Consider the following 202,844-nt stretch of genomic DNA (forward strand, 5'->3'; position numbering starts at 1 on the left):
GGACTGAGGTAGAGATGGACATAGGAGACGGAAGTGTTGAGAGTCTCTGGGTTAGGCTAAAAGGGGTAAAAAACAAGGGAGATGTCATGCTAGGAGTCTACTACAGGCCACCTAACCAGGTGGAAGAGGTGGATGAGGCTTTTTTTAAGCAACTAACAAAATCATCCAAAGCCCAAGATTTGGTGGTGATGGGGGACTTCAACTATCCGGATATATGTTGGGGAAATAACACAGCAGGGCACAGACTATCCAACAAATTCTTGGACTGCATTGGAGACAACTTTTTATTTCAGAAGGTTGAAAAAGCTACTAGGGGGGAAGCTTTTCTAGACTTGATTTTAACAAATAGGGAGGAACTCGTTGATAATTTGAAAGTAGAAGGCAGCCTGGGTGAAAGTGATCATGAAATCATAGAGTTTGCAATTCTAAGGAAGGGTAGAAGGGAGAACAGCAAAATAGAGACAATGGATTTCAGGAAGGCAGATTTTGGTAAGCTCAGAGAGCTGATAGGTAAGGTCCCATGGGAATCAAGACTGAGGGGAAAAACAACTGAGGAGAGTTGGCAGTTTTTCAAAGGGACACTATTACGGGCCCAAAAGCAAGCTATTCCGCTGGTTAGGAAAGATAGAAAATGTGGCAAAAGACCACCTTGGCTTAACCACGAGATCTTGCATGATCTAAAAAATAAAAAGGAGTCATATAAAAAATGGAAACTAGGACAGATTACAAAGGATGAATATAGGCAAACAACACAGGAATGCAGGGGCAAGATTAGAAAGGCAAAGGCACAAAATGAGCTCAAACTAGCTATGGGAATAAAGGGAAACAAGAAGACTTTTTATCAATACATTAGAAGCAAGAGGAAGACCAAAGACAGGGTAGGCCCACTGCTTAGTGAAGAGGGAGAAACAGTAACAGGAAACTTGGAAATGGCAGAGATGCTTAATGACTTCTTTGTTTCGGTCTTCACCGAGAAGTCTGAAGGAATGCCTAACATAGTGAATGCTAATGGGAAGGGGGTAGGTTTAGCAGATAAAATAAAAAAAGAACAAGTTAAAAATCACTTAGAAAAGTTAGATGCCTGCAAGTCACCAGGGCCTGATGAAATGCATCCTAGAATACTCAAGGAGCTAATAGAGGAGGTATCTGAGCCTCTAGCTATTATCTTTGGAAAATCATGGGAGACGGGAGAGATTCCAGAAGACTAGAAAAGGGCAAATATAGTGCCCATCTATAAAAAGGGAAATAAAAACAACCCAGGAAACTACAGACCAGTTAGTTTAACTTCTGTGCCAGGGAAGATAATGGAGCAAGTAATTAAGGAAATCATCTGCAAACACTTGGAAGGTGGTAAGGTGATAGGGAACAGCCAGCATGGATTTGTGAAGAACAAAACATGTCAAACCAATCTGATAGCTTTCTTTGATAGGATAACGAGCTTTGTGGATAAGGGTGAAGCTGTGGATGTGGTATACCTAGACTTTAGTAAGGCATTTGATACGGTCTCGCATGATATTCTTATCGATAAACTAGGCAAATACAATTTAGATGGGGCTACTATAAGGTGGGTGCATAACTGGCTGGATAACCGTACTCAGAGAGTTGTTATTAATGGTTCCCAATCCTGCTGGAAAGGCATAACGAGTGGGGTACCGCAGGGGTCTGTTTTGGGACCGGCGCTGTTCAATATCTTCATCAACGACTTAGATATTGGCATAGAAAGTACGCTTATTAAGTTTGCGGATGATACCAAACTGGGAGGGATTGCAACTGCTTTGGAGGACAGGGTCATAATTCAAAATGATCTGGACAAATTGGAGAAATGGTCTGAGTTAAATAGGATGAAGTTTAACAAAGACAAATGCAAAGTGCTCCACTTAGGAAGGAACAATCAGTTTCACACATACAGAATGGGAAGAGACTGTCTAGGAAGGAGTACGGCAGAAAGGGATCTAGGGGTTATAGTGGACCACAAGCTAAATATGAGTCAACAGTGTGATGCTGTTGCAAAAAAAGCAAACATGACTCTGGGATGTATTAACAGGTGTGTTGTGAGCAAGACACGAGAAGTCATTCTTCCGCTCTACTCTGCTCTGGTTAAGCCTCAGCTGGAGTATTGTGTCCAGTTCTGGGCACCGCATTTTAAAAAAGATGTGGAAAAATTGGAAAGGGTCCAGAGAAGAGCAACAAGAATGATTAAAGGTCTTGAGAACATGACCTATGAAGGAAAACTGAAAGAATTGGGTTTGTTTAGTTTGGAAAAGAGAAGACTGAGAGCAGTTTTCAGGTATTTAAAAGGGTGTCATAAGGAGGAGGGAGAAAACTTGTTCACCTTAGCCTCTAAGGATAGAACCAGAAGCAATGGGTTTAAACTGCAGCAAGGGAGGTCTAGGTTGGACATTAGGAAAAAGTTCCTAACTGTCAGGGTGGTTAAACACTGGAATAAATTGCCTAGGGAGGTTGTGGAATCTCCATCTCTGGAGATATTTAAGAGTAGGTTAGATAAATGTCTATCAGGGATGGTCTAGACAGTATTTGGTCCTGCCATGCGAGCAGGGGACTGGACTCGATGACCTCTCGAGGTCCCTTCCAGTCCTAGAATCTATGAATCTATGAATCTATACTGAACAGAACCAGAACCAGGACCAATCCCTATAGGACCCCACTCAATATGGCCTTCTAACTTGATTGATAACTACTCTCTGGGAATGGTTTTCCAACCAGTTATGCATCCACCTTACAGTAGCTCCATCTTGGCTACTATAAGTTGGGTGCATAACTGGTTGGAAATGCCTGAGTGCATGAGTATGTCTGTGGATCAGAAGTAGAACTAAGGCCAGGATGACTGGATGTTGGGATGTGGTAGGACCCTCCGATACTGTGAAACTTGGGAACTCCACAAGGTTACTACCCACAAGGTTATCACCATTATCGCTAATATCATTGGCGACATCCGATATTAATGGCATGATTATACATTTGCATGCCCCACACTAAACATAAGGAAAGTGCTTCTGTCATAGAATCATAGAATCATAGAATCATAGAATATCAGAGTTGGAAGGGACCTCAAGAGGTCATCTAGTCCAACCCCCTGCTCAAAGCAGGACCAATTCCCAGCTAAATCATCCCAGCCAGGGCTTTGTCAAGCCGGGCCTTAAAAACCTCCAAGGAAGGAGACTCCACCACCTCCCTAGGTAACGCATTCCAGTGTTTCACCACCCTCCTAGTGAAATAGTTTTTCCTGATATCCAACCTGGACCTCCCCCACCGCAACTTGAGACCATTGCTCCTTGTTCTGTCATCTGCCACCACTGAGAACAGCCGAGCTCCATCCTCTTTGGAACCCCCCTTCAGGTAGTTGAAGGCTGCTATCAAATCCCCCCTCATTCTTCTCTTCTGGAGACTAAACAATCCCAGTTCTCTCAGCCTCTCCTCATAAGTCATGTGCTCCAGACCCCTAATCATTTTTGTTGCCCTCTGCTGGACTCTTTCCAATTTTTCCACATCCTTCTTGTAGTGTGGGGCCCAAAACTGGACACAGTATTCCAGATGAGGCCTCACCAATGTCGAATAAAGGGGAACGATCACGTTCCTCGATCTGCTGGCAATGCCCCTACTTATACAGCCCAAAATGCCGTTAGCCTTCTTGGCAACAAGAGCACACTGTTGACTCATATCCAGCTTCTCGTCCACTGTGACCCCTAGGTCCTTTTCAGCAGAACTGCTACCTAGCCATTCGGTCCCTAGTCTGTAGCAGTGCATGGGATTCTTCCGTCCTAAGTGCAGGACTCTGCACTTGTCCTTGTTGAACCTCATCAGGTTTTTTTCTGCCCAATCCTCTAATTTGTCTAGGTCCCTCTGTATCCGATCCCTACCCTCTAGTGTATCTACCACGCCTCCTAGTTTAGTGTCATCTGCAAACTTGCTGAGAGTGCAGTCCACACCATCCTCCAGATCATTAATAAAGATATTAAACAAAACCGGCCCCAGGACCGACCCTTGGGGCACTCCACTTGAAACCGGCTGCCAACTAGACATGGAGCCATTGATCACTACCCGTTGAGCCCGACGATCTAGCCAGCTTTCTATCCACCTTACAGTCCATTCATCCAGCCCATACTTCTTTAACTTGGTGGCAAGAATACTGTGGGAGACAGTATCAAAAGCTTTGCTAAAGTCAAGAAATAACACATCCACTGCTTTCCCCTCATCCACAGAGCCAGTTATCTCATCATAGAAGGCAATTAGGTTAGTCAGGCACGACTTCCCCTTCGTGAATCCATGCTGACTGTTCCTGATCACTTTCCTTTCCTCTAAATGTTTCATAATTGATTCCTTGAGGACCTGCTCCATAATTTTTCCAGGGACTGAGGTGAGGCTGACTGGCCTGTAGTTCCCCGGATCCTCCTTCTTCCCTTTTTTAAAGATGGGCACTACATTAGCCTTTTTCCAGTCATCTGGGACCTCCCCCGATCGCCATGAGTTTTCAAAAATAATGGCTAATGGCTCTGCAATCTCACCCGCCAACTCCTTTAGCACCCTCGGATGCAGCGCATCCGGCCCCATGGACTTGTGCACGTCCAGTTTTTCTAAATAGTCCCGAACCACTTCTTTCTCCACAGAGGGCTGGTCACCTTCTCCCCATGCTGTACTGTCCAGTGCAGCAATCTGGGAGCTGACCTTGTGCGTGAAGACAGAGGCAAAAAAATCATTGAGTACATTAGCTTTTTCCACATCCTCGGTCACTAGGTTGCCTCCCTCATTCAGTAAGGGGCCCACACTTTCCTTGATTTTCTTCTTGTTGCTAACATACCTGAAGAAACCCTTCTTGTTACTCTTAACATCTCTTGCTAACTGCAACTCCAAGTGTGATTTGGCCTTCCTGATTTCACTCCTGCACGCCTGAGCAATATTTTTATACTCCTCCCTGGTCATTTGTCCAATCTTCCACTTCTTATAAGCCTCTCTTTTGCGTTTAAGATCAGCAAGGATTTCACTGTTTAGCCAAGCTGGTCGCCTGCCATATTTACTATTCTTTCTACACATCGGGATGGTTTGTTCCTGCAACCTCAATAAGGATTCTTTAAAATACAGCCAGCTCTCCTGGACCCCTTTGCCCTTCATGTTTTTCTCCCAGGGGATCCTGCCCATCTGTTCCCTGAGGGAGTCAAAGTCTGCTTTTCTGAAGTCCAGGGTCCATATTCTGCTGCTCTCCTTTCTTCCTTGTGTCAGGATCCTGAACTCGACCATCTCATGGTCACTGCCTCCCAGGTTCCCATCCACTTTTGCTTCCCCTACTAGTTCTTCCCTGTTTGTGAGCAGCAGGTCAAGAAAAGCTTTGCCCCTAGTTGGTTCCTCCAGCACTTGCACCAGGAAATTGTCCCCTACGCTTTCCAAAAATTTCCTGTGATTGCTTCTGTGTCCATTTTCCCTAATACTTTCAATGAAACCGTTATGAAGAAATGTATGTTTTTCACTATGTTACCAAGATAAAAATCATAAGTCTAATTCTCCCTTTCCTTAAAGTGAGTGAAGCAAACTGGCATGGACGCAAGGCAAATAGCACAAAAGGTAATAGAGCAGCTCTGTTACATGGTCTCCTGTACCTGCAGAATCCCTTCCGTGTCAAATCTAAGAAGGTAGGCCTCTGCTACTCAGGTGACGGCAAGCTGGGGTGGATGAAAGGGATACTACACAGTCACAGGAATGCACAGTAAGTCAGGGATAGTGGGGTTCCTAAGGAATTTACATTGCCATGAGAAGGGGGTGCTAAGAAGCATGCAGAACAGAAGGCCATCCCTGAGGATGCTTACCCTTCCCCACAGAGCCTTTGTCAATTGATTTCAATGGGACTTCTCAGAGTGAGCAAGGGGTGATGAAGACTCTTGTTATCAGAAATACGTGATGGAAACAGCCCTCCAGAAGCAGACTTATAAAGTTAGGATCTCACAGAATCAATTGCCTACATTAACCTAATTTCTTCATTGAAGTAATTTCAATATTAGTTAATAAATCAAAGATATAAGGTTTTATAAGAAGTTTCATATTTACCAATATCACAACAGCACACTTAAAAAAATATTGTTTTTCATCACCAGACCCGTTGTCATATTACCTCATTCATCATACTATAGGGACCTGAGCAAAACTGAAGCACTGGAGAAGAACAACATTTAATAAATGTTTCTTACTGTATGAGCCTTTCCCTCTTCCACATCTTATCTTAGCCTGTTTTCTTTCATTCTTTTTTTCCAGAGTTATTGTAGTCAGGTGAATATAAATACTGGAAAATATTGTAAAACATAGAAATATTTACTTCAGACCATAATTTATTGTATCAGACCTTAAAAATACATTAAGGAAAACATCCACTATCGCTATATTTTTTTTTAATTTTTGTTTTTGCTTGCTACTGTGTGAAATTAATGTGTTCCTCATGCAGGTTTGTATAGGAATTCCTTCTAATAGAAATTAATGATAAATACCAGAAGCAAGATACAATTAAATGCATACCTGTAATTTGGGGGCTACCTATTTACAGAGAATATAAGCAATATTTTGTCTCATGTAACCCTATTGTTTTCTAACTTTAGCTTCCATGTCCTGATGAATTCAAAAGTGAATTTTCTCCTTTTTCTTTATCCATCCAAACTGAATGGGCAACAAACAAAAAAACCCATTTCTCAGTACTACTGAAGAATGCATGTACAGCCATCAAATACATCCTACACTGCTATTAGTTTTGCAACAAAGAAATGCTTCTATCAGCTGGTTCTTATCAACAAAATTAAACAGGAATGATAAATGGCGTGCTAATATTCTCCCATGAGGGAGTTTTTAAATGGGTCACATTGTTCTTCTCTTTACTGGTAACCTAAAATAGAAGTTATTATATCAACAGTGGTTTGAGGATAATGAAACATTATCTGATATTGAGTTTGGGCTATATGTTTCATTGAAACTGAAGGCTACACAGGTGCAGCGATTGAAAATTATTATAATTTAATTTTTGATTTTTCTATTTGTGGTCCACATCCTCCATAGTAAAAAATGCAGCCAGAACTTTGATTAAAGAAAAATACTCCCTATCTTTAGAAAATGAAAAAAAATCAGAGTTCGTTGTGAGAGCATGGTATTGCAGGGCTTTCTTCTCCCTCTTTGTAGACCTATGGGCCAAATTCTCTGCTGGTGTAAACTGGTGCAGCTTCACTGATTTCAATGGTGAGGCCCCAATTTGCACCAGCAAAGAATTTGGTTCCATTAGTTTGCAGCCAAAGTTGCCTCAAGTTCTAAGAAAGAGAGTGTAATATAAGTAAAAACACTAATTGTATTTTTCTCACAAATCTTAAATGAACTAAGAGATTATTAGTACAAACTGAACACAATCTCATTTTACACTGCACTAGCTAGTAGATGCACAGCTGCATCTTAACAGCTGCAAGGCAAACACAAGCTGCCCACAAACACCAAAAAATGATCATGAAGATATAGCGCCCCCAAGACAAATGTAGGCCATTCAGTAGTCGCCAGGACTTCAAGGAGGGTTATTGACATTCATCTTCTCACGCTTAGGAGAAATGGAAATGAAAGCTCTCTTACACATGAAATTCAGGGCCTGTGAGAAAAGTCCTACTTAAGATTGTATTCAGGCAGTGCCCCCGTGTTAAGATTCTGGCCATAAGTGGCCAGGAGAGAATTCTTCTGGCAGAGGGGATGTACCTTCTGACATAGGATTGGCTCCTGCTCCAGATGTGCCCCCACCTCCAGTAGAGGTGGCACACCAGTGGAGGGAAAGTGTGTGTCAGGGGCAGGGGAAGCCTAGGGACCTTATGCCATTCTGCCCTAGGCTGGTCACAGTCATGCTACAGCCAGCCAGTGAGAATCAGGGAGCCATAACCATCTCCCTGATGGCCCCACCCCCGTACCATCTACTATGCTGAGCAAAGCTTGGACACAGGAGAGACCAGACTCACACCCAAAGCCTTAAAATAAGGCTGACGTGGGACTTAAGTAGCACAGTAGCCTTATTTGGAACCTCTGCACGGGGGGAATTTCTCCCAAAGAGAGAGACTAATAAAATCTGCACATTAAATCCATTTCTTATGGGGGAAAGTGCTTGTTAATGTCTCCAATGTGCAACTGATAAGTGTTTGAAAGTCACAGGAAAATGAAGTGCTGAAAGACTAAATATTTAAGGCTTCTTTTTCTATTTATATGCACTTTATTCCCACTGATCCCAGCAGTTTGCAGCACAGGGACAGCCAGAGAGATTTGGGGCTCTACTAAATTAGTAGTTAGTGTAAGTCTCAAGGTAGATCAGCAGAGCTAAATTAATACAGGGCCCCTCAGGTGAGACCTAGAGAACTTGAATAGCAGAGATATTTAGAGATGATCTAATTGTGATTGGAAATGAGGGATTAAATGGACACAGTTAAGGTCCAAGAGTTACAGGAGACTGTGCTGTAGTGAGAGCAACACAGGGCTCAGTGTGATGAGAAGCCAGCCCAGATGACAAGGCCCAGTAATACAACCAGCAGGCCAGGAGTCAAAAATGTCTAGACAGCTTCAGGAATTAGTTATGAGCATGATAATGAGCAGGACTGCAATCGCTGTGTAGAGTCTTGGGGTGACGTTTAAAGAAAAATAGGGAATTTGAAAGGTGGGGGGAAAGGGAAGGGATGTGCCGCTGATTACTCAGAATTCTGTATATGATGGAGTTGCTGTTTCTCATGTTGATTTCTTGTATTTTTAAGTATGAGTCAGAGGTGCCTCTTGTTAATGTTGTTTTCTAAATCTAAAGAATGAATCCATAAATATTGCCTATCAGGACTGGCCTTACCGTGAGGTGAACTGAGGCGGCCACCTCAGGTGCCAGACTGTGGGGGGTGCCACTAGGACCCAGAGTGTAGAAATTGTGTCTGCTGCTGGTGCATATGTATTCTCTCTGCTCTAGATGCACAGAGATGATGGAGTGCTGAGCTGGAGGAAGGATGGCATAAGAGACATAACAGGCAGGCAGGAGAAAAGATGAGAGGGAATAACAGAAAGCAGCAGGACCTACAGGTAGAGAGAGGAGGAGGAGCCTCTTATGTACCTCTCTAGCATCCCAGGAGCCTGCACTGATTAACACCAGCTTCTCAGAGAGCTTCCTGTTTCCTGCTGCTTCCCTGAACCCACTTGAGGAGAACAGGCAGTCAACTGAAGTAGTAGGAGCCAGTTAGGCCCTTAAGACACTGATATCTTCCCTCACTCAGGCCCTGCTACCAGCCTGCTTATTTGTCCCCTTCAATTGAGTGTTGAGAGCCACTATAGCTGGCACAGAACAGCAGTCATGAGTGAAAGAAGAAAACACCCCTCTGGGGCAGCATTCAGAAAAAGAAAGAAAGCAAAGGAAGCTTTTCTATCTAAGCAGGAAGGAGCTCTCCTGAGATACATAGACACAAATCTTCATGGTGAGCCTTCCAGCCCCAGTGAGGATGTGAGTGGTGAGGAGATGCCTGATCTTCCAGTTAGTCAGAGTGCAGCTGACCTGGCAGCTACTGCAGCATCCATATCTCCATCTCAAATGGATGTAACCAAGCACATTCCTGAAGAAAAGTGTAGATCAGAGAAGAGTGTGGTGGAGATGCAAGAAACAGCTGCTGCTGAGTTTAGTGCCTTAAGTCTAGATGATCCAGGACTGTGGAGCCACTTAAGCAGTAGCCTGAGGGACCTCCTTGTACTGCATGGGCCACAGCAAATGAAAAATGTCATGTTCCCCAAAGACAAAGAAAATAGAAGTTTCCATCCAACACATTACTGGTGTGAAATCCACAATGGTGACAAAGTGGAGAGGTTATGGTTTATGTTCTCAAAAACCCAGAATGCTGCTTACTGTTTTTGTTGCAAACTCTTCCAGTCTAATGTTCCAGCCATATTGGGTTCTACAGGAACAAAGGACTGGAAAAATCTGGCTAGAAATCTGGCATGCCATGAGAAGGCAGCAAATCACCAGAGAGCATTCCATAGGTGGAAAGAGCCACCATAGATGATCAGCATCAAGAGAAGATTGTATCAGAGTCTCTTTACTGGCAAAATGTTCTGAAAAGGCTCATTGCCATTGTGAGAATGCTTGCTACCCAAAACCTAGCACAGCATGGCACTTCAGATCAGCTGTATGTGCCAAACAATGGAAACTTCCTTAAAATTGTGGAGCTGATGGCTGAGTTTGATGCTGTACTCCAGGAGCATCTAAGAAGAATCATCACCTAAGAAATGTACACACACCACTACCTTGGAAAAACAATTCAAAATGAGATCATACAGTTACTGGCAACAAAAGTCAAACAGAAGATTGTGGCAGATCTGAAGTCAGCAAGATATTACTCTGTTATTCTGACCTGCACACCTGACATCAGCCATATGAAACAAATAACTTTAATGGTGTGTTTTGTAACAACAACAGAACCTAGTGAAAATGTCCCTGCAATGGTGACTGTCAGAGAGCATTTTCTAGAATTTATTGATGTTGATGATACTACAGGAGCTGGTATGACAAATGTGCTTCTTAAAAAGCTGGAAGATACGGGAATTGCGATAGCTGATATGAGAGGTCAGGGCTACGATAATGGTGCCAACATGAGAGGAAAGAACAGAGGCGTGCAGACACGGATCCGAGAGTTAAATCTTCAAGCTTTTTTTTATCCCATGCAGTTCTCATTCATTGAACTTGGTCATCAGTGATGCAGCATCAGCTTCTAGTGAGGCTGCTGAATTTTTTAATGTAATTCAAAGCATCTGTGTATTTTTGTCTGCATCAACTCATCAATGGCAAATTTTGAAGCAACATCTGGGAACATCCTCTCTGACACTGAAACCACTGAGTGCCACATGATGGGAAAGTCGAGTGGAGGCGTTAAAGTCTATCAAACACCAAATTGGGAAGATAGATGATGCCATAGTTGCCATTATGAAGGATAATGCTATGACAGGAACTGTTCGTGGGAGAACAGTGGCAGAGGGAAATGGAATCACCAGAAACATACATAACTTCAAATTTCTGTGTGACTTAGTGTTGTGGCATGACATACTGTTTGAAATAAATGTTGTAAGCAAGAGACTCCAAGGTGTTGACCTTGATATATCTAGAGCAATGGAACAACTGGACAAAGCAAAGTCATACCTACAGTCTTACCAGTCAGATGAGGGATTTCAAAACATTCTGAAGAGTGCACAGATGTTGGCAGAGGAACTTTACTTTGAAGCTATTTTCCCACCCATTCAAGAATACAAGAGTCACTGAAGAAGAAGACATTTTGATTACAAGGCACAGGATAATCCCATAAGAGACCCCAAACAACAATTCAAAGTTGAATTCTTTAACCAGGTGATAGATTGTGCAATAAAGTCAGTTGAAGAATGTTTCATGCAACTCAAGGAACACAGCAGTATATTTGGCATGTTGTATGATATTCCAAAACTCCTCATTATACCTGAAGAAAACCTACACCAGCAATGCAGGGCACTAGAGACAGGGTTGACACATGATGACATGTGCGATATTGATGCGAGTGATTTAGGTGATGAACTGAAAGCCCTTTCAAGATACATTTCAGCAGGATCAACTCCAAAGGCTGTTCTGGAATATATGTGCATAAATAAGATGACCACCCTCTTTTCAAATGCTTTTGTTGCTCTGCGCATAATTCTAACACTTCCTGTTTCAGTTGCCAGTGGAGAACACAGCTTCTCCAAGCTGAAGTTAATAAAAACAAAATCTATGCTGCACAATGACACAGGAGAGGCTGGTCGGCCTTGCAATCATCTCAATAGAGCATGAGCTGGCCCAGACTGTGGACCTTCAGGAAGCAGTTCAAATCTTTGCAACCAAGGCATGGAAAGCACCACTTTGATTATTCAAACAGATAAAAATGCCAGTGTTTACTATGCAGATAAGAAAAGTTACATTTGCTGCTCAGGCATTTGAAAGTTAAGTGTTACTTAAAATTTTTGAACAAGGCATTTTAAGCTGTTATTTCTCCTTTATTGGGGTAGGTAGCAGCAGGGCCGCCAAGAGCGGGTTCGGGCCCCGGTGAAAAAAAATTTTCAGGCCCCCCAGCAAGGGCAGACGGGCTAAACAGGGCCGACGAGAGGGGGGGAAAAGCCAAGCCCGGAATTTTTTCGGGCCCCCCAGCAAGGGCGGACCGGATAAACAGGGCCGACGAGACGGGGGGAAGCCGGGCCCCAGGTCCCGTTCCAGACCGCCGGACCCCAGTAATTTGTACCAGCTTCCCCCGCCTCTCGTCGGCCCTGGGTAGCAGAGCAGTACCATGAGAGGAGTAGAACAGGAAGAAGGCAGAATTGAGACCTTTCAAAGTTTTGACCCAAGCGAGGGGGCATGGGGGCGTCATTTGAGCTCCCTGCCTCTGGTGCCAAAATGTTGTGGGCTGGCCCTAGTGCCTATCACCACAGCAAGTGCAAGAATGTGTATTGTTTCTTTAAAATTGTATTAAGAAGCTAGGCAGAATGGGCGTGGACAAGGTTTTAAGTAGATGCTGTACAGTGAAGCAGAGAGGGAGAAAGGGAGTGAATAGTTTTATGGATAATATTGTTTTCTATATTCTAACAGAGTTTCTTGTTGAGTGTTAAAAGAAAGCATCTCTTTATGATTCTTTACCATGATAAACCATTACAGGATCTAAGCACTTTCTCCATTCTCATTCCTAATGCTGAAAGGACCAAATTGAGTGCTAATTGTCATGGTGGCATGTGCAATATGGCTATCATTACACAGTACTCTGGTCTTGGACTGAAACTGTTAAATCCATTTCCAGACTCTCACAGAAGGTTCTGAAAGTTTTGAGAGAGCAACAGTGATGAAACTGGTCAGAAAATAAATAACACCAAAAAAAATCACATTATTTGATTGATGGGAAAATGAGTCAGAAATATTACTTGCTGCATACTATTTGATCATTTATAACAGCAGGTCAATAATGAAAAATGCAATTTGTGATTAATTTACTTGTGGAAAAATACCCAAAAATCCTCATATAAATTTTCCCCAATGAATAATTCAAACAGCTCTTCTTCATAGGCAAACAAGGATAGCAGCTGAAAAAGCTAATTTAAATGTGCTGTTGGCAAATGTCAAATTTATTTTGTGTTAGCATAATTTTAGTTTAGTGAATTCTGTTTATGCATTAAAATAGATTTTGTAATAAATCTTCTGGGGTTATAGTTTGTGTTTTGAAATCTTCTCGTGAAGGGAAGACAAGAGTTTAAAAACACCATGTTTAAGACCAAGAGTGAAATTAATAATCCTTTCGCATTTTGTGCTCCTTCCTGATGTGTTAATCATCCTACTGCAGTAGGTCAATCTCTGCTATAGAAATGCTTCAGATAATCTTCAGTGGCATTTCCTAAACCACCCATAACAATGTCTAAATCGAGATTTGGAAGGAGTGGACAAGGCTTAGACAACAATATACCATTTCTTTTTCAAAAACAGCTGACAGAAGGAAATTGATATATAATGAATTAACGCATTAGAACAGTAGTTCACATTAGAAAATTCAAAACAGACTGCCTGGAATGGTTTAGGTCTAGCATGGGGTTAACGTCAATTCCTTTTTTAGGTGTGTCAGTGTTCTAATCTTTTGCTCCAATTACAGAAAGGTTCATGAGCACAATATACTGGCGTGTTCATGTTCAGATGACCTTATACTTTACTATCTACAAGGGTAAAATACTATGTGCAGTTCACACACACACACACACACACACACACACACACACACTTGTTGAGATTTGGCTTGATATATGTGAAGGCTGGTGTAATTTATTTCATTAAGAGACTGGTTGGCAGAGGACCGTGCTGTAAACATATTCTATTTAGGAAGCTGTATTAGTATCTAGTCCAGAAATTTAGCAAACACATCAATGAATCAAGGATTCTTCTCATGGCTGATTTATAGTCAGCAGGGGATTTCTTAAAAATTGGGCTTCTATATGCTCACCATCTGTCATCTTCTGGCTGTCAGACTAGGCTCCTGAGTCTACTTGTAAGTTTGATCTCTGTTTCTCCAAGTGTATCACAAAATGTACTCACTTCATTTTGAGAAGTAACAGGTGTCAGTCAAACTACTTGATGGAACTTCCTAGTCTATCATAAATGTATTGTAGTGTAATTTTGTAAAAATAATGGATTTTTAATCATATGAAACCTCACTGCAGTTCTGTGTCTCATATTTGCTGACAAGTGCCTTTGTGTGCAAATAATAGAGGGCCAGGTTGTACCTTTAGAGACTGGCCCAAATTAACCTACCCCTTAAGAGGGTGTTGCACACACTCCACTCTGTGTCTGGCCGGTAGAAGAGAGTGGAAGCAGGTTCACTGCCATCCCCTTGAGATGGTGAGTGTTCCTAGGCTGGCAGCAGTCCTTGTACTCATAAGAGCCCATGTGTTGAAGTTTGCCTGTCCCCTGCATCAGGGGGAGCGAGGAAGGATCCTTGCATCCTCTCCTCACCACCGTGTGTATTTAGCCAATGGTCAGACATAGATTATCCCAAATCATGTTGTTTATTAAGGATTATGGTGAGGAGGTTGTATATGTTATGTGTTTCTGTGCTGAGGCTATGTTCTAATTGTGACAACATATAAAGTGGTGTGCAGTTAAAAATCATTTTGGGGAAATCCCCTTTTTGATTGTGAAATGATACAATCAGTGCAAATGGTGATCAATAAAATCAAATTCCATGAAATGTGAGGGGGTTTGTAATGTATCTGAAAAGGATGTGAAATATTGATAGTGTTTGTCTTCCACATATGGTATATTTAAAGTGCTGAAAACCGTTTTCTTACATTTTAAAGGCTTCCCCCTTCTGGAATCTGTTATAATATGTCCCAACATGTTTTTGGGGAAAGCTCCATCACTGGGTTCCCTAAACTAAATGTTTGTATTTGTGTTTCAAGAACATACTGTGTATATTCCAATTCTTACACAATACGTGCATCATTTCAGCTTGAAGCAAGCTTCTTGCAAACTGCTATACCAGTCTTCCTTATAAACGGAGAACCAGGATCAGACATCATAATTTTTATAAAGAATTGTTGGCCTAAAGCAGCACCCTGGGATAACATTCAATCCCATATAACCCCTCTAAAGACATTGAAGGCTAGATTTGGCATTTGGATCTCAGATTTAGCTGATGGATGTCGTTATTGAACTCCCTAATGACTACTGAGCAGCAGCTGCTGAAGAATGCAAATTTGCAGCTGAGTCCGGCATTCATTTGTGCTCCAAACCCCCCACTCCAGAGCTGTCTTTTTCTGTTGTTTGCTGCTTCCAACCACTTTAGGGCAAATTTTCAAAACTAGGAGGCAGACCATGGCTATCAGTGAATACACATGCAAGTATGCATCTGCATTTGCTTATGTAAATATCCATTGACGTCAACTAATATCCTATATATGAGTGTATATGTAAGTACAGGCCGGCTGCCACTGTTAAAATAGTGATGTTTTAACCCACTTCCCTCTTTGAGGCATTTTCAGCAAGCTCTTTGGGGCAGAAACTATCTTTTTGTTCAGTGTTTGTACAGCACCTAGCTCAGTGGGCTCCTGATCCATGACTGGGGCTCCTAAGTGCTGCAGTAATACAAATAACAAATAATAATGAATACAGAAGACATGTAATCATGGAGAACTCTACAGCAACAGTTCCTCAATTAACTGTGGGTGCTATTGTCAGGCATTCGACAGGCTCCTCTTGATTGGCAGGTTAGGCTTTGAGATATGATCTTTACTCCGTGTGGTAAACTTTTGCCCACCCATATTCAGAGGTCATCAGCTCCAGGGCCTCCTAGACACTGTCAATGAACACCATTGAAAACTGTACATTTACTATCTATAGTAGCTGAATTTACCAAGGTTTTTGGAGTATATTCCATTGTAAGTATAGGGAATCCCTCAAATAGCAAGTAAAGGCAAGTGACACAGTGAGCATCTATTTTAATGGCACTCAAAGTAAATGAAGCCAGATTTCTGACATCCACCTGTTGTGGGCCTAAGTATGGAAATTAGACTTTTTTCTCATGTTGATAAGATTCATGTATGTATTCATCTCATCTTCCCCTATATAAGTAATCATTTTAATCTTGAATTCACTGAGCTCTCAACCTTGTAAGTAATAAATATAATCTTCCCAGAGACCTGTGCACCACTCCTGACTTTCAGCCATGTCTCTGATTTGTACATCAAATTTTTTTATTCATCCTAGGGTTGGTCCCAAGCCTACTGCTCTTCCATACAAGTAATTCTCATTAGGGCACCAGGAGTTTGCAGGCATTAGTCACAGGTCCAGGCCCCAAATTTGAATCAGTAGTATCTTTCCTTAAAGGAAAAACAAAAAAACCACCAAACAAACACCAATAAAAATCCCTGAAATTTGGCAACCATGAGGAAATATCAGATTTTAAAGCAACTGCAGCATCTCTCTTTTTTTGAGAGGGGAGCGGGGTCAGAAATCACTTCATGTACAGGATTTTCAACCCTTCCAGAGTGCTGTTTTGTTGCTGTTGTTTTGGTGTGGTTTTTCTGTTGATCTTGTTTGTAATATTGTCCCTAAATGTTACAGCACCTGGACCAAATCCAGTTGACTGTAGTCCAACCCTGATATTCAATGATTCTATGTAGCCAAATAAATTTCAACCAAATTGCTCCTGTGGCTAAGACCACAGGATCTGGTCGAATATAAGAAACTTGAGTGGAATATTTGTGTGTCAGCTAAACCAGGTAGTTAGTAGTTATTGTGGCATGGCAAAAATATGAATGATGTTGGATTAATATGATATTGGAGAGGAGAGCTGAATCCCTCAAAGGTGGCTTAAGAAATTTATAACCAAGACCAGAATCATGCTCTTATTATATAATATTTATTACATAACCCGATCTATAGGTATTCAAAATGTGCAAGGTACACTGAATGGAGGCCATTTCTCTGCTTTCTCATATTTATGAGCTGATATCGTGGGCTGGTCCACAAGAAAGAAGTTACTGGCAACAAAACATGAAGTGACTTGTCTTCTCTGAGGTGCTAAGGGTGACTTTCAGGCACTGTAAAAATGACATTCAATAATATGTCAGTTTAAATAGGTAGCAATTTAAGGTAAAATACACATGGCAGGTTTTAAGTAAGCATTAGCAGGGACGCTCCATCTATCACATGGGTGGGCAAACTACGGCCCGCGGGCCACATCCGGCCTGCGGGACCCTCCTGCCCGACCCCTGAGCTCCTGCCCCGGGAGGTTCGCCCCCAGCCCCTCCCCTGCTATCCCTCCTCCCCTGCAGCCTCAGCTCGCTCACTCCACCGCCGGCGCAATGCTCTGAGTGGTGGGGCTGTGAGCTCCTGGGGCAGCGCAGCTGCAGAGCCCGGCCTGACCCAGTGCTCTGTGCTGCTTGGTGGCAGCGGCGGCAGCAGCAGCAGCAGCATAGCCCAGCTCCAGCTGGGCGGCGCGGCTGTAGCGCCGCCAGCCACTAGTGCTCCAGGCAGTGCGGTAAGGGGGCAGGGATCAGGGGGGTTGGATAGAGGGCAGGGGAGTTCGGGGTGGTGGTCAGGGGGCGGGGGTGTGGATGGTGGTTGGGGGGGAAACAGGGGTTGAATGGGAGTCCTGGGGAGCAGTCAGGAAGAAGGGGGGTTGGACAGGATGGCAGGGGGCAGTCAGGGGCGGGCTTACGGGGGCAGTCGGGACAGGGAGAAAGGGTAGTTGGATAGGGCAGGGGTCCCGGGGGGGCTGTCAGGAATGAAAGGAGGGGTTGGATGGGGCGGCAGGAGTTCGGGGGCAGTCAGGGAAGCAGGGGGGGGTGTGGACGGGGCAGGGGTCCCAGAGGGGCCGTCAGGGAACGGGGGGGTTGGATGGGGCAGATAGGAGATGGGGGCTGGGCCATAACCGCCTCCCCTAACCGGCCCTCCATACAATTTACTAAACCCGATGCGGCCCTCAGGCCAAAAAGTTTTGATCTATCAACTAGAAAGGAAGGAGAACATTTTAAACACCTTGTGAGGGATAATGCGACCTGACACAAATACTCTCAGTGACATTTTAAGATCAAATAGTCCAAGCAATAAGTACATGTACTTTATGACCACATATCTGAGTCAAAAGTGACAAGTTCTGCTTGATCTCTAAGCAAACTGGCCAACCCATGTGCTAGAGATTTATTCAGTTCCAGGTTCCAGAAATGTGTATCTGGGGACTTTTACATGTAGCCAAGGACTGTGTGTACTTGTATTTCTGACCCCAAATCAGCTGACTGCTCTGTGATTGATTTCCTAATGATATTTCTTAATACAGTATTTAGAACTGCTTTTATAAGGTTCTTTTTTCCTAAATCAATCCCTGCTTACCCAGTGTCAGGGTAAGTGAATTATTTACCAAGAAAAATGAAATGTTTCTGCTTTTGAATATAAAGAAAGACATGTCCAGTGATATAAAAGACCATTTGGAGATGACATTTAAGAGAGAGATCCCAAAGAACAAGAAAAGAAATGTAGGATATTCAGCAAAGACTAACGAAAGAGGAAACAGTGAGAAAGGCAGGATAGACAGGGAGATTTTTAAAGGTTGCCAAGAAATACACTAAATCTCAGGCACAGAGTACAGGAACAGGATGATGACACTGAGGTCATTAGGGGTCAGCAGAAGAATGAAGTGAGAATTGTGCCCTGAAAGTAAAACAAAAGAGATGTCTGAAGAGGGAATTTCAAAAAGCGTAAACTGAAAGCAAGTCACGCAGGAAAGTTAAGAGGGCTGGAGAAGGGTCTCAGTAGTGGCAAGTACACCACAAAACGACCTTACTAATTTTCCTGTGAGGAAAAAAGTGGTGTCTCCTGAACAAATCATTGAACAGCTATATTAAAAGTTCCTGCCCTTCAGAAGGCATCAGTTCATATGAAAGGTAGAGTGTATTAATTCAGACTGTCTCTCACTATTCTTATAAAACACCATTTCTTCTGAAAAGGAAATTAGAATTTTTAAACAACATTAAGTTGATGCGTGAATACACGACAGAATACTATCATCTATTTGGATATCTATTTTAAACTCAGCTAGTTTCTGATTTAGAAATAGGACTTAAGCTTATGTTCAAAATTAACATAGCATTTGTTTAAGTGCTTTGATGAATTGGGGCCACTGTGCCATTCTATATCTTAGGGGAGCATCTTGTAACCCCAATATTTCTCATTTTTATATAATCGGGACCTCATATATAAAGCATGCCTTGTAAAGTATCAGGGGAAAGGTTATGATCTGCTGAAAGTCATTTCTCTATCCATATATGTATATCGTTAATGCATATGAAGTTATGAGAATTCTGTTGTATGGTTGTCACTAAAACATGCTGTAAATTGGGGAATTAGCCAGATATTAGCTCCCCAGAGCCAATAGTAAGGAAAGCAACCAACACCCAGGTGGAGTTTCAAACAACCCATCAACAACCATTGTCCAGCAAGGGAGCTACAATTCAGTGACTCACCTGCATGAGGCCAAATCAGGGGAATTGCTCAACCTTGCCTGGAGACTCAGCAATGCCCCCAGACATGCCTTGATTTCTGCTCCCCAAGCACATAGGACTGAGGGTATAAAACAGACACAGTGGCCACATGCTTGGCCTTTCTCCTTCATCCACCTACACTGCAAACAACAAGGATACTCTGAAGACTCCAACTGAGGGGACTGCTCCAGATTTCAAGGGGGAAATCTGTGTATTATGAACTGCAATATCCAGTGGGGTGAGAAACTGCTTAATCTAGTTGTTGCCCAGTCTGATAGGGTTGAGAGTTTAGACTGCGTGCTTATGTTTTATTTCTTTTGGTAACTAACTCTGACTTTTGCCTATCACTAAATATCACTTAAAATCTATCTTTTGTAGTCAATAAACTTGTTTATCTGTTTATCTTTACCAGTAAGTTTGTATGAAGTGTGTGACAAATCTACTCAAGTTTTGCAAAGGCTGGTGTCTATCCACTTTCCATTGATGAAGTGGTGAACTAATTAATAAATTGGCAGAGCTCATCTGGAGCAGTGCAAGACTGTCTATTCCTGAGGTACAGTGCTGGGAGCTGGGGGGATTTGGTGCTGGTGCCTTTCTCTGTGTTATTCATGAGTGGCTCTGGGAGCATTCATGCAATCTAGCTGGAAGTGGGGCTCCACATACGGTTGTGCTGAGTGATAACTGCGCCTGGAGGGGCTTGCTGCTTGTCACTAGCAAAGCCTTGTGAGAGACAGCCCAGGCTGGAAATAGTTAAGGGGACACAGTGGTCCCACAGTCCCAGGCTGCACCCTGGGGTCCAGTCATCGCCACAATGAACAATTATCATGCTACTGGATCAATATTCATTATATAAAATCAGATACGTCTATAATTACATACATATACAGTTACACCATATGCCAGCAATAAATTCATTATGATAAAACTTTATTCCAGGATTGATGTTTCCTGCTTGGAGAATAGATGTCTCTACTTTACTTCAACATCTAATAGCCACAGGAGTTCATTATTCTGTGAAAACATTCTGTTCCAGTTACATTATCTCGTAAGTATTTTATGAACATTTTCTGTTCTGTCTTGATGCAGTAAATCAAATAAACAGATGATAGTCACTAGGTGTAAAGTAGGCAACAATATACATCATTTCCTATATGCTTTGGATCTTACTCTGAAGTTTTCATTTCAACTTTGTATACATTTTACTATGCTGACATGATAATGATACCAACAATTATGTACATTCATATTGTATTGTAAAATACTAGATCAAGCTATTGCTCAATCTGCATATTACAAGTTTTTGATGACAGGATACAGGAAACACATCTTTTAGAAGTCCTTATCTCCGAGATTTGGCCTTCCTAATTCTTGTAAAGCCATTTAAAAATTACTTCCCCCCCACACACACCCACACACACCCACACTCAGACTGAAGCTATGACAATCCAGCATATTGCCTCTACCTGCAACTCCACATTTTAGCTAGTTTAGAATCAGGTGCTGTTTTTAACTTACCTGAAAAATATGGCAGAAGATTGTTTTAAGGGCTAAATGTAATTGTGTTCTATAATGCCCTCCATCACTAATCTCATATGAGTGTCTCTTTCAAGTCTTGGCCTTTATACTTTAAAATGTTGTTCATGTTCTAAAAGTCATTCTGTAAAAATGACATTGTGTGGCTCCATGTTTACTGTCATTCAACAATTTCTCCATCAAGTATGCTTTGTTAGCAACTGTTGGTTAAAAGTACTATTCATCATTAATATGCTGATCAGAATCTGCTCCTCATCTCGGGATCTGAAAGTCAAACTGGGCTGTCTTGTGTGTACTCAGTAATGAAGCTTCTCTTGGCCAAGTTATGTTCTTATTCAAAAGTGCAATGCTACTGTCTTCACATGATACCCTCAATGACACCTCTGCAAACCCGTTGTTTTCAGTGTATTTGCACAGTATAACTCTGGTCCTAAAATTGAAACTGGCAAAAACATATGCTGATAATGCACAAAGTTGAATGCAGCTCACTCTCTGGTAGCTGGCTTGGCTTTCTGGGGCTAATGAGCAAAACGCAATTTATTTTATCACTAAAGGCAGCATATGTGAATACACACAAGGAGCAAATCTTTCGGGTAAGAAAATGCCAGTTTTATATAGTCATTTTTTCGAAGTAGAACAATACTTTAAGGACCTAATCATTCTCACACTGAAGTCAATTCACATAAGCCATTTCCACCCAGAGCCGACGCTGGCACCTGGCAGTGAAAAGTATGCCAGGAGCAGGTTAAATCAGCACCAAGAGGACACTACTTCCTTCTAAGTAGATGACATTCCAATCTTGTTCCAAACTCAGTACACCCACTGAGTCTATGCTAAACTATACAGGATTCTTCTGTGCCTGACCCTAGTCCCCTCTGCCCCAAAGAGGACAGAAACCTTTTTGATACTCCTGGCTTGGAACTAATAGGATATGATATCAAAGTGACACACAAGAAATAATTCTTTGATATCACTGCACCTGTAAGCAGAGTCCTAGACATGGCTAGGCAGTGCTGCACTTCCCTCACACTGACAGAGGTGGGCCAACACACCCCACAAAAGTCAGCAGTACTTGCTGGATATTGAGAAGGGGCAGTGGCCCCAGGACATCTTGAGGATGTACTGATTGAATACATCTCCTGAACAGCCACTGCCAATCGGGTTCTTTTGAAGCAACCTGTCTCAGCTGGCAGAAAGCCAGGTGGAGGATAGATTGTGATAACATTGCCTGCCTTCTTGTGATGGGACTCCCAGTTGGGTGAAGGGGTCCAGACTAGTGCAGGGAGATATAATTTGAATTTTGGGCCAAACCAGCCCAGTAATTTAAATAGAAGCAGGAAGTTTTCAAGAGCTATTTGTTAAAAGGGTGATAGAAGACTGGCATCCTAGGGTAGGGCAAAGTTAAGATTTTGGTGCATGGTAATCTGGCAAAGTCTGGCCCATTTGCTAGAACTGTTGAAGTGGTAACTTCATGGTCTACATGTATAATTATTCCTAATATTTCTTTCCAAAAATATATAATATCCAACAGTGTATTCTTCATCTTAGCTTTACTGTTATTCTAGATGGTTCATTTATCACTTAACTACAGAAACAGGAATATTTTCTCTGACACAGACTTTAAAAGATGCTATTGAAGAGATGTATAGTATGATTGTTCTTCTTTTACAGCACAAAACCACACTGACTGACATGACAATGTTACTATAAAGAAAAAAATAAAAGGTCCAAAAATAAGTATACTAAGTATACCATATGTCTTTCTTTGCAAAATTGGGCAGGTTGGCAATTCTATTTGTCAACAAAGTTAGCACTTCATTTTATTTCTAGAAAAGAGCATTTGACCGTTTGCTTTACCACTTATTGGGTTTGCATGCCAGCCAGCGTGCAGTAATAACAAGCTGACAGTTCAACATGGTGGTGGCACCAGTTGTCTCCTGTGTTATCAAGAGAGAACACAATCATATACCCACAGGCCACAATGACTCAGTTCTAGTTGCCATAGTTTCTCTAGCTAGCTTTTATTAAGGGCCCACCATAGCATAGCAGCAAAATCTAGTTTACAGCAGCAAGGAAAGGTGAATGGTCATTTTCTGGTGCTGTAAAGATGTGTGCAAGGACTTCCTTTTTGATATCTTTTTTTGTGGGGCAGCTCCTCTGCTGGTGTAAATTGTCTTAGCTCCACTGAAGTCAGCTGAAGGCACCAGATGGGGATCTGCCCCTATTTCCTTCCATTTATAATTGAGCGCCTATTCCATCACTCTAGATGACTTTGTCAACGTAAAATAAACACATACATGCTTCTTATACTCCCTTCATCACCCATCTAACCACTAATGATTGAGCAAAAAACAAATGACCATTACCCCCACCTCACCTCCAACGCTTACAACTCTTCTATTCCCCTCCCCTCAACTCCTTAAAAGCTTTGCAACATAGCCTGAATATCAAAGGATTTCAGCTCTTTTGGACCAAAAAGTTCCAAAACTTAGAACCCCTCACGGAGAAAATCCTGCCAGCAGTTCCCCTTTTTAAATCAGAGGCACTCCACAGACCAACACTGTGGCACAATGGCACAGAGAGAAAGGCTAATGGGAAATACACGTCAGCTTCTAACTCCCCTGGCCAGAGCCCTGACATTCAGGCAACTGAGATGGAGAGGTAGATGCACCCTTCACAAATAGCAAAGTTTGTATACATAAAATGCAAATACTTCCTGTTATGACAAGAAAAATGTGAATGTAAAGTCCTATTACTAGCCAATAAGAGTGACTTCTATGTCTTTCTCTCTCATTCAGGAAGGAACCAAGGGATTTTTAAATCTGGATTTCCAATACACAGCCAACCATAATGTTCTTTCTTGTGAAGAAGAGGATAGGAAACAAATTTAAATATCCTTACATTTCCAAGGCCTGCTTATCTCATCTGCCTCTCTCTCCTTACTTTATTCCTTCCCAATCCACCTTCTCCCTGAGAGAATCAAAGTTCCAATGATTTCTATAAGAACACTTCCTGTTTGTAAAGGTTAGGTCATCCAGAAGAAGCACACACTGTCATTTAGGTGATAAAACACACAGGTTGAAAATAGGGAATTCTGATCACTGACTAGGCAAATCAGAAACACCAGAGCATCAACTTTTCTTTGGCATTTCGTTTCTGTTTCCAAGTCTCACCAAACTAGGAAATGCCGCATGTAGAAAAGGAGGGATGGGGGTGGAATTTTTTAACCTTATTGTTATTATTGCTGTATATAACGTATTGTTATATTTATTAATCTTGTTGTTTTTATAACCTTAGCTTAACACAAAAGACCTGTTCCTGCCGGATCTTATGCAAGGCAATTTTTCTTTTGATTCCAATTAGAGTTTTGCTTGAGTAAAGAGTGCAGCAGCAAGCTCCAATACACTGAACATGAACTGCTCCATATTTCCCACTGCTTCATGGGCCCCTACATGCCAAAACAGAGACCTATAAAGAGAACAATTACTTGACTGCAATAACTAGGTTGGGAAATAAAGCATTGTGTTTAGGCTGCTTGCTTTTGGGGAGGGTTAAATCTAAAGTCATGTTTTTGTCACCTCAGCTGAACCACTGGAAGAGGCTACACCCCTGGTTTCTCACCCATAGAGTACCATGAAGAAATGCCAATTAACTTTAAAGGGAGCACAGTGGTTGTCCTATGATTCTGAAGCAAAACTTGTTCAAGATTCTTCTGTGACTCCTTTAAAAATAGTGTGACAATCCTATAACCTTGGTAGTAAATTTGTATTGTGCATTGGATAGCATTGCAGCCAAGAGTGCACTAAGCTTTGTTTACTAAGGGTATATCTACACTACCCACCACTTTCAGCAGCATGTAGGGTATGTGTAACTACACTCTTCATTGAAAAGCAGGCTGCATCCATGCTGCAGTGTGTAGCTACATGTCAATGAAAACCTCTGACAGTAGGGAAGCAGTGGGGAAAGGCTTCAGCAGCTCCCCATTGCTAAAGCTTTTCACTGTGGTGAGGAAAAATTCTGATGGGGTAAGGCAGTGGAAGCCTTTTCACTGCCAGAGTCTTTACCTGTGGTGGAGAAGGGCTTCAGCAGCAGCGAGTTGGTAGAGCCTTTCCCCACTGCCAGAGTCTTTCCCTGCAATGGGGAAAGTTTCTAGCAGTGGGAAACTGGCAGAGCCTTTGCTCCCAGCTGAAGCCTTTGCTGGCTGCCAGAGTCTTTTCCTGTGGTGGGGAAAGGCTCCAGCAGCTTGGAGGCAGTGGGACACTACATGGCTAAAAATAGCAGTGTAGCAAGTAGAGAGCCATGTAGGGTACATACTCCAGTACATACATAGACCATTCAAGCATGTCCATATTCTATTCATCAAAACCATGTATCCCCCATCTATACTACTACTTAAACCCATGTTAAGGGGGCTGCCCAAGTACATACTCTATGGGTATGTCTACACTACGGGATTAATCCGAATTTATATAATTCGAATTTGGAAAACAGGTTGTATAAAGTCGAAATGTATGCGGCCACACTAAGCACATTAATTCGGCGGTGTGCGTCCAAGTACCGGGGCTAGCGTCGATTTCTGCAGCGTTGCACTGTGGGTAGCTATCCCATAGCTATCCCATAGTTCCCGCAGTCTCCCGCGCCCATTGGAATTCTGGGTTGAGATCCCAGTGCCTGATGGGACAAAAAACATCGTCGCAGGTGGTTCTGGGTACAGCCTCACCTCCTCCCTCCCTCCCTCCCTGCATGAAAGCAACGGACGGCAGACAACCATTTCGCGCCTTTTTTCCTGGGTGGGTGAACACTGCAGACTCCATACCACGGCAAGCATGGAGCCTGCTCAGCTCAAAACAGCAGTCATGAACATTGTAAACACCTCGCGCGTTCTCGTGGAGTTTATGCTGAGCCAGGACCAGAAAAACGAGGCGAGGAGGCAGCGGCGGCAGCAGCGCAGCGACAAGCATGATGAGGACATGGACATGGACATGGACATGGACACAGACACGGATACAGAATTCTGTGAAACCGCGGGCCCCGGTGCTTTGGAGATCATGTTGTTAATGGGGCAGATTCTATCCATGGAACGCCGATTCTGGGCAAGGGAAACAAGCACAGACTAGTGGGACCGCATAGTGTTGCAGGTGTGGGATGATTCCCAGTGGCTGCGGAACTTTCACATGCATAAGGGCACTTTCATGGAACTTTGTGACTTGCTGTCCCCTGCCCTGAAACGCCAGAATACCAAGATGAGAGCAGCCCTCACAGTTGAGAAGCGCGTGGCGATAGCCCTGTGGAAGCTTGCAATGCCAGACAGCTACCGGTCAGTCGGGAATCAATTTGGAGTGGGCAAATCTACTGTGGGGGCTGCTGTGATGCAAGTAGCCAAAGCAATCACTCAGGTGCTGCTACGAAAGTTAGTGACTCTGGGAAATGTGCAGGCCATAGTGGATGGTTTTGCTGCAATGGGATTCCCTAACTGTGGTGGGGCGATAGATGGAACCCATATCCCTATCTTGGCACCGGAGCACCAAGCCACCGAGTACATAAACCGCAAGGGGTACTTTTCAATGGTGCTGCAAGCACTTGTGGATCACAAGGGACGTTTCACCAACATCAACGCGGGCTGGGCGGGAAGGGTTCATGACGCTCGTGTCTAAAGGAACACTACTCTGTTTAAAGGGCTGCAGCAAGGGACTTACTTTCCGGACCAGAAAATAACCGTTGGGGATGTTGAAATGCCAATAGTTATTCTTGGGGACCCAGCCTACCCCTTAATGCCATGGCTCATGAAGCCATACACAGGCAGCCTGGACAGGAGTCAGGAGCTGTTTAACTACAGGCTAAGCAAGTGCAGAATGGTGGTAGAATGTGCATTTGGCCGTTTAAAAGGTCGCTGGCATTCATTATTGACTCGCTCTGACCTCAGCCAAAGAAATCTCCCCATTGTTATTTCTGCTTCCTGCGTGCTCCACAATCTCTGTGAAAGTAAGGGGGAGACCTTTATGGCGGGGTGGGAGGCTGAGGCAAATCGCCTGGCTGCTGATTACGCGCAGCCAGACATCAGGGCGATTAGAAGAGCACACCAGGAAGCGCTGTGCATCAGAGAAGCTTTGAAAACCAGTTTCATGACTGGCCAAGCTACAGTGTGAAATATCTGTTTGTTTCTCCTTCATGAAAACCCGCCCCCTTTATTGACTCATTTTCTGTAAGGAACCCACCCTCCCCCTTCCCCCAGCTTTCTTTCAAACCAAATAAAGTCACTATCATTTAAAAATCATTTATTCTTTATTAATAGATTAGAAAAAGAGGGAGGGAACCCGGGTGGGATTTGGGAGGAGGATCGGTGGGAAGGAAAAGGCCACTAAAAAAGGTTAAAAAAATGACAGCCTTTTGCTTGGGCTGTCTACTGGGGTGGAATGGGAAGGTGTACGGAGCCTCCCCCCCCCCCCCCCCCCGCATTCTTACACATCTGGGTGAGGAGGATACGGAACATGGGGAGGGGGAAGGGGAGTACAGGGGCTGTAGCGGCAGTCTGTTTTCCTGCAGCCGTTCCTGAAGCTCCACCAGACGCCGAAGCATGTCTGTTTGCTCACGCAACAGCCCCAGCGTTGCATCCTGCCTCCTCTGATCTTCCTGCCGCCACCTCTCATCTCGAGCGTCTCTCCTCTCCTCACGTTGGTCCCTCCTGTCCTCACGTTGGTCCCTCATGTCCTCACGTTGGTCCCTCCTGTCCTCACATTCACTGGCTTCTTTCCTATACTTTGAAACCGTTTCCTTCCACTCATTCAGATGAGCTCTGTCACTGCGGCTGGATTCCATAATTTCTGAAAACATCTCGTCTCGCGTCTTCTTTTTACGACGCCTTATCTGTGATAGCCTTCGGGATGGAGGAGGGAGGCTTGAGGAATTTGCAGCTGCTGTAGGGACGGGAAAAGAGAGAATTGTTTAAAAAGATACATTTTGCAGAACAATGCTTATACTCTTTCACGGTGACCAACACTATTCACATTACATAGCACATGTGATTTCTGTGCAAGGTCACATTTTGCCTCTTAATGCTGAGTGCCTGTGGCTTTGCTGCTAGAGATCACAGGTCCGGGCAACAGAATTCGGCTTGCATGCGGCCATGGTAAGCCATTGTCTTACAGCTTCTGCGCCCTCCTTTCCCACATACCAAGCATAGCCTGTAGAGTGCTGTGGTTTTTCTGTTAACATTCAGCAGCAGCAGAAAACAAACTAACCACCCCACCCTCCCCCTCCCGCCATGAATTCTCTGGGATGATCGCTGTACCCCTCCCCCCCCCCCCCCCCCCCCCCCCGCGTGGCTGGTATCAGGGAAGTTCCCTGCAGGAACCAAACTAACCACCACCACCCCCGCCGCCGCCCCCCTCCCGCCATAAATTCTCTGGGATGATCACGGTACCCCTCCCCCCACCGCGTGGCTGGTAACAGGGAAGATCCCTGCTAGCCAAACGTGAAAAGCTCAGGGCCAATTTCCCATCTGCGCTTGGCTAACTGCAGGGAAGGATTTATTTTCCGCAACAGGCAAACAGCCCAGTAGGAACGGCGACCTCTGTCCCCTTAATTAAGTTCCCGTATTTCAACCAGGTTACCATGAGTGATATCACTCTCCTGAGGATTACACAACAAGATAAAGAACAGATGTTGCTTGAATGCCAGCAAACACCGGGACCATACGCTGCCAGGCTTTGTCAGGCAATGATACCAGATTACTTGCTGCAAGCATGGCGTGGTCAAGTGTCCTACCATGGAGGACGGAATAAGGATGCACTGCCCAGAAACCTTGTGGCAAGGCTTTTGGAGTACCTCCAGGAGAGCTTCATGGAGATGTCCCTGGATGATTTCCGCTCCATCCCCAGACACGTTAACAGACTTTTCCAGTAGCTGAACTGACTGCGAATGCATCCCAAGTCCTCAGAGCAAAGTAATCATTAAAAACCGTTTGCTTTTAAAACAAGTTTTATATTTTAAAAGGTAAACTCACCTGAGGTCCCTTCCATGGGGTCAGGGTCTTGGATACTGGCTTGGGAGGGTTGGGAGGGTACTTCAGTCAGGGTGAGAAAAAGATCCTGGCTGTTGGGGAGAACGGAGTGCTGTGTGCTCTCTGCAAGCTCATCCTCCTCCTCCTCCTCCTCCTCTCCCCCATCGGCAGAATCCTCAGGTGTAGCTGATGAGACTATCCCCTACCCGGAATCCACGATCACAGGTGGGGTAGTGGTGGCGGCCCCCCCTAGAATTGCATGCAGCTCGGCGTAGAATCGGCATGTCCGCGGCTCTGACCCAGAGCGACCGTTTGCCTCCTTTGTTTTTTGATAGGCTTGTCTGAGCTCCTTGACTTTTACGCGGCACTGATCTGAGTCCCTATTGTGGCCTCTCTCCATCATGCCCTTGGAGATTTTTTCAAAAGTTTTGGCATTTTGTCTTTTAGAACGAAGTTCTGCAAGCACTGAATCCTCTCCCCATATAGCGATCAGATCCAGTATCTCCCGTACGGTCCATGCTGGTGCTCTTTTTCGATTATCGGCCTGCATGGTTACCTGTGCTGATGAGCTATCTGTGGTCACCTGTGCTCTCCACGCTGGGCAAACAGGAAATGAAATTCAAATGTTCGCGGGGCTTTTCCTCTCTACCTGGCCAGTGCATCCAAGTTTAGATTGCTGTCCAGAGCGGTCACAATGATGCACTGTGGGATAGCTCCCGGAGGCCAATACCATCGAATTGCGGCCACACTATCCCTAATTCGAAATGTTAAAATCGATTTTGGCGCTACTCCGCTCGTCGGGGTGGAGTACAGAAATCGATTTAAAGGGCCCTTATATCGAAATAAATAGCGTCGTTGTGTGGACGGTTGCAGGGTAAATTCGAATTAAAGCTGATAAATCCGAATTAAAGTCGTAGTGTAGACCAGGCCTATGTGTAGCAAAAAAAGCGTGCAATGCAGACATAGCCTAAGAGTAGCCCCAGCATCTCAAAACAAGGCTTACACAACAGTACATTCAGAAGAGAATGAGTCTGTGCAGTTCATTTTCTTCATAGAATCATAGAAGATTAGGATTGGAAGAGACCTCAGGAGGTCATCTAGTCCAACCCCCTGCTCAAAGCAGGACCAACTTCAACTAAATCATCCCAGCCAGGGCTTTGTCAAGCTGAGCCTTAAAAACCTCTAAGGATGGAGGTTCCACCACCTCCCTAGGTAACCCATTCCAGTGCTTCACCACCCTCCTAGTGAAATAGTTTTTCCTAATATCCAACCTAGATCTCCCCCACTGCAAGTTGAGACCATTGCTCCTTGTCCTGTCATCTGCCACCACTGAGAACAGCCAAGCTCCATCCTCTTTGAAACCTCCCTTCAGATAGTTGAAGGCTGCTATCAAATCCCGCCTCACTCTTCTCTTCTGCAGACTAAATAACCCCAGTTCCCTCAGCCTCTCCTCATGAGTCATGTGCCCCAGCCCCCTAATTATTTTCGTTACCCTCCGCTGGACTCTCTCCAATTTGTCCACATCCTTTCTGTAGTGGGGGGCCTGAAACTGGATGCAATACTCCAGATGTGGCCTCACCAGTGCCAAATAGAGGGGAATAATCACTTCCCTCAATCTGCTGGCAATGCTCCTACTAATGCAGCCCAAAGGGCAACAAGGGCACACTGTTGACTCATATCCAGCTTCTCGTCCACTGTAATCCTCAGGTCCTTTTCTGCAGAATTGCCACTTAGCCAGTCAGTCCCCAGCCAGTAGCAGTGCATGGGATTCTTTCATCCTAAGTGCAGGACTCTGCACTTGTCCTTGTTGAACCTCATCAGGTTTCTATTGGCCCAATCCTCCAGTTTGTCTAGGTCACTCTGGACCCTATCCCTACCCTCCAGCGTAGCTACCTCTCCCCCCAGCTTAGTGTCTTCAGTGAACTTGCTGAGGGTGCAATCCATCCCATCATGCAGATCATTAATGAAGATGTTGAACAAAACCAGCCCCAGGACCGACCCCTTGATACCGGCTGCCAACTAGACACTCGCTGCTGAATCCCACGCCACACCCAAGATTTTGAGAAAACAGAAGTGTTTACATTCCATTTCATCACATTGTGACCCAACAAGCCTCAAATCTTAGAGTCTAAATGATCATTTATTTATATTTGTATGAATATACCTGAATGTCTTGGTCATACTATCAAAGATGGGTGCACGCATAACTATGCACACCTAAGTTATGTTTGCAAACAGCCAATGTGCACAAAGCAGTGATGTTTATGTATTGATAGGTATACAATAAATACAAAATAAAAAAGGTATTTCTCCAAAAAACAGAATAGATGTGGCCTTGGCTCAGTATCCCTGAGCTGTAGGGGGTTCTGCTAGGGCTTTTGTTGTCTTATCTAATATAATACTTACCCATCAAACTTAATACATTTTGGAATGACATTTAGAGACCTTAAATTAGTATAGTCATAGCTCCCCAAACTTCCTTTAATCTGGATAAAATGTGGGATGATTTAAAGTATTAATTAATTAATAGCATATGGGCCCACTTCCTGGACTATTCTTATTTTCTTTATAAATGTAAGCAGAGTCAGAATGAACTCTCCCCTGACATCTGGTGGTGAGCTGTGGAAAAGGATTTCAGGGGCTGATCTCATTTGCATGGGCACACCTACCCTACCTAGCATGATGGCCTGCTTGCCCAAATGGTCACTTTGGCTGCTGTGGGATCCCCAGTCTCTTTGTTATTGGGGCAGGAGTAATAAAGGGTTGTTATCCTGGTTATGTGAATCAAGGACAGTAGAACTGTACTTGGCCTTTTATGATGGAGGGACTCGCCTTCAACTAAGTAGCACTCACTAGGCAAGGGACATGGGTTCCAAACCCCAGTGAATTGAGAGATGCTGAGGAGACGTAGTTGTAACTGGTAATGTGGGCCCCTTGTGAGGGTCCTAAAATTACTGACACCTGAAGTTGCTGAAGTCACTAAAGAGCTGTGATTGCTGAGAGCTGTGTTAAGTGGGGGGGGGGGCCTTAAGACAAGTTGGTGAGCAGCTAGCGGAGAGGTGTGGCAAGCAGAGCAGAGTGGCTAGCAGGGCAGCTAGCAGAGTGGCTAGCATGATGGCTAGCGGAGAGGAGCAGATAGCGGAGAGGCGTGGCAAGTAGAGTAGATAGCAGAACGGCTGGCAAAGCGGATAGCAGGGCGGCTGGCAGAGAGATGCGGCTGGCAGTGAAGACTGCAGCAGAACCCCACGGAGAGGAGTGGCAATCAGCCATCAACCTGAGCAGCGGAGCATGTAAGATGCCCCCATACCTCCCCCCATTTCCACCCAGACAGGGAGATAAACTCTGCAGAGGAACTTCTGAACTCTGGGGGCTGCACTGACCAAGGTCAGAAACTGTGGGTGGGGTGACTGTTGGGTTGCTGGGCTTAGACCCTGAGGGGAAAAGGACACTTCCAAACTTACTTGGGGGTGGGTCTTTTGCTCATGGTTTGTGTTATGAATCCTGTTTGTGGTGTTTCCCCAACATAATGCTGCATTGTTTCCCTCCTTTTTTAAAAGGCTTTTGCTACACTCAGACTCTGTGCTTGCGAGAGGGGAAGTATTGCCTCTTAGAGACACCCAGGGGGGTGGTATGTAATTGTCCCAGGTCACTGGGTGGGGGCTCGAGATAGTTTTGCATTGTGTTATTGAAATGGAACCCCTAGATAATGGAACCCGGCCCTTGTTGCTGCCAACTCTAAGGGGCAGAAGGGTTACATAAAAATAAACTTCTTTGAGAACAAGGAGGAAGTTATGTATTAGTTAACAGCAATGTTCCAGATGAGGATCAAAACATTCTGTCAGCTATTAAAACAGAAAAACAAAATCTGCATTCATATCTTTCAAGCATTCCTGTGCCAAAACAAGCTGTAAATCGCTGTTGCTATACATTATGCATGCAGTATGTAATGTTGTTCAAATTTGATTATGATTGATGACAAATATATACATATGTATAAAATTGCACATGAGATGCAGTTTTAAATTCTGTCCTAATATTCTGTGTTAAAGTTTGGAGTCTGTGTGTGTGTGTGTGTGTGTGTGTATGTAAGAAAATCATCCTTTTTTTTACAGATTTTTTCCCATTGGGCATTCTAAGGTGTTATGTAAAAAAGCATCATTACCCAAATAAGTTGTTCCAAAAGTTGTATGAAAAATGTTTACGGGCCATTTTGGAACACATATTGGATATGAAAGAGACAGCAGTAAACTAGCAAATAATCATAGCTTCACTGCCAGGATTTGGCCATTTATCTGTCAAGCAGACCTTAGCAGATGACAGACAAGTAATAATTCAACATAGTTGGATGAAATATCCTTGAACTAGTCCAAACAATGATGCACAATAAACCTTGAGATTTGCTGAATGGAAACATTTAGCAACATAAGCAGGATGCCAGAATTTCTGTGTAACATTCTTAATTACAAAATTAACATTTCAGTGCACAAGGTTTTAACAACAGTTCCTGGAGCCCATTTATGAACATCAGGAGCACACACGTACATACAAATGTTGGGCCAAATTCTGCCCTTAGGCAGACTCACAAGACTCCAATCTGTGCATAGCTGAGTAGAATTTGGCACTTAATACCTCGCAGATAAAGAGAAAAGAACTTGGTGCAGCCAATATCATGCCTAGACCTTTATGTTGGGTCCCAGTGCTGTCCTGTATAACAACCACAGGGCGGGGGGGGAGTGCATGCGTGCATGTACTCCCACACCACCTCCCAGGAGCAGGATCTGACCTTTACAGAAAGGCAGAGACACTCTCTGACACACCCTTTTCTCACTTTTGACCTCAGGAGAGCCCTGTTCAATGCTGCAGAGAGAATGGAATGACTATTGCTGCGGGGCAAAAATCTCACATGAGATCCTCAGGGTAATGGTTTCAAGGGAACTTGGATCAGAGGAAAGAGTAGGTATTTTGCAATGGAATAGGAATTTAGTGTTTACCCATATTATAAGAAATAATAATTCTAAAGAAAAAGATAATTACACATTTTTACAGATAGGATAATAGTGAGTGTGCATTGATGGGTGGTTATGCAATGGCTGGGAAAATAGACTCTATAATAAAACTAGAACTGGTTCAAAATTGAAAATAAATGTGTGACTATTTCAAAAATGGCTAATGCTTTTTTAAAATTTCAGAAAAAGTGGATATTTCAAAATTTTGATGAAAATATTTTGATCATCAGCAAATGTTAATTAATTTTGTAGTTGGTCAAAAAATATGTTTTGTTGGGGCTGTGTGTCAAAATTTTGAAATAAAATGCAGGTTTTCCATTATGAATGTAAACATATTTGGGTTTTGGTGCTGGACTTGATGCAGATACAAATGAATGGCCCAAGTGTAGATGCATTCTTCAGAAACTTCTACCCCACTGTATTCTCTTCAGCTAAAAGGGGAGCGGGAACAAAGCTTATTCATGGACATGGTCACAGTGAGCACTCACCAGCAACTACAGGCAATTCGAATAAAGGGTTAGACTAGGCTATTCTGTCTGATCAGATGTAGATTTCAACTCATTACAATTGTTTTGAGTTAATTGACTGCCAGTTACCACTTTTATAAAGACTAGTTTGGACAATGCCCAAACATTTGCTCTAGGCTACACACATTTGCAGTTTACCCTAAGCTGATCCCTGGGATAACACAAACACAGGTGTTTTTAGCTTGGAACACACATTTAGGCAGTATGTAAATCAATTTTACAAAAACCCACATTATATTTAGGTGTTTTTACTTGAATTTGAAATAAATAATTACATACACGCTGTTCTGACTTGCAGATCCAGTCTGGTAATGGGCGTGGCACTTCAATAATAAACAAGGAGAAAACTAAACATACAATAAACAATAAACACTAAGAAAACAATATAAAAATGACAAATTCTTACACAAAGATCCACACAAAGAATAAGCAGAATGCAGAGACTGTACTGTTAGACAGTCACAGTAACAACAATATTTTATTTTAATTTACTCAAAGGAATGAGACCAAAAACCATATATTGGCACAACCAATTTCATGTCAGGCAACCAAATCTGAAGTCTTCACTGTTTGTGAACAAAAGGAGGGGGGAAATTGCCTATCCTGATTTTGTGTAAACAGATAATATTCTGAGCCTGTAAAGAAGAGTCTGAAATAAACTTTTATTTGGAAAATGTTATCCCTATATATAATTATTGACTATACCACCTAACAATCTCGGGTAACAAGAGTGATCCATTAATTCATCAATAATGGTAACCAACTGTGTTCTTTATATTCACTTGGAATTGGAGTTAAATATTTCTGTATAGTTTTAATGAAAAACTTTATAGTGGGACATGTACGGTTTTTACTGTATGTGGGTTGACTAGTGCTTTGCATATTTCCTAGCAGTTTGCTATCAGTCAACTGTTGTTATATATATTAGACAGCTTCCTTTTTACCATTGTCAAGGAAAGTCCCAGTATATAAGGGGCAGAACCAACATTTAAAAGCAAAAGAGAGAGAAGCACAATAGCAGTAACTCTTTAACCACAAATGAAATACTGGTGCCATTGAATGTCTATCTAAATGATAAGCTCTAGCTCAACTGGAAGTTACAGGCTTAAATTACAAGGTGAAAATCTATTCATTGTGTTCTGCAAGAGGTCAGACTAGATTGCGACAATGGTCCCTTCTAGACTATGAATCAGTCAATGAGAGTTTTGCCATGAACTGCAATGGGGCCAGGATTTCACTCCAGACATAGAAAATCTTCAAAAAGGATGTTCTCTCTCCCTGAGCCTTTTCTGACAGAGCACTGGTAAGAGATATGGCTGATGGAGTTAGATGCATAGAGGATAAAACTGTTCCATTTGCTACTCCTTTAGCCTTACTGGTGAAGTAGTCCAAAATAATTCTAATGTGAGGATATCAGATTTATTTTGCAGTGGCGACCCTATTTATGATAACATTCTAAAGCTGTGAGCATTTAAAATATTTTCCATGGGAAATAATGTTTGTGACCTCCCAGAAAAGTTCCTTCACTCACTGGAAGAAGCTGGTAAAATCTCTTTCGAATGCAAATCAATATTTCCCGTACTCCAGTGTATCTTAGGTGCACACAACTGAACAGCTGATGGAGGATCACTTGACAACGCTTTTATGCAAGATAAGTAACTAATGTGAGGGTTGAAACCATGGTTGTAATAACAAATTAAGGTAAAAATCTCCTGCATTCATTGCCTTCAGCATTGTTAACAACACACTCTAAACACTCCATAATGGCTTTCACTTCCACTTCCAGCAGATACAAAAACGCAATATGTACTCTAATTTCATCAAACTCGCACTCTAAGACAAAATCTTAACAGTGACCTCTTATGTCAACAGATTAGCACATCTCACTGTCACACATTTCATACATTTGGGAGGTTTTTCTGCTTTAATATTGCTGATGTTTAAGATACTGCTCAGTGACAGTAAGAAGTCTCATAGTGAGTTTCTTCTTTGTTATACCTACAGATCTAACACATTGGAACAAAAACATCTTCTCTTCCATTATAGCAAAACTCTATAACTGACTTGGGCATTTTGGCTCTTGATCTTGTGTTTCTAACTTAACTAAATGCAAAGCAATTAGAGAAACAAAGTGGGTGAGGTAATATCTTTTATTGAACCAACTTCTGTTGATGAGAGAGACAAGCTTTTGAGCCACATAGAGCTTTTCTGACAGGTTTCAGAGTAGCAGCCATGTTAGTCTGTATCCGCAAAAAGAACAGGAGTACTTGTGGCACCTTAGAGACTAACAAATTTATTAGAGCATAAGCTTTCGTGGACTACAGCCACGTATGCATCCGAAGAAGTGGGCTGTAGTCCACAAAAGCTTATGCTCTAATAAATTTGTTAGTCTCTAAGGTGCCACAAGTACTCCTGTTCTTTTTATAGAGCTCTTCTATGGCTCGAAAGCTTGTCTCTCTCACCAACAGAAGTTGGTTCAATAAAAGATATTATCTCACCCACCTTGTCATTCTAATATCCTGGAACCAACACGGCTACAACTACACTGCATGGAAAGCAATTACTCAGTGTAGCCAGTTATCGAGATAGTTTCTGTTCTTCATCCCTAGGTTCCCAAGTTTTTTTCGCACTTTGGGTTTCACTTATTTAGTTTTGAAGGACCAATTGACATAACGTTACCATTCTCTGCCTGCCACATGATGCATAAGTTTATGTCTGCTCTCTGCAATGCAATCCGTACTGGATCACAGATGCTGGTTCCTCGATAGTTACACAAGCTAGCAAAGCAAAGTTCATGATGCATGAGTTTTCAAGAACTCTGCTTATACATGGAATGACAGAACAGGGATAGAACTATTCCCAACACATTGCAGAGAAATTAACAGGGTCTCTTTACCTGAGGATGCTGGAGGATCCTTTACTCCCTGGGCTAATTAACCCTTACCCTGAGTACACCAACGGAGTAAAGCATTGCTTCAACTGCTGCCTCACAATGCACTGAATATTGATTGAGCGTATCTTTGGAAGACTGATAAAATGGAGATGGCTTCTAAAGTTCAGTGATAATGGCACTATGTCCTCCATCTAATTTCATCATGTTGCATTTTACACATTTGTGAAAGCAACTGAGGTTTTTTTCACAGGGAGAGGAATAGAAAGGCTGAAAGAGCTACTGTATTTCACTATCGCAAAACCCCTGAGATGCAAGAGCTCAGCACTGTGCAAGTGTCAGAAAAGCTAATATGCTATAGGAGGCCCTCTGACAATACTTTTCAACTTGCATCAGCAAAAGGGAAGAAAAGCATTAACTGAAATCAAATGGCCAACAGTGGCTGCTATGTTCCACAAATCATACTAAGTATTATTTGACTTTTAGATACCTGCTTCCTGATTATGCATAATGCTGAATTATTTCATCATATTTGGTGTGGTGCATGTGAGGGAAATAGGAATGCTTAAACTTCAGTCATGTGATACCTTTAGCTTTTACACTTATTAAACCACTTCAGATATCAGGATATTTATTTTTTTCATGGACTAATAAAAAATATTGCAGCATACTTTATAAGAAAGCTTCTAATAAGCAATCATGAATTAGATTCAGAGGAGTAAGTAGTCTATAGTGTCATAGAACCAGGACCTATAGTGCCCAAGAAGTATGGGAGGTAGGTAGGGGGCTAAGAGGTAGGATTACTGATTTGGAAAGTATGAAGCAAAATGCTGTGGTAGAGGCTAGTGGAGGTAATGGTAGGCTGATGTCCGTGGGCATGTCCTTGTTTGTTTCTCATAGTAGCAGTAAAACTCTTGATCAGCTACCTAAGAAGTTGGGCCTTCCTTACTTTCCTCGTCTATTCAACTGTGTCACAGGGTGACCTGGGCCTTTAGGAGAGTTGTAAGTCCCTGCTCTGATCTGTACCTGATTTCCTCCCCTATCGAGAGAATTGCTGGCCTTGTAGTTTCCAGGTATCATGTATCTGTCTGCTATCAAAGGGCCTGCTGAAGATGGAGATATGGTAATATAAAGGCAGGTCATGTTCTTCAATGTGAGGAGATATTTGAATGGGTGAATGGGCAGCCCCATTCTCTGCAACACACTGGAGGAACTGGACTCCAGAGCAACTAGAATGGTACGGTATTTTACCCTGTTCTGAGGGAAGTTGAAGTCCCTGGAGGGAAAACCTGCAAAGGGCACAGCACAGCCAAGAGCAGACCTGTAACAAGGGAGCCCATCTACACAAGTTCCAGCCAGGGAACTGAGTGTTGCTCCTGATGCCAACATCAGAATCAAAGCTATTGGCCCAATAGCAGGGCTCCTTCGAGGTGGTGAGATGGGTGGGGGAAGGTGACGACATGTCCCAACAACTGGGAGGAACAAGTGAACCAAGTGTATCACACCAACCTGTTGAAGGCACAGAAAGGCCATGAAGTTTTCCTCATCACCACATGCCCCTCCTCCCCAACCCTGAACTTGGCCTACAGGCTCCAAGATCCTACCCTTGCTCCAGTAGGGAGACATCTGTGGACCAACCAAGTGCAACAAGTTTGTTGGCTGGTTGCCTCATTCCCAGAGGTATTCTTGGTGTTGCCCAAGCAAACACATATGGTATCCCACCATAATGACACTGAACCCAGAAGAAAGTTGTGCAAGGGTCTGTCTCCTTCCAAAGAAGCTGTGGGAGACAGTGCACCAGGAGCTCTGGGCCATAGTAGATCTAGGGGTCATGGAAGAGTTGCACAGCAAATGGAAAAGCCCCATTGTGCTCATGCCCAAACACCGTTCTGCGTTGACTTCTGCAAGGTGAACGCAATATCAAAATGCATACTCCATGCCAAGGATTGATGAACTATTAGAAAAACTGGGGGCAGCCAAGTATATATCTCGGCCTAACAAGGGGGTATTGGCAGATTCCTTTGACACCCGAGCCTAAAGAGAAGACTGCCTTCTTCACCCCCATTTGGGTTGTATCAGTTCAAGACCACATTCTTCAGGCTCCACAGGGCCGCTGCCACCTTTCAGTGGCTGATGGATAGAATGCTATGGCTGCATGGGGCATACGCTGATGCCTACATCAATGACAGCATCTTATACAATGAAGGGTGGCCTGACCATATAAGGCACTATTCAACAATATTACAAATTCTGAAGGAGACAGGACTAATGGCCAACACAACCATGTGCTGCCTAGCTGACCAAGAAGTCACTTACCTGGGGTATACAGTGGGAAGAAGACAGTTACAACCCCTGGTGGGCAAAGTCCAAGTCCTAGCAGACTGCCCTGTCTCCTCCACCAAGAAGCAAGTTTGCCATTTCTTGGGATTGGTGGGACACTATTAGCGATTCATCCCAAACTTTGCTACCATTGCCATCCCTTGGGTCAACCTAGTAAAGGATTCAGCGCCCAAAAAAATCTGTTGGACAAAAAGTTGTGAGGAGGCATTGAAAGACTGATTGAACCAGGTATATAGAATCAATGCTGTTTGGGAAAAAATAATCTCAGTGAAGATGGGCACAAACAAAGCAGATTGGAGAAACACAACCAAGGTAAGAAAATGATGTTATCAATCTTATCTATATGTGTTGTCCCTCTAGATTCTATAAATGACTGTTGAAGGGTGGAGGGTTGCAGAGTTGCCTTGAGGTTGTGGGTTGGGGTTGCAGCAGGCTTGCCTTGCTGGGGAGGGGGTGTGCCAGTTTTTTTGTATTTCAAAAGTGGTAATCCTATCCCCAAACCTGTTAAGCACACTCCAACCGCAGAGGAGCAGGTTAAAAGGAGCTAAGAATTCCAAAGAAAGGGTGGTGGACAGGCTGCAGGAAAGAATAATCCTTCTCCAGGAAGTTAGACAGAAGAGTGATCATGAACAGGGACCACAGAGCAGGAAATCCCCACAGGCAGAGCTTTCTCTAACCACCATCCCCTTTGAGACCTCCAAGGTCAGGGAGGGCCTTGCGCCTTTGGACTCTTTTGGCTGTACTATACTGTATTTTTGGACTATAAGGACTATGCCCCAAACTGAAGGGATCTATTGGTAGGAAGTAGCCCAGGGAAGCAACTTAGACTCACTGCAGGGAGGACCCTGCTGGTGTTGCTTCCAACGGGGCCCTGAGCTGGGACCGGGTGGCGATGGAAGGCCTGGGTCCCCCTACCAAACCCCTTAAGGGCCTAGACCCAGATGTAGGTGGAAAGCCAAAGATGCCTAGCTTAAGGTCAGGAACAGGTGTTTCTACTGCCTGGACAGAGAGACAACGGGCTAAAAGTTGTTGGATGTGCTAATCACTAGGCTGCCCATCCCACTGAACTCCATATCACACTCCCCTACACCTCAGCTGCCACCAGAAAGTGGTGAGCTGTTACAGTTGCACCTAAAGAAGAGGACTTTGTGGACCCCTGACAACAAAACAGTGTACCCCTCATGCGAGGGGTGACAGGAGAGGTCACATACAGAGGGCTGTGGCCCAAGAAGGTCAAAGGAGTTTCACTGCCTCCTGAACCAAGGGGTGATGGTTGGGATTTGTGATATTTGCATTTGGACTTTCATTTACCTAAGAAAGTGAAATTGTTTTAGTTTAGCCAAAGAGACAAACTATTCTATCAAGAAGAGGGAAACTGAGGCAGATAGACCAAGTAAGCCATGGTTACAAGCTCATATAAAAACTTGCTGGCTCATCTGTGTGTCCCTGCATAAAATGACTTAGAAGAAGAGCAGACTACCGTGATTTCCATGCTCTCCCTCTGTACCATCTCTTTTCTTTGTGAAATTTATCTTCGCGATTTCTCCTCTACTCTTTCATCCATTCTTGCATCCCATTTATCCTTGGAGGAAAAGGAACAATCATTACAGACAGAAGGGGAACAGGAGGACTGATGCTAGGACTCAATGCCATAATGTTAATTGACCTTACTATCTTTGCCATATAATGAGAAAAGAATAATACCTAGCTCTTAGCACTTTTCATCAGTAGATCTCAAACCATTTCACAATTTTTAGTGTCTTTTTCTAGAAACACCTCTGTGAGGAAGGGAAATATTACATTTTACAGATGGGGAACTGCATGATTATAATGTTGCTTAGAATGCACAGATTGTCTCTAACACTGAATTCTCTAAAATCCTTTCTTGAGGGGCAAACTCCCCCAGACATACACAATGTACCTTTTCCTAACTGCAATTGCTTTTTAAAAACAAAAGTTTCATTCTTGCCTGACATACTTGGAGGGGAAAACAGGGAAATGAGTACAAACAATTATGATGAATAGTTTCTCAAAAACTACCTGTTTTCAGTTTGGAGCCTTAACAGTTATCTTTGCTGAGTCAGCTGACCAAATGACACTAACAGACATTGCCATGATGAATATTTCTCCCCGTGTTCCATGCTCCCTGTTTTGGTACAGTCAGAAGACGATCCGATAAAACTAGATTTTAACTTTTTAAAATATTGATCTTGACTTGTACCCTGCCACTGGAAAGTAAACATGTTATTGTAATGGCTGGCAGGGAAAGATAATTTACTGTGTAATCTGGTCACAAACTTGGAAGAATGGATAACTGAGAAATACACTATGCTAATAGCTGAACATTGAAGAGTAAACTTAAGATAAGCTTTCTATGTGTGCTAAATATCCATTCTGATATCACCTATCAGGAGATGCTGGGCATTATATGCTTGTAACGGACTTCCAGTTATCACAGGCAGAGTTACCCATCGGATACGGCATTGAGTGCCGAAGACACTTACGTACAGGGCATTCACTGAAATTTGAGACCCTGCATTGTGGGATGAAGTAAGGAAGTCTAGGTGAAAATAATTATCTAAACTGGAATTTGACCAAGACTCTAGAGTGTAATAGAATCTGTAATGACCTCAGGTACTTAGAACCTTGTTTTTATATCTCACGTGAAAGCAGTACCTCCACAGCAATGTGTCCTTTACCATCATGCTGATGCATTAATTCTGTGCTAATTAAGACAAAAAGTATTACCTGCTGAATCACCACCACTTTTTGCCACACCTGGCCTTTCCTCAGCGGTCTCACGCTCAAATACTGACCAAGCCTAACCCTGCATATGATCTGACAGGATTGTAGTCCAAGGTGGTATTGCTACAGGCCAAGAAAGCTATAAAGAAACAAACTGAGCCAACCTTGTAAATTTTAGAGATCAAAAAATAGTTCATATGGAAACTGGCAGACAAATTAATCTGAATCACTTAATTAAGCTACTACCTTGTCCTAATTTCCTTGTCCACTTTTGTCTATATGGAATCAACACTGTAAATTTGTAACAGTAATACAGCCACAGATCTTTAATATATCCAAGGTAACGCTGCTCCTTTTAGGCTCTGCAGGCACACACACAGAGCAAGACTGGTAGTTAGACTGCTCAAGATATACCCTGCTCAAGTGTTAGACTTCCCTCCATTTGCTGGATGCCTTACTATATAACCTAGAAATATAAAGAATATGGAGACAATGAAGAGTCCGGTGGCACCTTAAAGACTACAGATTTATTTGGGCAGATTTATTTATGCCCAAATAAATCTGTTAGTCTTTAAGGTGCCACCAGACTCCTTATTGTTTTTGTGGCTACAGACTAACACGGCTACCCCTCTGATAAAGAATATGGAGGCAGATCATTAAATGGAGATATGAATATTGCAAGCATTACACAAATTTATTCCATGTGTGTGTTTAAACATTTTTTTTTTACATCAGAAACTGTTGTGGGTATTTAGCAGGCCAGATGAAATATGAGAATTGGGTATTTTGGGGGTAAATGGGTATGAAAATAAGTACAAGCCTGTTTTGCTGAAGGTTTCCATATCCTCCACTACATAGGGGAGATGAAACTTCTAATCACCAGATTTTCTGGCTGGACAGTTTTGAAAAGCTCATGCTGTGGGTCCCAAGCCCAGAGTTTATTGTATTCTACACAGGTTCTTAGACTGTGTTCATCAGCATAGTATCTGAGCACCTTCCAGTAGTGCATTAAGCAACATGACTAACATCTGTCACATGTTGTTTGTTCTCTCATCCTCTTCCCAGGGGAAGAAGTATGTGAAGTGAAGTGTCTAGTTTTTGTGTGGTTTTATTTATTTTTGGAAGGTTTTTTTATTTGTTTTTTAATATAAGTTATATGTTTATGTAAGAGAAAGCAATATCAAAGGCCAAATCCATCTTTCACTTGGAAAGTGGCAAGGTTTGTAATGGTCCTTAATTCCTGGGGAAGTTCATTCCATAGTCTTGAACCAGCCCTCAAGAAAGTTGTCTCCTGCACAGATGAGCCTTACCTTTACTTAGAGTTTGGTGCAGATTTTGTATATCAGCTGACCAGATTTGCAGAGCAAGGGAGAATAACTAAATATCACTATACTTGGATTTTCTGTTAACTGGGATCCAGTTACATGCTGTTTTGCTAAAATAAATATTCCTCCCTTGGCACACATTTTTCACTTACTTTGCCTTTGCACAGTAAACCAGCTCATTAGACTTAACTGGACAGCCAATAAAAATGTCTTGAGTGAACAATTTCACAGCAAGTTTGAAAATGACAAAAATCATCTCCTTTAACTGTTGTGTTTTTGTCAGGGAATATAAATTGACTGTTTTATTAACCTGAAAGTATTTATAATTTATTTATAAATTAATGTACATTTCCAAGAGCTCACTGAAATTTTACAGAAGAAATTAAAAATTGTCCTTGAGATCAGAATTGAAGAGAGACATTGACACAAACATGATTCATTTACTAAAAAAATTCTTTGTGTAATGGTAACTATGATTTTCCCTAGTATTAACAATTTAGGTACATACTTGATGCAAGGTCTCCACCTAGTGGGCTAATTTTTAATTCTGTGTAATTGATTCATAATTCATTTATATGAGATAAGTTGTATTTCTGAGCAATGCAAGGCCCATAATAATTATGTTTTTCATTCATATAATATTTTAAGTATTTTTGCAATATTACAAATATTACCAAAATAAAAATGCATTTCTGCACATAATGTTTATGAAAGCCGAATTATATTTTGTTTCAAAAACATAAAAGCTAAGACAACTTTTAATAAACAACTTACTAAAAACTACAGTCTATCCACAGTACAACTTAAAGAAACACTGCTCCAAGATACTTTATTCACCCAGAGGTTGATTGTCTGGCAGGTCTTTAGTTAGTTTGGTTTTTTTCTAGAATCTATTTGAAATTCCTAGGTGTTTCACAAATACTAAAATCTATGCACAAATACTACAAGTACTATACAATTTTAGACAGTATATATACTTGTATATTTGCTCATATCTCAATAATAAAACAAGCCCACCAGCCCATTACAGTAAGGGTTAATAAATGGAGCAATTTACCAAGGCATGTGGTGGATTCTGCATCACTTGAAGTCTTTAGATCAAAATTAGATGTCTGGGAAGAGAGGTAATCTCTGGGAGAAATTAACAAATATAAGGCACCTTCATGGAGATCACCCTGCAAGCAGCCTCCCCTCATTAAAATGGGTGGGGTTCCTACTCAAGTGCCTCTGTTGATCACAATTGTGGTAGTATTGCACAAGAAGAGAAATGTTCCCTCAGGTAACTTAAGCCCCCCTTAATGGCTGGGGACCTAGTCAAAATTAATAACATGAAGAATTGCACCTAGATATTTATTCACATCCAATGCAGATCCCGAGCAACAGTGTAATGTGTTCTTATCCCTGTATGACACACCACTTAATAGTTGTGTGATTGCATGTTGAACTACCTTTGGTTTCAGAGTGGTCTCTAGATGCAGCCACACCCAGAGTGTGTTAGTCATCCAATATTGAGGTCCCAAAGGTAAGGATTACTGTGGCAGAGAGAAAAGGTCTCAATATTCTGAACAGGTTCAAATTAAACTGTACACTTGTGCTAACAGACTATCTGAACCTCCTCAAACAGAATCTAATAATACTAAACTGAGAACTTGTGTTTCCAACATTGGCTACACTCCTGCAGTTGAAGGAGATCTCAAAATAATCTTTTATCAGCAGCTTCCACCAAGTCTTATCACAATTTGATCTGGTTTTAGTCACACTCAATTTGCTCCTATCCAGCATGCAGTCTCACAGACACTGGGCTATTTGTTCCCCTGCATCAGGCATATCGGTTGTGATGGAGTTGTGGAGCTAGGTGTCACCATCCTGTATATACAGTATGGCACCCCATGTTCCTTCACTAACCTTCCTGATGGTTTCATACACATATTCAACAGAAAATGTTAGAATATAGATCCCTAGGTACCCTGTCCTTGGGGCAGAGGAGCAATTGTAGCAAAGAAGAACAGGCTAAAAACATTTAAAGACAATAGAAAAATAGCCAAGGATTATCTAAAATCGTCTCACTTTTAGCATGTGCTTGGAATATGTTTCAAGTTCACAATTTTGTGAACAAAAATGCCTTGCATGTCAGCTATAAAATTACTTTAAGCGTGTGTGTTGGGAGGGGAACTCAAATAATTCTTAGCACTTCTCTAGAGCTTCATATGTTTAAAGCATTATACAAATATTAGTTAATCTTCCATATACCCACGTAAATCGGTATCATTGTCCCTATTGCTTAAAAATGGAAACTGAGACTCTAGGAGGTTGAGATTTACCTGGGAAACACAACGAATCAGAGGCAAAGCAGGGAATAGAATTCAGGTGTTACAAGATTCTATTCCTGTACTCTAGTCACTTGATCACATTCCCTTCCAAAACATCAGACTTTTATTCCAACCAGGAAAGAGGATAGTACCTGCAGCCATAGCCCAGTACAGAAGTTATTCCTTACAGGCCAGGTAAGATTACTAATTTTGGTTGGATGTATTCCTGGAGAGTTCATCACATGACATAATCTTTAATTAAAGATGAATCTTTAATTCCTGGAGACTGCAGGCCAATCCTGGAACATTGGCAACCCTAAGGCCAGGGTCAGGCCAGATAGGACAGACCCCAGTAGGGGTTGGTATGGTTGCAAGCTGTCTCATGGGGAGTTCTGGCAAAAATTACAGGTGTGCTCATGGAAGTACCATCCCTTACTAGGGCTGAGTTGTTATTGTGGGAGAAACATTAACTACTGGAATTCTGTGACTTTTGAGTGCTTGGTGTCTCAATCTCAATATTAAATTAACACTAGTTTATTGCATTTAATTTCCTTGGGTGAAAGAAGAAAAATGCAGATCTATACAGCTTGCAGAGTTTTGTAGCTGCTTTCTTTCAAAGCTGCTGAGATCCCTTAGCACCCAAGTCCTATTGCACTGAATGAGGCAGCACTCACTACAAGCTCAGTAGTCTCTTTATTAAGAACCTAAATTATCTGCATGACATATGAATCACAGAATCATAGAATATCAGGGTTGGAAGGGACCTCAGGAGGTCATCTAGTCCAACCCCCTGCTCAAAGCAGGACCAATCCCCAACTAAATCATCCCAGCCAGGGCTTTGTTACGTGCACAGTGCACTTCTCTCTTTTTTATAATGTTGGGAGTGTGATGGGCTCAAAGACCTGGAGCTCCAGTAAGGGAAGGCAAGAGTTAAGTAGCTGGAAAGTCTAAGCCTCCTGGCGCTTATAAGAGGAAGTACAAGCCTGTGGCAGGACCTTTGGAAAATGGCTTAACAGCCAATGGTGACTGGGCTAAGGAAGGTCTGGGCCTCATCAAGGAAACATAACTGTAAGCTTTCACTTCGTTTTAAGATGGTGTTTGGGTAAATACTGTAACTCACCCCTGTTCTGGATGTTACTGTGAGTGTTGTGGGACAGCAGTCCCCACTGGTTGTCTGGTAGTATACTCTGAGTAGCCTGAGATTTGATGTAAGACTGGGTTGTACAGGCTCTACCTTTCTGTGGGTTCCAATATGCACTCACACGCTTCAGGTAAAAGGATTCCCTTACTAGAACTGCCTGCCAGAAATTAAGAGGTGCAAATAACCTAGGCATAATGGTTACAGACAATAAAAATCAACCCAACACTTCCTAACCCAGGTACAGGTGGCTGGGAACTCTCTTGGCACTGATGGACCAGTGGTGGGCAGCTTGATTTATAGGGAGGTAGTTAAAAAGTACTGTTTTAGAAATAAAGACTCCTGCACATGTGCAAACTCTAGTTTTCAAATCTTCCTAGGAAATAATATCAAATTTTCAACACTCCTAACAATTCAAACTGACCGAATCAAAATGATTTTTGGCAGCACACTAAAATAGCTATTTCCCCGCCAAATTTCAGCTTCCTTACCCCCAAATGCTTTGGCACTAGGACTGTTACAAATATTTTTTATTATGGGAGGAAAATATTTTTTCCACTTTCCTTGTTGTCAAAGAAGATTGAATTGTCTTTCTCAGTCTGTACAAATAGCTATGACCCTTGCGTAGAGACTGAGCCTGGAAAATTTCGGTGCGGTAAGTGAAAGTGTCAGAAAACAGTGAGCCACTGGAAATAGTGGGTTAGAATGGAAATGCTTAGACATCCTTAACCATATTTGTTGCTACTGCTCCAGCTATAGTATGCTAAATTGTTTTAAATAGTCACTTACATTGGTATAAAGCTGTGGGTAAACTATTATTAAGGCTAGTGTACTTTCCTTTGCATTCATTTAAAACTGAACTGGCATTTGGCTTTGACCTCAGACTACTTTGCTACCCTTTTGATGATGGGGAATTTCCCTTGTCTTTGCTGCTGTTCTTAAAACCACCCACCCCCACCACCAAAAAAAAAAAAAAAAAAAGCATGCTATAGCAGAAGTACAACTTGCAGCTCCAAAACACTTATTTATACATTTACAGCTGAAAGCAATTTTCAGCAGATTGCTACTGTGCAGCAACAGGAAGGGAGGGAACATTGCTTCATTATATTATCATTATAATTAGGGTCATATTGGACATAAATAAGCTTCCCTTGGGATTGGATTGTGATTCCAAATTCAGGGGTGTTTTTTCCCCCCTAAAGATGATGGATGATGGACACACACAGCACTTTAAATAGCGGCTGTCCCTTTTTCTTCATGTACAATGTGTAAGAAAATGTTCCTTTATGAGCTGACCATTGAGTAATTACAAAAATTCTGAAAGGTCTTTCACTATCTGAATTTGTTTGCTGGCCAGGATTATACTCTGTTAAAATGTCCTAAATTGTGGGAGGCACGTAGACTGATTATTTGTGTGTTTGACTTGGTGTTTTCATCTGATCTTTACGCCTACCACACTGAAGGTTTCCACATTATGTTCTAGAAAGTGACACTTTCACCTTTCATTCTACAACACTAAAGGATTCATCACTGTCTTATTAGAACAACACCACTAACAGCACTGCACTACATTTCATGTTGTATGAATAGTGGAAGGCAAGCAACTTAATACAGGATCTTTCCCATACAGAGGATGCAAAGGTTAATGACAAAGAGCTACAGAATGTTACGCTATCAGTGTGTCCGCTGACAATGAAACTCGTAGGAAGCAGATTCTAGAAGCTTTCTTGAGGAAAGATAGTCAGAGCAGACTCAATTGCCCCAGGAAATGTATAATAGGTCCAGACTGTTGGGCTACAAAGGAAAAGCACTTTCACTTTTCCAGACCCAAGCCCGGATCACCTCTTCCATGGAAATATCTCTGGGAGAGTGCATGATGTGTACATAGACTCATAGACTCATAGACTTTAAGGTCAGAAGGGACCATTATGATCATCTGGTCTGACCCCCTGCATGCTGCAGGCCATAAAACCGTCCCTACCCCTTCCCTGGACTCTGCTGCTGAAGTCCCCAATCCTGTTACTAGTGACTTCAATCGGCAGAGACCCTCCTGCTAGAGATCCCTGCCCCATGCTGCGGAGGAAGGCGAAAAACCTCCAGAGGCTCAGCCAATCTGCCCTGGAGGAAAATTCCTTCCCGACCCCAAATATGGCGATCAGTAAGACCCCGAGCATATAGGCAAGAGTCTCCATCCTGATCCCTGTTAGCCATTATGCTATTTACCTACCATTGCTTGGTTTTCTTGACTACTATGTTTTACCATTAAACCATTCCCTCCATAAACTTATCTAATTTAATCTTAAAACCAGACAGGTCCCTCGCCCCCACCGTTTCCCTCGGAAGGCCATTCCAATATTTCACCCCTCTGACGGTCAGAAACCTTCGTCTAATTTCAAGCCTGAACTTCCCCACGGCCAGTTTATATCCATTCGTTCTTGTATCCACGTTAGTACTAAGATGGAATAATTCTTCTCCCTCCCTTGTATTAATCCCTCTAATATATTTAAAGATAGCAATCATATCCCCTCTCAGCCTTCGCTTTGTCAGACTAAACAACCCAAGCTCCTCTAGTCTCCTTTCATACGACAGGTTTTCCATTCCTCTGATCATCCGAGTGGCCCTTCTCTGCACCCGTTCCAGTTTGAGTTCGTCTTTTTTAAACATGGGAGACCAGAACTGCACACAGTACTCCAAATGAGGTCTCACCAGCGCCTTGTACAACGGAAGCAGGACCTCCTTATCCCTACTAGATATACCTCGCCTAATGCATCCCAAGACAGCATTGGCTTTTTTCACCGCCACGTCACATTGTCGACTCATAGTCATCCTGCGGTCTACAAGGACCCCTAGGTCCTTCTCCTCTTCCGTTACTTCTAACCAATGCGTCCCCATCTTGTAACTAAAATTGTTATTAGTCATCCCCAAATGCATGAATGGGGGGCATATGGATCCCCTAGTGGCAATTCCTTGGGATGTTCTGTCATGGTTGCTCCCCAGTGGAATGGCTTGTAACTGTGCACAGAACCTGCCATTCAGGTAGTCCCTGGGCTTCCATGCCCGTCCAATATCCCCACAAATGTGAGGTATTGGCAAAGTCTCTAGCTCGGAGCTGACTATTGAGGAGAGAAAGCAGCCACAAGGTACATTACTTTTGCCTGCTCTGCTTCAGCATTTGGAAGAAGGATGTCACTCACACATGCTACTCTGTATAGTCCTTCACTAGCCACAGACTTTCCAGCCCTATGGAAGAGATTCCAAAAGGCTGGAACAGGAGGGCATGTCTGTGAAGACACTGACCACCCTGTCCACACAAAGAATCGGGATTCATATAGAGGGAAACTCTGTACCCTTAATGCTGGGAAAAATACTGGCCTTGAGTTTGACAGTAGGAGAACCCTAGTTTGAGAGCATAGTTAGAGACAAGGCTCTGAGGAACAAATGTTTCAATCTACACTGGGTTTAGCTAAATCTATTTAAATTAACACTTTAAGTTAAATGAGTGCAACTCTCTGTGTAGACAAACTCTCAGATATTAATCTGACCACAATCCCCAGAATGCTTCTGGATCTCACCACATCTATCTGAGAAGTCTTACTAAATGTCAGGTTAATCAAAGAGGGCCAGAACCTCATCGGGCGTAAGTTGGCTTCACAGCTCTAATTAATTCAATGGTGATCTTCTGATTTACAAGAGTTGAGGCTTTGACCTTCCCTTTTTTTCCCTGTAATAATGCACTAAATTTCAGATGCATTAAGTTCTCTACTAAAAATTACTTTAAACACCAATCAATCTTTCCATTTTTGTAGAATTGTACCCCCTCTTCCATAGTTTAGCCCTAAAATATTGGAAAACACCTTTGGCACCACACCCCACATCCTCTTCTCTGTTTTCCCAGGAGACCTTTGCCTATCACTCCAACACTAGATTAGCAGGTTGAAAAAATAATCAGTTACATATCACTAATCATTATCTTTCATTTTATCCCTTATGTTGTTGTTATGGCTATACTGGATACCATGACATCACATTCTGGACCGGAATGACAAGATTGCCAAGAAACATAAATGAAAGTATTGTGTTCCCTTACATCCCAAGGAGTGATCAGGTCACTTCAGTATTTTATTTATTACTTTATACGTATATCTCCTCTTGTCCTAAAGGATTCCAAAACACACTATTTAGAAAAGCAATCAATATGTTGTAGATATTACTTACTATAATCTGATAGTGTTCCTTGCTTCTGTGTTAAATTACTGTAGCAGCGTAGTCCATAGATAACCAAAGCTGGTCTCTGAGTTCTCAGTTCAATAAACAGTGTTCTCTTTGACCAACAGACTTGCAACTGTAGTATAGCATTTGTCAAAAGCTCTATTCTATCCTTAGCTGAATTAAGCTTATAAATGATGGCACAAACACATTTGTGCTGCTGATAGTGACAGTGCTAGCTCTCCAGATGTCACTGTTGCGTCCTTTTGCCCCCACATAACTCAGGCAATCTTGGATATTTTTCCAGAAACTTGGACAAAGACTGATTCACTCCTTTGCATTTATTGAAACACAGGGTCTGTATAGTACATGGAGTTACAACAGCAAGAAGGACTTAGACTGCAATATCTTATTTATTAAAATGCGCGGTCTGAACCAGAGTTGCAGCAAGAAGTTTGCCAGAGATTTGGTCCCTTGTGAATGAGTCCCTCTAGCTCATTTGGAAAAGTTGAACTTTTTTTTACATACTAGGCTCAATGAGTGAACTTCACACCTGTCAAGGCTGCTTCCCCACTTTGAACTTTAGGATACAAATGTGGGGGCCTGCATGAAAACTTCTAAGCTTAACTACCAGCTTAGATCTGGTCCGCTGCCACCACTCCCAAAATGCTAATTCCCTTCCCTGGGTAGCCTTGAGAGACTCTTCACCAATTCCCTGGTGAATACAGATCCAAACCCCTTGGATCTTAAAACAAGGAGAAATTAACCATCCCCCTCCTTTCTCCCACCAACTTCTGGTGGATCAAGATCCAACCTCCTTGGATCTTAAAAACAAGGAAAAATCAATCAGGTTCTTAAAAAGAAAGCTTTTAATTAAAGAAAAAGGTAAAAAACATCTCTGTAAAATCAGGATGGAAAATAATTTTACAGGATAATCAAACTTAAAGAGCCCAGAGGAATCCCCTCTAGCCTTAGGTTCAAAGTACAGTAATGTACCTTGTGGCTGCTTTCTCTCCTCAATAGTCAGCTCCGAGCTAGAGGGGACAGGAGAAACTGACTGTGACCACAGCAAATTTCTTTCCTGTTTTATACACTTTTTTTGAGCAGGGAGAGGTGACAGAAAGGGAGACATGACCTTGAGACTTCTGTGTCTAATACAGGTAAGTTCAGTACCACAGCCCTCTCAAGTAATATAAAATACTGCAATAAGCACCGATGACTGTTCAGTATATTGCAAGGCCAGCTGGCTTTACATGAACCAGGATCCAAACTTTCATGAAACCACCCCCACCCCCCCACACACAAGTTGTTTCTTCAGTAAATGGACACAGAGTGCCTCTCCCCATCCTGTGTTACACTGAAACAGTCTTTTGTCTCTATTCATAGACAGAGGAAACCTCTGTCTGTTGCAATGTTCCTTTTTTTACCTCCCAGTTGTTTCAATTGTTTGCAGTGGTCTCTGATAGTCTTCGGATGGAGCAAGGCTAGACAATTGAGCCTTGCATTACATCACTGGCTAACCATGGCAGGGTGACAACTCCATCCTACTTGAATAGGCCATCACTGAGATGTATTATCTATTCCTATGGGAATTCTTCGCCCCAAAAAATCTGCTCATAATAGTTTAAAATTCTGCATATTTTGTCAATAAATAAATTTGGAGGATCCAGCATGGCAGTGGGGAGCACAGGCCACTGGCTGCAAGGAGGTGGGAGATCACCATGCAGCCTTGGACCTGCCCAGAAACACCCCAGGGCCCTGCCCCTCCATACCAGGCACTCCAAGATAGCAAGCAAGAGGGACAGAGTCTTGAACACACAGCCGGCCCTGGGTCAGATATGGAGCAGGCAAGCTCAGTCCAGCAGGATCCAAGTTTGGAGGGGCTTAGTGTAGGGTGAGAGGATGCTGTATAGGGCAATCTGGATGTGGGTAGATCAGTGGGGAGTAAGGTGGGATCTGGATGCACAGGGGCTTGTTGCGGGGTTCTGGGTGCAAGGGGAATGAGACTTTGCAGGGGGGTCCAGGTGAAGGTGCTTGGGGGAGTGGGACTTGGTGGGGTGCGGGTTTGGGTGAACTGGTTGGGGCTCACTGGGATGGGGATCCAGGTGCAGGGCTCTCATCGGGGTGGTCCAAGTGCAGAGGGGATTTGGCTCATTGGTGAGGGGGTTCGAGTGCGGGGCGCTCAGCAGGAGGTGGTCTTGGGTGTAGGGTGGGGGTCCAGATGCAGACAGGATGGGTCTCTTGGGAAGGTCGGGGTACAGGGGGACTCCAGATGCAGAAGATGAGGCTCGGCAGGGTGGGGGTTCAGGTGTGGGCGGGTGAGGCTTAGCAGGGAGTTCTGGGTATGAGGGGCATCCAGATGCACAGGGGTTGGATGGACAGGGAGCAGCTCCCTCTACAGTGACCCCTCCCCCTGCAATTGAGGAGAGATGGCGCCAGGAAGTGGAGTGGGGTGGGGAGCTTCCTACAGTTGGGGGAGTTTTCTGGCCATGGGTCTGCCCAGCCCCAGCCCTGGCTGCTCCTTGCAGGGGAAGAGGAGGTCCTGTCCTCCCCAACCCAGCCAGAACCAGCAGATGAGGCGAGCCGGGGAGCCACCCCACCCCCCATGCCACCCCATCCACTATGGTGATTTACCTCTCCACTAGCTACTCCGGATGCCCAAAACTTTGTGGCTTCCCTTATCTTCCCTGTCATTTTCTGCAGGGAAGCAAAGAAATCTGCAGGGGACACGAATTCTGCAAGCAGACAGTGGCACACAATTCCCCCAGGAGTAATTATCTCCTGTTGACTAACTTTTACTCCCAAATCCATAAAACATACATTCAATATAAATATATTTTCTTTAAATATTAACCATACATACATCTCATGATAATTATGAATCTTGACAAGTTATAAGTTTTCTGTAGATACCTTCCATGTTACTCTTTATGGATAAATATCATGCAAGATACAGTGTAGTGAGTTTGTCAGGTCTGAGGTGAGAGTTGTTTTCAAAGAACAGGGGACCCTCGTCTAATGAGCTTCTGTGTCACAAGCACTGGCTTCAATAATCCATACTAGTTTAATTTAAACACTTTTATTTTGATATCATTCAGTAAACTAATGTTTTAGCCATGACTAGTGACCTTTCTCAAGGCTTCTTCAAAATGAGTCAAAGATAACTCCCCAAATATTTGGAACAAATGCAATGTCAAAATATTGTTCTTTTAAATAACTGTCAACATGTACGATTAAATTAAATCAATCTGAATTGAAGACTATGTGCTGCTATTATTTTGAAATGCAAACCAAACTTTATACTCCTTGAGGGAACTGTGCCGAGAATTAACCTTGATAATTTCACTTGATTTTTGGGAAAGCAAACATGACACACCCCGTATCATTAAATATCAAAGTAGCTACAATTTGTTGTTTAACATCATTAGTGTGCTGGAACTACTTAATAGCTATATTGTATTGAGCCCTTATGTGGTCAGATATGGTATGTCTGGACTGGAGCTTGTGTCCTGGATCAAACATTTGTGGAGAATCTAGATTAGTATTTACAATCATATAAGTCAACTCACCTTAATTAACAACAAATTTACTAAAGTTAAAACAGGACATCAAACTCTAGTCTGAACAAACCCATGGGGGGCGTGGGGAAGTATTACAGATACTTTTGTCTCATCCCACGAGGAACAAGTAGGTGGGTTCACAGATCCCCTCCTTGTACATCATAGCCATTGGAACTTGCTGATGGCACAGAGAGGAAGTATGCTGCACCCCCTAAAAGAGTGTAGCAAATAATTTCCCCATACCTTCTCCTTCTTATCCCCCTCCCCCCAGCTACAACAGGGGATTCCTTGGTAACTGGTGTCCCTATGCACCACCCCTTACTATGGGCAGCATGCAAACAGAATGGTCTAGCACTCAATGTGATACACATTTATATAATCTCTGCAAAGCTTATCAGTTTCACTTGTGGGGATGAGTGCTACTTAATACCTATTATCAAGGACCATAACTCCTCATAACTTACGGGGCTAGAATCAGAGCTGATGTAAATGGGTGCAGCTCCTGCTTACATAGATCTGAATTTAGCCTGCCATCTGTGCTGCTATTTATAATATTGGAAACTGGAAGTAAACCAAAATAGTAGATCCAAGAGCAACCGAGGATGAATACATCTGAATGAGTCAAAATATTTTTTAAGTGCTGGGTCTGGTGGTATCCAGAGTTTCTCCCTTTCTGAAAGCTTGACAAAGCATATTAGGGCTGCTTCCATTATAGACGGCTCATGGATATCTCCTTTCACTTTAGTTGGGTCACACTATCATTCAGTATCCAAAGGTTTCCTATTCAAGTTTCACTGGGGAGGGATTTCTCACAAGTGTTGGGAGTCATATGGATCAGATTCTGAGCACTTGTGCCTTACTCATTCCAAATAGTGCCTCTGAGTAATTCCATTAAAATCAATTGAACTGTGTGCAGAGCAAAGCACTACTTCTTGTGAATAAGGCTATCAGAATCTGGTCCTAATACATCAAGATAATCCCTCATCCGACCTTTACTAAATTGGGACCTTTATTCAGCCTTTATTCATGATGGTGAGCACCAACTTTCACAAGTAATCTTACTGAAGTGAATAAGAGTTGCACAATCCAGCCCTGGGTTAGTTTCCTAAATCCTGAACCACAATATCTCATCTATTTTAATGTAACCATTTTTATTCTTAGCAGGATGCACTTTTGTATATATGCAAAATTATATATACATATAAAATTAACTTCAATATTTCATGTATAAAGATGCACACACTTGCAAGTGAAAAGATAAATAGCTAAAAGATTGCTGTTGCATGCAAAAAGTGACTAGTGCTTTTCACCCTGAGAAAAATATTTGGGGACTTCCAGGGCAGATCTGTTTGAACTATGGGTGGTATCCATTGATGTTGTTCTTGTGTTCTTTTATGACTTGTTCCATTACATTTCCAAACATTCTCATGATCATTTCTACTGCTAGGGGCAGGGATCAGATGAACTTTCATTAATCAAAAATTATTACACCGGATTGACTTCATGATTCAAAAGAGCAGCCTGAAAATTGCCAGAAACTGGGAGAAATCAAGCTCTGAGTTGCTTCTCCTTTTGGTCCTTTGTGCAAGTAAATACAGGGAGCAGGAGGTGCTAAATCCACCCAACTATGGCAGACAGATATGCTTCTTGTTAGTTAAAATATCATCAGGTTTTTATTTAACAGCTTCAGTGTTGTCTAATGTATTGGAAAGAGCATATGGGGCAAAATGCACCTTCAGTGCTGTCCTATGATTCAATTATGAATGGATGTCTACACAGTACATAGATAGGTGGGTCTGTGGGGCATAAGTCTGGATTCTAGCTAAGAAGGAGCCCACGTAACTGTGACTCTGAGGGCAAATCAATCCAATTAAAAAAGGGACTTCTGCTACCTCATCCCAACTGGTTGGTCCCTCTGCTTCTCAAATCCTTCCTGGCACCCACAAACATTCCTCAGGCTAATATGAACCCTCCTGGGTTAACTCTTAGTTCACAAATGTCCTTATTAGACCAGCAATACTTCATCATTTCAATGAGAATTAGTTAGATGCCTATCCAGACGTCAGATCTTGCCAAACCCCATGTCCTTTTTCTCCAGGAACATCCTATTTGAAAGGACCACCATGCTCCAGCTGCACTCCCCAGATGAAGTGGCTCCTCCTCCCTATTGATGCTGCTTCTCCTGACTGGGTAGAAAAGAGCTTCTCTTCCCACTTGCTGCTCCTGATGGGATTAAAAGGCTCCAAAGCTCCCCTTCTCTCTGCTGCTCCTCTTGTTCATGGGAAAAGCTGTTCTTGGACTACTCCTCTTCCTCTTCCCCATCCTTCTATCTCTGCAAGGGAAGGAAACTCAGAGGCTCCTGCTGGAAACTGCTCTTCCACTGTGGTGATCCTTTTCTCACTCCTCCAAAGCACCTCTTCTGGTGCAGCCTCCTCCATTTGGAGTTCTCCTTCTCCCCTGCTACTGCAGTCCTATTCCTGATAATGGTTCCTTTGGTCAGAATAGCTGTGAAGAGAGTTTGTTGTACAACATGGAGTTTAAACTTATTTCAACTCGAACCTAAAAGTGTGGTCTTATCACTGTATTTATAGGAATGATCCTATGGGAAGTGTCAGTTTCAGTTCTTTCAGTTTCAGTTCTTCATCAGTATTCTGACTGTATTCAAGGTAGGCTGCATCCATTTCAGGGCCAATTCAACCAATGTGATTATAAAAGCATGAATTCCTGGTCCAGATGCTTCTTGGATACCTTTTCCAGATCCTTTCTAGAATTCACAAGCTGTTTTGTCCAGTGCATTCTCCACCATGTTAAATTTGTCTCCATTTTATCACCTAGAACAGTGGTCCCCAAATTTTTAAGTGTCTCTCCCCCCTTACCCCTGTCCATGCCCGCCTGCCTCCCGGAGCCAGGGCCAGGAGCAGGGTCGTGGCTCCTGGGGAAGGGAGGTGCAGACAGGGGTAAGAGGGACAAGGCTGGGGCTGCAGCTGGGAGCGGGTCTTTGGCTGGGAATGGAGCTGCAGCCAGGGACCGAGGCTGGGGGTGGGGCCAGGACCAGGTGTGGAGATGCAGCCAGGCGATAATTGGGGGCCGAGACTGTGGGTGGGGTTGGGAACTGGGGGTGGAGCTGGGGCTGGGACTGGAGTGGGGTTGGGTGGCGCTCTCCCCGCCTCCTGTTGGGAATAGCCCAGGCCCTGCCATGCCCCCCCCCCCCATGTTACTCTGTGCCCCCCTTGTGGGGGAACCCCACAGTTTGGGGACCTTTGATAGAACATTATGACTGCACCTACAGTGTGTGAGTCATTTTAGTATAATATTGAAAATATTTGTTTTCAAATACTATTGAAAATCAGGAGCTGAATACACTGGCATTTCAGATATGGTTTCACTGATTGTTGACAAAGAGGAGGGATGAGGGACTGAAGAATTTATGTATTTTCTGACATAAGCAAAAATATTTTCTCATAAGCCAGAACAGAGGTAACAGCACTTGGCAAAAACATGTCAAGTGCTCTCTGCCGAAAAGGTGTACTGAGTATATTGTCAGTAGAGCATAGTGTTTGTTGTGTGTCATTTGAAATGGGTTGGGAAGGTGATAAAAGAGACCTTGGTCATTCATTTTTTACAACACCAGCCATGGGGCAAAATTGTATTTATTCCAAGAGCAAAACATTTGCTTTTCCAAGCTATTTTTATGAGCCACAGAGATAAATCACCCCAATCTTTCCCTCAGTTTTGTGGCAAAACTTTACTAGAGGAGATTTGCAGCATCCTCTAGCACAGGGGTCGGCAACCTTCTAGAAGTGGTGTGCCGAGTCTTCATTTATTCACTCTAATTTAAGGTTTTGCGTGCCAGTAATACATTTTAATGTTTTTAGAAGGTCTCTTTCTATAAGTCTATAATATATAACTAAACTATTGTTGTATGTAAAGTAAATAAGTTTTTTAAATGTTTAAGAAGCTTCATTTAAAATTAAATTAAAATGCAGAGCCCCTCCGGACCGATGGCCAGGACCCGGGCAGTGTGAGTGCCACTGAAATCCGCGTGCCGCCTTCGGCACGAGTGCCATAGGTTGCCTACCCCGCTCTAGCACATCACAGTATGTTTTGCACTTACCAGCATATAAAGCCTACATGTACACAAGTGTCAAAACTTTGTTTCCCTTTGTTACAACTCTTGTTTATTATATGTTAATCACTGACTCTCTTAATATGGTGTTTTTCCCCAGCACTCCACTGCACTCCTAAGAATTAAATTTGTATGCTCAGAAGCAATCATTCCACGTACAGAAATAATTAGCAAGAACTTTGCTAATCATCAAGTTAACTGTTCTTGCACAGAAATATGTATTCTATTCTGCCTCCATAACCTGTAGTTGGTTCCTGACTAGAAGTTTGCATTTATATAAACTCCAGCTAGATCACAGATACTCATCAGCATAAATTAGACATTCTTTTATTCTTTTTTATGTAAAAGCCAGAGACCAACTTATGTGTACAAATATGTGAGGAATTTACTCATCCTAGGACATAAGGTCAAGCATCTGTTTACTGCAAAATATGGCATTAACCCTATTTGATTCTTATCTGAGGGATAGGATAAACTGTTGCATAGAATCCTTATGTTTTCACTTTAAAAGCCATTGGTAAGTTCAGTGCTCATAAAGTTGAGGAACTGGTAAGGTGCTCTGAAGAGCAAGACAGTTAGTCTGCAAAGTGACTTCTGTAAGACTGTATAAACTCTTTGGAATGATCATGAAAGCCTTTTCTAGGAATATTTAAAGTATATGACATTTATAGCAAAAATAAATGCTACTAATTGACAAAACAAGTAAACATACTAACCTGAAACCTAGAAGAATGAGCAACAAAAAAAAGGGTAGGATATTCATTAAACCCATTGGTGCCCCAAAAAGATCTCTTACATTTTTCCCTCCATTAAGGAGCAGGAGAGAGGCATGCTTAATTGTGACAAATTAAGGATGAATTCACTTGGATATGTTAACAAGCCTATGAAGCTCTGTATAGTCTGCTTGTTTGGGGGTCATTCCACTTATACAATTGGCATGTCACAATGAATGTATTTTGCTTTTGCTTTCTGCTTTTTTTCCAATTTACGCTGAGAGCCAAACAGTTCTGCAAAATGGTTATTTTTATGGTATGCCTGACATTGTACTCCTTGTACTGGATATTGTGTTACATTCTAATACTGTATTTGCCATATTCTTGTACTCGTCTTCTGCCTTTATGCATTTTATAAGATGCACTTCTTTTACTGCTTTCATTTGGAGGAAAAGTTTAAAGTCTTGTTTTGACTCATAATACCACAAATAACTTGTTCTTTGATTAGTCCAATTTTTAATTGTTCAAATTCAAATGACTTCGCTATTTTATGTAAGTCTTCAACAGAACGGTCACTGATCTCACTTGACAGCTGATATCCTATATAAAGACAGTGCCTTTCCCAAATAACAATCTTAGGTACATAAAAATATTTTTGAAACTCCTGAATAACTTTATCTAGTAGTTTTGTTGTCCCCTCTGAGCTCCCACTGGAACGCATTATAGATCTCCAGTGCTTCTGAACACACCACATGTGTGGGGGATTTCTCTTCAATATCACTTCCTTCCAGAAAAACTCAGAACTGCAACCACATCCTCCAGTTCTCTGTCAGGTCATTCAGGTGTCCTTCCAGATCAAGGGAATCAGTTAATTTCCTTTGCTCTTTTTTTGCCAAAAGTCTGTTTTCTAGGGCTGTCGATTATTGGCAGTTAACTCACGCAATTAACTCAAAAAAATTAATCGCGATTAATCGTAGTTTTAATCACACTGTTAAACAATACAATACCAATTGAAATTTATTAAATATTTTGGATGTTTTTCTACATTTTCATATATACTGTATTGTTGTAACTGAAATCAAAGTGTATATTATTTTTATTACAAATATTTGCACTATAAAAATGATAAACAAAAGAAATAGTATTTTTCAATTCACCTCATATAAGTACTGTAGTACAATCTCTTTGTCATGAAAGTGCAATTTACAAATATAGATTTTTTTTGTTTTACATAACTTCTCTCAAAAACAAAACAATGTAAAACTTCAGAGCCTACAAGTCCACTCAGTCCTACTCCTTTGTCAGCCAATCGCTAAGACAAACAAGTTTGTTCACATTTACGTGAGATAATGCTTCCCTCTTCTTATTTACAATGTCACCAAAAAGTGAGAACAGGCATTTGCATGGCGCTTTTGTAGCCGGCATTGCAAGCTATTTTTGTTCCAGATATGCTACACATTCATATGCTCCTTTGTGCTTCAACCACCATTCCAGAGGACATGCTTCCATGCTGATAATGCTCGTTAAAAAAAAATGTGTTAATTAAATTTGTGACTGAACTCCTTGGGGAGAATAGTATGTCTCCTGCTCTGTTTTACCCGCATTCTGCCATATATTTCATGTTATAGCAGTCTTGGATGATGACCCAGCACATGTTGTTAATTTTAAGAGCACTTTCACTGCAGATTTCACAAAACACAAAGAAGGTGCCAATATGAGATTTCTAAAGATAGCTACAGCACTTGACCCAAGGTTTAAGAATCTGAATGGACACGTCACCTGGAATGGTGGTTGAAGATTGTAAATATATTGTGAAGTTGGCTACAACAGTGCCATGCGAATGCCTGTTCTCACTTTCAGGTGACATTGTAAACAAGAAGCGGGCAGCATTATCTCCTGCAAATGTAAACTCTTTTGTTTGCCTCCCTCACCACACTCCTTTGCATAGACTTGCCAGGACAATATTAAAAAGGAAATTAGAGATCTCAAGGTTTGGAAATAAAGAATTGAATACCTGCCCTGAATAATGTATAGGTAGATTCTTGTATTGCTCTCTGGTTTCTCCTGCATAACACTAATCCCTCATATTCTTGTGATTTTTTTAAAGATGTGAATACACATCATTTTCTTACACTATTGTGAGTAAAATATCTTAAGTTTCCAAGCCTCAGGCTATCCTTTCCTATTGGTGCTTTAGCCATCTAAAGATTATTCCAAGGACTCTCATGTTTTCCCACTGTTTGAGAGGGGGATATATTAAAGTATATGTCTCCTTTGCTGTTTTATCAAACTGTTTGTTTTTAGATCTCAAGGCAGTAAATCACATGGTTACTTGAAGGGATAAAGGGAATGTACTGACTACATTCAAAGATCCATTAGTAAATAAGTAGGCTTAATGTTGCTCTCAAGAGTTGTTCCACAGCTTCAAATGGCTAGGAAACATAAAATGGTGTAGAAAAACTATACTTTTACACTGCGCTCTCTCATTGCACTGGCTTGAGATTGTGGTCTTAAAATTATACTTTTAAAGCAACATATTTTAATAAAGTGACTTGCTTTCTAAACTATAATTTATTAACAGTAATGGATTATACAAAACACAAAAGTCAGTAATTACACTGGTGCTAGAATATTGGGGTAAGTAAGAAAAAGACACTTCATTGTCCAGATCTTTTAATTGAAAAATTGTTGTTAAAATTTGCACACCAACAGTCTTTGGAAGCAAGGACATGAAAGGTTAACCTACTCCCCATATTGCACATGGGATCCTTCTGGCTACCTCAGATTTCTAGCCAGAGGGCTGGGGAGGGAGGAAAGCTATTGGACATCAGAGGTTGTACCGAGTGGACTCCTCAAAAGAGGGTGTGCTTGTCCTGGCTTGTTGCTCCAAAGCTCTGTAATAAAGTCATTTTCCAGAGAGGATGCCCTTCAGAAACTGGGAAGGGCATGAGAGCGGTACATGATCTGTAAACCACTGTCCGAAAAGAGCTCTATTATACGGGCTCGCTATGGCTGGGAAAGAGCTAGACAAGCAGGTGAAGCTGCTTAAAGAGTCAGCTACCTAAGCCCAACTAAAGGGTAAAATATAGAATTAGGGAAGCTGTCAGTAAAGTACAGCACAGCAGCTGCACAGGTTACCAATCAGACTCTGCAGCTGACACAACTAGAAGAGCAGCTGTGTGAACTGAATGAGAGATTGGTGTCATCTGAGTGGGAAGATTTCATCCTCAGCAAGAAGCTGGAGGAGTCATAAGCCACTGTGAGACAGCTGCTTAAGGAAGCTAAGCAGTCTGGGGAAGGCATCACCAACCACAATGTCCGCCTGAAAAGGCTACAGAAGCTGAGAGAGCAGCTTCAGAGATCACAGGGAGTGAACCATGCTATTGAGGCTGGTCCTCTAGCCGGGTTCACCACAAATGGGTCAGAGGCAGAGGACTCTAAGAGTGAAAGATCACCACCTGGCTATTCACCACCTATCCATGGCATTAGCTTGATACCATCGGCCCCTGTTAGCCATGAGGAAAGCCACGAGCGGAGGTGATGCCCTCCATTTGCCCCAATCACTACCACGGTAGTGCAATTTGGCACAAATCGGCCACCTGAGACCAGGTATGAAATTAAATTGCTGTCTCCTGAACACGCAAGGGTGGTTTGGAAGCAGATGGGCCCTCTCAACAGAGAAAGTGCGCTCAACTGGCTTGCCCGACTGAGCAGCATCCCGGGTCTCAGCAAAGAGGACATGGTCACCGTGGTACAGGAGTGTATTGGGAATGAGGACTTTAATGCACTGCCTCATGAGATACCAATGGCCAATGTAACTGAGATGTGGACATTTACTTGGGCATATTCAAACTATACTTCCCACATGAGAATTTGATGGGGAAACTGTACTCAGAGAGGCAGAGGCCCTCCCAACTCCCAGAAAGATATCTAGCCAGGAAAAGACTCTTGTGTTGGCTAACTGGACTGGCCCCCGTAGTAAACGGTGTGGTAACGCATGACACTCCTGAGTTTAGAGAAATATATATGCAGAGACTGCTACCTGTTTTGAAACTATCAATAGGTTCAGTAAACCCACGGGTTGTGCGTCTTTAAAAACTAGAGGACAGGGCCCATGAGGCCTATGAGCTAAACAAAGCAGCTCACCCTGGACTAGGTGGCAAGAAAAAAATAGCAGCTTTTAACACCTCTGTTGCCAGAAAGCCTGATGATTCTAGGGACAAGAACCAGAACAGCAGCAGTTCTAGTCCCAATTACAAGGGGAAAAGGCCTTTCAATAAGGAGATAGTCACCAAGTCTGCAAACTGGAAAGCAGATGACCCATACCAGACTACTGCAGAGGAACTGAATGTTTTGAAACATGCTCTGGAAAAGGCTGGTGAAGTATGAGCCAAAAGCTCAAATAAATGGTTTGCCAACCGAGGAGCTTTTCCAGAGACTCTCCAGACACAAAGGGAGTGGACAGCCAAGAACAGGTGCCCAGTTTAACTCAGGGGCACCACTCCAGCATTCCTTTTGAGGAGGCCAAGCTCTCCCTCCCCCTGGATTTGTGGTTCCACTTAACAACCAAATTAACCCTCTACAAATCCAGTGGATAAGTGGGGAGACATCAGTAATTGTGTGGAGACATCTATGACATCATTGTAATTTTAAAATCAGCTTTGTGCTCTAAACATAGGCCACAGGCTGTCCTCTTTCAAAAAGACATCACCTCCCATTGTTCCAAATAGAAGTGAATCCAACCTGTTTGTGGGAAAGATGGTAGCACTGGATGCTGTCAGGAAGTCAAAAAGAACATTACAGACTGTCTAGGAAGGAGTATGGCAGAAAGGGATCTAGGGGTATAGTGGACCACAAGCTAAATATGAGTCAACAGTGTGATGCTGTTGCAAAAAAAGCAAACATGATTCTGGGATGCATTAACAGGTGTGTTGTGAGCAAGACACGAGAAGCCATTCTTCTGCTCTACTCTGCGCTGGTTAGGCTTCAACTGGAGTATTGTGTCCAGTTCTGGGCACCGCATTTCAAGAAAGATGCGGAGAAATTCGAGAGGGTCCAGAGAAGAGCAACAAGAATGATTAAAGGTCTTGAGAACATGACCTATGAAGGAAGGCTGAAACAATTGGGTTTGTTTAGTTTGGAAAAGAGAAAACTGAGAGGGGACATGATAGTAATCTTCAGATATCTAAAAGGGTGTCATAAGGAGGTGGGAGGAAACTTGTTCATCTTAGCCTGTAAGGATAGAACAAGAAGTAATGGGCTTAAACTGCAGCAAGGGAGGTTTAGGTTGGACATTAGGAAAAAGTTCCTAACTGTCAGGGTGGTTAAAGACTGGAATAAATTGCCTAGGGAGGTTGTGGACTCTCCATCTCTGGAGATATTTAAGAGTAGGTTAGATAAATGGCTATCGGGGATGGTCTAGACAGTATTTGGTCCTGCCATGAGGGCAGGGGACTGGACTCGATGACCCGTCGAGGTCCCTTCCAGCCCTAGAGTCTATGAATCTATGAATCTATTATAAGGAGCAGGTGAATAGAGCCAATAACCATTTTCCCCAAGGCAGCCTCTGGCCTCAGTCTCACTGAGACTGGATCTTGGCAGCCTTTTTGAAAGAGGTCAATAATGAAATATTATTCCTCTGCCTCTGCTGGAGAAATGTTCAGTTACTAAGGGCTTGTCTACGCTACCATTTAAGTCGATGTAATGTAAGTCACTTAGGGATGTGCCACTTGAGTTGGGAGGCGGGGGGGAGAAGAGGAGGGATGCATGTGGCAAGCAGGGAGGGGGACAAGCGGGGAACAGAGCAGGGCCTGGAGTAGAGCAGGAGTGAGACCTGGGGCGGAGTGTGGGTGGGGCCACGGGTGAAAGAGGCGGGATGGGGAGCTAGCCTCCCTGAGGAAAAGCTTCACCCACCACCCATGAGGCTGGGGGAGACTAAGCCTCCACAAACCTCCCTTAATGCTCCCCGCCACAGCCGCAGGGCCAGGCCATGTTGGGGCTCAGAGCTCCTCTGAGCGGCCTGGGCTCAGGGCTCCTCCGGGTGCCAGTGGGCCAGCCAGGGCTCGGGGGTGCTCTGGGTACTGGCTGAGATTCATGGCTGTGCCGACGGGCCTGCCGGTAAGAGCGGGGGGGAGGGGCGGGGCCTTGGGCAGAAAGAGGCGGGCAGAGGGCTAGCCTCCCCAAATGGTGATCTTTGAAAACACGACCTATCAAGAGGCAGTGCTTCCTCGAGTATGTGGTTATACTCCCACCATTATCTATAGTTGTGTCTCCTCCCACAGTGGCTACTGTACACATTTCTACCTGGGGCATGGTCCTCTTTTTGAAATTTAATAATGAATGAGTAAGTCAAGTTGTTGCCTTATTGCTTAGGCAGAACATGAACCTATTCTCCTATATCTTTGTGAAATTTAACAATCATTGAGTGAACAATTAATATTAAAATGTAGAAATAGCTCATAGCTCAATTAATCACTGCACAATAACACCTTGTACTCAATACCTGGTAAAATAGATTAATAGCTTAAAGGGAATTATTTTGAAATGTTTAAGCTTATTTGTAAAGCAGGTGAGGATTGACTTCTAACTGCTGGTGCCACAGAAATTGCAGTTAGTGTGGTTAGATTTTGAAGTGTCATAATCAGGTTCCAGTTGTGTTTGAAATTTCCATAACAAATAAGCTAAGTGTACAAATGGTTTCTTCTAAGTGCTTGCTCTGCAAAACAAGCTTGAGCGTTAAAAGTTACATTAGGTTCTCTTTTGATCATCACCCATAGCAAAGGTTCTGCAAGCCAAACCAGATCCTTACCTACACCAGCCCAGCCTCATCCTCTAAATCAGTTTTGCACATTTGTAAATTATTGGAATTTAGAAGAGAATTATGTTGATACAGACGGAAGAGCAGAATTGAGTTTTCGCAGCAGTGTTGATTCTGCAACACTAACCAGTAACATTTCATTTCTTCACTTAAGAAGGAAACTTCTCTTAAGAAATAGGACTTTATACCAGGGTGGTCAAAGTGTGGCTTGCGAGCCCCATGTGGCTCTTTTACAGTTAAAGTGCAGCTCACAGAACCCCCAGCCTATTCTCCACCTACCAGACTGGGGGGTGAGGGGGCTCAGGGCTTCTGTCCTGCAGCAGAGTGGTGGGGCTAGGGGCTTTTGCCAGAGACAACTGGTGCCTCCTGAGAGTGGAAGACACAATTTAAAGGTTTGCTCCCCCAAACAGATTGAATCATGCCCCCAAGGCACACATGTGCTCCCCCCCACACGTCACCTCTGACTTCTACCCAGTGGGGAGAGGGGTCTTGGGGCTTTAGCCCCACGGGGCACACCTGCCATGGCTTGGGGCTTCATCAGGAATGGGCCTGAAGCTCCGAGCCCCAGCAGGTGTGCCCCAGCTCTCAAACTTCTGAAGATTGTCGTATGTGGTTTGGACAGTCAGTAAGTTTGGCTGCCCCTGCTCTATACATACACACACAGGAACAGAGCACTTGACTAAGAAGGTAGCAGGGTTGTTTTTTTTCACAGTCACATTTCAAAGAACTGCACTTTCCTGGCCCATCACTGATTTTAGCTTGCACATGAAACCATGATACATGTGTGAAGAGCTACTATCATGGTCCTTATATTAAATATAGTTACGTGCACCCAGATCTGCAAGAAGACTTTGGGTACGTCTATACATACCTCCGGGTTTGGCGGTAAGCAATCGATCTTCTGGGATCGATTTATCGTGTCTTGTCTAGACGCGATAAATCGATCCCGGAAGTGCTCGCCATCGACACCGGTACTCCTGCTCCACGAGAGGAGTACGCGCAGTCGACGGGGGAGCCTGCCTGCCGCGTGTGGACCCGCGGTAAGTACCTTGTATTTCGAACTAAGATATTTCGACTTTAGCTACGTTATTCACGTAGCTGAAGTTGCGTATCTTAGTTCGAACTGGGGGGTTAATGTGGACCAGCCCTTAGATGCCTAAACCCAACATTTAGGCACATAATTACCAATTTTAGGCACTACTGCAATCCAAAAAGACCCTGCTTGGCTACTGTTGAACCCTATATGTGCTCAAATCACTTGGTGCCTAAATTTTTGTTCTAAGAATCCTCTAGGTACCTAAGTTTTTGCCTCTGGGTATGTTCACTGCTTCACACACTTTCTGAAGGGGACTTGAGTCAAACTCTTAGCCTAGGAGTTAGAGCACTCACCAGATTGCAGGAAACCCAGTTTCAATCCTCCCCACTGCTTGATGGGGAGAAGGGATTTTAACAGGTGTCTCCCATCTCTCAGGGGAACACCCTAGCCATTTGGATATGGAATATTCTGATATGGGGTTCCCTCACTCTCTGCTGTTGAAGCTGTTCCACTCTGGATAAAGTCATTGGGGCAGGAGGACGAGACTCTGTGTTTCCAGCCTCCCAGGGAGGTGCCCTAACCACCAGGCTATAGCATCATTCTGCTCACGCTCTCTGGGCCAATGATTATTAACGTGCTTATTCAGAGTGAACCAGCTTCACAAAGCTCAGAAGCCTGTTCTTTCACCAAAGGCTCACTAAAAGATATTTCCTCACCCACCTTATTTCTCTAGCAGTAACTTGAACCAGGGGTAAAAATGAAGCAAATTCAATGCATATTTTCAGGGGAGTCAATTAATACCCTTTATGTAGGGATAAAGTATATATAAGGTAGAGGAGAATCAATTTTTCATTAGTTTCTGGTTGGAAGTGTTTGTAATGTATGGAGAGTACTGATGGAATTGAACATCTTAGAAATACAACTGGAAAATACAAACATATATAATGCATCAAATATATAATGAATTACAGAAGCCTGTGATGGATGACAGAAGTCCATTGGCTCAAACCATATAAGGAATTGAAGTGTAAGATTTTTTTAGAAAGTTAAAATAATATATTTAAACAATATTATAGGGGAGCTAGTAGAAGCCTATATACTGGGATTCTTACAACCTTTCCTTTGAAAAGCTCTCACCTCTATTGTTATAGCAGACCTTTGATCATTTAGCAAGGAGAATGCTCTGAAGCTACAGAAAGGTGTTGGGGGTTTTTTTTGTTTTTGTTTTTTTGTTGTATGACACACTGTTCATTTTTTGCTGATATAAAAAAGTTATAAATTGCCATTGCCCATCTCTGACGGGCATTCCTCAGGAAATCTTTGGCAGCATACCAAAATAACTAACATGATCATTCTAAGATTGGGCTCATTCCACTGCTGCTGCAGCCGCAGCAGCAGATGATGATGATCCCCTTACTAGGGATGGTGGGGAGTTGCCACCATTCTGTAGCTCCCCTCCCAGACTTGCCCATGGCCTCAAAGGCCCATGACTTCCCATGGAGGCACAACTCCCTCTCTATCCCTGCACCGAATATCCTATCCCCCCACTGTCTTATCCTGCTACCATCTAAAGCAGGGGTAGGCAACCTATGGCACGCATGCCAAAGGCGGCACACGAGCTGATTTTCAGTGGCACTCACACTGCCCAGGTCCTGGCCCCCGGTCCGGGGGGCTCTGCATTTTAATTTAATTTTAAATGAAGCTTCTTAACCATTTTAAAAACCTTATTTACTTTACATACAACAATAGTTTAGTTATAAACAAATATAGTTATAAACAATAGTTTAATATTTAGTTTAGTTATGTTTAGTTATAAACAATAGTTTAATATTTAATGTTATAGTTAAATATTGTTATAAACAATAGTTTAGTTATATTAAAGACTTATAGAAAGAGACCTTTTAAAAACGTTAAAATATATTCCTGGCACGCGAAACCTTAAATTAGAGTGAATAAATGAAGACTCGGCACACCACTTCTGAAAGGTTGCCGACCCCTGATCTAAAGCAGTCACTCTTGTACCTTATATGGTAGCAGTCTGTTCTGTAATGATGAAGGTTCAGACTTCAAACCAAATGTAGGGGAAAATGTACAAGTTCCATTTTGTTTAGGCACTTTGCCATTTTGTTTGTGAATAGTTGTTTGTCCACCATGTTGGTGACCTTCTTCTTGAGACAATTGACACCTTTTTCCCTCTGAGGCGGGAAAAGAGCAAGGGTCACATGGTATTTGTTCTGCATAGTAACAGGAGAACATAAAAGACTGCTGCACCTGAGAGAAGGGGCTGTCCTTCCTGGTGGCAGCACAGTGGCATGTCCTAGCCAAGACTATGAGGGATCTGCAGAAGATCACAGAAGAAGATCCAAACTCCTGTTCCAATTACCTGTTCCTGATTAGTTCCTGTCTAACCTGTGTTCAAGAATCCTGTTGTACCTGGTCCATGAAGTCCATTGTCATGGGTCCATTCCTCTGAACCTGGTATAGTATGTCTGTACCTTACCTGCGGTAAACTCCCTTGTCTTGTGGGTTTGGGACCTTGACTTCAGGTACAGGTTGGCTTAACAAACTGACATGAATACCCTTTGTGTACTGTTTTATTTGGGGATCTTATTAGTTACTATTTAAGCCTTTGTTAAATAAATCAAACTTTCATAGTTAGGCCTGTCTGTGATTTCTCACTGATGATAGATGTGGGTTGGGGCAATGAGTCTGCTGGGTGGGGCTTTAAGGTGTGGAACCTAGGGCACATCCAGTTAACCACTGGCAAGATATAAGCAGAGATTATTCCTGGTTAACACCAAGTGGTGATGATGGGGGACTGTTACAGTTGAACAGAATATGATCCTAGCATGCAGAACAGAATAGGACTCTTTACCTTTTTCCTTAAAACAACAACTCCCCTTCCCCACAACTACACACATTTAAGAATTACATTTTAAAACCATATTTTAAAAGAATGGTATTTAGATTGCAAAGTCAATGTATTTAAATGTTAGCAAATGCCATATTTACAGTTGCCCATGGAATCTTAATTCTGCCCACATGTATGTATTCAGTATGTCTGCAATTACATATTCACTTTTATGGTTCCATGGAGAGCTCTACCTTTGACCCCCCCTTGCTTAGTCTCAATGTGGGCACCCTGTCCAAATGATAGGCCCGCACATGGACTTCTCTTGGAGCAGAGTCCTGCAGTTCATCCTACTTTTAGATTGGGTCCTTGGGTCAGAGAACCCCTGTTCACCACCCATGTCCTCAGCAAATCAGGATAGACCAGATTGGAAATTTTCCAATGAAACAATTTTCCATTGGAAAATACTGATTTGACAGAACTGAAATGTTTCACGGGAATGTATTTATTCTGCTGAACCTTTTGGCAGAAATCAGGGAGGCAGACCAGCCCACCTCCTTGCCAAACTGGTTTGCTGGGCAGCCCGACATCCAGGTGGCCAGCTCCCCAGTTGCCTGCCTGACAGGTGGGCTGCTTGGCTTGCTGCCTCCCCAAGCTATCCACCCAATGGGTGGGCAGCTGCCTGACTTGATGGCTGGCGAGCCAACTAACTGGCCAGCACCTCACTTGGCTCCCTGGCTGGCTTGCCAGAGAGCCAGCAAAGCTGGGCAACTGCCCTGCTCCCTGGCACCTGGCTAGACAGGCTTCCTGGCTCCCCTGCCAGCATTCTGGCCTCTTGGCTGGCATGTGGGCTCCCTGTCTACCTTGCTGGGCAGCCAGTCAGCAGGCAAGATGGTTAGCTTCCCAGCTGGCATACAGGCATATGCCAAAATGGATCCTTCTATTCTGTGGGAAATTCTCCTATGTTGATGTTTTGTTCTGATGGAAAACAAAATGTTGAGAACCCAGAATTTCCAGTGAAATGGAAATTCTCTTTTCCAGCCAGCTCTAGTTCACAAACTTTGCCTCCATTTTGCCAAGTTTTTGCCCTAATGGGCTTTCCTTTTTCATTGTTTGTGGCCCTGCTGAGCCTTGGTCTCTCCATTGTGAACCTACTCTTGTTGGGATGGCTGATACCGAGTCTGCCAAGCGTCTCCTGTGAGGAACCTATGTACAAAATGGACCAGCGCACTTTTATTGTTCTGCCCAAGGGAGGGGCATATTGCCAATTGATGCTTCATGTCAGGCCTTCTCTAATAATATAATCACACAAAGCCCTTCAGAAGTCTGCCTCAAACTTCACCTGTTAAACATCACTATGAAGACTTCATTTCCCCCTTACCCATCATGTTGAATACTAAGACGTTTCAATGTCCAGATACCTATTCTGGTCCACTGAATATGGTGCTGGTAATTGGCAACTTTGTTGCTCTACAAGGAGCATGATGCCTAAAGTACTCCCCAATGTCAACCAAGAAAACAAGCTTTGCAATGGAAGGTTGGTCTAAGCATCCCTTAAAGAAATCTTTGACTGAAAGTTTTCACTCCCCTATATCTGTAAATGGGAATCAAAATGGGTTAGCTTCATTTCAGCCTATGCATTGCTAGCTCTCCTGTCCTACTGGCCAAAGTAGGCTCACCAGCCTCATGTACAGCGGCAGTTTCCCAGGAAAGGCAACTAGGAGACCACTTCCATGTCAATTTCATCTTGAAATCAAGCTCCCTTGAGAGCTGTCTCCTCATAACTATTTGGAGAATTAGGATGTTGATTTAATAGGCATCAGAGTTAAAACAAACATAAGGAAGTCATTCTTCACACAATACAGAGTCAACCTGTGGAACCCATTGCCAGAGGATGTGGTGAAAGCCAAAAGTATAGCTGGGTTCAAAAAAACAATTAGATAAGTTCATGGAAGATAGGTCCATTCAAGGCTATTAGCCAAGATGATCAGGGGTGCAATCCCATGCTCTGGGTCCCTAAACCTCTGACTGCCAGAAGCTAGGTCTGGACAACAGTTGATAATTGCCCTATTCTGTTCATGTCCTGAAGCTTCTGGCACTGGCCACTGTTGGATGACAAGATACAGGACTAGATGGACCATTGGTTTGACCCAGTATGGCCATTTTTATGGTCATATGATGTGGTGGAACAGCAGTTTGGGTGTGTAGGAAGGGGCTCAGGGCTAGGGGCAGGGGGCTAAGGAGTGGGGGGCACTAACCTCGGGGTGGGGAGCCCCCGGCTCTCACTGGTATGGCCCTGCAGCTCCTAGGCTATAAAGGGCCGGGGGGCTCCATGCCACACGCTGCCCATGCCCATAGCTCCACCCCCACAGCTCCCATTTGCTGCGGTTCCTGGCCAATGGGGGATGCGGCAGCCGGTGCTTGTGGCTTATTTTTAGTCCATACACTGTGAAATTCTTGTACCCATGGATCACTAATGGAGGCTATTCTCCCCCAAAGTTTGGAGGGTTTGCAGCTCAGCTTGTAAGAAGGGATGAGTTAATAGTTTCTTAATGGCAGTGAGACCCATTCCCAGTGAAATGAGGGAAATCTCATTGTAGAGCTGAGGATAGGCATTCAAATGTTGTACAGTCCATATAGGCACAGTAAACTTAATATCACAACTATCCATGGTGTTTACATTACAGAAACAGTGATTAACGTAAGGCACCATGGGTTGAATCCAATGTCCATTAATCAATAGAGTATTACATCTCGTTCTCACACACACACATGCTTTACCAACATAGACAATAACAGACCCCTCTTCCTGGATAACATTGAAGGAACAGTTTCAGAGTAGCAGCCGTGTTAGTCTGTATCCGCAAAAAGAAGAACAGGAGGACTTGTGGCACCTTAGAGACTAACAAATTTATTAGAGCATAAGCTTTCGTGGACTACAGCCCACTTATGCATCCGAAGAAGTGGGCTGTAGTCCACGAAAGCTTATGCTCTAATAAATTTGTTAGTCTCTAAGGTGCCACAAGTCCTCCTGTTCTTCTTATTGAAGGAACAGTGAGACTTATTCCAAGGTTGTGGGAAGAAGCATTCATCATGTTCCTCCAATGCTTGGTCTTCACAGATATAGCTCAAACCTTCTTTTCTCCTACACCCTTTTACATTTACTCTGTTCCACACATTATCTTTCTGCCAAGCCCAAGTGTTAGGAACTTTGGAGTACATTACTGAGTTACCATTAATCTGTAATCCCAGTGGGACTACTGGGTGGATTACTCTAATTTTTTGCCTGCCAGTTATCAAGAATAACTGCAAGTTTTGCTGGTGGTGATTGTATGAAGTGTTAGCTAGTCTCCACCAGGGCTGGAGAATTAATTCTTCCTCCATTAAATGGGGCTGAATCAAGTTGATTGCCTCCATGGGAATTTGTCCTGCTATGGCTTGCCGAATCATTCCCATGATTATGTTCTGGGTGAGAGCCTGAGCTTGCTCACACGCTGAGCTCAATGAGACATTATTCTGGAGGGGCTGTAAACCAGACATTATTAACTCTTCATCTTTTTCTATGAGTCTTTCCTACCCAGGAAATAACTTACTTATTAACTGCTGTTCCTCACTTAACGGTTTCAAAGATGCTGTTAATAGGGTTCCCATCTTTTTTATATTTTCAGTGGCATATAATAGTTTATTAGCCAGAACTTCTATGTTTGCACCATCAACGAAAGAGCTTTGTGTTCCTACAGGTGCAATCCATTCACTTAATTCCCTTTTTACTCTATTTACATGGTCAGCCCCTTGCCACATTCTTATCCATTCATCCCAACCCTTATGGCTAGTTCCAATCAAGGGAGCACATACAGGTGCAATGTGAGAGATATTCATGCCTTCTAAGTCGATTTGAACCTCCTTCAGAGAAGTCTGAGGTTGAAGAACCAAATGTTCTTCTTGATCCAATTTGAGCACATGGGGCCCTGAAATTGGGGCTCTTAAACATCAGTGGGGAGCAAGGTTTGTGATCAGAGGGTCAAAATTTAAAACTGTTTTTTGTTGTTGGCCCAATTCCATTCTGTACAATCCGGGCTCATGGAATCCCCCTGAAATGGCAATGTGCCCATAGAATTAAAACCAAATTGTTGGCATGAGTTTATCATAATGTGTGCCTTTTAATGGGACTACCCAGTATGGGGGACCTTGCTGAATCAGGTCATGTCCAGTTAATGTCCAGTTCAGCAGTTCCAAATTTATAAGGAACTGTGTGATATTCTTGCCTGCTGGTGTGATCAGAGACAGCTGCAGTTCATCTCCAAGTAACGGAGGTGTCTGGGTTCCGAGGACAATGATGACACGTAGGGGCATGGTTTCTCCCCAAACAGTGGAGGAAACCAGGATTATACTGCACCTTCTGCTAACCCGGAGGCTGTCACTGGTTGTGTTTGATGGTGTACATCCCTTTTGAGAACACAATGGCTTACAGAAGAATGGGACGGAGTCTGGTGTGGTCTTAGTTTCATAACAAAACTTGAGTGACTCCCCAATGGCACTCTGCATGCAATTGGCAATGCTTTCCCAGGGGCAACCCGAGGAGTTGCCGACAGCCTAGAACTGATAGTGACGCTGTGGGGCCAGGGGGTTGCTCCCATTCCCATAGAATCCATGCATGTGGCACAGCAATTTTACTTCCTGGGCTCCAGCTGGAGAGCACCTCCAGCGGTTCAGAGGGATCACAGGTTCAGCATAGAACCTGGACAGCATCAGACTCCAGACACTTATGAACAGCAGGGTGCTGGTGCAAGGGTGGCATGTCATGGCTTGTGTTCGGGACCTATGAGGGGGCAGAGAAGAGAGAAAAAAATCTCACACTCCCCCCGTATATACTGGAAGAATCTGGGACCAATATTGCAGGGTGAACATGAAGCAGTGACCTATGTGAGGGTGGCCATAATAAGTCGATGACTTCTTTGGCCTTTTCCTGCCTCAACATCAGGGTAGGCACCGACAAGCCCACCCAACGTGTATTTTCCAATGGCCCCAAGCCATTGCTTCTTGCTAGCCAAGACGGGTGGCTGGCAGGATGGAGAAGACAGTTATAATATTCCTTGTGGGTCAGGTGGTTTACCCTTCCACCCTTTGAGCTGTGAGGAATGAAACCATTTCCGCCAGGGTTTCCCATTTTTTCCATTCAGGATTTCTACCTGATAAACACTGGGGCTGGCCCAATTCACAATAAAGCAGGAGCCATCCCAGGTGTGTGTCAAAGAGTGCTCCTTCATTGAAAACCTTCTGTACATTACTGGTTGGTCTAATTTACATATTAAAGGAGGTTTTCCCCAGCCTAGTTTTTTGTCCGTGTTTTGCTATACTATGCCCAGCTGTGCTGCCATTTGCTTGTGTAGAGCAGCTATCATCTCTGCTAAGGTTTGTACCCATTCATCTTTTACCACCTTCCCTTCCCAGGCACCAGGCAGTTCCACTCCCAACCACCAACTTTCAGGCATGCGCATTTGCCTTCCAGTCATAACTTCAAAGGGAGTGTACCCGTGTATCGTCTTAGAGCCTCTTAGAGCCATTAAGATGATTGGTAGCTTTTCATCCCAATCCCGCCCTGAGCTCTTTACTTGTTTTCTCAAAGCTTCCTTTAGTGTGCGATTGGTTTGTTCAATTTCTCCAGAGGACTCAGGGTGTCCAGCTATGTGGAAACGTTGCTTAATGCCTAAAGCCTTACATAGCTCTTGCATAACATCTCCCACAAAATGGGATCCCAAATATGAATCAATTACTCTGGGAATTCCCATTCTTGAGAAAACCATGTTAAAGAGCTGCTTAGCAGTGACAGAGGAAGTGTTGGTTTCAGTAGGGATGGCTTCCACCCATTTGGAGAAGGGATCTACTATTACCAGGCAGTATTTATTCCCTCTACTGATGGTGGGTAAAGGGACTATGTAATCTATCTGAATCCAGGACCAAGGACCCTCTATTCTTTGGTGCCCCGCTACATTTTTTTGAACCTGGTGATCAGCATTAACCATGGTGCACTGCAGACAATTATCACACCACTGATCTATATCCGCTTTCATGCCTGGCCACCACCCTGTATCTTTAACCCTATTTAAAGTATCCTGTTATTCTCTATGCCTTGCTCATGCACAAACTAAATCAGGTCCCCTCCGTACCTGGCTAGGGACTTTCCAGTGCCTTTGGCCATCTGCATCCACTGTCCACCAGACATCTCCAAACTGCTCAATCCTGTGGGATCTTTCCCTGTCTTGGCTAAGAACCGGATTTCTGTATCCCCATCTTAAAGGGTACTTAAGTCCAAGGTATCTATTCCTTTGCCTGAAGTTTTTCTCCGGGTAGTTACTGCCTCTATTTGCTCTACCTGGTCTGTGTCTCCAGTGTGGTTACTAGTAGCAGCAGCTTTGGCTAAGGCATCGGCCATATTGTTCCAGTGTGCTTCTTCTGAGTGATTTTTCTGATGCCCCTTTGTGTGAATCACCCAGCTGTCTCCAGTTCTTTCCTCGATCAGATTTGCAATTTGTCTCCATTTGTCTGAATGAGAAATGGAGCGCCCATCTGTGGCTACCATTTTTCTACTCAGCCAAAGCGGGAGCCACACAGTTACGGCTCTGGCTGTTCAGTCAGAGTCAGTGTAAATAGTAACAGAAGTGTCCCAAGATTCATAAGTTAGGACAGCTCTAACTGCCTCTACTTCAGCTGCTTAGGCAGAATAGGGGCGAGCTGGTCTTTGGAGCATCTCTCCCTCATTTACGCGGATGGCTCCATACCCTGCTCGGGGATGACCTGTATAGTAGAAACTTGAACCACCTGTAAACCAAACTGTAAACCCCTTCTGTTTAGTGTCTGCAAGCCTCATGCCTCCCTTGACTGGCCACTCAAGGTGTTTTACAAGGGTGGGGCAGGTATGCTCCTCTCCTTCTAGCCCATACGGGGCTGGCAAAACGGCTTGCTCTTTTTTAAACTTGACTCCTCAGTTTACTAGGATGAGGGCCCATTGAGCAATGCGGGGGTTAATGATTTTCCCCGATATGATGTACTTGAGTGGAGAATGCACAGTCTGAACAATGACCTTTGACCCTCCAATAATAAATTCCCAATGCGTGAGGCTCCAGACCAATGCAAGACACTCTTTTTCACAGGGGGGTAAAGCCTTGCTCTGTTTGATTCAGGAGCCTGGAGGCATATGTGATGACTCTGAGCTTGTCGCATTGCCTTTGGTTGAGAGCAGCTCTGACACTTGTCTCTTAGGAGGCCAATTGAATCACAAAGAGCAGGGCAGAGTCCAGATAAGCCAGGGCAGAAGCACTAACCAAACCTTGTTTCAAGGTGGCCAGGGCAGTCTATTGGTCTGGTCAGGGCCGGCTCCAGGCACTAGCGCAGGAAGCAGGTGCAGCCAATGGGAAGGGGCGGCATGTCCGGCTCTTCGGCGGCGAGTCCCTCAGTCCCTGCCGAAGAATGAAACGGCGGTGGCAGAAGTGCTGATCGTGGCTTTTTTTTTTCCCGCCACTTGGGGCAGCAAAAACGCTGGAGCCAGCCCTGGGTCTGGTCCCCATTCCCAAATCCTGTCTTTCTTTAATAACTGGTACAGAGGCTTGGCTTTGTCAGAGAACATTTCAATGAACTCTCTGGAGAAATTAAAAGTTCCCAAGAGAGTTCGTAGGGTGTGTGTGTCGGTGGGAACAAGTAGCTTTCCTATCATTTCTACCCTTTCTTGATTGGGAGTCCAGCCATCCTCCCCAAGACACACCCCCAGGTATTTCACTTGTTGCTGTACTGACTGAGCCTTTTCTCGATTTACCTTAAATCCGGTTGCCTGCACTATAATTAACACTTGCCTGGTGATTTCCTTGTTCATTTCCGAAGTGGGGGTGCATATTAAAATGTCATCCACGAATGAAATTACTTGTGGGCGGTGCTCAGGGCATAAATGGTTCCACATTTTAGTGATGTGGCCATGACAAATACTAGGGGAAGAATGGAAACCTTGGGGAATCCAGCTGAAGGCATATTGTTGTCCCCTATAGGTAAAAGCAAACCTAGACCAACATGAAGAATGGAGGGGTATAGCCATGAAAGCATTAGCCAAATCCATCACAGAGAACCATTTTGAGCCAGCTGCTATGATTTCTTTGTATTTAGCTACCATCGGGGCTGCTGCAGGAATGGCCGCATTTAATGCACAGAAGTCATTACTGTCATTCTGTAAGTGACCCCATCCGCCTTAAGGACTGGCCATACTGGTGAATTGCAGATATTTTGCATAAGCACGAGCACCCCTTGTTCCGAAAGACAGTCTATAGTATTTTGAATGCCCTCCTCTGCTGCACCTGGGTATTTATATTGCCTTTGAGGAGATCTTTTCCCACAATCAAAACTTCAGCATCTATTTTTCCACACTCCATCTTATTTTTAGTCCATATACTGGGAAATTCTTATACCCATGGATCTCTAATGGAGGTTAGGGTGGCTGTGGGTGCCTTTATAGCAGCACAATGATGCACAGCAGAGATCGCTGCAGCCCCCCCCTTCTAACTGCCATAACACACAGTTAACCAGATCCTCCACAGTTAGCTGAAATGTTTGGAGGAAAGGAACACCTAGGATTCCCTTCTCATTTCCCTTGTGAGCACAGCATTCTCCTTGTCCCTGTAGTCTGTCAATTTGCAAGGGAACATCCTGTCAAAGCGGCACTTCCTGGATTTTCCCCCCATACCCGCTGAGCTGAACCTGTTTAGCGGTGGGTCTCCCTCCGGAGATCCACCGGCAACTTAGAATATTTACTGATGCTCCAGTGTCCACTAGTGATTGGACTAACATCCCTGGGTTCCCCACTGTAGCCCTCACAGTGGGTCTCCCCCATACTTGCACTGAAGTCTTGCAATCAGCTGGGGAGGCCCGCGGGGAACTGGGAACTTCTACTGATTGGCAGACTCCCTTGAGAGCTTCCACTCAGAAGAGGGGGCAGGGATCTGGTTTTGACAGGGAGTGGGCATGGGAGACGCACTCCATACCGGGGCAGTGGGCAGAGGGGAGCTCCCTGCATTAAATCTGTTCTCTGCATGACCTGAGACAAAGCATTAATCAGGATACTGAGGGGCTGGCGATCATATTTTCCCATATCTTCCCTAAGTTCACCATCTCCTTCCAAATCATGTTCCTAAGGGTCTCCTTGGGTCGGCATTGCCCAGGGTTGTGGGAGGTAGGGGGATTAGAATTGGGAGGGCGACTGGCAGAGTGAGGACCATTATTTGCAAATGTGATAGCCTGCACGGGCTCTGATGTAGTCTTTTTGCTGACTTGTCTTTTTAAGATACCAGTTTCTCGCAGCAAATCTGCCTGCCTGCTTGATTTTTGCCACTGGTTCATTCCAGGTTAGATGTTCTACATCCACAGCCCCCATGGTCATTTTTATCTGATAATTTAGTCCTGCATAAATGCTCTGTACTAATTTGGGTCCCTAATAAAGGGAAGTGATAATCCCATTCTCTTCTGTCTGGGGTAATGAATCAGAGAGAGCTGCCAGCATCTTCTTTTGAATTAGGGAAGCTTCTGGGGCCTCTTCTGGTTTCTTCCATTATATATAGTTTCTTAAGGGAAGAAGCAGGCAGTAATATTTTAAGAGCACTTATCATCCATTCCCAGGGTCCAGCGGCAGTCTGCTCCCAAGAACCTACGCCTATGTCCAGAGCATCTGCATCACAAGGAGAGGCACATAACTGAGCCAACTGGGTTAAGTCCATGCCGTCGGCAGAGGGGTACATTTGCCAAATGCAAGCCAGCCACACAATGGCAGTGTCATGGTTCAGTGACCCCAGTCTCACAGCAATAACCTTGGCTTGACTAGGAGACCATCTTACTATGTCTGTGACAGCTCCGTTGTGGGAAGATCAGCTCCTGTAACTATGTATTTAACCTCCCTGGTGGAAACAGGGGCAACATGATGCATGTGTGGCCAATTGGAGTTGAATGAGTTTTTGGGGCCAGCATCAGGGGGTATCTCTACTTTTCCAGGGGGCTCCATTCGCAATCTTCTCTCAACCTTACAGCTACTACCACCCCCTTATGGGCGCTAAATTGGGCACACAATTTACTAATCTCTGCCTCAAACTCCTGATGGCCTGTTGCTGCCTTATTCTCATCTGCCAGGAAGCGAGTTGCTGCTCTCACTTCTTCTAACAAAATTTGTGTGTGTGTTAATTTTTTCCTATACTGTTCTGCTTACCTTGTCTCTCTCCTACTGCATATTTCTAAGTACAGTCACCATTTTAAGCTTTTCTGCTATAAATTCACATCTGTCTATCTCACATTTGTTCAAACGCTGTTGTAACTGTTTTTATTCCAGCTCCAGTTCCTGCCTTCCCTTTACCATTTCAACCATGTCCATACATGCATAAAATAATGCCCATACAGCAGCCGCATCCTTTGCTCTACCACATGGCTTAATGGTTGTGCAATATTGTTCAAAGCTCAGACTCGCTTCAGTCAGGGGATTCTCACCCTTAAAGCACTCCCTTTCCCAGGGGCATTTCCCCTTCTTCATTACCCAGCTCTCTAACCTGTTGGTTTTCTCCTGTCTCAAGCGAGCAGGCAAGGTTTTTTTTCAGTCATCTCTACTTCCCTTATCTCACTAATGATCTCTACCAAAAGCCCTCTCACACAGTCACAGTATTGCTCTAAAATCTTCTTTACTTTTAAGACATAACTCTTAACTCCTTATTGCACGGTCCTACAGTTATTCTAAGCATGATTCTTAACTTAAAAGTTACAGGACATTACCAAATATTCCATGAGAGAGAGACCTCGCTAAAGGAGCTTAGTTTGAAAAAGGAAGAGACAGTTTGCGCAGATCTGTGCCTCAGTTTCCCCACTCCGCTGCAACTACTCAACAATTACCACGTGATCAGGTCACGTGCTGCCCGCATTCTCCACCAATTTACCACCAGATTTGCCCATTACTTTGGAGTACGCTCATTTATTAGGGTTACTCTTTGGGTGGGGAAGGTTCTGTGATTCTATCAATGTACTGCTTGTGTCACTTGTGTTTTCATATGGAGCTCTAGGTTCCCCAGGGCTGGGTTCCTTCAGCCACAGAATCAGATGAATACATACACACACACATACATTAACAGAGCGTGTCTGAGCAGACCAGGTCAATCAGCACTCCCAAGCTGACCCCTTATATGTCCCTGGACTTAGCAGGCTGGGTCGAGCAGCACTTCCAAGCTGCCACCCTCATATGCCACGGGCACCGCACTGGAATAAAGTATGCCTGAGAAGGCTGGGTCAAGCAGCACTTTCAAGTTGCCACCCTTATATGCCCCTGGACTCTGCAGGCTGGGTAGAGCAGCACTTCCAAGTTGCCATGCTCCTATGCCACAGGTTCAGCACGTCCCTATCTCTACTTTCACGTTACAATTGTTCTCGTAGTAACCCCCTTGATGAGCAAACCCCACAGGGTTTTTGGGCACTACAGGGCTCTTTAGCTTAGGTAAGAGGAGTGTTGCTGCAAAGCAAATGGGGAAGCCAAAAACACAAAAGAGAGAGAGAGAGAGAGAGAGAGAGAGAGAGAGAAGCATCCAGCTTAACCATAAAAGTTATTTATTGCCAGGTAATTACCATACAAGGAGAGCCAAACAAACAAAACAGTTACAATATTAAATCTATTTTAAATCTGATTACAAAAGTCAGGTTAAGAAAACTATACCTGATCACACAAGTTAGGGTTAGAAAGCTATACCTAGAGTAAAAAAAAAAAAAAAGAGAGAGAGAGAGGGCGAGAGAGAGTTGGGTTCTCATGACTCCATGAAGCTTGAACCTGTCGGGGTTCCCAGATGGTGGTGGTAGCTGAGCATCCGGAGTGTGGGAGACAGGCAGAGCCCCCAGCACCATCAGTCAGGAGAAGATGAAATCCCAATGGAACTGATGCAGATTTTGGATTCAGGCATCAGAACACTTACTTGAGCATGGGTCGGGATTTTTTGTAGGGAAACAACAATGGTTCAAGGGAGAACACTAGATTTGTTTATGGGTAAACTGATGGCTCAAGATTGTTTTGTTCAGGCTAGACAATAGGAACCGATCATTCCTGGCTGTGGGCGGTGTTCCTTCAAGGAAGCTCACAATGCAATTAGGCAGCTTCAGTATTTTGGATACCAATAAACGATTTATTACTAGAATTGGTCTAATTACTACTGACTGGGTGTGTGCAGCATGGGTTCATTAACATCTGGAGCAGGGATCCCCCATCTTCCCTGCTTTTCTGGGCCCAGAGTTCAGTGCGGTTCTTGCCTTGGAATCTCTGTTCTCCATTCTGTACACTAATGGAGATGCCTCCATGTCCCATCTTCGATGCAAATGAGGCTAGAGGAGTTGCCTTAATCCTGTCACCCTTGTCCCATGGGTTTAGGTGTGTCTCCCACTGTCTTTTCATTGCTTTTTGTAAGTCTTTCTTCTGATCGGTTTTGGTTCAAGCAGAAGCTGGGGGAGGGGGTGTCCTTCGTGAGTCAGACAGGTTGGATACTGTGCCCTGGTTCCCCAAGAACACAAAGCTGACAGGTAACAGAGGGTCGATCCCCCACGCCCCACCACCACCAGCGGGAGTCCCGGACCACCTCTCCTAGCACCTGTGGCACCCCCAGACCACCCCTCACCAACCCCCGAGGACCCATGGACAAGTCATGGGCCATGAATTTTTATTTACTGCCCATGACCCGTCCATGACTTTTACTAAAAATACCCATGACTAAAACATAGCCTTATTTATCATGCAGCAGATATAGCAGCAACATCCAAAGCAACAACTGTGAGCATATGGAGACCTTCTTGGCCCAAGGCTTCCAGCTTGCTGATGGAGAAACAGAAATTGATTGAAAATCTACCATTTGTAGGCTTTTACAAAGTTTAGCATTCTTTTTTAAATTTAGGTTACAAATGTTAAATATATATTAGTAAATGAAAATAGGGACTAAAAGGGTGGCCAGAACCAGGATAGTGGGGAAAGTAATAAAGCAACAGCTAAGAGCTTCAAAAGAAAAATAAATATAAATAACATATAATATATAATTATGTAAATTTATATGGCTAATGTAATGTTATAGCAAATAAAAAGTGGAAGTTAAATCAAGCAAGGAATGTGCATTCCCATTGACCATGGAGTGTATACAATAAAAGGCATAAAAGAAAGGTAAACGAGACATGCTACTTTTAATTAAAATCCTATAAGGTTTCCAAAGAGAAGCCATGACAGTTTGTGTTTTCTTTTTCTGGTGGCAGTGTACTTTAAGAGCAAAACCCAACCCAGCAAATATAAGAAGTGAAGCCCAACCACCAAAATCCATCCAAATTCTATTTTCTTTTAATGGGTTATTAATTACGAATGATGAAGCTACTATGAATGGTCCAGTAGCCATTCAAAAATGTGACAAAACCTCCAGCCATTGAAAAGTTCTGTTTAACTAAAGGGTAAAATAAATGTTACTAAGGGGGTAAAAACAAAACTATATGATGGAGTTCTATCTAATATAGTATTAATGGTGGTTCAAATGATTACAACTACTATGGTCTTGGGAATATGTTGCTGGGTAATGAACTTAAAAAAGAAAGCATAGAAAGACAGGAATATGATGCAAATGAAAGAAATGCTAATATAAATAAGAAAAACAAAAGTAGTGGAATATAGGCATGGATTGACGTGAGTAATTGGACATGAGTGAGGCCCCATTTGTTGGGAGACAGGACTAAGAGGTAAATGAATCAGCAGGCTAGGATAAGGAGGAACACCCGGGGAACCATTTACAATATATGATGTTCGTCCATCGTTATCGATGAAGACCTCAACAACTCATTCTTTCGATGACCGGGCTCTGTGCGTCCGAAGATGACTGATCAGTCCAATTCGGGCGTGGAATGTCTTATCACAAGTCGGGCAGACATGTAATGGCACTGTCGATGATGTACGAGCAGCTCTGGACTTGCGCAGCTCACGCTTTTTTTCAGCCTCAGCAATACGCCTCGCCTCATAGGTATTACTGCCTGTGTGAATGAGGCTGCGCCATGCTGGACGGTTCAGTGCGAAGGTTTCCCATGTGGCAGTGTTGATCTTGAAGGACTTCAAAGAGGTCTTCAGCGTGTCCTTGAACCGCTTCTTTTGTCCTCCATGGGAGTGCTTTCCCTGAGTGAGTTCTCCGTAGAAGAGCTGTTTAGGAATGCATTCGTCTGAAATTCTCATGACATGTCCGGCCCACCTGGTCTGGGCTCTCATTAGCAATGTGTGAACTGACGGCAGACTGGCTCTAGTAAGGACATCAGTATCGGGCACTTTGTCCTGCCATCTGATTTTTAGAAGCTTTCGCAGACAGGAAATGTGGAAGTGATTGAGCCTTCATGCATGACTCCGATAGACAGTCCATGTCTCACAGGCATACAGCAGAGTTGGAAGCACCACTGCTCAGTAGACCTTCAGCTTCGTTGGTAGGCTGATCCCTCGACATTCCCAAACATTGGAGTGCAATCGGCCAAATGCAGAGCTGGCTTTAGCAATTCTGCAGTTTACTTCATCATCGATTGACACTGCTCGGGAAAGGGTACTGCCCAGGTACGTGAAGTGATCCACTGTCTGAAGTCTCTGTCCATTTACAGTGATGGACGGTTCTGAGTACAGAGCGTGGGGAGCTGGCTGGTGCATGACCTCAGTCTTCTTGATGTTAACAGTGAGACCGAAGTTGTTGCATGCAGTTGAAAACTTGTCCATACTGGCTTGCATTTCTGGCTCTGTACTAGCATTCAGAGCACAATCATCAGCAAAAAGAAAGTCTCGAAGTACAGTTTCCTTCACCTTGGTGATGGCACGCAGTCGCCTCAGATTGAATAGTTTCCCGTCAGTTCTATACTTCAGGCCTATTCCTTCTGTGCAGTGTTGAAAGGCATCAGTCAAAGTGGCAGAGAATATCATGCTGAACAAAGTGGGTGCTAAAGCACACCCTTGCTTGATGCCGTTAGTGACTGGGAAGGCCTCAGATGTTTCACTGTCATCCAGGACACGAGCCATCATACCGTAATGAAATTGACGTACCATTCGTATAAATCTGTCTGGACATCCAAATTTCGACATGATCCTCCACAGGCCCTGACGACTGACAGAGTCAAATGCTTTCGTGAGGTCCACAAAAGTTGTGTAGAGTTCATGATTCTGCTCTTGACATTTCTCCTGTAGCTGACGCACAGCGAAGATCATGTCAATAGTCCCACGTCCCTTGCGGAAGCCACACTGTGATTCTGGCAGTAAGCCCTTCTCCAGGTGAGTGATCAATCGGTTCAACAGAACCCGTGCAAGAACTTTCCCCGCTGTAGAAAGCAGCGAGATTCCATGGTGATTGTCGCATACCTGGCGATTGCCCTTCCTCTTATAGAGATGCAAGATGGACGCGTCTCTATATTCTTGTGGAATGGTTCCCTGCTTCCAAAAGGACTGAAACAGCTCAGTGAGTTTCCGTAGCAGCACGGGTCCACCAACTTTGTACACCTCTGCTGGTATGGCATCTGACCCTGGGGCTTTGCCACTTGACAGCTGATTGATAGCTTTCTTCACTTCGTCCTCTTCTGGTGAAGCGTCCATGGAGTCATTGACTGCAACCTGGGGCACCTTGTCAATGGCCTCATCATTGATGACTATGGGGCGATTGAGAATTGCTTCAAAGTGTTCAGCCCATCTCTGGAGAATCTGCTCTGTAAGGAGCACAGTACCATCAGAGTTCAGGAGGGGAATGCTCCCAGAAGACTGTGGACCATAGAGTGTATTGAGGGCTTATAGTCGTTCCTGTCCGCATATGCCTGTATTTCATCTGCCTTGGCGCTCAGCCACAAGTCCTGCATTTTGCACAGTCAGTTCTGTACTGTTCTGTGAGCGTTGATAAAGGCGGTCTTCTTTGCCGCTGAGGATGGATCGTTTTGATCTGCACGATGCAGGTGGTGCTTCTCAGCAAGTAAGACCTGGATTTCTGCATCATTTTCATCAAACCAGTCTTGCCGCCTGCATGTGGAGGGCCCCAATACCTTCAATGCAGCTGTACGGACAGTGTTGCGGAATCGCTCCCAGTCTTTCTCAGCGTCATCCTCAATACGAAAATCAGCAAGCTCATTCTCTAGGTCTTCCGCTAGATTTTCAGTGATGCGGCTATTCTTCAGCTTCGACACATTGATCCTTTTGAGAGCCTTACAGCCTTGTGGTCGTCTCTTCGGTATGATACGGAGCTTCATTTTGGATACTATGAGCCTATGATCCGTCCAACAGTCAGCGCCACACATAGCTTTTGTAACCCTGACATCTTGTCTATCCCTTCTCCTGATGATGACATAATTGATCAAATGCCAGTGCTTGGAACGGGGATGCATCCACAAAGTCCTGTTACGGGTAGGATGGCAGAAGACCGTATTGCTAATCAGAAGGTTATGTGCTGCACAGGTTTTCAGCAGTAACAGGCCATTGCTGTTACACTTTCCCACTCCATTTTTCCCGATGACTCCTTCCCAGGCTGCGGCATCACATCTGACTCTTGCGTTAAAATCGCCAAGCAGAATCAGCTTGTCTGTGCGGTGCACTGACGATAGCAGAGTATCTAGTTCTTTGTAGAATTTATCCTTCACATCCTCTGGGTTGGTCATTGTAGGAGCATATGCGCTGATCAAAGTAGCTTGTTTTCCTTTTTGAAGCGGAAGCTGCATTGTCATGAGCCGGTCATTCATACCCTTGGGGGAACTGGCAAGTTTCCGAACAAGATGATTCGTGATGGTGAAGCCAACTCCAGATTCGCGACGCTCATCACTGCTGCGGCCACTCCAGAAGAATGTATAGCCACCGCCTGACTCGGACAGCTGACCTTCATTAGCAAGGCGAGTTTCGCTAAGGGCTGCAATGTCAATGTTGTAGCGTGCGAGCTCTCTAGCGACAAGTGCTGTTCTTCTCTCTGGTCTGTCTGCCGTGATGTTGTCCAGTAATGTGCGCACATTCCATGTGCCAATAGTGATCGGTGTCACTCTAAATTTTGTTTTTGTTCGACTGCTTTTGTGGGATCCCTGCCAGCCGCAGTATGCTGGCCAGGGTAAGGTGAAGCAGGCAATGTTTAGGGCACCTTTTCTAGCCCCCTCCTCATTCTACAGAGGTGAGCAGTGCAATCCTGAATAGGGCTGTTCAGTCGCTCAAGAAGATGCCGAGCTCCACTGCTGCTTTGGTCAGTGAGGAACGACCATTATGCCTGAGCCGCCTATGTGCAGGTCCGCGGCTACAGCTCCCAGTGTATCCACACCTGCTGCTTTGTCGCTCGCCCATCGCCACAGGACTTGATAAGATAACGATGGACAACACACGTCAGGAATGTAAAGATGAGGTAAAGAGTAAGTCATGCAGCAGCAGTGCGTGGACAGAGCATGCTATACAGGAATTAGTTCCTACAAAATAACCAAGCCAATCCCAAAACACGTGATGCAATCTATAGTAAATACAATGCAATGTGTACATTTGTATAAAAGAAGAGGTTTGCTGTAAAATTTTGGATCTGTGGTATACCCTGTATCCATCCCCTACACCTGAGCCTGGTCAACTCAAGTGTGGTTTAACTGTAGGCCAATAAAGGAACCTGACTGACAAGAATGGAGTTGAACTGAGTTCTTGGGGAACCAAGTGGAAGAGGTCTCGGGGGAATCCCAACACCATTCAAGGACCCAGATCTGTTCACTGGGAAAAACAAGTGAGTTTATGCAAAAGCTGAAGGACTCAAAAGTCATCTCTATTTTCTCAGTCTAAGAGATGGCCTAATACCATCAGAACCCAGATACTAGGCACAAATACAAAGTCTTCCATAAACTACTATAATCCCATCAGCATCTTCTGCAGTTGGTACAAAATACCAGATTTATCAAACTGCTTGAGAGCCTCAAACTGACCATACAGACACTTTCCTTTCTGTAGCCTTTGGCAACCATCTTTCTTTCCCCCTTGTGACATGGAATGGAATTACTATGGACCCATGAATGTTAAAAATCACAGAGAAGGATGTTGTTATTCACATCATGATGTCCCTTGCTGCCCCTTTTCAGGAATCCCTCTCAGGAGATGATGCTAGGGGATATTTTATCCCTCTGTGATGCTGGCAAGCCAGATGTCAGTTCTTGCCCAGGCTGCAGGCATTAAGAACTGACTCATAGATGGAGACCAGACCAGGTCACCTGTTATGTTAGTTTTCCTCAAAATAAGTATTAGCCTTATAAGAATGTATTTAGTGTTTAGACTCTATGGAAAACTTGTATGTTGCTGCATGTATTAATCTCACATAATATCTATATCCTATGTTATAAGGTAATATTTAAGTGTTTGCTTTGAAACTGTAAACCCCCATAGTCAGGAGAGAACCATTACCAAATGTGAAATACTAGTTTGCCACAAGAGGTGTTATCTCCGGCTCAACAAAAGAAGGCCCATAAACATCAGACAAACCATTGTGGAACATCAGAGGACAAAAGATTTTGTTGATTTTTCTCCCTCCCCCATGCCCAATGAAGAGGAGATATGCACATGAACTCATCCCATCAGCTTGAATTCTGGGGGGAGGGAATAAAAATTCCTGACAAGCAGGAACTGCATCTTTTTTGGCTGTTTGAACTCTAAAGGGCCAGAGACTAAACTGAAGCCAGAGATCTCCAGGGGTTGCCTTCGGGTCTGCCCTAAAAGCCACTTTGAATAGATAGACCACTACAACTCTGTCACTCTTAAGATTTAAATGGTAACTTATTTGTGTTGATATGTTTACTTGTTTTAACCTGTAAATAACTCTCTTCTTCCGCTTTCCTCGTTAATAAGCCTTTAGATAGGTTATTACAGGATTTCTATAGGCATTGTCTTTGGTGCAGATCTAGAGGAGGAGTTCTCAAACTGGGGGGTCAGGACCCCTCAGTGGGTCACAAGAGTCTTACATGGGGGGTTGCGAGCTGTCAGCCTCCACCGCAAACCCCGCTTTGCCTCTAGCATTTATAATATAATAGGGGGGGGCACACTAAGAGGCTTGCTATGTGAAAGGGGTCACCGGTAAAAAAGTTTGAGAATGATCTAGAGTATCAGCTGATCTGGGGCAAGTGATTGGTCTCTTGGGACTGGACGTAACCTAAATGTGGTGTGATTTTTGGTGTAAATGACCATTTATCACTAAATCCAGTTTTTATGGGTGACAAACTAGACAGGAGAATGTAGCGACTGTCTGTGATGGTAAGATTGTTATAGTGATCCAGGTGTTCACATTTATTACTGGTTTGGTGAAACAAAACACACTACCAGTTTGGGGCGTCTGCCCTGATGTAGGTGCTCACATTTGTGAACGACTCCAGATAGCACGACACCCTCCTCCACATAAAAGCCGTAGGAAAAAATCCAACTGCAAGACCAGGGTTCAACTCTTTACTTCCAGATAGCAAAATGTAAAAGAATGGCCACTTAGGGTATGCCTATACTACGCGTGCTATAGCAGCACAGCTGCAGCTACGCCACCGTAGTGTAGTCCATTGCTACAGCGCCAGAATCAGTTTTTCCATCACTGTAGTAAAGCCACCCCCTTGAGGGGAAAAATTCGCTCAGCAGCCTCGCTGTGTGTACAGTGGGGGGTCGATCGCCCACCTACATCACGCAGGACATAGGGTTTTCACAGCCCTGAGCTCTGGAGCCAGGTTGACCTAACTTTTAGGTGTCGACCAGGCCATAGCGTGTAGCCACTCTGGGGCAAGAACCATCTTTTTGGTCTGTGTTTGGCCAGCACGGCTGGGTCCTGGCCCACGCACAGCGTCCTAGGCCGCGGCAGCAACACAAACAACAATATCCCAAAACGGATCTTAGCCGGCAGACCAAACAGTGACACTCCCGAGAGGGAGGGACACTGACATCCACGGCCCCTTCCCCGCACCCACGGGAGGGGGCTGCCACGCTCGGCCCATGCACGGCGCATGGCAGCGCCGGGTACGCCACAGGGCGGGAGGGCACCACATCCTAGCTCCCGACCCCAGTCCCCGGATATGCTACAGGGCACCTGCCTCAGTCACGGAGGCCCGCCCGAAGGAGTCTCTCTTCCCTCGGGCACTGAGGGGCAGCCGCACCAGGAGCTTTTCTCTCCTAGCCTCAGGCAGCCGCAGGACTCCTCGCGGGTGGGGCAGGGGTAAGAGCTGCCTGTCACACGGGCCCTCCCCAAGCACCGGCTGCCTCTGCACTTCCGGGTCGGCGGGGGCGGGGCAGAGGAGGTTGCCTTGCGTGACGTTGCTGAAGGGTTCGGGCTGCTGCCGCCGCTGCCTGTTATTGTTCCTGCTCTTGCGGGTTGCCGCCTCCGGACGCTGAGCAGCTCGAGAGGGGGGAAAGCGCACGGAGCGCTTGAGAAGAGGGGTCAGTTGGTGGCCGCTAACGGTTTGGAACTCTCCGCAGCGCGAGCCCTGACAGCGGGGGTGGGGGGAGAGCGCGCGTCACTGAGGAGCGAGCGAGCGAGAGACCGAGAGGCGGCGGGGATTGGGCGGCCATGGCCTACGCGTATCTCTTCAAATATATCATCATTGGGGACACAGGTAAGAGGGCAGGGGTGCGGAGACCTGTACTGCGGAAATGGGGGAGGGTTGCGAGGCGGGGAGAGCGAGAGCGTCCGCGCTAAGCCCGACCCCGGCTGACCCATTTCCGCAGTGGTGGCGTCGCCGACGTGGTGACTTCCCCCGCCCTGCGCTCGGCAGAGGGCCCCGCCCGACGTGGCTTTGGCCTGTGCTGATCAGCCCCGCACTCGGCTGTCCCAGCCCCGCAAGAACTCGCGGTGCCAGTCGCTGGGGCCTGCTGTCTGTCCGAGGCTTGTGCAAGGCCTGACTGCTCCGGGACGGCCCTTCGTGGTGGGGAGGCGGCCCGGCCGGGGTCAGGCCTGGGGCGCTGGGGACCCGAGTGCTAGGGGCGGGAAGGGTGTCACGCCGGAAACATACGACAGGGGAGCTGCCTTCCCGGGGCTCAGGTGGTGGCTGATGCTGTTCGGCTCCCAGGGGCCTTGCAGAAGCATGTGGCGAGGCCCCTGCCCCAACGAGCCTCCATGTGCGAGAGCTAAGGCGCTTAAGGCCACTAGGCCCCCCCCCCCCCCCCCATGCAGTGTAACCTCCGCGCTAGGCCGCCATGGAAACCAGGCACGTTATTTTCTCCATCTGGCACCAATAAGTGCCTAGTCCAGCTACTTGAGGGGAGCTTAAAATGCACCTCTGCTTCTGTCACCAAATGTCCCTATTTATAGACTTCAAATGTTGCCTTCTGCCAGGTCACCGTCTGACTTGGTCCCTTTCTTTTGGTCAGGCACACCCTTGCTCCTTCCCATAGCCCAGTGGCCCTGCTGTGGCCAGTGTGGGTTCATCTCTAGCTTTGAGAGGCCTTAATATATGAGGCCGCTCTCTATGCTAGGGCTGAAAACAGCTAGCCACACGTGTTAAAATCAAGCTTCCCAAGTTAATGTGCTTTCCTTCTGTGTGGGCAGGGCCTAAAGCTAATCAAAACGCCACAAAATTATTTGGTGTAAGATATCATATTTTGATTTGATTTCACTATAGTCATGGCTACCTTTTTTTTTAAAAAATCCATGGTGTATCTACCTGGCAAGATTTTTTTTTTGATATTTTAACAAACATGTAAGTGCTCTAAAATACTTTACCAAATATAAAAAGGCATTTAGACCAGGGATTCTCAAACTTTATTGCACTGCAACCCCCTTCTGACAATTAAAATTACTACACGACCCCAGAAGGGGGGACTGAAGCCTGAGCTCACCCAAGCCTGAGTCTGTTTTAACTTTAAATGCTGAATGTGGCACAATATGACAAAACTCTAAGATGGAGGAAAATACATGTGTGATGGAAACTAGTTATTAATTTAAAACTATTCCTTATAATTTCAGTTTCAGGATTCAGAATTTCTGATGGAAGCTTATAAAGGAGACAAAATCATGGCTAAAATAAATTTGCTTTTAAAATGAGGGGTTCCACCCATAAAGGAAGGAGAGCCATATTTCCGTAAATGGCTAAAATAGGCTTATAGTGGAAAATCTTTTGTGAGTTTGTGGTGTTTAGACCTCTTGTGAACACTTCAAGAATTCTAGTATGGCATCAAGGAACTGGCTTATCTGCACTAGTATTTTCATACCGATCCAGAGATTATTTCAAGAATTTCCATGTAGCGTCTTCAGAGTTGGATGGTGATTCGGCAATTATTTTTCAATGTGCTGTAGAAAGAAAAGTTAAAGGAAGACATTATTGAACCCTGTCAAAAGATTAAAATTAAGTTGCTCTCCATTGCTCCTTACTTCATAACGGAAAGCAGGTTATGCAAGTAGTAACAAAAATGGTATGCAGTTATACCAAAACTGCATGTCTCTGATCTGAATCATCATGCCGAGTGCTTTTATTCACGTAAGTGCAGGTATCATAAGTGCTTTAAAAAAAAAATTTAAATTGCAGCTACAGAAAATTGACTGTAAAACTGGCACTTCTTACTCACCCGATCTCATCTGTGTTCTGCTTACTCTAGTGACTTCTTGCTTCTGTTAGCTTCAGACAGTAACAGCTTTGGTAGAGTGATATGGATTCTGTTCTAGATCATATCTTAGACAGAATTGTTAGTGTCCAGTTGCAGAGTTTCTGTTGTGGGTGAGGCACATGCCAAAAATAATATATCTTGGCTTTCAGATCCCAGGTTGTGTTGGAAGGACTGGGAGCTAGAAAAAGACAACGTATTTATAAAACTGAACAGATTTTATCTGGAATAAGTGAGGCAGCAAGCATGGAACCCTATGTTGTAATTTTTAGTCATTTTTCAAAAGAGATACTTTAAGTATCATTGCTTCTAAACCGCAATCACTAGAGGAAATGGGCCTCTATTTTTCAGCATTCTAGAAATACTTAGATTCAGTTTTCAAATATGTTGAATTAGCTAGCAGTAGACCACGAACTGCAAAGCAGGTAGTAAAAGTTTAAGGTGAAATAAAAACATTGTACTTCTATATTAATGGATAACTAAGCGCTCTGTATAAGATTATTTCAATCAAACTTCTAAACTGGCAGGTGGTTATTAAATAGTGTTCTGTTTTAGTTGTTTTACATTTGAATCTGTGACACAGGATGCATCATGGACACATCAAACATAGACTAGTTTCTCTGCACTCCATGTCAATGCATGAGAGGCCTGATGCATTTTAAAAAAAAACTATTGAACAGCTCCTTTTAACGTGCACATATTAAATCAGACCCGATTAAGATGAAGAAACTCCTTTTAAGTTTACATGTAACACAGGCATCAAGTTCCTCATGTAGAAAGGTTATTTTCCTGATAGCAGTGACGTCATCTTACAGTGCATAATGTGTCGTAGTGATTGATCATCTTACACTAACCCTTTCAAGGTTCTGTGGATACATTGTGAATTCCTTCCAAATGTGGTGATGGAGTCCAATCTTATAGAGTCGTTCATCCTGGAAAGGTACTTCTCCCCTCCCCCGCCATAAGCTTGAAGGTCCCTTCACTTTTATCAATAGGTTAATTGAAATCCTGGAGTCCACCCAACTTTTTAACGCCAAATACAAAAATAGGATTTCCTGTTACCAAGACAATCAGCAGCTGTTTACAGATGTTTCTATCTTTCTCTTGCAGCCTGACAGTCTTGTAACTTGAGCATCATGTCAAGTCTCATTCCATTTGGGGCTGTGAGAGGTTATACTATCTCTCTGCGTTCCAGATAAGTGACCAGGTTAGAAAGCATTGGGGGCCTCCTGGTTTCTATGCAAGGAAGCAAGAGTTAGCTAGGAGGATCATGCAACACCTAGAGCGCATTAGCCTCACAGAAAGCCAGTCTGGAGCACAGGAGAGGAAGTGCAAGCTAATAAGGAGCTTGGGAGAATGGGTATCTCAGGTTATGTCTCACTACAGAACCCATACTGGCATAGCTGTGCATGTGTAGCTCCTTAGTAAAGACGTGGCCCATGCCAACAAGAGTTTTCTGTTGGTGTAGAAATGTCATCGACCTCCCTGGATGACGTTTGCTACATTGACAAAAGTCCTCTACCATCAATATGACTGTGTCTACACTAGAGGTTTTGTCAGCATAGCTATGTTGGTCCAGGGTGTGGTTTTTTCACACCCCTAACAGATGTACCTGCTGACATAACTTTTAAGTGTAGACCAAGTTTCAGCAGTTGTACTGGAAATCTACTTTTCGTGAAGATAACACTACTAATCTGGTTTTGTTTAAAGTCTCTTTAGTGTTTTTTATAAACTGTTTTGTTTGGTAGTCTTTGAAAGTTTTGTTTTCTCTCTTTCTAAAAGAGGCAATACAAAGACTGTTTGCTGCCTGATTAAGTACTTTTTACTTGTTTGGAAGAGTAAAAGAAATGTTGTTTCAGCACATTTGAAGTTATACATACTATGGGACAGAGATCAAGAGAAGCAGAGACTGAGGAGGAGGAAGTAGTTGTAGGCAGGCAGGAGAGTTTAGGGAACAAACCAAGACTGTTGCCTTGAATTCAGGGTCTGACTCTAGAACTGCAAGCTATAAGGTTAGTTGGAATTTCCTTCTGCCCTCATTATTGAGGGACTGCTGGGAGACTACTCAAGAACATGATTGAATATGCTTCAGCTGCCAGTCTCAAGTCTGTTCAATAGACTTCAATGATGCCAAGTAGTCGTCTCTTAGTATGTAACCAAGCATTATTGTTTAGATTTGGCTTATAAACAAGAGCTCAGGTTTACTTTCTTTCTTGGCAAGGTGTGTCCAAACTGTTGGTCTCTATCTTGAATTAAGCAGGAACTCAGGATATCTCAAATGTTGCCCCCTTCAGGATGTATCTTAACCAAATATGTATAACAACATTAAAATAATGTTATGGCAACAAAGTGAAGAGCACACCAATTAGGAAATAACAGAGTTAAGGCCTGTGCAATTTTAAATCTGCCCCTTTGTTTTTATGTATTATGATAGTAATTTATTACAAGATCACATACTGTTTTTCCCCAGGCCCTCTGCTTCATTTCACATACAAAATAACAGTGCTGAATGAATAAGACAGCTGTTGAATATTTATTTTGTCCTCATTGTTCCCTGTGGCCCCATGCATTATTATAGCATACCATCCAAACACTGCTGGGCCATATAGTTTGCTGCCTCACAAACACTAATGAATCTATTCTCATGACACCCCTGTGAGGTCATGAAATGCAATCATCATTTTACAGATGCTTAAATGAGGCACAGGAAAATTGACTCCCAAGTTGCATGGGGAGTCTGTTGCAGAGGCAGGGATAGAACACGTTTTTTCTAGGTTCCAGTCTAGCATATTATCCGTGAATTGTTCTCAACCTCTTGTATCCACAATACAACTGCAACAAATGTGGCAGGCATGCTCTGCATCTTGGAACAATTCACTATACAGTCCTGCCTAATTCTTGGTCTTATGTGATTATGTAATTAAAGATTGTGTCGTATATACATACAAGAGGGCAGAGTTAAGTTTGGGTAGGCCACCTTATCTTCATTATGTCCTGACTTTTGACTGCTTCATTTTGCAAACTTAATGTTCATTTGAGGTCTTAGGGTAAACCCCACAAAATTTTATACCCAATCTAGCTGTGCAGTTAATAAGGCAAAAGACTTTATCTTGCACACTTTTCTGCACCAATTCTCATTTGAGATCTGCCTTCCTCCCTGCATATCTTCATTCAAATTTGCTTAAACAGTATTTGCGTAGAACGTTGACAAACCACTAGGAGGTGGTTTGCGAACAGGGGCCGCTAACAGAGAGTTTCAAGAGGGAGTTTGGAAGGGGAGTGGGAAGGGGGCAAGGTATACTTGCCAATCTTTAAAGCCTTTAAACTAAACTATAATCAAAACTTCTGGATTCAAACAAAAACTCTGTCATTAACCCAGGTAGCTGTAGGAGAGAATGCAGGCAGAAGCCCAGCAGCAGAGTGGAGGCTATCCTGTTTATTGCACTCAGTGTAGCATGTATGATTACCTACCCTGTAGCGTATATGTGCATTCCGTGCAAGGAGCTCCTGGCCCTCAGAGACCGCGTACAGGATTTGGAGGCCGGGGTGGCGGAACTGGAGGAGCTAAGGGAGGCAGATGAGGCTTTCCGGGACACTGTGGATTTGTCCCAACTCCGGTCAGACAGCTCCTGCGCTGTTAAGGAGGATGAAAGGCTCAGGGAAGGAGAGCAGTCAATGGGAGTAGAGGGAAACCTTCCCATAGTTGGGACCCTCCTTCCAGATGATGTTGGGGTATCCTCTAGCACTGAGGTTACCTCTCCGGGGGAGGGAACTCCAGTCCTTAGGAAAAGGCAGGTGTTAGTAATGGGAGACTCGACCATTAGAAACCTAGCTGGGTTTGTGATGACCGGGAGAATCGTATGGTGACTTGCCTGCCTGGTGAGAAAGTTGCGGCTCTCTCGAGGCATCTAGACAGACTTATGTGTAGTGCTGGGGAGGAGCCGGTGGTCGTGGTACATGTAGGTACCAATGACATAGGGAAGGGTATGAGAGATGTCCTGGAGGCCAAATTTAGGCTGCTAGGAAAGAGACTGAAATCCAGGACCTCTATGGTAGCATTCTCAGAAATGCTTCCAGTTCCACACGCAGGGCCAGGTAGGCAGGCAGAGCTTCAGCGTTTCAATGCGTGGATGAGACGATGGTGTAGAGAGGAGGGGTTTAGATTTATTAGGAACTGGGGAAACTTTTGGGATGGGGGAGCCTGTACAGGAAAGCTGGGCTCCACCTAAACCAAAGTGGATCCAGACTGCTGGCACTTAGTTTAAAAACTGCTCTGTGCCCTTTTTAATGTTAAGAGATGGGGGAAAGCTGATTGCTGCAGAGGAGCACGTGGATCGGAGAGAGACTTCTCTTAAGAGGAGAGCCTATTGATAGAGATTCTCTAGGTTTTAGTCAGGAGGAGAGGATGGAAAAGGATAAAGTATGGGTTAGATCAGACGAGAAACATTCACATAAAAAAGAATCTGACACGTCAGAAAAGGACAAACAAACAGTGACAAGTTTTTTAAAGTGCTTGTACACAAATGCTAGAAGTCTAAATAATAAGATGGGTGAACTAGAGTGACTCGTGTTAAAGGAGGATATTGATATAATAGGCATCACAGAAACCTGGTGGAGTGGGGACAATCAATGGGACACAGTCATTCGGGGGTACAAAATATATTGGAAGGACAGAACAGGTCGTGCGGTGGGGGGCAGGGGGAGAGAGTGGCACTACATGTGAAAGAAAATGTAGAATCAAATGAAGTAAAAATCTTAAATGAATCCACAGGTTCCATAGAATCTCTAGGGATGGTAATTCCATGCTCTAATAAGAATATAAAAGTAGGGATCTACTGTCGACCAACTGACCAGGATAGTGATAGTGATGATGAAATGCTAAGGGAGATTAGAGAGGCTATCAAAATAAAGATCTCAATAATAGTGGGGGATTTCAATTATCCCCATATTGACTAGGTACATGTCACCTCAGGACGAAATGCAGAAACAAAATTTCTTGATACTTTAAATGACTTCTTCTTCAAGCAGCTGGTACAGGCACCCACAAGGGGAGAGGCAATTCTCGATTTAGACCTGAGTGGAGCGCAAGATCTGGTCCAAGAGGTAACTATAACAGGACCGCTTGGAAATAGTGACCATAATATAACAACATTTAACATTCCTGTGGTGGGAAGAACACCTCAACAGCCCAACACTGTGGCATTTAATTTCAGAAAGGGGAACCATGCAAAAATGAGGAGATTAGTTAAACAGAAATTAAAAGGTACAGTGACTAGAGTGAAATCCCTGCAAGCTGCATGGGCACTTTTCAAAGACACCATAATAGAGGCCCAACTTAAAGGTATACCCTAAATTAAAAAACACAGTAAAAGAACTAAAAAAGAGCCACCGTGGCTTGGCTTAACCATGTAAAAGAATCAGTGAGCGATAAAAAGGCATCTTTTAAAAAGTGGAAGTCAAATCCTAGTGAGGTAAATAGACAGGAGCATAAACACTGCCAAATTAAGTGTAAAAATGTAATAAGAAAAGCCAAAAAGGGGTTTGAAGAACAGCTTGTCAAAAGCTCAAAAGGTAATAACAAAATGTTTAAGTACATCAGAAGCAGGAAGCCTGCTAAACAACCAGTGGGGGGCCCTGGACGATCAAGATACAAAAGGAGCACTTAAAGACGATAAAGTCATTGTGGAGAAACTAAACGAATTCTTTGCTTTGGTCTTCACGGCTTAGGATGTTAGGGAGATTCCCAAACCTGAGCCGTCCTTTGTAGGTGACAAATCTGAGGAATTGTCACAGATTGTGGTATCACTAGAGGAGGTTTTGGAATTAATTGATAAACTTAACAGTAACAAGTCACCGGGACCAGATGGCATTCACCCAAGAGTTCTGAAAGAACTCAAATGTGAAATTGCGGACCTATTAACTATGGTTTGTAACCTGTCCTTTAAATCAGCTTATGTACCCAATGACTGGAAGATAGCTAATGTAACGCCAATATTTAAAAAGGGCTCTAGAGGTGATCCCAGCAATTACAGACCGGTAAGTCTAACATCAGTACCGGGCAAATTAGTTGCAACAATAGTAAAGAATAAAATTGTCAGACAAATAGAAGAACATAAATTGTTGGGCAAAAGTCAACGTGGTTTCTGTAAAGGGAAATCATGTCTTCCTAATCTATTAGAGTTCTTTGAAGGGATCAACAAATGTGGACAAGGGGGAAAATGAAATTTAATGTGGATAAATGTAAAGTAATGCACATTGGAAAAAATAACCCCAACTATACATACAATATGATGGGGGATAATTTAGCTACAACTAATCAGGAAAGAGATCTTGGAGTCATTGTGGATAGTTCTCTGAAGATGTCCACACAGTGTGCAGCAGCAGTCAAAAAAAGCAAACAGGATGTTAGGAATCATTCAAAAAGGGATAGAGAATAAGACGGAGAATATCTTATTGCCCTTATATAAATCCATGGTATGCCCACATCTTGAATACTGCGTACAGATGTGTTCTCCGCATCTCAAAAAAGATATACACCTCTACCTCGATATAACGCTGTCCTCGGGAGCCAAAACATTTTACTGCGTTATAGGTGAAACCACGTTGTATCGAACTTGCTTTGATCCACTGGAGTGCGCAGCCCCGCCCCCCCCGGAGCACTGCTTTACCGCGTTGTATCCGAATTCGTGTTCTATCGGGTCACGTTATATTGGGGTAAAGGTGTACTGGCATTAGAAAGGGTTCAGAGAAGGGCAACTAAAATGATGAGGGGTTTGGAACAGGTCCCATATGAGGAGAGATTAAAGAGGCTAGGACTTTTCAGCTTGGAAAAGAGGAGACTAAGGGGGGGATATGATAGAGGTATATAAAATCAGGAGTGGTGTGGAGAAAGTGAATAAGGAAAAGTTATTTACTTGTTCCCATAATATAAGACCTAGGGGCCACCAAATGAAATTAATGGGCAGCAGGTTTAAAACAAATAAAAGGAAGTTCTTCACACAGCAGACAAGCAGCCTGTGGAACTCCTTGCCTGAGGAGGTTGTGAAGGCTAGGACTATAACAACGTTTAAAAGAGAACTGGATAAATTCATGTAGGTTAAGTCCATTAATGGCTATTAGCCAGGATGGGTAAGGAATGGTGTCCCTAGCCTCTGTTTGTCAAAGGGTGGAGATGGATGGTAGGAGAGAGATCACTTGAGTATTACCTGTTAGGTTCACTCCCTCTGGGGCACCTGGCATTGGCCACTGTCGGAAGACAGGATACTGGGCTGGATGGACTTTTAGTCTGCCCATTATGGCCATTCTTACGTTCTTATGTGTATTATAAAATCTAGTGCAGTGGTGAGCAACCTGTGGTGGGCTTCGAGACATTTTGCTGGTGTTGACCATCCGCTGGCACGTCTCCCTGCAGCTCCCAGTGGCCACGGTTTGCCATTCCTGGCCAATAGGAGATGCGGGAAGCAGCGGCCAGCACGTACCTACCACGGGGGGCTGTGTCTGCGGACAGTCAACGTCAGCAAAATGTCTCGCGGCCCTCAGTGAGATTACCCTGATGGGCTGCAGGTTGCCCACCACTTATCTAGTGAGTATGTGCATCATCCTTCATAAAAACCTTTATGATTTTCAAAAATCACAGTTAACTTTTCCCGGACTACAGAAAGGCATATATGCCCCATAGACAGTCTTATACAAATTCAGTTTTTTTTCAAATTGCCAAGTCACTATCGCTGTTCCCCTATCCTCCCCCCCACAAAAAGTATGTATCTATCTATCTATAGAATATGGTATATTTTTACTCTACTTTTGTTCAAACTTTGATTTTTTTTTTTTAATTATAAGCAGTTGAAAATGTAAGTGATCCCTCATTATGTGTGTCACTTACTAACATAAATGCTAATAATGAGAGGAAGGGATGTCTTGTAGTTAAGACTCTGGGCTGGGACTCAGGAGATCTGTGTTCAATTCCTGGCTCTGCTACAGACTCAGTGTGTCAACCTTGGATAAGTCACTCAAATCTCTGTGTCTGTTTCCTATCTATAAAAATACTTTTTTCCCCCATCTTTTGTCTTGTCCATCTACGGGGTAGCAACTGTTTTTTACTCTGCATCTGAATAGAGCCTAGCATAATGGGGCCTGATCTAAGCTGGGGCATCTAGGCATTACTGTAGCAAAGTAATTATTAACATAGCGTAGACTTCAATCTTGAGGATGAGGAATCCACTGAAATTGGTTTATTTTCTTGAGAGAAGAGAATTACTTGTATATCTTTAGAGAAGAAATGCTTCATTTCAGTGGATTTCCACTTGTCCAGTGTCCTTTCCATAGAGTTGATGGTATTGTTACTCCTGGGGGAATTCTGCACCACTGTGCTTGTGCAGAAACTCTGCCCCACCCCTCATAGATGCTCTTTGCTTCCCTGCAGAAAAATGGTTTTTGTGGGGAAGCAAAGAGAAGCTGCAACAGTGCTCATTCACCCCTGCCAAGCAGCACAGGCAGGGGAGAGATAAGTCACTGTGGGGGAGGGAAGGAAGGGGGTTCTGTGGATGCCTCAGCTGCCCAGGGACATTAATCCCAGCTGGGGGGAGAGAGGGAGGAGGAGGACGAGGATGTCAGAAATGGAGTTTCCCCTCCCCTGCACAGAGCAGCTGGGCTGGGTCAGATCAACTCCAGAAACCTCCTCTGGCTGCAGGAAGCCCCCCACCCCCTCTGTACCAAAAATACCATATTATACCGTTGGCGGGGAACAGCGAACAGCAGCCACTGGGAGCTGCAGGCAGCCGTACCTGTGGATGGACAATGTAAACAAACTGTCTTGTGGCCACAGCAGGTTGCCCACCACTGATATACATCATAAACAAAAAAGGGCAGACACCTAAAAGGCTGTCTTTTAAGTGTTTTCTGCTTGTTTTACATTGTAGTCTAGAATACTCTGACTGAAGAGCTAGTCAGATGTCTCCACAAGAGCCAAGAGTGGAAACTGAGCAGTTGAGGGAAAGAGATTTTTAGTCAGACTTTAACATTTTGTTTTTTTATTTTTTTTATCACTTGATTGATTGACTAATATGGTTAAAAAGGAAGATTTGGCTGAAGATTCAGCACACTTGCCCTTTTAGTTGAGGTGGTAGAACAAACGATGACTCCAAGTCTTCCATCAAAACAAGTAGGGCCCCCTCCTTCCACCAACCTTTCATGTTGTCTTTATACTTCAGAGAAACACATGGAATGGGGGGGGAGGATACGTCACCTCTAAAATTTCCTGTTGTTATAATGGAATGACTATGTTGAAAACTCATTTACTTTTCACTATTTATGCTGTTGGTGTTTTGCCTTTCAATCAGTTTGACAATAAAAACGCACACTAGTAGTTTCACATTCTTGTCTTTATGGGATAGATTACAAACACTCCCCGGGTTACGCAAATCCGATTTACACAAATCCGCACTTACGGAATAAGTTCCCTAAGGTTTTTTTTGTGTGCGTAATTGTCGGGTATACGTTCCCGACTTACGCAAAGTGTTCCGGAACGGAACGCTTGCGTAAGTCGGGGAGCGTCTGTAATGCTGCAATGTTTAGGTTACATTCAAGGCATGGCATTCTGATATTTTCTATCTTAGTTTCTCTTTCCTAATGGTTCCTAATATTGTTAGTTTTTTTGACTGCCGCTGGATATTGAGCCGATGTTCTCAGAGAACTATCCATGATGACTCCAAGATCTTTCTTGAGTGGTAGCAGCTAATTTAGAACCCATCATTTTGTATGTATAGTTTGGATTGTTTTCCAGTGTGCACTACTTTGCACTTATCAACACTGAATTTCATCTGCCATTTTGTTGCCCAGTCACCCAGTTTTGTGAAATTCTTTTGTAATTATTCGCAGTCAGCTTTGGACTTAATGATCTTGAATAAGTTAGTGTCATCTGCACTGTTTACTCTTTTTCCAGATCATTTATGAACATGTTGAACAGCACTGGTCCCAATATAGATCTCATTTATCACTTCGTAGTTTGAAAACTGGCCATTTGTTCCTACCCTCTCTTTCCTATCTTTAAACCAGTTACTGATCCATGAGAGGACCTTCTGTCTTGTCCCATGACTGCTTACTTTGCTTAAGAGCTTTTGGTGTGGGACCTTATGACAGGTTTTCTGGAAGTCCAGGTACATTATATCAATTGAATCACACCTGTTGACATTCTCAAAGAATTCTAATAGATTGGTGAGGCATGATTTCCCTTTACAAAAGCCATGTTGATTCTTCCCCAACATATCATGTTAATCTATGTGTCTGATAATTCTGTTGTGTACTATAGTTTCAGCTAATTTGCTTGTTACTGAAGTTAGGCCTGCTGGCCTGTGGTTGCCAGAATTGCCTCTGGAGCCTTTTTTAAAAACCGGAATTACATTAGTTATCTGCTGGTCATCTGGTACAGGGGCTGATTTAAACAATAGGTTATATAACATAGTTAGTAGTTCTGTGATTTCACATTTGAGTTCCTTCAGAACTCTTGGGTGGATACTATCTGGTCCTGGTGACTCATTACTGTTTAATCATTTTGTTGCAAAATTTCCTTTATTGACACCTCAATTTGGGACAGTTCCTCAGGATTGTCACTCAAAAAGAATGGTTCAGGTATGGGAATCTCCCTCACATACTCTGCAATGAAGACTGATGCAAAGATTTCATTTAGCTTCTCAATGGCCTTGTCTTCCTTAAGTTCTCCGTTAGCACCTTTATCGTCCAGTTCCCCCACTGATTGTTTGGCAGGCTTCCTGCTTCTGGTGTACTTCAAAAGTTTTTTGTTTTTGTTTTTAGTTTGTGTCTTTTGCTATTTGCTCCTCATATTCTTCTTTGGCCTGCCTAATTATACTTTTATGCTTGACTTGCCAGAGTTTGTTCCTTTCTATTTTCCTCGGTAGTATTTGATTTCAAATTTTTAAAGGATATCTTTTTGCCTTTAATCGCCTTGTTTACTCTGCCGTTTAGCTATGATTGCATTTTTTGCTGTTCTTACTGTTTTTTTTTTATTAATTTATTTATTTATTTATTTTTAATTTGGGGTATGTGTTTAGTTTGAGCTTATATTATGGTGTTTTTAAATAATTTCCTTGCAGGCATTTCACTCTTGTGATTGTTTGTAGGGTGTAGGTATCTAAAAAGGTGTCATAAGGAGGAGGGAGAAAACTTGTTCACCTTAGCCTCTAAGGATAGAACAAGAAGCAGTGGGCTTAACCTGCAGCAAGGGAGGTCTAGGTTGGACATTAGGAAAAAGTTCCTAACTGTCAGGGTGGTTAAACACTGGAATAAATTGCCTAGGGAGGTTGTGGAATCTCCATCTCTGGAGATATTTAAGAGTAGGTTAGATAAATGTCTATCAGGGATGGTCTAGACAGTATTTGGTCCTGCCATGCGGGCAGAGGACTGGACTCGATGACCTCTCGAGGTCCCTTCCAGTCCTAGAATCTATGAATCTATGTTGCTTTGCAGTGTTCTTTTTGCTTTCACTTAATAGAATAAAGATTATTTTCAAACAAACACAATTTTTGTATTGAAAGACAACAACCAGAGGAGAGAGTTAAATGAAAAAAATGATCAGCAATGAGGGGAATGGGGAAAGGGAAGGTCTGAGGAGGAGGGGTCCCGGGATGGCTACAGATTTGTGTATGTCCAGGGATCATACCCAACCTTCTCCTTTGGAGTACAATGCAGTGGGTGCTGTACTTCAGCAGGGCCAAACTACAGAGGGATGGGTGTTGAGTGCAGTGGGTAGTGGGAGGCTACAGTGCTGGACTGTGAGGAGGGAGGAGTGGAATGCTGTGGGTAGAGAGTGGAGCCAGGAGGTTAATAATAGTGTGTTGGCGGTGTGTTTGGGGCGCAGGGGAAAGAGTTTTGCGACAGCAGCTGCAGGGGAGGGCAGATGTGGAGCTGCTCAGTTTGAAGAGCTAGTATCATAGAATATCAGGGTTGGAAGGGACCTCAGGAGGTCATCTAGTCCAACCCCCTGCTCAAAGCAGGACCAATCCCCAACTAAATCATCCCAGCCAGGGCTTTGTCAAGCCTGACCTTAAAAACCTCTAAGGAAGGAGATTCCATCACCTCCCTAGGTAACCCATTCCAGTGCTTCACCAGCCTCCTAATGGAAAAAGTTTTTCCTAATATCCAACCTGAACCTCCCCCACTGCAACTTGAGACCGTTACTCCTTGTTCTGTCATCTGGTACCACTGAGAACAGTCTAGATCCATCCTCTTTGGAACCCCCTTTGAAAGCAGCTATCAAATCCCCCCTCGTTCTTCTCTTCTGCAGACGAAACAATCCCAGTTCCCTCAGCCTCGCCTCTTAAGTCATGTGCTCCAGCCTCCTAATCATTTTTGTTGCCCTCCGCTGGACTCTTTCCAATTTTTTCCACATCCTTCTTGTAATGTGGGGCCCAAAACTGGACACAGTACTCCAGATGAGGCCTCACCAATGCAGAATAGAGAGGAATGATCACATCCCTTGATCTGCTGGCAATGCCCCTACTTATACAGCCCAAAATGCCATTAGTCTTCTTGGCAACAAGGGCACACTGTTGACTCATATCCAGCTTCTCATCCACTGTAACCCCTAGGTCCTTTTCTGCAGAACTGCTGCCTAGCCATTCGGTCCCTAGTCTGTAGCAGTGCATGGGATTCTTCCGTCTTAAGTGCAGGACTCTGCACTTGTCCTCGTTGAACCTTGTCAGATTTCTTTTGGCCCAGTCCTCTAATTTGTCTAGTTCCCTCTGTATCCTATCTCTACCCTCCAGCATATCTACCACTCCTCCCAGTTTAGTGTCATCTGCAAACTTGCTGAGGGTGCAGTCCATGCCATCCTCCAGATCATTAATGAAGATATTGAACAAAACTGGCCCCAGGACCGACCCTTGGGGTCTCCGCTTGATACCGGCTGCCAACTAGACATGGAGCCATTGATCACTACCCGTTGAGCCTGATGATTTAGCGAACTTTCTATCCACCTTCTAGTCCATTCATCCAGCCCATACTTCTTTAACTTGCTGGCAAGAATACTGTGGGAGACACTAACAAAAGCATTGCTAAAGTCAAGGAATAACACGTCCACTGCTTTCCCCTCATCCACAGAGCCAGTTATCTTGTCATAGAAGGCAATTAGGTTAGTCAGGCATGACTTGCCCTTGGTGAATCCATGCTGACTGTTCCTGATCACTTTCCTCTCCTCTGAGTGCTTCAGAATTGATTCCTTGAGGACCTGCTCTATGATTTTTCCAGGGCCTGAGGTGAGGTTGACTGGCCTGTAGTTCCCCGGATCCTCCTCCTTCCCTTTTTTAAAGATGGGCACTATATTAGCTTTTTTCCAGTCATCCGGGACCTCCCCCAATCACCATGAGTTTTCAAAGATAATGGCTAATGGCTCTGCAATCCCGTCTGCTAACTCCTTTAGCACCCTCGGATGCAGCGCATCCGGCCCCATGGACTTGTGCTTGTCCAGCTTTTCTAAATAGTCCTGAACCACTTCTTTCTCCGCATAGGGCTGGTCACCTTTTTCCCCATGCTGTGCTGCCCCAGTGCAGCAGTGTGAGAGCTGACCTTGTTCGTGAAAACAGAGGCAAAAAAATCATTGAGTACATTAGCTTTTTCCACATCCCTCCCTCATTCAGTAAGGGGCCCACACTTTCCTTGACTTTCTTCTTGTTGCTAACATACCTGAAGCAACCCTTTTTATTATTCTTAACATCTCTTGCCAGCTGCAACTCCAAGTGTGCTTTGGTCTTCCTGATTTCACTCCTGCATGCCTGAGCAATATTTTTATACTCCTCCTCCCTGGTCATTTGTCCAATCTTCCACTTCTTGTAAGCTTCTTTTTTGTGTTTAAGATCAGCAAGGATTTCACTGTTAAGCCAAGCTGGTCGCCTGCCATATTTACTATTCTTTCTACACATCGGGATGGTTTGTTCCTGCAACCTCAATAAGGATTCTTTAAAATACAGCCAGTTCTCCTGGACTCTTTTTCCCCTCATGCTATTCTCCCAAGGGATCCTGCCTATCAGTTTCCTGAGGGAGTCAAAGTCTGCTTTTCTGAAGTCCAGGGTCCATATTCTGCTGCTCTCCTTTCTTCCTTGTGTCAGGATCCTGAACTTGACCATCTCATGGTCACTGCCTCCCAGGTTCCCGTCCACTTTTGCTTCCCCTACTAATTCTTCGCTGTTTGTGAGCAGCAGGTCAAGAAGAGCTCTTCCCCTAGTTGGTTCCTCCAGCACTTGCACCAGGAAATTGTCCCCTACATTTTCCAAAAACTTCCTGGATTGTCTGTGCACCACTGTATTGCTCTCCCAGCAGAGATCAAGCCTCTGATCTAGTAACTTCTGTTAGTTGCCGGAAGAAAGCCTCGTCCACCTCATCCCCCTGGCCTGGTGGTCTATAGCAGACTCCCACAACGACATCACCTTTGTTGCTCACACTTCTAAACTTAATCCAGAGACACTCAGGTTTTTCTGCAGTTTCATACCAGAGCTCTGAGCAGTCATACTGCTCTCTTACATACAATGCAAGTCCCCCACCTTTTCTGCCCTTCCTGTCCTTCCTGAACAGTTTATATCCATCCATGCTAGTACTCCAGTCATGGGAGTTATCCCACCAAGTCTCTGTTATTCCAATCACATCATAGTTCCTTGAATGTGCCAGGACTTCTAGTTCTCCCTGCTTGTTTCCCAGACTTCTTGCATTTGTGTATAGGCGCTTAAGATAACTCTCTGATCATCCCACTTTCTCAGTATGAGTCAGGAGTCCTCCCCTCTTGCGCTCTCCTGCTCGTGCTTCCTCCCGGTATCCCACTTCCCCACTTACGTTAGGGCTTTGGTCTCCTTCTCCCGATGAACTTAGTTTAAAGTCCTCCTCACTAGGTTAGCCAGCCTGCTTGTGAAGATCCTCTTCCCTCTCTTCGTTAGGTGGTGCTCGTCTCTGCCTAGCACTCCTTCTTGGAACACCATCCTGTGGTCAAAGAATCCAAAGCCTTCTTTCCAACACCATCTGTGTAGCCATTTGTTGACTTCCACGATTCGACAGTCTCTACCCAGGCCTTTTCCTTCCACAGGGAGGATGGACGAGAACACCACTTGCCCCTCAAACTCCTTTATCCTTCTTCCCTGAGCCATGTAGTCTGCAGTGATCTGCTCAAGGTCATTCTTGGCAGTATCATTGGTGCCCACGTGGAGAAGCAGGAAGGGGTAGCAATCCGAGGGCTTGATGAGTCTCGGCAGTCTCTCCGTCAAATCGTGAATCCCAGCTCCTGGTAAGCAGCACACTTCTCGGCTGAAGCGTGTCCACGTGGCGCTCTTAAGTGTCCTTTTTCTTGGTGGCAGAGTGCATCATGACCTCACGGAGAAAGTCCTCCTTAGTTCTTCTTGGCCGCTTTCTGCCGCCGATAACAAAGAGGGAGGCTGGGCTCCCAAGATCTTTGTGAAATTTAAATGCAACATTTTACAGAAGCAATATTGTTTGCAACACAGACAACACTGATTTAGTGCTTTAAAACACAGCCAGTACTCTCACACCTGTCACTAACTGGCTGACCCCAGGCAAGCACACATGAGCCACAAGACCCCCAAAATGGTGAGTAGTCGCAGGGTCAGTGTAAATCACTCTTCCTGTACCCTGCTGTACACTGGGCACGTGGCTCTTGGGGAGAGCCAGCACTGTAGGGGGAGGCCTAATAATCATTCCTGTTCACACACTTTCCACAGGAGGTGATCATTATGGAAGATATCTCGCTGCTGAGGGTGAGCAGGGAATCAAGGGGAGGGTCTTCTCCAAGCCTCCGGCTTCCGCCCTGGCACCTATGCGGCTCTCCTGTGTACAGCAACTGTTCTCCCATCCGTCCCTCCGTGATGGCACAGTGATGCGGGAAAGTTACCATTAATGGGGCAAGAAACAAAGCAGCACTGCCGAGGAATCTGTGGCAGTGGATTGCCCATTATCTCTGCAGGAGTTTTCTGGAGATTCCCATGAAGTGAGGGAGTCTATCAACAGTCTGTTCTGCCACTCAGACTGTGCATGCGGTGGGATACAAGCCTGCTTTTTGCAACGCTCCTATCCCCAACAACTTGCTTCAGCAATTCACAAAATCAGATCCACTTACTAGGGGCCTTCCCTGTTTGCACTTTTTCAAGATACAACTGCTGTGAGTGGCTAGGCTCCTCCAGGGTAGAAAAAAACTCCTGGTTGCATGCATCTTTGGCCAGCGAGTCATCCTCTGCCTCTGGGTCCTCTTCCTTCTCTTCGTACAAGATTTCCTCCTCCTGGCTCGAGCCATTCTCAACTGGCACGCGAGCCAGCAAAGTATCCACAGGGTCCTTCGCAGTGGAGGTGGGGTCGCCACCGAGTATCGCATCCAGCTCTTTGTAGAACCGGCAGCTTTTACCCTACACTGCAGTTTGTCCCAGTCATGGCCCCTTTCTATCATGCATCATGAAATCTGTCCGTAGGTATCATAATTCCTACAGCTGGAGCGCAGCTGGGACTGCACAACCTCCTCTCCCCAAATGCCGATGAGGTCCAGCAGCTCGGCATTGCTCCAAGTGGGGGATCGCCTGGTGCGTGGAGCAGGCATGGCCACCTGGAAAGATGCGCTGAGACCACTGCATGAATCAGAGCAAACAGGAAGGGGACTTTCAAATTTGCAAAGGCATGTATGGTGTGGGGCTGAGGGTTGGTCACCTGAGGGCTGGGCAGTAGCATTCAAACTGATGACCAGAGAGGTGAGAACTGGTATTGTGGGATACCTCCGAGAGGCCAATCACAGCGCTGTAAGTGCCACAGTGTCTACATTGGCATCTCAACGCTGTAGCCCCGGCGCAGAAAGCTGTACGCCTCTCGAGGTGGTTTTTTAGAGCGCCAGAACTGTGCAGTTTCCGCACACTAAGCGGCTTGGCAGTGTGTACACCTTGGGAGTTACCGCGCAGAAAGCTGCTTTACTGTGCAGAAACTTTCCAGTGTAAACAAGGCTTTAGTTTCATTCTCCTGCTGCTTAGTAAGTCTGAGCAGTAGCAGAGTGACTACAGCTGTCTGCAGATTTAGGAAGACAAAACTACATTGTTTTATATTAGATTCAATTTAGAAGGATATCTTAACCGTAAATTCTAGAAATTTTATTAATTTGAAATGTAATCCCAAATTCAGCAGAAATTGATGGCTTGAGCCTCCTATGTTCTCCAGGAAAAACTTCCCCCTTACCATAAATGATTTTTTTCAAGCTGTGGTTTAAACTGCCTAATAGTGTCACTTTGTTTAGCTAAGTCTGAATTAATTTTCAATCTGAATACATTGCTACAAAGGAACAAGGACAAGACTTGTGTGAAAGCTTGGTCAGCGACATAGTTAGCAACTCAGACCTTTGGACTGTTGCATTTTAGGCTTGTATTAACATCATAGAGGGATTTCATTTCCAACAAGGATACTTTACCAAAAGTCTTCCTGTGACTTTAATTAGACAAGCTACTTTTCTCTACCCTGATGTGTACAGTTGCTGTGATTCCTACAGGCAAAATGCTTGGAGGATTTCAGATGACTGTATAAATCTATTAATAAAAGTATTTGTTCCTAGCCAGCTGGAAAGATTAACAACTAATTTAATGAAAAACTGCAACCAAGTGTTAACTAGGGAATCTTGCCGCTTAACTGTCCCCCTCTATCCATTTCTGAGAGACTTCATTCCTCTTGCATTTAAATTTGCCTCAGTTTTTACCTATTTACATCCTCCTGATATTTTTGATTATAACTAGCTGAATTATGTAACTAAAGCAAAATACCACATTTCCTAGAAGCGTGTAAAACTTAAAGAAAAGAAAGCTGAAAGGTCCGTGTTCTACACTGTTGGCAGGCAGCAGCTGTGTCTGCTGATGAAGTTATGTCTTTATATAACTTAAGTGCATTTTTTTCTGGACCTTCTACTTTGTGGTATCATTCTTATGGCCTTGTTCTGCTATAATGCAACAAAATCTTGTAAAAGTGTTAGTGATTTTTCCGTCCCATTCATGTAGGCTGTTCAATTACATTCCCTCTGTTCTGCCCCCACCGCCAGGATCGCTATCCCAGACACACTGAAAAATCACTGTAGGATTGGAGTTCCTGGTGTGCTCTGCTTTTTCTCTGTTTGGTAGGTTGTCAATCAGATTATTCTGGCCACATTTTAAAGGTAGCAGGCATGTATCTGGCAATATGTAAGCAGCATGAAGGAAGGGATATGGAAGAGCGAAAGGTAAAAGTGCAAATGGAAGTGATAGAGAAACTATTTGTAGGGTACTGAGAGGGCAAAGTGCCGTTCACATTACAGTATGAGAGAATGAAAGATAAAGTGTATTATTTTAACTGTTAATCTTAAAATTGTGGTCGTCATTTTCCAGACACTCACTTGTGAATTTTTTAAAAATATGTAAGACAAGGATATAATTATATTCTAATATAATATGACTTGGATAAACAAATGTCAGGTCCTGTATATCAAAATGGGGTCTAATGATAAATTGTCTAATGATATATATTGTTTTAAATGAGTTATAAATTAGGTTTTAATTGCGGCAGCTTAAGTAAAGTTTTTGAATTTGCTTGAAGAAAATATTCTCTCTTTCAGGTGTTGGGAAATCATGTTTATTGTTACAGTTTACAGACAAAAGGTTTCAACCAGTGCATGACCTAACTATTGGTAAGTTCTTCCTATTAAATATTCTATTCAAAAGGTATTTAAAAATAAGAATATATTTTTAAGGGTGATGGACAGCTAGGTGCCTCAACATGTTGGCTATGGGTTGTATATCCTTTCACTTAATTGCTGTTTTTTTTTATTGTGGCACAAATCGTGTATCTTTGCTGTCTGCTGGCTATATCATAACTGATGTGAAATAAGATGCTAATCCAGTTCTTAGTGGGCAAATATTCACATCACAAAAGTGCTCCACATTCATAATTTGCAACCTCCTTGGCTGCCTCTGCAGGAAGGCCATAGATTGAGTGGGCATAGAAACTGGTCAGGCTTGAAGCACATTAGTAGAATGATGTGCAGAGCTTGCATTTGCTCAGTGGGTCAGACTTCAGTCTCCAGGGCGCTCTGCCATTTGCCATGAGCATAAAATTAAGATTAAAAACAAAGCAGACTTCAACAAATAAAAACTTTTGTGTTTACTAGATGAGAAATTGTATAGAGTTTCCTGATGGCAAAAGGTTGAATTGTGGGTATAATTATCACCTGGAAGGGGAAGGTTTGAGGCCTGGTTGTGCAGCTGGACGGACATGATGGGGAGGTTGCATGTGTAAGAGGTGTGTCTGATGGTGGAAGAGGTAAATGAAATGAGTGAGCTGGGAGGGAATGTATTAGCTGTGACTTCGATTTTTTTCATATGAAACAAATTTTCATTTATTACTTTCCACTGTGAAGCAGATGGATACTTCTGATGCATGGTATGGGAAGTAATATTTCTCTTGTGGAGAAGGCTGGTCTTCAGATGAGTTTTATTTAAGCTATGCTTGAACAGGCACCAGCCAATAATAAAATTGCAGAATCTTTTAACTACAATTTAGGTTATTTCAAGGTCCCTGTTAAGGTAGTGTCCACAATTATGCTCAGTCTTGCACAGGACGGACAACATGAGTCTGTACCCTCTTTTGCTTTCCATTCTCTAGCATAGTTTCTCTTAGATTAATGAAGCTCCTCTCCTGTGGGAGTACTTAAAATGGACAAGTGCAAAACAAACAACCATTCCTCTTTTAGCAGAACAGTGCAAGATGGTCTGTCTCTTGACAGACCTCCCAGTCGTTGTACGCAGCTGTCTCTGAAGTACTTCAAACTGTCCGCCTTAGCAGCAGCTTTGTTCCCCCTAGTTTTGGAACCAGGTAGGTTGGTTGAATAAAGAACCAGGACTTGTCTTTGGAAGCAGACTTCTTGTCATCTCTCTTTCAAGACCAGGGCAGTCATGTATGTCAAATTTTGAATAAGATTCATGCATTTGCCACCCTGTCACGTATTTCTGCAGCTAGCTGGATTCTTCTGTTCCCATCTGAGTGATGGTAAAGAGCTGCGGTTCCCATGATGACTACAGTGCCTGCTCTGCCTACCTCACCAGCAGCCAGCATTGGAGACCTGGGAGAAGGCAGTTGCTGACAGGAAGGGTGTCGGGGGAGGGGGTTGGGGGGGTGGGTGAGATCTGGAGTTGTTAAAATGTCTGGGCCTATAGAAGGACAAAATGGGGGATAGGAACAGAACTTAAGAGCCTGATGGGGAAAGGAAAGAATGGGAAGAGTTTGCCCCAGGTACCCTACCCACCCACCACAATTCTCTCAGGCTATGCCACCCATGTGTACTTTCTCCCAGCATGCTTTTACTATGTTAACCAATTGTAGTTAATAAAATAGCAATACTTGGTCAGTCATTTTGCTGTGAGCATAATATATTTATTAAAAAACTAAATATTTCCACTGTCATACTGTTCAAATATTAATATCTAGTACTATAGTAAATGAAACAACGACTTCACACTACTTGGCTCTTTCGGGTAACGTTGATTTGCTAATTTGGCTCCTGAACCACTGAGGTCTGAGTATCACTGCTGTAGAAAGAGACTTAGGCTGCGATTTTCAAATGTACCTCTGGGTATTAAAGTTCCAACTTTCAATGGGATTTGGTGTATAACTTCCTTAAGCTCCTTTGAAAATCCCACCCTTGCGTGTCTGCAGACACTAGCCAAAATTTTCAAATTGAGTGCCTAAAACTAAACTACTAAATCCTTATTTTCCAGTAGTAGTGAGTACCTGCAGAACCCATTGACTTTGTTATGACAGTGAGAGTTCAGCAGCTTTAAAAGTAAGATCACTTCTATTTAGGGGCCTAACCCTGAGTTGAGGAGCATAATCTGACACCAAGTTTGAAAACTTTTCCCACAGTATTTACCAGAACTGTTGAAGCGTCTGTTAAGAAATAGTCCTGTGCTTATGTACTGAAGAAATGCCCCAGATCCCATCTTGTTGATGTGCCATGTACACTCAACAAGTCTCTTTCACATGTAAATAGTGCTGCTCAGGTGGGCAGCATCAATCTTTTGCTGTTATGATGTGTTAGTACTATTGGTACAGTTTATGATGTTTGTTAAACTGGCCTGTTAAGGAGCTGTATTTCACGGACTATGGTCACTTTCACAATCTCTTACACTCATCAATAAACATTGCCAACTTAATCCAACCTTGAGTAAAATTCATTTATTTTTCAAACTAATCTCATTTTTACCAGGTTGTTTTTTTGTTTTTATTTTGGGTATTTAGCAGTTATAGTGGGGGAAGCTAACGGGAGCCTTGAGATACTTTGATTAGTGCTCAAAATTTCTACAATTTTACTTTGATTCATCAAGCTGTTAAATTGTAATATAAGCACAAACTTCTCTAGTTAGAAATTGACCCTGTCCGTCAAAAAAGAAACTATTTACAGTTGAGAAACTATGAAATTCTTTACAGATATCGATTATACAGTGTTAGCAATATTTACTTCATGCTTTTATTGCTGTACTAACGACAAATGGTCAGAATTTTTACTTTGTCTTTGTTACTGTTTGAATTTCTGTGGTTTAGCCTTGCTTATTTAAAATGTGTATGAATCTATATTTTGAAAAAGTAATGAAAATCAACATTAATTATAGCATTCCAGTAACAATCTTGGGTATAGAGAACAAAAATGAGTAGGGTTGTATGTTTATCTTTAATTTCCTGTGTAAGCCTAAACAGACACATGGGTGGTTTGTTTGTTTTTCACCCACGTGAACTAAGGAAACACCTTTTTATTAAGACTTTTGGAAGATTTAGAAAAAGCAATGCATGTTTAAAGCATTAAAAGCAATATAGGAAAGCAATTAGAGCAATGGTTCTCAACCTGTTTACCATTGTGGGCTGCATATGTAGCTCTCTGTGTGGCCCTGAGCTGTAGCTGTGTGCTGATTGGGCTGTGTGTTGAGAACCACTAAACTAAAGTATAATATAAAGTAAAAGTGCACTGCAAGGTTGCTTCCTATGGTTACAAAGTTGAGTTAAGTCTACCCCACCTGTTTAATTTCATGTTGGATAGATTTTTCCCTCTTGGGTAGTAACACTGTAACTCTTAAAATCTCTTCAGGTGTAGAATTTGGTGCTCGAATGATAACAATTGATGGAAAACAGATAAAACTTCAGATATGGGATACGGTAAGCATAATAAAAACGTGTTCTTTGTATATACATTTAAATGCATTTATTTCTGTAAAGATTAAATATTCACTATGGTTCCTCTAAATTTTTATATTCAAAGTACTTAAAAATTGTGCAGTTTTTGCTGTTAAATGAATTGAGCACTGTAACTCTTAGGAACAAAGACAAAACTCCATAAGAAGATGGGAAGGAATATGTAGTAAGTACTTGCTAGGTATAAAATGTATCTCTAACAGTACCTCTGAAGCATGTTGTGGCAGTGTGAACCTTTCATAGATATGAAATCATTTTTTCCTGTGTATTTAAAGAGTTGCTGCATTTTTAATATTCAGTTTTGTTTCATTATGAGGATAACCAATTTAATTATAGCTGAGTGTTTGTGTTTTAACTGTGGAGTTTCCTCCACTGCTTGATTCTGTCCAGAAGGCGCTCAACAAATTTTTTTTTTTTAACTTACAAACTTGCTACTGACAGCGAATTTTTCTGTCTTCCCCCTTTTCCCACCTCTCATATTTGTGATGGACAGACATGAAGCCCTTACTAAGTTCATGTTTCCTCATTTGGTTAAACTTTCTTAAACGTGAATATTTCCATCATTCATGTGTTTATTTTTTATTTGAAATTTGTCAAAATATAACTTCAATTACTTTTTCCTGAATTTGTGTTGGTCAGGGGTTTATCTATGGTGACAGTGGCTTAAAAACTGCACTCAGTTTAAGGACCCATATTTTTCTAAGTCTAAGAAATAAGTGATTTGAGAAAATGTGTTGCATAAACTAGATAATGAGAAAAATATCTGTCTATTTCTTTTAATAAATCCCCTCCTGTTCTTGAAGCTTGTGGCATCAAACCCAACATTTCCTGTATTTCCAAATAGAGACTCTCCAACTGAATAGTGTTATATGTATTTATTACCTTTTTTTTAAAAAGTGAATTTCTGCAAGAGAAAGCATAACCATCACAAATGTCTTCATTCATGGGACCCATAGTAGGATTTTTTTTCTTAATATACTTCACAAATGCTCTGGGTTTGGATGGAAATGCCAGTGTTGGCTTTGGCAGGTCAGTTATTCAAGTTCTAGTCTCTTAAAAGCAATTAGTAAACACCTTTGTTTTTTAGTAACACGTGATAAAGTTCACCAACAAAAAGACTACGTTAACACACATATGAGAGTCTTCATTCTGTGAACCAGTTTTTGTGATCTTCCTGTAAATATCTCCTTACAATTCTTTACTTATTTTGTGGTTTTCTTCCTGTTTTGTTAGTGCATATTACTATCAGAAAGTGTTCTGCAGACCATAGTTTGAGAACTCCTACTCTGTTGCCTTGGACTTACTTCTGAACTTGGGTAACTACAGGTTTATATCTAAATATTCTGGCCCAAGTTATGGCTGTGGAAGGCTCTGAATTTAGTTAGTGTAATTCTGCTTTATAGCTTGTACAGTCAGTATAAAGAAGTTACGCCGAGAGTCTGAAGTGGGGCAGGCTCAGGCCAGGGGACAAGTTTAGTTGTGAACCCGCTGGCCATATCTTTAACCATAAGTAGGACCCTACCAAATTCACGGCTATGGAAAAACGCGTCCCGGACTGTGAAATCTGGTCTTCTCTGTGCTTTTACCCTATACTATACAGATTTCAAGGGGGAGACCAGTGTTTATCAAATTGGGGGTCCTGACCCAAAAGGAAGTTGCAGGGGGGATCAGAGGATTATTTTATGGGGGTTGCGGTATTGCCATCCTTACTTTTGTGCTGCCTTCAGAGCTGAACAGCTGAAGAGTGGCGGCTGCTGACTGAGGGCCCAGCTCTGCAGGCAGCAGCGCAGAAGTACACGTGGCAATACCATACCATGCCATCCTTCCTTCTGCGCTGCTGATGACGGCAGTTCTGCCCCCAGAGCTGGGCTTCTGGGCAGAAGCCGCCACTCTGCAGCTGCCCAGCTCTGAAGGCAGCGCCAGCAGCAGTGCAGAAGTAAGGGTAGCAGTCTCTCCCCTCCCCCCATGCGCGCGCACACACAGTAACCTTGCAAACCCGCCCCCACAACTCTTTTTTGAGTCAGGACCCTTACAATTACAATACCATGAAATTTCAGATTCAAATAGCTGAAATCAGGAAATTGACGATTTAAAAAATCCTGTGACTGTGAAATTGAATAAAATGGACCTTGAATTTGGTAGGGCCCTAACTGTAAGCTTATTTTGTCTTTAACCTGAGTTCACAAGGGGAGTAGTCTGTACCTTCAAATAGTTTTTTCAAACACACAGCCTGTGTGCAAGGACCAGCATCTGAACCACAATGGGGCTTTATAGCTAAGTTGTAAACTCCATTTCACCTATAAGTACCTCCATCCCAGCTATCTTTTGAGAGATCCTCTAACTTTGCATTCACATGTTTGGTTATACAGTGGATGCCATCCTGATAAAGACGACTTTCAGTTATTAGCAACATTTTCCCAAGAACCAATTCTGTCCCATTGACTTGAATGTTAATAGAATTTGGATATTAGCAATTGTCATGCTGCTTATTGACGACTTCTTTGGAAGAGGGGTTCCACTAGTAATTAATTTATTGGCTCTGAGTCTGCAGCCTGGAGATTGCAAGAAGAGGAACTGTGCAGCCTTCTCCCTCCCCCTCCTCCCCCCCCCCCAGTGTCCCTGTTCCCCGTGGAAAGCCCCAGCTGCAGGCAGGTTTACAGGCTGCAGCCAGCAAAGAAAGCACTGGGACATGCCACGCCTGGCCCCTCAGTGCCCGAGCAGGGTGCATTCCAGAGAGTGCAGGGAGAGAGACAATGGAAAGCCCTGGGAGCCCTTTCCAGCAGCCTCCTCTTTCAGCCTGTAGTGCTGGATCTCCGTCAGGGGCTCTTCTGGCATTTGGACTGCAACCACCTTCTCTGCTGTGGCCCTGCCTCCAGGCTTTCACTTAATGGCAACTTTCAGAGAATGGCAACTTTTTGCTGGCAACTGAGAGGTTGCTAATATCCACTGTAGTTGTAATATAGGTTCACTGTCTGAGAGCACACATGTTCCTGTTTCAGAAACTGGCTGAACACCTCCATAATGAAAGAAGATTCTTTCCGATTTCTTTAGTGGTGGTGTATCTTCTTGTGTTCATCAGGAATTTCTCCAAAGTTCCCCTGTATGTGGCAGCAACAGAAGTAAACTGGGTCCTTGCTTAAGATGTGGCTTTAGGTGGGAGAAGAGAGGAAAATGTTTCCTGTTGCCCTTACCAGGTCTTTATGACCTTGTTAAGGAAGCTAAAATTGCTTTTGCAGGTAAGTGTAGGCTTTATTTAAAACCTGAAGACCTCAGCAGGGTTCATGTTTTCACACAGTGATCTCAGTTTATTTTAACAGTAGTAAACAGAAGCTTCTGGTTTCTGTGACTTAAAGGAGATCTCTTTAGTATGTTCAAAAGGATGGATTTTAATTTAACAACCTGAACATAATAGGCACTGGTGTATCTAATTTAGGGTGGGAAGCATAGGCACTGGATTTTGCACTTGGATATCTTGTTCCCTCTAGAAATCCAAACTGTTTTTGAAATAAGGATCTCAGAATGCTGAGGATTATTCTGAACTCATATGTTACTTTCTAGGTACTAAAAAGTGTCCTAAAAAGATAACTTTATCTGTGGACAATTCAACAGCTATTTGTTTTATAAATCTTTATGGAAAAGCTCATTCTTATGAAAAATGTGTGTCTTGAATAACTTTGCAGGTAAGTTACATTGCTTTTACATTGGTTCAAGGCATTCTCAGAAAACCTTTCCGTGGTTTGGAAGTGAACCAAATTTTTCTGGAATAAATTATTGCAGGGTGGATCTGTCATTTACTCCTGGTGGAATTCTGTGCAAAAAAAATTCTGCATATTTTATTTGTCAAAATAACAACATAATATAATCACACCAGTTTCAATTATTTTGGAAATTTATTTCAGAATACCTGTCAGCAAGTATGTCTGTAACAGTACAGACCCAAAAAAAAAAAAATTCAGGAAATGTTTTTTTTTTTTTTTTTGGACAAATAGATTCCTTACTAAGCAAATTAATACATAACTTTGAGTAATACCTTTCTGTATTGTAGTTTAAATGAATTTCCCACACCCCTCAGAAGCAGTGCAAAGGCTTGGGGAAGTTGGAGGTAACGGAGGACCCGAGGGAGAGGGAGTGAACCTAGAGGATTGTTGGGTGTGGATGGGAAGTATGGAACTTTGGGGGAGGGGGGTTTGCAGGCGAGGGAGGGATTGTTAGGGAATTGGGGAGCCTTGCCCATGCTGACCCTGATTGATTTCTAGCTTCTCCCATTCAGTCGAGCACATCTGCCCCTGTCCCCGTGTGGCCCTGCAGCCCTCCTCCCATTCAGTCCTTGGCTTAATGCTGTCACCCCACTAGCTCCTGAGTTCCACGTGCAGGGAGCTGTGTTGGCCATAGCTGGCTGTTCTGGCGCCACAGCAGCCTCTAATGGGAGAGAGGCGGAACTGCAGAATTTCTTGGGCAGAATCTATTTTCTGTGCAGAAAATAGAATCTGCGCTGGACATGAATTCTGTGCGTGCGCAGAGGTGCAGAATTCCCCCTTCCCCCAGGAGTAGTCATTGCATGAATGTGAGGCTCATGTGTGGTTGGCTTCTCTAATTTATTTACACATCTTGGGTGTAAAAATATTTCAGAACTACAGTTTAAGGGCACATATTTGTCTTCCCCTTTCACTCCATCTAAAATATTTTATTCCACAGACCATACTTTAAGAACTGTCCTAGAGTGGCAGCCAACCTGGATATCCTTTTGCCCAAATTGCATGGGCTAGTTCTTAGCTTTAGTGAATTGAGAGCTTATAAAATGTGTGTAAATTAATTAAAATATCTCAGTTAAGAATAGATAATATTTGCAATTAAAGGTCACGAACTTTCACTATGTCTTGTAAAGTTTGTATAACATGTAGCACAAAGGGACCCCACTACTGAATGGGGCCATTGCACTAATTTAGTACAAACAAGTCAGTCACTTATGTCCAGTATAAGCTGCTTAGGCAGAGGATTGCAGATTACCTATGGGAAAGTTTCCTAGCGATCACTATGGAGGATTCCCAGGACATCCCAGTGTACATTAACAAACTTTTCCTCCTGGCCCCCACAGGCTGTGTTGTTAATTTCTGACCCTTATCTTTCCTTTTCCATGTAACATAGTAAATGAGAGCTCTATCTCCACACACCATGCAGTATTAAAGCAGAATGATCACTTACCGGAGCTCCCCTCTCCTGAATCATGTGTGTCAGAGCTGGAGTGGTGGGACTGGCTAGACTCCTCCAGAGTCAAAAAGAGGTCCTGATTTGCCACGCAACTGGACGACCCTATTGACTTTTGTCGACAAAACCTGAGTCAGTGGGGCTATGACAGCAGGGCTGCAAAGGGCTCCCTGTGCTGCCCCAGGAACCTTTCAGAAGCAGGGTAGCTTCCCCCATGGCTGGGGGCTCGTCGTCATCATCCTCGCAGTCCTAGCTGGGGATCTCTGCTCTATCTGAACCTATGTATTATTCAAATCCCTTTCTTGTCTTCTAGCATAAGATGCGTGCTGTGGAGGTTTGGATAATATGGTTTTGGATAAATGGGAATATACTGTATTGGCTTTTACAAGGAACCTGATTAATCCTATTTCTTTATGTCTATTCCATATGAATGTATCATACAGTATCAGACCCGTTTTTAATTTTGTATTCAGCTTCCAGTCTGCTCTTTTCATAAATGTCATTCTTGGCATCATAAGTAGTTAAACTCAAATTGGTCCCACCAGATCAGACTTGCAAAGTAGTAACATGAAATCTTTTTATAAATGTGTGAATCAATGTATTTAATATAAGGTTATTGGAAAAATGTAAAGCTTATTTTATGGCTGCTTAATAAACACTGCTTTTCTCTTTTTTTTTTTTTTTTTTTTTTTTTTTTGTTCTTGCTGGTATCAGGAAGCCTTAACGTGTATGTGTTTCAGATTAGCGGGGCTTAAAATTACCCATATTTAAAAATCAATTGTAGGTGTGTATCTACCTGCTATTTTGGCCTTCTTTTTGAAAGGTGTTTCTGCAGTATGATATTTGATACACACTTTTTTAGAAAAAAAGACATTACTTATTAAAGAGCAAGATAATTAATTGCATATAAATCTAAATTTATGGTCTTCTCTATAGAAACTTATTTATCCACTCTTATTCTATTTAGGGTGAAAAGAAACTACATTTAGGTAGAGTGTTGAGAACATATATCTATCTATCTGAGGGCATGCTTGACGTAGCGCTAAGGTTTGTGCCCTCAAACAAGTGTTAAGTACTGAGCTGTAAATTTACTTAGCACCTCTGTCAGGTGGTGTTGGTAATAACTAAGGTTGATTATTTGTGGCAAAAAATGGCAAAAGTGATGACTATTTTGGCAATAAAATAAAATTATAGACTTTTATGGCTTTTTTTTCTAAGGGAAAGTCATGGCGCACAATATTTTTCATGAAGGGAAATTATGATATGACTTCAGATATTTGACAATAAATGTTTACAATAACTTCAAAACCCATGCACTGTATGTACATGGAGCCAAATTTGTAAAGCTTCATAGAGCAGTCGCAGTTCAGTAGCAGTCTAGACAGGGTGACAGACTACCTCTTTTCAGGGGGTAGAGGATGGAGAAACCGGTCATGTTTTTTTGTGATGGCATTTATGATCGTGACAAACAAGCAACCTTAATGTAGAAGTATTTGTGGCAAATGCCTAACAATATCAGACTAGCATAAATACGGTTTATAAATTCTGTTTGGGAGGAAAATTTCTTTGAGTAGATAGACATGTATTTCGCTTAGGGATATGTGTGCCCAGGACGCAGGAGCTAGAGACTTTTGCCTAGCACTACTTATAGAGGGTCGCACCTCATGGCTTTGACCCTTCTCCTGGCTATATAAGGCGGTGCCACCCTGATCCCCCTCAATTCCTTCTCACCACCTCTGGCTGGAGTTGGAGCTCTGTGTGGTTGTAGTCTCTCAATCTTGCATTTAGTCTTAGCCTAGTTTATTGTAGTTAGTGTTAGTTAATAGTGTTGCCCAGTGATGCCCTCACCAGGGTTTAAACACTGTTCTTCCTGTGTAGGAGTGATCCCCAACACCTACTCCCACTTGCGGTGCTTGCTTTGTCTCAGCGAGGCCCACCTCTAAAGAGTGGTGTTCAATTTGTAAATCATTTAAAAAGTGGACTCAGGTGGTGCAGGACCTTTGCCGGAAACAGCACCTGCTTGAACAGACTATGCAGTCTGATCCAGTACTGAGGCCCTCCTTGGCCTGAATATCATCCTCTGGCTCAGAGAATGCTGCCACCTCTTGTTCCGGAGTAGGCGCCTTGCCAAAGAGGCAGAGGAGCCATTCTCTGTTGTCAGTGCTGAGGTAGAGGTCTCATAAAAGCAATCTGGACTGCTCCAGGTTGCAATGTGACACCACTGCCTTCCCCAGGAAAAGCACAGACTGGCACAGGGCCAGTTCCAATGTGTGGGATGGCATGGGTACCTCTGACCCTTCCCCGGCACCAAGTTGGGAGGGCAGAAACCCCATACCATTGACTCCAATTCCAGCCTCCAGGGTCTGTTGAATCCAGTACCAATGAGGGATATGTCAGTCACGATTGTGTCCATGTCATCAGTGTACCAGGCAATCGCAGACCTCCTCTGGCTTTCAGTTCCAATGTCACCAGGAATTCCCCAGGGCTGCGCCACCTGTGGTCCCTCCAGTGGAGTAATCCACTGAACCTCCATGTCTGTTGACCCTGCATCCTGACACTCCCCTTCCTGTGATGGGGATGGAGCTGGTACTGGAATCGGTGCGGGGGACATTTGGCACCAGGACTCCTTGGCCCCGCTGTGTTTCATGCTGCAAATGTTCTCATAGACTTTAAGGTCAGAAGGGACCATTATGATCATCTAGTCTGACCTCCCGCATGATGCAGGCCACAAAAGCTGACCCACCCCCTTTCCCTTGACTCAGCTGTTGAAGTCCCCAAATCCTGTGATTTAAAGACTTCAAGTCGCAGAGAATCCTCCAGCTAGCGACCCCCGCCCCATGCTGCGGAGGAAGGCGAAAAACCTCCAGGGCCTCTGCCAATCTACCCTGGAGGAAAATTCCTTCCCGACCCCAAATATGGCGATCAGTAGAACCTCAAGCATGCAGGCAAGATTCTCCAGCCAGGCCCTCATTGACCATTGATACTATTTACCAGCGATGGCACGCTGTTGATTAATTGACTAAAATCACGTTATCCCATCAAACCATTCCCTCCATAAACTTATTTAGCTTAATCTTAAAGCCAGAGAGGTCTTTCGCCCCCACTGTTTCCCTCGGAAGGCTGTTTCAAAATTTCACCCCTCTGATGGTTAGAAACCTTCGTCTAGTTTCAAGCCTAAACTTCCCCACGGCCAGTTTATATCCATTTGTTCTCGTGTCCACATTAGTACTGAGCTGAAATAATTCCTCTCCCTCCCTGGTATTTATCCCTCTGATATATTTAAAGAGAGCAATCCTATCCCCCCTCACCTTCTTTTGGTTAGGGTAAACAAACCGAGCTCCTCGAGTCTCCTTTCATATGACAGGTTTTCCATTCCTCTGATCATCCTAGTGGCCCTTCTCTGTACCCGTTCCAGTTTGAGTTCATCCTTTTTAAACATGGGAGACCAGAACTGCACACAGTATTCCAAATGAGGTCTCACCAGTGCCTTGTATAACGGAAGCAGCACCTCCTTATCCCTACTAGATATACCTCGCCTAATGCATCCCAAGACGGCATTAGCTTTTTTCACGGCCACGTCACATTGCCGACTCATAGTCATCCTGCGGTCAACCAGGACTCCGAGGTCTTTCTCCTCCTCTGTTACTTCCAGCCGATGCGTCCCCAGCTTATAACTAAAATTCTTGTTAGTCATCCCTAAATGCATCACCTTACACTTTTCACTATTAAATTTCATCCTATTTCTATTACTCCAATTTACAAGGTCATCCAAGTCTCCCTGCAGAATATCCCGATCCTTCTCCGAATTGGCAATACCTCCCAACTTTGTGTCATCCGCAAACTTTATCAGCCCACTCCTACATTTGGTTCCGAGGTCAGTAATAAATAGATTAAATAAAATGGGACCCAAAACCGAACCTTGAGGAACTCCACTGGTAGACCTCCCTCCAACCTGACAGTTCACCTTTCAGTATGACCCGCTGCAGTCTCCCCTTTAACCAGTTCCTTATCCACCTCTGGATTTTCATATCGATCCCCATCTTTTCCAATTTAACCAATAATTCCTTGTGCGGTACCGTATCAAACGCTTTACTGAAATCGAGGTATATTAGGTCCACCGCATTTCCCTTATCTAAAATGTCTGTTACTTTCTCAAAGAAGGCGATCAGGTTGGTTTGGCATGATCTGCCTTTCGTAAAACCATGTTGTAATTTGTCGCAGTTGCCATTGACCTCAAGGTCCTTAACTACTTTCTCCTTCAAAAATTTTCCCAGGACCTTGCATACTACAGATGTTAAACTAACAGGCCTGTAGTTACCCGGGTCACTTTTTTTTCCCTTTCTTGAAAATAGGAACCACATTAGCTATTCTCCAGTCCAACGGTACCACCCCCGAGTTTATAGATTCATTAAAAATTATCGCTAACGGGCTTGCAATTTCTCGCGCCAGTTCCTTCAATATTCTCGGATGAAGATCATCCGGTCCGCCCGATTTAGTCCCGTTAAGGTGTTCAAGTTTGGCTTCTACCTCGGATACAGTAATGTCAATCCCCCCTCCTTTATTCCCCTCTGTCACGCTGCCACTATTCCTAAACCCTTCATTAGCCTCATTAAAGACCGATGCAAAATATTCGTTTAGATATTGTGCCATGCCTAGATTATCCTTAATCTCCACTCCATCTACAGTCTTCAGCAGTCCCACTTCTTCTTTCTTTGTTTTCTTCCTATTTATATGGCTATAAAACCTCTTACTATTGGTTTTAATTCCCCTCACAAGGTCCAACTCTACACGGCTTTTGGCCTTTCTCACTCCATCTCTACATGCTCTGACCTCAATAAGGTAGGTTTCCTTACTGGTCCCTCCTCTCTTCCACTCTTTGTACGCTTTCTGTTTTTTCTTAATCACCCCTTTGAGACGCTCGCTCATCCAGCTCGGTCTAAATCGCTTGCCTACTAACCGTTTTCCCTTTCTTGGGATACAGGCCTCTGACAACTCCTGCAACTTTAGTTTAAAATAATCCCAGGCGTCATCCACCTTTAGATCCATAAATATGTTAGCCCAATCCACTTCCCTAACCAGTCCCCTTAATTTATTAAAATGAACCTTTTTGAAATTGTAAACCCTAGTCTCTGATTTAATTCTGTTAATCCTTCCATTTAGTTTAAATCGAATTAGCTCATGATCACTCGAATTAGCTCATGATCAATCCCCTACAACCATTTCCTCAACGAGGTCCTCACTACTCGCCAAAACCAAATCTAAAATGGCCTCCCCCCTCATCGGTTCAGCTACTACTTGATGAAGGAATTCATCAGCTAGCACATCTAGGAACATCTGAGCCGTATTATTGTTACTAGCATTTGTTCCCCAATCTATATCCGGGAAGTTAGTCTCCCATGATTACACAGTTCCTATTAGTATTTACTTCCCTAAAAACATTAAATAGTTCTCTGTCCATATCCAGGGTAGATCCCGGCGGTCTATAGCACACCCCAAGCACTATCCCAGGGGAGGCTCTAGTAGTTCTTTTACCCAGTGTGAGTATTGCCCAGACAGACTCAGTCTTATCCATTCCATCAGTTATTAGTTCTTTACAGTTTACCTCATTATTGACATACAATGCTACCCCCCCACCTTTACCTTTGTTCCGGTCGTTCCTAAACAGCACATACCCTTCCATACCTGTACTCCAGTCATGACTACCGTTCCACCAGGTTTCGGTTATTCCTACGATATCCGGTTTCATTTCTCGGACCAGGAGCTCCAATTCCTCCATTTTGTTACCTAGGCTTCTTGCATTGGTGTATAAACATCTTAATGTATGCCGTTTAGCCTGTCTCCCATTAGTTATGCAATTTGGTACGGACCCCTTACTGTTCATCCCCCCCTCTCCTTCTTATGTCCAATCCCTTCCCCCCGGCTATATCTGTTCTTATCTTATCACCCTCCTTTTCAATGTTGGAATCTGGCGTGGAGATTGACTGGACATCTCCCAACCGTCTCCCCCAAATTCCTAGTTTAAAGCTCTTTTGATGAGATGAGCCAGCCTCCCTCCCAGAAGTTTATTTCCTTCCCTACTCAGGTGAAGTCCATCCCGTGAGAACAGTTGTCTGTCCCCGAAAGCCTCCCAGTGGACATACATCCCAAAGCCCTCCTTATAGCACCACTCCCTTAGCCAGCTATTTATCCTTACAATCCTGTCAGCCCTTTGCTGCCCTTCTCTAGGAACAGGCAGAATCCCACTGAAGATGATCTGAGCCTCGATTTCCTTGAGTGTCTTCCCCAGTCTGGCATAAGCTCCCTTGATTCTCTCTAATGAGAACCTAGCCGTGTCATTCGTTCCTACGTGAAGGATTATCAAGGGGTTCTTACCTGCTCCTTTTAGGATCCTTTTCAACCATAGGTCCACATCCCGTATCTTAGCACCCGGTAGACAGCACACCCTTCTGTTCTCTGGGTCCGCCCTGGTCACAGGCCTGTCTAACCTCCTCAGTAAGGAGTCCCCAATCACGTAAACCTGCCTTTGCCTGGTGACAGTGCGATCTACTAATCTATCCTCTGTTCCCTCTAGTCGTAACCCGTGTCCGTTCCTATTTTCCCTTATACTCCCCCTTGTGCCATCCTGTATCCTCCCGGGGCCCAGATTTGGTGCTGTCTCCATCAACTCCTCCCCTCTCTCTATTGGACTAGCTGCTCTTCTTCCTCACCCTCCCACTTTCAGTTACCACCTGCTGCCCCCCCTCCTCGCTATCCAAACACCCAAACCTGTTCCTGAGTTCTATTTCCCCTTCACTAGCCCTCCTTTTCCTTTGGCCTGCTTCTCACGGTCACGTGCTTCCAGTGCCCTTGTTCTCCCTCTGATAGTCCCCCCTCACAGACCTTAGCCCCTGCTTCCACCTGAACCCCTGAGCATTCCCCTTCAGCCCCTCCTTGCCTTTCCTCCATCAGCTGCTCGAACCCCCTTCTAAACTCTACCAGGGTATCTACCTGCATCTCCAACCCTCGGATCTTTTCTTCCAGCAGCTCTATTAGGCGGCACTTCATACATACATACCTCTGTTCAGGCTCCCCCGCTAGGACCATGTACATACCGCAGCTTCCACGTGCAATCATCTGCATTGTGTCCCCCGCTGCTTGGCTCATGGCTGCTGTAGTCTCTGCCCACTGCACCTGGGGAAACAGAGCACACAGGACACCGCGCCCTCCTGCCTCCCCTTCCACCTCCCCTGTAGACTCCCACTCAAACTCCCCTGTTTGCAGCCCTGTTCGCTGCCTCCTGTGCCGCTGTTCGCATGCATTTGGGCACTCTGGTACTGCTGTTTCTGCAGGAACCAACACTACCTGTGTCCACCGGCGTGCTTGGTACTGACAATACCACTTTCACTGAGAGCACCAATTCACACCTCATTCTGGGCACCAGATGAATCGGGCCACCTGTTGGCTCCTTCAGGAGTCACTCTGCCCATGTTGCTGAGATTCTAAGGCTCTGAGTCCAAGTCAGAGTTGTCATCCTCGCACTCCACATCACCCAATGAACTCGGGGGGCTATCAGTGGACCAGTATGGTTCCCCAGGTTGGCAAGTGCCCTGTGTCCAGGATGGAGGTCCCTGGCCCAGCCCCTACTGGCCACCAATATCAGTGGCCTTGGACTCAGTGGGATGCTCCTCATTCGCAGAGATCCTGTTCTTTGTACCGTTTGAAGCCGAATTCTCTCACTAGGTTGATGGTGGTGGCTTTGGATCAACTGCAAGTCCGGGCATTGGTGGTCTTCCTCTGTGCAGAGCCAATGGAGTCTTCCCTCCTGGGTAAATCTTCCTGGGAGCGAGAGCCAAGACCTTCATTCTCATAACCGGACAATGCCGTGCTGCCTGGTTCATCCTCCCCTTCTATTCCGAAGGACATCTAAGGCATACCAGGACCTTTAATACTGCATAGCCACATCCCTGGGTAGAGTTCCTCCAAGACAAAAATGCACAAACTGGTGGACATTTTACAAACCATTGTTTCCAGAAGAGTGTCCCTTCCAATCAATCATGCACTCCTTGAACCGGCAAGAGCTCTGTGGAATATACCAGCCTCTGTCACCAGTGGCAAAATGCTACTTTGTTCCCAGGGATTTGAGGGGTTCTATTCCCTTCTGACCCCAAATTTCCTAGTCATAACAGCAGTAAACAGGGCAGGTTCAAGTCTATCCTCAAGGACAGAGACTCCAAGCAGTTGGATCTTCTGGGCAGGAAGATCTACACCTCATAGTCCTTACAGATGAGGATCAAAAATCACAAGCTTTGTTGGCCAAGTATAACTTCCTCAATTGGTCAGCCAGGGCTAAATTCAAGGACCACTTGCCTGAGGCCTCATGTGAGAAGTTCCAGGCATTCCCTGCAGAGGCTGTTTCGTGCACAAAATGTCCTTGCAGTCCACCCTTGTTGTTGTGGACATCTTGGCCAGAGTTATGGCTTCAGTAGTAACTAAGAGGGTGGGCTTCCTGGTTGACGTCCGGAGCAATCCCAATCGAGGACTTGCCCTTTGACAGCCAAGTCTTGTTCTTGGACAAAACTGATGACACATTGCAATACTTCAGGGATTCCAGGGCTACCTTGAGGTCCTTGGGAGTATACATGCCATCCACACAAAGATGCCAGTATGGGGTACAGCAGCAACAGTATTGCCTGCAGCATTGCTTTGCGCAACCTTTTCCCCCTGAAGCAACAGTACTATTCTAGAAAGAGAGAGATCCCACAAGAGGAAGCAGTCGGGCTCGGACTTTGGACAGTCCACATGTCTTCCCTAGGGACAGGCCAAGCATCCATTTTAACTCCTTTGTCTGGACCAATGGTCCAGTCATCACCCTGTCCCTTGTGTTTTCCCCGTCCCTTTGGGGTCAGCCTGCCCTGCTTTTACAGTGCTTGGGACTTATTACCTCAAACAGGTGGGACCTAGACATTGGCAGATTGTGCTATGCAATCCAGTTCCTCTCCATACCTCTTTCCTGACCCCTCTCATGAGACACTGCTCATCAAGCAGGTCTGCTCTCTGTTGAAGTTGGGAGCGGTGGAGGAATTTCCCCAGAAACACTGGGGCCACGGCTTTTACTCTGGGTACCTCCTGATACTGAAATCCAAGGGCAGGATGAGACCCATTCTCAACCTTTCTGGCCTCAACAAATTCATCAAGTACATGAGATTCCACATGGTCACTATAGGCTATCCTCCCGCACCGTCTCAAAATGACTGGTTCGCGGCTCTTGACCTTCAGGATACTTATTTTCATGTGATTCTACTGAGTCACAGGAAGTTCTTGCATTTTGCAATAGGCGAACGCCATTTTCAGGATATGATTTGCTGTTCGGCCTCTTTTCTGCCCCCTGAGTCTTCACCAAATGCATGGCAATGGTCATGGCATATCTCAAGAGGAAGGGAATCCACATCTTTCTGATTGGTTGCTGAAGGATGGCTCCAAAGAGGAGGGTCTCGCTCATGTCAACACCACATTGCGTTTGCTCAACCGTCTGTGACTCATTTTAAACTCCGCAAAGTCAACCTTGGCTCCCACTCAAAAAATTGAATTCAGTGGGCCCTGTTATAGTCCATGAGATTGAGGGCATGCCTGCTGACCAACCGCTTCCAGGCAATTCAACAACTCTGCCTCAGCCATCAACAACAGTCTGTGCACGTCTGAGGCTGTTGTCCAAGCAGACATGTGGCACACAGATGGTCCAATTTGCCAGGTTGCACCTTTGCCCTCTTCAGATGTGGCTGAGGACAGCTTACCGCCCTCTCCAGCATTCTTCGGACAGGTTTGTTCACCTTCCTCCACTAGTCCTGGATTCCTTGCACTAGTGGGAGTCCCCACATAATGTTGCCAAGGAGTCCCTTTCACTCAGCTCTCTCCAACCAAGTCAGTGATTACCAGTGCTTCCCTTCTGGGTTTGGGACTCATTGAGAGCGCAGGGCCTAAGTCCATATCAACATGTTGGAACCTTGGGCCATCCACAGTGCATGTTGTGCCTTCTGGGACTACATCATACGCTCAGTGGTTCGCATACTCACAACGCAATGTACCATGTGAACAAGCAAGGGATAACATTCCATGTTACTGTGTCTGGAGGCAGTCAACTTGTGTCAATGTTTTGCATCAAAGACGACATCACTCCGGTAGCAATCCATTTGCCAGGGATGTAAAATCATCTTGCAGACCATCTCAGCCACGAGTGGTCCTTGAAGTGTTCTCTGGGTCATCTTTGCAACGTGGGGCATCCCTGTCATCAAGCTGTTTGTGACGGGGGGGGAAACAAAGTGTCACCTGTTCTGCTCCCGGAGGGGCCTCAGTCCAGGCTCCCTCTCCAACAGCTTCGACTGCAGCTGGCAGTGGGCTCTTTTGTATGCCTTTCCTCCTATTCCAATCATTCCACAGGTCATCCTCAAGCTCAAGGCGGATCGGGCCGTAGGTCATTTTCATTGCTCAAGCTTGGCCGAGACAGTACTGGTTCTCAGACCTCCTTGTTCTATCAGTTCAGCATCCCATACTGCTTCCTCTCCATCCCAGTCTCCTCACTCAGGACCATGACTGCACCCTCCATCCTGCGATTAGTTCCCTGCACCTTATGGCATGTATGCTACATGGTTGAATGAAGAGGAGGAGCAGTGCTTGGTGGCTGTCTGACAAGTCCTCCTCAACAGTAGGAAGTGCTTCACTAGGACAGCCTGCTTAGCGAAGTCGAAGAGGTTCTTGGTGTTGTCTTTGACCTGTGGCATCCAACTGACAGGGCTCCCATCCAGGACATCTTGGAGTACCTGCTATATCTTCGGAAATCAGGCCTTGTGCAGTTCACTGAGAGTGCATTTGACAATATCTGTGTTCCACCCCCTGACTCAAGGGAAGCCATTTTTTACCAATGCCATGCTGACAAGATTTCTGAAGGGGCTTCTCCCCTCACATCCTCCAGTCTAAGAATCAGTTCCCTTGTGGGATATAAACACAGTCCCTCCTGTCTCAGAAAACCGTGTTCCTGATTGCCATCACTTTGGAAAGAAGAGTGTGAGAGTTGCAGGCCCTTATGGCTGCGCTGCCTTATACTCTGTTCCCCAAGGACAAGGTAATGTTGTGACCACACCCAAAATTTTTATCCAAGGCAGTCTCTCAGTTGCATCTGAATCAAGCAATGTATTTACCTGAGATGCACTCTTCCCGAGAAGAACAACGCCTTCATACTCTGGATGTCAGATGATATCTAGCCTTTTACCTAGACAGGACCAAATCATTTTGTGTTTCTCCTTGCTTGTTTGTGGCAGATGCAAACCACATGAAGAGGCAAGTAATCTCTGCACAGACCACCTCTAGATGGATACCATCCTGTATCAAGGCTGCATATGAGATAGCTGTGGCTACGCCTCCTCAGAGCACACGGGGCTCACTCCACAAGAGCACAAGTGACATCGATACCGTTCCTCAGTGACATTTTCATACTGGACACTTGCTGAGCAGCCACGTGGTCATCCATGCATATGTTTAGGGACCATTATGCTATTTCTGCATCTTCCAGGGTGATGCAGGTGTAGGGATTGCAGGACTGCCCTTCTAATTGAAGTAAACTCCAAACCCCTCTGGATTGGGGTACTGCTTGCAACTCACCTAATTGGAATACATGCCTGCATCTATTCAAAGAAAAAGAAAGTTACTTACAGTAACTGTGGTTCTTCAAAATGTGATGCAGACGTGTACTCCATGACCCACCCTCCAACCCATCTGCGTTGGAGTCTCCTCTCAGGCTTTTGGTGCGAAGGAACTGGGGGGATCAGAGTGGCACCACCTCATATAGCTAGGGGAAGGGGCTACAGTCATGTGGCGCAAGCATCACCCTCAAAAAGTACTGCTAGGCAAAAGTCTGACTCTGCGCACTGGCACAAACACACCTAAGTGGAATACACGTCTGCATCACATCTCGAAGAATCACAGTTACAGTAAGTAACCCCTTTTTTACTAGTGTTTTACTTTGTGTGAGTTTGAGAACTATTCACTCACTAGGGAAAAACAAAATTATATTTGTAGAGTTCATGGAGCTTCTGGGTTTAGAACTAAGGACAGAGTTGTAAAACCTTATTGGCATCCTGTCTGTGGTACATATAAACTTGAACAGCAAACTGAGTAGCAGTTTTTAACTTTGTAAAGATGTATATGTGTGGGCGTAGCACCTGAAGAGTGGCTAGAATCCTGTTTGTTACAATTGTTCCAAGAAAACACTATAAAAATTATACTTTTTAAAATGCGTGTTTGTATGTTGCCCGCAGTGTGGTTAGGGCATAAGCTTTCAATAAACAGTTTCTTAAGTTACTGGTTAGCCTGGAAGGTCATAATATTATTTGAGAAACCCATATACACCACAGCAAAACTCTGCTAACAAAGTATTCTTAACAATGTGTGTGAGTTTTGATTTTGTTTTTTAATATTCTGGATTCTTTTGTGGAGTAAATAGGGTCTGTGTCACTCTTGCTAGTGAACTCTTCTCCCTGATTCAGGAGAGCCTTTCTTGGAAGATAAGCTTATTCAATGGGAGTAAGTTCCCTGCAGACCCAGCATGTATATCTGGCAGAAGCCTCTCTTTTGATAAAATAACAGATTAAGCATACATGGTTTCCTTTTTTCAAAAATCATTATCTTAATTTCATCTGAGTAACAATATTTTACTACCTGTAGGGCCTTCTCCACATAAATGTAGTATGTCTTAATTCTGCTCAGTGGCATTTTCTGACATCACTAGAAGACATATTGTACTATGTGGCTTAGAATTGGAGGTGAACATTTCACATCTCAGCATTTATAACATGGTTGTCAGATGCTGGTGAGCATTTCTCTTGGGGAAATGGGGGAAGGGAGCTCAGGGTCTGCTGCTGTGCATTTCTGCATTTTCCAGGAGCTGAATCTTGATTAGGCCTACTCTTCTGTCCACTGAACCTGTTTAACTTTCTGTAAATTGTTTTCTTACTGTACAATTGACAAATACATTTGTCATTAGTTCCCTTGCCTTGAAGAGTTCAATACTGTTATATATGCAGAAACGGATCTTTCCAAATAGAAATAGTACAGGTGAATCTTCTCTGGAAGCTGCATGACACTTCCAAGGGGTTAAGGACATTTTGGACTGCGCAGAGGGCTAAAAACAAACTGGAGAATCTTTCACTATGACCATAAATATGAATCAGTGGACCACATCCCTTGTGCTGAGAGACCTTTGTAACAGAAATTCTTATCTACAAAAAAGAAACTGCCTAATTTATGCATGATCTCTGGTGTTTGATTCACCAATGGGTATGAAGATGACTCTTGCATCCTGTTGCCTTTTGACAAGCATTATATATCAAATAGAAAGGAAACTGATTAAGTGTAGAGCAGAATGATATGAAATTAAATTCTGAACCATTTTCTGTTTTTCATAATAAAATGATTACTGAAAGAATTCCAATTGAAGACTGTTGAAAGCTGGCTGCAGTTTATGATATAACGGATAAAATCTGCATCCTTGGCCTTCCAACAACCTTTACACCAGCAGATGGTGGGCGTAAAGATGTCATTCATCATTTATTTACAATGGGCTTTATTTATTCTAGTGTCAACAGCTGCCCCAGGGAGCGGGTTATTGAATTCAAATGTGAAGCTCTGGGTTATTTGCTTCCTTTCAAATTTGTCTTCAGAGCTTAGTTGCTAGGAGTCCATTCTGTGTTCTAATAATGATTCATGTATTGTGAAGCCATTCAGTAAATTGGGTTGTCAGGGATTGCCAAAAAGGGTTTAGAGGTCTTGTTCCTGATCTTTCTTTCTTTCTCTCTCTCTCTTCCCCCCCCTTTTTTTTTACTTTATTAATGACATTCTGCTGTAGTCATCTTCTTATATGTGACTTTTCATTCCAGAACTAGTGAGGTTTTGTTCCCCAAGTTCTTTCCCCCCCGCTCCCTCCAAAAAACCCTCAATGTAATTAATAAGTTGGTAGCTTTTGTCACAGATGGTAATTTAATAAATGAAATAATTGTACTTTGTTTTCCTACAGGCAGGGCAAGAGTCCTTCCGTTCCATCACAAGGTCATACTACAGAGGGGCAGCAGGGGCTTTACTAGTATATGACATTACAAGGTGAGAAACTTAATGAAGGACATCAGAAATATTTTAGAATGTACAATTAGATTTTTGTCTGTAGAACTGTTATAGATGCATTTTAGGTGTGAGTGAGTAAAATAAACTGAAATACAAGCCATGCGAAAACTGTAGTAAATGGTGTATTAACGTCACCTGGTTTAAATGTTCAAAAGCTAAGAAATGCCAAGTGAAGGTTGAACCTTACCTCTGTACCATATGGTCTTTAATTTCATGATTTACTTTTTTTCCTCAATTATAATACGTATGCACCTGGGATCCTAGGTGGGCTTGTACTTGAGTTGCTAACCTTTGTTGCCACCTGTGTTGTCACAACTTTACTCCTATTTTTAGTGAGCTAGCACAATCAAAACTAGCTCAGGTATACCTTCATGTGTTGCAATCATGTCTCCTATGCAGTATAGATATACTCCTCACTTAAAGTCATTCCGGTTAACACTGTTACGTTGCTGATCAATTAGGGAACATGGTTGTTTAAAGTTGTGCAATGCTCCCTTCTAACGTTGTTTGGCAGCCGCCTGCTTTGTCCACTGCTTGCAGGAAGAGCAGCTTGTTGCAGCTAGCTGGTGGGGGCTTGTAACCAGGGTGGACCGGCAGCCCCCCCCTATCAATCAGCTCCCCTAAGTTCCCTGTGCTGCAGCCGCCCAGCAGACTATCGCTGGCAGTTCAGCTGTCCCTCCTCCCACTGCTATGTGCTGCTCCTGCCCTCTGCCTTGGAGCTACTCCCAGAGACTCCTGCTTGCTGGGAGGGGGGGGCTAATGTCAGGGTGTCCCCCTGATCCTGCACCCCGCTTACCCCTTCTCCATATAGGGCAGGGAGGGGACACGGACGGAGAGAGACAGAGAGCGCTTGGGGCAGCAGCTGCTGTCTTAACTTCCTGATCCACTTAAAAAGACAATACACTTAAGAGTGGGTCAGCTTACTTAAAGGGGCAGTGTGCATCTCTCTCTCTCTCTCTCTCTCTCTCTCTCTCTCTCTCTCTCTCACACACACAAGGTCTATCTGCTATGCTGTCTCCCCTCCCTCATGTTCATGCTGCCTTATGTGAGAGGCTACATTAACAACATGTTAATCCTTGAGGGCTCAGCTGAGTGCTAGTTCATCATTTACCAGCAAGGCATTCCGTGGGAAATATCCCTCCCTCTTCCACCCTCTAACTTCACCACCTCAACCAAGCTTCACAATCATCATAGCTGTGAACAGTATTAAATTGTTTGTTTAAAACGTATACTATGTGTATATCTATATAGTTTTTTGTCTGGTGGAAAAAAATTTCCGTGGAACCTAACCCCCCATATTTACATTAATACTTATGGGGAAATTGGATTCGCTTAACATCGTTTCGCTTAAAGTCGCATTTTTCAGGAACATAACTGCAACATTAAGCGAGGCATTACTGTATCCTTAGAAGCCCTGCAGGATGTATGATCAAATAATTTCCAACTATGGAATTTACATGTGCTATTTGCTCATTTATTGCAAACCAATGGAGCTTCCAAGTTACGGAGAGTAAAGTGCTTGTCAGTAGCTTTTCTTTTGCCCATTTTTTTAAAACCCCCAGGAAACTAGGACTGTCAATCACAGTTAACGCAAGTGATTAACTCAAAACAAATTAACTAGATTTAAAAAAAGTCGTGATTAATCACAGTTTTAATCACACTGTTAATAGAATACCAATTTAAATTTATTATAAATATTTTTGGATGTTTTACTACATTTTTCAAATATATTGATTTTGATTACAACACAGAATACAAAGTGTACAGTGCTTACTTTATATTATTTTTGTATTACAAATATTTGCATTGTAAAAAAGATAAACAAAAGAAATAGTATATTTAATTCACATCATACAAGTGCTGTAGTGCAATCTCTTTATCGTGAAAGTGCAACTTTCAAATGTAGAATTATTTTTTTACATAACTGCACTCAAAAACAAAACATAAAATGTTAGAGCCTACAAGTCCACTCAGTCCTACTTATTGTTCAGCCAATCGATAAGACAAACAAGTCTGTTTATATTTATGGAAGATAATGCTGCCCACTTCTTATTTACAAAGTCACCTGAAAGTGAGAACAGGCATTCACATGGCACTGTTGTAACTGGCATTGCAAGGTATTTATGTACCAGATATGCTAAACATTCGTATGCCCCTTCATGCTTCCACTTTTAGACGCTGAAGTTTTATATTGTTTTGTTTGAGAGTGCAGTTGTATAAAATAATAATAATTCCACATTTGTAAGATGCACTTTAACAATAGAGATTGCACTACAGTACTTGTATGAGGTGAACTGAAAAATACAATTTTTTTATCTTTTTACAGTGCAAATATTTGTAATAAAAAATAATATAAAGTGAGCCCTGTTCACTTGTATTCTGTGTTGTAATTGATATCAATATATTTGAAAATGTAGAAAAATATCCAAAAATATTTAATAAATTGTAATTGGTGTTCTGTTGTTTAACAGTATGATTAAGGCTTTGATTAATTGTGATTTTTTTTTAATAATATGACAGCCCTATAGGAAATTCCATACAAGATCTTTTAAAAGTTGTTACAGCTGCATGGGTAAGCACTAAGAAAATACCAGAGTTCGTGCTGAAAGCAGAACTTTACCATTGCTCTCTGTATGTGTCCATTATAAAGTCAGCCTATACACTTCCCATTGCAGTGTAGATATACCCGAAGACACATCGGAGGCTTCTGAAGTGCTTACATCATTAGCCCCTGCTCCTGCCTTGAAAACTGTGTAGGTGGACATGAGGTTCTGAATTCAGGATTAAAGCATTAGTGTTTTCAAAGTGTGCAGCAGACCTCCCTTTGCACCTTACAACCTTTGCAGAATCCTTGCTGTGGTTCATGCATGTTTTCATTACACTTTTTCACTACATATCGAACTTACTCACATTTACAAGCTAATAGTTGAAAAGTGCAGTATGTAATTTTTTTCAAGGGTCATAACTACTTAATTAAAACAAATTTCATCACAACGAGTAGCAGCTTTGTCAATAAGGGCTATTTCCATGCTAAGTTTTGTCTTTTGCAGCCTCAATTGTACAGCTGTTCAAAAAGAGTTGTAAGTTTTTTTTGTGATTTTTTGCTTATAATGGAACAAGCATCTTTGTGCAAAAACTGTTTTTGTGGGGAGAGGGGTTAGTACAAGGAGAGTGAAGACTATATGTAAATTGTTTTCATTTTTCTTAAAAGAAAAAAACTTTTTTACTTAAACTTCCTAAAAAATACATTCTTTTAGGCAGAGACTGAACCTGGAAATCTTGACTGTAGCAGTTGCTGTTGTAGCCACTGCATTAGTGTGTTGTGGTGTTTTTGTTTTTAAAGTTTGAATTATTTAGGTCATTTAGAAGAATTCTTTACAATGTGTGGGGCCTTTTATTGATTACTCTTCATGAAAGATAGTCATGAAATCTACAGTTAGGATGCTTTCAGCAATATGTTTGAACTTGCTGATTTTTAGGTGAAGACAACCACCATTTTGTTCTTGCTTCCCTGTTTACTACTACTTGTCTGCCTGTTCCTTCCCCCCCCCCCCCCCCCCAGGGAATTCTAGCTGTTGTCAGCGGACACGTTTCAGAACTCAGTGAGTTCACTGCTTGAGTCATGAGGTGGAGCTTCTGAGGCAGCACGTCTTCTAACTGACACTCTGAACCCTGAACCTTGCATGCTGACTCTCTCTGCCAATAATGAAACAACAAAAAACTTTGAACGCTGAACTTGAGGTGTCTTTGAACTTGATGAGCTTTCCTTTCCATCACCCGCCTCCTTCACCCATCCCTTTGCCCCCGGCTCCTTTAAGCTGATAACATTCTAGCTATCAGAAAGAAGGAAAGATGCGGTTAAAACCTCCCATACTCCATATGGCCAAGAAAAGGGAAAGGGAGGTATGGCAAATAGTGGATCTTGCAGCAAAATGGAGCAGCAGCCTGTGGCATAGCTCAAACTGGAAATCTTCATTAAAACTACATAAATGAATAACAAAATTAATACATGTATATTAGTTCAACAAACCTTCATTTTCTGCATTCTTTTCAATGCATTTCATGCTATTATAAAAGTTTTGGTTTTGTTTTTTTCCCCCCCAGAATGCTGGGGTGTACTTGCCACAGAATATATGTGAAATCTTGGCTCCATTGAAGTCAGTGGAAGCTTTGCCATTAACTTCATCAGGGCCAGGATTTCACCCTTTATGTCTTGTGTCTCAGAGTATATTGAACTTTGATTATGCTTACAGTATATTGGCTTGTGTGTGAACTTAATGTAAGAAATCTTATCATTGAAGTAAATTACTAAAGAAAAATCTGTGGGTGATAGCATTTGGGCAAATACTTTTCTTTCTTGAAGCATCACTCTTAATTTTCATTCTTGTTCAAACTCAGGAGAGATACTTTCAATCACTTGACTACCTGGTTAGAAGATGCTCGCCAGCATTCCAATTCCAACATGGTCATTATGCTTATTGGAAATAAAAGGTAAAAATAATCCTTTATGAAATAGAAGCTAATGAGTATGCAGGTAATAAAGCTCTATGACCTGCTTGTTTAGGTAATAGTTCTCCTCTGATATTTGTGATTCTTTGTAATCAACGTGCTAATTTTAGATAATTTTTAATCTTTAATGAACATAAAGATTTTTTCAGTGGACAAAAAAAACGCTTTTCTAAATAGCCTGGATGTAATAACTTCATACATGGATGAGCTATATGCACTCCTGCTCTGGCTAGATCATTCAGAAGTAATTTTAATTTAAAAAGACAAAGTCCAGTAATTTATTTAGGTTTAGTTTTTGATGCTGTTTATTAATTTTCTGAGCTTATTTGCGTTTTTCTGTTTCTAATACTATTTGAAATGTAAATTTTTGCATGTGTATGCCAGAGTGGTTACAGTTTTTCCCTAAATTTGACAAAAATATGTGCCTTTTCCTGAAAGAATGGTGAGGAGGGGGAGAAAAAGCATTTTTATATATAAAACTCATACTATGCAATTCACTTCATAAGCACATTTATTCTGCAAAAATTAAAGACACGCACACTGTCCAAAATGGAAAGTGTGTTCAGTAAGTGAAACTAAAGTAGATCTGGTTACACTTTTAAAAAACATGCACGTCTCTATAAGCTAGTTGGAAAAATAAAAATGTTTGCAACAAACTGATACAGTAACTGATTATCTAGACCTGTTTTTCTTGTGTCTGGCCTTAGATGCGATATCCTACTTGCATTTTCAACACCTAGCCTATTGATTTTCAGCCAAAGCAATTCAAATGTGCTAAAAATGCTCTCTTGATTCTGAAATGGTTGAACAGGAACGTAGATCTTTAGAAAAATGATGATAATTATTAAATCATCACGCATCTTGAGTTTTCTACCATTTTAATTCAGCGAACTGTGACAACATATTAGCAAACAGATTTTTTGGTAAAAATTGGAACTTCAATTTCAAATACTAAAGGAGAAGATAGAAGTTCAGGATTTAAGTGATCTGTTAGCTATATTACAGCTCCCTTTTCCTGGTCTGAGATCAACCTATCTCCATGCCTGAGCAATTCTACAAAGGTGTCAGTTGTAATGGTGATTTGTGTAATGTGGATACCTGTCCACTCAATTGAACTGACTACAAGCTCATTTCACAATCTGGCTCATTCATCTAATATTTTTCTATGAAATCTTATTTCCATGTAAAATTAACTTTTAATGTTCTCTGAAGTCAAGTAATTGTGAAAGCTGCCTAAAAGTTTTATATTGCATATAATCTGGAAAAAGGACTGTATGGCTAATTGACAATTTTCCATTAGCCAGTGAAATGGATTGAGTAGTCAAACTGGCAAAAGCTAACTTTTCTGAATGAAATGTACAAACTACACCTATTTTACTTAAATGAGTGGTCACACATTCTTCTGGCATGTGAGCTAAAATATAGCAGTGGGGGAAATAGCATATCTTGTGGCAAATTAGATCTGCATTGTGTGTATGTGAGATATAGATACCACATCAGTTTGCATAATATAACTTCTCTTTGTCCAGCCATGTTAGAAGAAAGACAAGCGATGATAAATGTGGCAGGCTACAATTTCGTTCACTTAATTTCTGGGAGTACCTGGCAATAAATTGTACAGTGCAGGTCCATCCTCACTTTCTTAATAATTTCCACGTAATCCCCAACCTTGTCCCAGCCATCCCATTGCTGCGACCCTGCTTCCGTCACCTCATATAAGATGAAATGGAGGTTATAAAAGATCAGCTCCCTGCTGTTCAAGTCATTAGGAGCCCCCAAACCCCCTTTCTCAGGTCCCGTAAGGGATGCTTTCCTTCAAATCCTTTTTCCAGTCCATTTTATCCTATAACCATATCCCTTGCATACCAAAGATCTGCACTAAACATCTGCCATGAGTTTTATGTACTGTGTTGCAATTTTACACCATAAATCCCCTGCTCTACCTCATTGGGTCCCAGACCTGCTGGTGGGGAAGGCAAAGGAAAACATCCTGTCCCAGCCAGTCTGGCAGTGAGGAAAAAATTCATTCCCAACCCCCAAAGAAAAGGGTGACTATTGTAATCCCCACAGCGGGTCAGGAGAAAAACACCTGATCCTTTTGCATAGTTGTGGATGGGTACTACAAGCTCAATCCTGGTAAAAAGTGCTTCTCTGGAGCTGCTTGTGGTATAAATAACCCCCATATACACTCATCTCGTCAGCAGGAAAACCAGTGACCCAACACTGACCTGGCCCCAGCTGCTTCCTGCCCATCCATGTAAACTTTCCTCCTCCTTCCCACCCATTGTAGGGGGAATCCCTTAAAGGGGCAGCATCCCTTTTCCACCGACCAGCAAGATAAAGACCTCTTGCATGAAGGCTACCGTGAGCACGTTTTCCCAAACTGCTAGGGGACTCATCTGTTTTTGTTTTTCTGCTGCTAAGATATACTGCATATTTTGAATATATTCTTTTGCAGTTATGCGAATATGTTTTCTATAACACATAACTGGGAGTGTGATGATCCATTAGTCTGCGTGCCATAATCATTAATATCACACTTAGAACTCCTATTGCTTAAACATAATCTGTTAATGTACAGATATCTCATAACTTTGTTACTTTACAATGTAGTGAGATTTTTTTTAAATGCCTTTAAAAAGCTACAATCCTAAAGCAAAAGGAGCAGTAATCTTCAAGAAACAACCTTTCTAATTTTTCTTTAGATTTCACTAGGCTTTAAAGGAAAAAATACACCCAGCTGAAATGTATATACTACAAGAGTGGTTTTATTTCTTGAATTCTGGTAATGGGGAAGATTACTTAAATTATGTAAGTATCCCTAACACCATAATCCAAGATACTACTTAAATTTGTTTCATTGTAAATGTTTGATAAAGTATATGCAAATAATATAGTTAGAATAAGACTGTACAGTGCAAACTGCATTGTTATATCTGCACAGTAACAAAGCATCAAAACAATACAGGTCCCATCAAAAGAAGAAATAATGGCAAACCATTATAGCTGTACTATTCTGACAAGACCATATACTTTTAAATCACTGGAATGGGTGGGTAGGGATAGGGTTGCAACCTGGGGTACCAGAAGATATAGATTAGACTTTACTTCAAAAAAAAAGTTGAGAAATAGTGGGTTTGAGAAATAATTCACCCCTTGGCTTACTCCAGTTTTAAACTGGTGCAACTGCATTGAAATTAATGGAGGGGTTGTACTAGTTTAAAACTGGTATAACACTGTTGTGGGTTAATCTTATATTATAGTGGCTGAGACTTAATATCCAGCATTTCTTTTCTTTACCCCTTTCTCCTCCCCAGTCCTCAGGTTTTAGGAAGTGTGCCTTTACTTTAGTCTTTCAAAAAAGGGAATAAGTAGACTTTTGGGGAGTAACTCTGACATCTCCTCTAGGAAGATTAATTGGAAACAAAGAAGCCTTAACTCATTGAGTTAAGAAGACAAAGTACAGGAGAATTTTCAGTTTTTATAATTATTTTTATAATGATGCACACACGCAAACACGGGTGCGTGTGGGTGGGTATGTAATATCAAGGCAGCAACCTTTTCTATCAGATATTTGCATGAATATTTGAAATGGTTACTTAAATTTAGAACTTTGTTCTGCATATGTGTTTTAACACCTTAATTGAAAGGACATTTTAAAATATCCTACAAATTCTAGACCACTTTTGAAACTTGCAGATCTCAACTGACAGACAGACACTGCATGCACATATTTGCTCAAGCCTCAGTCATTATCAGGGCAGGTATTCCAGGACTTCCAGAACAAACATCCTGCTAACTTGCCCCAAACTTTGAGTCAAATGTTTAAGTTTTTTTTAATAAGTCATATTCATTACATAGTATCTCTTAGTATCTTTATAAATGCAGCTATAGTCTTAGTACATGTACTTAGCCAAAGTATACAGTCAAAATTGTTATATTCACACAAGACAGTCAAAATACCAGATACCTGTTTTGTGATGCAAAATATAAGTGCAGTGGGCGGGATTAAAAAGTAAATATGTAAATAAAATATTATATAGATACTTTACTCTTGTATGCATTGTGTTCATCAGAATTGTCATTATAAAGTCAATACGGCACTAATGTTATCCGTGACTAACCACTACAAGATCTTATCTTTTTAAATGGGTGTTCAGTTTACAGTTAGCTATTTTACTTGGAACACTGTTTGCAAACATATTTTACATGCACAGTTAAGGTACAACTTTTTAAAAGTGTAATCCCTCCTGTCCAAAATGAAGGTAAGCAGACTAGACAAGAAATAAATATATCACTCTGCACAGTAACAAAATCTGAGTTCTTAAGAATGAAATAGCCACAGCTATTAAAATTACCTTATGTAACTCACAAGATGTGATGTCATTTTTTTAGTTGTCCAATCCGAGTACGCTATTTCCTAACCTATAATAATACATTTTCACCTAGACTTCTTAGGAAGTAGAAAACGAGTAGTTTTGTGTATGTCACTCAAGTTCACCTGTCTGTTGTAAAGGAGTGTTTATGGGTATGCAACTTCAAGACCAAAAATTAGGTTTTGTAAGAAACAAGGTTTAATGCAACGTAGAATCATTTATAAATGTTTCTCTTTATGATTTGTAACAAGTTTTTTGTCTGAATATAAGCTTTCTTTTGTTGCATTTCAATCCCCACATGCGAATGTTGTGTTACTGCATGTGAACCCCAGAAAATGAAGCTGACTGGTCCCTTTTTATTTCACAAAAAGTCTATTTATATAAATACATGCTTTTTACCAGTTTAAATTTCTGGAGGGTGGATCAATTGATGCTACATTTCAGAGGAGAGATACTTGCCTCTAACAATAGTTATCTGAAGTTAGTGTCTATGCATGCATGCTCCCCTATATTTTCCTTCTGGAAGCTGGTTCATTAAGGTTCATGCTATGTCTGGGTCAAAAATAACTTCACTTCAAACAGATGTGGTATGACTATCCCTTATGGTACTACTGCTGCATATCTGACATGAGGTAAAGATTCTAACTAATAGATGTGAATAGTTCCCTTGATGGGAAGCACATGAAAGCCATGTGAGGTATGTCTCTAAGGAAACTGCTTTTGGAGTCTTTTTACTTGTACAGGTAAGTAACTCTGTCTCTTGTTTGGTCATCTTAGTGACTTAGAATCTAGAAGAGAAGTGAAAAAAGAAGAAGGTGAAGCATTTGCACGAGAGCATGGACTTATTTTTATGGAGACATCTGCCAAAACTGCTTCTAATGTCGAGGAGGTAACTGCACTTAAAATTGTTCTTGATAACATTTAATTAAAACAGTTAGTTTTAAGCTTTTAATCTTTTAACATGCTTTCCCGCTGCTTTATACTGAAAGTTTTTTTTAATCTCATTTTACTCTCCCTTTTAGAAATATGACTTGAACCTTACTCTTCATTTTTCTATTTTGTTTTTTTTAAATATTCTGAGACGATATTCAGTAAAATGTAGTGGACACATCAGACTGAGTAGATTGCTGTGTTTAACTTCCCTGCTATACTACCTTTCTACAACAATTTACAGATATTTATCAGTTTAAGAAAGCTAAGATGTACATTTACAGCATTTCAAATATAGTGTCTGTGCCTCTTCCTTGAGTTTTTGTTAGCAAAAATCACGGGTCACCCAATGAAATTAATAGGCAGAAGGTTTAATACAAAGCAGAGGAAGTACTTTTTCCACACAACTCACAGCTAGTCTTTGGAACTCATTGCCATGGGATGTAGTGATGGCCAAGATTATAATTGGGTTCAAAAAAGAACTGGATAAGTTCATGGAGGATAGATCCATCAATGGCTATTAGCCAAGATGGTCAGGAACGACCCTAAACCTCTGATTATCAGAATCTGGGAGTGGAAGCTAGGAATGGACCACTCTATACTTGTCCTGATCAGTATGCTCCTCCTGAAGCTCTGATATAGGCCATTGTTGGAGACAGGATACTGGGCAAGATGGACTGTGCTCAGACTCTTCTGTTCTAGTATGTATTTGACTGTTTAGTCTGATTTTGGTACTTTTCATATTGTGTTCACTTTTGATAGTGCATTTGTTGCCCATTAGCTGTCTGATATCAAAAGGAAAAACAAGGTAAAATTACTTCTCGTAGAGGGAAGCTGGAAATAGAACCCACAGCCTTCTTACTCCCAGTTGAGACATAGGGCTTTCATGTGCTGCAATCATAAGTAGTACAGTCCTGTCTAGGGAAGTTGAATACAAGCTTCCTAAACTACGTAAGATATAAATTCTCTCTGCCTGCTGGAGGGATCCATACCTTGTATGAGTCAAGCTCACATCTAGAGTCACTAAACAGGATCCTACTTATATTTTCCCAGATTGGTCAATGTTTCCTGTGGTCTAAGGCACATGTATTCACCAAAATAAAGTTTAAATTTACTGAAACTTTCACAATGGTGCAAATTCAATGCCTGTGAAATTTCAGGTGAATTTGGTTTCACAGTGGCAAAATTGGGGTGGAAGTGTGAGGGTGAGGGTTAAATCAGGTTTATAAGTGAAGACTTGCTTCAGCTTTAACTAAGCCGGCATGTCTTCATAATATGCAGATATAGAAGATGTGCATCCCAAGATAAACAAATTTTGTAATGTATTTACCTCACCAGTGGCAAGAATTTTTGAAAATGGGGAGGCACTAGAAGAATGTGGGGGAAGCAGTGTCACACTGATATTCTTCTCCACCCCCACATAATCCCTCAAAAGAATTTTGGGGTAGTGAGCCTGATGATAATCATCCAGGAAATCCGTTTTCAGTTGCTAGTAACATAATGGAAGAAATATTGAGATCAGTAAGGCTCTAGCGGATAATGGTACCATGAACAATAAATAGCATGCATTCATAAAATAGACATCATCTCACTTTTTTAAACAGAATTAGGCTATTAATGCTCCCTAGTGAATTTAGTAGGGCTTTCGATTAATCGCAGTTAACTCACGTGATTAACTCAAAAAAATTGTGATTAATCGCAGTTTTAATCGTACTGTTAATAGAATACCAATTGAAATTTATTAAAGATTTTGGATGTTTTTCTACATTTTGACATATATTGTATTCTGTGTTGTAACTGAAATCAAAGTATATACAACTTTTTATTACAAATATTTGCACTGTAAAAATGCTAAACAAAAGAAATCGTATTTTTCAATTCACCTCATACAAGTACCATAATGCAATCTTTGTCGTGAAAGTGCAACTAACAAATGTAGATTTTTTTTGTGTGTGTTAAATAACTGCACTCAAAACCAAAACAATGTAAAACTTCAGAGCCTACAAGTCCACTCAGTCCTACTTCTTAGTCAGCCAATCGCTAAGACAAACAACAAGTTTGTTTACATTTTCAGGAGATAATGCTGCCCTCTTCTTATTTACAATGTCACCAAGAAAGTCAGAACAGGCATTTGCATGGCACTTTTGTAGCCGGCATTGCAAGGTATTTACGTGCCAGATATGCTAAACATTTGTATGCCCCTTCATGCTTCAGCCACCATTCCATAGGACATGCTTCCATGCTGATGATGCTTGTTAAAAAAGTGTTAATTAAATTAACTGTACACCTTGTATTCTGTGTGGTAATTGAAATCAATATATTTGAAAACGAAGAAAACATCCAAAAATATTTAAATAAATGGTATTTTGTTATTGTCTGTCAGTGCGATTAATCGCGATTAATGTTTTTAATCGCTTGACACCCCTAGAATTTAGTAAATGGTCTCAAAAATCGTACCAGAAATATTTTCATTGTGACTTGCATGTGAGCAAGAATACATAGAATGAAAACTATCTGAAGGGCAAATTATTATAGTTGTTAGCTGTAATGTATCAAATTGAGAGGAGGAATCTAGTGGGGCATCAGAGTTGGGCCCAATCTTTATTGATGGACTCAATCAACCCCTGGGGGGAGGGACTGCACAAGAAACTCAGTGAGCTCCCAATTATCCTTCTGTGGGTCAAAAATGGAGAAGGAGAGGTGCCAAGGAGTGAGCACACCCTTCCCTCATTCCATTCCCTTACCACAACCACATCTGGTAGATTATGGTTCCTTCCACTTATAGATACTCTAGAAGAGTGAGTATCTCCATCTCTCTATCTTAATGTTTTGCAGTGTTGCACCTCACTATAGCATCTGAATGCCTTCCACATAAAATAGATTGGCAATAGCAAAGTCTCTAGAGGACTTTGTGGACTCCTTTGCAGATGTCCTTCTGAGTTCTGAAATTTCTGTGTGGGCCAGGATGTCTGTCTTCTGGGGTCAGGAGGAACAGGGTTATAATTAGGGCTGTCTATTAATCGCAGTTAACTCACGCAATTAACTCAAAAAAATGCAATTAAAAAAATTAATCGTAACTAACTGCAGTTTTAATCGCACTGTTAAACAATAGAATACCAATTGAAATGTATTAAATATTTTTGGATGTAATGAAATCAATATATTTGAAAATGTAGAAAACACAGAATACAAAGTGTACAGTGCTAACTTTATCATTTTTAGAGTGCAAATATTTGTAATAAAAATAATAGAAACAAAAGAAATGGTATTTTTCAATTCACCTAATACAAGTACCATAGTGCACTCTCTTTATCGTGAAAGTGCAACTTACAAATGTGGATTTATTTATTTATTTATGGTTACGTAACTGCACTTAAACAAAACGATATAAATCTTTAGCGTCTACAAGTCCACTCGGTCCTACTTCTTGTTCAGCCAATCACTAAGACAAACAAGTTTGTTTACATTTATGAGAGACAATGCTGCCGGCTTCTTATTTACAATGTCACCTGAAAGTAAGAACAGGCATTCACATGGCACTTTTGTAGCCGGCATTGAAAGCTATTTACGTGCCAGATATGCTAAACATTAGTGTGCCCCTTCATGCTTCTGCCACCATTCCAGAGGACATGCTTCCATGCTGCTGATGCTCATTTAAAAAAAATGTGTTAATTAAATTTGTGACTGAACTCCTTGGGGGAGAATAGTATGTCTCCTGCTCTGTTTTACCTGCAGTCTGCCATATATTTCATGACTTTGCACATGTTCATTATAAGAACACTTTCACTGCAGATTTGACAAAACGCAAAGGTGATACCAATGTGAAATTTCTAAAGATAGCTACAGCACTTGACCTAGAGTTTAAGAATTTGAAGTGCCTTCCAAAATCTGAGAAGGATGAGGTGTGGAGCATGTTTTCCGAAGTCTTATAAGAGCAACACTCCAGTGTGGAAACTACAGAACCCAAACCACCAAAAAAGAAAATCAACCTTTTGCTGGTGGCATCTGACTCAGATGATGAAAGTGAACATGCATTGGTCTTCATTGCTTTGGATCGTTATCAAGCAGAGCCCCTTATTAGCATTGATGCACGTCCTTTGGAATGATGATAGAAGCATGAAGGGACATATGAATCTTTAATGCATCTAGCATGTAAATATTTTGTGATGCTGCCTACAACAGTGCCATGTGAACACCTGTTCTCACTTTCAGGTGACGTAAACCCGAAGTGGACAGCATTATCTCCTGCAAATGTAAACAAACTTGTTTGTGCGATTGGCTGACTAAGAAGTAGGACTGAGTGGACTTGTAGGCTCTGAAGTTTTACATTGTTTTGGTTTTGAGTGCAGTTATTTAACAAAAAAAAAATCTACATTTGTAAGTTGCACTTCCATGACAAAGAGATTGCACTATGGTACTTGTATGAGGTGAATTGAAAAATACTGTTTCTTTTGTTTATCATTTTTACAGTGCAAATATTTGTAATAATAAAAACGTATACACTTTGATTTCAATTACAACACAGAATACAATATATGTCAAAATATAGAAATACATCCAAAATCTTTAATAAATTTCAAGTGGTAGGACTGAGTGGACTTGTAGGCTGTAAAATTTTACATTGTGTTTTTTTAAATGCAGGTTTTTTTGGTACGTAATTCTGCATTTGTAAATTCAACTTTCATGATAGAGATTATATTACAGGACTTTTATGAGTTGAATTGAAAAATACTATTTCTTTTTTTATAGCACAAATATTTGTAATCAAAAATAAATATAAAGTGAGCACTGTACACTTTGTGTTCTGTGTTGTGATTGAAATCCATATATTTGAAAATTTATAAAGCATCCAAAAATATTTAAATAAGTAGTATTCTGTTATTGTTTAACAGTGATTAATCACGATTAATTTTTTTAATCGCTTGACACTCCTAGTTATAGTAGGAAAGCTTTATGAAACAGGAAGGCTTTGCAGAGTTTCCTAAAGGAGGTAAAGAGCACTTTTTAATTATCTTTTCAGGCAGTACTAAATTAAGAGGTGGCATGAACAGGAAATAATCAAAAGGATCTAGAGAAGTTAAAACTGTAAGCAGGAAATAATGAGCTTTGGCTTATAACACAAGATAATGGATATGTGGAAAATGAGGTAAATACTTAAGAAAGCACGATGAGATCGTGAACACAAGTAAAATTAGATTGTACGTTGAAAGATGGGCAGGCAGTGGTGTTTTGAGCTGCATAGGCAAAAGGTGTCACATTATGAAGAAGTGAGGTGAATAATGGCTTTCCATTGTTGAGGCTGCACTTATCTGCATTCAATTCTGGATACCAGTCAGTAACAAAAAGATGTCAAGAAATTGAAGGGTGTCCAAAAAGGTGTTGTTTCTGGCCTGGAGGGATTAATTTATGAGGAAGGAATTGTAAAGAACTAGAGGGACAAGGTCTTGCAAGCCCTCTTTACTCAGAGCTCCCATTGACTTCAGTTGACTTCACAGCTAAAAAGTGGTGAAATGATAGTTTACGTGTAGTTGAAGATGATGAGATGAAACAAAGCAAAAGTCATGTGGGCCAGATATCAGGAATGTTTATCTTAATGGTGACTTATAGATTATTTTTCCAAGGGGAATAGTGGAAACATCATTGCTTGAAAAATAAATTTGGACTATAAAATAAATGCCTTGGTATATGTACTGTTCGGAACAGTTCTGCATTGACAGGGAGATGGACATGATGACCTAACAGATTTTCCATATTTAACTTCTTTAAGTGTTTGGATTGTTACAGTAACATCTAATTTCCAAATTGACACTTATTTGATGTGAGTTAAAACAGATTTACACTACCCTTTCCACTTTTTATGTCTGTCAGAGACTTGGTTCAATAGTCATTTTGACAAAGATATGTTTTTACCTAATTAACCATAACTATGCCAAGAGCTATTGTAGCCCCTATGGAGGTGGTTCACCACCTTTTCCACATAGGTGGCCCCCTGCCTTCTATCCCTTCCCATTTAGCAATATGGAAAGAACAGGGTGGTTGCAACCTCCTAGTTGGGAACCCTGATCTTAGTGCTGTAAGTATCCAGAAAAAACCCACAAGCCATGTATTTATGTAGCTAATATCTATATGAATGATGCAATTTAAAAAATATTTTTAAAGCAGCATGAGAACCTGCCAGCCCACTAGACCCTTTTTTGTGTCCCAGTTTGTGGCAGCTTTTTGCATTTTAAACTTATCATATATTTTACAGACCTTAGCTCAATTTAAAAGACAAAAAGCATTTAAAAGCTGAGGGACGAAGGCACAAAAAGTGTCCTAGGAAGCTGGCAAGAGGGATTGGGAGATGCTTATGGTATTTTATAATGGCAGGTATTTACACAGGTATGGAAATGCACAGTTAGTCCACTATACTAATGCACTAGTTGTTCTTTGTCTAGTTATAGAGCCAGGGAGTTTTCTTTTAAAAAAGAAAGAAATTTACACTAATGCCACATTAAGGTCATACAGTTGAATGTTAAAATATAATGTGAATCCTTAACTTTTCCTCCCTCACACATGCATTACAACTGGATCTTTCAATTCTTGATCACGTTACCTTAGATATGTATTGTGATCTTTGATAGTGTGTGTGCACATCTATATAATGCACATGTACAAAGGGGTAAAATTTAACTTCAACCTATCTATTTCTTGAGTGTGCACTGTACAGCCATAATCTTGAATTAGCATGGCATTATGCATTTAATAGCTGACATAAAAACATTTTGGATAAAGGGAGCACCAGGTTGAGTTGTTGGTGTTAGCTGTAAGCAGTAGTAGTCTCATTTTAATGGGAAGCAGCATGGTCCAGTAGACTAGGACTCTGGTTATATTTCCTGGTCTGCTACTGACCTGCTGTGTGATCTTGGGCAAGTTGCTTCACCTCTCTGTGCTTCGGTTTCCTCATATGTAAAAAAGGAGATAATGCTTTACCCTGCTTTGAAACTCTTTGAGAGCTATAGATGAAGTATTTTATAAGAACTAAATATCCTCTCTTTTTAAAAGGTGAAGTAACAAATTCCTCCTATCATCTAATGGAGAGAGAAATATTTAGTCCTGAACATACTGAGTCTCTCACACCAACTGAACCTTGAACTTTCAAGAGACTGGGTCTCTGCTCCCAAGAGTGTTGGTTAGTGCACTGGGCAATCCCAAGTACGTTCTGTCTCATGCCATTGTCTTTTCATGTTAGCATGATCAGGTGGTGAGGAAGAAGGGGGACAAAGTTAGCAGAGCCCAAGAAGGGATAGAGTTTTACAGCAGTTATTGACATATTGAATGGAGCAATAGTATCTGCAAATGAGGGATCAGCAGAGCCATGAGGGAGGAATGGATGGTTCAGTGGCTTAGTAACACGTACAAAATCTAGGTCGGGGTCGGCAACGTTCGGCACACGGCTCGCCAGGGTAAGCACCCTGGCGGGCCAGGCCAGTTTTATTTACCTGCCGACGCGGCAGGTTTGGCCGATCGCGGCCCCCACTGGCCGCGGTTCACCGTCCTGGGCCAATGGGGGTGGCGAGAAGCCGCGGCCAGCACATCGCTCGCCCACGCCGCTTCTCGCCGCCCCCATTGGCCCAGGCCAGTGGGGGCCACAATCGGCCAAACCTGCCGCATCAGCAGGTAAATAAAACTGGCCCGGCCCGCCAGGGTGCTTACCCTGGCGAGCCGCATGCCAAACGTTGCCGACGCCTGATCTAGGTTGTTAGAACACAACCCAATTAATTAATGTCCCAAAGCTGCTACTATCTTACTACTGCATGGTGGCTACTGTGAAACAAATTAGTGGTCAGTACTTCCTGTTAAAGTCATCACAAGAATTGCAATCGCGACCTACTGGTAGAGTACACTTGTGGACAGTGCAGGGAGAGAGAGCATGGTCATAGGGACTGAACTGCCTTTCACTCTGGTGAAGTATACTGGGAAAGAGTTGACGCACATTGACAGGGTGAAATAGGGAAGTTTATTGAAGAGTTGTCTATGCTGGTCATATTTTATGGGTACTTCTGGCTCCAGAGCTGCTGCTCCAACTGTCTAAATTCAACTTTAGAAAATTATGGAGATGTCAGGTTCTAGGTTCCATTATTTTATGAGACAATAAAGGGACTGTTCATCCTAAGCTAGTACCCTTCTTCCTTCCTTCCTTCCTTCCTTCCCTCCCTCCAAGTTAAATATGAGTGAGTTACTGCTGATGGGCAAGATGAGAGTAACATTTGATACTGATAGATGGAATATATTCCTCCTAGAGTAGGTAGGGGAGTTGGAGATAAACTGTGAGGAACCCAGTGTCCAGTGGAAATAGACTTTGCCTTTAAAGTGGTTTGTCAATATGGATATTGAAGTCTCTCAAGGTAAAGGATTGTCTCTCTCTTGGGGGTATTAAGGAGTTGTTTAAGGGAAAGAGAGAGACCTTGAGTTCCAAACTGGGTCAGTCAAATATAACTCTAGCTTTTCAGAGGTGGTTTTGTATCAGTAACGTCTTATTAGTGGATTAGTTGTCTAGGATCAAGTGTCATGGTAGGTCTACATTGTAGTCTTAGCCTGCACTCCTCCATGTATTTGCGCAAACCTTCCTTCTGTCTACACATGCAACTTTCAGGTATGTGCTCATTTGTGCTTTCATCCCATGCTTGCTTTCATGGCTGGGGGTATGGTTTAAGCCTAAACTGCACTTTAGCTTTGGCCAGAATGCGCCTGCTTTGCAGTGAGAATGCAGGCAAGTGCCAGTCCTCCAGTGCCCTTCATACTGTTTCCCCTCCCCCAAGGGCTCAGGCAAGTTCTCCTGCAACTGACAATTGACTGGAAAGAATCCTAGACTATCTCAACACAGAGAACCATTGCATATGCCCCCAGACACACACAACCAAGTGTAGAAACAGTAAGGACACAGAAACACGGAGATGGCTTTGCTGTGGGAATGCTCATACTCAGGCTGGGCTAACCCAAGTACTCAGATCTTGGCACCAATCACCTGGGTAATTATCAGATTGATAGTGGAGAACTGACTGGTCAGATGATGCTGGTTCGCCTTGTTTCCAGCTCTTAAATTGCACTAAAGGAAGCTTAAAAAAAAACAAACAAAAAAAACCTTACTCTTTTCTAATATTAGTTATCTATGTAAGTAATTAGTGTAGCTTCCACAAGGATAATATCTGATAACAGATGGGATGGAAGGTGGCCCTAGAAACTCTCCATTAAGAAATGATGCATATTATTTAAAAAGGGGGGGAAATTGACAACCCCTGAACAAGACTGAACTGCTCTCAGAAATGAGTCTTTCTCCAAAGTAAACTTATTTTTTAAAAGCACACTATGTTGGACTTTGCCAGTTAAGCTTGCTTGGTTTGGTGATATTAAAAGTTTAAAAGACGTATCCTCAGAGAGTAATAAACAGCTTTTAAACATCTTGATTTGGCTAGCAGAGATTCTAGTTAATATAATTTGCAGAACCTCATAGCTAGACATACTAAATTCACTTTTTACAGAATAGGGGACACTTAAGATTTGTAGTGACAATGCATAGACATGTTCACTGACAAGTTATCTCTGTTTCTAAGATGAAGATCTATTTGGCTTCACTTCTGCTTCCAAGCACTCCCTTTTGTTTGTTCTAGAATTATTGTATGACAATCTGTGCTCAATTGCATCTTATTATTTAATGATGGAAAATAAGAATGAAACTTTAATTCCAGGAGTTGGCTGAATAGAGATGAATACCATATTTGACATTTATTTCTGGGTGACTAAAATTCCGACTTATTTTTAAATTTTCTTGATTATTTATTCTCAAATTGTATAGCACATTACCTATACATTTTTGACCGTATTTCAGATTGTTGACCCGGTCAGCTGAAAATTTGAATTAACAATTGATACCTTTAATGTGGCCACCAGATGGCAGCATGTTACATGAACAGAAAACAGGTTGATGTATTTCAGTTTTAAGCAAAGGAAGAGTTTGATTCCTTTTATTGCTGTATTTCTGTTTAATTTTTCCACTACTTTTGTGTTCATGAAGCTTCAAAAATCAGCAGTGATTGATTCATTTATAGGCTTTTCTGTAGCTCTCATCTTAGCATCTGAAACCCTCACAAACACTATGCAGGATTTATCCTTGCCATCAACTTCTAGGGTAGAGAGGTGATATTATCTCCACTTTACAAATTGCAAAACCAAGCCACTGTTTTAAGTGAGTTGTCCAATGTGTCTCTCAGCCTGCAGCAAAGTTAGGAATAGAATCCAGATTTCCTGAGTCCCAGTCAGTGCCTTAACTTCAAGATCTCTCAATGAATGGATTCTTCTTTATTTGTGGACTCGTGAAGTATTAAGACAGCTGCAGGCAAGCTATTCACTTACTGTAGATCTTGACTCCCACTAGTAATAGGCAGAGCAAGTTCATTCTTCCTGCTTGTTAGTGGTAGGGTCCAGTGAGCAAAGGCTCCCTGTCTTGCTTGTGTGGTAGACAGAGTGTAGATACTTATTGCACTTGATATCCTAGATGATTATTAAGGTGAGTTGGATTGTTGGAAATATTGATCTCACATTGCTTATCCAGTAAGCACTCGTGTGTGTTTGCTTTAAGGGAATCAGAAGGTCAGTGTGCTCCATAAATTCATGAAATATCATGTTTTTTATTTATTTATTTTTACCCCCAGATAGTTTTCCAATACAAACTGATCTAACACCGTTCAAATAATCTCACTGATGACTTTATGCTTAATTATGAAGATGAAAAACTGAGGCTTAAACTTGCACATGGAGATCCCTGGTTGTAATTATTTTTTGTAATAGTTGTGGGACATTTTAGTCAAATGGAGGTCACATAAATACATGAAATTTCAAATTATATATTAAATGTTCCACATAGTACAATCAGCATATAAATGACTTTTGGTAGAAAGTCAGTTATGCTGAGTTCACCCACTTTCCCTTGCTAATTAGGGCACTACAGAATACTGAAATTGGTATAGAGCTCTTAATGTGAGTCAACTAAAATTTTTAGTTAGTTTTCTTAAGACTCATATTTTTAAGTTTACCTATGGTTTGAACCATGGGCTGACTTAAAGTATGAATGTCTAGGAAACTAACTGAAAATTGTAGGTTTCTTTATTTTATTTATTTTTTAGTGGTAGATATGAAGTGTTTCACTTCCATAGCTGACTAGTTCTTTCAGAATCCGTGCCAGTGAAGAACATTTTAAAAAGTAAACTTATCAAGTATTGTTATAGTACATGAAAAAACAACTTTTTTCAAATCAGGATTAAAGTTAATATATAACTTCATAAAAGTGGTTATTTCCCAATGCAGCAGGCTAATGTACAAGGTATTACCACTAATAGTTGGTGCTGCAGAACCACCAGTGCCAAGTGGTTAATCTGTTACTTAATTTTTTCTAAAGATAACCAGTTGAATTAGAATATTTTTATTACTTTTTCCTACCATTGTTAATCACACACGGTTGTAGGCCTCAGTTCAGCAAGTGTGTGCCTAACGTGAAGCACATGAGTAGTCACGTTGAAGTCAAAAGGACTACTCACATTCTTAATGTTAGGCACATGCTTAAGTACCTTGCTGAGTAGGAGCCCTGGTTATGATCCGGATCGCAAGGTCACTGAACAAAAATGTTTTATATTTGATTATTTCATATGAGTGACAAAGTACTCCTAAAACAGTTATCTGCTGAATGTTACGTTTGAAATGCCTGTATTTTCTTTAGAGAGACTTACCACTGTATTTTGTAACTTTTATGCTCATAAATTACAATGCAGTTTTCTTTGTCTAAAATAAACTAAGCCCTTGGAACTTAATTTTGATAGATTACCTTTTATTTTAATAGAATTAACAGTAAGAGGTAGGCATGCTCAGATAGAGACTTCTAGGACTAGTCATCTTGTATGTTCCAATTGTTAAGTGCTTGTTTACATAAAGTTATCATAACACATTTTCAGGACTTCATGATTCTGTTTAATGTTCTAGTTTAATGGGAACAAGTGAATATCCGCATAAGAGCTTCCAGCTGTGTGAATTTCTCAAGCTTTGACCATTGTTTTCAATTAGTCCAGTGTATGAGGCCATTGCAATAATTGGTCCGTTATCAGAAACAAAGATAAGTTTCTTCTTTATATTGAAAACTTCAATTTCTGAGGAATGTGAATCAATTCATAGTTGGCTGAAAGCCAGTTTCTTCTCCTCCTTAACTCTAACACACGTTTGAAAAACGTACTCTCTTCCTAAGTGCCTTGTGAATCTGCAATGATTAATTCTTCTCATTATTTTGCTGCAAATTCTCATGACCCTCTGTGATGATTCGATCACCCACTTAGAGTTTATGCATATTCATATCTTTCCGCTCCTGCTGCAGTCGTTCAAGTCTCCTTCACTGGCTGTGGTGTGTGCTTGGTGCAGTAATTGAGCTGCAGTAGATTGATTACTCTGGGGAGCTGTAAGGCCTTTAAAGGTGAAAACATATCAGTCCTGTTAATTAGGAAACAAAGCTCTGGTGGCAAGTTCAGCAGTCAAATGCTTCCAGTGTAGAAATAAGGAAAGGTATGATTTGTTCCTCTCCATGAACCCTGTTTACTTTTTTATATTTGAATTAGATCCACATCAGCTGTGGTTGGCTTGTGCAGAAGATAGAATCACTTTTATGATTGTACAGCGATGGTGTTTCAATCTGAAGAGAATTTGATTTGTAATATTGATTGTAGATATTATCTATTGTCAATCAAACCTTAAATTATACATTGTCTTTCAGGAGTTACTTGCCTTATAAAGCTAAATAGGGCAAGAGTACATTTTGTATCTCAATACTAATGCTAATCTTTCTCCAGTAACGCCCTTTCATTTGACTAATGTGTTAGTTCTGACCTTAAGTGTAGTATAGCTAAGTCATTACTTTGAATTCAAAGATACATTTTCTGAAGACAGTATAAAAAGCCCAGGTTTTTGGCTTTTTAATATTCAGATGACTGCCTATAGCCTCCCAAGTACAAGATTAATTAAGAGAAAAAACTTAAAATTGGATGAATATTAAATGATAGTATAAGGTTTTGTACAACAGGCAGAAAGCGTCCTTACAACATATCGTAAGCACCTTGTAGTTTTACATTGCTAAGCACTCTAATCTAGAGTGGAATATTACAAATATATTAAGGGTGGGAGAGCCATCTGTCACATTATCTGTCCATAAGGGTCAGAAATAAATTATTTAAGGGTAATTTATATATATTTTTAAAACCACTTTTCTCAGTAATTATTGGACGTCAGATTTTGGGCTACATATGCTACTACAAAAAACACTGTTTTTGTAAGCTGTGTGTGATGCATGCTATTTCGGATGGGTAATGGACATGATCTTCATTAGGGCTGTCTATTAATCGCAATTAACTCAAAAATTAATGGCAATAAAAAAATTAATTGCAATTAATGGCAGTTTTAATCGTACTGTTAATAGAATACCAATTGAAATTTATTAAAGATTTTGGATGTTTTTCTACATTTTCATAAACATTGTATTCTGTGTTGTAATTGAAATAAAGGTATACGTTATTGTTTATTACAAATATTTGTAAAAATGATAAATAGTATTTTTCATTTCACCTCATGCAGTCTACTGTAGTGCAGTCTTTGTTGTGAAAATGTAACTTACAAATTTAGATTTTTTTTATTACATAACTGCACTCAAAAACCAAACAATGTAAAACTTCAGAGCCTATAAGTCCACTCAGTCCTACTTCTTGTTCAACCAATCGCTAAAACAAACAAGTTTATTTCCATTTACAGGAGGTAATGCTGCCTGCTTCTTATTTACAATGTCACCAGAAAGTGAAAACAGGCATTTGCATGGCACTTTGTAGCCGGCATTTCAAGATATTTACGTGCCAGCTATGCTAAACATTTGTTTGCCCCTTCATGCTTTGGTCACCATTCCTGAGGACATGCTTCCATGCTGATAATGCTCGTTAAAAAAAATGCGTTAATTAAATTTGTGACTGAACTCCTTGGGGGAGAATTGCTCTGTTTTACCTGCATTCTGCCATATATTTCATGTTATTGCAGTCTCGGATGATGACCCAGCACATGTTGTTCGTTTTAAGAACACTTTCACTGCAGATTTGACAAAACACAAAGAGGGTACCAATGTGAGATTTCTAAAAATAGCTACAGTACTCGACCCAAGGTTTAAGAATCTGAAGTGCCTTTCAAAATCTGAGGGATGAGGTGTGGAGCATGCTTTCAGAAGTCTTAAAAGAGCAACATTCCAATGCTGAAACTACAGAACCCGAACCACCAAAAAAGAAAATCAACCTTCTGCTGGTGGTATCCGACTCAGATAATGAAAATGAACATGCATCAGTCCGCACTACTTTGGATTGTTATCGAGCAGAACCCATCATCAGCATGGACACATGTCATCTGGAATGGTGATTGAAGCAGGAAGGGACATACAAATCTTCAGCGCATCTGGCACGTAAATATCTTGCAACGCCAGCTACAATAGGGCCAAAAGAACGCCTATTCTCATTTTCAGGTGACATTGTAAACAAGAATGGGCAGCATTATCTCCTGCAAATGTAAACAAACTTGTTTGTCTGAGCAATTGGCTGAACAAGAAGTAGGACTGAGTGGACTTGCATGCTCTAATATTTTACATTTTTATTTTTGAATGCAGTTTTTTTGTACATAATTCTACATTTGTAAATTCAACTTTCATGATAGAGATTGCACTACAGTACTTGTATTAGGTGGATTGAAAAATACTATTTCTTTGGGTTTTTTTAATAGTGTAAATACTTGTAATCAAAAATAAATAAAAAGTGAGCACTGTACACTTTGTGTTCTGTGTTGTAATTGAAATCACTATATTTGAAAATGTAGAAAACATCCAAAAAAATTTAAATAAGTGGTATTCTATTATTGTTTAACAGTGAGATTAATCACGATTAATTTTTTTAATCGCTTGACAGCCCAAATCTTCATACCTTATTGAGGTCTGTGGTAAAACTCCCACTGAATTTAGTGGGAGCAGAATTTGACCTTTCATGTGAGTATTGGGCTTTATAGAGTAACTTGTTATGTCCATATATGTTTTTTGTCTCATTAGTATGATCTAATTTTATATTGTTTCCATTTCAGGCATTTATTAATACAGCAAAAGAAATCTATGAGAAAATCCAGGAAGGAGTCTTTGATATTAATAATGAGGTAACATTTATAGTATTCTGATAGCATGCTCTAGTGAGTTACCTTATTTTTTTTAAAAAAGCACAAAATTACAAGACCTTGGATCGCTTTTTGTAACACGTGTATTACAGTATTCTGCACACACTGCAGTAAAACATTTGTACATCCTGTTTTTACAGATTCACTTACTTTTGTGATGAAAACAGATTAGAATTAAGTGGCCCTATCCATTCATGAAGCATCACAAAATCATATAAATCCCCAAAAGAGAGAAGAAAATCCACTTTCATTCACTTCCCCATATGGTATCTGCTTTCAAAGATAATTTTCCACTATGTAAATGGGGAGACCATGTTAATATGCCAGATGTACTACATGAGCTGTCCAGTGTGGAAGCGCTGGTGTGGGAGCATATTGTAGTAAAATCTCATTCCGTGGGCAAATTAGTGATTGGGAAAAATAAGGGAGAGATGTCATTTGATTTGTAAAAATCTTACAAAATCATAATTTCAATAATGTTGCCCTCTGTGGCATATCATGGGGACTCGCTGCCTTCCCAGCTCCAGGTCCTCCGATTTGTGGAAAGTTTGATAGTACAGTGTCATCAGAAATAGGTCAAGTTGTCTATCATTCGAAAGCCATTTCTCCCATGAAAACAATGGTGCCACCCATGACAAACCTAGAACAATTTATGTTGATATATATTCGAGAAAATGTTTAAAAATATTTTTTTTATTAATTCTATGTTAACATAGGGATGCATTGCTCACATAAAAGACAGTCTTGACATGTAGGACTGAACACATTTATTCTTCAAAGTCATCATCAGTGTTGTTTCCATCTAGGACGTCACTGCTAGACACAGATCACACTGATCATCATCCACATTACACTTGCACATCTCTGTACAAGGCAGGCTGCTGGCCAAACACTTGCAGCGTGATGAGCATCTGGTCTTTTACACAAGCATTTGATTAGCTGAAGAATTGATTCATGAGCATGTGGTATTTCACACATAACTGGTTTGACTAGTCCATTGTCCAAGACCCATCCAGGAGCAATAGGGAGAGTAGTTTTGGATGTGCTCAGTTATCCATTGGCCATTCTATTACTTGATAATTTGCTCTCTTCATAGCAGGTATAAATACACCCTTGGTCAATTTGTCTGCTTCTTGGAAAACATTCACCAACATAACTCTGCAAGGTGTCATAATGTTGGTCTTCAAATGGTAAACGTGGTACACGAACACCTCCAGTCCATTTATGACCTCACCAGTGACTGCCTCAGCCATTCTGAGCACCTTCACAATGAGGAGAGAGTCTTCAGAGGCTGAATCAAATGCCTTTCAGTAAGAGAATTTCCTCTTTCCAGCCAACCTTCCAGTAGTGTCACATCTTGAAAGAGCATGGAAGCCTGGCAGTGTGGTAAGTGATAGGCACATATCTGAGGGTATACAGCAATTTTATTCCCCAGTAGTAGGCACAAAAACAGAATCTTGCGGAGTCTTGGGTAGAGTCTCTCAGTGAGCACTAGAACATCTGTCTTGTGCAGAAATCTGGAGCTTAGTAGTGTCTCTATGGTATTGATGGCATGCAAGATCATTTTAGTGTCACCTTTCTCATGGGAACTACAAAGAAGCTCCACTGAACAGCACAAGGTAGCAACTTCATTGTGACATCTGATGACAAAATTTGTTGAATAATTCTTCACATGCTGGAGCATTTTTCTGCAAGGTATTCGATTAACTCATCCTTCATGTGAGTGTGAGACAGTAGCTTCTTCATTGTGACAGTGGAGATGTTTGTGGAGTCACAGATTTTGTACAAGGCAGTGCAATACCTTGAAGTCTCTTCTTTCTAGTAATATTTTCAATTGACTCCTCTGCAAATGTGTCAAACATGAGGTGGACTTCATCATAGGTACAGTATTTTCTTTGTAGCCCCATAATGAGGTGTTCAGCCAAAACTCAGCAGGTACTAGCAGTTTCTGGTTTATCTAGAGCTTGTACCTCAACCATACCATCTATGAATCTGAAAGGTTTCTGCTGGCATAAGCTGACAGTCGCTTTGTCAGTAGATGCTGGCTTAGGAAGACCATGCAAAACGTTTGTTTATTTGCTTTTCACCTGGTGCACATGCATTGTTCTGTGACCTTAGAACATCCATCATGCTACCACAGAGAACTCGTACTTTCCAAAGTCTGACATAGATCAACATCTTGCTACAATCTGGACATGACCTGGAGATGAGCAAACAATGACCCGTCTGTAGTTAGCTCTGTAATAGTCCCTGCCATCATTACTCTGACTTTCTTTGCATTCAAGCACAGCTTCAGTCTGTTCTCCTTGTTTGGAGCCCATAGATTGACAGAGCCTTGGATAATTCTTCGGGGTTTAAAGGCCACATACAAGTCATGACCCAAAGTATCCATTCAACTGAAATCTTGGATATGTCTGAGGAAGTCATCCTAGCCATGCTTAATGTGTCATTTGAAATTTGATGGAACTCTGGGGTTGTCAGGAAAAAACTGGGAAAGAGTAACTGGAAGCTGTGTTATGCCCACCAGCCTCCCCAACCCCCCAATTATTTTCATTGCTATATTTTCACATTCCAGTGCTTCATCTGAACCAAGTGCATAGAAGCACCTCTGAAGCACCTGGCATTGGCCACTGTCAGAAGACAGGGTTAGATGGACCTTTGGTCTGATGCAGTATGGCCGTTCTTATGTTCTTAAGGGTATTGGCGACCTTTTAACATCCCAGTTTCCTTTTCAAAATTCCTCCCATATGTCAAAGTCAGACTTTTCTACACTTTTTATTTCAGCAAGGTACCAAGGACATCACCACAGAATAGTTGGTTAGATCAAAGCAAAAAAGTATTTCACAACATCTTGGAGTGCTGCAAGGTGAACATTCTAATGAGAAGTCCTGAGATATTGAATAGAGCAGCAAAGATTCAATCATCTACATGTATTGCCGCACCATCCCAAAAGTTGGCTTTGTCATCAGTTCAACTTCATTGAATTGCTTCATCTGTTCTGTGATGATGATGCAGCTCTCCATTGTGCTCAATAGATCATTATGAGCAGAATGTGCACTGGATTTGTGGAACTGGTCTTACAAGTCCTGTACCCTTTAGGAAATGAATTCAAACACATCAGTATGCTTTTCAAAGAAGACATGTAGGTAGCATTTTTGAAGGGCAACAAGCATTTGGGTGTGTGCTTCCATAGCGCGTCACATCATTTTCCTTGCAAAAATTTGGTTTACAGTACTATATCTGTTCAAAATCACCCCCTCCCCCCAGATCTCAGGAATACCAGTGCCGCCATCAAAGGATCCAATTATATGTATCACTGTAAAGAATATGTACTATTCGCCAGGACATAGACTCCACCATCCTCAAAGATCATCACAGGACATTATTTGCTGTTGAACAGGCCTTTAAATGCCCATGTCTAGTGTCCTGACATATTTGATTCAGTTATGCGGATATATTTGTTCATGTGTTCCAGCTACATAAAGAATGTTACCTCCTAGGCCCACTGATTGCTCAGTTATGATTGGCAGGATGCATACATGGGTCTTTTTCTCTGGCCCCATTTGTAATGTCGTATTAAAGGCTGACCATGTTGGAGAATGTATCTTTCTCCTGAAATGTTGTGGTATGCTGTCCTGGGTTTCCAACTCATTTGAGAGTGCGTGTTCTCTCTCTTCAGCTGAAGCCGTACTCAATGATTTTTTGCCTCTGAAGTGCATCTGACTTTAGCACAAACAAGTAAGGTCAAGGTTAGTGAATGTAGAAAACTCTACTATAGTCTATTTAACTGCTACTTCATTGAAAACTGGACTTCTTGGCTTCAGAATTTTTGGATCTTGATAGGAAAGTGAGTTATGAAGTTAGTAAGCTCCTTCAAGGACCCAGTTTTTTTGCTGGTCCAGATAGCACTTGAGGGAGGGGACTGATCCCCATTAATTCTCTTCTAATAGCAGACCATCACAATAGCATAAAGGGTACCTTTGCCATCTGCTGTATCTTCAAGGAAGTCCAAGTTCTCAACAGCAGTAAATATAAAACTATCCTAGACAGGGTCTGGAGGAAGACACAATTCTTCATTCAGTTCTATGTGGCAAAGAACCTCACTTTCAATTGCAATCTCCAGGTGGAATACTCTGTTTTGGAATGAATTGATAAACCAACAGCTACTTATGTGTAATCTACCACTATGTCTCACAGTTGTCATGCATGTGTTGGAAACCTGCCTTTCACTCAAACACATGTACATGAGGCTTGTGCTATGCTTGCTTATTAATATACTTGTGCTGAAGTCATTGAAACTACTGATGCACTTCTTAAAGAAGTAGAACAGGTCACACTTTTTTTTTTTTTAGGTTTGTCATCCACTATGGATCCCTGAAACTCCCATATACTCCAGGACAGAATAGTTTTCCATATAAATTTAGCAGCTGCAAACAGTCTTCATATTACAATTAACATCAGTGCTTTCTTCTGCTTTTGGTATCCTTAAAAGCTGCAAAAGATGTGGTGCTATGTGCTATGATTCATTTCTGCGGATAGGATTGCAAAAACTACGTTCATATCCCACAGTTCATCTTCAATAAGTTTTTTTAAGAGCCTTTCTGCTAAGCACTTGTTCCTCTTCAATCCCATTCAAAGCACACTCGGTACTTAGCTCTGCATTGGCCATCAGCACCACTTTCCCATCCATTAGAGCCCTTTTGAGGCAATATATGAACTCCAGCTGAGTCGCATAGTTTGCCGTAGTAAAATCAGTATTGGTTTCTGTTGCTTTGCCCTTTTGATATGACGTATATATTACTGGTGTAGGGCTTGGTGTAACACATTGCATATCACATCCTACGCCAGAAATGTATGTAATGTTATGTGCGTGGGTATCTTTTGGGTCAATGTACCCTTTACTTTCTTTGCAGTGCTTTTGCTAGGAGTACTCCTTCATGTAGTTTCTGATCTGTTGAAATATGCTTAAGGGATGCCTTTGAGCTTACTGCAGAAGAAGTAATTGTTCTTCTCAAAATGTACCATATATACACTTTCATAAGCCGAATATTTTTGGTGAAAAAGTGACTCCTCAAAGAGTGGGGGTCGGCTTATAAACAGGTCTACACCAAAATTTGACGATTTTAAACTCTATGGAATCATTGAATTGAATATCTAATACATTGTCGTTTTGTTTACCTGGAGCGTCTGCAGACATGGAGCCCCGCAGCTCCCATTGGCTGGGATCGGCGAACCGCGGCCACAGGGACCTCAGGGGCTCCATGCCTGCAGATGCTCCAGGTAAACAAAACATCCCGACCCACCAGCAGCTTACTCTGACGGGCTGGGAGCCAAAGTTTTCCAACCCCTGAAATATAGGGTCGGCTTATGAAAGGGTCATACAGTTTTTGCTATTTTTACTTATCCATCTTGGGGGGGGGGGGTCGGCTTATAAACGACGGGCTAATGAACAAGTATATACGGTATGTCTTGGGACTTACTATTAAGTGTCTTGCCCATAGCTGGCACTTGTCCCAGCAACCTCAACTTTTTCCTGATGCTCAATGTACTTCCTCTCCAACATTGTCAGATTCAGTTTATGGGTGCACTTCTTACAGCATGTAAGGTGCCACTGAGCATTGTGTTTAACTAGGTCCTCAGCAGTGGTATTCTCCGAAGAGTCAGCTACTTTTCATCTCCCCATTGATGCCTAAAAATGATCAAGACCAAAGTAAAAACAAGGATTTTGTAATAAATTACTTTGGGATTGTAATTCTTATGTTATATAATTATGTGCATACTGTTTGCAGATGGATTCCAGTAATTTCTAGCTGGATGCTGACATCTTAATCAGTGTGTCATTATTGAGGCTACGTTTTAGTCACGGGTATTTTTAGTAAGTCATGGACAGGTCACGGGCAGGAAACAAAAATTCACGGCCTGTGACCTGTCCGTGACTTTTGCTATATACCCCTAACTAAAACTTGCGGGGCAGGGGGAGGTGCCGCGGGTGCTGGGGGGGATGGCCTGTGGGGGTGCCGTGGGTGCTGGTGGGGGGATTGGTGTGGGGGGGTCTTACCCAGCTCCACGTGCTGCCTCCGCCCCAAGCCTCGGTTCTGGAGCTCCCATTGGCTGGGAACTGCGGCCAATGGGAGCTGCGGGGGCAGTGCCTGCAGGTAGAAGCAGCACGTGGCGCTAGGAGCTGAGGATGGGGAGTTCCTGTCACCCTTCTGGTGAGACACTCACCCCCGCAAGGTAAGCACTGCCCCGCACCCTAGCTCCCAGCCCTGAGACCCTTAAACCCAAACTCCTGCTGCTGGGGGGCCAGGGGAGCCCGAGATTGCCCCAGCAGTGGCCAGTGTGCCTGGCCCGGGGGCTGCTCGAGCTGGCCAGGCAGCCCCAGGGGCAGGTGCACCAGCTACTACAGAAGTCACAGGGGTCATGGAAAGTCACAGAATCCATGACAAACATGAAGCCTTACTCATTACAACTCTTTTGGCGTAATAAACCAAGCTGATAATCAATAGCATTGAACTGCTTTTTTAACAATAATGGCAAATAAACTTGAGGTACTTCTTCCATTTATAGTAATCTGTAACATTAAAAAATGTAATCAAATATCATGTTCTGAGCATTAACTGATAACAGAGTATACTGGTAGTCAGGGGCCACAATTTAACTTTGACATGTTTGACATGCGTCTGTTAAAGTATAATTTAAAAAGCATTGGGTTTTTTTAAACTTTTTCTCAAATGTATATCTACAGAATTGTTTTAGGGTTGTCATGTTTGGTACCATTGTGTTTGTGGGAGAAAAGGCTTTTGAATGATACTGAGCTTGACCCATTTCTGATAACATATCAAAATTTCCACCAACCGGGGGATTAGCAAGTACACCCATTCACTCCGGATAGGATGACACCACTGAAATTATGATTCTGTATATATTTTTTTTAAATCGAATTACATCTTCCTATAGTTTGTCCAGTAATTGCATGTACACCCAGACTGAGCGGGGGGAAGAATTAACTTTGAGAATTACATGAAATATGACTGACTAATCCAGATTTAGGTAGCTGGATATTATAAGGAGTAAAATACTGCCCACTGTTAGGAATTTGTGTAGGCAAAGTAAAGATTATGGCCTGTTCTTGTTCTGTAGTGAAGAAATTCTTAAAGCCAAAAAAACCCTTTATGTCTTGGAGCAACTGAAAATGTCTGCTCTGGATCAATGTGTACTGTCTCAGAGTAGATCTTTGTGATGTATGTCCTTAAATTCTCAAATGAATCATATGCCCTTACATTGAAAATTACTATGTGAGAGGGCTCTGGGTAGCTCAGGGAGATAAAGAGCCTTTCACGTCTGATCACTGGTTCAAATTCAGTACAGGTTAGTAATCAGTTATCATCTAATATAGCTCTTCATTCCTCTTCTGAAGTAAGTTGGTGGGATCAGTCACGTTCTCGGTGGACTAATGTCCACATCACAAAGCAACAGCACAATCAGCACTAATTGGGCACCCTTGTTGGCAGTCCTTTTAGTCCTTGGCACATAGCCTTTTCTTTCACCCTAGAGATGTCCCTTGAGATCAGTGCGAAGGCCAGTTGGATGGAACCACACAAAGGATTATGCACTGCCACCAACCATTCTGTATCTGTTCTGTGAATAGGGCTTTCATTTTCTAGCAGTGTCAATCTGACTGCTTTTAATAGACATGAAAGTCACTGACTTGTTGGGGAAGATGGGGTAAAGGAATTAGCAGAAATGCATTAAGTTGTCTCAGCACATGGAAGCTTAAAAAGTAAAAAGTTACTTCTAGTTATAGTAATAGATGTTATTAGTAAGGCATTAGAGAGAAGCTTCACTACCACTCCAGCTGCTTAAACTATGTGACCTGTAGCTAAGACTTTCAGTCTTAAGCATAGGTTCTTAAAACAAAGATCCCAACTTCTCAAATTATTTATAAATTTTAATATTTCATTGTTAATATCCTTTTTTCATCCAGCTTGTTCAGGTTTTCAAAATTCTTCAGGGTTAATATAACAGAAAATCTTGAGTTGGTTTAAAGGAGATGCCATTCAGTTAGAAACTGATGCTTTATAAATTGGACAGTAATCAGGGCCTCTGAAGAGGCATGCTCATTGTATCTGTCGAGTTTCATATACTAGCTGACTGCTTTACTGTGCCTTATGGAGCTTTGATTGCAATATGCTGTCAAGAGCCAACAGTCCGTGCTATTTATTTGGCTTAATGCCAAGTCTGGCTCCTTGATTCCTCAAGAAGTTGCTACCAGCCCAGAGGGGGCAAAACCAATGAGCCATAGGGCATGCTTTTTATTAAAGAGGAGTCAAAGAGCGAAAAGAAACCACATCAGCTGCTGTCAATACTGAGCTAGTGCCAGAAACCCCAAGGCTACTACTGTTGCAGAACAACTGCCAAGCACTATAAATCTGAGATTTACTGTGACGCAAAGTTTCCTTAAGAGCTTAATTTCTGAAGCTACTGTATTACTTTTCTCAAAGTGCTGTATTTTTAGGTAAAATCCACTTGAGGGAGTGAGGGTTAAGATATAAGTGTGAGTTTGATGAATGAAAGAGCTACGCTGTGTGTGGGTTCTTGGCAAGTTGCCATGTCTTTGGGGATCATAGAAATTATTGATGACACAGAACACTCGTATGCCCTTAGCCTGTACAGCTGATTCAACATGGAAATAAATGCTGTCTAGAGAGGAAAAGTTTTACATTGTATTAAACCAGTGGAGGTTTTGAATCTCTTAAGTGTGTATTAGAAATGTATATATGTATTTTTAAACATTTGCTACTTTATGTGGAATAGCCTTTAAATACTATTCTTCCTGTGTGTTTATGTTAACAGTTTGAGAACAGGCAGAGTTCTGTTTATAGCAATGAAATGGAGAAAAACTGAAACAAGAAGGAAAGCATCTTTCCCTTAATTTTACTTCCTTATTTGCATCCAGGCACAGTTTTAAATAGGATTTTTTTCTGGTGGTTTATTGTATATGAAACTAAAAGGAGAACTACTTTTAGACATGTGCATAAACAAAAATTAATGGACTAATTTTAGTATTTTCCAGCATATTGAAATGTTTTAAAATAATAATTGCTGTGTATTCAACTTTTTTATTTCAGGCAAATGGTATTAAAATTGGCCCTCAGCATGCTGCTAGTAATGCAACACTTACAGGCAATCAGGGAGGACAACAAGCTGGTGGAGGCTGCTGTTGAACCTATTTTTACTTTCTAGCTGCCCAAATGGGGCCCACTAACTTGTTCTTTCACCCTCCCCCCACTGCAGCTCAACTGAGACATGAAACTATTGTAAGTTGGTTTCATGCGGCAGAAGAAGACTTTATCCTTCAACTTCTTGTATAACTTTGAATAAATGGTTAATGTTCACTTAAAGACAGATTTTGGAGATTGTATTCATATCTATTTACATTTGATTTCTAGTTCAATTGATGTGATTATTTTTGTTAAATGTTGTCTTGTGCCCTTGACTACGAACTGAATTGTATTAAACACTACAAAGTCATCTGAGTATTTTAATCAGTTTGTGTAGTTAGGTTTCCCAGCTACTGTGGTTACCTAATGTTTAATATTGTAGAGCTGTCCAAGTTTTTGTCAATTTTCAAGGCTATAAAGAAAAGCAGAAGGACTCTTTTAATTCTGTATTTATCATTTACTTTCTGTATATATAGTTTAATAACCTGCTTGGGTGTATTTGCCAAGCTATAATTCTTTAATGCATTTGCATAAACTCTATACTATTTAGAGCTTGAAAACTACAGAAACATTATTAGAAATCGCTTGGATGCTGAATTTTAAACCTTTTTGACATTGTTAGCATGTTCATCCTCTCCTGCCATTATCCTCAAGTCCAAGAAAAATGCTTAATGTATATTACTGGAGGCTACGTATATGTTAACTATTTTAATGCCAAATGTTTGCTGTTTGTCCACAATTTCCACAGCACCTCTTCAGAAATGGATTAGCTGTTTGCCTTAATGAATACTGTAGGTAAAAACACAGTATAATGAATGAAAAATACAGGAGGAATTGATACCCTTTTAAAATGGCACATTATGAAGACTTTGATCTTTTCGTATTTCTTTTTCTTGTTTACTGCTTGATTTCTCAGTATATTTTTCATGCAGGACAGTTTTTCAACCTAGTTGTACAGTGACCGTGTAAAGTTTTCTTTCAGTGGCAACTTGTAATCCTAAATATATGGTAAGCATCTTGTCTGTTGTGAAAGGGGTGTGACAATAAATCTGCCGGATTGAAAATCTTGATAAAAGCCAAAACTGGAAATGCTTTTGTACTTTACTCAATGTGGTGGTTTATTTTATTTTTTCTCACAATGAAATAGTTAACAGTGCAAAATAAAATTCTGTGTTTAAGTATTTAAACTGGTTAAGGTGCAGAATATTAATGTCAGTCTGACTGCAAATGAGGAAGGAAACAACTTCCCATTATTTTTCATATTTATATATATACATTCAAAAATAACAGGGTGACACTGATGCTAGCTCATGCTTCATATACCTCTCTAAAGAAAAGAATTTCAGCCACAAGCTTTGTCTTAATGGACCAGGAGAGACTGAAGCATAAATCTGGGGGCACGGAGTCCCCCTCAATTCATCTAAACTTACTATCAAGCTACAAAAGGGAACATTAACATCTAAAGTTCAATCTGAGAAGTGTAACATAGCAATGGTTCTGAGATTAAATAAAGTTTAAAAGTATGTGGCGGTCTTTTGCAATTTTTATAAGTGTTATTAATGAGCAAATGATCATCACTGATTCTAATTTTAGACCTCTTTCTAGCCCATTATAGTTGTAGAAGTATTGGAATCTAATACATTATGTCCATCTATATTTTCAACTAGTGAACATTGTGAGACCATTATAATGTAATTCCATACTTATCTCAGTTATGAATATTAATTATTTGTAATATAACATCATTTGAAACCAAAATTTTGTACAACTTGAAGCATTTATAAAGCACAAAAAAGAAGTGTTTCCCTTGTGCTGACTCAAAGGTACTACACTGATTAAATCAATTCTTATCAGTTATATGGGTAATGGTGGTAAACAATGTGATGATTGGGTAGCCACACAAGAAATCCAAGAATAAAAATCTACCTTGGATCTGATTGGTAGTCTAGCAATACAACTTGCTACCTTATGTGAGCCAAGAGTCTTTTGCTCCCAGGATAGTGGGGGCTGCCAGTGCTACAAAGATAAAGTGCTTGATCCTGGAGATGTGAGACAGGAATACAGTGCTCCATAGTACCCTCAGGCCATTTTGGAAATTGGAGCCAGCCTTCCTTGGCCATAGCAATTGTCAGTATAATAAGTCTTATGGACAAGAGATTCCCCTTCTCCAATACAGCCTCACCCCCAGGAAAAGGGCAAGGGGTGATCATGTCCTCTGAGTGATAGGTTTTGGAGTAGAACTAAAGAAGCATCTGACAACCATTTCACCTGCTGAAGGCTTGGTGGACTCTCCATTTTATAGGATTGGAAATCTGAGCCGCTCTTGCAGAGCACCAACCTTAGTTTTCAGACTATACTAGTATTATTCAGAAGGCTGCAGACTGGAGTAAAATCTTCACTTTGATCATGATGCTAATACTACTCCAGTAGAAGGATGTAGTAGAAGTTCTGCTACAGAATCCACTCCTCTCCTAGTCCTGCTACTGGTACTTTCAAGGAGGAGCTAGAACAGGCCTCATGTTAGTTCGTGGGGGGTGTCCTGCTGCCCGGCTTTGGCCACCAGTTTAGTGTGAAACTTTTCCTTAAAACAAATACTTTTCACTGTAATATACCATCTGCATCCTTTTGTGTTTTGAGGAATTACCCATTTTTTTGTGTGGATATTCAACACTCCCAAGTATAGCTACTGGATTGAGTCACCAGCAGTAGGCTGGACTAGGGTGGTTGTAATTCCAGAGCACACTTTACCAAGGTTATGACAATTCTGTGGCAAATTTTACAACTTTATTTACACCTTATTAGCTGTGATAATTTATCTAATTTCCTAGTTGCATTCAAGAAACCCATTACCTTTTTATGGCCAAGAAATTGCTTGGATGACAATGGAATTTAAATATTTCATTGTACATCAGGGACTTGAACAGCTGCTGTAATCTAGTGGAAAAAACACTACTAGCACTGGAAAAGTCATATCAAGGTACAGTATTACGCAACTTGCTAACTGTTTCTGTCCTTTTCCTAACTTACAATATGGAGTAGAAATACTGCTGATTATAGAAATGGTAAATTCAGGATGGCAAATTTCCTCAAGCAACTTCTAGGCTTTTCTGTATCACTCCTAATACAAATAGTAACCAACCTCCTGGAATTTAGGAACACTCACTTCAAGATTCTGATCTTGCCCACAATGGTTTTATGCCAGTGCAATTCCAACTTTAATAGTTAGCTTTGATTTTATACCACAGTGAGATCAGACTCAGGCCCTTTGTTAGTTAAAGGTAGCAGTATTCCCTCAACACCGTTAAATACGCTAAATTGTTGGGCTTATTTGTTACAGAGAATAGTGTTATAGATGTGGATGAATAGACCATCTGCTGAATAATTACCAGGAAAAGAAAATAACTCAAAGTAATTTATTCTGCATGTATATTTATTTTGTACATTTACCTCCAAAAGTTTAACCTCGGGATAGTCTATACATTTTGGGGGGGTTGGAACAACAAATTAACGAAGTTGGAGGTTATGAGACTGCAAACATCCTACTAATCCTAGTAATTCTACTAATTAGTACAAAATGTTTTAGAGGGAGTCTTTTATGGGTGTCTTTTAAACAGGGCTGTTGTACAAGACATGGCTTAAGTAGCATTTAATAGATGCAGAAACCTGTGATCTGCCAAATAATTTTCTCTGAGTTGCTTAAAAATGATTTAATATTGCAAACGTTTATTTAAACATATGGTGGCACTTTTATCAATTTCATCCAACAAAAGCTCTTCACAAAATTAGTCTTTTTTTCCCCCCCTTCCTTCATACAGTTTAGTAACTTCATTTTGGTTAGAGGAGCATTCTGTGTCATTCCTTTTTGTCTTCAGCCCCACCCTTTTTGGTGGATGTTGATAATATCACTTAATATATTTTAAAATACTACTTTTAAGAAAAATACTGTTCTCCTGATTTTTGGTTATTGTGACCGGGTGTACCTACTCTACCCTGTCCCAGAAAGGGTTAACTGTGCATTGTAGGCTAAGGAGGCCATGCCCCTCCACCCCTCCTGGGCATGCTCAGGCTGGAGATAGGATATAAAAGGAAGCAGCCCAGGTCAGTCTGGGCAGCTTGCTGAAGGGGAAGCATGCAGATTACAAGCTCTCTCCCAGGAGCTGATACAGCCTCTGGACCACAGAACCAAGGTAGGCCTGCTGTCCCAGACAGATCCTAGTCTGCCTGCAGAACCTAGAGCGGGAACCAAGTAGTCAGGAGCTGCACCAGCTGAGGACCCTAGAGACCTAGGGGAACTGTGGACCACTGCAGCGGAGGACAGGGTAGGAAGCAGCCCAGGAGACTTAGATGTTGCTCTGGTTACTGCTGCTTCATTGGTGAGTATCCTTGCTGCTGCTAGGTCCCTGGGCTGGGACTTGGAGAATCAGGGAGGGCCTAAGTCCCCTTACCCCAGATGCCATAATTCCCTAGGTGGTGTCCCACTTCTCTGATGGGCCAATAGGCCACACCACCCCATAGAGGTGGGCAACTTTAGTGACTCCAGCCACTTGGCCACTGCAGTCCTGTAAGGATGGGCCTCTTTAATGACTGCAGCCATTGGGCTGTTCAGCCCTGTAAGAAAGGACCACCTATTAACTTGGGCCATCAGGCCACTGCCCTGAGAGTGAGGGCAGTCCAAGGGACTCTGATCACTAGACTGTACTACCCTGCTTTATAATCAGGCTCACTTGCTTTTGACTGTATGTGACCTGACATCTGCAACAGGGTGTACCTACTTCACAACAGTTATTTTTTAAAGGGGGAAGGGACTTACTTTTTTTTAATTTTTTTTTATTTTCCCTCATCACCATTCTGTCTCAGCTGCTTCTTGACCACCCCCTGGGTTTGCTGTGAGGGGAATCTAAGCTCCTGTGCTCTAGATTCCCAGGGCTGTTTCAAGATCCTCGAGCCTGATTAGAGTCCAGTCCCTGCCCTAGGCACAGTCTCTGCCACAGACCCTTCCACTTGCTGGAACCCACTGTCTAGTTCCATAAGCCCTCTGGGGACAGACTACCTAGTTACTTACACATACCTCCCAGAACTCCACCCAGAGGTGCAAAGCTTCTAATTTACAGTGTAACTGGCAGGAGCATGTAGTAGTTGTGAAACAGTCAACACACGTGTGCACCTTGCCCAGTCTTCATGCTCTGTCATATTTAATACTGGAAAGCACAGGAAAGTACAGATCACAAAAAACAATAAACATTCAGAACTGCAATCCCCCTCCATAGCCCACCCTTTCCTTGGGGCATCTATCTGTGTTATGGGAGGCAGGCAGGGTTGTCAGTCACCTTGCCTATTCTGCCCCTGCACTAGCCTCCCTCATCTTAATCTGGGGCATAATGGCTCTTCTCCCCTCGCCCCCATTCACCTCTGAGTCCCTTTATAGACTCCTATTGTGGTCACCTGCTAACTTTCCATTACATTCCAACCCCACCTCCTTTCAGTAAAGAAGAGGAAGTGTCTCCTCCCAGCTGCAGCAAACCCACTGTGCCAAAGTGGTTTACTTTGAATGGACCATTGTTGAATGCTGATCATTCATCATTGGCTCTGGCCTGGCAGAGATATGACGCAATCCTGCTAACTCAGGCTTGAGCTACGGACATATAGACTTCCTATCAGGACCGCTGGAATGTTGACCGGGGGGGGGGGGGGGAATGGGCCATGAGTCCTGCTCCTTTCTATTGCCTCACTCTCTGCTCCTCTTCCCCCGCCCCCAAACCCCTGAGCAAACTAGAGCTGATCAATGGTAAGAGCCAGCCAGGGAGCCTAGGCCGCTATGGGGAGCCCTGGACCCTCCACCTGCTCTGAGAGGGAATGGGCCCCTGAGCTGCACCACCCAGGGCAGCTGGAGGGTCCAGGGTTCCCCACAGCAGCCTGGGCTCCCTGGGCAGCTCTTATCACTGCACAGCTCCAGCTTCTGGCCTGGCCTGGGGTGGAAGAGAAGGGGCAGGGCTACAGAGAGGGGCTGGGCCTCATGGCATGGCGGGATAAGGCCCCCTTCACCCCCCACGCACACCAGGAAGAGGTTGGCACTGTGTGTAGGAGCTGCCAGTGGTGCTCTGTGCCTGCCTGATGTTTGCAGCTTGTGCCCTCAAACTATGCCCATTAAAAATTGTGTAAGCATGGCCCTCCCACTTTTTAAAGGAGGGGAAATGGCCCCCCTAGTTCCAGTACCCCTGCTTTCTATAATAGTCATTTCATAGTACAACTTCATAAAATCATTCACTATTATGATTGGTCCAGACAGAACCCCCAATTTGTCACTTTTCTCTCCCTTTCAAACAAGAATAAAGCAGGGGATGTGACAAGTATCCCGTGGATGAACAGGCACCCTACTTATTAATTTGAACTTCATACATTCAGGCATTAAACAATTCCAATGATCGTACCAATACGCAGTTTCATGGCATTATAGGTCAGTTCCTATGTTCATACCCCTGTGGGGAGAGGTGAGATGTGTTCCATCCCCCTCGGATTTAATTATATCTCAAATGACCACACTGAAACTATCATTTCAGAAAGTAAAAGGCATCTTTCCCATCTACACTTCCCCTAGCGGTTGCCTCACATCCTTCTGGGGCTTCCTCTCTCCTCTGCCAGGTATCATGAATTTGTCAGCACTCTTTACTACCCAGAGTCTCCCTCATTCCAGGGGAGCGCTGGCATACATCACCTTTTGGCCTTTCCCCGTGGAAATCTGAATCACAGCACCTTTTAGCTGTGCCCACTTTCTCTGCTCCCAGTGGAGTTCTGGCATCTTCTAACTGTACCAGTGGTTCACCACTCCCAACAAGATTGTTGGCCATCACACCTTCTGGTTCTGCTACTGTCTTCCCTGTTCTGGCCTGTGAACAATATGGCAATTTCCTGCGTATCTTTGGAAGATTTTACTGTATTAAGTTACTCTATCATTGTGGATGAGGGATTGTATTCCTTGGGGGAGGATGACCACAGCTCCGTCAGGAACTCAGCACATTGGGGGTTACTAGGCACGTTGACTCAGGTTGTGCGGGGCATGGATCAGCATTCATGTTGCACTCCTCGTCAGTACCCAGCCCAAGCCAGGGAAGCTAATGATTCAACCTCACACCAAATTCAGTGATGAATGCTAGTCGCATGCCACCTGAGGCATGTTGGGCATATGTTAAGAAGACTCAGGTTGTAACATCACCAGACAAGTAGCAGCACCTGGAGAGGTTTGCATATACTAGTTTAAACTGGATTCTGCAGAGACCAACTGACAAAGGCAGGCCTTTTGGATAAACAGCCTGAGTTTACACTGACTCAGAGCTTTCTTTCTGATCCAGCAAACAGACAGGCCCTTCTGTCCAAGGGGGATCCCAATCCTTGGGGAGGGGTTGGAAGGATTTGAGCTACTGGGGCCCCATAAGACTGAGCAGTGACCTCTTGTAAGCTGTTAGCATGCATATAGGAACACACTTGTTTTTTTTATGTTTTCCCTTTAATGCTTTCACCTTAGTAATAACTGTATATACTTATTTCAGAGCAGCAGCCGTGTTAGTCTGTATCCGCAAAAAGAACTGGAGTACTTGTGGCACCTTAGAGACTAATAAATTTATTTGAGCATAAGCTTTCGTGGGCTACATCCCACTTCTTTGGATGCATAGAATGGGACATATATATATACACACACACACATATACAGAGAGCATTAACAGGTGGGAAGAGCTGTGAGTTAACTTGTAGCTGAGGGCAATTACCCTCTTCACTGCCTTCAGAGAGAAAACAAAGTGCAGACCCTGGTCTTTTAGGCAGTATGGCTTGCTGGGGATATCCATGTGTAGGCAGGGAACTGTGCAACTGGAAAAACTCCATAACGAAGGGTCTGTGTTTGTCACGGAGGTCTTGGAAGTCATGGATTCCATGACCTTTGTAACTTTTGCCCCTGGGCCAGACACACCAGTTGCTGGTGTTTGGGTAGGGTGGGGGCTCAGGGCTGCGGATTGGGGTGTGGGGCAGTGCTTACTTGGGGGGTGCTCCCTGGAAGGGTGACAGAAACTCCCCTCCCTCAGCTCCTAGCTCCACCTGCTGCATCTGCCTGCACCTGCAGGCACTGCCCCCGCAGCTCCCATTGGCCGTGTATGTAAGCCAAAGGGAGCTGCAGAACCAGGATTGGAGTGGAGCCAGAGCCAGCATCTGGAGCTAGGAGCTGGAGGTCGCCGCTTCCCAGGAGCTAGGTAGGAAACCTGCCCCAGTCCCCACTAAGGCTTCCCTGCCCCGAGCACCTGCAGTGCCCCTGAGGGCCATCTCCACCCCTCCCCCCCGCAAGATTTAGTCCGGGGTATATAGTAAAAGTCATGGACAGGTCATGGGCCATGAATTTTTGTTTACTGCCCATGACCTATCCATGACTTTTACTAAAAATACCCATAACATCTCTTAGCTGAACCACTATCTCACTGCTCCTAGGAGGATTCTTGGCCACAAACATTCAGCACTGACTCAGTTTCCCTGGTGAGGGTAGACATCAAGTTTGCCCCCTTGGCCACTGAGTCTGACTATGGCGGGTTTCCACCAGAGCCCTCAGGATTTCACCCTGTTACATAATTACAGAAAATTACATATCAAGAAAATAACTTCCCCAGATTCCTACAGTCAGAATCCTAGAAACTTCTGTGGTGTCCACGTTGACTAAGAGCCACAGGTATTATACCCATAGCTGTTTGCTTGCTAGCCTCTGATCAGGCACACCCTTATGTACTGGGTCCCATGGGCATGACTTGACTGTCTTCTGTTTGAGCAGCCTGTTTGTCCTGGTTATCAAGCTTCTCTTGCTCCAGCTCTGTCTGCTCACTCTGATGTCTGGCCCCCAGCTTCATCCACTCTTCTACTCCAGCCTCCATTGCTTTGGACCTCTTACCATCACTGCTATATCTGCTAGATCCTTTGTGGCCCTGTCCTCTTCATCTGCAAGCCCTACAGGAGAAAAAGGGACCCCTTCTGGCCTGATGTCTGGAGCACATGCTCTATCATGACTCATGGTAGACAAGTGCAGCATGGTCACCAGCTCTGATTTCTCTTGATCATCAGCTGTCAGATCTCTCTGCACACAGAAGCCTAGGCGCTGCTCTTTCTTGAGTTGTTCATAATTCATGCTTGCTAACTCAATTTTACCTAAGACAAACTAACAAACCTGCTCCTGGTTTTCAGTTTAAGAGCAAATGTGTTTTTAAAAGCTTCACATACCACCAGGTAAATCCCAAACCCAATCTCTACAATAGAATGGCTCCTCTGTCTCTAAACTTTTTGTTAGAGATACGTAGGTATAACTAGGAGAGGCTGCTTTTTTGCGAAGTAGTTTGTCCTACTTATAATCCCATGCATAACAGAGTAAAATCAAATTGCATATTTAGGTTTTTACACTAAATGGATGTCAGTATTTACTGCTGGGCCCTCATGACTTCAATCCATCTCAAATCCGTTACAAAGGAATACCCCATTCCTTACCCAAATGTGTCTTCCCCTCCCACCCCCCCACCTGCCTTTTGATGCCATTTAATTTCTATGTCCTTGAGGCCATCGACTGTGAAGGCTACCGCGAAGAACAGCAGCATGTATTGGAAATTGCAGTTGCAGTCAGGTCCAGATGGCATACCACCTGAAGAAACATGGAGGAAGAGGCACACTCGTGCTCCTTTGTAAACTATTTAGCCTCATTTGAACAAAGGGTGAAGTTCCTGAAGACTGACAATGCTCAATCACTGCACCACGCTTTAAGAAGGGTGTTCTGAATTCTTGTATATGGTAGTCTTGAATTATGATAGAGTTGGAGTGCCAACTCCCCCTTTTGAAAGAAATGGGAACCTAGGCTGGCAGACACCAACAGTGTAGCTTGCTTATAATTACAAAACTGAGAGGATATGTAGGAGAGAAAACAGAAATATCAACTGAAGAACTGGAGTTGGCTTTCTAGGCAAGGGTGGCTCTAGGCACCAGCAAAGCAAGCATGTGCTTGGGGCAGCCCATTTGCAGGGGCAGCAGGGATCCAGCATGGGATCTGAGAACCAACAGGGGGCCCTGGGAGCTGTAGTTCCTTGGTTAGCTCCCTGCCTATAGAGCCAGCCCTGGAGCAGGGAAAGAACTATATTTCCCAGCATTCCCTTGGCCACTACCAACAGGAAAGAGGGGAAAGGAGTGAGATAGCTGAGACCTCATGCTGCAGCCTGCTGTGAATGGAGAGCTGCACTGTGAGTAGGGATACCATATTTTAAAATTAAAAAAATAGGACACTCCACAGGGAGGGAGGGTAGCCCCACCCTGCCACCATCCACTCCCTCCGACTGCCCCCCACAGAAACCCCAGCCCATCCAACCCCCCCTGCTCCCTGTCCCCTAATCACCCCTGCCCCTAACTGCCCCCCAGGACCCCACACCCTATCTAAGCGCCGCTGCTCCCTGTCCCCTGATTGCCCCCTCCTGTGACCCCTGCCCCAACTGCCCCTTGGGACCCCATCTAAGCCTCCCTTCTCCTTGTCCCCAACTGCCTCCTCCTGAGACCCCCCCCAACTTCCACCCTAGGACCCCACCCCCTACCTGTCCCCTGACAAACCCCCGGGACTCCCATGCCTATCCAACCGCTGCCTGTCCCCTGACTGCCCCTCCAAACCCCTGACCCATCTAACCCTCCCTTCTCCCTGCCCCGACTGCCCCCCCAAACTCCACCCCATCCAACCCCCCAGCCCCCTTACCGTGCCACTCAGACCAGCGTGTCTGGCTCCATGCAGCGCCAGACACACTGCTGCATACGTGCTGCCATGCTCCTCTGCAGAGCCACAGCCCCCTCCCCCCCCCCCCCCAGCACCTGCCTTCCAGATTTGAACACCTCAAAATTCAGGAGTGCTCAAGCTCAATTCGGGCAGCTGTTACTTCATTTCTCCCAAATCAAATATACTGATCCACTGTAACTTGCTGTAGAAAAAGTAGGATAAAATTGAGCAAGAAATGCTTCCCAGTGGTTATTAGGACTGGAATTGCTATTTTCAATAGCCATTGCCTTTTGTTTGTTTGTCTGTTTGTGTAAAAGGAAGACAGTGATATTGCATTGGCAAATTCCCCATAGAAAGAAAGAGTGGAACAAAAGAATAATAAAGGCACCTCAACTTTTCCTCATTTATGTAGGACAGTCTTATAATATGCATCCAGATATCCTCCAATCAAACAAGCTGAAAATTGTTCCACTTTACTGCAGTTCTGTAACCATATGGGAACCAATCCTGTCTATGTTCTGTGCACATCTAAAATTCCTGCTGAGTGACCTGCCCTGGGAGCAAGTTACCAGTGACCCAGGGCTGCGGCGGAAGGAGGGTGCAGGTGGGAGGGGGGGCGGAGAGAACCCAGGGCTGGGGCAGCAGGAGGTTGTGGAGGGCAATGGTGGGGAGATATGAGGGAGCCCAGAGCTGGGGCGGCAGGGGGTATGGGTGGAGGGGGGGAGAGCCCAGGGCTGGGGCAGCAGGGGGGTGTGGCGAGGAACCCAGGGCTGGGACGGGGGGCAGCCAAATTTTTTTTTGCTTGGGGCGGCAAAAACCTAGAGCCGGCCCTGTTTCTAGGGAAGGGACAGTGGCTTCTGAAGTAGTCAATGGTTTAAAAATTGATTACAATTGAAGCATTTTAATCCAAATGTAAGAACACCCCAACTACTCTTTACCCCTGCTACTTTTTGCCTTCAGTTTTCTTACCTTGGGTCAAGTGCTCCCACAGTTCCCAGGGCCTCAATGAGCTTTGTATGAGGTGGCACTTCTGTCAATTACTCTAAAGGTTCTTTTTTCTGGCAGGATGAATTTAGTCTCAGCTTTCTTCTTGTTTTGTCTCCTATTTCCACTTTTTCTTCCTACATACTCTCCTATTCGTCTTCAACTTATTCTGTCTTCCATTCTGCCCCCATTCTACCATTCCTTCAAGCCCCTTTCTTTCCCCTGCAAAAAAAGTCCTTTTCCTTTGGCTGATCCTGCCTTACTACAGTTTAGGAGCTTTTGCCCTTCTCACACACCTACTCCTCTGCAATTCCTATCATACCCTTGTTCAATGTTCTTCCTATGTGACTTATGCAGAATGGCAAGCTGCATGGACACTTTTCAAAGACACCATAATAGAGGCCCAACTTCAATGTATACCCCAAATTAAAAAAACACAGTAAAAGAACTAAAAAAGAGCCACCGTGGCTTAACAACCATGTAAAAGAAGCAGCGAGAGATAAAAAGGCATCTTTTAAAAAGTGGAAGTCCAAGCCTAGTGAGGTAAATAGAAAGGAGCATAAACACTGCCAAATTAAGTGTAAAAATGTAATAAGAAAAGCCAAAAAAGAGTTTGAAGAACGGCTAGCCAAAAACTCAAAAGGTAATAACAAAATGTTTTTTAAGTACATCAGAAGCAGGAAGCCTGCTAAACAACCAGTAGGGCCCCTGGACGATTGAGATACAAAAGGAGCACTTAAAGACGATAAAGTCATTGCAGAGAAACGTAAATGAATTCTTTGCTTCGGTCTTCAAGGCTTAGGATGTTAGGGAGATTCCCAAACCTGAGCCGTCCTTTGTAGGTGACAAATCTGAGCAATTGTCACAGATTGAAGTGTCACTAGAGGAGGTTTTGGAATTAATTGATAAACTTAACATTAACAAGTCACCGGGACCAGATGGCATTCACCCAAGAGTTCTGAAAGAACTCAAATGTGAAATTGTGGAACTATTAACTATGGTTTGTAACCTGTCCTTTAAATCAGCTTCTGTAACCAATGACTGTAAGATAGCTAATGTAATGCCAATATTTAAAAAGGGCTCTAGAGGTGATACCGGCAATTACAAACTGGTAAGTCTAACGTCAGTACCAGGCAAATTAGTTGCAACAATAGTAAAGAATAAAATGGTCAGACATGTAGAGGAACATAAATTATTGGGCAAAAGTCAACATGGTTTCTGTAAAGGGAAATCATGTCTTCCTAATCTATTATAGTTCTTTGAAGGGGTCAACAAACGTGGACAGGGGGGGATCCAGTGGACCTAGTGTACTTAGATTTCCAGAAAGCCTTTGACAAGGTCCCTCACCAAAGGCTCTTAGGTAAATTAAGCTCTCATGGGATAAGAGGGAAGATCCTTTCATGGATTGAGAACTGGTTAAAAGACCAGGAATAAAGGGTAGGAATAAATGGTAAATTTTCAGAATGGAAAGGGGTAACTAGTGGTGTTCCCCAAGGATCAGTCCTAGGACCAATCCTATTCAACTTATTCATAAATGATCTGGAGAAAGGGGTAAAAAGTGAGGTAGCAAAGTTTGCAGATGATACTAAACTGCTCAAGATAGTTAAGACCAAAGCAGACTGTGAAGAACTTCAAAAAGATCTCACAAAACTAAGTGATTGGGCAACAAAATGGCAAATGAAATTTAATGTGGATAAATGTAAAGTAATGCACATTGGGAAAAAATAACCCCAACTATACATATAATATGATGGGGGTTAATTTAGCTACAACTAATCAGGAAAAAGATCTTGGAGTCATCGTGGATAGTTCTCTGAAGACGTCCACGCAGTGTGCAGCGGCAGTCAAAAAAGCAAACAGGATGTTAGGAATCATTCAAAAAGGGATAGAGAATAAGACGGAGAATATCTTATTGCTCTTGTATAAATCCATGGTACGCCCACATCTTGAATACTGCGTACAGATGTGGTCTCTTCATCTCAAAAAAGATATTCTGGCATTAGAAAAGGTTCAGAGAAGGGCAACTAAAATGATTAGGGATTTGGAATGGGTCCCATATGAAGCGAGATTAAAGAGGCTAGGACTTTTCAGCTTGGAAAAGAGGAGACTAAGGGGGGATATGATAGACAGATAGAGGTATATAAAATCAGGAGTGGTGTGGAGAAAGTGAATAAGGAAAAGTTATTTACTTGTTCCCATAATATAAGAACTAGGGGCCACCAAATGAAATTAATGGGCAGCAGGTTTAAAACAAATAAAAGGAAGTTCTTCACACAGCATACAAGCAGCCTGTGGAACTCCTTGCCTGAGGAGGTTGTGAAGGCTAGGACTATAACAGGGTTTAAAAGAGAACTAGATAAATTCATGGAGGTTAAGTCCATTAATGGCTATTAGCCAGGATGGGTAAAGAATGGTGTCTCTAGCCTCTGTTTGTCAGAGGGTGGAGATGGATGGCAGGAGAGAAATCACTTGATCATTACCTGTTAGGTTCACTCTCTCTGGGACACCTGGCATTGGTCAATGTCGGTAGACAGGCTACTGGGCTGGAGGGACCTTTGGTCTGACCCAGTATAGCCATTCTTATAGTCTTGTGTCCTAAAAGCCAGTCAGAAGAAGACACTGAAATGGCTGATTTTTGAGAAGTATAAGAACTCCCACACCAGAGCCAGGGAGCTGGAGTCCAATCAGTAAAATGTTATTCTACAACCCTACTCCACTAGACCAATTACACCTATGCTTTGTAGGTAACATTGCCCATATTCCAATTTAGTGTGTGAGACAAGGAATGCACCTTCCTCCTCCTGGTTGTAATCATGTAGCAGATAAAGAATTGCATGGGTGCTATTTGTTCTCATATCAAGTATGCGTGATTTTGCTTGTGTGTGGGACATAATCTATTTCCTTCTGTTTTTCCCATTCAGTACTGGAAGGATCAGGGTTTTCTTTAATGTAAATCTGCACTAATGTTAATTATTAGGAACCATGCAGAAGACTACACTATAAACACCTATATTCCTAGAGAGTTAATGCCTCCCTGGCCCCTGCCAAACTACAGTTCCTCTGCCATATAGCTATGTGCTAACCTTATTAACAATATACAGTAGTAATTTGTTTTATTATAGTATTGAAGTCTCAGTTTGTAAATAATCCACGTCACTGCCATATAAGTAGCTGATGAAATGTCTTTACTAGGTTTGCTGAGCATGAAAGAAACCACACCATTTGGCAATAAAAACTACTAACAGAATCTAACCAAACCAAGACCATGACAAAAGCAGCATGTTGTCGATCTATTGTTTTTATTCTTGGGACAGATTTTATTATTTTTGGAGCTATTACAAGACCTATGTTAAATATTGTGGATAAGAGGAAACAGACTCTTGGCAAACGTGGAAAACCAATTACAGCATATTACTCTACTCTAGCTCCAGAAAAGGAGGGGCTAAGCCAGACATTTATTGCCTGCTTTCCTTAACAGCTGAAAAAGTGTTCTGCTGGAGGATCAGCTTGAGGAAAGAGACTATAACTATGACAGCCTTATTGCAGGCAATCCAAGCTGGGGAAGGTAAAATGACACACTAGGCAATCAGCTTTATCTAAATCTAAAGGAGTATACTGCTGTCAGGGGAGCTTTGATTAAGGAAATCACTATTCTATATAGATATATTGCTCACTTAAAAAATAGTGCCCTTGGTTGCAACCTTCACACTTTAGGCCTTTCTATCAGGGTAGTGAATACTTCTGAAACTTGCTATAGGAAATAAAATGGAATATGTCTGATCTCCTGACTTGACAGATAATAAATAATTTGATCCTATATTTTTGAAAGAGGTAAAATAAGGAGAGGAGAAAATCATTCTAGTTGAAAGTTTTAACCAGCATGTAGTCTAAGTTAGATCAACGCTCCCCCCACCCCCCAACAAACTGTTGTTACAAATTAGTTTGGAGGTACCTTACCTGTTTCTCTTACTATTTGTAAAACTACATCTTTGTCAGTATGCAGGTGTATGTGAAGCAATGTATCAATGTGTGTTGAATTCACGGAGCCCTATTTTTCCTAGAATGTAGATGGGGTTGCTCACAGTATACCTTCCATAGAGGTTGGAGCCACTGATGGACATACTTATAAATGGGGAGAAAGTCAGTCTTTCATCTCTTGGGGAAGGGAGAGTAGGAAGGGTTATGGTGTACTTAATGTAATCTGGTAGGCCTCAATGGTTTCCCCCCCCACACACATTTCTGTGTGCAAGGAAAACCCAGAAATATGGACTGACTTTGGTGGAAACTGGGGGTGTTCACACACATATTAGGAAGCAGGAAGCTAAAGAGCACAGATCAGAAGAAACTCAGGCAACTATGAGGGAACTATTAATTGAGCAGACAGGATGCGGGATAACTGAAGAAAGGTCTAGGATCTCTGATTATACTGAAGAGCAATTATAGAAACTAAGTTTAGATGCAGGAGAGGACACCCTTCATCTACATGAAATTGTGTATAAAGAAGGTGATAACAGAAAAGTATTCAAGAGGAAAACACTGCAGTTAAACTTACTCCTTACTCCTGAAGGCAGAAACTGAAATTAAGGCCTGGTCTACACTGGGGGGAATCGATCTAAGTTACGCAACTTCAGCTATGTGAATAATGTAGCTGAAGTCGACGTACTTAGACCTACTCACCGCGGTGTCTTCACTGCGGTGAGTCGACTGTTGCCGGTCCCCCATTGACTCTGCCTGCGCCTCTCGCGGTGGTGGAGTACAGGAGTTGACGGGAGAGCGCTCGGGGGTCGATTTATCGCGTCTAGACTAGACGCGATAAATTGACCCCTGCTGGATCGATGTCTGCCTGACAATCTGGTGGGTAGTGTAGACATACCCTAAGGAAGGATTAGCACTCCTGGGCTCACAGAAACAGCTTCCGTTTAGAGAAGGCAAGTAAAAGATGGAACAGATCAACTCTTTATTGAAAAAGTTTTGTTAAACAAATTTATTTAAAATCTTTAATAAAACAGATAAAAAAGGAGGACTTGTTGAATTTTTACTGTTCAAGCATTGGAAAAGGCACAGTTGTGAACAAGTTAGATGAGGATATTGAGCAAATGTACTAAAGTATTCCTAAATCAGTGGCTCTCAACCTTTCCAGACTATTTTACCACTTTCAGGTGTCTGATCTGTCTTGCATACCCCCAAGTTTCACCTCACTTAAGAACTACTTGCTTACAAAATCAGGCATAAAAATACTAAAGTGTCACCACACACTATTAATGAAAAATTGCTCGTTCTCATTTTTACCATATAATTATAAAATAAATCAACTAGAATATAAATATTGTACTTACATTTCAGTGTATAGTATATAGAGCAGTATAAACAAGTCATTGTCCCTACGAAATTTTAGTTTGTACTGATTTCGCTAGTGCTTTTTATGCAGCCTGTTGTAAAACTAGGCAAATATCTAGATGAGTTGATGTATCCCCTGGAAGACCTCTGTGTACCCCCAGGGGTATGCGTACCCCTGGTTGAGAGCCACTACCCTAAATAGCCAAGTGCATGGGGAACACTTGGCCTCTACATCCAAGTGATGATGTGCATAATTAATTGCTAGGTGCTTGTTTGTGGAGCTTGACAGCAAGAAGAATTTCAGGGGCAGAGTCTGTACAAGTCTGTGGTCAGAAAATATATATAATATAAATAAATGTATTTTAGTTCTAACCACTCTATATTTTAAAAGGTGTTTACACTGGTATTCTCCCCCCATAACCTTTGAAATCATTTTCACTATAGAAAGCTGTGGCCTAGAAGAATATAAACACAAAGCTAGCTTTACAGAATTATAGCAATGGAAACATTTTAGCAGATCTATCCGTAGCCATGCTAATTAATGGAAACAGGAGTGCCATGTTATATTAAACTCAAGGATGTTCGCCTTCTTTGGTAGCAGCAGAGTGGCTGGAAACCTGATATTCCAATAGTTTAATACTCCCTTTAAATGTCCTGCCCCTCTATACCCTCAGTAGAGGGGCATCAGGGCAGGTAGGGCACAGACATGGGCCAACAATCACTGCTGGTCTAAACAATTCTAAACTCTGGTGCAGGGATGTGCAAACACCCAAGACTGGAATACAAATAGACAATCATTTGAACATCAGTTACATAAAATAAGTAACCTCTTTTTTTCCAATAGCTTCCTAAAAAAGAAATGGGACCATATTACATCTGTTCATAAAAAGTTGGACAACTAGTTGATCACAAAATGTTCATAAGCTAAATTCTACATCTAGTCAAGATCTAAGAAAGGTTTCTTAGGGCTTGTCTATACTTACGCGCTGGTTCGGCGGCAGGCAATCGAACTTCTGGGTTCGATTTATCGCGCCTTGTCTGGACGCGATAAATTGAACCCAGAAGTGCTCCCCGTCGACTCCGGTAATCCTACTTGGCGCGAGGAGTATGCGGAGTCGACGGGGGAGCCTGCCTGCTGCGTCTGGACCGCGGTAAGTTCGAACTAAGGTACGTCGACTTCAGCTACGTTATTCACATAGCTGAAGTTGCGTACCTTAGTTCGAACTGGGGGGGGTTAGTGTAGACCAGGCCTTAAATTCATTACTTTAAATTACGGAAACTTCAATAGAATTAATTATACTTATATGAATACTTCTAGAAAATTTGGAAAATATAAAGTATTCTACAAAGTAATTTTATTTCCATGTACTGTAATGTTTTACTTGCTTTTTATGTATTTGGCAGTAAATGGCTTCTTGTACCACCTTCATTTTGGTTTGATTTGGGAAAGTGGGATGTAGTGTATGTTGTGAGGGAAAGGTTGTCCATGAGACAAGATATAGAGCATACTGTTTAAAATTAAAAATAAAATAAGAATAAAATAAATCCTCTTCTAAGATTTTATTTTGTAAATCTATGCTAACTTTATACAGATGCCAAATTCTACCACCGAAAACCTCTTAGCAGAGTCGATGCTTAAATCCTGATGGTGGGGAGGCCATAATGTAAAGGTTGGGGAGCACATGACTACCCCACACATCACCTCTGGGATGGGGGGGGGGAAGGGGGACATGGGGAAAGTTTAAACTTACTTGCTGACTTTGGCTGGCAGCTGGAATAGAGCCGTTCACACATGAGAAATCCTGTCTTGCGGAGGGCCCAGCCAGCAGTCTTACCACTGTGATGAAAGTCTACATTATAGACAAAACCTTGAAGGGGGAGTAGGGCACAAGGGCTAGTAATTAGCTGCACCTGATGAAGCTGTGCTGTAAGGTACCCAGTAACAGTGCTGAAGGTGTTAGCCCATTGACACAGATGCTCTAGGATTTCTAAGGTTGGGATTCAAAAGCACATCCGTTGTCCTGTGTGAAACCACACACCCTTCTCTCCTGTGGGTGAATTTTGTGGGGTTTTCTGATTCCTCTCTTTCTTTCCTGTGGGTTTTACATTGGCAATGCAGGACTTCTGCCATTTCTCTTCCTCCACCCATTTATTTCCAATCACAGAACTAAATATTAATAGTAACTTATGTTCAAAGATCATGACTTGATCACAGTTATAGTTTGCAACCTGAATGAACTCCAGACCAGTAATATATATAATTGGTGTTGTAGTAGGGCCAATTTCACAAAGCTGAAAACAATTATAAGCCAAATCAGCTGGGAGGAAGAATTTAATCAGAAAAATGTTAATGATAATTGGGAATCATTTAAGAACACCTTCTTAACTGCCCAAAAAGACACAATCCCACAAGTGTCTTTAGAGGGGAAGTGAAGGCAGTTATAAAAATAAATAAAAAAGAAAAATATGCAACAAATGGAAGAAGGGGAAGTTGATAGTAATGAATATAAATCAGAAGTTAGGAATTGTAGAAAACTGATAAGGGAGGCAAACAGATACAAGGAGGCATATAGGGACAGCAGTGATAAAAACAATAAGGAGTTTTTTAAATATATTAGGAACAAAAAGAATCCTAACAATGATGTAAGTCCACTACTAGATGGAAAACACAGAATTATCAATAATAATGCAGAAAAGGCAGAAATGTTTAATAAATATTTATATTCTGTGTATGGAGAAAAACAGATGATATAGTCTCATTGTGGTGATAATACTCATTCCATTCCACTAGTATCTCTGGAAGATCTTAAACAGAAGCTACTAAAGTTGGACATTTTGAAATAACCAGATCCAAATAACCTGCATCCAGAGTTTTATAAGAGCTGACTGAGCAGCTTACTGAACTAGTAACACTGACTTTTCAATAAGTCTTAGCACATTGGGGAAGACTTCTAGAAGACTGGAAGAAAGCTAATGCTGTGTCAATTTTTAAGAGTAAACAGGATGACCCAAGTAAATACAGGCCTGTCAGCCTGACATGGATCTTGGACAAGATAATGGAGCAGCTCATACGGGACTTGATTAATAAAGAATTATGGGAGGGTAATGTAATTAATGCCAATCAACATGATTTTATGGTAAACAGATCCTGATAAAACAAAGATATCAAATTAGTTTATGAGATTACAAGTTTGGTTGATAATGGTAATAGTGTTCTCTAAGGTGTTTGACCTGGTACTGCACATTTTGATTAAAAAATAGAATGATATGAAATTAACATGGCACATTAAATGGATTTAAAAATTGGCTAACTGATAATTTCAAAAAGGAATTATAAATGGGGAATCATCATCAAGTGTTTCCAGGGGGGTTCTTCAGGGCTAAGTTCTTGGCTCTATGGTATTTAACAGTTTTATTAATGACCTGGAAGAAAACATAAAATCATCACTAATAAAGATTACACAAAAATTGGAGGAGTAGTAAATAATCAAAAGGACAGGTCACTGATTCAGAGCAATCTGGATAACTTGGAAAAATGGGCACAAACAAGCAATATGCATTTTAACATAGCTAAATATAAATGTATACATCTAGGAACAAAGAATGTAGGCCCTACTTACAGAATGGGGGACTCTATCCTGGAAAGTGTTGACTCTGAAAAAGATTTGGGGTCGTGATGGATAATCAGCTGAACATGAATCCCCAGTGGCCAAAACAGCTAATTGGGTCCTGGGTAGGATGTATAAACAGGGGACTCTCAAATAGAAATATTTGGCACTGATGCAACTGCTTCTAGAATACTGTGTCCAGTTCTTGTGCCCACAATTCAAGAAGGATGCTGATAAATTGGACAGGTGCAGAGAGGAGTCATGAGAATGATCAAAGGATTAGAAAACGTGCCTTATATTGATAGTCTCAACGAACTCACTCTATTTAGTTTAACAAACAGAAGGTTAAGGGATGACTTGATTAGTCTTTAAGTATCTTCATGGGGAACAAATATTTAATAATGGACTCCATCTAACAGAGAAGGGAGTAATACAGTGCAATGGCTGGCACTTAAAGCTAGACAAATTCAGACTGGAAATAAGGCATACAATTTTGATAGTGTGTAATTAACCAGTGGAACAATATTCCAAGGGTTGTGGTGGATTCTCCAAGGTTGTAGGTTTTTCTAAAATATATTCTCTAGGAATTATTTTGGGGAAATTCTGTGTCCTGTGTTATACAGGAGGTCAGATTAAATGATGACAATGGTCCCTTCTTGCCTTGGAATCTATGAATCTATTATTATTTGTATTACCGTAGCACCTAATGGTCCTTGCCTCCCTGGTGCTGGGCACTGTATAAACACATAACAGGACAGTCCCTGCCCTACAGAGATGTTATTTTTGCCTTCTCTCTAATAGTTCATATCTGCATCTTCATTAAAGTCACAGTTGTCTGTGTGCAAGTTTTTGTTTTGACTCATTCCATCTTTTTGTTTTGCAATCTATACACCTCTACCCCGATATAACGCTGTCCTCGGGAGCCAAAAAATCTTAACGCATTATATCGAACTTGCTTTGATCCGCCGGAGTGCACAGTCCCGCCCCCCCGGAGCACTGCTTTACCACGTTATATTCAAATTCGTGTTATATCGGGTCACATTATATCAGTGTAGAGGTGTATTTTTTCTTAAAGATACTTTGCATGACAGATTCTATATAAAAATTTGTTGGGTATCCATCTTCTCCCATCCTACATACGATACTGTCAGGAATATATATAGTATTAGGACTCCATTTACCAGAAAGCAATGATGCAAAGAAATTGTGAGTGAAACTCACCCGAGAACAGCCCCCATCTGCTTCCTCCCTCCAGTTCCTGTGCATCCTTCAACTTGAAAGGAGCCCTTGCCTCGCTCTTCCTGCTCTGCCTACTCTCTTCCTTCTGATTTGCATTCTTTTTTGTGTCCCCTATACTTTTTAAAGGAAAAAGAGAGAGAGATTGAGAGAATAGGTATCCCAGAAGCTCCTTCCTTCCCCCTCCTCCCCAATTGAAGCCAATTAGGATCCAAGCATAAGGGGAAGCTGGTATTCCCTCTGTATGTAAGTCCTCTGCTGAGAGCAATGGATTTCACAGAGGGAGCAATTTAGGGATCCAGTACTAATCTTCATTTTTCTGGGATGTTGCCGGGTCTGATCTCACATCTGCTAATGGAGCAAGCTGTTCTGTCTGCTCAGGGACCTGTTAACCTTTCAGTTTTCCTGTACCAGCATCTTCTGCAGGGTGGAGCTTGGAGAAGAGCAGTGATTTCTCCTTCAGAAACCTCTGTCTACTTCTGCTCCCAGGTTGTCATCTCGGATTACCCCTAGCCTCCGTCTTTCCAGGAATGTTGCCATCTCCTACCTTCTAAACTCCTACCAAGGCTAAGTCTACACTACCGCAGTAAGTCGACCTACGCTACGCAACTCCAGCTATGTACCTTAGGTCACGTTACCGCAGGGTCTACACCGCGGGGGGTCGACGGGAGAAAATCTCCCGTCGACTTACCTTACTCTTCTCGTTGGAGGTAGAGCACAGGGGTCGACTGGAGAGCGATCTGCAGTTGATTTGGCAGGTCTTTACTAGACCCGCTAAATCGACCACCGGTGGATCGATCTCAGAGCGTCGATCCCTGCTGTAGTGTAGACCTGCCCTAAGTCCCACCCACTCTGGGTGGTGCTCCAGAGAAGCTCATTCTTAAACCTGGAGAATGCCCTTGTCAGTAAGAAGTCAAGATTTAAGAAAGGACTTTAGAGCACTTAAGAGTTCATGCCTCATACATCTCATGATTCACAGGGCCTTATTAGCTCCCATCTTTGTTACATTCTTATTATAAAGGTTTAGCATTACCCTATTAACACAGTGGGATCCATTTGACATCCAAGGAAAGTAGCTTTGTGTCCTGAGTAGTATAGAAGGCTGGAAGAACAATATGTTCATTAATATGAAATTCTGTGTTCATCTTTGTGAAAAAGGCTAAAAAGCATCACTTTGCCTGGAAAGAATTGTAGATATGGAGAGGTATTGGTGAGAGAGAGCCCAATTTTTCAGTCCTTTTGGCCTCAGTAACTGCCAGCCCCAAAACATCTTTGATAGTAATAGTTCTTCTTCGAGTGCTTGCTCATATCGATTCCAATTAGGTGTGCGCGTGCCGCGTGCACGATTGTTGGATAAATATTCTACCCTAGCAACACCCGGTAGGTCGGCTGTGGAGCCCCCTGGAGTGGCGCCTTCATGGCGCCGGATATATACCCCAGCCGACCCAGCGCCCCCTCAGTTCCTTCTTACCGCCCCTGACGGTCGTTGGAACTGTGGAGCGTGGCATAGCTGTTCTCCACTCTCCCTAGCTTATCCAGTTAATTCTTATAGTTATAGTTGTAGTTATAGTTGTATGTTCTTTAGATTAGTTATTCCTGTTCATAGTTAATTGTTAAATACTTGTAAATAGTTAGCGGGGGTTGCTTCTCCCCTCCTTTTCCCCCAGCGCATAGCCGGGCTCATGCCCAAGGCTCCTGGCTTTAAGCCGTGCGCGTCCTGTGCTAAGCCTATGCCAACGGGAGATCTGCACGACTCGTGTCTGAAGTGTTTAGGAGAGTCCCACCAAACAGATAAGTGCAAAATCTGTAAGGCTTTCAGACCCAAAAAGGAGCGGGACTTTCAACTCAAGCAGCTCCTCATGGAGGCGGCACTTAGCCCAGATCCTCCCTCGGCGCGCCAAGTTCTGGAACCGAGTGCTTCGGTGCGCAGCGCCCCTGCGCCACCTACCGGTACTACACCGCGAGCAGACGCGGATAAGGCCTTGCGGCACCGTCCTCCTTCAGCACCGCATCCGCCGCAAGGGCCTCGGCGCCGGTCCCTGTCTCCGGGACATAAGAGACCCCGCAAGACACAGGAGGCTGCTGTCCTACAGGCACCACCTCCACCGGTACCGGTGGTAGAGCCGCGTCCGCCTCTAGAGCGCCAGAAGTCACAGATATCGGCTACACCGTTGACTCCGGCACCGGGGCCGTTGAGTCCGGTGCGGACTGGCTCACCACCACGTTCCGTGGTGGAGCCCTGTCTCCCGTCTACCCCGGAGACCTTTGCGATGGCGAAGGACCTCATCGCTCTCACGGAGCCGGCGCCATCTCAACCTGCGGCACCACCCGCCCTTTGGTCAGTGCAATCCAGGGGCAAGCCTGCCCTAGTACGCCCGCCGTCTCCGAGCGTGGACTCGCGGCACCACTCCAGGTCTCGGAGCAGGTCCCGATGCCGCTCGCAGTCCCGACGCCGACTTTCACCCTGGCACCGGTCGTACTCGCGGCCTAGGTCCTCTTCACAGCACCGATCTACGTCTTGGCACCATCGGGATCATCGGTACCGATCGGAGTCGCGACGTAGCTCTCGGCACCGGTATGAGCGCCGCTCCAGTTCTAGGGGCGCTCTCAGCACCACGTCTACAGGCGGTCGTCGTCGTCTCGGTCCAGATCTGGATCCCGGCACCGACGGCACCGATCTCTATCACGGTACCGCTCACCGGCACCACGCAGGGACCGCTCGCCTACGGACCGGCACCGATCGGCACCGTATTGTACGGAGCCCATTCAGATGCGTTCGGCACCGCCTTGGCCCTCGAGATCAGCGTCTCACTCCTCCAACGACGCTTCGCGATCAGCATACCCTCCTCAGGGTCAAGCTGCCGCTGACTTGGGTCACTGGCAGGAGGGGGCAGAGGACCCTGCGCAGGACCCTACGCATTGGTCTTTCTGGACTCCATGGGCGTATCACCAAGCGCAAGGGGCTTCACCATCAGCCTCTCGCTCGGCACGCTCCGAGCCCAGAGTCCCGGAGGCTACCATCTCCCGTCCTCCCCCAGGGGGCATGGAGACTCCCGTGCCTACACCTCAGGCCCTAGACCCCGGGGCAGGAGAGCCACCGATTCAGGGGGAGCCGGACCCCCCTTGCCCCTAGAAGCATCCTCCTCATCTTCCCCGGATGAGACGGTGGCGGGCACATCAGCCTCGGGCCCGCCCCCAATAGATCTTCGTGCCCACCAGGACCTATTACGTAGGGTGGCACGTAATATGGACCTCCAGGCGGAGGAGATAGTAGAAGTGCAGGACCCGGTGGTGAGCATCCTGTCGGCTGATGCCCCATCCCGGGTGGCATTACCACTAATTCGGATGATTCAGGCTAATGCCACTACCATATGGCAAACCCCTGCCTCCATTCCACCCACAGCCAGAGGGGTAGAAAGAAAGTACTTCGTCCCATCCAAGGACTATGAGTACTTATATACGCACCCTCCACCGTGTTCACTGGTCGTGTCCGGTGAACGCAAGAGAGCGTCATGGCCAGCAGGCGGCAGCGCCCAAGTCGAAGGACGCTAAACGCTTCAATTTGTTCGGGCGTAAAGTGTACTCTGCTGGGGGTTTGCAGCTCAGAGCCGCTAACCAACAGGCGCTCTTGAGCCGCTACAGTTACAACTCATGGAACTCCATGGGTAAATTCAAAGAGTTGGTTCCCCAGGACTCAAGAGAGGAGTTCGGGGCCTTAGTGGAGGAAGGTAAGAAGGTGGCTAGGACCTCCTTGCAAGCCTCTTTGGACATAGCGGACTCTGCCGCCAGGACTCTAGCATTGGGCATAGCCATACGACGCGTCTCCTGGCTCCAGGTTTCGGGCTTGCCGCCAGAACTGCAGCAGACCCTGCAGGATTTACCGTTCGAGGGCCAGGGACTGTTCTCGGATAAGATGGACTCTCGATTGCAGAGCCTCAAGGACTCGAGAACTATCATGCGCTCCCTGGGGATGCATGTCCCAGGGCCCCAGCGCAGACCCTTGAGGCCCCAGCCGCAAAGGTTCTACCCTCCCCTGCCTCGTCCGAGACAGGACTTTCCCAGAAGGCGGGGTCGAGGTGGTAGACGAAGGTCGACCCCTCAGCCCGGTCAGAACCAGGGCCCGCCTAGGCCACCTTCAGGTCCTAGACAAAACTTTTGAAGGTGCACTCGAGGACGGTGCCCCAGCCACTACCCAGGATCCATCTCCCTCCTTTCGGGATCGCCTCTCCCATTTCCACCGTGCTTGGTCCCTTATAACCTCGGACCGTTGGGTCCTTCGCACGGTGGACAGGGGATACGCTCTCCAGTTCTCTTCGTCGTCCCCCCACTTCCCTTCCCTTCCCCATCCCTCTTCAGGGACCCTTCTCACGAGCATCTCCTTATACAGGAGGTTTTTGGCCTCCTCAATATGGGGGCCATAGAGGAGGTGCCCCCGGAGTTAAGGGGCAGGGGGTTCTACTCCCATTACTTCCTGATCCCCAAGTCAAAAGGGGGTCTGCGACCCATTTTAGACTTAAGGGGACTCAACAAATTCATAGTAAAGTTGAAGTTCCGCATGGTCTCCTTGGGGTCCATCATCCCCTCCCTGGATCCTGGAGACTGGTTTGCCGCCCTCGACATGAAGGACGCATATTTTCATATAGCAATCTACCCCCCATATAGGCGCTTCCTTCGATTTGTAGTAAACAAGATGCACTACCAATTTGCCGTCCTTCCCTTCGGCTTGTCCGCGGCTCCGAGAGTGTTCACAAAATGTATGGCTGTCGTGGCAGCATACCTTCGTCGACAGAGGATACAGGTGTTCCCATATCTAGACGACTGGCTGGTGCGCAGCCACACCAGGGAGCAAGTTCAAGCTCACGTCCAGATAATACTGCAAACATTCCACGAGTTAGGCATTCTACTCAACAAGGAAAAGTCCACTCTGGAGCCAATCCAGAGAATAGAGTTTATCGGGGCAGTCTTAGACTCCAGACTCGCCCAAGCTCTTCTGCCAGACACTACGGTTTCACACCATCACAAACATCATCCACAGACTCCAGGTCTTCCTGATTACCACAATAAGGACATGCCTCGGCCTGTTGGGACACATGGCCTCTTGTACTTACGTAACCAGGCATGCCAGACTTTGGCTTTGCCCACTTCAGGCCTGGGTATCGTCGGTGTACCGCCCTTATCGGGACAACCTGAGCATGGTGGTCACGGTTCCGAACTCGGTCTTGACCTCTCTCACTTGGTGGCTGGGTCACAAAGCGGTTTGCGCAGGAGTGCCGTTTCATGCCCCACAACCCTCCCTGCACCTGATCACAGACGCTTCGTCCCTAGGTTGGGGTGCTCACCTCGGGGAGCACCATACCCAGGGCCTGTGGACCGCATCCCAGCTAGCTCTGCACATCAACGTTCGAGGGCTGATGGCGGTGCGCCTAGCCTGTCAGGCATTTCTGGGTCTCCTGCATGGCCGTTGTGTGTCAGTCCTCACAGACACCACCACGGCCATGTTCTACATCAACAAGCAAGGAGGAGCCCAGTCGTCTCTCCTATGCCAAGAGGCCATTCACCTGTGGGAGTTCTGCATTGTCCACTTGATACATCTCACGGCATCGTTCCTCCCTGGAGCCCAGAACACTCTGGCGGACCGTCTCAGCAGGTCTTTCCAGACGCATGAGTGGTCGATTCGTCCAGACATCATCTATTCCATCTTCCAGAGGTGGGGATTTCCCCAGGTCGACCTGTTTGCATCTCGAGCCAACAGGAAGTGCCACACATTCTGCTCCCTACAAGGGCGATCTCCGGGCTCCCTGTCGGAAGCTATCTTGGAAGACAGCCTTCCTCATAGCCATCACTTCAGCAAGGCGCGTTTCTGAAATCAGGGTGCTCACGTCTGAGCCTCCATACACAGTTTTCCACAAAGACAAGGTGCAGCTCCGCCCCCACCCTGCCTTTCTCCCCAAGGTAGCTTCAGCTTTTCATGTGAACCAGAATATATTTCTCCTGGTTTTCCATCCTAAGCCACACGCTACCTGTCGAGACCAGCGTATGCATTCCTTGGACGTACGCAGGGCCCTGGCTTTCTATATTGAGCGTACAAAGCTGTTTAGGAAGACGACACAACTCTTCGTTGCAGTGGCCGACCGGATGAAAGGCTTACCGGTCTCCTCACAACGTCTCTCCTCTTGGATCACGTCCTGCATTCGTGCTTGCTACGACCTGGCCGGTGTCCCGACGCCGCGCCTCACCGCCCACTCCACGAAGGCCCAAGCCTCCTCGACTGCCTTCCTGGCTCACGTCCCGATCCAGGACATTTGTAAAGCGGCGGTTTGGTCATCGGTCCACACCTTTGCTGCTCACTATGCGCTGGTACAGCAGTCCAGAGACGATGCTGCATTCGGATCAGCGGTTTTGCACACAGCGATGTCTCACTCCGACCCCACCGCTAGGTAAGGCTTGGTAGTCACCTAATTGGAATCGATATGAGCAAGCACTCGAAGAAGAAAAGACGGTTACTCACCTTTGTAACTGTTGTTCTTCGAGATGTGTTGCTCATATCCATTCCCCACTGTCGGAGTAGCCGGCAAAAAGGAACTGAGGGGGCGCTGGGTCGGCTGGGGTATATATCCGGCGCCATGAAGGCGCCACTCCAGGGGGCTCCACAGCCGACCCACCGGGTGTTGCTAGGGTAGAAAATTTATCCGACGATCGTGCATGCAGCGAACGCACACCTAATTGGAATGGATATGAGCAACACATCTCGAAGAACAACAGTTACAAAGGTGAGCAACCGTCTTATTTTAAAGAATTGGCTCCAATAGTCTCAAAGTAGGGTCCTCGGGGCAATTAAAATTGGTCTCTCTCTCTCACCAATACCTCTCCATAACTACAATTCTTTCCAGGCAAATTGGTGCTTTGTCATCTTTTAGCCTTTTTCACAAAGATGAACACAGAACTCCCACCTGTTCATGCTCTCTGTATGTGTGCATATATATCTCCTCAATATATGTTTCACTCTATATGCATCCGAAGAAGTGGGCTGTAGTCCACGAAAGCTTATGCTCTAATAAATTTGTTAGTCTCTAAGGTGCCACAAGTACTCCTGTTCTTTTTGCGGATACAGACTAACACGGCTGCTACTCTGAAACAGAATTTTATATTAATGAACGTATTGTTCTTCCAACCTTCTATACTACTCAGGACACAAAGCTATTTTCCTGGGATGTCAAATAAGTTTTCCCTATGTTCTTCTTAGGAAAGGTTTAAGTTGTTCAATAGGTCTGAGGGCTGCCCTTGAGGAAAAGCTGCTAACCGCTTGTCAACACATTTAGTTTGGACAGCTGGGATATAAATCTACCCCAAACTAGTTTGCTGTGTACTAAGTGTCTGTGTAGACTCTGCTGCCACACACTAACAGTTGCCTAGTGTGCTTTGATCTACCGTGCTCTGAAATGGCAAGACTGCCATTGCCAGATGGATTGAGGAATAAATTTATCTAGTGCAGGAACAGACAAACCTCCCTTCTGACATGGCTGTTAAGAGCCACTGCTCGAAGTCTCTTTCCTTCCTGGACAGTGATAAGTGAGGCATCTTTCTGAGGCAGTAGCCCCAATTCAGATATTTCACAGGTTGGGGTGGGCGCAAATTCCAGTCCCTGCCCCCTCCGGTTCTGGTCTCCACTCATCTCCCTGCCTAATAGGGACCTCAGGTCTCCCTCAGCTGAGGAGTCACCCTTCTCTCAATCACACAATGCATGAGCTGGTGCTAGCCAGTGTCAAGTTCTCAGCAGACTCTCTTGTGCTCCATCATACAGGAACAGACTCCCCATGTGCCAGATCACAAAATCACTCACTGAAATCTGGCCCAACTGCCCCTCCATCTGTACAGTGTGGTGCCCACACAGCCAGAGCAGTGCTCAAATCCACTCTGACAGCACCCTTACTAATTTAATATGGGACCGCTGATTGAAAGTGGCTGGGCCATGTGCTTTCCTCCCCCCTGGCTACATGGCCTATGGAACTTTGAGCAACTTTGAGCAAGTGCAAAAACACTGGGGGCAGAAGTGGAAGCGGCCCTCATATTAGTGCCACTCCTTTGAGTATATAAAGTGGCAAGTGACACTCCATACATTTATAACATGCTATCAACTGGATCTGCTGTCTGCTAACTCCAGACCCCACCTTTGCTTGGAAAGTGTTTAAGTTCCATTAAATAATTCCTTCTCCTAGATGATGCTTCTTACATCCATCATCTGTTCCTAATGGACTTTCATAAAGTGGGAAAAGTGAGACATGAGACAAACAAAAATTACATACCAATGTTTCCATTTACCATAACTTCCTTTTCCATCCTACACCCTGCCAAGGAAGGGTGCTGCTACTTTTTGCATACTTCTCCATTTTTTTCTTTACCTTATTGCTATAGCAATAGATAATTGGAGGAGGAAGGGGTGGCCTTGTGTTTATATACCACAAACCTGTTCCAGTTTTTCCCTCCTTTGCTTCCTGCTAGGTGGAGCAGTAAAACAATCTGTCCCTGTGGGATGGGAGAAAATGAGACCACAGACTTGTCTACATGCACAATTGCAGCAGTTAAACTAACAGTGTGGGATTTAAAATCAGTTTAGTTAACCTGGTGCAGACGGCTCTGTGGCACTGTTAGGCCTTGGCTACACTCGCGGATTCACAGCGCTGCCGAGGCAGCGCTGTGAAGCGCAAGTGTAGTCGCGCCGCCAGTGCTGCGAGAGCTCTCTCGCAGCGCTGCAAGTACTCCACCTCTCGGAGGGGAATAGCTTGCAGCGCTGCGAGCGAGCGTGCAGCGCTGCAGGCGCTGATTACACTGGCGCTTGACAGCGCTGCACTCGCTGCGCTCAGGGGGGATGTTTTTTCACACCCCTGAGCGCAGCAAGTGCAGTGCTGTGAATTGCCAGTGTAGCCAAGGCCTTAGAATGATCTAAAGCTGCTTTCATTTGATTTAACTTAGACTAACGAGCAGTAAGAGTATCTACGGGCAGTAAGAGTATCTACGTGGGGTTTAAGTTAAACAAGTGCAGCATCTGCATATAGACAAAACAAAAACTAATGGAATAACTAGTAGTTTCCCTCTTTAAACCTGAATCCCTAAAACAGTGGTCACTTCACAAAAAGGCCAGGTAGCCAATTTGTAATATTGTCTTTAGCTTAGGGTGACCAGATAGCAAGGGTTAAAAATCGGGACAGGGGGTGGGGGTAATATACACCTGTATAAGAAAAAAACCCAAATATCAGGACTGTCCCCATAAAATCAGGACATCTGGTCACCCTAGGGTGAGCAGACAGCAAGTGTGAAAAATCAGGACGGGGGGGGGGGGTAATAGGAGCCTGTATAAGAAAAAGACCCAAAAATTGGGACTGTGCCTATAAAATCGGGACATCTGGCCAACCTATTTTAGCATTTTAAGTCTTTAAGGTCCCTGGTTCTGCGGCATCCTGCTTGCCTGGTTAGAAGTGGACTCGTCTTCCCCCCATAATGACCCGTGTCGTTTCCTGTTTTTTCTTTACCATTAAGTACGTGGGTGCCAGCCCCAGCTAGGATTCCTCACAGGAAAGGAAAGGACTCTGGCTGCACGAGGGCCATCTTCCCTCCGGGCAGAGCTGAAGGAGGAGGCTCCTATTATTTTGTTAGAAGCCGGCCTAGGCAGTTGCAGGAGGCCCTCGCTGAGGTCAGGGCCCGTTGTCCTGCATGGGGCACAAACACAGGGAAGGGCTTTCAGTATGAATAGACTGGGGAAGGGGGGGAGGGGCTATCATGTATTATCCTCCCCACTGCCAGGGGCCTCGGGGCGCCAAGGCGTGCACACAGGCTGGCAGGGCCAGGGCCAGACAAAGGCCGGGCTCCCTCCCCCAGGTGCTGTCGCAGGCGTGGGAGGAAGGACGCAGGGCCCTGACACGGTCCCATAGGGTACAGTGAGGGGGGCCGCCGCAGCGCGGGGCTGGCTCCGCACCCCGCGTGGAGTCATGCCTGGAGAGGCACAGCGGGAATCCCTCGGGTCGCGCGCGGCAGCGAGCCTCATTGTCTTGCGCTCACTGCCCCACTCACGCGCGGCGCAGCGGCGAAGCCCTGTCTCTTTAAATGGCGCTGGGCAGCTGTTCGGGCATTTACGGGATTAGCTCTGGGCCACCTGGTGCCTGAGCTCGCTCGCTCTCCCCTCCCGCCTGACGCCCCCTCCCCAGGGAGCGGAGAACCTGCCCGCGCCGCACCAGCCCAGCACAGGCTGGGGGCAGGGGGGAGGGCCGCGCCGTTCCCATTGGCCGGAGATTCCAGCCAATCAGCGCGACGAGGAAATTGCCGTCAGGGAAAGGAAAGCCCAGTGATGGTGACGTCACGGGCCGAGCGGCAGCTTCGGCGGGGATGGAATCCCGGGCAGAGGGGCCGGACAGGAATTGCGGCTGCCGCCCTGGAGCTGCGAGAGGGGCCGGACTGAACCGACCTATTGGCCGATGAGCGTGTGACCGCCTCTGCGTGGGGTGCTTGGGGAAAGGGATCCGGGCCTCGGGGGCTTGTATTCGTGGGCGAGGGAATTCCGGGGAGCAGAGGGAGCTGCCCACGAGAGTGTGTGTGTGGGAGTGATCCCCGGGAGCCGCCCACGGAGGGGGGGAGCGATCCCAGGGACTTGCCCACGGGATGTGGGAGGAGCGATCCCGGGGAGTGCCCACGGGGGGATGTATGGGAGGATGAAGCCGGGGAGCTGCCCACGGGGCTGGGGGGTGGGGGAGCGATCCCAGGGAGCTGTCCAGGGGTAGGGGTGGGGGAAGCAATCCCGGGGAGCAGTGCGGAACTTCAGGGGAAGAGCATCGTGGAGGGGAATAGGGCTCCGTGAGTGCGCGGAGGGTGTGAGGGGAGCTGTGGGGATAAGGGGACTCCTGGGTAGTGAGAGGTGAGGGGCATTCTGCCTGATGGTGGGGGAGCGGAGCTGTGTGTGTTGCCATGGGAAAGGAGGGGAAAGGAACTGCCACAGGAGGGATTCCCAGGGGATAAGTCTGTGGAAATGCGGGTACCATGGCATCATGCTCGGTTAGGGGAACTTGTGATGGCTCTGGAATAGAAGGGTGAAGATGGGGGGCGGAGGATGTTGGGGAAAGGGAGGAAGGTGTTACAGGGTGAAGAATCCTGCCATTAGGAGGGTAGGGATTCTTTGTGATCCTGATCATTAGAGATGGCAAGAGCCATCAAAACGTACACTTGAGTATTAAACTGACACTGTGTTGGATTTCAGTTCATTTTCATATCTCTCTTCTAAAGATTAAATCTTTCTGTGTGTTGCCTGAAACCGCCTCTTCTCCAGTTTCCAATAAACTGCTATTTGTTTCTTTAATTTGGGATAATTCATTCTACTGGCCATCCTTACTGCTATTATCTCCTCGGCTGCCTTGTACAGATTTTCTAGCTGTTTAACTGTATTTTCTTTTTAAAATGTGCTTTGTGATATTTTCACATCTTTGCTTAATTTTCACACAGAAGATCTTCCAGGTCTCATTACTTGGGGAGACAGACTACTCCATTTGGGGTAACTTTGAAGGCAGTTGTAAATGTATTTCTTCCTTGTGGCAGAGGGTTTCACTATGTGTGTTGGAATGACACATTTAAAATCATACTGGTAATATAAAATATTCTTCACCAGGCTATCACAACTCCACATATTAGAGTTCTTTGTTTAACCTTAATTCTCAGATAATGGGAATATTACTTCCTACAATAAATATGTCTCTATCAACCACTGAGGAGGCTGATGTATATCTACTGCTATTTATACAGCTTTCATAACC

General features: G+C 43.2%; 1 protein-coding gene, 1 long non-coding RNA gene and 1 pseudogene across 2 annotated transcripts; 1 reads left to right on the forward strand and 2 right to left on the reverse strand.

Moving 5' to 3' along the window:
• Positions 1-84,397: 84,397 nt before the first annotated feature.
• On the reverse strand, positions 84,398-88,645 carry LOC135981205 (uncharacterized; annotated as a pseudogene).
• A 1,917-nt stretch (positions 88,646-90,562) lies between these two features.
• RAB2A (RAB2A, member RAS oncogene family) lies at positions 90,563-170,204 on the forward strand. Its single transcript, XM_005288122.5, has 8 exons — positions 90,563-91,255; positions 111,856-111,927; positions 115,375-115,442; positions 134,725-134,807; positions 139,227-139,319; positions 144,491-144,602; positions 159,815-159,883; positions 169,030-170,204. Exons 1-8 carry the CDS (start codon positions 91,210-91,212, stop codon positions 169,123-169,125), a joined length of 639 nt encoding a protein of 212 aa, XP_005288179.1. The 5' UTR covers positions 90,563-91,209; the 3' UTR covers positions 169,126-170,204.
• Positions 170,205-191,037: 20,833 nt separating this feature from the next.
• Positions 191,038-201,258, reverse strand: LOC101938699 (uncharacterized). Its single transcript, XR_010598886.1, has 3 exons — positions 201,118-201,258; positions 200,580-200,756; positions 191,038-191,171 (listed from the first exon to the last, which is right to left on the reverse strand). It is a non-coding gene; the product is annotated as an uncharacterized LOC101938699 (long non-coding RNA).
• Between the last annotated feature and the right edge of the window lie 1,586 nt (positions 201,259-202,844).

Source organism: Chrysemys picta, chromosome 2 (assembly GCF_011386835.1).
Source record: "Chrysemys picta bellii isolate R12L10 chromosome 2, ASM1138683v2, whole genome shotgun sequence".
In the NCBI taxonomy this organism is placed as follows: domain Eukaryota; kingdom Metazoa; phylum Chordata; order Testudines; family Emydidae; genus Chrysemys; species Chrysemys picta.

What these genes read in the sequence shown, in the direction of transcription:
- RAB2A (XM_005288122.5), top strand. Translation starts at nt 91,210, where the DNA reads ATGGCCTACGCGTATCTCTTCAAATATATCATCATTGGGGACACAG. An exon ending in TATCATCATTGGGGACACAG is followed by an intron (nt 91,256 to 111,855) that starts GTAAGAGGGCAG and finishes TCTCTCTTTCAG; the next exon opens with GTGTTGGGAAATCATGTTTA. An exon ending in ATGCTTATTGGAAATAAAAG is followed by an intron (nt 139,320 to 144,490) that starts GTAAAAATAATC and finishes TGGTCATCTTAG; the next exon opens with TGACTTAGAATCTAGAAGAG.